The sequence below is a fragment of the Trichoplusia ni genome, chromosome 5 (genome assembly GCF_003590095.1).
Source record: "Trichoplusia ni isolate ovarian cell line Hi5 chromosome 5, tn1, whole genome shotgun sequence".
In the NCBI taxonomy this organism is placed as follows: Eukaryota; Metazoa; Arthropoda; class Insecta; order Lepidoptera; family Noctuidae; genus Trichoplusia; species Trichoplusia ni.
The window spans coordinates 17,240,112-17,494,623 of record NC_039482.1 but is presented as its reverse complement, the minus strand read 5'-3'; the positions used below and the strand labels follow the sequence as shown (position 1 = coordinate 17,494,623).

At 36.4% G+C, this 254,512-nt stretch overlaps 16 protein-coding genes across 22 annotated transcripts; 7 read left to right on the top strand and 9 right to left on the bottom strand.

Annotated features, from left to right (window-relative positions):
- Positions 1-13,001: 13,001 nt before the first annotated feature.
- On the top strand, positions 13,002-30,016 carry LOC113493788 (AP-3 complex subunit beta-2). The gene is made up of 22 exons (XM_026871807.1): positions 13,002-13,252; positions 13,671-13,778; positions 14,564-14,702; positions 15,142-15,302; positions 15,650-15,793; positions 16,191-16,296; positions 16,706-16,904; positions 17,418-17,527; positions 18,010-18,277; positions 18,722-18,830; positions 19,600-19,711; positions 20,196-20,442; positions 22,974-23,134; positions 23,858-23,949; positions 24,309-24,368; positions 24,824-24,959; positions 26,324-26,495; positions 27,284-27,492; positions 27,871-28,009; positions 28,326-28,435; positions 28,795-28,898; positions 29,105-30,016. Exons 1-22 carry the CDS (start codon positions 13,146-13,148, stop codon positions 29,253-29,255), a joined length of 3,144 nt encoding a protein of 1,047 aa, XP_026727608.1. The 5' UTR covers positions 13,002-13,145; the 3' UTR covers positions 29,256-30,016.
- LOC113493790 (putative nuclease HARBI1) lies at positions 30,011-33,046 on the bottom strand. The gene is made up of 5 exons (XM_026871811.1): positions 32,659-33,046; positions 32,283-32,479; positions 31,826-31,955; positions 31,385-31,526; positions 30,011-31,021 (listed from the first exon to the last, which is right to left on the bottom strand). The coding sequence occupies exons 1-5, from the start codon at positions 32,965-32,967 to the stop codon at positions 30,384-30,386; spliced, it is 1,416 nt and encodes a 471-aa protein (XP_026727612.1). The 5' UTR covers positions 32,968-33,046; the 3' UTR covers positions 30,011-30,383.
- A 2,406-nt stretch (positions 33,047-35,452) lies between these two features.
- On the bottom strand, positions 35,453-47,926 carry LOC113493789 (monocarboxylate transporter 14-like). Of its 2 annotated transcripts, XM_026871810.1 has the most exons (7): positions 47,780-47,926; positions 42,914-43,044; positions 38,724-39,851; positions 38,130-38,642; positions 37,457-37,672; positions 35,965-36,250; positions 35,453-35,681 (listed from the first exon to the last, which is right to left on the bottom strand). In XM_026871810.1, exons 3-7 carry the CDS (start codon positions 39,810-39,812, stop codon positions 35,497-35,499), a joined length of 2,289 nt encoding a protein of 762 aa, XP_026727611.1. In that variant the 5' UTR covers positions 39,813-39,851; positions 42,914-43,044; positions 47,780-47,926; the 3' UTR covers positions 35,453-35,496. The 2 variants fall into 2 exon arrangements, with proteins under 2 accessions (XP_026727611.1, XP_026727610.1); XM_026871809.1 differs by lacking the exon at positions 42,914-43,044.
- An 8,722-nt stretch (positions 47,927-56,648) lies between these two features.
- On the bottom strand, positions 56,649-87,902 carry LOC113493787 (ras-specific guanine nucleotide-releasing factor 1-like). Of its 2 annotated transcripts, none has more exons than XM_026871805.1 (32): positions 87,215-87,902; positions 84,931-85,028; positions 84,106-84,174; positions 82,077-82,190; positions 81,605-81,711; positions 68,425-68,572; positions 67,844-67,963; positions 67,234-67,389; positions 66,654-66,825; positions 66,019-66,212; positions 65,312-65,437; positions 64,892-64,994; positions 64,326-64,514; positions 64,108-64,209; positions 63,622-63,873; positions 63,131-63,313; positions 62,744-62,806; positions 62,576-62,643; positions 62,410-62,482; positions 61,785-62,092; positions 61,056-61,237; positions 60,584-60,686; positions 60,393-60,463; positions 58,756-58,905; positions 58,344-58,542; positions 58,125-58,222; positions 57,914-58,047; positions 57,624-57,772; positions 57,440-57,519; positions 57,124-57,241; positions 56,967-57,035; positions 56,649-56,768 (listed from the first exon to the last, which is right to left on the bottom strand). In XM_026871805.1, exons 2-32 carry the CDS (start codon positions 85,018-85,020, stop codon positions 56,649-56,651), a joined length of 4,110 nt encoding a protein of 1,369 aa, XP_026727606.1. In that variant the 5' UTR covers positions 85,021-85,028; positions 87,215-87,902. The 2 variants fall into 2 exon arrangements, with proteins under 2 accessions (XP_026727606.1, XP_026727607.1); XM_026871806.1 differs by having other exon boundaries at positions 61,056-61,225.
- A 1,105-nt stretch (positions 87,903-89,007) lies between these two features.
- LOC113493785 (BTB/POZ domain-containing protein 2-like) lies at positions 89,008-98,562 on the top strand. Its single transcript, XM_026871804.1, has 4 exons — positions 89,008-89,987; positions 93,684-94,137; positions 94,374-94,520; positions 95,725-98,562. The coding sequence occupies exons 1-4, from the start codon at positions 89,224-89,226 to the stop codon at positions 95,881-95,883; spliced, it is 1,524 nt and encodes a 507-aa protein (XP_026727605.1). The 5' UTR covers positions 89,008-89,223; the 3' UTR covers positions 95,884-98,562.
- Positions 98,563-101,120: 2,558 nt separating this feature from the next.
- On the bottom strand, positions 101,121-114,339 carry LOC113493784 (katanin p60 ATPase-containing subunit A-like 2). Its single transcript, XM_026871803.1, has 8 exons — positions 114,132-114,339; positions 111,995-112,159; positions 105,335-105,526; positions 104,027-104,229; positions 103,457-103,640; positions 103,004-103,200; positions 102,401-102,648; positions 101,121-101,853 (listed from the first exon to the last, which is right to left on the bottom strand). The coding sequence occupies exons 1-8, from the start codon at positions 114,177-114,179 to the stop codon at positions 101,723-101,725; spliced, it is 1,368 nt and encodes a 455-aa protein (XP_026727604.1). The 5' UTR covers positions 114,180-114,339; the 3' UTR covers positions 101,121-101,722.
- A 2,948-nt stretch (positions 114,340-117,287) lies between these two features.
- Positions 117,288-146,984, top strand: LOC113493783. Its single transcript, XM_026871802.1, has 3 exons — positions 117,288-117,451; positions 144,759-144,907; positions 145,629-146,984. The coding sequence occupies exons 1-3, from the start codon at positions 117,382-117,384 to the stop codon at positions 145,830-145,832; spliced, it is 423 nt and encodes a 140-aa protein (XP_026727603.1). The 5' UTR covers positions 117,288-117,381; the 3' UTR covers positions 145,833-146,984.
- Positions 146,985-151,253: 4,269 nt separating this feature from the next.
- Positions 151,254-167,359, top strand: LOC113493781 (phosphatidylinositol 3-kinase catalytic subunit type 3). Of its 2 annotated transcripts, none has more exons than XM_026871800.1 (17): positions 151,254-151,398; positions 152,644-152,832; positions 153,429-153,585; positions 155,494-155,631; positions 156,449-156,571; positions 157,075-157,170; positions 159,054-159,226; positions 160,875-160,942; positions 161,346-161,451; positions 162,047-162,153; positions 162,569-162,682; positions 163,126-163,249; positions 163,576-163,769; positions 164,099-164,731; positions 164,965-165,178; positions 165,456-165,563; positions 166,338-167,359. In XM_026871800.1, the coding sequence occupies exons 1-17, from the start codon at positions 151,328-151,330 to the stop codon at positions 166,459-166,461; spliced, it is 2,739 nt and encodes a 912-aa protein (XP_026727601.1). In that variant the 5' UTR covers positions 151,254-151,327; the 3' UTR covers positions 166,462-167,359. The 2 variants fall into 2 exon arrangements, with proteins under 2 accessions (XP_026727601.1, XP_026727600.1); XM_026871799.1 differs by having other exon boundaries at positions 163,573-163,769.
- LOC113493782 (vacuolar protein sorting-associated protein 33B) lies at positions 167,207-169,938 on the bottom strand. Its single transcript, XM_026871801.1, has 2 exons — positions 169,608-169,938; positions 167,207-169,486 (listed from the first exon to the last, which is right to left on the bottom strand). Exons 1-2 carry the CDS (start codon positions 169,763-169,765, stop codon positions 167,695-167,697), a joined length of 1,950 nt encoding a protein of 649 aa, XP_026727602.1. The 5' UTR covers positions 169,766-169,938; the 3' UTR covers positions 167,207-167,694.
- Positions 169,939-170,393: 455 nt separating this feature from the next.
- On the top strand, positions 170,394-186,348 carry LOC113493780 (probable isocitrate dehydrogenase [NAD] subunit alpha, mitochondrial). 3 transcript variants are annotated; one of them, XM_026871798.1, is made up of 7 exons: positions 170,394-170,504; positions 170,837-171,004; positions 171,852-172,030; positions 177,973-178,188; positions 179,461-179,596; positions 180,092-180,205; positions 185,718-186,348. In XM_026871798.1, exons 1-7 carry the CDS (start codon positions 170,478-170,480, stop codon positions 185,943-185,945), a joined length of 1,068 nt encoding a protein of 355 aa, XP_026727599.1. In that variant the 5' UTR covers positions 170,394-170,477; the 3' UTR covers positions 185,946-186,348. The 3 variants fall into 3 exon arrangements, with proteins under 3 accessions (XP_026727599.1, XP_026727598.1, XP_026727596.1); XM_026871797.1 differs by lacking the exons at positions 170,394-170,504; positions 185,718-186,348 and adding exons at positions 170,540-170,760; positions 182,025-182,437; XM_026871795.1 differs by lacking the exon at positions 170,394-170,504 and adding an exon at positions 170,558-170,760.
- A 555-nt stretch (positions 186,349-186,903) lies between these two features.
- LOC113493779 (nucleolar protein 6) lies at positions 186,904-195,193 on the top strand. The gene is made up of 14 exons (XM_026871794.1): positions 186,904-187,037; positions 187,188-188,265; positions 188,563-188,833; positions 189,155-189,370; positions 189,638-189,742; positions 190,040-190,182; positions 190,566-190,742; positions 191,226-191,393; positions 191,830-192,130; positions 192,649-192,902; positions 193,253-193,452; positions 193,818-194,003; positions 194,228-194,329; positions 195,026-195,193. Exons 1-14 carry the CDS (start codon positions 187,026-187,028, stop codon positions 195,155-195,157), a joined length of 3,345 nt encoding a protein of 1,114 aa, XP_026727595.1. The 5' UTR covers positions 186,904-187,025; the 3' UTR covers positions 195,158-195,193.
- A 1,871-nt stretch (positions 195,194-197,064) lies between these two features.
- Positions 197,065-208,834, bottom strand: LOC113494086. The gene is made up of 18 exons (XM_026872233.1): positions 208,783-208,834; positions 206,667-206,786; positions 206,057-206,266; positions 205,142-205,802; positions 204,645-204,837; positions 204,298-204,407; positions 203,865-204,120; positions 203,007-203,163; positions 202,404-202,585; positions 201,470-201,497; positions 200,849-200,977; positions 199,923-200,129; positions 199,188-199,848; positions 198,846-199,029; positions 198,655-198,764; positions 198,163-198,436; positions 197,656-197,812; positions 197,065-197,342 (listed from the first exon to the last, which is right to left on the bottom strand). Exons 1-18 carry the CDS (start codon positions 208,799-208,801, stop codon positions 197,065-197,067), a joined length of 3,936 nt encoding a protein of 1,311 aa, XP_026728034.1. The 5' UTR covers positions 208,802-208,834.
- Positions 208,835-210,248: 1,414 nt separating this feature from the next.
- LOC113493778 (myogenesis-regulating glycosidase-like) lies at positions 210,249-215,369 on the bottom strand. The gene is made up of 9 exons (XM_026871793.1): positions 215,268-215,369; positions 214,790-214,918; positions 213,582-213,788; positions 212,733-213,393; positions 212,415-212,607; positions 212,179-212,288; positions 211,723-211,996; positions 211,028-211,184; positions 210,249-210,665 (listed from the first exon to the last, which is right to left on the bottom strand). The coding sequence occupies exons 1-9, from the start codon at positions 215,287-215,289 to the stop codon at positions 210,388-210,390; spliced, it is 2,031 nt and encodes a 676-aa protein (XP_026727594.1). The 5' UTR covers positions 215,290-215,369; the 3' UTR covers positions 210,249-210,387.
- Positions 215,370-217,737: 2,368 nt separating this feature from the next.
- Positions 217,738-221,983, bottom strand: LOC113493774 (myogenesis-regulating glycosidase-like). Its single transcript, XM_026871789.1, has 9 exons — positions 221,887-221,983; positions 221,377-221,478; positions 220,913-221,065; positions 219,845-220,505; positions 219,565-219,757; positions 219,240-219,352; positions 218,755-219,010; positions 218,329-218,485; positions 217,738-217,979 (listed from the first exon to the last, which is right to left on the bottom strand). The coding sequence occupies exons 1-9, from the start codon at positions 221,909-221,911 to the stop codon at positions 217,792-217,794; spliced, it is 1,848 nt and encodes a 615-aa protein (XP_026727590.1). The 5' UTR covers positions 221,912-221,983; the 3' UTR covers positions 217,738-217,791.
- A 1,547-nt stretch (positions 221,984-223,530) lies between these two features.
- LOC113493776 (tubulin-specific chaperone A) lies at positions 223,531-227,090 on the top strand. Of its 2 annotated transcripts, XM_026871791.1 has the most exons (5): positions 223,618-223,807; positions 224,416-225,184; positions 225,517-225,703; positions 226,177-226,393; positions 226,895-227,090. In XM_026871791.1, exons 2-5 carry the CDS (start codon positions 224,597-224,599, stop codon positions 226,998-227,000), a joined length of 1,098 nt encoding a protein of 365 aa, XP_026727592.1. In that variant the 5' UTR covers positions 223,618-223,807; positions 224,416-224,596; the 3' UTR covers positions 227,001-227,090. The 2 variants fall into 2 exon arrangements, with proteins under 2 accessions (XP_026727593.1, XP_026727592.1); XM_026871792.1 differs by lacking the exons at positions 225,517-225,703; positions 226,177-226,393; positions 226,895-227,090 and having other exon boundaries at positions 223,531-223,807; positions 224,416-224,764.
- A 435-nt stretch (positions 227,091-227,525) lies between these two features.
- Positions 227,526-240,964, bottom strand: LOC113493775 (DDB1- and CUL4-associated factor 12). The gene is made up of 10 exons (XM_026871790.1): positions 240,546-240,964; positions 239,828-239,984; positions 236,963-237,115; positions 236,325-236,446; positions 235,965-236,064; positions 235,423-235,570; positions 234,724-234,881; positions 234,051-234,207; positions 233,572-233,669; positions 227,526-233,071 (listed from the first exon to the last, which is right to left on the bottom strand). Exons 1-10 carry the CDS (start codon positions 240,641-240,643, stop codon positions 232,919-232,921), a joined length of 1,344 nt encoding a protein of 447 aa, XP_026727591.1. The 5' UTR covers positions 240,644-240,964; the 3' UTR covers positions 227,526-232,918.
- Positions 240,965-254,512: the final 13,548 nt, after the last annotated feature.

Sequence of the window (254,512 nt, the reverse complement as noted above, 5' to 3'; positions counted from 1 at the left end):
AATATAGCACCATATAAATAAATACATTCTTACTAGCAATACCAACAAGACATTGACACCGCTGTCAAGTTGTACAAGTATTTTTTGACACCGATTTTGCTAACAATTTTGTTGCCACTCCTAGTTTTATTAATACTTTTATCAATTAAAATAAAAATTAAATCAAGAATGCCACTTTAATTTTTGAACAAACCAAAAGTCTACACCACCCAACTTCTCTCTTAAAAAGTAACACCCAATTAACAATAATAAGTATTTCCAATGAAAATGATATAGGGTAGAAATATGTGTAACTTAAAAAAAACTGTCTTAAAAAGGCTATGCAAAGTGAATAGCCATTCACTGCCTTTTAAGACCACTTTTTCCCAATTTCGTTGATGAGCAAATCAGAATGATTTAAATAAACCCTATAATTAATGATGCCCAACTGCACTGAACTTTTTAGTAATAATAATTATATTTAACTCTCAAATACCTATATCTGTAAAATTACCCAAAATATACAGCCATGGGCCTTAGGCCTGCCTGTGTGGGCGAGATGACGTGACGTGACATTGTTCATACAACACGGCGTGTTAAATACAGGCGCAAGTTATTAATAGCACTTCAGAGTTATTTACAATGACATTTGGGCTTTATTTCCAGAGTAATAAAGGTCCACTTAATGACCAGAAAATATGGGTTCGAGGGTGATAAAGTTTACAATTAAAATATATTTAATTATTTCCGCAAACCATGAAACACAAAAGTTTCTTGTCAATCTTATATGTATACATATATCTTATGTGTATATAAATTATTAAATAAATAAACTTTTAGGGAAACTTTTACTAACTTACGTTTGGAAAATTTAAGCAAGATATGTATTAAAAATTGTCTTGACGATGTCATTGTCAACGTTTTGGTCTCTATCATATGTAGGAATACACAAACACTTTCTCATTAGTACCGTCATGGTTTTGCTGATCTTTTTCTGAAATTTAAACATCCGGGAAAAAAATGAAAATGAATTTATTACTGTCGAAAAATGTTATATGCAATATTATAGATTGAAAACAAACATATTTTTATAGAAACTTAACTAACGTGAGAATTCATTATTAAAGCTGGAGTCCTTAATAAGGAGCTGAGGCGACGGGGTCGTGATTCGAACTCTCCCTGCAGCACGAGCTCATGCTTAAGAAGTCCGGTTAATCTTAAACATGATGGGTACGAAACTAGTCGAACAATGCGAATAGATACGCTTTCATTTAACAAAAATCCTAATTACCTCTAGCGGTATAACTCCACACGTCACACAGACGTCAGCGAGGGCGAGGTGCGTCATCAGCAGATCCACTCTGGACTTCCTTCTCCTGGACCTGGCGAGGCTGATGAGAACCGCCACGTTCCCCACACCCCCCACTGCGAGCAGGATCCCATAGATCACGAGAACAGGTCCTTGATCACGGAGAACTGACTCCGTAATGTTGGTACTCACTGTCGTAGCACCGTCAAAGTAGTCCCAGAATTTTTATCGATTTCCGATGTTGTCATCACTGGGAATTCCTCATCGTAATCGTAATTGTTCAAAAGCATTTTGAATTTTTACATGTTTTCTTTTTTTTAATCACGCACTTTTTGGATTCTTGTTTAATATTAGCACTATTTGGATTTAGCACACTCTACATTCATTCGAAAGGCAAACTTAAGTTATTGACTTAAATTAATATAAAAGATAACAAGCTTCTCGCTAAATTAACAAACCAGAACTTTTAAGCCCCTCATTAAGTACCACCACTGAAACCACAACAACAAAAAAAAACTTATTAGTAACTTCGAAAGTTCGTAATATTACGTTCCGCTACCGCCATCTACGGTTTCGCTTTAACGCGTCTGGTCCTCGCGGCTACGCTGCTACGACTGCCTCTACGCGGCTACGGCGTAGACGCTATTAGCCAAGATAACAAATTGCTTGTTTATATTACTTGCTTTATTAGTTTGCTTGGCTTTGCCTGACGTTCCAAGAACATCCTTGTATTAAGTAGCTGTCTTTTGGTATTAAAATTATCCCCTTGCTACAGTTAAGTGGGAAATTGTTGAGCACATAGTTTTAATGATATTGTAAAACTTTTGAGAGTGCTTCTACGAATTGGTCTTCAATAAATATGAGTGTTCGAATTTTGGGTTTATTTAAAAGGTTATACGTATAAATAAAGTAAGTCCCCGAAGTTTTTGTGGAAATAGTGGTTTCTTAGGTTTACGCGAATGTTAGACATTAAAATGAAACTACTTTACGGATTTTATCGCGGTTTAATTTTTCAGTTCACGGCAGAGTCTGCCCGTGACCATGATACCTGCAAAGGTGTCGAAACGTCGGGAACTAAAATCAAAAATTAAACCGCGATAAAATCCGTAAAAGTAGTTTCATTTTTGTGGAAAGTTATTTAGTTTTTAAAATCAAAATTATATCGACACTCGTTGATAGAATGATATGCCACATGAGTACAGGATTAAAATTACCACTTCGACACGGGTTTTTTGAATAGGAGTGTGTAAGCCTCTGGATTCATCCACGAAGTATTATTTAGTAAGTTCAAAAAAATAATGACACCAACAAAATGTGACCACGTATACACGCGGCCCAGTCTATCCAATTACGTACTGCCAATTAAAGCAAAACAGGGCTTTTCCAGTTATAACTCGGTATAAAATCATCGTCTTGTCAGCACAATTTAGTAATAAATGTTGTAATAATTAACTAACACACACACGAGTGAGCTATTCCGCGAGTTTAATTGGCCTTTAGAAAACTGGGTGGGTGCCTTGTGTTCGGGTATTAAATATAATGAATGGGAATTTTAGTCTTGTTATTTTAATTACTGTTATGTGTTTGTGGGTGCGTGGAAGGAGATCTTGTCTGTTTATCGTGTTTTAAGATTTTTGCATGATTGAACGAATTATTTTTATGTGTATTTTCATTCTATGTTTGTATTTACCGTGTGTTTACTTTTTAATATATTTTTGAATTTATTTAAGTGTTAGCGATTTCGTCGGACTAAGAATAAATGAAAAATAAACAAATTACGTTAAGTCTGAATCACTTTGCTGAAACATGTTTGTTATTTAATTTTGAAGACTCTTTTTGGCTCTGTTTCAGTGCATTCCTCTTTAAGTGCCGAAACATTTTGTTCCACTTTCCCGTAAAGGACAGAAATAAAATACAAAACTTGATTTTTTTTTGTTTTCTTAAAGAAGTTTCCTAAGCCTTTTGCAACAGGTACCTTCCGTATTAATTTTCTCATCTTTGATACCTCTAACTCAATGCTAGCTAGCTACGGTACGGTTAAGCTGCCGTGTATGCTCGTATTGCATATTGTAAACAAACAATTGAATTTAATAATTCCTTTATGATAAACGAGGAAAATTGCGAACTTTACCTATAATTAAGGTTTTCACAAGGGCATTAATTCACTTCAAAAAGTAAACGTGATAACGAATCGAAATTCAAAGCAATCACTGATCGAGATTCTGGTAACGGGCTCTCTGTCGCAATGGACCATAGGCGTGAAAAATATTACTACGAATTGTTCACGGAAAAACAATACCCCTTAAAACAAGACACGGCGGCCATTGTGTGAGCGAGATAGCGCGCTAATATAGAGCCGCGTCTCTTTTTATAATAGCAATCGTATTGTTTCGAGAGACAATAGTAGTCCCCCACTCGATACTCGAAAAAACATAATTGACGCCTATGGAATCTCTATTACTATGTGATTAAAACATTCCTTAACAAAATACCATCACGTCTACAAGCATTCCGCTTTAATTAATTTGTGATATTAACAATTTGAAATATTTGCGAAAGTTAGTTTCTTTAATATTTGTGATCTGTGTTAGGGTTATGTCCTATAAGGGCGAAGGTAAGGTATTACGAGGTATATATGAGTACTAGCTGTTGCCCGCGACTTCGTCCACAGGTTTAGAATTTTCCATATTTTCCATTGTATCTTCGCTCCTATTAGTCGCAACGTGATGTTATATAGCCTAAAGCCTTCTTTGATAAATGGTTTATTTAACACAAAAAATATTTTTTCAATTCGAACCGTTAGTTCCTGAGATTAGCGCGTTCAAACACAAACAAACTCTTCAGCTTTATATATAAGTATAGATATAGATAACAGGCTGTGTAACTTATTTTAATCGGTGCATAGAAAGAAAGGAAAGGAACATGGGTGGGTTCCAGTCAGTCTGACACTCCCTTCCTTCCAACCCAAAGCGAAGGGAGTCATTTGATGATCTCCCATCCGAAAAAGGTGTATAATTTATCCATAATCTTTTTCTATAAACACCTACGCTGATTTTGTATCTGACACAATTTACCATCTATGTACATTGGCGAGATTGTCCACGTGCAGAGTGCACACCATACACTGCTTTGTTTATTTTGGTAAATCTGTCACGTGACGTAACGACCGATACCGCGATTACAGAAATTTGAGAGTACGTGTGTTAACTGAGTGTACATGTTGACGGACACATGACGTGATTCATTCAGCAAATGGAAACACAGTCTTAATGCGGTCTTAATGCAACTTGATTGCACTGATAGCCGAGTGGTTTAGGTCACCAAGTCAAACGTGGCGCGGGTTTGATCCCGGCGCACAGTGGGCTGAAAATAACGTTTCATGGACATTCAATTTTTTTTTCCAATTTGACGTGTTTCTTTATTGGAATCTGTTAAAACATGCTTCTTATTGATATGTTTTAAATATAAAGTCATAGATCATAGCGAAAGGCACACTTTTGATTTTTTTTCAAAAACTTTGTATGGGGAAAACCATAAAATAAGCTATATCTCAGCTGTCGCGTGAGTGCGCGTTATTTTCTTTCACATGATTATTGCTCTATTTTTTTGCAAAATTTTGACGTATTGCACCACGCTCGCGAAAGTGCGATTACTGAGAAAAATAAAAATTGAAAAATATATATATTTTCCTTTGAAAAATTCGTAAATTTATTAAAAAAATACCTATATATCTCTAAAAATTATAACATTAGCGGCCATAAACAACTTCAGTGCTGTTTAGCTCTTCTCAATTTTATAATAATGAACAATATGCGGCTAAATATGTATCAGAGAAATATGTTTTTTACATAATTTGTTTATGACACACGGACTGGGATACCAGACCCTTTTAAAACAATGGATAAATATCAGTAAGTACCTATTGTTGCCATATGATTTCGTTGCCATCGGTCAGATTTAATGGAACTAATGAGGTCATGAACACACTGGAATCATCATTTCCATCTTCCATTTTCTGTTTATACCTGCTTTGGTTCGATGAACCATCAAAACCCCACGAAGCGAGCGAGCGAATATGAAGACTGGCTTCAGTGTGATATTGATTGGCCAAGTTGCATTGCAGAACCGAAGGCATCAGATGTTGTGGCGTCTGAATCTCATATCACTCTCGAATGTCCAGTCCCTTCTACATCTTCGTCAACTGAAGCACAGACAAGTATGAAGCGTTTGCTTCGAAAACCATTTCAAGATTTAGGAATAAAACAAAAGAAAAGAAGGACTGAAAATCAAAGAGACTGTGAGTCCAGTGAGCTTGCATATGCTGCTGTGCGAATGATGAGACAAGAAGGTTTGAACAATATGGCTTCTGTTATTGAGTTTATGATGAAACACCCAGAAGCTGCTGAAAAGTTAAACTCGTTTACCAAAAAAGCATATCCCAAGCATGTTTTTACAACAGAGAAAGCACTTGGTATGTTTTTATCCTTAAAATTGTCCAAGTGGCAATATATAACACTAAGGGAAATTCGAGAAGGTGTGGCAGACTTGTATCCGTCATACTGTAAGCTACAGCAAGCTAAATCTCATTGTTATCCTGACAAAAAAAAAAAACAATTACAGTGACGGATACAGCAGCCAAAATTTCACTTCAAGCTCTTCTAGATTTAACAGTAACAAGAATTTTGAAAAGTTTACCTGTGTGTGTCGAAAAAAATTACCTTATTTTAGTGTCCAAGTGGGGTTTTGATGGTTCATCGAACCAAAGCAGGTATAAACAGAAAATGGAAGATGGAAATGATGATTCCAGTGTGTTCATGACCTCATTAGTTCCATTAAATCTGACCGATGGCAACGAAATCATATGGCAACAATAGGTACTTACTGATATTTATCCATTGTTTTAAAAGGGTCTGGTATCCCAGACCGTGTGTCATAAACAAATTATGTAAAAAACATATTTCTCTGATACATATTTAGCCGCATATTGTTCATTATTATAAAATTGAGAAGAGCTAAACAGCACTGAAGTTGTTTATGGCCGCTAATGTTATAATTTTTAGAGATATATAGGTATTTTTTTAATAAATTTACGAATTTTTCAAAGGAAAATATATATATTTTTCAATTTTTTTTTTCTCAGTAATCGCACTTTCGCGAGCGTGGTGCAATACGTCAAAATTTTGCAAAAAAATAGAGCAATAATCATGTGAAAGAAAATAACGCGCACTCACGCGACAGCTGAGATATAGCTTATTTTATGGTTTTCCCCATACAAAGTTTTTGAAAAAAAATCAAAAGTGTGCCTTTCGCTATGATCTATGACTTTATATTTAAAACATATCAATAAGAAGCATGTTTTAACAGATTCCAATAAAGAAACACGTCAAATTGGAAAAAAAAATTGAATGTCCATGAAACGTTATTTTCAGCCCACTGTGCGGCGTAGGATAAGCTTTTGTATCGAATGCTTGTCCTGAATCTGAGTGTCTTCGTGCATGTGACTTGAATGTTTATAAAAACCCCGCGTTACAAGGAATTACGTCCTTAGTGCGGGAGTCGGGGAAATGGGGTTTCGTACCCATAGGGTAAAAAATAAACCACGAAACAAGATAGCTATATAGTTGAATTTTCACGGATGGTGTATTTCGATGTCGTATTTTAAATGAACAGCGAAGTTAGCAACAATTGGAATGGTCATGAATATGATTCCTGTTTTTTTGTTGCTAATTTGATCATTTAAGCCAATAATTGGGAGTCAGTCTAAACTTGGCCAATTTGTAATATACAATGCTTTTAAATGGCTCAGTCATATCTTTGAGTCACATAAGGTAAGATTATAGTATTTTTTTTTCGGATTAGATGCTGCTTTCGTTTAGCAAGTCCTTTACTGCTTTAGCTCTTGATACACTTAAATGGTACTTAAAATATTTGCAGACTTCGCAGAAACTTGCATAACACGTGCTATAAATTTCTCATGCTTGCGCAGCTAGAGTGCTAGAGTATCTTAATACTTAGTGTGAGGTATGCTTGAATCGTAAAAGGACATGAAATAGGTACTTGAATGATGCAACGGAAAAAATAAAGAAAAACCTTTTAAACAGTTTTGTAGGGCATGTAGTTAATATGTTTTTAAGTAATATAAGAAAAGGTTTTGATAAGGTGATGCGAGGTCCCGAGTCGAATTCGACGGCCCGGTTAAGGACTCAGGGTGGTTCCGAAACTAGTCGGATAATCGCACTAAATACGCCTAAGTAAACTGTTCCATCATTTAGGTATGAATCATCATCACATATTACTAGAAACTATAAGGACATAAAATAATTAATGCAACAATAACCGGTAATCACAAAACTCTAGAACGTATACAAAAACTTGCTAAGTGATATATGCTTAATTATAATTAGTAAAAACCCTTTACACTTAAATTTTAATCTCCAGAAAAACGTTCTTTCGTACATGTCGGCAAATAGGCGGCTGCGTCACCGCGACTATTAATTAAAATTCCTCCCTCAATTCTCACAAAATTCATCTTCTGAATTTCTGATTACTCATAATATTGAACTTTCCTACGCGGAGATTTCGCATCATTCCTACTCACTTACAAAAAGAAACTACGGAATTTCTGACAATTTACTCGAATCTTTAATATAATATTCAAATTTGTAATAAAATCGCATAATATTTTCTATAAAACAACCATGAAATTCCAAGTATTTCAAAGGTAGGCGATAAGTTTTCTCGATATTTTTATATTTCGCAATGTCCTTCATGAAATTACGCGCTAAAATTGTCGCTGAAACGTGGGACGCGTATTCGTTGCCATGGCAACGTCAAAACTCAATTGGGTGCTATATTTTTTGAATATTCGAAATTAGATATTTACCGATTTGTTAGGTACTACATTAGTAGGTTGTTATGACAAGACAAGACATAAAAAGAATGCTGTTTTCTTTTATTAACTTTTTTAAATTGAATGCTATTTATTGAACAATGTATATTTAATGTTTTTTTGCCTTATTTTACGACGACCGCTATTTTTGATAATTTCATATAAAGCCAATTTCAACCAGTTATATTGAACCTGTGGACGAGAGACAACGCACTGTATGACATAGAGTTTTGCCTTTTATCCACACTTCCATAATAAAATCGCATTTTTTGGCGAGGCTTGGTGCTTCCTCATGAGGATACTCTCATGAACACCCACCGAAGAAACGAGAAGCTAGACTCTTAGTGACTAAGCCTGACCCGCCGTGCAAAGGCTCCCGCGTTTTGGCCTGTGCGTGGCAATGCGTAGCAATTCATCAAGCACCCATAGATTATGTGATCCCAAGATATCACCACTGCACACTGATATGTGGTAAACATATATCATTCCCCCTAACTTGTGTATTTACCGATGAGATAATCGTAGAACAGTACCGGCACACTATAAATTATGTGCCTACTCGTTTTAGCTTAGAAGCATTGAATCGTATCAGTGCGTTTTCTAACAATTTCAATTTAATGAAGCTTAATAAAGCGTGAAACTTAGTGTTAGTAGATTTATTAATACCTTAGTGCCTGAACGACATATACTATAGTTAACTAATATCAAAGCAATATCCAAAAAAGATTGAATACGTATTTTGCATTATTTTGATCACATCATTTATAATGAAGATAAAAAGCACATCATCATCGGCCTAACCTCTTCCCAACTAGGTTCGGGTCGGCTTCCAAGATTTTATCTGAAGCACCTGAAATGATGAAATGTATGGTACCCAATACTTATTATCACTTGCTTGTAAAAATGGTACTGGTAAATGACGTCACACGATATCTTATTTTAATGTCCCTTAATTTTTGTTGACGTATATAAAAAGTCCGTATTTTTTGGGAATCTGTCTAACGGACTGACCACATTTTTTGATTGGAATACTTTATTGAAATGATATTTTTCAGTTACATGCCATTCTTGTAGTTATCACGGTAGTTAAAAAAAACTTTGAAAATAAGTAAATCTTTTAAATAGTTTGTGGCAGTTGATTTTCCAACACACCAGTGAATATTGATTGCTTGACTTTGTTTGTTTATAAACTAACATTCATATGGTATTGAAATAGGATAGAATTCCAATAAACCTTGCTTTTGCTATACACAAACAGAATATTGGGACAAACGTCTTGAATTCCCGTTAATATTATAGGAATTTAGTTTCACTGTGTGTCTAATGTAAAACTTATAATTAGTACTGTTTTTTTAATATTTATGCCATTGTTATTTTTCGACCAGATATTTATTCTTTGATGAGAAGCTGCGTATTACAATTATTAATTTCGTAAATATAATGCGCAGCAAAACTTTTCAGTTTTTCTGTTGAATCTCCTTTTAACTGTAGTTCTGTTTTGATTCTTATAAAGTATATGATATTTTAAAGTATTTATATATGCCGTAACTTCGCCATAGCAATACTTAGATGCAAGTAACTTATGGAGTTTCTTGCCGGTCCTTCTCCATAAGAATGGCACTTTGGAACCCGTGCAACGACCGTCACTACTATAACGTTTTAAAAATGCCTAAAAAATGGCATATTCGAAATAAAACTTGATTTTGATGGGAAATTAGGTACCAGGAGAAAAAACATACGTGAATACAGATATTCCCAATATTTATCTACCAGCAAAAATGAGAGAAAAAATAATACTTCGAACAAATGTTGTTTCTAAGGGTGACTTGAGTAAAATATTTTTCAGCCTAATAAAACGTCATTGTAACGAGAAAAATCGCATTGAAATTCGGTCAACTGAGTCTGTACCGAGCTAATACAAACTACTTTGATGATATAGAATACAGGGAACTAAACTACTAGTAGGCCAAACGGGAAAAAGAAATCTAGTCCGACGTTTATCGGCCTTATGATAGTAGGTGTAGTACATAAGCGTACATAGTTTAACGATCTCCGTGGTCGAGTGGCGTATGCACCGGTTTCAAGGTGTCGCTAGCTCTGAGGTCCCGGGTTCGATCCCCGGTCGGATCAATGTAAAAAATCACATTTCTACATTGTCTCGGGTCTGGGTGTTTGTGGTACCTTCGTTGTATCTGAATTCCATAATACAAGTGCTTTAGCAACTTACTTTGGGTTCAGAACAATGTATGTGATGTTGTCCACATTTATTTATTTATATTATAAGCGAAATACATAACCAATTTTATTTCACAAACGTGTATTTTTCTCAATACATGACTGAATTACAATTTAAACGGAGAAAATTAATCATGAAATATTTGCATGAGTTAAACAACTTTCTAGAGTCTACATTATTCTACTCCTATTTAATGGGCTTCTTTTAAGTTACGAATAATTCGGTATTCAATACCTATTAGGTACTTTCTAAAGAAGATTTCTCTTTAAAGTTGCTTTGAAAGTTCTCTGATTGAAACTGGGTTAGCAAGTTGGATGTACAGGTTCCAATATGTACACTACTTATACGTGATATATCTTCATTAATAAGTACTTAGGTTCTTACTCTTTGGGTCGCTGACCGCTGTATGTTTGATAAATGACAAAAGCCTTGCCCAGTCGTCCCTAACGTCATAGAACCTATTAAGTCCAACACAGGACCCTTGTCTTCTCTCTCTCTTATAGTGTCAAAAAATTGATGCTACTAAGTGCGTGAGAAAAACACCGACCTAGGGCGAGTCGGACTTGAGACACTACGGTTTCAAACGAAATGTTGATAGTGTTAACAACTAATTTTATTGTTACAACAACAGGAATACGTCGTCCGTAAAAATCACAAGCTAATAGTTCATGAGACACATCAGTGTGACAGACGGAGGGACGGAGGGACATACAAGAGGTACCTTAGCAATATTGTTCAGTTTAGCCTTTGGGTTCCCTACATTGTAATTATTCCCATTATAAATATTAGTTTAAGACATTAAAGTTAAATATGCACTACAACATAATATCAAGTAAATCGGACCAGAAATACTGGCATAATCCGCTTACAAATTCTGCGCTGTCCAAAAAGTAACAAGTTCCAAATGTTAGGTAATGCTAACAGCTTTGCCAGTGGAAAATAACATCAAATTTAAGTTGTACAACCTTGAAAATATCCGAACAAACTTTTATCCCTATTGTAAAAGTTACCTAAAAGGTTTTACGAGGCGAGAACTGAAGTTCATTGTTACAAAATAAGTTGGTAAACAACTGCGTAATGGGTAGAAGTTCAACAAACTACCATTTATTTTGTACAGGCTGTCATTTTGTTACACGCCCGCTCGCCAAGTCGTAGCTTAATTGTTTAGTTTGTTTTCCTTGTGCTGATGTCAATGGTAGATTAAAGATAGTGCAGTTCAAAGAGATTTTCACATATTAATAATCACCATGACCAATCAATCAGTGAACGCTGGGCAAATGTCACTAAACAATGGGAGCCACAGGATGGACGGTGGCGAGACGATCTAATCGCCGACTTAGGTACCGCGTGGGTTGGTTCCATGTAGCTGGGTGGAGAATCGCGGGGGGATTGAGGGAGGCCTTTGCCCAGCATTGGGACACAGTTGACTTATTAAATGAAAACGCAAAAAGAAAGTTCGAACATTGTTAACATAACCTTGGCTCGTTCTTATGCTGATAGAAACGTCTCAAAGACATATAAAAAAGAACAAATAAAGAAGTAAAGGTTTTTGGCTGAATCGTGTAAATAAATCTATTATTAAGTCGGTGGGGGACATTGTTTTAAAGGACTCCCGCAATCAGGGTTTTAGTCCTAGTGTCGCGGGGGTTCCGCACATATATCACGTGCTCATAGCCACCCCAAAATTTAGTTCAAAATTATCAGTTTCTATTTTAAAGTAATGTGCCATATCCATTAGTCTTTTTTATACAAAATAACGGATACAGGAAATAATATTGAAATTATAATAAGAACAGATTAACAGGAACATATCAAACCGCAGCCGATTATAAATTCTCATAACTGAGTTCAAAGGCAGGAAATAGGATTTCTATTTAAAATGTTAATTATTACTTAAACCTTTATACACGTGTAACGGATAAAAGATTCTAAAGAGATTCTATTAGTAGTATTAGTACCTAAAAGACGATTACAGGACTTTAAGACGATTACCTACATAGTAGGTATATAGGAAAGATTTAAATCTAGTATTTCTGAGGAATACTTTTAACTTTAAGACCGAATCGCAATGTGATCCTACTAATACTATAGGTAAACGTTAAAGTTTGTTTGTAGGGATGGATTTTTTTAACTCTTTCACGCAAAAACCATTGAATCATTGATTTGGACGAAATTTTATACACGATACCTAGTAATTATAACCCTGAATTTAATAATATTCTTATGTTCGCGTTGCGTCATTTTCACGTTGGGACCGAATTTACGGACTGCAAATTTGTAATCTACTCAGCAAAATACCAACAATCATTAAACACATCGATTGTTTTATCTAAACGAGGTTACATGAGTTCAGGGACACGCCGAAATTTATAGGTTGATATCCAATAATTGAACATTTATTAACTCTGATGTTGTTCACAACATTTCGAAATCGTCGCGTCATTTTATGAATGACTACTATTTAATTTTATTCATACACTATATTTTTCAAAAACGTAAAATTATTTTGTTATCAAAAAACCTATGGCCTTAAAAATTATAATTGTACACAGTTTTTATTTGTTGACGTAACGAACAACGAAACGCAAATTTGACATATCATTGCTTGTCCAACGTCAACAAGTGAAAAGTGAAAGAGATGTTGCGATATCTCTGATATAAAAAGTTTAAACACAAATAACTTAATAGGAATAAGTGTGCAGTGAAGTTCTTTGAATATTATTAAATTAAAAATGTCGGGAACGACGTCTTATAATAATGATAAAGTGGTGATGGGTGAGGTGGAATACCCGGCGAACGATCCAGCGTCTGGGGCGTTTTTCCAACCAGATTATAAAAAGTAAATAAGTGGTTATTATTTGATTAGCTGGTTTAACACATGCTATCTTTTATTAGTTTGTATTAAGACCCTTTTGAGTCAAAAATATGATGGTCAAGCTGTGCTAAAAAGCTTTGAATTTTCCAACAATCAATTAACTTAGCCTATCGTGGTGCCCCAAATCACATTTTCTATACCCTAACGTTAACATTATTTTGTGGTAATTGGTGTATAAATTAATAATCCCTGCATTACACCCCCTGAATAAATAATAACTAAATTAGCATAATATCCATGCAACTACTTTAAATGTCATAAACTTAAAAAAAAGCATAGCTATATTGTTTTAATTCTATGAATAACATGACCTTAAATTCCATGTTTACAATATTTTTGCTTAAGATATACAGAAAACTGATTTTTAAGTACTTTTCAACAGAAATGAAGACTTAAAACTAATGCTTGATGGGTCAAAAGACTCACTCAAGCTGGAGGCTATGAAGAGAATTATTGGCATGATCGCAAAAGGCAGGGATGCTTCTGACTTGTAAGTATCACCATATTAATTAAGAAGAAGATTAAAAAAAAAAAGAAACAAAAAAAGATAAATGACCAATGGTGTGCTTGTGCTGTATCTTCTCTATACTCCTATTTGTTTAGCTACTTAAGAAACAGGTAAACAATCTTGGTGCTTATTTTAATCTAAAAAACTCAGTTTATAAATGTAACATCTCATAAAACCAATGTAATACAACAAAAAACAGTTGAGATTACCTTATCTATACTTCTATACTAATATATAAAGCTGAAGAGTTTGTTTGTTTGAACGCGCTAATCTCAGGAACTACTGATTCAAATTGAAAACATCTTTTTGTGTTCAATAGACCATTAATTGAGGAAGGTTTTAGGCTACTTAACATCACGCTGCAACTAATAGACGCGAAGATACAATGGAAAATGTGGCAAAAACGGGGAAAACATTAATCTCCGAGGGCTTTCGTTTCAAGATTCCTAACTTATATCTTCTAACCATGCGGACGAAGTCGAGCAACAGCTAGTCTAATATAACACTGAAACATCTCAATTGTTTATTTTTCAATATATGTTTGTCTGCAACAATAAAGTAAAGATTATTCTATTATAAGCTCAATTTTCTTAACTTGCATTCAATATTTCACCACCAACATTTTCAGGCTACCCAATTATATTTAAAGCAAACAATAAAATAATATGCATTTGTTGAAATAAATTCATAATGCCACAATAATATAGTAACAAAACTATTAAAATATAATCTGTGCCAATAATCCCTATATGACACTATTTCCTCAGGTTTCCAGCGGTGGTGAAGAATGTGGTATCAAAGAACATAGAAGTGAAGAAGCTGGTGTATGTGTACCTGGTGCGCTATGCTGAGGAGCAGCAGGACCTGGCGCTGCTCTCCATCAGCACTTTCCAGAGGGCTCTGAAGGTAATTTTACTTACTGTATGAACACAACTGGTGTGTTAATAAACCAGTTCTCGGGAATCCCTTCATCATTTATCTTATTCTCTATTTGCATAGAGATATTATAAGCATTGATAATTTCACTCTTGGTTTATTTGTAGGTAGGTCAACATCTGTTGACGGTAGGTATCTACCTAAAATGTAGATTAATTATCAATTTTTGGGGTAAAACAACTATTATGAGGTTGTCCATCAATCTGTTGAAATTTTCACAGATCATAAATTTCAGAGATCCATTTTACGCAAAAGCTAAAAAAAGGAAACACACATCACACTTCCCTCTTCCACTTGACCAATTCTTGTACCCTTAATCTTGTATGGCTAAGAACAGTGCTATGACTCATGATAAATGACTTTATGTTAATTTATTCCTTTAAACCAAGCTATCATTTCTTATTCCTAGGACCCGAACCAGTTGATCCGTGCGAGTGCTCTCCGCGTGCTGTCATCTATTCGAGTGCCTATGATAGTACCTATCGTGATGCTGGCCATCCGAGACTCTGCCAGTGACATGAGCCCTTATGTGAGAAAGACTGCCGCCCATGCCATACCCAAGTTGTACAGGTAAGTTTTAAGCATATGAACATGTTAAATTGCTAGTTAGAATCACATTGTTTTTACATACATAATTATATAGACATTGTTTTTGTTAATATTAAAACACCTGAGATGACTGTATCCCTTTGTCTCACACATTACAACTGCAGCTGTAACTTTAACATATTTAGATTAGCATATAAAATAAGAAGAAATGAACAGAAATTATTATTATTCACTGTAAGTCCCAATGCTGGACAAAGGCCTTCTCTACATCAATCACTTTCTGTCTCTCCATCTTCTTCCATTTTTCCCTTAATGGGGCATATGTTATATGTACCTACTAAGTTGCTCATTGATATTTCCTTCAACAGCCTCGATCCAGAGCAGAAAGAGGAGCTGGTATCGATAATAGACAAGTTGTTATCAGACAAGGCGCCATTAGTGGTCGGCTCGGCGGCTATGGCCTTCTCTGAGGTCTGCGGCGAACGGATGAGCCTCATACATAGAAGTTATAGGTAAGTTGAAGTATTTAGGATAGCCGAGTAGTAAAGGTCACCACACCAAAACCGCTTTATAGCTACTACTATATGAAACAAGTGTTGGTGTGATCCACGAACACTTGTCTATAGTCTGGGTCTTTGTGCATGTCATTTGAATGTTTAGGGTAACAAGGCGCTAAACAAGGAAGCTAATGAAATGAATGAAACTAATTCCTCAGTGTGGGAGATAAATACCTAATCTAAGGCTTTTTTAATGTGCTAGATTTTGCTATGTGCTAAAGGAACTTTAAAAGCGACTTTGCATTTAAATTTCTTTTATAAAACGAATAATCTCTTTTTAGATAAAAAGTAAACTTTCAAGGCCTGTAAAAACACCTTGTCATGTTCTCATAATATCCTCATTTACCTACAGGAAGCTATGCTCTCTACTGGCTGATGTGGACGAGTGGGGACAACTGACCCTGCTCAATGTGCTCACCGTGTATGCCAAGACATGTTTTGCAGATCCCAATACTGAGGTAAGCTTGATTAATAAGGTATTTGTACTCAACTACTGACCATTGACGTCACTATCATACGCGGTCTTGAAAAAATGTAGGTAACAATTTGTTCCTAGGGAGGAGTTTATGAGGAGGGGGACGAAAGAAGAAAATTAGGTTTTTTAGATATTTTAAAACGCCCGACAATATTAATTTTGGTTTTGAAATAGCTCGACCGATTTTATCAATCATGTGTAAGAATTCTCTCACATAATTCACCTTCTTCTCCATCTTCTTAATCATTCACCAGACACGTCAAGCTTCTGATACCACTTATTTTGCGTCGGTTTTAAAAAAAAAACATCTTTAAACAGTTCTTTATATTAAGTAAAACTCTAAAACAGTTTTTCTAACCTCACTTTTAAAGTTTAAACATCCCCCTTTGCAGACCTATTCAAGTGACAGTGATACAGACAAGCCGTTCTACGAGTCGGAGAGCGAGGGCACCCCTCGCAAGCAGTCGTCGCACTCGCCCAGCCTGGACGCCGACCACCGCCTGCTGCTGCGCGCCGCCAAGCCGCTGCTGCAGAGCAGGAACTCGGGGGTCGTCATGGCGGTCGCACAGCTGTTCTATCATTGTGGACCAGGTAATTCGAAACTGAAAAAAGATAGACCAATAATTAACCGCGATATCCTGAAACGAGATTAGGTGCTGTACACAATCTACATTCGTGAAATCTGCAATATCCAAAAAGACAATTGAACCTCAATAATACATAGGGTAGAAAAAATATTATATTGAGTTAATGTCTTTCAACCAAATTTCTGGTATAAGAGTTTCTCGATAAACTTGTGGCAAAGACAGTGAGAGGGATAGATTCAGTCTTTATTTCGTCCCAAAATCTAAATTAGGAAACTATCAATGGCATGGCTATCACTGTGCCACTACAACACTTTCTTCCGCCACTTATGTTAAGAAATCAGGCTTGAACACCTGCGCAAGGCACAAGACTGCAATAATAACACGCTAATACCTATGCGCTGAGCCAACTTCGAGCTATACCTGCTTTCGTATTATTTTCTTTAAAAAAATCTTTATTTCAAAGCATCGAAGACGATTTTTGCAAACTTTACTTCTTTGATATTTTGTGTTAATTCAGTCCAAGAGTTGCCGCCGGTAGCGAAGGCGATGGTCCGTCTGCTGCGCGCGCCGCTGGAAGTGCAGAGCGTCGTGCTCAACTCTATCGCATCGCTCACTGTTACTAGGCGGGTGAGTTAACCTTCTGGTATTGTTTATGACGATGTCAAATTATTTATTTACACAAACGATTTAATTTTTCGTTTAATTAAATTCGAAAGAGGTGTAGAAAGGTACTGCTTAATTCTTTAAGAAATACCTTCCAGGATACGCGATGGGAAAAAAAAAATACTTTGTAAACCATTCCCCTGTACCTTGTATAATAATCAGAAGGTCTTTTCTTTAATTCTGACTAATTTTAGTATTTTGTTTCGTCAATTAAGTTGTTAAACAATGGAATCGCTTAAGATTTTTTTTTTTATACTAGGATAGTAAAATTAAAAAAAACAACTCTTGCAATTTAATCCTTATGTTTATTCAAGTCACGTGCACAACGACATCTATACTCAGGAAACGCATTCGTAAATTACACAAATGCTTGTCTTATGTATTGTTCGAACCCACAACACTCGGCTATCCGTACAGCCAAGTCTATCTACATATTCTTCCCGCAGGCCCTCTTCGAACCATTCCTAAAATCCTTCTTCGTTCGCAACTCCGATCCGACTCACATCAAGCTGCTGAAGCTGGAGATCCTGACCAACTTGGCGACCGAGTCCAGTGCGGGAGTAGTCCTCAGGGAGTTTCAGACTTACGTCACGTCTAGTGATAAGGCGTTTGCCGGCGCCACTATACAGGCGATAGGGAGACTCGCTGTTGCCATACCTACTGAGACGGAGACATGTTTGAATGGACTACTGCATCTGTTGTCCAGTAAAGATGGTTAGTAGTTTTTTGAGTTTTGTGTGTGAGGGGTAGAAATGAATACTTTTGGAGGAGTCTAATATCCTCCAACATCCAGTAGATGTGATCTCTAATTGATTGATTGATGTATTGCAACGCTTGAGATGACTCTCTCTCTCTCACACACCAGAACTTCAATCTATTTTTTACTTTTGTTGATGAATACTTTGAATATATGTTTAGTAGAGGCATATAAAGTAAGAAAGAAGACTGCGAAAATGTCCAAAGATAGATATTTTGGAGGACGAGATGATGATGACAGATGCATGTAAAATTGTGCAATCTGTTTTCGGAAATGAAATGTATTTTCGTTTATGGAAAGAAAAAGAGATATAAAATGTTTTTCGGATTTCCTTTATGATTGAAAGAATTTATCCTAAAAATCCATAATTATGTATAGTAACATAACACTATGATCCTCAGAGTGGGTGGTGTGCGAGGCGGTGGTGGTTGTGAAGCGTGTGGTGGGTGGTGGCGCCACCTCCGCCAGGGCCGCCGTGTCCAGGGCCGCTAAGCTGCTGCGATCTGACAGGTACGCGTATACAGGGTGATTTTTTAATCGTCTTACAAAAGTAGCCCAGTTCATGTATACGACATTTTATCATCAACTAAGATAATAGGTACGAAGAAAAATAAAACGAGAAATCTGAAAAATCCTGTTAAAAATGATAAAAACCCGCCGCCCGCGCCCCTCTCCATCGTTACAAGGCTCGGACCGCGCTCGCGACAGAGCTGTGTTTCTAACACTACGAATTGCATCATAATTTTAAATTTATTTAAATCTCATAAATACCATTTTTTTATCATGAACGTGTTCTAGTCATGGGATACATGAACTGGGCTGCTTTTGTAAGACGACTAAAAAATCACGGTGTATAAATATTGTTATAAGGCTTTTTTCTTCACCTGTGCGTAATTTCTCTTTTTTAGCAGGCTTTCCGTGTAATGCAGAAAAAAAATAGTGTTTGTCTTGCGGTTCTATGAAACATTGTATATTTTCTACCTCCCACTATACAGGTGATTACCTAGTTTGGGAGGCAGAGGATACAATTATGTATGTGTATAGATTCCCGGCCATAAGTAGTTCATAGGATTTTTTTTTATTATAAATTTTGTATTAGCTGGTGTTGAAATAAATAAACTATTATTATTTTAGTGGGTATGGTCAATGATACACCTCTTATACATTTCTGTATCTGTGTAATTCTGAATTTCGACCTCAACATCCTCATTATATAGTCTATGTTCCATTTCTTGTCTCTCAGCTTACTACTAATCCCTTTACTTACGTGTCCCTACAGACTGGGCGGTAGCGCCCGCGCGGCCGCCGTGTGGCTGGTGGCAGAACACGGCGCCCGCCACCCGCGGGCCGCCGCCATCCTAGCTCATATGGCTACCAACTTCGCAGACCAGGTTGGATATAGTAATTTTTTTATAAAGTAAAAAATATCTGTAACAAGTTTCCTACTGATTTTCCAAGTTGTTAACTTAAATTAGGTATTGTAGCGATGTTGCAATGAGTGTATATTTTATTCTGGTGTCGTTATGGGTTTCGCTAATATCTAACAGTATGAGATATGGGAGATTAGGGAGGCCTATGTCCAGCAAAACACGAATATGGGCTGATGATGATGATGAGCAAAGAAAATAATATCAGTCTTTGGTCTCGATACTTTATCAATATGTAATCCTGAAATATATTGCTTCCATAATGTATATTTTAATAATTGTTAGGTACGACTTAAAAACGTATCTTTGACCAATCGCAATAAAAACTAATGTCGCTTGTTGCTTTTATTCACAAACACGTTGGCTCGCAGTTTATCGTACAAATTGGTCATAGGCAGACCATAAGACACTGTTCGTAGAGCCAATGTTACTGTATTTTTTTTTATAGGACGAGCTAGTGAAACTCCAACTGCTGTCCCTAGCAGTAAAGCTGTCCGTAACCCAGCCGGCTACGCTGGCCATGTGCCGCTACGTGTGGTCGCTGGCGCGCTACGACCCGAGCTACGACGTGCGCGACCGGGCGCGGCTGCTACGACGCTTCTTGGAACCCAAGGAGGGCGCTCAACTACCGGCTTATACGGCCAGAGTGTTCCTGCCGGGGAAACCTAAACCACAAGTGCATAGTAGCTTTAAAGGTAATTTTTTATATAATTGACAAAAAAAAAATTTACTCGTGTATAAGTTGACGGTAAAGTTTTCACGCAGTAGACAAAATTTGGGTTTTCTGTAATGTTTGCAGCTAAAAATAAAAGTTAATATAAATATCATTACTGATTTAACAGTATAATATAATAAAACAAAATATCTTGCTATTTCCAAGATTAGCCTAAACAAACAGAAAGACAGACTAACAAAAAAGGTTCAAACTCATTTGTAATCATAATTATCTATTATTAAATGATGTAACGGTTTACTCACGCGTATTTATCGGGGTAGCCCGACTAGTTTCGGACCCAACCGGAGTCCTTAATCATGAGCAGACGCGGCGGGATCGCGAGTCGATCGCAGTTCGACTCGGTAAAAACGTTTTCAGTAAAATTTGTATTAGAATTTATAAAAAACTAGCTGTTGCCCGCGACTTCGTCCCCGTGGGTAGAAGATATAAGTTATGATTTATACCTGCCCTGTTTTTTCCACATTTTCCGTTGTATCTTCGCTATTAGTCGCAGCGTGATGATTTATAGCCTACAGCCTTCCTCGATGAATGGACTAGTCAACACAAAAAGGTTTTTTCAATTTGGACCATTATTTCCTGAGATTAGCGCGTTCAAACAAACAAACAAACAATCAAACAAACTCTTCAGCTTTATATATTAGTATAGAAGTATAGATTTACTCAAAACAATAATAAATACGTTCGCGTATGGTTTCATATACTGTGTAAGAATGTAATGTACCAAACGTATCACAATATCAATTTAACATCACGCCAAATCTACTTTGCGCGACGTTTGGCGGGATCCATACCCGCTTAATGCTTGTTCTGAGTGTCTTTGTGCACGTGATTTCAACGTTTGTGAGAACACCTGCGACTCAAGGACACCTTAGTGCGGGAGTCGTTTTTAAAAAACAAGATGATTTCGTCATGCCTCCCTTACCCACCCCTACCCCCAAACAAAACGATTTAATTCCTTAGAGTGGGAGTTCGACCCCACAAAAAAAAGTCCAACGGTGTTAGATCGGCAGATCTGGGAGGCCACGGTATAGGTCCTCCACGTACAATCCAATGAGAGCCATACTCCGCATCAAGATGCCGTCGAACGTTCCACGTGAAATGCGCGGGAGCTCCATCATGTTGGTAAAACACGGGTCGTCGTAACAACGAGAGAGGGACCTCCTCCAATAACTGGGGCAATATCTCTTGCAAGAAGTGTAGGTAGGTATCTCCAGTCAACCTCGGTAAAAACACAGGGCCGAGTATGTGTGTACCTACAACTCCCGCCCACACGTTCATCTACAAAATTGCAGTCGTGGCAAGTAGTCAGTCGGCATTAGCTCCTGACAACGTCGTAGATGGAAGGGGTGTTCGCCATCAGCACGTAACGTTCTCCACACGTACATGTGGCTGCAGTCAAACAACGACGCTGCTTCCCTCGTGCTGCTCTCTGGATGTTCATCGAAATAATCGAGAATGTTTTCCTGCAAACGAGTAGAGCGCACATTCGTCCCTCTATCCAAGGCCGTGTTAGGACGAAACGTACCGAAGTCCCTCAGGCGCTGAGTTGCACCTAGCATTGTCCTGGCGCTCACTCTGGTACCATGTCGTTCATTGAAGACTCGACACGCTAACTCCACATTATCGTCGCAACGAGCCAGTGTCCTCACCATCTCAGTACACTGGATATTGCTGTACCGGAAAGCCATCGCGCGCGTAAACAACAACAACAAAATTGCGTAATTCACTTGTCGGTTGCCGGCGAATGACTAATTTGGCGGCACGTGCGCCGGCGGCATATCAAACAAAAGCGGGAACTCAAAGGGCTAAGTCAGTAAATTATTGCATCTCGCTCTTTCATATTGATTTAGCGTTTGCAAAAAACGTACCTATGATTTTCTAATATTTTGTCGTTTCTCTACAAAATATTGTGAATGCGGAATTACAAATTCAGTAATGCATTTAAAAAAGCTTTATTGCTTTGAGATAAGTTTGAAATTTCCTAAAGTGATGTTTTTATTAAACTAGCTTAAATGTAAAAACCTACGTGTGTGTGTAGGTAAGGATAGAAATGATATTGTTATTTTTACAAATTCGGTTGTGCAGTTAAGTAAGACGTATTGCTTGGAAATAAAGACTAATCTTTCTTAAATTAAATATTTTACCTTTCGCACACTATCATACTTTATTCTAAAATGTATTGATTTTTTTACGTGTGTGTATGGATGGATATTTAGCGATCTACAAATTCAGCCGTGCATTTTTATGGGCTTTTATTACTTTGAGCTAAGGCTTATAATTTCCTAAATAAAATATTTGATTACGTTGGTTTTACGCAGTGCTCCTAATTTAGATTAAATGAAGGATATTTCTGGAGAAAATTAACACATATAAATAATGATGGGAACCGATTCAGAAGCCGATTCTGAGCAAACTACTTTCAGGTCTTGCGTTTATTCTGTTACATGTTGTATATAAGACGTCATGCCCCCTTTCCTCCCTCGCCGGCAGAGCGCGGTTCGTTCACGGTGGGCTCGCTGTCGCAGTACATCGGCGCGGCGGCGGGCGGCTACCGCGCGCTGCCGCCCAGCCCGCGCACCACGCAGGCCGCGCCGCTGCGGGCCGCGCCCGACTGTCTGCCGCCCGACACCACCCACCAGCGGGACCAACAGGTCAGCCATACATGCAGGCCAGATACACACACACTACCGCGCGCTGCCGCCCAGCCCGCGCACCACGCAGGCCGCGCCGCTGCGGGCCGCGCCCGACTGTCTGCCGCCCGACACCACCCACCAGCGGGACCAACAGGTCAGGACTCCAATTATACATTGATTCATTATTACTATATGAATACACAAAACACCATAAAAACAGAACACAAAAGAAAGTACAAAGATAAGCTACTTATTTTATAAAGATTACTAACGGACCAGCGATAGGAAAAGTGGTTGACAACAGCGAACAGTGTGGAACTTTAATAAAGTTAATAAAAGATATTAGACAAAATGTTGCTAAAAATAAGATAACAAATAATACCCTATTTAATTTGAAACAACGTCAAACGGAAGTATTCAAAAATAGTTCGCCTGTTGGATCTCTTTTTATACTTTTTTACACAGCTTTGACCACAGCTTGGGTACTTTGAAATATTGTTGACAAATAGTGCAAAAAATGCGCGTTCATGCCAAAAGTAAAATCAAAAGTCCAATGTGAACAGACTCGCTTTCAACTCAAGCAATAAATAGAAGTAGACAGTACATGTGCCGTGTTGTCTGGTAGGTGTGAAAGAAAAAAGGATTTCGTCTTGACATACAATCTTCTACTGTATAATTCTCACTCAGAGTAGTTGTCTAACTAGTGTTTTGTATTCTAATATTTCATATTTTAATGTATAGAAAATAAGATTCTACTCTTCGGCTGAGAGCAGTGGTTCTGGCTCGGGTTCCTCTTCATCCGAAGCCAGCAGTTCTGAAGAGTCTTCTGAAGAGTAAGTATTTGTACTTATTAAGGTCAATATAACAGTAAAGTTTGAAAAACTACTACGTACTAGTCGTTAAGCCGCCGAGGTCAATAAGCGAAAGTTCAAATCTTTTCATTACTCTTTTTGCACGTCTTACAGCGACGTGTGCGACATCTAGTGACTTTCCTCTAGTAACCAACTTTTTTTGGGTTATTTGATCATTTTTTTCTAATCCCAAAGTCCATTAGTTGACTGTCTAAATGATCCAGTAACACAAGAATTATAAGGTCTTAAACTGTTGACTTTCTAAACGTAATTGGGGATCAAAAAGTAGTAGTAGATAGTAACTAACTAGGATGAATCTTATGAATGTATTTTGTCTACAGAGAAGAGAGCACAGAAGAAAAGAAAGAAGAGAAGCCTGCGAAGGAAACAAATAACTACAGGTGAGCTGTTGTACTGCATGAAATTAAAACAATTAATCCCTCTCGACAGCAAGGACTTTTTGTAGTTATACTACGCATACCCATTTCTGATCTCTTAATAATCGACTCTATCAATGCAAACGCGCAACAGGGGAAGATGACTGTTGATGACCGAGACTGAGTACTTTTATCACTGTTCCCCGCTAGCTAGCTAAATTGAGGTTATGTAGGTGAGGGCAGACCACTAACGACCACATTAAGACTGCGATAGCATCGCTACTCTAAAAAATCGCCTCAAGAGATGGCGTTTTTTACATGTACGCGCGTTGATGCGCTTTGAACTAGTATTGCTTGCATCCCAAGCGCAACAGATCGACATCCAAAGCCTGAATAAGTCCTGTTCTTGACCTTTGGTAGACGACAACATATTTTATATTCATAACATTGATTGCATCCTTACCTCCATTTATTCCTAGATCATCAAACTCAGCGAGTTCCGACAGTGAATCGGACAGCGAGTCCGATAGCGAGGCGGACAGCGACTCAGAGGTGTCTGCAGACAGCAGCGACGACGAGCCCAGCAAGAAGAATGAAGTCACACGCGATAAAAAGGTACGTAAGGAATAGACTGCAGGTAGGACGTGGTGTAGGTAGATGTTGTACTGTAGGAATGTGTGTATATTGAAATATAGAAGTTTGACGTAAAAGACTTCAGTCAATGATAATATTATACATTGGGGAGTCTTTATATTGAAATATTGTAGTCTATAGTAAGAGATTTTATTGAATGACAATATTGTAAGTAAACATTTTGTAGAAAAATGTTGTAGTAGATGGCTTCTCGTAGGACAAGTTTAAATAGATTGTTTTTTGTAGGACAATGATTAAGTAGATGGGGTTTCGTAGTACAATGTTTGAGTAGATACCTATGGGTTTTTGGAGGACAATGTGTAAGTAGATGCCTTTTTGCAGAACTAAGTTGAAGAAAGTTATTATAAGACAACTACGGGCTAAGTAAATAGATATCAACAAAAGGTATTAGAACAGTGATACTAGTTATAGCATATATATAAGTATTTATTTATATTGTATTATTATTTATTTGTTTGTATAAATAAATATGTGAGCGCAATATTTATTTTTCTTTTATTTTTGTGTTTGTTTTAATACTGCCCAAGATATTCTAAGCACATTTTAATATCTTTCATGAAACGTATTACTAACCTGGTGACTGGTAAATAACCCAATGCAAAATGTTAAAAACCAAAAAGGTTTTATGTGTATCATTTTAATATGATAATCCAGCATAACGCTGGCAGCACTGCTCGCTTCCATAGATTATTAAAATAAATATAGTAAGAAACTTAAAAGTATTGCATTTTTAAGACATATTTAAATAGATTCTACTCACATTTATAATATTCCATTTTATGACAGCTCTTGACGGTAAGAACTACCCACTCCCACATTTTTTAAACGTCTCGACCGATTTTTATTAAACATGTCTAAGAACATTTGCAAATCATCCATTTTTAATACAAAACAAACAAAATTAAATTTCTCGATCCATTCGGGAGTTATGATGCCAGACAGACAGACATACACGTCCAAATTATCTTTCTGCGATTGAAAATGAAAAAAGCAAACTGTTTAACGAACGTTTTCTTAGTTTGCTTTTTTGAAAAATGAAATGAAACAGTTGTTAACCGGGTTTTTTTATTAGTTGTTCTAATAGAGCAACAGAAACATCTAACTGTCTAGCTAACACGGTTTATGAGGTACGGCTTGGTAATAGCCGAATGGACGGACAGCCAAGACTCAGTTATGGGTTTCCGTTTTTATCCTTATTAAATTTTGGTTGCGAGACCCATTTCTTTGTGTTTGCTACACTGGCTACACAAGAAAGAAAGAAATTATTGTAAATACGATTAGAGTACGTCTCGTTATAATATTATATCTTCAAACATTTCTTATAGCAATCCAACTCAAACACTCAACCCACGAAGGAAGAACAGAAGAAGAACGAGAAGTCCAACCTCGAGCTCCTTCTGGAGTTGGACGAGGTGGCCAGCTCGTTGCCCACTATGACGCCCACTTGTGGGGGCTTCCTGTCGCCGCCCAGCATGCCGCCGCCGGGCTTGGGGGATGGTAAGTACCTACTAAAGTTATTCGTAACTATTTTTGATAACTATTTATCTCTCCATTGCAGGGTTTCTATAAATGTGATTATAAAAAGCGTCTGAACTATTTCCATATCTCTCTATTATATTTTTTTTTAGTTTTCAATCGGTGATCACAGTAAACATTGCATGAATTTTTATATTTGTACTTATAGGAATATGAGAGTAACAAAAAAGTGAGTAGTTTTGGAAAAATCTTTAATTGGTGTATAAAAATACATTTAGTATAATTAAGCGAAGGCCGGCGCGTGTAGCCGCAATACCTCTCGACTCTCGAGGCAGTGCTGTACAACGTTTAAAACGAAACCGTAATCGCGATTTTGAAGCCAGGCTGTCGATCCTTACCCTTTTTTTGATAAGGCTAGAGAATGCTTTGAATAACGTCATTCAACTTCAACTGAAGTTCTACATGTTCCTCGTCTTATGTTAGGGCATGGTAAAGCATTGCATTCTTGGCCCAAAATTCAAGCGGTTCTACCAGCCATCGGAGCGTTTTGTATATTGAGTAGGCTGACGTGCTGAAGCGCTGAAGCGCGTCGGACTACTCTCGCAGCACCGGATGTGTCTGATCCGAGGTCCTTTAATCGGATGACAAGCCCCTTTGCTCGTCACTCTGGACCCTAGTCAGTGAGGTAGAGCGTGTTCTTGCGCAGCCAATATGCCGAAGTCTAGAATCGTGACGCAAACTGCTCTACTCGACGTTGACGTATGGTTTTTGCTAAGCCGATTCAAATTAATTTGAATGTCCCCGTGTAGCAGACGGCATCACGCCAGTGAGCGCGTCGCTGGCGGGCGGCGGCGGCGCCAGCAGCGAGCTGGTCCCGCGCGTGCGCTGGGCGGGGCTGGGCGCGCGCCTGCGCTGGCCGCGAGCGCCGCATCTGTACTCACACACCATGTGCGCCATAGACCTGCTGCTCACCAACCACTCCAGCAACGACGTCACCAACATCCGGCTGCACAAGAAGGTCAGTGCCTGTCTCCCCCTCCAGCAGCAAGCTGGCCCCGCGCGTGGAAAAATGACGAGTCATCGATATGAAAAAAAAACAAAAATTTTGAAGTGAACCAACTCACTATGAATTGTGGCTTACTGCAACAGACATGACCGCGATATCTCTGACGACTTGAATGTGACTTCAGTTTATTCTGAAATCGATATTTACAGAACGCTAGAGACACAACTGACCTGTTAATCAAACATATAATCGTAAAGAAAGTCAGACTCAGAAATGGAAACTAAGCGTGCACAGACATATGATTGAGCCTTTTCTATGTGTAAAAGTGAGCCCGAGCAGTAAGGCATTCACTAGCTGCTATTACTTACATCTATACCTTATGCCCCGCAGACCCTGACTGGCTCCCGTAACATCCACGAGTTCACTCCAGTGCCCCTGCTGTCTCCATCAGCCGCGGTCACCGTCACTCTTGGCGTTGACTTCGCAGACACCATTCAGCCCATAGAATTCACCATGATAAGCTCTGTCGGTAAGTGTATAACTGTCTGGTCTAGTGGTTGGTTGTCTGGTGACTGCTACACTGGAGTTCGTGAGTTCGACTCCCACCCAGAATTAATGTTTGTGTGATGAGCACGATCTTTTGTTTTGTATCTAGTAGTTATAATCTGTATTATGTATAAATTTAGAAATGTATGAGTTTGTTTATCAGTTGATTATTACTTACCCACCATCATTTAACTCACAATTGATTCGTTTTTTTGCCAGATCTTGAATATCGAGTTAGCTTCATTTACCTCTACAGGCAAAATTATAAGCATTATAATTTATACGTGATGTGTCGTCAGGTGAGGTGTCAGTATCGATAACCCCGCCGGTGGGCGAGCTGGTGCGCGCGGTCACCATGTCCGAGGCGCGCTGGGACGCCGAGCAGAAGAAACTCAGGGGAATGACTGAGGTTTGTACAGGAATAACACAACTATTACTTTTATTGTAAAGTGGGAGAATACTGTACTATGCTATCCGACCTCTCGGGGGAGGAAGTGGGTATAGTGTCAGATTTTTGACTAAACCGTCGTTCTGGCGTTTGGTCGATGCATAGTAGTAAAGAATTGAAACTCATCACAAAACACTAAAAAGATGCCAAAGAAGTTACTCTAAGAACACATTAGAAGGTAGCTTAAGGCCAAAGGGAACCAAAAACTTTAGTCTGAGAGTACATTAATTAATCGGAAAAAGGTATCTTAAAGTTGGAGAAATAAATATTATGTTTTAAGGACTGTGAATTTATTTCTATTTACATAATATTTATTTCAGTGTGAGAAAAAAGCGGTGAAGTTGGATAGCGAACAAACGATATGTCGACACGTGTTCGAGACTGCTAACCTAGCGGCTATCACCTCCACTGGAGAATTCCTAAGGTATGCTAATGATATGGAAGTATTACAATCGCTTTGTAATTATCACTTTTATTCATCTGAGCGAATTTTCTGTTTTGTATCCTTTGAATAATGAAATCAAAGAATAATTGTCTAGAAACAGAGATTTCACAAATCTGAAATAACCAAACGTTATGAATAATCATGATAGACCAACAAAAACTAAACCTTACTGAATATACTTACAGATTCGCGGGCAGAACGATGTCGGCACAAGACCTGGTGCTCTTATCAGTGAAGACTGAGGAAGAAAGCTGCAGGGTCACCGCCAGCTGCTCCAATATGGCGATAGCTTCGCTCCTAGCCAACGAAGTAGCTCAATCATTCACTAAGATATAAGATGACCTTGACTTTGCTCATACCCTCACTGGAAGGTCAATCAACTAAAATGTCCTGCTACGTTTGAGTTCATATGTCACATAATTGGTTGTTTGAAACTTACTCGACCGATTACAATCGGAATTGGTAGATTCGACATTATGATCTGGGCCCCAATTGATCACAATTGAAACTATTCGTTTCTCCTGAAGATTATGCCAACACATTAATTAATTTCCAATTATTGTGACCTTCATCGTATTCCATTTATTATTACTGAAGGCAAATAAGTCAAACCTTTTATTCAGGCTTATGATTGGTCAAAAGGACAAGATGTAACGGAAGCTGATCAGATTGGGCTATTTCGATATAGGTACTCGAATTACTTACATAATATAAACGTACCTCTTTATTTAGTAAGTAATGAATATAACAATTACTCATTGAATTACCCGTTATTATTTGTTATAAAACAGTTTATTTGCCTAAAATGCACGCAACTTTTGACTGTAGTAATTTTTTTTTGAAGTTTCGCATAATAACTGCATCATGACAAGTCAAATTAAATTAAAAATAAGTCATAAAATATTCGAATTTGTTAATTATATAAAGTATAATATAGACTTTCAAAGTTTTAACACAATCAAAATATTGTTAAGAACAAATATAAAAGCAAAATTAGGAGATGCAAAATTAAAATTAATACATTAGCAAAATTAAGAAATTGTCTTCTATGGGCTGTCTTTAACCAGAGTTTAAAATAAATACGACGATTGTATACAGCAATATTCTTTTATTTCTAGTCATATACATACTTATCCTAGATACCTTGAGATTCGGTTCAAAGATTAAGAAAACTTATTTTAAAATTATACATAATGTACGTCTTTTAATAAACCAGTCAAGTTTATTTGATATAATAATTTAGCTTAACACTATAAAAAAGTATATAAAAACAAATACTGTTTAATCCTACTCAACTAAGTATAAGATATATTTTAAATTAACAGTAAAAAAACTACTAATAAGTTCCTTGTCCTTCGAACTTTTAACACTGCACCATAAAGGGTTATTAACCATATTCAAATAACAAAAATTGGCTGCTTTATAATCTCACTGTTACTTGTCCTTAATACGTAAAACCTAGGTTTAATGTTGTGGGTAGTGCCCCCAGCCAGGGGGGACCCCTATACTGTAAGTGGGAGTCGTCATGGATATGATCCGGGGCCTCTTGCTCAAGTCCTCGTGGTGTGTCTGGTGCATCTGCTGCGGGTGGTGTTGCGTTTGCTGCTGCGGCTGTGGTGGCGGAGGATAGTTCTCGAGTATTCGATCCTTCTTCGCCATCCGTTTTTTAGGAGCGCTACAGTCTGGTAGGACGCGGCGCTCGTTCCATAGCCGTTCTACTAGTCTCGCTCTTGCATGTATACCGTTTGCATCTTCTACCTGCTTGCGCGGTATCGGCCCGTTAGCTACCTTCTGTTTCATAGCTTCAAGACGTTCTTCAGTCTGTGTCATGGGGATGACAGGCAAGCCGCGTAAATTACAGATGTTATGTAACACACAGCAAGCCACAATCATCATGGATACTGTTTTTGGATCAAACTGCTTGTTGCAATTCGCTTGAAGACACTTCCATCTGCTTTTTAGCTGTTTAATACACTCAACGACAGCACTGTATGTTTGGTTGTGCATGTTTGAGTAATATTTTTCTGGGGATACTGGAGACTTCTTGGTTATTTTCGGGATAGGGGTCATGATATATGACTTTTGCGTGTAGTGAGGTCCGCCTGGAAATATTGAAGTCAACATTGAAAATTTTTACGGCACTCGTAATTTTAAAAACATATCATCTTTAGTCCGAAATACCGGAGTCATCCGACATCTACATTAGCACAGCCGACTAATTATAACTTAATGTATTTCAAATTATTAAAAAACTGTATTATCAAACACATTCAAATTTCAGTACAGGCACAAAAAATTGTTTAACAATTATAAGCCAGGTTAATTTGAGTTTTGCTATGAAAGTTGTTTTTTTGTATTTTTTATAAGGCGATGTATGGGTTGCTTTTCGGCGTCTGCGCTACGCATTCGCTCATTGAATGCATTCTCAAAACAAACTAGACCTTGTTTATACTCTCATAACTTACCTATAAGCCAGCAGGGTTCCCCAGAAACGTGTAAGCAGTCCAGGTCCACTCTCACCGCATGTCTATATAGCAGATTGTCATGGGTATAAGATCCGCCCGCTGTAGCATCCACACTCAGGATGGTCAGATTACTGTCACATATCTGTTAAAAAAGAGGCATAACTTTGAGAAAGGTTAGTATGGAATATTAAACTGATTAGGTAAGGTATTTATTTTATGACAGTAGCCCATAAAGATATAACAATTGCCTTAAAGTAAAGGTGCCTTAGTATTGCCAAAAATTACTAGAAACATTGAAAATAGCAGTTCAAACATTAAAACAACAACATAAGAAATAACTTGAGTTTCAGGGTAATTATAGCATACAAAACAGAAAGACCACTGAAACTTAAATACATAAACATCTGTATTTAAAAGACAGATTTAATCTTCTATACTTACAACTTGCACCTTCTTTGAATGATAAGACTTATTAAAATGGCTCTTCTGGTCATCTTCTGGCCGCGCCATTGGAACATGTGTGCATTCCACGCAACCAAGCACATTAGGGATGCCATACTTCATGTAAAATCTGAAAAGGAACTATTATTTAAGCAAGCGTTTATAAAGCAGTACCATAGGTTCTTAATAACATATCCTTTTTCATGTACTTTTCACAATATGCTTACAGTTACATGCTCAAATGTGAAGTTTGATAATAAAAAATATTTCATGTATACATCTGCCAGGCATTCCATGATGGCTCAAAATTTTAAAACAAATAGATTAGTAGGTAGTTCTAGTGGTATTGCCAAGTCCCAGCATGCCCGTATTTCATTTGTTAAATTCAGTCATGTCAAAGGTCTGTGGATTGTTTATCTTAGTGGACATCAGAAAAATAAATGATGTTATCACTCACTTTGCCTTAATTATATCTCTTTCCTCCCTTAAATGTGGGAAGTGTATGTATTTCTTCACAATACTGGGGTGGTTCATAGCCTCAGTGACTTGTAACACCGCTGTCCCCACAAAGTACTGAGTGATGCTTGGATCACTCTTGCCTCCTATTGTTTTCTGATACTTCCCAGTTGCATAAAATGATAAAGCTGCCAATACCTAAACAATAGAAGATTGTGTTTATTTAGATTGTTTTGAATATTATCCACAATGCTCAATTCTATTCTATTCGAATTCGTTAAGAAAAATAGTAAAAAGCTTTTGAAAACGAAACTGCACCACCAAATACACCATACATGAAGCCACATTCACGACAAAAAAGTGTATAGCACACTCACTTTGCTTTCAACAGAGAATTCGATAGATTTTGTAGAATCAGGCATAACTGGCCTTAATTCCTCACACAAATCCCGCGCTAAATCTTTAGACAAACGATAGATCTCCATAAAGGAGCTATCGTTCAAATCAAAAGGGTCACATTCCGAAGGTCTGGATACTCTTTTTTCCGGACTCTTTGGTTTCTCAATAGGCCCCGGTGGTTGTACATGTTTTTGCGTGTGAGACGAATCCCATTTGAGCAACTCGAAAATTTCAGGCTCTTCGTCAACTACCGATATGTAGCCTTCCTCCGTCGGCTTTTCAGCCATTTTTACTGTGAATAAAGTTTATTTTGAAATAAAATAAGCGCAGATTGGTTTTTTGTTTGGCAAACGCGACTTTGACAGGCTTGGGAAATGTTGCCATATCTAAAATAAGGGTAAATACAGAATATGCAGATTTTGTAGGTAATATTTTTTTTCTAAATTTATGTAAATTCAATGTACGATAATTATGCTGAATAATAGCTATGAAGATAATACGTATTATCAATAAATAAATTACTTTTATTAAATGGTCTTACGCATATTTGCTAGCTACTGTAATAAAGAGGTTGTTTTGCATTCAATATTATTTTTGGGATTTAAGCTTTATTTTACCATTCCGGTTCTATTTTAGTCTTGTAAAAGGCCTCTACAGTACTGAATTTCAAGTGCGCTATAGGATCTTAATTTAACAGAAATGAATGTTCCGGTTAACCAAGCAATAACAAGGGTGGCCTGGCTTTTTAAAATTTGTATCATTCTACAAATAGAACTAACAAAACTTACGGGCATCACTTTTGTTATGTGATTTAATAATTTAATTTTCTTTATAAAGCTCTATTTTTATGTCCACTAGAAGAGGACAATTCCTTAAGTTAAGCGGAGAATTACTGACAACGTTTACCATTCCTCCATTTTCGTCAGTTTCTAAATATAGATTGAATACTTGCCTAACAAGTATGTTTTGGTTTACGTCTATAAACTCCACTTGGCATTACGGTCATGAATGTGACGACCATTTAGAATTATCCTAAATGGAATAAAGTGCAATCAATGAATCATTAAAACGCTGCATTTGGCAGTTGGGCAGCAGAAAACCAGTTATTTTATTTCTAAGCTGTTCTTATTTTTCGAATATACCTTTTTATTTCGTTATTTTTAGAGATAAGAGATAAAGCTAAATTTATTCGCAAATATGGATACAATACAGGTGAAACAGATACATTTTAATGGTTCAGCCATATTTTGCCATGAAGGCATGCAAATTTTAATAATAAATACTTACAAACTAAAATGTAATAATTGTCTAAATCTAAAAAAACTATAAACTAAGTAATAAAATATTTTTCGCCGAGGAATTCACTTATATTATAGTAAGTTTTATTCAATAAAAAATTTCGTAACTTCTTTTTAAATTTAATAATCTGTTTAAACATCTCAAATTGCCATTTAGCAGTACGCTAATAGAGAAACTAGGAGCCTAAACAATAGTTGATTCTTGCTTGAGTTAGTTTATTGGATCAAAAAAATATTGAGTGTCTCAGAAAAAATCTTGTTTTTACCATAAACCTGGAATGTGATTTACTCAGTCCAATGATGACGTCACGAGCCTGGCGCCGTCTGGTCGGGGGTTCACAATGTAGACCGTAGTATAGGATACCCAGTGGTAGGTAGATGTTGACACGTTCATTGATAAAGTCGTTGACCTATCCTTGTATGTTTGGGAAGGACGAAAATAGCTCGCATCGTAAATCCTATGCTAAAAGTTTTCTACTGCTTTTATAAATTTCATCTTATCGTTGCCATTCGGTATAAACGTTATTTTGTCTTGCAGAGGAAATTGAAAATTTAATATTTGTACAAGACTTGATCCAGCTAACATTCAACTGATAGATCCTAGTAAAAAGCGGACTTTAAAGAGACATTCTACATGAATGGTGAATAAAAGTGGTCTGTATCTACGATTAAACTGAAGAAAAATGTGTACCTGTGTTAAATCCTCAGATAACAAGCGGAGATAGTAGTCTTTCACAGTTAGCTCTCCTGAGCTACAGTGATGATAATAGTCAAGGCCTTTAATAACGCAATTAACATCTATCTAAATGCATCAACGTCAACGTCACACATGGCACAACATTTCACAGGAAGGCAGTTACTTAACGAATCAGAAACAAAATTTCAGACTCATGTGTATATTTTTTAAATATTGTTACGGCTGTAAATTAGTTTTCATTGAGTTCAAGCAGATTGGTGATTAAACTATAAACAGACGCAGTGTGGATCAGTGTTTTTAATAGAGATATGATTGTCCGTAATTAATGCCTAAATTGGTGTGTGGACATCGCCCAATTGCGTTAATTATTGCCTAAACAACACTTGATTAGACCTCATTGTGGGATTAAATGTTACATGACAAGGTTGTAATAATAATAAAAAATATCAGTCTTTATCCCCTGTCTGCGTGGCACACGGCTGTTCTCGATTAGTGACAAAGTCAGAGCCAGTTCACGGACAACCAAATTATTGTTAGGAAGCCCTCAAACGAAAACCACTGTCTTTTTTGGTCATACGCTTTGGTCAGGGATTCATCATGGACACCCACCTCCTCAGGGGAGGAAGTGGCGAGTGTCAGGCTCTTTATGAGTCTGGGAATTTATGCCTGGGAATGCATAGCAATTTATCATACACGTCAGATCCTCTTCCTATCTAGATACAGATAAAACAGTCTGACTGACGCTCAAAAGCGGCAGAAAAAATAAATAAAATAAAATTTAACATTTAAAAATGATCTTTATTCATAATCTCATAAGTTCCTTATACGTCTGCAGCTTCATTTTCATTCCTTGCTTCTTCTGCTTCCTTCATGAGAGGGGACGACCCACACAAACGCATATCCTTCGTGTATGCGATAACGCCCACAAAAAGGCCTGAAACAACCAGCCACAGTCCTCCCATGTAGAATGTCAGGTCCCAAGACCCCGTGAGATCGTACAGCATTCCTGGGAATCACAAAATAAACATCGTGACGTAACAAGAAATTTTGATGGATTTCAAGTGTTATTTATTGACTGATATTATTTCAGGTAACACCATATGCCCAAAACAGCATAAAAATCGCTTTGACAGCTTAGATCAGAATTTGACGATGATCATTCTTCTGATCGATGGGTAACGCAAGAGTATGCAGTGGCATTGAACTTAATCCTGCACTAGTTCACTAAGAGACGAAATTAATAATTCTTCATAATTTCATAATAGATACAAGAAATTATATTTTCTTACCTCCAATCGGCGGTCCAACAAGATGTCCAATACCCTGACTCAACAGGATCAATCCATACGCCACTGTGAAGTGATCGATCGGCATCAGCTCCATCAGAATCGTGGGCGTATAGGAGTAGGAGCTAGCGAAGGACAGTCCGAAGACAGCTGAGATCACGGTCAGCGCCCAGTAGTTGGTGATGAAGGGAGGGTACATAGCGACGGATAGGCCGCAGATGATCAGGCAGACGGCGTAAGTCTTTGTGACGTTCACCCATGGCTGGTCTCCGGCCCAGCCTAAGGCCACCTAGAGATTACAACATCATCAGAACAAGGCCAATAAACTAATTAACTTTCCCAGACTGCTAACGCTATTGAAATTGCTCTTTTTGATTCCGAAAAGAAATGCCCGTACATTTTGACTTTCATTTATGACTACGGTATGCTATTCCACGTAGACTTATCAAACGAAATTGTAATAGAGTTTGGAATAACACCCATATGGCAGCAAGATAATGTTTTTAATACTCATGCGGGTGATGATGATGACTAAATCAAAATGTACCAAATTGTAGAGCGTTTACATCTATATATCTATATACTAATATATAAAGCTGAAGAGTTTGTTTGTTTGTTTGAACGCGCTAATCTCAGGAACTACTCGTCCAAATTTAAAAATTCTTATTTTGTGTTGAATAGACCATTCATCGAGGAAGGCTTTAGGCTATTAACCATCACACAATAGGAGCGAAGATACAATGGAAAATGTGAAGAAAGCAGGGCAGGTATAAATCATAACTAACCACGGGGACGAAGTCGCAAGCAACAGCTAGTTATAGATAACTGTACAAAATGTATTTTCTTTTTTATAGCAGGTGTTAAGTAATTAAAAGGGCAGCTACGCCGCATTAAACAAAAAATCTCTGACAAAAGCCTACTAGCATACATACAAATGGATCCTCCATTTTGCAGTCGATTAAAAGGGGTTACAGTTGTGTAGCGGACTCACATCCTGGTTATAATACATCACGCATGACTCACACATCATCATTGTATTACATGACAAGTCGCGTGATGTTCTAATATACTTTTATTTATCACACTCAACTAAATAAACTTTGTTGCACTAAAATTCCAGTACATTTGTTATTGACTACGACTACTTACTTACTACTTATTATACGTCTCAAAATAAGTAATTAGGCTGTCAAATAAATTTCAAAAAATATATTTGATACGTATTTTTGATTTTATCAATTTCATGAAAATACGAGGATTGATATAACGCATCAAAAATGAGAATTGGGTCTGGTGACGTCACTTGCTAGTAAACCGTGTTCTGGGAATTGAGATCACAGGAGATTTCAATTCTGTTTTCGCAATGATTATCCAATATTGATTAACTAATTAGTTACCTTTTAATCAAATAATAATCTATGTATGACATTACGTCTAACAGAAACGTGATCGATAAATTTACTTGAGCTACAAAAACAGCTAACTATCTACTTACAATCCCAATACTGCTGGCGACTCCAATGATAGCTGTCATCAAAGGCCCACCTTCGATCTTCAACTCGTTCATATAAGATGTGAGAAAGAAGTATGGAACGATGAACCAGACGGACAGAATCAGGGAAGAAAGGTTGAACATCAGGAAATGGAACTCCGTGTACATTTTGAAATCGAACATTGATGCCAGTGCTTGTCCCATGCGGTGATACCATCTCTGTAATAGAAAAGCTATGTTAAAGACGGAGAACGCTTTTGAAATGTTGCTCTAAGACTTGTTACGAGTGTTAGGGTCTTGAGCTGGTAGTCTCATGCATGTTTGACGACAGTTTTGCTGGCGCATTATGGGCTTGTAAATTGGTTGATATGTTTCTATATGTAATATGTCACTTTTGCACAACGCTACACGACAAATACTAAACTATGACATGTGTGGTTTATGAAAGCCATCCTTTCATAAACTATCGAAAGCAAAAACCCTCTCGCTGTGCCGTTTGGCAGGCAAGTCCTGGTTCAGTGTTATCTTGCGAGAAGCGTGCATGAGTAGAGCTGCGGTCAAACATAAACGTGTAGGAGACGCATTCGTTAAATCAGTAGTCACATATTCAAGTTCTGTCAGAGGTTTTAAAATAAACCAATACTTCTACTTCTTAATAATACGATGATGAACTTACCATTTCAATATCAGATTCAGAGTAAAGCGACCAAGTAGAATTCCTGTAAATATCTGGTAGAGACGAGGACTTCAGCTTATATCTCGTGATGGACATCATGGCACCTCTGTGCATCATAGTGTTTCTGTATAATGGCACATCTTTCAAGTAGTGATGATCTGTTGAGATCTGCTTGAACCAACTGGGCTGCTGTTGTGGCTGCGGCTGTGGTGTTTTCGAATCCTTCGCAACAAGCTTCGGTTTGGTCGAGTTTATGTTAGTATTTGACTTTGATTCCTCAGTCTTGATATCCTTAACTTCTTTTTCTGCCTTCTTCACTTCATCGCCACCTTCTTTAGGTTTCTTTGCTTTAACTTCTACTGCTAGCTTTGCGGGTTCGCCCACGTTTTCTGTATTTTCTACATTCAGATTGGTTTCTGAATGACGACGTGTTATCACGTCTGAGTAGTTTTGGAGTATTATGTTGTACAGTCGTTTGTTCGTCATTAACTTTTCTAAAACTTCTGTTGGGACCTATAACAAAAGAGTTTTGATTGATTACTAAATTGATGTAGACAATGTTGACTATAAAAGCATGAAGCTATTTAGACGTACCTTTTCATTCTGTTGAATGAACGTTGGCAAATGTATGGCTGAGTGCATTCGCTTACATGATTGTTCTGCATTCATTTGCGTAGTTGCTTCTAGTTCTTCCGCTTCCGCTATACTTGTGGCTAATGTTGCTAATATATATTCGGGACTCTTTCCACTCTGGAGGAGTGTTTTTAATTCATCAGAGTCTAAATACGCCGATTCTCCTCCAATTGACCTCGAAGAAATTGATCCAGCGCTAGACGATTTCCTTGATCTCGCCTTTGAGAGCTTTCTCTCTCGCTTTTGTTTAATTTCTAACCACTCAGGATTCTTCATTAACGCTCCACATACACACATATTAAGTAAGGTACCAGCTAATAAAATAATTGTATTTCTCCAATCGTATATTTCTAAGAAATAATGAGTCATTGGTGAATAAATAAGAGTACCGAATCCTATTCCACAAGACGCTAATGAAACTGCTAAGTTTCTTCTCCTGTCAAACCAAAACGCGACCGATACTACAGCTGTGACATACAAGATGCCCATAGCTAACCCACTTATGAAACCAAATGTCAAACACAACATTTCCACTGAGTTACTTACAGCAGCTAACAAAAATCCGATCGTGGAGAGGACTCCAGCGATCATCGTCATAATTCGGCATCCATACCTATCTACTAAAGCACTCATTACTGGTCCTGCTAATAGCGGAGTAGCAATGAACAGACTGCCAATGAGAGAGGTTTTCGATTGCGTGGTTTCGAAGTAAGTAGTGAATTCTGCGTGTAGTAGACCGAAGGAGAAGGCTAAGCCATCGGCACACGCTGACACGATGAATGCTGAAGCCACGACGACCCATCCCCACCCTCCGTCTGGGATCGGCGGCAGTTTGTCATTATCACTATCTGAACATATACTATCATTGTCATCAAGTCCTTCGAACTTCACCCTTTCAACGGGTGACTCAGACTCGTCCCTTGTATAGTGCGCAACTATTTCTTTAGATTCTGATTTAATGGAGTTAATTGTGTTAATATCTGTGTTGTTGTTTCCGTTTGTTTTATTGTTCGATTCATCTTGGGGATTCTTATCTTCACTCTCAACCATTGTTTCTAAGTTATTGCATAACGTTGAGACCTACAAGACCTGAAAAGAATGGAATAAGACAACAATTATTACATATTAAAATATACATTTGAAAGCAAACAGAATATTGATCAATGTTTGTTTTGGTAGCATTTTTTCCTAGGCAAATTCCCTTTCATTGTTAAAATCAAAAATACACACAATTTTTTTATTAATTGTTATTTTTTCTTGTTTTAATCAAGCCAGTGTGCCAGTGTTGTTCTAGTGGTTTATGGCCTTGACTGCTAAACCGGAGGTCGTGGGTTGGATTTCCACCCAGGACAAATGTTTGTTTGATGAGCACTATCATTTGATCTATGTCTAGGTGATAGTCTAGTATACGTATGTATGTCTTTAGAAATCTATATTTACTAGTTGTCTAGTACTTATAATACAAGCTATGCTGAATTTGAGACTGATTTGAATTTGTATTATAACATTGATGGGAAAGTGGCAGTCAGCGCCAGCTGCAACGGAATAACTTTAAATGTATTTGCGATTTATTCGCAGTGAATCTATCTGTACCTATGAACCATCCCTAATATGAACGACCATTACAGTAATACATTATGTACAATACGTGCAGATATACAATGAGCTATCCTTGACGTCGTTATCGTCCGTGTAGTTTGTATAATCGTGGTGTGACGTCATCAATGAACAGTCATGTCATGGCTGACCTTATTTTCCTTCGTATAAAAACTTCTTAATTGTCATCATTGTGACGATTGCAGTCTCCTCCAACTTTAGTATTATTAGCAAAAAGATTGCAGTTACGGAAAGAGATGCCGCTATATTCAGTGTATCATGCTGTCAGGCTTTCACAACTAAGTCATGTTGTATGACTTTAAGAACTTCCCTTATGTTCCCTAATTACTATTACCTAATAAATAATTTATGAAAACTACATTCTACATACGCTACACACATGTTTATTCTGCATTGTATACTCATATCTAATCAAACGAATAAGGAAAATTTTATGAGGTGATTGTTTTTTAGCTTTTTCTTCTAATTTATTTAAAATTCGATGAAAAAATATTTATTTGCACGTTCACAGTAATTTGACAATAGGTTCACAGTAGAATAACAGAAAAGTCTAATGTAGTAGTCAACGCTGTCCCGTGGGAGCAACGTAGTGATAAATAAGAATAAATGCTGTCGACGAAATTCAAGAAAAACTATTAGGGGTGAAACTATTTCTGGATCAGCCTATATGATATTAGAGCAACCTCCAAATTAAGCTTAGCTTACCTTGGGAACCTAAATAAAAGGAGGACTTTATATTCTATCATATACTTCGTGGAAATCAAAGAAAGAAACATTAACACAAACGAATTAAACTGATCTTTGGGTTTGTCCTCTACTCTAACTGAACAACAGCTATCCCTTGTAACGTATCCTTCGTTTTTAGTACTCGATAGCACAATAGTATTTAGTTAGTAAATTGAAGTACCCCCATTGGGTTTCCATTGTTCCATCTTTGGTAGTGTTTTATAAGTTTCAAAGACTCTCGCGAGTACTTTTTTGTCTACTGTCTTCGCTAATGACGATTTTCAAAATGGTCTAGAAAATCAACTTTAAAGAAGATTATAGTAATCGCCATTCGACCTTACCCCGCTATATAACGACCGCGCTATGAATGTAGCTCTTATAATTTTAATAATCAACTTTCTCCTGGGCTAAGTATAATGCTGGAATTTGAACTTTTGCCTTCCTGCTATAATACTGGAATATTGTTTCCAGTTTCCAACGTTAATCCTATTCTATTCTACTATACCATACCAAATGTTAAGAGATTGCTTTTGCCGTTTGAGCAGAAAGACCAGTCATGTATGACCGATTCACACTTGACTGGTTTTCACTGGCTTTCGGGTTCTCTAAAAATAGGTTAAATATGTGTCAAATAAATTTGTAGGCTAAGTTTATTTGTCACCTACTCGATCTTCGTTTTTGTTCTTATATGGGCATCAGAAATACATCATCTGTTAAATCTAAAAGCTGTCTAGCTGTCACGGTTCACTACATACAGCTTGGCCCCCGATTTTGCTATTTTGCAATGGCCGACGAATGAACGGCAATTCGTTTAATTCTAAAACTATTCCTATTCTGTATGCATTTTTCTAACATAATAATTGGAAACTCATTGTATTGACCATGAGTCTTCTGCCACGTACTGAATTTCCAATTATTGTGTTCGGAAAATGCTAAAAATGATACGAATAGTGCCAATTTGATCTAATTTTCATTCATTCATCGGTCATTTTAAATAGCGGGCCCTGGTGACGTACGGACGGATAGTGGAGATTCCGTAATATGTATAGTTACTTATGTCCCCTTCGGGCAAAGAACGCGAAGTGTATATTTTTTTAACTATATTTCACAAAGAAAGTTTGTCATTTTATAGGCGGAAATTCCAAAACACAACCGATGTATCACCATCTGGCCGCTAACTATCACAGCTGACGCGGAATGACCGAAATACCCCTTATTTTGAAGCGTGACGTAATGACAAACACACATACATTACAATTACAAACATACGTCATTTACTAGTATTCGTATTTATCGTTGAATGGAGGTGATAATCATGCGTTCACAGTAATTTTATGAGAAGGTAGGTATATATCGGTAATGTAATAAAGCGTACTGCATTAAATTGTATCGAAGGTTCAATTTAACGTGATAACGTATATTTGATTTAATAACATAATGTGTTTTAAAATAATGAATTATATTAATTATTCCATATATTACCTAGTAATTGTACTAGGTAACCATGAATAAACAGGCTTAAATTGAAGCCTGTTTATTCATGGTTTTATGAGTTAAAAACCAGTTAATGAGACTCAAAGATTTTTATAAAAAATTGCTCTAATTGTTAGCCAAGTTTCATACTTAGGTTTTTTCTGAGTGGATGATAAAATGTGTATGTTATGTGATCAAATAGGTGTATTTTTTAAAGGTGTTAATGGGCATTTACTATAATATTAAAAACACATACCAGTGTAGTAGTTAAAATACTTTATAATGGTACTAAGCGATGTTGTTACAAAAACATTGATCGATATGTAATTACTTACGGGAAAGTATGTTTTTTTAGACTGGTTTTTACTTTTTGGGCATTCGTCACCTTTCTCCTTTTCTTGTTAACGTGCTCTGTATGGCAGTCATTAATATTGTACCTGTGACATGGTGACGTAACAAACAATTGCTGCAAATAAATAATAACATTTGTTAGAATTATTACTCTAGATAATAATATTATATTTATCTCGCGTAATAATTGTGTATATATTAGATTAAAAAGTGATAAATTTTACGACTCGACGCCGCCGTCGTGATTGTGATAATGAACTTATTAATTATTATTATCAACAATTATATAAGTGGACCAATATTATTATATTACCTAACAGTTTCCCACCAAAATATAATGTCACAGTAAAAACTGTTATTTAATTTAGATACAGATCTACAAGCTATTGCCACTTTCCGAAGTGCCAAGTTACATCGGCCGGTATCGACTGGTAGGAAAGGGTAATGTCTAACGAAAAAGTCTAGATCTAATAAATACGAAGCTACTTTGTTTACTACATTAATTATCAAGTGTTATAATGTACTAGCTGTTGCCCGCGACTTCGTCTGCGTGGTTAGAAGATATAAGTTATGACTTTTTCTTCGCTCCTATTGGTCGCAGCGTGATGATATATAGCCTAAAACCTCTCTCGATGAATGGTCTATTCAACACAAAAATATTTTTTCAATTTGAACCAGTAGTTCCTGAGATTAGCGCGTTCAAACAAACAAACAAACAAACTCTTCAGCTTTATATATTAGTATATATAAGTATATTAGTATATAGATGCCAACGATATCTTCGCTACGTTTCATCGATTTTTAATTTCTCGCGCGGAGATTTTAATATTACGATAACTCATTACCTATTCACTTTTTTGGTGTAGTGTAAAAGTCAATTTTGTTCTATATTACATGTATAATATATCTAACTTATTTATTAGGATAAGGATTAATACTGTATTGTTAAAAATAGGTTCGTAAATAACCCATAATTTTACTGTATTAAGAAAACACATAAAAATGGTTATTGTGGGTTATCCTTGGAAGATAGACATATACCACCGCGGACTTTTTTGTAGATTTATTAAAGAGGTACAAACCCGCCATACATAGTTTTGTTGTAACTCAAAAGGTTTTGGCAGCGTTCTCGAGGAAAGCTCTCGAATGGCTTAATTTTTTCCGACATGTTTAACTAATATCGTTGTAATATTGTCAGTTTACACAAAACCTAAACTTATTATACACTAAAACCTTCCTCAAGAATTGCTCTATCTATTGTTGAAAACCGCATCAAAATCCGTTGCGTAGTTTTAAAGATTTAAGCGTTCATAGGGACATACGACATGACACATGACAGAAAAAGCGACTTTGTTTTATACTATGTAGTGATAATACGTGTATGACATGACGTCATGATTACACACATGGAAACATTAATTTCCATGCATTCTAACCTCACAATAAATTATGCAAATAGTTTGGCTATAAATAGAAAACATCATGCTTATACTGATGAATCATATACATCTGTAGGTGTGCGAGATTAGTTAAAAGTTTTAGAATTTGACTGATTTATGTATTTTACGAACGGATAAACAGTATTAGACATGTTATTTTAGTTTTAAAAATAGCCCTCGACGATTTGTTACAGAATTATGTAAAAAATTAGGTCAGTGCTTTTCTGAGATTCAGACCTTGGTCGATTTCCGACGTCCAGCTAGTATGTCTTAAAGGTATAACGCGGCCCAGGTTCAAAAAGGACAAAAGAAGAAACATGTCAAATCAAATCGAATTATATTAATCTATTAAAAAAACTAATTGTTGCCCGCGGGGCCACCCGTGACAAATCGAAAATGACCCCACAGGAACATGAAATCGGGTTTAAACCATCCTATGTTTTGATCCACGATATAAAATGTCTGTGTAGGCAGTTTTATCTTAATTCGTTCAGTAGTTTTTGCGTGAAAGAGGAACAATTATCCATACATCCAAACTTTCTCGTTTATAATATTAGTAAAACATTAAGATAGATTACTACTTATAGCAGTTTTCTTTTAGGGTCATCGGCCTATTAGTACAGTTAACTTAACTACATACTTTAATCTCAGTATATTCAAAATCTACCTCTCATCCCGATCAGCGTCTACCCGTATGATTTTATGACGTCACTAATTAACTATTTATTATAACGTGATGTTCAACTTGAACTCCCGACCTGCTATAATTTAATCTAAATCTAAATATTTGGACAATCAATGCTTGATAAAGAGTTTTCTGTCGCTTTTGCACTTCCTAGTAATGAAGTTGTTTTGGAGAGTGTAGCTAACTTATTCTTGTTTTTCCTGGGAGACTATTTTTAACCAGTATAAAGTTTGGCAAAGACGACATTCGTCAGGGCATAAAAAGTCATAAATAATCGAAGGTATCTACGAAAAACGATTCAATCTTATGGCTAATTTATAGTTTTATGCTTTACGCTTAGAGGAGGAAAGGAAAGGAGAAATCAATTGTAAACACACCACTGTATAAAAAAAATATGTTTTTTAGACTGCGGTCTTCGTCCAAATTAATAATTCGTTTGTCGATATAGAACTACACCACTTATTAGAAACGAATGTCATAAGATTACGGGAAAAGATTCAAGTTTGAATGGCGAAAAATAATGTTATTTTCCATGAAGCCGAAACTGAAGGTCACATACCTACTTCTCACATCCTCCTTTCTACATCGCCAAAGGCTCAACTTAATCTTCAATGTTAATACATTTTATGTAAAACGTTTACTATCAGTAACAGCTGCAAATAAGAGTATTACTATTTATAGTATTTACATAATATAAGAGTGACTACCGTATTTTCAAGGTCAGACGCGCGATAAATCGTGATCATTGACATCGTTTTAGCTAATTCTTTAAAAATTTAAACCAAGTTTGCACTATGCTAAGCAGTAAACTAATACTTTTGATTAATTTCAGTATTGTAGAGGAAATAGTGTCAGTGAAGAGAGAATCTTTGCTAGTTCATGCCTAGGAAGGAATTGTTGCCTGTTTGGGTATCATAGTTACATTAATATATTTCACTGAACATGACGATCCATCACTTTGATTGATTTGACTGATTACTGCTATTAATAGACTCGCCAGACGCATCAATTGCTGTGTGTCTATATTGCAAACATTACCATGCGTCACTTTAATTGAAATAGGTCCATGACCGATGCGCGCATAGTTATACATCTCAATAGACACGCTGCGATACCATGGTCGCATCCATAATATTTAAAGCATATGCAAATGGAATGTCAGCTGGAATGTCTGAAATGCAGCAAGTCAAGTCCGAAAATTATGCTGGCTATAAACTATCCGTGTACCTAGTTTCGTCTATAGAAATCCGTTCAGTGACTTTCGCGTGAAAGAGGAACAAACATCCATACATGCATATGTATATGTTTACTTTCGCGTTTAAAATATTAGTAGGAAGTGGGATAGTGGGATTATCTGATTTCATTATGTTGGTAAACATAATGGGCTTGTACCTAGTTACTCGTAATACGCGAAACAAGAATCACTTCAGCATAAAAGCTCCGTATAGTTATAATTTTTTTTACGCTCCATTTGATATTTGACTATAATTTTAGTCTTTGCTAACTTTAGTCCTCAGCTTGGATCCTTACTAATTATAAATGTGAAAGTAACTCTGTCTGTCTGTTACGCTTTATGTCTAAACCACTGAACTTGGAACAGAGATAGAGTTGACCTTGAGAAAGACATAGGATAGTTTTTATCCCGGACTTTTGAAGAGTTCTCTTGGAAACGCGATATAACCGACCTCGAAGCGGGCGAAGCCACGGGCGAAAAGCTAGTTGTTAAATAAAACTGTACTACAAACTTGTGTCATTATAGGTCCGTTGTCTTTGGACATTGGACAGTTTGACAGAACAGTAAACTTAGACTTATGAGAATAATTGCGTAGTATAGTGAAGTGTTTGTAAGGCCGTCGAACCTAAAGGAACCAGTTGTATTGTCTGTGAGGAAAGAGTGCCGAGTTTCTTACTCCCGACTCCCTCTCTCTGCCTTTCTCTTTGTGCCTTTAGGTACCGATTCGTCTAATCTAGAAGCTTGTAGCTATTTCTGTAGACGCAACTTGTGCTTTTGTTTGTGAAAGGACGCTTTATATACAAATATGTATCTAAATTGTATACAACATTGAGTACTATGTATTGGGATGAATAATATCGCACTTTTCAATGTATCTATTAGTCGCACACAAAACTATGATATAAAATATCATAAATACTTATAGACTTGACAAAAAATATGAATTATTATGTACCTAATGCTAATAACGATTTAAAAAATCGCATGAATTCTGTAAAAATGAAGTCATTTATCATATCTCATGAAATGTTTACCGAACACTCTGCTTTTAAACGATTAATACTACATTTAAGTAGGCACAAAGATATAGTAAATGTGTCACGCGATGATGATAAAAACTAAATAATGTTACACGAGATAATAATTATAGTAAGCAAGCTGAGCTGAGGACAGGACTACTTCACATATGTACCTAGTTTTTCGTGAGCCATTCAAACATTCCTAAATAAGGAGTCAGAAATTTAAACAACATAAATATAATAATATTCCAACCGTAATAAGTTTCTACACAACTAAGGTCAATATACCATGTTCTTATTTGATTCCATAACACTCCATATTTATAGGTAAATGCATTATCATAACCCTAAAATAATGTAATCTTTATAAATTAAATGCATAACCCCCAAATTTAATCACAAACTTTGATCAAGATTATAGTTACCTCATAATTTTAAAACAAACAATATGAATAAAAGTTGAATTAACTTACAGTTTTTTATAAAAGACAAATCCAATTATTCCACATATCACTGTTTACACATGTGTTTTAAGTTTCGGAGCTATAAATAATTTGTCAACAAAACATTTGGGCACGCGTCACGCCAACGCAGCGCGTACCGCGAGACTGACAGATCGACACTGACTAATCAGAAATCAGAATGAACCAACCGAATAGTAAGAGTGAGCGAGAGGGAAGAATAGTGTTAATGGTTACGCATGGTAGAGGAATAGTAAACTTAAAATTCGAATGCAAAAGCTATGGCTGTATGATATGGTATTTCTTGTCGTTGGCTATTATGTAGCCAATATTGTCAGGTGAATCGTCTGGCAGCAGCAATTACTTGAAGCTTTTCTGTACGTTGACACCTAAAATATGTAAACTACTGTTAATCAATATACATATTAAAAGTGTAAATATATAGGTATGTATTTTAGTTTATCGTCGGAATCGTCGTTGTCACCCACTTTATCGGAGGAGAATGCATAGCATAGCAATTCATCGTGCACCGACTGCGTATGGCCAAACTACCTGATTCCGATAAAAAAAAAACTAAAAGACCGCATCAGCAAACAGTTGCAAGAACATAATTAAGTTACAATATTTGAAATGATTATCATTTAAAATCATATCATTAAATGCTAGACCAATTTTGATAATACGTAGATAAGTGTGGGATTACATCGGTTTATAAAATGGTCTATATGAACAGGGTGTGTTATCTTTCATTGATTACGAGCTGTCTAATGGGTAATATTCCATGGATGGGTGATTGTCCGATCTTTAATTACTGTGCAATAAAATAGAGTAATAAATTTTACTAAAATAGGTTTTAGCTGTTCTTTACATCACAAAACGAAGATCACATGGTTTTTGCAAGTTTCTCAGATTCATAATTCAGCTGTAAATGTGCATGTTATTAAACTGTTTTTTTTTTTGTGTTTAATTTGGCGCCCTGACTAGAGGTTTAAATTAAATTCGGCCTGGCTGAATAAAGTTGCCAAATAAAATAAAACAATTTTAAGGTTATTAAAAATTCTTGAAACAAGTTTGTTTCCATGATACCCATATTTACATGGGACAAATAAGGAAACGGACTGCTATAATGCATTGTTTTATTTTTAACAATAACCTAGTAGTGGCTACCTAATTGAGTACCGGATGTGATAATTTTAATTTTATCGTTAGGGACATTATAAAGGTTAGAGGAAAATACCCATGGTTTGTTACCCATGCGTTCTTATTCCAAATTCTTTCCTTATGAGGTGGATTACCGAGGTGGTAATCCACCAGTGAACCTCCAGTGAAGGAAACTATATTATTAAGCCAAGTGGCCACATATTTGTTAGGTGACAATAATGACAAGTATGGTTGTTTATTTATTAAGTTTTATCTTTTAAGCTGTAAGTACACTATACATAAATAATTAATTACCCACCCTCATCTAACAGATTTCTTTTTCCTTTGTCAATTTTTTGGCTACTTAGTGTGGCGAGTCGGACTTGCACTTGACCAGTTGATTCTTCAGTTTATGAGCAATCAAATAACCTTCTAAACAGGCCCATAACAGTGGAGGATCGCATAAACGAAATGGTCCTACGTAAATAAAACACACAATGAAACTTTACAATAACAACTTTATTTTGAAGGGTACAACAATAAGGAAGGCAGTTTAACAACGACAGTGGTGAGGATACGGCCAGGTGGGTACATTGAAACCTTTTGAAATTCGCAGAATACACACACTTCTAATCATCCGATAGTAAGACCAAGATGAACTTTACACAGTTTCTGGAAAAGGATTTCAGAGCAGTCGCCTAGTTAAACTTTTTGATTTGTTACGCGTTTATACACCAGACTTACAAGGAGTCCAGCACTTCTTAAACTAAGCCGTTAAGGCTTTAGACAGACGGACCGCATATCAACTGCAATAGAACCGCAAATTGCGGTTCAAGTTCAGTTAGTATGCAGTTGACACTGCAAACCATAATATGTACAGTCTGAAAGCACGCCGATTGCAATTGAACTGCACGTTTGGTTGGCAGTTCTATTGCAGTCGTGTCAACTGCGTTCAAACTGAAATTTGCGTTTGGATTACAGTTCAAATGCGATTCGTCTGACTAAAGCCATACAGTTGTAATTATACTAGCACAGGAGGAACCTCTATACAATATATATAGTAACATTCTCATAGATAAAAATAATAACATTACAAAATAAATAGAATAAAACAACCACTTAATAAATAAAAATAATCTATGATACATAATCTAAATAAAGTTAGCATCTTCCTCTCTCCTACATTGCCGTGCCCTACAGGGTCCATAGTGTACTATACTTATATTATGTAACACCTGTTGAACATATGGAGTGCAATAAAAATATTGAGTATTGAGTATTGAGTATTGAGGAGACATCGTTCTACGTGTACGCGTTGCTTCCGAAACTGTCGTACTTTAAGAGACCGTTAGCATTCTTATTTGTCTGTTGTACTTGCCTTGCTGCCCAAACCTTGTGCTCAGAACATTGTTGCGGGACCCGTTATTAATTCGCAAACACCTAGAGATGTATTTAATTATACGCGTTAATTACGTGAAATAAATAACATAATTAAGTAAATAACTCTTTAGTTATTTATTAATTAAATTATTTCACTGAGCGTAATCTCATAATACCTTCAAAACAAATACCTTTTTTCGTAGTACATAACCGTTATTTAAGACAATGTTTTGCCCAAAAGACACCATTTTGTTATCATAATGTCCAAGTCTATTGAATTTCATCAGCTAATGAATAACAGCCTCATAAATAAAACATCACTGTAATGAAATGAATACATTTTGTAGGTTCCCAAAATTGATAGGGAGAAACTAATACCTATTCAGTAGACAGAATAGCTCCAGGCTTAATTTTTGTTGAGCTAAAATCTTTTGTCAGGATGTTAGCCGTAATATTTAGAAACAATACTTATTAAACGGTCGCTTTTAAGTTTTAAGTGTCTTGCTTTCTTTGTGCACTGCCCTGTATAGTTAGTTGACGAAATATAATACGTCATATTCACAGAGAAGCTACTCACGGCTGGCTGTTAAGTATGAATTGAAGGCGAGAAAAATAAACTCCATTTTCAAAACATTGTTCAATTTTTTCCTTACGAACAAAGGGGATGAGATGATTAATCAATCATAAAAATGCAAGTGTTATCTAAAAATAGCTTTTTCAGTATCTGCAACTTCTCAAATAACATTGTAAACAAACAAATCATTTTTGTTTAGAGTATTAGAAGATATAACAGCTTGTTTACACAGCGTAGAGCTTTTTGCTCTACAACTAGAACGGTTTTACTTCAGGAGATAAGGTAGGCCAACATGGCGACGTTTTTTTCTTTTATTTCGGGGTGAAACGCTAATGACTCCAACCCACGTCGAGGGCACGGCGGCCGGACTCTCACCGCCTAAAAACACCTCGGGCCATATCTACTGCCTGAACTGGAGCTGCGGGATCTCTCGCGCATGCTCTGCGCGACTCTGGCTTTGGGCACCAGAGGGCCTGCCATCGCCTCTCAAGAGGCACTAAGACTTGTTGTTATGAGCCTATCACCCTGCTGCTACCTATCATACTGCTGCGTATGAGACGTGTCCTTTTCACAACTGGAACATTTACTTTCTGAAAATTGTGGTAGCCCCCCAGATTCATATACCGAAATAAAAAGGTTTCAATGCTCTCACCGGCCGTAAACTAGGGTAACACAGACTACAGTAAACACGAAAATAATCTATATATTACATGAATATCTAAACATATATGTTATCATTAATACTTAGTCAGGTATATATATAATGCCGCTCAGTGAAATACAGAAACAATCATTTGATTTGTCAAACCGGCCATTGAACTATACGACCTCCTTAATAGATTTACAAAATTATAATTATTTATATCTATTTTGTAAGGTACGATAATTCTTTATGTTGGCAGTTACAGCTCAATTTTGTGCAATAAATATCTGTTTTCATCACTCAGCGACATTTTTAAAATTCTCCAACAAAATCTATTTTGTTTTACTTTGAGGCCATCGGGAATTAATTGATAATAGACAGTAGTATCTTATTTGTAGACTTTATTATTACATTTAATATGATAAGTAGTTTTCATTCACAGCCAAAGTTTTGTTAGGTAAGTATCAATATTTAAATATTTGATCGATATTATCGCGCCTATAATTAATTTTTAATGTAAATCGTATAATTTACTAATTTAAAATTCAAATGTTGTTTTTGCTCTAGTTTTTTTTGGGCTTGACATTTTATTCTTGGCAATCCTTAAAACTGAATTATTTTTTGTTTAAGTCCCTTCTTTGATCATTGTATCATCAAACTGTTAATCTGTCCAACTTTTCGTCAAAGGAACTAAATGCTTCATCACAAAAAAGGATTCATTCCCCTGGAATTGTGTTTTTTTTCCTGAAATCCGTTGCCATCATTCAATAATAATTGCAATTCCATCACATAACTTGTAACTTTAAGCTTTAACTACGTCAAACGTACTAGCTTGTTTTACTTAAATTAGTTCAAACATAGTACTGTTGCAACAATAATAATTATATTACTATTTCTATTACCCGATGACCTCTCAAGAATTTCCTAAAATATTTATAGGTACATACAGTAAATTAATAATCAGCGGTAACATCGAAAAATCAATCCAAATCTATATCAAATAAGACGCTAAATAAAAAAGAAAAAAAAAAACTTGTTTGATTGAAAGTAAAATTACTATTTTGCAAATCGATTGTTTGTTGTCTACACAGGCTTAAATAAAAATAAAAGGGTGAAGGTTTTAAACTGAGACTAAATTAACTAAGTCAGAATACATTTTAAATTACGAAATCCTGAAAAGAAATGAACTATTTTATCCTTCCTAAGGATTTAAATATTAACGTCAGTAGTTCAGTATCTTTTTAACAATAATTTGATTGTAAGCAGGGCCGGATAAACCATCTCGGGGCCCCTAGGCACAGTTCGTTTCGGGGCCCCCTTTTCCATACCACAACAACGAAATTTAGGAATTTTTACAAGCCCTGTTTTTTTTTCTTTGTTTTATCGGGAGTGCTGTGCTCATAGTGGGCCCCTAGGCACTGGCCAAAAGTGCCTTATGGATAATACGGCAATGATTGTACAAATAGTCTAGCGTCTTGACTAGTAGAACTAAAAAGTTTCACAAAAGTGTCGTGAGTTTGGCGCCACTCCCAAAACATTTGAAGTCGATCATATCAATAGCGTTTACAAATGCTACGCTATTACCAATGGTCGTTTCAACACTAAAATTAGCAGTTGGATTCAATCCAAATTGAGACTTTCTGCATTGTTTTGCATTAAGAACTTTTATTAGTGTGCTTTTATTAAACTTTCTGAATTTATTAGCTAATTAAATCAGTTAATATGTGGTTTAAATGAGCCGTCAAATTGCAGCGCAACTGTTAAATAATTGTTTTGGCAATTATTGGTTATAAGCAAAACGCTTGACAGTTACAAAGAATAAATTATTTTCAAAAAACCTTAAGGCCTTCTATATTATACATAGCATAAAATCAAATAGGTGCCAATCTCACGACACTTAAATTAATAGAAATAATTCGAACTGATATGTGTAAGGAACTTAATTTTAAATTTCAAAAAATATACATTTGATTGAATGATACAAAATATTTTTAAGCACCTATAATACGATTAATCTAACATTGCATAATATTTAATTTTAAATGATTGACTATGTATCTAATGTCAAGAAAATATATTAAGAAAGTAACATTTATCATTTAATTATTGTTATACATGTAAACTAACACAAACCTTATTATACAGAGTGATCATTAATAAGTACGATAATATTTGTTTTACCAAAATAAATATGAAGTATCCGATACAGATATAATTACAACACTTAATATATTTGATACTTTATTATCTGCAATATTTAGAATTTCAAGTGAAGAGGTAGTTTCAACGTTACTATTTTCTTTTATAATTACGTATTCATCAAAAATCCTAATTGGATATTTCATAAGAGATTTTAAAATCGAAGCGTAGTTATCAATTTTTTAAATTTTTCATAAGTATCTCACAATGATTGTAATCAAATTACAATATTAATTTATATTTCTCTGTCTTTTTTCCGTAATTAATTATTGCAATCCAATTAATTCATTGATAAATATATTTCAATCTTAACACTAATCTATTTAAATAAGAAGAAGAATCACAAAACATACGTGAAAGGGAAGACGATACTTAATAAATAAAAGGTCCTATCTACACGAGTAATAATTTAAACCTTAATATAAATAAGATATGCGACAGCCTTTTAGTGATAATACTTTTTAAAAATTGTGCATAAGTATAAAGGTAAGTGGAAATCACCAAAATATTTTTTAATATTTTTAAATATTTAAAACAGCCAATATTTTTAATAATAGTAACAGTAGTCTTCACTTATACTTACTTAAGTCTAACTTTGACACAATCCAGGGAATACTGAACTTGAAGATTTCCGATTATCTCAAGTCGTGAGAGTATTCTTTCAATTGTGAGAAGGCATTACCTAAAATCTTTGAAAGTAACGATGCCTGTAGAAGGCCGTGTTCACACTGTGACGTCACACGATAAACTAGTCTCTATTATAACACTAACATTAAATGACATAGAAAAGGACGTAGAAAAGACTTATAGACAGTACTCTCACTTGAAATCACGTTTAGTTACGTCAGACAGGATGTCATCATTCTTCAAACACAGGGAAAGAACGACGATACTTACAATATGTTATTACTATCTAACACTACCGTCACTGTAATACTGTCTTAAATAATATCCAGTTAATCATTTTCCTTAAATACATTTTCTAACATTTAGTGTGTTGTAAATGTTGTGTAAGCGTAGACAAATTTTCAACATTCCTTAAATAAAACTCACAACATCCCCATTCATATAGATCATAAAAATTTAATTCTGGTTGGTTTTAAACAGAAACCATTGTAAATTATTAAAGGTTTTTAAGTACTTCATATAAATTCAAATAATTAAAGGACCCAACACAGTTCCCTGGGGTACACCTAAGTTCTTACATTATTAACTAACAAGCACGGTAGAACAACAAGGGAAATATTTATAGAATATCGTGTAAAAGCAGTCGAAATGACAATAACAACCATAGTAAATGTAACAACCACTTCCATACTGATTCATAATATATGTCTTACAGTATAAGATGCTTCAGCGAGATCCTTCTCTACAATTACAATGTGTATATTACCTTATACTACATTTACCTACTCATTAAGATATTTTAAGGATATGTTTAGGTAAATAATAAGAGGCAGACATTTCTTAATATTCCACATTCTTCCATCAAAAATGATATTTATGCTTACAAAATACTTTTTTGGAATGAAATTTAAGTAAATATTTTGAAGCGCATTTTAGGCCAATCAGCGTACAAGATATGAAAAGTAGAATCTTTCATTATTTTTAAAATGATTATTTGTATTACTCCTAACAAGGGAAACATTAAACAATCAATTAGAGCAAACAACATATTTCAAAGTAAGCCTACAACAAATGTATGTGCTATCGAAAATTTGAATCCTACTAAACGTATTATACAGTCGGGGACACCAATCTTAAATCCTACAATAAGAAAACTGACATAAGAAGTGTCAGTGTTACAAACGATAGAGATATCTATTTACAAAAGCTCTTGAAATTAAAGTTACGTGATACTTTGAAAGCTCGAAATATTAAGTTCTAATACAACGTCATCGTCACATGTTCATATCATTCAGATCATAGATTTAGCTTTTGAAAGAGTTTCACTTTCACTTCTATGATAGCAACTTAGCTAGGCATACAATTCTTTGTAGCATTGCTCTGTTTCATTTTAAATGTCATCATCATGGTCTAGTTTTCTTTCGTCTAGCACTCGATATATATGCAGGTGATAATAGTGATGCAAATTGTGTAAAGACAGATGTTCTAAGTGATATGTTTTTGATTATTCAATACTTAGGTACCTAATTGACAATCAATGAAAGATTTTGTACAAAAATAGAGTACCGTTCATGGCATCGTTAATTTCATTTACTTTCGTTTTTGTTTTTACTTTTATTAGCGACACATTTTTCTAAAGTATAAGGAGTTTTTTTTCACTTTACAACTAGGTATATACAATCAATGTATTTTAAGTTTTATTCACAAGTATATAATTATGATTAAATGATTTGAATCTTTATGGCAGCGCTTTTTTAGAATTTATTAGAAGTGTCTAAAAATAATAATTTCAATTATAGCAACTTTTAAACATTTGTAGATATAATGCTATTAGTACTGCAATATAGTCTCAACCAGCCTAATCACAAGGGTCCCCTTAAATACAATGTTCAACAAAATATGAATCAGTTAAATTTAGACGTTATTCATTCGATTTGTGTAATGATTTTCAACAATTTTCCCCGCAAGCATCATTCTTCCGCAAGCACTATACTTCTGCACGCAAAGCAGATATTTCAGACCTGTAGCCACTGAATAGTAAATGTAATACCACTTTAACAAACCATAGTAAACAATTCTTATAATTCACTTTCTATCATTGTTCTTTTGACACACTGAAAATTTTGACACAACTGTTAATAAACCAAATGACTTTTCATGTACTGGAGAAATTGGCAGAAACACAAAAGTGGTTTTAAACACATATAAACGATAATGAAGAAGCGTCTGTTCGCCGGGCAGGGTGCGCCGAGCACGCGCGGCCCCTAGCGGTCGCTGCGCAGAGGCGCGAGCGCGGCCAGGGACGCGCGGCGCCGGCGCTACGAGCCCGGCGACGCGCCCGCCGCCGCGCCGCCCGCGCGCGGCTCCAGCTCCAGCGACAGCAGGTACTGCCGCTCCTCCGCGATCACCAGCGACGGCTCCAGCAGGAACGAGCACACCTGCAACACGACCGGTCTTACTTATACACGCCTTATAATGTCCTAATTGTATAGACTTTAGGTTATTGCAGGTTATCTACTTAGATTGCATGAAAGCTGAAATGTGACTAGGATGAGGTATAAAATAAGTCTAGATATTAAGAAAAACTCATGAAAGTGGAAAATAATTCAGAAAATTATTGTCTTGTAATAACTTACTTTTGGTATGTGATCTATCTTGTATGGGGTTTGCTGGAAGTTTCTAATTTCTCGGATAACGTGTGCGATCTGTAAAATAAAGCAAGCATTAAGTAAAATTTTATCTTGTTCCCCTATAAGAAAACGAAAAAGAAACAGTAGTAGGAAAAAAATATACCATTCTCATTTTCGAGAAGTTCAACAGTCCGTCCGGTGTGTAATTTGTTGTTCCTTCTTCAATAAACGACAGATCTGATAAATACATTCCCAAGTATGGAATACATGGCGGATCGCACCTGAAAGATAAAACAAGAATTATAAGCAACAGGCAATGAAGTAAACTCGACATGATATTATAGATTAAGGACTTTAATAACTTAACTGTAGAATCCAATGGCATTTCGCATATCTCTTAGATATTCAATATCAATGCTCTTTTTGGGCAATATTATTTAACTAATTCTAATTCAAAATTCGAGAACCAATTTATTTACCTGTGCAAGGCATCACGCAAAATCCTGAAACGGCATTCTGATGAAATGATTGTCTGCAGCTTTTCTATTGTTTGTTTGCTCTGTAACATTTGTAAATATAAATGTTAGTTCAATGACCACTGCTGATATTATTTTCTTTTACTCCACTTATAATGGTTCACTCAGTAATCAAATGGTAACTTACAGTTTTCGAGACTTTCTCCCAAGTCTTCTTGAGACGGTATACAGAAGTATTGGACAAGGCAGCACAAACTTGCAGAACCCCATTAAAGTTGTGCAGACATCGTGCTATGTCGGCAACGGCTGCCCATTTCTCTATAGCGGCTACTCGACCTGCAATCATTGTCAAAACTACTTGTAGTTTCGTGCGTTCACGACGGAAACTCAAAAATGGGCAGCAAAGATCAAGGTAATTGGATAATGCCTTTTGTCGATAAGGATGATAAGGATTAGTTGTTTGTAACGGTAACTTACCAGCCAAAGTACATTTCTTCAGAATTTCGGAAATAACGAGATTCGAAATGTGATTGAAGTGTGACGTCATCAGAAGAATGTGTGGAGCTCGCTCTGCCTTATCTGCCTTCGTCCAAGCTTGTCCTAGGAACTCCCTGGAAACGAATTACCATTGGTGTTACTTGCAGGTTCTTGTAAGATATTATTGCAATAGTTTTTATCTTCAACTTACTCGCTATTGATGGAACTAAAGATTTGATAGTCCAAATACGTCATTTGTTCCGCTATTTCAAGAGCCGAGAGTGTTTCAATGCTTTCCTTTGTCGGAACCTAGAATAAGCAGAGAAACAAATATGTATTATTTTAATTGTAGCTAATTGGTTCATGTTGGCTAGCAATAACCATTTTGTTAGTTTTATCATAAGGTTCATGCATCTAATTAGCAACTTACGTGAGGTGGTAAGAACAAGGTCTTCAAATCAACTGGTCTGTCAGGAGCTCGTTCTAAGAGCCGCAACAGTTGAGCAGCTGCCTTATGTTCAGCTGGCAGTAAGCCCGGACTGCCCTCTATTTCCTTCAAGAAATCCATCGTCAGCCCACGAAGACGTTCGTCAGACCAGAAGTCATGCGAATGCTTGGAAATCCAGTGCCTAAGAAAAAATATTGGTGTTATTTGCTCCGATTTTTTATATGAATCAAAGAGACTTTTTGCCCAACGAAAGTAAAATCCTTATGCAAGATCGGTATTTAGCTAAATATAATAAACTAAATCTACGAGTAAGAGGTCAAATACCTCTTTACTACACGCTTGATAGATAGCATGTCATTTAAGAATGCCATTTGAAAAACTGAAGATGATTTACCGTAGCACATTGAGTACTCTCATGGTAGCAGCCGTCGATATAACCGAGTCCCTTCGGGTAGCCGGTGGAGAATTCGCTGGTGGAGATCTCGGGTTTGATGATGCCGAAGTAGCCACAGCAAAGGCCACAGCAGCAGTAGACGTACTGCTCCTATATCATAACGATTATTTAGAACATCAGGCATCAGATGATGTTGTACTGGTTGAATTGACTTCCCATCGTGGTCATTTTGATAGATATTCGATTTCAAGTGAAATTGATGTGAGATGGTGAAGTAAGGTGAAGTTAGAATAAATTTGAAGTTAAAACTCAAGTAAGGGTGAGAATAGTCAGTAAATAGAAAGTACAGAAAACATAGATTAGTGGAGGCATGCACACAGAGGATAGCAGGCAAGGGTAGACAGATAGCGGGGATTAAGACTTGTTTCTTCTGGATCAAATTATTTCAATTTATCCGTATCTTATAGTAAAATTTTGAATCCGTAAAAAACATGCAGTAAATTTTGATAATCTATTAAATTTTGGATTCCGACCAAATTAATACTAATTACCAATTGAAAATAAAAAAAATACTGTGCGGTATTGTTTTAATAGTGAAACCGATTTAATCCAAATTATATTTTACGGCTAATTTTGAATAAAATCTAATTTCTAAGTTTCATAAGCCAAATATTAAAAAAAAAATGTTTTAGTGTGTTATTTCATTTTATCCCTGCGTTTGAAGAAATTGCAGTGGTAGGGTTTGATATAGGCTATGGCAAAAAGGACACAGATGAAGATGGGTTACGAGCAAGATGGTGTGTGTAACAGAAATGAATAGATACAGTTCGAACATTGGTCAACTATAGAACAGTAACATGTGATATTTCTGTTGAGGAAAGTATTGCTGAAAATATTTTTTTTTGTAAAGTGTTTGAGACTCCGTCGGAAATTACAAACTGATAACCCATTCTTTATAAATTTAACCGACGTTTAATTCGACCCGATTACAGCTGCTTTCTGGAACCGAATTGCGTTTTCTTACTTTCGCTTTGTCATAATTCAGATCTCATCTTACCAAAGTTTTGTATCATCATCGATACCAAAACTTGCTTATCCACCACTATCTATAGAACGATGCTTGTTTGCGCTTCAGTTTATCAGTGTCATCTGCGGTAGTGTCATGTCTACTCAAAATACAATTACAAAATTGATAAAAAGGTCAAGGTAACATCATAATGCTAGGTGAAGCGGAATAATAAAAATACTCTTCTAATGCATCTCTACTAGGTTCAGTTTCTACATCTGTTACCTTCACCGATCACTTACCACAACAGGTCTTTTCCAAAGCTGTTAAATCAATATTAATTATTACATTATCATTTTTTTTACAATTTACAAGTATGAAGAAAGTTTGACGAAGCTAGAAGGGCTGATTTATGATAGATTCGTGCAAAAGCATCACTGCGCAAAACTTTAGTAATATTTTCAAAGAATTTAAAACTGTTATGGAAAAAGGTGAACAGCATGCCACAACACTGAGAATTGTGAACTCCCAAGTGTGCTAGACGATCAAGAATTGATGGCTCGTAATACGTTTAGAATGGTATGGATAAAATGAATTAGAGATAATGAGGAACAAGGATCTCTCGTCTTACCTCCTGTGGGACTGGCGGAATGACGTAATGACAACACCGGCCTTTGGTTGACTGGTCTCGCGACGGTAGTTCTGAAATTAGAAGTTACGTTGCGACGTTTTGAGATTTAAGTACCCAGGATATAAAGTATACCATGACGATAACATATCTCTTGGTATTTATATTTAAAGGTTAATAATTATTGAGTTTACCTGCGCATGTGACACCTGAGAAGTTACAGAGGAGCGAGGTTCAGATCCACCCCAGTAACGACGACGCTCGCTGTTAATCGAGGAATTGGTGTAACGACGCTCACTGAAAAGATTGTTAACATAATTCATTTATTTTGTATATCCAATGTTTCGAAATCATGCTTCCGAAATTTCAACAAAGATGTGCAAACAAAAATAGAATCCCTAGATATACCTCAGTAAGTCATAGCAGATCGTAACTACCGAAAGAAGTTTACTTCTACGGATACGAGGAACGACTGCAAGGATAGCCAAGTCGTTGCGCTCACCACTAATTCGATCGACAACCATTTTTAAATCGAATCTTAGTGAAAAATCCCTCGACACAAGGATGAAATCTCTAAGAGCAGGACTAGTTTTCTTTTTAAAAGAATCGCAATAGATAGAGGAATTATTGCTAATGTCAACTGCCTATATAGATTGTTTTAAATACCTGACAGATCTCCTTGTAGCAAATCTGGTACCAGAATCAGAAGCCCTCCTGGGTTCGTCCGCGGCGTTGTCGTTCGTCTCCCGTGCGCTCTCCGACCGGCGCCGCGCCTCGGACGCCGCGGCCGACGACGGCTGCAGGCGGCGAGGGGACTCCGACATAGTACGCACACGCTGTTGGATAAACTGTTTAACTGGTCGTGCTTCTGTCACCACTTGCATTGAACTTAAAATAAATATGAAATCTCAATGGGTTCCTTCTTCAAGAATATGATAGAGTCCTGAGTAGGTAATAGAATAATGATTGAGTCTGATGTCCATGCCATTGGGTAACACCAAATTTAATAACCGATGTCTGTTATTTACTGTTTGCGTCTTATGCCTTTACTATAGAAGATCTCATCAAATCAGTCACAGTAAATTTTGGAGCTGACAAAATTGAATTCCTATCACCTCGATGACATGCTATATGTAGTAAGTGTGTAGGTAGTGAAGTAATGTAGGTAAGTAAGTTGCGTGTAAGGAATGATGTTTTGAGAATTTATGAGATGGATGATTCTTACACAATATATAATTTTCTTTTACCAGTAACACCATGAAGTCTTTGCTAAAGCTTTGAAAAGAAGAATGAATAAGTTCATAATTAAATAAATATTTTAACAGTTTTAATGAGGAAATACTTAGAAGAGAAATTTTACTAGTCCACACAGCAATAGATCAAAACTTATTATACCTCGGAGAATCGTTGTGATATTTTGAACTTATCATCTGGTTTCTTTTTATTCTTCTCTTGTTCCTCTTCCTTATATTTAATATCCTCATCGCTCTGGTCTACCATCTCAATACTTTCGTCCTTCATGAGGGCAGCGGCCGCATCATTGTCTTTGGGAATAGAACCTTTCTTCATCATGTTTGCATTGGCATTGGTATTTGCATTTGCAGAGTTGGCCGCGTTCTTGGGATCTTTTACTGGACTTGCTTTCTTTGGACTGCCAACTAAAGTGACCGAGCTGATGGCTCCTGGAGATGATGGGGATGTACCTGGATTGTGAATTCAAATAAAAATTATAACCTATTTATTTTAAAAAGTTGAATGAGCAGTAGATAGACTAGCACTTCTGTATGGTCTGTTGGTGTAGTAGTTAGTGGCCTTAACTACTGTACCGGAAACCCACGACGGGTTTTGATCAATTTTCAATCATTACAAATTATTGTGTGAAACTTTTCTTAGCACTTTTGGTGCTTACTGCACATACATCGGAAATATAATATAATCATAGTTTATTACAGAATATTTGTTCACTTTCATCTATATTTCTAGAATTAATAATTTTTTATACATTTTATAAAGAGGTTACCTTTCAATGTCTCGTTACTTGATGACGTCGCCATTATTTTAGGTATTGTCAAATGACTGTTATCCTCCTCAGTCTTGGGTTAGCATGTTACAATAATTTCACCAATAAGTTATTTGAATCGGAAAATACTTTTATCAATTTATAAGAGTAGTAACAATAATCTCACCTTGCTTACAGACGAGGTTCGTCGTGATGGTGCCGTTAGATACGGAGACAGTTTGTCTTCATCTTCACCTAGAATCCGACAGACTTTATTACATAGAATCACGTTTATATCACCTTTATATAAAGTCAGGTGTTACTACAGTACCAGCTGGCATTATAATGAACTTACTTTTTCTAGAAGCTCGCCAGAACCGTGATTGCCAATCACGGTCGCTGTATTCTGATCCATACCCTGAAATCAATTGTTCTTTTTCTCTATAAGGTAAAGCCACTTATTGACGAATACAAATGAAATGATTACGAGATGATTTCTTCTATTAAATTTCAATTATTTTATAAAAGCTTGGTTGACATTTATGTTTTGACTTAATTTCTATTAAGTTTCTGCTACACTTTCATCGATGGTAATCAATTAAGTATTTGTTTCAGCCTGATCGCATGCATGAATGTTTATCTTTGTTTCTTATTAAAATTGACCGTTTAACTTATATTTTTATATTATTTATAGGTAGTTGGGTACGTGTATCTATGTATATGTCTACCCATATTTTCTTACCAGAAACCGAGCTTGCAGCGCTGGTCTTCCGCGTGGCGTCCGGCGGCGGCGCCAGCTCCATCTCCTGCTGCGACTGCTCGTAGAACACCTGCTTGAGCGCCTCCAGCACCGTCACGCCGTCCGTGAACACGCGGTACGTCAGCAGGAACGTGTTCAGGAAGTCCACCGACAGGAAACGAAGGTCTGACAACAAGTACACGGTGAGGCTGACGCTTTATAACTTAAGTTTTAAAAAAAGGATTGAAAGTTAGGAACCGCATATAGAATAACCACATCCCACTTATTAATTACTATGACAGTGTAATAGATATCTATTTATTGCATCAGTTGCAATATTAGCTGGAGTGCTGTTTTTTATACTCAGGACACCCCGAGTGACTATCGACAAGATTGAGTACAAATCATCCTTATTAATTTCGAAAAGAGGACCAAAACAAAAAGAGAAATCCAAAAATCTACAGCATTCTACAGCGTAATTAATAGCTTCTCACCAGTAAGCCGCTGCAGCAAGCGCTGCGGCGTAGCGGAGCGTATCTGCGGCACCTTGCAGGAGTTGAGCGTGCGGCTGAAGCGGATGTCGACGTCGTCGGTGAAGAGCGCGCGGTCGGAGCGGCACGCGGGCAGCGACGCGGACGCCGCGCCGCACGCGCCGCACGCGCGCAGCAGCTCCGTCAGCGCCGCGCTCTCCATGCACTGCGCCAGCTCGCTCGTCCAGCCGGCCTTCTCCTCCACAGAGCCCGCCACTAGCACACGAGTACAATAATTGAAATAGCCTTATCTTTTAACTAAAGTTTAAAGCTTGAGTTTTGGAAGTTCGATAATGTATTGATGCCGGAGTGATTTGCGACAAAACTTCAGATAGGTTGATGCAGAAAGATGCACGGCAACAAGAAGTCCTTAATGAAACTTCACAATGAAATTTAGCAATCTTTTGTAAAGTTCAGGAAAATTAAAATTTATATACGCTTGACCCTTACCTAAATGCGCACAGATCTGTTCTCCCTTTACTTCAACAAGTATCTTGAAGTCTTTTCCCTGGTATATGTCTCCTCCGGGTGACGAGCATACCGAAGTCGAATCTGAAAGGAACCCACATCATATTAATAGGAAGTACTAATATTTTTCACTAATCAACTAACATTTTCTTTTTCTTCCATCCTCTACTGCTTCTATACTGTAAGTGGTGGAAAGTTACCGTCATCATCATGATTAGCAGGATCCTCGATGAGCAGCGCGTCGTGAAGCGGCAGCCTCGCGGCGGGCGGCAGGTGCAGGCGGCCGCCCGCAGCTCGCGTGGCCAGCAGTAGGTGGTTGCTGAACAGGAATGCTTGCCGAGCTGACAGCTGGGCCCGACGACCTTTACCCACCACTTGAGATAGGGTGCCTATGCAAAAAGGTTAAAGTAAGATTGAGTGAAATGGAATGATTGGATTGAATCTGGACCTGTATCTTATTTAATGTTGGAACATTACGACTTCTGTTTCAATGCTTTTTTATTGTGTCACGTTCCCTAGCAAGGCGTTTAACTTGACAAAAAAAAAACTTGGTCAGCCATTGCTTACCTACAAATACACCTATTATTAGCCGTTAGTGTCATACTGCAAGACAAAGGCCTCCCTTTCTTCCTGCCACTTATCTAAGTCTATAACTAACAGAGACTAGTTGAAGCCTATAGTGTTCACTGGTAACTTCTTAAGTCAAACACCAAGGTCTTTGAAATATGGAACGAGAGACGGTAAAAAGTCAAAGCCGAACAGTTACCTTGACGTATGAAGACTTGGTTGACGTCCAGCAGTATGTCGCATCCCTCGATGATCATGCGCTCTACAGCTAAGTTCTTCCTTAGATTTTCAGTTTCACTGACCTGCAAGTGAAGAATAGTTTTGCAGTGGTGTTTTGGTAGCTTTTGCTGAATGAACATGTTTTCAAAATTAATACAGAGGTATTGGCTAGAAATGTTTTCAATGTCTCATTCTGACATCATTTACGTCATCACACATCACCCGTTAAATCTTCTAATTCTTTTTCATCATCTTCTATCTTTTCATAAATTACTATATTCTTTTCAAGGGTTTAAATCAAAAAGATCGACTTGAATACCTGTAAGATTACAAAAATAAAAGCGTTGTCATGTTTAATGCGTCCCTGACGCACCTTAATGTCACTACTTTAAAAGTTTACCTCGTCGTGCATCTGTCGCGAGAGCTCTTCGAGCTGCGCGCGTGCATGCTGCAGGCTGCGGCGCTCCACGTGGTCGTGCGGCGTGTGCGCCAGCAGCTCGTGCAGCGTGATGATGTAGCGAGGGATCTAGGGAAAGAGGAGTTGGTTAAAGTCTGTGTTAGTTACCGACAATGGTAGATAAATAACTTATGACTATATTTTATGGTAATGTCAAGGAAATTGCCTACAACTTCGACTCAATAATTAGTTACATAATCTTCTAACGAACCCCTATTAAAATAAGGGAATTGGTTATTAATATTCCAGAGAAGATCGTTCATTAATTATCTCCAGACGTCACGTTTAGAATGCTAATGGATTAGTATAGAGAATAAAGTGACGAATAGCGTTCTGGAGACATTTGCCGGGTCTCGTGCATATTAATAAGTTGTAACAATCATTTAGATAAATTGTCAATTTTACATAATTGATGAGAATTTTCTATAACTCGATTAAAACTGTTCCTTTAACATACATCATGACTTCACCTATGTTAGGATTCAAACGACCTATTCCACACTGTAAATTTCAGAAAATTCGATTTTTTCGTCCTTCGAGAATCGAAATCAAGAGAATTTTTTAGATTTGTTCCGGAAACAAGACACTTAAGGATCAAATTTCTTTGAACAGCATTCATTTCAATAGTTTCTCAGTTTACGTAAGCATACCTGATGCATCGGGTACGTCAGGAAGGTTTCCAAGGACCGGCTCTGGCAGGCGGGCTTGCTCTCGAGGCGCGCCAACAGCTGCGCGAAGGGCTGGCTCTGCTTGCACTCGGTGAGGACTTGCAGCGAGTAGTGGTGGTTCCGCACGTACTCCTGGTAGATGGTCAGCATCGGGAGGAGCATGTCGAATAGGTCTCCTGTATGTAAGTGCACTACTAAGTGTAATCCTTTGTTTAAGTTCACATTCACATTCACTTCAAAAAAATTCTATTTGGCGTTAAATCGTATTCTTGGAGGAGATATCAGAGATCAATGGAATAATCTGGTGGTTTCTGGTCTTCTACTTTGGTCATAGTGTTATTATATTCTGGTTAATTATTGGGATTGAATAAAATTTTAACGAACTATTACTCTACCACGCTGTGAGCATTATTTCTGGAGTTGTATTGATCTTCAAGTGATCAGGTGGTAAATAAACGCTGGGCAACTCATTAAGTGGTATAGTTTGGACGGATGACGGGCTCTAGCGGGCTATTGCCTTATCGCCACAATTTTTTTTTACACCAGTTACTTTGGTATTTAAATTTGCATTGGATTCAATGCTCCCAGTGATAGAATAATGCTCGTATAAGACTCACCTAACACAAGCGTCGGCCACGACTCCATCCGCGACGTGAGACCCTTGAAGAATATCTGGTGCAGGAACAGCACCGTCTCGCTGTTCAGGAAGATGGAGTTTACGTCCTCGTGCGTGCACGGCGGCTTCTTAGAACTAGCCGCCATTTTGAAGGGCCGGAGGAAACATGTTACCTAGAGAAACGAAGTTTACTGACTTCGGAGCATCAATGTACACCAGAGGGTCTACCAACAGGTCTTAAACTAGCATTGTTGTCGTTGTCGAAGTATGATACAGCAATACATGACGTAAAGCGGCATCTCTCTTCCACGCAGTAATATTACATTAAGGCGTGGCGGTAGGCCCGTAGAACCATTGGCCATACATTATATATGTACCTACTATACTTTTAAGTTTCAGCGTTTGATTTCAGTTTTTGAAGATCATACTTTCTATATTTTAAAGCATAGCAACTTATGTCATATTTCTGTAACAGTACGTTTGAATGTCCATGAGTAAAACTTAAAATCCCATGCCGTCCCGTCTGCCCTAAGACTGTCTTCGAATGCAACTCATAAAGATTATCCTCGCGAAGTGCATACCATGATCTCCATCTGCTCGAGGTATTCCTCCTCGGCCTCGACCATCTTGAAGACGAGGCTGTTCCTCTTGCGCATGCTCTCGGCGTGCGGACTCTTGATGTACTCGTCCACAATCTGCTTCCAGCGCCGCCGGCACAGCCAGCCGCGGAAGAAACTCTAAAAAGGTTTTTTAATATTTTAGAAAGTGCTTTTTATTGAATTTTGTAAATATTTAATTTCTGTGACTATCCTAGTTTAAAAAATAAAATAAAAACAACTGCAGTCCATTCAGTAGGGTCCATTAAACTGAATACTTAACATTTATACCTAAGTGTTCGCTATAACTATTAAACTAACTAGAAATTACTAAACTCAGAAACTGTGGACACGAGTACTTTCACTGGCGACCCATTTTAAAACAAAACAAAGGAGCATTAGAATCCCAACAACCCCTCCCCCCCCCCTCCGCCCCTCCCTCAACACATACTTCTAAACAAGCATAACGTCCAAGCGCGAATACTTCATCATCAATCAGTTTATATTAGTCCACTGCTGGACATAGGCCTCCCCATCGAGATCTATCTTCAGCTACTCGTATCCAGCTCCTGCCAGCCATCATGTGCATACTTACCTGAACTTTTTTGATCTTCCTGAGTTCAGCGGGGTCGATCTCCGGCGAATGGCTCGGAGACGAGCTGGAGGTGGACGCGGCGCGTGTCGCCGACTCGTGTTCCTTCTTGTACGTGCATAGCTGATAAAAAAATGTGGGGTTAGTTGAAAGATAGGATAGTAAGTAGTGACTTCTGAACTTCTGTTTGCCTTAAATATATCAAAACGATTAGTAGCTGAATATGCACACTGAGGTTCTGAATACATTACACGAAGCTAAAAATATTACTTGTTGGTGTACATTTTAGGCTTGTCTCTCTTCAGTGACAATGTTTGTAACCATCGCATATTACTATAAGACGCAGCGTAGTATTTTACCAATATCAACTGTTAAGCAAAACCGTGTTTCACTGTGTCGTTGCTAGACTTGAAGTGAAACTATACCAGTTACAGAAGTACATACTTACTTACGCAGACGTTTCCAGATTCCAAGCATTCGTGGATCACACAAATGAATGTGCTACGCGGGGATCGAAACCACGACACGTGGTATCGCACCGGTGGCTTTGGCTTGTAGACGAATTATGTTTAGCACTATCCTACCTCGGTCCTCAGCTTCTTGACCTCGCTGGAGAGCTCGTCGCACTGCTGCGCGTACTGCCAGCGCGACGTGCGCTCGCTCTCCACCACCTGCAGTAGGTGCAGCTGCTTCTGATCCAACTCCTCCTTCTGCAGTAGGAGCTTGTTGAAACTGTGGACAACAGTAACCTGAATTGCCATTCGTCGAAGTAAATATGTAGTGATATGAGAGCTTTTATTAAACGCAGGTTCAATAGTGATTGCACGGATAGCGGGGTAAAGGTCATCATGTGAAACCCACTGTCGATGTGTGGCGGGTTGCACGCACAAGTACTTGTGTGTGGTATGTTCTACAAATGCTTGTTCTGAGTCTGGGAGTCTTGTGTGTGTGACTTAAAGTTTTGTGAAGCCCGGGACCCCAGGAATAAATTCCTTAGAGCGCGATTCGCCTTTTTTAATGGGAGGTAAAATAAATGGAAATACTTTAGGTAAGTAAAAAAAAAATGCTCAGAAAAATTATCTAGAATTTTAACTAATGATGGATATGATGGAAAAGTTACTTTAGGGCAAGAAAAAACTTACATAAGTATTATTAACATAATGTGTTTACATCGTATATTATTAAGAGGTGATTTATAATAATTTAACATTAACCCCATCTTTCAATGTGTAAACATCTCTCCCAAAAAAAATATGGCGTTATTAATCCATACCTAAAACATAGGCCTCACCCGACCTGCATCGCGGGTTATAATTGTACACAACAATATATTTCATAAGCTTCCAAACCTCTAAAAGCTTGTCAAACGAATATGGGCTTTAAATCTCACAGCGATCAGGTAAATACCTAACTACAATTTCAACTCACTTTCGTGCCGTCATAAACGCAAATCGAAGAAACAAATGGGACTTTTACAACCTGCCAAAAGCGGGATGATGACTAGGAATCAAAAGTAATCATCTATCGAGTCCCTCAGTTAGATAATTAAAAAAATATTAGACACGTATTTTTACCTGTTTCCGAACAACAAAAATTAACAAAGATAAACTGCTTTAAAGTAGGTTTAACAGAGGGAGCTTGTGACGTAACGATTTCGTAAAATTTATCGTGACATCACGAGTGAATTCCAGTCACTGTATTTTAATCAATTTATGCTTGCGGGACAAAACAAAAAAGTATCCATAAAAATGCATCACACTCCAAGAAATACACTGAAAACAAATTGACATCATCCCAATTGTCCACCAAACTGTAATATTCGCGCGTTCAGCAATATTTCCGGTATTAATAACAAGCTTTAATTTACTTTCCCCTGTAGTTGCCGACTGTTCCTTTGACAACACTCACTGAATTGTGAAATAAAACTACGAAATTCAATATTTTATGGGCTTCATCCAATATGGAGGATTAAAATTCATTTATTCAATTATTGTTCGAAGTTTTCCAATACCTGAATTTCCCCGTAAACGGATCAAACGTGCAAAATCAACGGAGAATAATAATTCAATCATGTCTATGGAGCATTGAAAGTGCTCTTAACGTGTGTGTGTATGTTGGTCTACAATGTATGTATGTGTGTGTATATCCGTATATTTGACATATTAACTACCTGTGAAATGTGTCACAGATGTGTGCGGTACAGAAATATCGATTTTTGGTTTTTTAACACCTCATTTTATGTTTCTTTTCGTTTGTAACAAAAACTCCGTCCTGTCAGCGTTTCTTTTATATTTAGATATTTTTTTGTTTCGTTTCGAACGGATGTAACGGTTAATATTTTAAAGTGGATTTTAAACTAAAATAGATAATTTATTCTATTCGTTTCCACTACTAAAACTATGATACTACTACTACATACATATTTACATGATTGTGAACAGTAAAAGAAACACAAATAATTGAAAAAACAGCAATTCACGTTAAAAACTTACAATGCAGACTATCAGAGAACGTCGGACATGCTTTAATTAATACGCGACAATCACATCCACAATCTCCGTGACAAATAACTCGTCACGAGTTTTTAATTAAAACTTCCATTGTTCAGAATGTTTTGACAGCTCGGAGGAAAGCCAAACTTGGATAGGGAAGAAAGGAGGTTAAGTACAATATTAAGAAAGTTTGAGGTTCAAAGATAAGAATGGTGGTCAAAAACCAACAGCCAAAAATCCTTTTAACTTAGTTTTTGAGTTGATCGATAGTTACTCTGGATATCTTTAGTTATTTTTGTAAAAGATTCTCGTAAGTAACAAAGGCTCGTTATATGCAGAATTACCTATCTGAATAAATACGTAAAAAGTAGCAACTAAAAGACACACCCTCTATCTTAAATAATATTGCTTAACAAAGTCTTTTCAAGCCGAATCGATGAGAAGAAGGGGAAATAGCATCTCATTTTCAGAGATTCATATTCAAAGGGAGGCTAAAGCTCTCTCTTCTTATGGGGAAATGAGTGAGACATTTCATTCCTAGAATTATTTATAAAGTATCCCAAAGTATCCTAAATATATCCCGAAGTATCCTAAATATATCCTATATTTATCCTAAAGTATCTCACAGCGATTAAACGGTCATAAAACGAATGTGATTCCATTTCGTAGAACTGAATTGAACATTACTAGAAACACGATCGCTGATACCATCAAAACACACGTCGCAATACAATTAATTAATTAACCTGTAACAGTTAACAGCGCGAATACGAATGTTATTTAACTTGTTCGTTGCGTGCGTGCATTTAATTAAAACCATTTATGATTTATGCTCTGATTTTTATTTTCAACAGGTATGGAAATGAAGGTTAGGATTCTGTTTTTGTCATTTCGTTCACGGAAGTTCAGGGTTTTTGATTCGAATAATATAGATGACTAGCTGTTGCCCGCGACTTCGCCCGCGTGGTTAGAAGATATAAGTTAGGAATTTTTGAACGGAAGCTCTCGAAGTTGAATATTTTTCCCCGTTTTTGCAACATTTTCCATTGTATCTTCGCTCCTATTAGTCGCAGCGTGATGGTTTATAGCCTAAAGCCTTCCTCGATAAATGGTCTATGCAACACAAAAAGAATTTTTCAATTTGGACCAGTAGTTCCTGAGATTAGCGCGTTCAAACAAACAAACAATCAAACAAACAAACTTTCAGCTTTATATATTAGTAAGTATAGATATAGATATAGATTAGTATAGAAGTATAGATATAGATATAGATTAGTATAGATAATCTCAGATGATGATGCAGCTTGGTAATGAACAGATGGTCAGACGGACAGGCGTAGTTTTAGTAATAGGGATACGTTTACACCCTTTGGAAAGTATGAATTCGACGGAAAAGTCCAAGTGGGAGTGTCCAAAATATTACTTTCATATTTATGGTAAGAACTTAATCAGTATGTTTATGGCGTTTCTTGGCGATAGTTTCTTGCTCTTCTCCATAAGAATAACACGTTGGAACTGTGCAACTAGAGTCATTACTGTAGCATTTTAAAACTGCTTGGAAAACGGCCTATTTAAAATAAATTGTCTATAATAGTCAATTGTTTTTTTAACAAAATAGAAGTTTAACTAGCTACGTAAAACACGAAATCAATAAACGATACCTCATAATATAATCGTTTAATCCATACAAGCCCATTAATAAACCATAACTTTTAAAAATAAAATCCGTGTCCATATCACAAATGTCGGGGTAACCTCGACCCCGTTGCTATGGCAACCGATATTTCTCGACGCCCGCTTATTAGATGATGGGATGTGTCGCATCTAATATATGCTCATGGTTCAGAAACTTCAGGCAATCTACATGTACCTAGTGAAGCATCTCTCAAGTTAGATAGCTTCGATTTCCCAGGGGTAGCCATTTTACACAGTTTGCACCCAATCTATTCGTTATTAGCTTCTTGCTCATTCATTTTGTTTTGCAATGACAGTTACGTGTTTGAAAGCATGAGAAGATCTGAAAGAAGGTCGTAGAGCTTAGGAAAAAAATTATTAACTCAGGCCGCTAAGAAAAAAAAATACGTGAATACCTATAATTTTATTTTATTCAAAAAGCGAATACTTAAATATTTTTTATCACTATAATAATATGGCTTTTTCATTTGGTATTGGGGCAATAATGTGCTGGTAATACAGTTATCTTAAAAAATATGGAGATTGAATGCGTTTTTGTCTTAAATTGTGACCTCACGGTGTTTATATTAATAAAAATACATTTTTATGTTTTGGTTGTAAAATCGAAAGATGTTAGTACAAAATCGTGGCCTTTTGAAACCTGCATACACGTGTAGCCTCTATTTGAGTATGTGTTATTGACAGGAGTTGAGGAAAAGTGTCGCGGAACACGACGGCTTGAGTTTGTGCCAGTAACATAGTGACATCAGGAAGCATGGTCAAAGGTGAGGTGTAGGTGTTATGTGATGTAATCCAATTATTGTATAGATATACTTATATATAAAGGTGATGTTAAAGGGAAAAGACGTTCTGATATGTACGAACATAGGACGTAGCACGAATTGCGTTTTTTAAGGGTATTTAAGCTTTTTAGTTCCGTATTTTTGCTAAGATTCTTGTCTGTCTGTCACCAGCCTGTATCTATGATAGCTAAACAGTTAACATTTTCACAGATGATGCTATTTCTTTTGCTCCTATAACGACATTAACGAAAATAGCTTGATACGGTCATAAATTTGATGGATTTTCACTGGAAAATCCATCAAATTTATGACCTATGAATGACTATTTATGATTTATGAAAAAAAAGAATAATTCAGATTTCGTTAGACTACTGAGTCTAACGAAATCTGAATTATTCTTTTTTTTAAGTTTGCCGAACTAAAAGTATTAGCCTAATACCTGATAACACCATGCAAACTGAGCATTTATAATTTTCTACGACACTTTAGCTTTAATACGAGGTATGTGGTATCGCCTATAAGGTCATAATATAGTTACACGGAAATTGTATAAATAGGCCAAACAGAAGGTACATTTTAGTTCTCCGCCCCTCGTAAGATGGCAGGGCAGCGAGAAACCTCTCAAAGTTGAGGCGGCCTCTGAATAATTCAGTGGCTTTTATTATTAAAGTTACGCAGAATTATTTGGCCGCCAGTGTTGCCAGTCGATGATAAAATTAAAATTTTATGGAAAGGACCTAGGTACACGTAATAAAGATTGTAGGAAGTCTTATTAGGGATGGAATTGTAGTGAGATGGTAGCGGTACTATGATAAGCTCATATTTATAAGAAAATGAATTATAAATGGCTTTCTTATTGGTCTCTTCTCATACCAGAGGGTTTCGGCGTTGCCTAGGTCCTAGGCTAGCTCACATTTGCATAATTTATAAAAAAATCTCAAGTAGAAACTTGAAGAGGAACACAATATATTTGTACTAATTTTAAAATGTTATTTTCAATAGATTTGATAAACGACTATTCCTTCGTTTCGCTACTTTAAGAAGTGTTTTTTCTTTCTCTAAATAAAGTTAACCAAATCAAATACTATCTACTAATATACCAATGAATTGTATCAGGCGTTTATGTATTAAAAAAAAAAATGTTTAGTAACTTTTCTTAAGTATACAAAGTAGGAACTGTAACGTTACCCGTTCACAGTTTGTTTTTATTCAAATCGACGTTAAAGTGACAGAATACACGAAAACGAAAACTGTCGAGCAGTGGATACAGCGCCACATGCTCCCCACCTACACTCCAATACACAGCTTTGAAGTTCAAAGCCTACACACACACATACACAAACACACACCTATACATACATAGATACATAGGCACATCTTTTGTCCTGTTTATACACACATGAGCGCTCAAAATCATTCCTCAATTAATATCAAATTCAACAGCACAAATGTTCAGAGGCAGACGGATGCCGAGACCCGGACCGAGCTTCCGAACTAGGCCACAAGGCCCACAAGGTACTACGAGAGACGTGGCCTCGCTTCTACTCTTAAGACTACATACAACATCACTCGAATCAAACGTATTGCCATCAAATAACATTGGATTAATTCAAGAAAGCAGTCTAATTTGAACTTTCAATTGAATGCCGAAGGTATCTTTTTGTTTGTTATTCAAATAAAAGAATCGTTGAAAAGATGGCATCGTATAAAAGTTTATTGTTTTCGTGGAAGGCACGGGAGTACACTGAACTTGGGTAGTACATAGGGGGCCTCGGAAATTGGTTTTCGTTAAGAAATTTGTTTTTTTTTTGTCTTTACACTGCTTAAGTAGAATTGGCTTAATATTGGAAGGGACGTTAAATAAAATTCTGATGCGATTCGATCCAACGTTCGTGCTTCTTAATTTTGTTTTGATGGCTGGGCATGTAACTCAAAATTGTAAAGACATGTTTCACTAAAAGAGATTACAGAAGTGAAAATACTAGGTAAATAAAGCCAAAATAATAAATTGACAAGTCCTTATCAGTGGGTCCAACACTAGCTGGAGGGAAACCAAGTGTAATTCCTATTTTATCATCGAACGTCAAAGAAATGTCATTACCAATATTATTTCTTGTCCAAGGTACGTTTTTTCTCATACCATCACCTTCTCGGATTCTAATCATCACCAAATTACTTTGTCATTTAAGATTAATTTTTAAACCGAGAAGGCAAAAAAAAGTGTCATTTGCAAGTCTGGCTTGCAACTCGAATTGACCGAATTTGCACAAACAGTCCAAAATAAACAAAAGTGATCCATCAAGTTCATAACCGTACCAAACGTTGCTTAAAACGCTTGTCGTTTAATCTATGAAACTGTTCACAATCTCAATTGGATCACTAATAACGTTAACCCACTGTAAAATATTGTTAAAATCACTTTTAAATAAATTGCTTGCACAGGAAATGCAAACAACGTGAAAGAACCCAATTTGCATTCAATTTCATAGTTGTTACAGAGTAATGAAATAAAACAGAGCCGACGTATTCGTTTGTGGAACGTGTTTACACAGAGTAGTATGGAATTCCTTTGTTTTTTATTTGAAAATTGAAAATACGACGGAATTGGGGGAATGTTTTTCTCTCTGCTCTGTATACACAATTGAATCAAGGGAAATTGTTTTACCAAATAACTGGAATCAGATTAAACGGTTAGCCAGTATAATTATAGTGTAAAGCGAGCATTTATCCAAATAGCGTTGACCGAAAGCAGGTAAAAAAACATCAAATCTATTAGAGAAACCGTAATTTTAAAATGTTCACTGATATGAAAAAAAAATGCATCCAGTGCCAAAAATCATTAAAGCGGAGCGTGTAAAATTTACAATATTATATTACATATAGCGCCTTTATTTAGGCGCAGTCGTTGTTAAAATATATTATTCATCATAAGAATTATTAATAATTAGGAACATTAGGAAGTGGGCCTTGATAGAATCAGAAGGTATTCCGCCAAGCTACTGATAAGAACTACAACAAGCTGATATCGAACATTCACAAGTTGGAGAACCCCCTTCGAAACAGACTTACAATTATTTACGTATACTTCTTAATAATAATCATTAAAAAACCTTCTTTAAAGATAGCCCCGTCCTATTCTCATTTGCACCGCGTTACATAATGTAAAGGCTTGCATACATAGCTAGTGCACGCACTAGTCAGGTCGGCGGGTCACGGCCGCTGGTAATCCTTGTTTATGCTAAGGCATAACAATACACGCTATCTCCGGCCACCGCGGCCTGGAAATTGATAGGTTACCGCGCGGTTATAAAGTTATTATTTGTATGAAGTAATAAGTCTTATGTTTTTGGATTCGTTTTCATGATTACTGATTATTCACTTTCAAAGTCGTTTTAATTTTGTTCACTTTATTGCTTTAGGACAAAAAAGTTAATTTAATTAATCCTCGGCTAAATACTTATAGACCTGATCAAACGATGGATGTGTTTTCCGATCAGGAGCCTAGTAATCTCTCTTAAACGCTTGCCGTTGTAGAAAAGAGACGCAACTATATGCAGAGTGGTCCTCTATCTCATTTTCAGAACTTAATTTTCTCTTTCTAGTCTTACTCTAAGAGGCGACAGTCGGATCCAGTTCTATTTAAATAATTTTCGTTCCATAGAGGTTTTATCATAAAAACTATCTGGTAGTTCTCTTCCTATATCTAAACCAAAGAGATCTAATCCCCTTCTATACTAACCCTACAAGTCCGCTTTACTAAGGTATTCTACGCTTGTATTCTCAGAATCCAACACGACCTAAGTATGCGGCTCCCTCGAACAAAACACCGCATTATTAAACTCTGCGTGGAGCTGTTCAAGTCTGTTATGTAGTTCAAACTTATCAACGATAGCCTTTGTAACGTAGAAGGATGTAGAACAGGTATTGTGGAGAAAGGTTTTGTAAAATATGTGCTTACAAGTGTATGCTACCTGGAGACAGAAATATAGCATCAGAATTCTGTCACGAGATACAACCTGGTTACAGACGGAGGGATAGACAGCGGAGAATTGGTAATAAGGTTTATTTTACCCTTTTGTCTGATGCCTAACGAAAGGAAGGTACAATTTTAAAGCCTCCCGACTGAAAATGATATCCACATGGAGTTACACCAACATCTAATGACATTCAAAAGACAACCAGAGTTATAAACCAGCTTCAGATAAATGCATATCGCGGGGATCAAACCCGCGACACGATGCACTCATTGGGTGGCGTGGTGACCTCAACCACTCGGCTATCAATCAATCGACTTGAGAACCTCCTTTTGAAAAGACAGCTAAAAACTGTCTAAAAATATCTCTATTTCATGAAACTGATGTAAATACACACTTAATAGTGTATAACTGGAACTTAGTAACGACAAACGCTGGTCACTGTCGCGGTCGATATCTTCGATCTGAATACTGGATAGCCGATAAGCGATCACTTAGTTGTCACTACTAGTAGACAACGCGTCCGTAGCGATGTGAAATGTTTATATAACATCTATATTACTGGCTGGTGTCCGCGAGCACGCCCGCTACGAAGGTTATAATCTATGTCTGTACACTCTGTACCTAGTTTCGTCTAAATCAGTTCATTGTTTTTTGCAAAAAGAGGAAGAAAAATCAATACCTCCGTCCATACATACAAATTTCCGCGCTTATACTTTTATGTTTTTGCTCCAAATGATCATCATGGAAATGGGATTGAATGAAATGGGATCGGCTTCCAGTCTAACCAGATGCAGCTAAATACTAGTGCTTTACAAGGAGCGACTGCCTATTTGACTTCCTCTACCCAGTTACCTGGACAACACGATACCCGTTAGTAAGATTGGCTGTCAGACTTTCCAGCCACTAACTGCCATACCACCATCCACCAAACATAACCAGTGATCGATCAACTTGTTCAGTTGTAGCCCAATCTTTGGCTCAAATACATTTTTATATCTTTCACTAAAAATCATGTGTAATCCCTGTCAGTCTGTATCAGAGCTTCGGGATTATTGATAACCAAAGCTTTATGTTTATTAAAAGCTGGAAAAACCTTACTTGCAAAAAAACAAAAAAATGTTTCGCAATAAATGTAGATAGTAAATTCAAGTTATTTAAATCGATAACAATTTATAAAGGAGGATAAATAGACAGTTCTCACAGGACGGAGAAAACTTATCTTCACAAAGAAGATGTTACGCTTGAGCCAAAAACGCCATTGAATCTTACACATAATCAGAAATTCAATTTTCCAAATTCATATTCAAATTCTCGAGTCTCTGCAAACCGACTGAACTAGAAACCCCTCCAAAGAAATAATCCATTCTTCCCAAATTGTTTACATTTCGATGAATATTTGAAAGCTGGAACTGTATTTCCCTGTTGGGATTTTACTACATGGCTACCTATGATCATATGCTTACATAGAACAGCGGACTAGCACATGTATAATAAAACGCGCGCCATGCAGTCTGTGAGTCTGAGACTGTAGTCTCGGCTACAGCCAGCTTCTAACAGCTGCTGTTCGTGTTACTGGGGTCCCATTCTGCTATATACAATTAATGAATGGCAATTGGTTGAAATTATTCCTATTCTCTTAAGCATTTTGCTAACACAGTAATTGAAAATGTATTGTTTTGACCGTGAGTGTTTTGCCCCGCACTGAATTTCCATTTATTGTATTGGAAAAATGATGAGAATATTACGAATAGTGCAAATTTTAATAGAATTTCCATTAATTCAATAGCAGAATTGGGGCCCTGGTCCGATTATCGGGTACGCTTTTATAGCGAACTTAGAGACTTTATTCGTGAATTACAGAGGGAGTCATAAAAATAGCCTTAATCTTCGCTAGAACAGTGTTCTTTACAAAATTTTTAGTCATTTCGTAATTTAGATGATATTTTGATGTCAAAATGTAGCACACGTCCTTACTTGGGCTTCATCATAAACCGTTGAACCGTGAAAGCATAGCAGACAAGCTGTGTTAACCTTTCACATTTTATAATTTAAGTATAGATTGTTTTACATACTATAAGATAGAGAAATAATTGAACCAAGGTTAAATTTTAGATACATTTATCACGATGCCACATACTACACTTACAAGTACGTTGTTATTTAGCTCTTAAGGTTCCTTAACATGGTGAAAAGCCTTCAACCTCTGTTCGTCTGTTTATCACCGGGCTGTATCTCGTGAATGGTGTCAGATATCATAGCAGTTAGTATGGAACCTTCAGTGTCGCGAGTCTGACTCGTACTTCCACAAGCGGCTTAATAATACTATAATGAAATAAAGAGTCTTGATATCTATTCGGGATAAAGTTATTAAGCTTACATAAGACCAGTTTCTTCGCCTTTACATATGCTTTCATATGCCATTTCTGGACTAAACTTATCATAGAGCCATAATATCCTACAGAATTTCGAAGTTATATCAGCTTCTGTTTACAAATGCAGACGTATATCGGACATTACGTAAATTATGTGTCGAAGCTCCAGCTAATTATGGCGTGTGTCAGCTGTTCTATTTATCTTTTAGACTGACATATTCTGGTTCCAATTTAATATGTGAAACACAAAACAGGCAGGCAAGCTTTCGAGCGGAAATTCCTATTAAATGGCATCGGCATGTAGGTAATATCTGATCTGTATTAAGGAGGTTATATTCTCTGAAAATTGTACAACAAGGCAAGTCCATCAGCCTTCAAAAACAAAATTAAATGTTACACAATCTAACACGAACAATTTAAAATCTTATTTAACCCGCCACCTCCATAGCCTTAATATCCCAACAATGAGCTTACCGGGTAAAAAGTGCCCTAATAAACGTGTAACAGGCAATTTAAAAATAAATTTTAACCCTCCGGGCGCCGCAGCCGGGAGGAGTGGGTCAGGGTCACTTTGACCCTAATCCCATGGTTGCTATGGCAACGCCAGTCAGTGTTTGAAGACTCGTGTTTTGAACTTTCGATTGGATTTTGATTAAAACGGGGGTGGAGTGGTCCCGAATATTTTAAAGTATTGATTGTATATTTAGATGCAGTCTATAAATATAGAAATTGTAATGTGAAATACGTTATAGATAAGGGAAACAAATTGTGATTAATCATTCAAGGTTGTATAAATGTCTTGTGTTGGATTTTATCTCACGTAAGCACAAGAAGAAAAAAAAACAAATAACTCCGTCGCAAATTTCCAAAAATGTATCATGCATACATAGATGTACTCGTAGATACACTAAGCAGAAATCTCGAGCTACGTCACTTGTCGGTACACTTTATAGTATCAACAGGAGACGTTAACAGCCCCTACTTTCATAGGTATCACCATAAATGATACGTTTTATCTTTTTTTTTTCTTTTTTTTAAAGCAAAAAAAATATTCAATTTAATATTCCTTACAATTGGTTTTAAGTCAAGGACGAAAATTACGAAGTATAAAAATAATAAATAGAACAACCTATAAAATATTTGCTTTGCTTTGCTTACTAAAACGATTCAATGTTTCTTGTCTTTTTGTCTTTCTAAAGGACAGTAGCATAATATTTTACGGCCAAAATTATATTCAAGCTGGTTTCATATTCATAAACTCGGGCATAAGCTTTATGTCTCAGTTTATACGAAAGCGAGCTACTTTTAACGGACTAACAAAGAAAACGCCCTCCTTATGTATATCTATGTGTAACAGGGCATAATCTTTGCATTATTCTACTTGTTTTCTAAATCATCTTTAGCAGAATATCATACTCTGAGATATAGTAGTATATATCCCATTTTCCCACCACCACTAATCTTTTCCAAGAATGCAACAGGAACTATGCCAAAAAAAATGTTAGTCTTCCTTTACAAATTTTGATTAAGTGGCAAGTTTTCTTGAAAAATGTGATTCATTCTTATACATTGTACTGTTTTTTCTTTATATGATTTATTCTAAACACCTTTTTATTTAAATACTACCTAAGAAACAAAACTCACATTGTAGAATCCAATAAAGGTATTGAGTAAAGCAAAAAATATATTTGCACCGCACTTGTATATGATGCGACGTATTTATAAATTTAAAGACCAGTTCTTTTAAAATTACAATGCCGTCAAATGTTCACGCCTTATTTAAAATCTCGGAAATTTTAGAACAATGGTAATCTTTATATTAAACAGAAAAATCAATTATGTCCCCAAGGTCGCAGCCGACGGGTTGATTGTCTTGTGGATGACACAAATGATGGCATTGCGTGCGCGGATTAGTCCACATGTGCTGGAATATGTTACTAGCGAAGGACACTGAATAAATTACCTATAAGTAGGCTTTTTTCATCCGAAAAAGCTTTTAGTACATGTTAATAAATTGTTACGATTTCATGTAACCTTCGACAATAGTAAATCGTTGATCATTCCGTAAATAGAAGTTTTAATATGTCGTGATGATGCCAATAGTTATCATCGTTCCACTTCGGGGTGTCCCATGGCAACGATTGCCTATCAAGAGTTACTTTTGCAATTTTAGTAAAAGAGGAGAAATAAATTTTCCAAGTTTTTACAAGCCAATCCCGGAAAATTAAATAAAAGACTAAGAAAATTTGCTAAAGAGAATGAGAATATCCATTATACTGTCAACAAAATTTTCGGAACAGACCAGGTGCTGAACTTAATGCAAGATAATGAGTAATGAAACCCAAAGAAAAAAAATAGGGCTGATCTAATTCCTAAACCTTGGCTCTCACCAGCTTCTCTGAACTTTTTATAAGATCTACTACTTTATAACTATAGTTCACAGTACCTGGCTTCTCGTATCGCGTCGACCCAGTGCGTGCAGTCCACCTCGGAGGCGGCGCGCAACTCGTACTGGCGCTGACTCTCGCGCCGGTATGAGATCACGAAGCAAAACTGGGAAAGAAAATTTGTGTTTAGAGCTTTTTCCTGGATCTGTAGACTGAATCTTCTTTTGCAGAATATTCAAATATGGCTGGTCAAAAATAAACCATGTTTTTTTTTTGCTCTCTTCTTCTATATTCTCTTTTTATTTACGGTATAACTTCATGGGATACCCGGTCCTTTTTAAAAGCGTGCACGAGACACAGGTCCAACAGGTGCAAAATCCTTGCAGAGAACTTTAATATAAAAATGATGGTACATCTACGTCATCTACCAAGGATCGGGAGGGTTTCGGACCCAACCTTAGTCCTTAATAACAAGCTAACTACAACTAACAACTACTTATAGAAACTGTAAAGGGGAAACCGAACCGTTACCGAAGCGTTACGTTCCATGGGCGCCTTGCTGAGCCTCTCGCAGTAGGAGCCCTCCAGCAGCAGCACCCCGGTCGGCCGCGTGTTGTTCTCCGACTCGTAGTAGAACAGCAGGTTCTAAACAAATAAAAGATTCTGGGTATTTGAACTTTAAACTTTTAGAACTAAGGAATTTAATTCTTTTGCCGTGGGGAGTGCCAAAAGTGGTCCAGTGTCATGCAAAAAAATATATTCAAATATTTTAGTATCTACTTTATGGCTGGTTTAATATGGTCTTGTTTTAAAGGGATTTTGTAAACTTATAGAATACTATGCTAATAAATAAAAATTCGCAAACTCTCGTAGTTGTCAGAAGCTAGAAAAACCAGGCTAACTATGGGGTACCGTGTTGCCCATTTAACTGTTGTGTTAGGAAAAGGCTAGGATGATGATGATTCGCAAACTCGCCTAATATAAGTACCCCACGTCACCTCATTATAGTCTTGAGGAAATTACCAAAGCCTAATAAATACCACTCACACACGACTCAGCGCACGGAATGACGTCACATCCCGCTTTACACATCTACTTTCCATTTCCTCGGGAATGTATTGGAAGCTCGAGTTCCTTTGTGTTTCAAGTTCAAGTAAAATATACAAGACTAAGTATTTTTACTATTTTTTTATAAACCAAGAATTTCTTCCGATTCAATATCCCTGAAGAATTGCGTCGTGTTTAAGTGATAACGTCTTTAAAACTAATCACAGACACTTTCGTTGGAACTCTTGCAAACTACGTATTTTCGCTGGATACGAGATACATGGTTTGGCTCACCTACGAAGATCTTCAGATTGAATTAAAATACACCATTTTTGGTTATTCAAACCAGTATCAAAAATTGAAAAACTTTAACAGGATTTTCAAACTATGCCATCCCTAGATAACCATCCATATTTTTCTACTGAAATTCAACACCCATATTCCGATCATTCTTGCATCAATAAACTCTCAACTCTCAATAGATAGCCGCACACCACCAGATTATTCCGTCGATCCATCTTACGGTCTCTCTATATACCTGTCTAGGTATTCACTATCTTTACAATAGCCAATAGCTCGTACGCTTGTACGCACTCTAATCGCACTAATCTGTAATCCCTCGGGGGTATACTGGCTGGTATTAAGGAACTCGTAGAAGAAATCCGGTAGCGATAATTTAGCAATGATGATGGCAAAAGGAGTTTACAAATGTTGTTCAAATGCAGAATGGCAATTTCAGTGTTGAATGTTTTTTGCCAAACGTAAAACAAGTTTTGCAACATCGCTGTAAAAATGAAATTTGTCCACAAACACAACGTGACATATTGACAACTATTTCTCGTCTTACTGCAGTCGTGGAAACGTGACAGTGCATTAATCGGTGTATAGCGCCATCTCTCTTACACACTTGCAGTAATGTTTCTGTAGGAGCTGGTGGAATGTCCTCTATCGTCTACTTAGTTCACAAAAACGGAGACGAGATAGCTGCAAAGAGGACTTGATGCACAAAGATCGAGAATTTATCGCTTTAATGTTGCTTGAAGTGACGTAATACCAGTGCCAGTGTTTGTCCGTCAATGATCCACTTACCGCCTTTCACTGGATCTAAACAAGTCTTATATATCTTGATCTTAAGTTCGGCTGTTAAGAATTCAGGAATGTCCAATGGAAAGCTTTTCGGAAAACTATTAAGGTTTTCCTCGATCATGGGATGTTTAATTTTCATGTCTTGATTACGGATGAAAAGTTAGCTAGCTAGATTGTTTTTTTTTTTAATTTTCAAAGCTGTTTAGGAATAAAAACTGTTGTTTTTTGTTTTGATAAGATACTGAAAACAATTGTTGTCAACAACAATTACGTTTATGATTGAACTGTTACTTCTTTCTTTCTAAATATTTTATCACAAAATTCTGGCACAAAAGTTGACATCCCGAATTGGCATTTAGGCTACCATTTGCAAATGCAACCATCATTCCGGTACTACCCGTATCGTACCGTCCCGTATAAATCGTACCTGATATAAAATAAACCACCGCAGCTGCCATTTGGTGTTGTCTGAGCTCCGTTTGTGAAGGTATCCAGCCTGAAACAAGTTCCCATTAGTCGTGTATTCACCCAAAGGTTTATTAAGAAACCGTGTTTCTTTAAACGACTCCCTCACTAAGGATATCAATCCTAGTGTCGCGAGGGGTTTCACACACATTGAGTTTCAGATATGAAGTTTCGGATATGACTAAGACTTCAATTAAGCTAACGAATACTAAATGATCTTGGAGTTATTTTCAACTAAGAACTACTGGACCAAAGTTTATGATTTTTATCGAACGAAATTAATGAATGAAACGTGCATAAAAAATATATCGTCGAATTGAGAGCCTTCTGCTTTTTGAAGTCGGTATAAAATCAAGAGATACAAACAGATGAAAGGTACTTTCATAACTTGTACCGTTTAAACTACCACTATCTGCAATTATTCAAAATATCTACATATATTTTATTCCTAGGGACAATTTCTAACTGGGACTCCCAACATTTTTGGTTTGGGTTTTTAGAGCTCTACAGCCTTTTTTTGGAGGGGGAATCCTCATGGACACCCACTCCCTCGGGGGAGGAAATGGGTAGTGTCAGACTTTTACTGACTAAACCTGAACCGTCGTGCCATACAAAGACACAAAAACGCGGCGTCATCCGCGTCAATGCGTTGCAATCCTTCATACACAGAGCTCTACAGCCTGACTGATAATGGTCGATCCTTTCATTTTCAACATTTTCGGTTTGGTTTTCAGAGCTCCACAGCCTCACTGATGATGGTAGATCTTATCACAACGTGTGTACAAACCTGTGAGTGGTCATACTGCGCCCGGTCGGAGAGAGCGATCAGCTGACCGTCGTTCACGCGGATCGAACGCTGGTACTTCGGACTCAGCATCTTGGCAGCTGTAACAATTATATTTTATTACACTCTTATGTAGTATCTCAATGTATGTAGCTATATTTATAATGTACTACAGGATTTTATGATAAGTAAGGGTTGTTAAATGTGCACCAGAATTACATTTTATGAATTTGCAGTGGCTCTAGTGTGTTTTTAAGTTTTGTAAAAACAAAGTCGCTGTATAGATTAATTCTGTTTTATTTTTTAATTTGATAGGGAATAATAAAAATATAAACCGTTTTAAATTTGACTGTTTTGCCAGCCGTTTTTTTTACTGCTATCGAAGTTAACAGTACCAAATAAAATCTATATATCTTGAAACAGTTCTCTTGTGTCATAATATTAATTTCAATTCCTGTTATTTATTTGTTTAATAAAAGATCAATGTTTATTACATTTTCTTTACAATATTAATTACTTTTCACTATCAACACAACCACTTAACAAAAGTTTCCGCCGAAACGTTTTCTATTCAGTGTAGAGACTTGCTCTCGTGCCCCTCAACGTCCTCAAGAGTCGGGAGCCGCCTCGTTATTGGCTAAATTGAGTGGAATACCAACAATGCCCGCTCAACTGTTGCTTGCTTTCGTTTACTTTGAGCTCATAATCAATAGATATAAGGTTTACTGTAGCTAGGCCAATGATGTAGTTAAGGCTCGTGGCTATACTACAACTGCACAATCTAAAGTTAAGCTACACTTGATACGACCGGTCTATGGATGGGTGACCTTTTATGTCATTATGAGTTCCTGCGCGTTTCGGAATTGTGGGCCCCGGCTGTTATTTATATATAGGGGTATATATAAGGGGTAACATGCTGCCCAGATAACTGGGTTGAGAAGGTCAGATAGGCAGTCGCTCCTTGCAAAACACTGGTTCTTAGATGCACCTAGTTAGATTGGAAGGTAAGGATGAATATGATGTAGCTAACAAAATTTGTTGAAGCTTGGAGAACCAGTTGTGTACCAGTGTAACCGAGTGTACGTTTCTCTAAGATACAGGCTATGTGAAACATCATCATCGCTAAAATCAAGCAAAGAGCAGCATTTATTTTAAATACCTATCCTTATTTTTATTTTGATCAGCTGTTGACAATATTTTATGGCAAGTAATTTTATCGGGTTCCGTATCCAAAGGGAACCCTATTACTGAGGCTCCTCTGTCCGCCACCAGGCTTTAAATAACACACAGACAGTTGAAATTTTCTTAGATGATGTATTTCTACTGCTAGATCGAGGTTTTAAAGCTTTGGTTGTTACGGTCATACATTTTTGTTAGGTTTAGGGGACCCACTCACCACCACCCATACAATTTATTTGTCACCCAACAGATTTGTTTATTTTTAGATTATTTCTACCGAGCAGTTTTTTTTTCATCATATTATTGACAGTCACAGAATTTTGATTCAAAATATACCAAATTGAGGCAAAACCTCCTTGACTTAGCTAATATTTACCTACGTTATTTTATCGCGTTGTTTTTTTTATTGTTATTCAATACGTTTAACAGATAATTAGTATTAGCACTGGTTTGGTAGATAATAATAATAAACAGAAAATCATTATTCCTTATCTCATTTGAATACTGAAATTTTAAATATCCTCTTGCAATGATCCTGATCTTAGCCCACTTCCAATCAATTAGAAGCGGGTCTGGGTAATGTCCAGTAGCATTGTTGACGAATGTCAATTACTAAACAATCTAAACATGAATAATAGGACTAAGATCAGGAGGAAAGGTTAACTTCAAATTAAAGATCATGAGTGGCAATGTAATTGTGGACTGTAAGTACCTATGTCACTGATAAGTAGACTCCAATCACACGATAAACGTAATTGATGTAGACCACCTTTGTTTTTGGCTCCCGTAAGCGAAACACCGCCCAAATGTACTCAACAATTGTACCTTCTCTAATAAGCAAGACCCGTTTCCAAAGAGGTCTTTACTGAAAATTCACGATTAAACACAAATTATAATTACAACGCATATTTTAGCTTCTTTTGTATTCAATTTAAAAGTATTACTATTGATCTATTCTATATTTTCTTCGTCCGTACAATTTTGTAATGAGAATCCACTTATTTATTAATACCTCGGCCAGCGTACGTACCTACTTATCTACGACTCGCATAGACCTTGATATATTTATGTTCTTATCTTAGATAAAATAATGTAAATGTTTGCTTACCTTTCACTTAATCTTATTCATAACACAGCTATGTTAAAATCACTACACCCCCAAGATTAACGTCCATCTCAAAAGTAACAACAATGGAAACAACATTATTTTCAGAACAAGAACACTTAGGTTACATGAGTTAGCGAAAAGCGAACAGACAACCTTTTAAAACAACAATAGGAAACAGGGCAACGATTAGTTAATATTCAACTTTAAAGATTATTTACACTAGTCATAAGCACGGAATATTATGAACGCCTGTTGAATTTGTGAACGCAATGAGTTTTGCTGGCACAACTTTTTGTTTTCATTAAATGACAGGCGTTTTTAGTCTTTAAAGCGTTTTTTTTTTAGTTTAGAATTATGGTTTATGTTTTAGTGTGTCGGCATCGCCTTGTTTGCCTCCGAGTGGGTAAGAGCTGGAGGTTGTTGCGTGGCAGACGGCGACGGTTCGACTGCCGGGCCAGCACCTGTAGCTGAATCGACCGTTGCGCGCGTGCGTGCCCTTGATGACGTACGAGAAACGCCATAGAATGTCGAACGGATAGTCATGGCTAGTTGAATAATTCTACGTGATTTTGAATTACAAATGAAAAACTTATGAAACAATTAAGATTTTTTATTCACATTATGCCATTTTTATCAAGAAGGTGTATACAATCTAATTTTCAATGTGGTCCTTAGAATAAAAAACTAACTTAACTAATACATATTTTATTTTGTAAATACAAAGACAACCTGTTTGCAAGCTATTACTTATTAAGGTAATCCAATTTAATATTATGTAGATGCAGAGAGCAGATTTGTATGTTTATGTGCAGACCGCACATAAACATACAAATCTGTGTACCTAAATCCTTGACATAATTAGACTATCTCTCAATATCAGTTACCTTAATCAGGCAATCTAAAAATGAGTAATTATAAATCATATCTTCCGAATTTATGCTCATAAGGGTCACGTACAATCGTTCCTAAGCCTATGCGTCCTCAGTGATTCGCAGTTTCCGAGGTAATAAAACTCCCGTCAACTCCCGTGCTCTCCGTATCTTTGTGTAACACGCCGCCTGAACTTGTTCTTTCCACCGCGCAATTCAACCTACTTTGAAAGTTCCTTTTAGAGGTACAAACAAACCTACCATGATTCGCATGATTGTAAAAAATGGTGATTTAAATATGAGGGTACATAAATTAATTGTTTGAAATTAATTCTACCATTTTGCAATGAAATTCTTAGGTTAAGAAAAAACATATTGAGCTTGGCCTGTACAAACTCGAAACTATATTGTCTTTTTTAAATGGTGCTGCATAAACATAGTATTTAAGTAACTACAACTTGTAAATTAACTAGCAAACCGGTAACGTTTAATGAAAACTGACTACGTATCAATTACGTACGATTTCTGTACATATCTAAGTTGGGAAAGCAGCAGAATGTATTATTATACATTCTGCAATACTGCAATACATGCTGATACAAGGCTTATTAGCCTTGTATCTATGTAGTGTATGTCAGTACATACTACTTGATTATTATTATACAGAGGTATCCCGAGACGTGCGTGCACCGTGACATTTTCACTGGAGTTCAACATTGACCGGCTGAGAACGTGTCCATGTACGTTGCTACTCTAAATAAACCTACTTACTACTTTTATTTAATTGCTTAACTTTTCTTTTTGTATGTCTTCGACACGGTCCTTTGCCGCCAAAAACAATTTTGCCAGTAATGTTGATTGAAAAACTACTTTCTCGGAAATATTTGTACGCTTTAGGAGTAATTTTTAAAGTCGACGAGTATGGCAACATCAAAATTTTTCTGTCACGCGTCAAAAAATCTTCGAAACATCTCCGTACAGTGATAAACAATAATTGAGGCTAATTACTACAACAAATCACTTTAAATTGTATCCAACACCCACGTTCTTGGTACAGACAGCCGTTTTCAGACATAAACAACGCGATACCAGCACGACCGGCGTTCCGTGTGATGTGTGATAGTTGAAAATCCATGCGTTATGGCATCTGGGTCTAAAAATGATATAGTTAATAGATTGTTGAATGTGAGACTGGATGACGGCGGTGGCGGAGATGAGCTGCCGCCGCAGAACATGCTGCCATCGAACCAGCTGTCGCGGCAGCTCGGCCAGATCCAGGAGGAGGACAACGGCCAGCCGAGCGGGCCGCTGGCCACGGCTTCCCCCATAGAAAACCTTCAGCCCTTCAACAACACCGGCGGCCGCTTGCACAACTGGCAGGCCACTAAAACGACTGTTAAAGAGAGGTTATCGTTCCTTTTTAATAACGAAATTCTATGTGATGTACATTTTATAGTGGGCAAGGATGCCAACCAGCAGGTGATCCCTGCGCATAAGTTTGTGCTATCTGTGGGGAGTGCGGTGTTCGACGCTATGTTCAATGGAGTGCTAGCAACAAAGTCTGATGAGGTGGAGTTACCGGATGTGGAGCCGGCAGCATTCCTACACTTACTAAAGTTCCTATACTCTGATGAGGTGCGAATTGGGCCAGAGAGTGTGATGACAACACTGTATACAGCTAAGAAGTATGCTGTGGCTGCCTTAGAAGAACATTGTGTAGATTTCTTGAAAAGTAATTTGGGCACAGACAATGCATTCCTCCTGTTGACGCAGGCACGGTTGTTTGATGAGCCACAGCTGGCAGCATTGTGTTTAGAGATGATAGACAAGAATACTGCGGATGCTTTAAATGCTGAAGGGTTCACAGATATCGATCAGGACACATTGAATGCAGTTTTGGAAAGGTATGTATTTATCATATTGTTGAGTTTGTTGAGTTGACTCATAGTTTAAATACTGAATTACTACCTGGCTTCACATACTGTTTATGTATTTAAATATAATTTTAATTTGCTGATATTAAAAATAAATGTCAGTATTTCTTTTTTCTGAAAAACATCTTATCATCTTATCATATTTGTCCTTTTTCAGAAGTTTTGAAGCAGATGTTTTGAACACCCTTTACTTCTTTTAGAATAACATTAGACAAAGTATAACATTATTGTTCTTAAAATAACAGAAGTTTTTAATTAGGTAATTATAATTTTGATAGAGAATTCATATTTTAATGTTTTTCTATTTGTTCTGAAATATATTACTGATTTAATTTTGTCTAATGTTATTTTTGAGTAAATTTGCTACTTCAGTTTTAAGCCAAATCACTTTTAAAAACATGCCAAAAACCAAAAAAATATACCTACTCATTATTCTGTTATTAAAATCTATGATACTTTTAACTGAGATTATCTGGACGTTCTTTCTCTGCTAAAACAGTCAGTTTGAGTATATTATCATGTTTTTTCATAATTAATAAATGCCATCACTCATACAAACATACAATAATTCTAATGATGCAGATAATTAATAACTGGGTCTGAATTTGTACACTACTTGGAAGGATGGTTTCTAATTAACTCATCATGTTTAAAAATCTGAGTTAGTTATTTAGGCCAATCTAAAGCTAATAGAACTAAATGATAAAAAAAATGTAAAACATACTTTAATTTTTCTGTGTTACTTTTTTGAAAGACTTTTTTAGTACACAACATCAATCATTTTTTTTATCATTTAGTTCTATTAGCTTTAGATGGCCTAAATACCTATCTCAGACATGAAAAAAAAAACCTAAATATTGCCCATTCAACTAGGTACCATTTTCTAAACATGCAATACAATCTCTATTTCATTTGCTTTCTCCACTACATATTTGCTATACCTCTGAAGACTGAATTCTTCTCAATCCTTTTGCCATATCATCACATCAGCAGCTGCCTCGACCATTGAAAGGTGCTCAGTAGGTAGTTTCCACGAGCAATACACATTTGCACAATACAGATATTATGATAAGAAGGTCATTGTCAACATGCCAACAGCTGGTGTGTGTTGATGCCAGATAGGATGTTTGTTAAACAATTATGTTTGTTTCACTCTCTCTGTAGCTTAGCAACTCAATTACTATTTGTTTAAAGCGGTCTGATTTTAGCCATATTACCCATAGCCATATTTCTAAAATCGCTAGAAATAAAAAAACATTCAAATGTATTTTGAAATGACATTTCGTTTCGATTAGTCACGTGATTTCTACGTTTTTTCTATTATATAAAGGTAAGGATTGTCGAAATGTCACTTCGCTAGCCTGATATTATAAATTCATGAGCCAAGCCAACGAAAGTAAAGCCGAATAATAATTGTTGTTCCCTTGTCTGTTACACTTTCACTAATAAGTGAGTGAGTGGTCTTTGATAAAACTTGGTGTAGAGTGGATGGTTTCTAAGAAAAGACTGAAGCTGTTAATTACCGATATTTAACATGAATTAAGCATTGACAACTTATGACCATTGGGCTAAGTTGAAAATCAGAGATTGGAATTGCGGTACAACGTCTCTTCGAATTTACGTGCGTATCAAAAAGTCATATCATGAATTCTAATTATTAATTTCAGTAAAAAGTAAAAAGCTAAATAGGAAAACTGGGTGACTTGACGGATAGAAGTTACGGTTAGTTAGACACCGACATCTTCTATTCTTTCTTTAAAAAACGACTCCCGCATTAAGAATTTAATATTTGTGTCGCCGGGACTCATGGTCACTCAGGACAAGCATCCGTGGATCACGCTAATGCTTGACGTGCGCGGGTATCGAAACCGCAACCGAATTTAGAGCCCGAAATTTTAATCTAGGTTTCCACACAGTGTGTTCCTTCACCGTTTTTCAGTAGTTTCTTGAAATAATTAAGAGAGTATGTATAATTTTATAAAATACACATTGATACTTTGCTTGCGTTGGGATCAAACCTGCACCTCGTGAATACAAATCCATGCATGACAACGACACATCACGAAACATGCGTCACCAACAAAATATTAATCTTCTTCTAATATATAAAATTCCCGTGTCACGATGTTAGTTACCGTACTCCTCCGAAACGGTTCGACCGATTCTTATGAAATTTTGTATACATATTGGGTAGGTCTGAGAGTAGAACAACATCTATTTTTCATACCCCTAAGGGTTGCTCACACTAAAAAAATTTGTTTTTATTTTTTTATAATGTGGCATTAAAAAATACATACAACTAGAAAAAAAAATATTCGGCAAAACAACGTTTGCAGGGTCAGCTAGTAAATATATATAAATATTCCTTTTTAACAATGCACGTGATATCTAATAGAACCAAGTCGATACCTTCATAATTGCACTTTCTGTTAGCATCATTTATCGTCACCGCCAATATAATAACTTTAAAGATGTTCTAAAATATAAGTTAAAGTCACATTTAAATGACTTGCCATGTTATGTGGATTCTACCAATTAGGAATTATTTTGTCTGATAACTTTTGAGAGGTCGAGTTACTGATAAGAGGGTTAACTTTTAGGTAATCGACAGAACTGTAAATTATTTTTCAATTTTTTTTTAACATCCGACAATGCTGAGTTAATTAATTACTTATTTATTTTATCTATTTAAGGCATTTAGGCACGAGTTCATACATTTTAATTTGTTGCAAGTTACAAATTAAAATGAATGGGTTAAGTGCAAGTTCTAATTTGACTTGAGCGTCTGACAACCGGTAAAGGAAAACATCCCGAGGTTACCTTGATGCCAATTGGAATACGAAATCTTATACCCGCAGTGAACTAGCGTGGTGATCAATGCGCCTGTAGTGGGACGTATATAGGCTGGTTATAAGAACGACGCTAACACACCGGAATACAAGGTTCGCGGTTCATTTTGCCATAATTTAATGAACAAAATTAACTTTCGTTAGTACGATCCTCTACGGTTCTATTTACTTCAATGAATATTATTCGCTTTGAGTTTCTATTTTTATAAATTCACTTGCCACAAGGTATTGCGTAGGCAAATGGAAAACCGACGTTTGTTTGTACATAAAAGGTAGATTTGTAAATTTACGATCTACGGCGCCTAAACGCGTACAAAAAATCGTTAAAATCGGTCAAATAAATTTTATACTAAAAATATAATAATAGCTCATGTTTTTAAGTATTTAATTTACCATTTGTTTATTGAATCAACCATTTCTCCTATCCTAAATAAAAAATATCCTAAAAGATGTTTTTATATGCAAATAGACATGAATCACGAAGTTTTGCACTTTAAACGTACGACCCATTCGGTAATTTATAAAATAAGTATAAGTTCGTTGTCAATAATAATGCAAATTCAATGCGAAGCAAAATTATATTGAGTCAACAAACAATTGCTTTATATTTCTGCTCTTTGATTGAAAACAATTCAGCCTCAAATTATTGTGTATTGTTCCATCGAATTCGATATCTATTCGAATTCATAATAATAATAAAAAAACTGAGCTTTTTAATGCGTCAAAAAATAATACCTACTTGCTATAATATTTTTTGCCATATGCTGATGCAAGGATTTAGATTGCCGCGTTAGTAAACCATGCTTTTAATTTACAGAGACACGCTCCGCATCAGAGAAGCGAAGATCTTTTCAGCGGTACTCCGGTGGTCCGAAGCGGAATGTATACGGAGGCAGCTGCCTGTCACGCCTTCCAACCAGAGGATGGTCCTCGGCCGAGCCTTCAACGCCATTCGCTTCCCCCTCATGTCCGTCGAAGAGTTCGCGATGGGACCAGCGCAAAGTGGCCTCCTAGACGACAGAGAAATAGTCCAGTTGTTCCTATACTTCACAGTGAATCCTAAGCCAAATGTGGGGTTTCTCGACACGCCCCGCTGCTGTATGACGGGTAAAGAGCTCACGGTGAACAGGTTTCCCCAGACGGAGTCCAGGTGGGGCTACAGCGGGACCACCGACAGAATCCGGTTTACGGTCGATCAGAGAATTTTTGTCGTCGGCTTTGGATTGTATGGATCGTATTTTGGGCCGACGGAGTACGAGGTACACTTACAGGTTAGTGGCATTTGTTTATTTTTTTCTCTTCCTCTCTATGAGGGTTTGATGTTGTAGATATGGGATATGCTTTTTCTGATAGCGAGGCCTTCAGCATCGAAAGTACTAAGTGTCGTTCTTTAAAGTGTTCGAACACCATCATATTTAATGAAATACAACATATTATAATTTGGACTGGCAAAAAAATATTTTATCCCAATATTATACTTTTTGAGATACGATATATAATATTCCAGATAATTCACCTAGCGACGAAAAAGGTGTGCGGTTCGAACACGACTACGTTTTGTTGCGACGGTACCGACGACACGTTCCGCGCCATGTTCAAGGAACCAGTCGAGATCCTGCCACACACCTCATACATAGCTAGCGCAAAACTAAAGGTAAGATTGAAACACTGGCTGATTCGTCTGCAGAAACGACCGAGCTCTCCCATTGGTTAATGTCATCACGTTGACCGCGACCGCACAACGTCATTGGCTGCCTAAATAAACACGCCCATTTTTTGTGACGTCAGTTGTTCTAGTGAACATATTCCCGATTTAGTGAAGAAGTTTGTAACCACCTGTTTGGGAATTAAGAAAAACTCTTTTTATACTAACGTCGAGTAAAAAATTACGACGAAATGAAGACCAGAGTGAAACAAATTGATGAATTACATACTTAGAAGTTATGTAGAAACACGTTAGTATAAAATAAATATTGTTTTTATTTAATTCCCAGATGGATGTGAACGAAAATGCCGAGTCTAACGCTTTAAATAACGATATACAAAGTACATCGCAAAGTGTCGCATCGAGCGGACGCCAATACTATTTTATTACTATAATTAAAAAAGTACAAGATTTAATTCGGATATCCAGTGAAGTTTTTAGTTAAATAGAGGTGAGGGGTAGATAGTAGACTAATTTTAGCGTTTTTGTACACCGTATACCAGGTTTCTCGTTTCTCACGTGTTATAGGACATATTAGATAGATAGAATATTCTTTATTGCACACCACATAAGTACAGGAGTTTATACAAATGAATAAGTACATGGCGCCACTATCGTCGGTGTTGTCGCTAATCACTTTTCAGACATCGAATCGTCAGATAAATCTTCAACAATAGACAAATACCTCAAACAAAATAATTTGTCTGCAAAACGATGATAGTAGTACAATTTTACTGAAATGACTGACGCTATAATATATAATATAACATAATATATATATCCTGGGACAACTCACACACGGTTATCTGATCCCAAGCTAAGCATAGCTTGTGTTATGGTAACCAGACAACTGAAAAACTTACTTAAATATTTCTAAATACATACATATTATAGATAAATTACACCCAGACGCCAGAACAAATGATCATGCTCATCACACAACATTTGTCCTGGGCGGGAATCGAACCCACGACCTCCGGTATAGCAGTCAGGGTCACTAACCACTAGACCAACAGGCCAGACAGTAGGCTATGACTTATATTGATAAGGACTTTCGCACAAACTCTTGATTCGATCGTTGTTGATGTTTTTCCAACAAAAGCGAACCCTTGTTTATATCTTGTAGTCCTCAACATATCTCGTTATGTTCCAGGGTACCGACTCTTACTACGGCACAAAAGGGCTGCGCAGAGTAACAGTTGATTGCAATAATGGCGAGAAAGTCGTCTTCCAGTTTTCATATGCGGCCGGCAACAACAACGGCACCTCCGTGGAGGACGGCCAGATACCAGCCATCATCTTCTACATATAATTACTACGCTGGCAACATTGCGAAGCAGGTGATACAAAATTTTTCGAACTAGCAACATTCATTCTCTCAAAGCTGGCAACACAGTGTTTTTAGAACACGTTTCTCTGCGCATTGGTAAGTGGCTGTGTTTTGTAATTGTAAAAAGGTTTTTAATTAAAATGTAACCTCTAGGGATGTGCGTTTCCGTGATAGCTACTTTATCGGTGTGTGACAGAATTGTGTCTTTCCAAACACGATAGTAACATCACTATTTAACATCGAGATTCGTAGTCTGAAGCTGAATTCATGCGTGCTTATTTGTTCAAAGCTGGCATCAATAAAAATACTATTTAAATGTAAATTAACAATAACATGGCCTTCGAAGTAATAAATCACTAAATTAAATCTAAGTATTTATTTTGAACAATCAAATAACAAATTGAAATAGCATGTATGTTAATAATAGATTGAATTATTCTAACTAGTTTCATACTCGACCTCGTGTCCGCAGTGATTTTATTAAAAAACATATCATTATGACAAGAAATCTTATAAATAGAGGGGATTTTTGATGTCGCTTCAAACCATTTAGCCTTAAAAATAACAAACGAAAAAATATGTTAACTAACATTTTGTACCACATTTTAACAAAATTCTTAATATTAGAAAATAAATGTATATTAGTAATCATTTGGCAAATTCTGTAGTTTTTCAGTATTGCCGTTCTGTAAAAAGCTTCCATTTAGGAAATCAATTTCTCCTATCAGAACGCTGTGTAAAGTATAGCATAGTCATAATTTATGTAAAACAGGAAATAAGTAAATACATCACAATAAAATAGGAAATAATAATTTATTCACACCAATAAAGAGTAGGATAAATTAGTTAAACATTTTTATTAGCTTTTTCGGTATTTTCTTATAAAATTACTTGGTGCGCTTGTTTACGCTAAAAAAAGTTGCCGGGTCTATGCAAGTGTAGTTTCTTCAAATAAAATGTATAAACATGGTTGAACTTAAGTGTCTGTACGCGCGGGCCCATGTGTGCGTGCTAGTCAAGGAAGCTTCAATGGGATATTTAACAAAAAAAACTATCCCTCAGACAGATTTCCAAAAAATATTGGATACGTATAATTTATTTTATCTCGCGAACAAAAAATGAAAGGGACAGGTACAGTGATTCGAAATGGCGTATGACGTCACTTACTAGTACGCTTTTTACTAGCAAGTGGTGTTACCAGCCCCAACTTCCATAACTTTCAGTATCTTAAGTAGTTTAAATCTTTTTTTATTAAGATGTGGTGAAAGGAAAAACACGTATTTAAGATTTTTTGGAAAATCTGGCTGACGTACTAAACAGATTAAAATGATTCAATTTAGTAAAATACCATATTCTCCTGCCTATTGTTATTCAATGTCACTGTTTATTAACATCGGTTACACCCACCCCTGTGCGCCGCGCGCAACGATGAGTTGATGACTGTGTACTACTTCTTATTACTACTAAATTCCTATATGTAGTTTGTCTGTAGACCAATATTGCATAGACGCCTATTTTTTACGGCCGACGCACGGTTGGCCCTATGCAGCGATTGCTTTTTAAATAACACTCGAAAGTCAACCTTAAAACTCTGTTTTCATGGTGCATAATTGTGTAAAAGAAAAAATGCGTGGAGAGTGCCAGAATATTAGTACCTTGTCATTTTATTTTGAACTTTACACGAATTGTTTTAAAGTCTGTTTTCGAGTGTGGCTAAGAATGTGGCGTTGGGTTTTATTGCGTCGGCTGTTAGCATGTACCGGCCTTAAGTTACTACTTATAATAGTTTGTTATCGGGGCGTAAAGTTCCTCTGAATTAGGCGGTGGTAAGAATAAATTGATAGTTAAAGGCGAGGCATTGAAATTCTAAAATAGTCATGAAACGAAAAAGGATTTAAATTATATTGATTAGCGCAGGCCTTAGAGGCGTAGCGGAGAGAAATTTTATTGAAAATCGAAAATTATCCCAAACAAAATAAAGTCTATAATTGCTTGAACATTATAAAAACGCTTGCGAGGCCTCTTGTCGATTTTCTATTCTATCGATATAGTGTCAAAGTATATTTTTGATTATCAATAAATCCTATCCGCTGCGATTCTCTAGATCTGCTCTAGCACATAATATCCTATTAGTATAAAATGATTGCCGTCGCTTAAACAAAATTTAATAGATGTTTCTGAAGTTTATAATTATTTTTACGAACTTATTCTTCTCTACATATTTGAAGGTCTAACATTTCATTGTTGGAGTACAGTCAAAAGCAAAATTATTTCAGAATTTCATGTGGTATTTCAATTTCTAATACATATTTTTTTATTTTATATTCAAATCAATAATGCGCGAAATATGTATAATACATAACACTTATTTATATTTCGCTGTCTTTTTAGTTGTTATTACTGGTCTATTTAGTTTCATGATCATAACAAATTCATTTCTGTTCTTTTCCCTTGATATTAGTCCACCGATATAATAATTGAACTGAGTTACTCATTCATGTATGTACGTATAATTCTCACAAATAGCCTATTGTCTTAAATTTAATTCCTTCCATATTTTACTTTACTTTTGCTTACGACTGTACTATGTATATTTGACGTCGATCAAATTTTATCAATCATACAAATAAAAAAACACTAATAATGGTTTAATAGTAATTTTAAAGGTATAGTTGCAGAATAATGTCTTTTACCGTAAACATTTAAAGTCGATTTTCGTTTGAAATATAAAATTATTAAAATGATGAATGAAATTGTATGTTTTTTTGTTGAAAGTATAAGTTATAATAAATTTATTAATCTTTTCTCTGTTAATATAGTATTAAACGTAGTATTTCTTTCTTTTTATGTTCAAATCAAATGAATTAATTATCAAATTTCGTTTATGAATTAATTGCTGTTTAATATATTTTTATGTTGTTCAAAAGGTCTATTCTAAACGAATGTAATTAAATTTTGAATGTATGTTCATGCTATATAATAGACTTTGTTTAAAAATAAATATATATCTATGTGCTGTCTTGAAGATTTTATGCCAAATTAAATAAGAGATACAAAAAGAAAGACTTGTAAAATAAAGTATGAATTTCGATAGTTTTGTTTAAAGTTCTTTTTTTGGTTTAAAATAAATGCGTTTTGAGTAGACCTTTCATTTTCTCTTATAATCTGTGATAGGTTTGTAGAATAATAGCAATGTGTGTAAAATGTATTCGATTCGTTTATATAGTTATTATAATTTATATATTATAATTATTAGTAAAAATACATCCAGGGACCACGTTTTCGGTCGCCTAACGTTAAAATTAAAAGTGATAAGTTTTCCTTTATAATGAATCTTATAGATTTAGTTTTAAGATGCCTTATTTATTGTTATTTTTCATTTAAATTAATTTTTACTTCGTTCGAACGGAGTGCCAAAACATCTAAAGTTTATATTGTGAAAGATATTTTATTTGTTTTTATTGGTGATCTAAATAGCATGTGTGTTAGTGTTAAATCGTCTAGTAATTATTAAGTTTATTAATATAAATAGAAATTAAATAAAACCAATGTAACATCTCGAAATTAATTGAAGTTTTTTGTTTAAAAAAATGCTGAAATATAGAATAATATTTGCCGACCTCGCTAAAATAAGACATGTACGTTGGTTTTATTTGAAAAATAAATTTTATAATCCAAAGAAAGCTATCTAAAATTACAGGATAAGATATTGTCACAAAATAAATCGGTAAAGTATTTTTGTACGACACATCACAGTTTTCAATGATCTTAGACTTTTTATTGGTTGTTTTCTAGTCAAATTGTTAGAAAAATGTTAGAGAGCATGTGAACAAGGTCTAATACAAACTGGAACTTATTCTCTTATCAATAAGGTTGAATTCAGCAAAGCAAATATTATCAACGTTCATTGAATTTCAACCTTATTGCTGATGCGCTAAGTTTCAGTTTAGATTGGATTTTATCTAGCTTTGGTCATGCACAGTAAGGAAGAAAAACTGTGACCAAATATTCAATGGTTGTGGTTTGCTATCCGATTAATGGTGCCTTTACCCTGCCATGGTTAAAGTAAATTCGGTTTTATGGCCATTGGAATATGGTTCATTTTGCAAAACCCTCATTTAAATACTCTTCTACTCCTTGTATCTGAAAAGCGGTTGTATATAATCTGCTGTCAATAAATATGATTGGTTATTAGCCAATCACTGTACATGACCAATTTTACAGAAGATTACCGTATACTTCCTATTCAGTCTTTCAGAAACAGGGTAGATACATCTCTCATCTCTTTTCAACATCCATAGCGAGAAAGAGAAAGGTAATGTTGGTTTTAATGAGACTGCAATATCACACTACTTATGGCAGCTGACAATATTTCAATTGTATATTAGTTTAAAAAAGCCTGTGTAGAAGATGCGCAGGAGTGGAAATCATTATGTAATTTAAAACCAACATAATCCTTATTAAAATTTGTATAAGTATTGTTTAATTAGTATTGTTGTTTTGTCTTGTATTGTTAAATGGCAGTGTTTTAATTTTAGACCTTATTTCGTTCAGATAGAACTGATATTGGTTTGTATCGAAGCGAATGCAGGAATTGAGCTGTGTACGTATTAATAAGACGAGTAGGTATCTAAATGAAGCGATATTTTGTATAGAGGAACTTATGTTGGTCTAGATGTCGTCAATAAATGATAACAGTGAATATTGGAGTTTTATTTTAAGACTAGTGCCAGCATTTAGCTACACGTAAGGTAATTTTATTCACGGTTTTACTAATAGTCTAATAAACAAAAACCTGCATTTAAACTCCCTGGTCTAACCACTGGCAAAGACTCACTGATAAAGTCGGTTTTAAAAGCGTCAACACATAACACATAGGCTGTTTGTCTATACTATTCATAGGCAAAGCTCGTTCTACGGACTATGTTCTATCTAAAACTACGTCCCACGTTACGTGGGTATGCCCGGAGTGGAAGGGAGGGGCGCACTGTCAATCGATCAATCAATGTCTCCTTCACATTTGTGGAAATAGAGAGAAAAAGTTGACGATCCCTGGGATTGACCAATTTATCGCATTCAGATTGGCAATAGGCAAAGCTTTTTGTACCCCGGTGGAAATCCTCATGGAATCCAGTGCGAAAGGACTCTCCTCTTGGGAGAGGCGAAGGGGTAAGCTGGCCTCTTATCTATAGCTTTAACCAGTGGAATGCTTCGCAAAATGGGAACAGAATAAAACAAAAAATCAATCAAAAAACTTTATTAACAACACACGACTTTTAAACAAATTACCTATCAAAATTTCCCACGAATATAACATGCCTATCAAATATTAAAATTCTTTGAAAGTAGAGTTTCTACTTATTGTTATGTTATGGCAGCATAATATGTTATGAAATATGAACACTTTGGTAAGACTAATACTAGGCCAATAGACATTTTATCTTTACCATGCACATTTTTGACAATCCAAGTTCTCGTCAACGAAAGAGGTTTTATTTTGTTACAAATCTCGTTTGTGAAATACAAACGCTTTAACCTTGTTCTAGTCGTCATATTTTGCTGTAAATTGGTAAAATATTGACTACAACGAACTGGCAATAGCTTCTTAATCCCTGCAAGTGTACCATTGGTACATAAATGTAGGTATGTATAATAGGACCAAGCATTAAATTCGTCTGGTGCAAACATCCATATAATTATCTGGCGAAAAGTGAGTATGCAATAGCACGATTCGATCACTTTGACATGCAGGCATGTAAGAGAGAGAAAGAGAGATCCATTAATACTACCTAACTACATTCAATAATTCCCTCGGTTTCTCTTACGAACACCCCATCTCATTCTGCCAGTCCTGGTGCCTCCTAGCCAAGTTTTTGGACACTGGCTTCGTCTTCTCGATAGCTGTCAGTATGTTCGCCAGTTCCAACCTGTCCTTCCGATTCACGGTACTACCTGGAATGATTAAAAATAGTATTAATCCCGTGACCCAGCAGTGAAGGGACTACCACTAACTTAACCACCAAGTAATGTTGGTCGTGTGGAAGGTAAACGCCGTGTAGTAAGTAGGACGTCGGTATTTTGCAACTGTGGTCAGTCATTCTTTAGGAAAAACCTGAGTGTCACCACTGTAACGATCTAGCATTCGGAAATAATTATTGGCCATATGTTCTAGCTTAACTATGTAAGAGTCTAAGTTAGTTAAATAGTCAATCAAAGTACTGATTCTAACTAGGCGTTCACTAGGCCACAGTCAACATAATCTTGATCATAAGCAAAATGCTTACAATTCAGGAGCGTTCCAACTTATGATGTGATAAATTGATTGATTTGATGAAAAGTAGACATATCAATGATTTGGACCGAATACAGATTTACTTTTCATATTGAATTCAATTTATCATTACAAAACATTTCCGCAATCAATTGCAATACAACCCCAGTCACGGTACCCTAGTTTTCCTTTTAATAAAACCGAGACTTGACTATCCTTAGTACCAACCTCTCCCACTCATAGTAGGCAGCATCTTCCTCACAGTAGACATGATGGCCTCCTTGCAGACCAGCTTGATGTCACTGCCGGAGTAGCCGTCGGTGCGTGAAGCCAACTCCTTGAAGTCCACCTTCGGGTATAGCTCCACGTTCTTAGCGCTCAAGTACTTTTGAAACAGCTCTTCTCGAGTCTTGAAGTCTGGGAGAGGAATGTGGATTCGTTTCTCAAGACGTCGTAGCATGGCTGGGTCTATTTCCCTGTGGAATTAAAATAACCATGTGTCTTACCAAAAATGTATTTGGTTAAAATATTATACTTCCTACTGTAACAGGACTATGATAATTTTGTCACACTGACAAGTTCAAATAGCGATAATTTCCTGATACTGAATCTTTCTTCGAAATTCTAGGGTTCAGATACCATTCAACAGTCTTTTAAATTACTGAAGTTATTCCTGAACATTATCCTTGGAAAGTTGAACTCCAAAACTTGGACAGTACTTACTCGATTAAAATAGTTTGAATGCCGTTAATCATCACACACAATTTTAAACTTCACAATTTATTCAAGGATACACCCTTTAACTATTGAGTCGATTATTTTTAAACTAACCAAGGCAAATTAGAGTTGGCCAGTAAAAATATGATTCCCTCTCTTTCCCCAATGCCGTCCAGTTCAGTGAGTAGTTGTGCCTTCATCCGGCGCGACGCCTCGTGCTCGCCGGGCGCTGAGCGATCTGACGCGAGGGTCTCTACCTCATCCATGAATATTATTGAAGGGGCGTAGTAGGATGCCATCTCGAATAAGACCTGGATAAAATGAATGGAATCATGATAAGGTCATTTGTACTGGTGGTATTTTAGCAGTGGCAGCCTTAGAGTAAGCAAGTCGGGGTGGGGCGAAGGATACAAGGAGGAGTTTCGTCATTTTGCAGCAAAAAGATTTTACCTTAAAAATCATACTTTCGTAGCAAAGTCGGAATTCGTACGATTAGGATATTCTTGGTACATCTGAGACACGTAATACTACTAGCAATGATTTTCTTTCAATCCCATGTGACATTACCTTAATAATCTTCTCGGTCTCCCCCCTCCACTTATTGATAATGGTGCTACAGGAAACGTTGAAGAAAGTGCAGCAGCTCTCGCCGGCGACGGCTTTCGCCAGCATCGTCTTGCCCGTGCCCGGCGGCCCGTGGAGGAGGACGCCTCGCCACGGCTCCAGCAGGCCCGTGAATACTTCGGGATACCTAGATTTGAAGAGAATCATTGTTTTATACAGTTTTAAACTGGCCTTACGACTTTTTGGCTACGACCGTTTTAGACAAGCTTGGTAGTTCTTTGCGTTCGTAAATAAATACGTCAATGGTGTAATGTTTATATCTGAAATGTTTAAAATGCATGACAAATTATAAAAAATAATTTCCTTAAACCTTTTTTTTACCGGTCAGTCGCGAATATCTTCATTGTGTCACAGGGTCTTCACAAATATTCAAGTCAAAGACACCCAGATTGAGGTCAAGCATTCGCAGATCATTCACAAGCTTACCCTACAAGACCTACCTCGGACAGTGGGTTTGTCGTGGGGGTGGCAACCTCTCGGCTACGTCATAACACAGCATATAATTTCAATTACCTTACTGGATACACGACAGACTCCATCAGCAGGCTCTTAGCTGACGTCAGACCCTTCACGTCGTCCCAGCACACACCGGTCGGTTTAATGATGTCCTGGTACAATAGCTCCACCAACTGCTTCTTGTCTGGGGTCGCATGGCTGAGGAAACCAGCGAGGGACTTCCTCTCTATGGCTGGGATTGACTGTACTGATTGTTCATCCTGGAACAAGACTAGAAACTGTGAAATTGTAGACAGCAGGCCGAAAATGAACATCAGTGAAAGCAGATTTGACCTTTGTGGAGAATTGGGAGTTGATGACAGTCTGAATAAAATGTACAAGTAAAGAAATATTTTAGAAGAGCAGTAGCGCCAATGAACGAATCCGGGATGTAGACGTTTTAGTTTAAACATAAGTTTAATCGAACGTTATTAAATAATTCTCAGTAAATGGAATATTTACCTTCTTTTGTCATACTTTTGGGCAAGTCAACTTAAACAGATCCTAAATATTCAAACATGTAAAGAGATTCACTCATTTCCCAACACGCAAAAAAAAATATAACAATATAATGACCATGAAATATTAATGTAAATATAAATACTACAAACTCCATGTTAAGCTTGCGATGACCCTCGGAATGTCGCTCTCTGACAAATTACTGGCCAGGTGCCAGACTGTAAGTAATATAGGCCAGCAAAGCCTGGTATTTCCCTCACCTGAACTTAATTTGAAATGTACATCAAAATAATTACTACTGCAATTAATTTTAATAATATTTATGTGTTGTGCAGCCGGTAAACTGCAGGCATGCCTTTGTTTCCCCTTCATAAATGAAATTCAGCGCGTTATATGACTGTCAACTACATGAAAAACATGAAACGAGACTAAATTCACAAGTTTTAAAGAAATATTGATGGTCAAGGACAAGATAGCAACTTCATTTAGTTTCAAGGAAAATAAAATCTTGTTTCCACACTTTCCCAATATTTTATCCCCTCTGTATAGGTCTATGTATGTAAGTCCTATCTTAGAAAGAGTTTGGTAAATAATCATTACATTCATAACCATAATACTGGATTGCACCCACACTTAAACTTTTTGTGGTAGATTTCTTCAGAACTATTCATACTTATAACAGCGGCTTACTCCAGTATTTATATGGATCGCCGGACTAGTCGTGGCGGTAGAGTCAGGAGTCAAACTTCAAATTTAGATTCGATTTAAACGTTTGAATAAACCGTTGCCGCGTTGTATCGTTTAAAAAAAACTGTTAGGAAGTTTTAATTCTCTTATTTGTTTATTATTTACTCTTGAAGAACAAACCTTCAGCAGCTTCTTAACAGTGAAAGACGAAGGTAAGTCAACATCTTCCTTTTCACACACATCAGCTTTCTCCCTCTCCTCAACGGTCTTCGCCTTCCTAGTGGGGGGTCGCCTGAGAGGGGGCTGCTCCTCGATCTTGCGGCAGAACTGAGGCTGTTTGTTGAACCGGATTAAGTAGTAGCTGCAGTAGTCCTGATGGAGAAGAGAAAATGCAAAATTAAGTCATTTTTTTTAAACTGTGTACAAATAAAATTTACAACTAAGGACCTGCTATTTAGGTGGTGCTTAACAGTCCAAACTTGACGGACTGTTAAGCACCACCCAAATAGAAGGTCCTTGTTGTTGTTGTTCTAGCTATGGAGAAGAACTGCAAAACAAAAAACATTGCAAAGAGTACAAGTTACTCCCAAAGATGTATGTAACTGACCGTCCAGGGACCGACAAGCCGACAGGAAAGCATATTATCTTATATTTTCTAAACTGATCTCCGACGAGTTCGGAAATTTAAATTAATTGCAAGAATATTTTATTGTTTTGCTTTTAAAAATGACCACGCATCTTCCCATGAAGTAAACCGCGAATAAAAAGTGATATAATGAAATTAGCCTTTATTGACCCTCATATAGCAGTGATATGAAAAAAAAAACCAATCTATTATTTTATTTATTTTATTAACTTGGCGACAATAACACCAATTTGGACAAACAAATAGGCTTGCAATAAAATGTATAAATACGTTAAGAACTTATCCAGAGAGAAGCTCCCACTACCCCACATCCACACCCATCATAGTCCAACATGTCTCAAAACAACCTTGTCTTCTTTTCCCACAAAACTTGGTCACCTCAATACACAATATTTATGTGTAGGGAAGTGCATCGGGATGGGTTTGCGTAACCTCCAGGCAAGGGTGCGGTGACGTCAGCGGCGTCTGCGCGTCTCGCGGTACTTGGCACGCGTCCAAGTACCGTCTAACATTGACTCGTAAACACCTTGCACAGTATAAGTGATATTATTGCATCGTTTCAAAACAATGTCGTTATATTAATATCGACATTATTACAGTTACTATGAGATTAAATATTTTACGATGTATAAAAATCTGACTTTTCGGGTCTCTCAATTATTCCATAAAAAAAAACGAAAAGATGTTTTGTTTTCTTTTCTGTGAGTGTATGTGGTATCTATAGCTGCCAATGTAGCCAAAATAATATTCAAAATATTAAACAAGTTACCTAAATGTGCCATATGACATATAAATTAAAATAAAACGGCCTCAGGGGCCTTAAACCACAACAAGTTTTTTCAACTTTCAGTAATAAAAAATTGTGAAAAATAAAATAAAGTTACAAAAGTTAACAACTATAACTAAAAAGAACAAAACTTATAATGATCTTAATAAGCATGTATTAAATGTTAACTCTTTTATAAAAGCTTGCGGTGATAGACGAAATGATATTTTAATGTATCTTTCAGCAATATATTAAACATTAAACCACACATTTGGCAAACAGATTTGAATTTATATAATTTACGACTTGCTATACCGGAGACTGCTTATTAATAAACGCATTAGCCGATATTGAAGCAGTTTTACGGATTTATTACAAGTAGGTTAAAAAATTATGATTGTCAGGAGGCCTGAAAGTAGGTATTGGTAATTCGGTATGAGAGTGTGTTCGTTTTAAACTTAAGTTTTGTAAAGTAACCTGGGCCAAAATTCGACTATTTACCATAGCCAAAGAATGAATGAAATTTGACTTAAAATGACAATTACAACTTCAGTACGGGACGGTACGCTCAAGATCAATGTCACTCAATATAATTAACTTCCAATTATTGTATTGGCAAAATATTTATTGAAATTTAATCCCACTGCCAATCCCATTGTAAATAGCAGAATCGTGGCCCAAAAATATCGCCAACGGAAGGCCTTTTTTTTCTTCAAAAACGCGTTTTCCATTCAAATTCCAAATTGAAATAAAACAGTAACTAACGCTAACAAGGACTTTATTTCCTATACTCCAGTAGGTACACTAAACTTGTAAAATTACAAGGGAATTACACAGGAACGACCTTGTTTCCAGTGCTCAGTTTCATTAACATTTTTTCAGCGTTGTAATTCAGGTAGGCGCTCGCTGGAGACTCCTAACGAGGCCTTTGGCATTCTGACACACGCACATACAGAATTACTAAGGTGGCTTACAAACGAGGTATCGCACGACATGAGTAGATGGATGAAAAAATAGGAAAACTAAGGTGATCGTTCGAAACAGAAATGGTATCGAAAATAATTGTCACCCAACCAAAGTTAAATGTCGATTATAATTTTTATTCTTATTTGTTGTTATATGAGCAATACAAATAGAGGAGCGACTGCCTATCTGACCTCATCAACCCAGTTACCTGGACAACACGATACCTCTTAGTAAGACTGCTTGTCAAATTTCGGGCTTCTGACAACCAGTTATTACTGTCATAGATGTGTAGGTAAATAACCCACATTGAACATGCCTTCTGAAACACGAAGGAACTCCTCATGACTTAGACGGTCAAAAGAACTTAACCTGTGATCAAATCAATTTGTGCAGGTGTAGTTTATCCCACTCGAAAACTTAGACGTTCCAAAGCTTTTGTCAGTTATCACTTTCCTTATCAAACCGTCATATACAAAGTCCTTTCTGTCATGTCTCGTGTCGTGTTTCATCTCCTTTAATAACAGCTGATCCCTACAGCTGAACAATGCAAACTGTCACACAAGTATGGCTGAACAGTTTTAATTTCGCTGAACGTTTGAACGCGCTACATAGTTGTGTGAGTTTTAAAACGATGACGCAACTTGGCTGAGCTTTTTTGGTGTACCGTAATCTAATAGTTATGACAGAACCTTTTTTCTCTCAATTTGGATATAATGTTCAAATTATTTTATGAACCGACGACGACGACGTAATGATTGACTTTAATACGTACCGTCTTCATTATTTGGTCTTATTCAGGGTTTCTTCAAATAGCTGATTTTTTTTTTGTTATGGCAGATTCCGGAATTTTGTCGTGACAAATATTATTTAAAGTAATCAAGCAATTTTCTAGTCTAATCGTATTCTGATAGAAAACCTGAGGAATAAAAAGCTAAGGATATAAATATTCGATTTTGATGAAACTTTGGTATGAAAATGGAAAGAAAACGATCGAGACTGTAAAGCACAGCTAGTACTAGCATAACTACAAAGTATTTCAACAACAAAAGCTAAAACACCAGTGTAAAGCTAGCTCACAAGCTCCCTACACAACACTACTGGTTAACTAAGTTTACCTAACTATTTCGGAAACGCACACGAATGCCTCTTGACAATTGCGCACCGCTAACAAGCGCCCGATTGATTAATGACAGTGTACGTGACTGTACCGAGCAGGTACAGTCAAAGAGAATCGTTTTATTGTTAAAGCTGGTAATTACTGACATATACATTACATATATCTAATTAATGAAAGCAAAATATGGTGTTGAATTTGTAAGCAATAATCCGTGTTAAGTCTAAATCTGTTAATTGAAATTTTAATCATCTGACGTCAATTTTGTACAGTATGTCGAGGTGAATCAGATATCTAGAAATTCTGAAATCTATTTAAGAAAATATACTGGTTTTCTAGAATAATTTACTGGAATAATTTAAATTCAGTAATATTTTACATTATATTCATACACGAAGGGAAGGTAGGTTACCTAGGATGTCGCAAAAGGGTCGTTGACATTACACAACTAACAGCACACAAAAAGGAACTTTACTGCAAAGGCAATAAGAGCGTTCATATAAAAACTTTTTTATGTAACTTTCGCCTTGGGTGACCTTGACCTTGGAGGTCACGCCGATACGGCGTCCATCACTCAATGTCATGTCAATCACTGCGTGACGCTTAATTCTTACAAAAATATTATATTTTTTACTGTGAAAAAAAATTTCTTAGGAAATTGTGTAATTTGATGTTAATGACAACCGTTTTGAATTTTACATGTTAACTTTATTGAAATGAAACTACTTTTACGGATTTTATCTCGGTTTAATTTTAGATTTTAGTTACCGACGTTTCGACACCTTTGCAGGTATCATGGTTACGGGCAGACTGAGATGGCGTTCGTCTTGAAAGATGTTGCTCGTTCTACTTGAAGGTAGAACGAAGAGTCTGCCCGTAACCATGATACCTGCAATTTCAATGTCTAACATTCGCGTAAACCTAAGAATTCACTGAGTTAACTTCATGATAACTTACAAAATTAGTGTCTAAATGTAACCCCCGATTATTATGTCACAAAGGTATTAAACAATGACCTTATTTTCTCTAGATTGGCGAGTGCAAACAAAGCTTTGTTTGTTGTCAAAGTTTCTCCATAAAGTAAAAGTTATTTAACCTTGTGCTCATGTAGATTGACAGTTAAAGGGGAAAGATAGATCCATTAAGATGATAGAGTAACTCGTTATACCTAAGTACCATATTGATAAATATTAGTAGAGATACGCTATTTCACAAGCGTTTTTAAATCATATTTGTAGAATCATAATCTATACTCTATACTTACTAATATATAAAGCTGAAGAGTTTGTTTGTTTGAACGCGCTAATCTCAGGAACTACTGGTCCAAATTGAATAAGTCTTTTTGTGTTGAATAGACCATTCATCGAGGAAGGCTTTAGGCTATAAACCATCACGCTGCGACTAATAGAAACGAAGATACAATGGAAAATGTGAAAAAATCAGGGCAGGTATAAATCATAACTTATATCTTCTACCCACGGGTACAAAGTCGCGGGCAAGAGCTAGTTAATTAATAAGCTTGTAAGTTAACTCGACGCATAGCCATTGCAACACAACAATCAATTCAAATTCGTGTGCTTCAGTTGGTAGTGAAACGAACTTTTTTTTAACGCTAAAGAGGGGTGTAGTAGTTTACGCGTATGTCCGTCTGCGGAATCGTAGCTCCGGAACGGATTAAAAAATTCTAATTCAGTTTGTTTTATCTAAAGATGAATTGTGTCAGTGTTCTTAAACATGTTTCACAAAAAAATGGTTGAACCATTTAAAAGTTGTGAGGGGCTTTTAATTTTAAGTACAACTAAAATTATCCAACATCGCAGACACCCAATTACCAGATCTACAAATTCCCTAAACTTAAGACTCTCGATAAACTATCCCTGAAGGAGTATCCATGCACCTCATTTAAAGAACATCCCAAAAAAGTCACTATATCAATTATACTACCAAACATGACCTTCTCACCCGGGGGAACCATAAACCGTGAACAACCTAACTCTTTCCTCTCGTTAGCGAGCTGGCAAGAGTCCAGATAACTTCAAGATCAGGGACCTGTATTACAAAGTTAAAAAGCAGGAAGATACCCGAAAGTGGAAAAGTGATGTCGCTCTACGAGAAGTAGCGTGCTATCCCGCTTGCATAATAGTGGTACTCGTTTGAGAGCTCGTTACAGCGTAGGAATGTGTCCCCAGAGATCTGTGGCCACTTCACAAGCTTTTGGACGTATTTTATTAAGACACCTAATTTTCAAGTAAAAATTTACTGGATATGAAAAGTTTTGATGTCTTTATTTACGTGGTTGAGGAAATGCGCTTGAAGTTGAAGTTTATAACTGTAAGATTATGAAGGAGGGATAGTTTAATATTCAGTTTAACAAGTTAGTCCGCATTAGGGATTAAAACACACTTTATGAAGTCCATAATAAAGTCCATTATATCATTGACCAATCTCTCATATAATAGTGCATCTGTGTATTGATGGTCCGTGATGAAACCCACATGGTGTGTAGCTAACTTTCAAGAAACGACATGCCTCTCTTCGTTTTGGATGTTCTGATAACAGAGATCGAAATGCGCCAAATTTTTTATATAGACGTATAAACATTTAAGTATGTTGAACACGACGTCAATGCTTATTAAACTTAACAACTTAAGCTTTGAACATAATATACTTTGCGCTTTAGCTCTTAGTAACCTTTAGAGACTATTATTCAACTTCTTTCGCTTCAATGTTTATGCGAAATCTTTAGAGACGTTTGTTTATATCGTGTTTTACGTAAACACACAGAACTATCTTTCATGTATTACGCAAATGTTTTATAGCAAGCTTCTAATGCTTCAAACGTCTGTGTTCAAACGTTATATAAATAAAACATTCTTTATTTATTACCAAAGAGGTAAGCTTTCTACCCACACTACTAGAAATATACTGAGCTTTAAAATGAAACAAATTTTGCAGAGGATTTTTCTGAATTAAATACCACCACAATATACGCATTCTGAATTATCCCGAATTAGTTAAAAAACATATACATATATATAGCGTTGACTTGGTGATGATTTTTTCTGAATATTGTATTCACGAGGTGCAGGTTCGAGCCCAAAACAGGCAAAGCATAAACGTGACTTTTTCAAGTTATGTCATCTAAAGAAAGACGACAAACAGTAAAAACATCATGAGAAAACCTGGTTTCCAAAAATTGAATCTGAAATCTACAACCCACAGTTAGCTAGCGCGGTGATCAATGTTCAACCAAGCCTATAGGGGAAGAGACCTGTGCCCAACCGTGGACGTATATAGACTGGTGTTATTCTGTATATTAAACTATATGTCAAATATTTGAATACTTACTTGTAATATGATGTCCAGATCGATGTTATCGCAGACCTCATACTCGCCGGTGAGGGCCGCCTCCGCACAGAACGTCTCGGCGGTGTGGAAGAAGCCCTCCTGCTTCAGGTAGCCCAGCACAAGGTACTTGAGGATACGCTTCCGAGCCCGGAAGAGAGCTTCTTTCTGCACATGGTATCAACAAAAAAGTAACATTATATGCAGTGGGTACTTAGAAACTTGGTACGTCCTCTACGCGATGTGTTTTGAAATCATTAGCGTTTCATGCCAGAAAAAATAAGATAGAGTTGTTAGCGTAAGAAAAAGAACAAAAATATGTCACGTTTGGCCATCCTGTAAATAGCATTGTAAAGATAAAAAAAAACACTATAATGAGCCTACACACAAACACGTTGAAGTTGTGCGATTTCAAGTTAACGTAGACCTGTAATTGTCGTAGCATATCAGCTATAAATAGCCCAACTATTAATGCGCACAGCACAATTATTATTGGTTTTTGGTGTGATAGTAACACACAATGAGTATTAGTATTAATCTACAACGTCACTGTATATTTACAAAAGTAACCAATACCAGGCGCTACGCGTAAAGTTTGGTTAAATATCCCCCAAAACACAAGTTACCGTTTGGTTCGCATTACGCTCGATAGATGTCGTTGTTATGCCAAGCAATTTGGCGCTATGCTTTTATACAGAGATTTCAAGGCTATTACATATGACATACTGCATAATATTTAGTACAATCGTACATTGAGTACAATCGTAAATGGAGTTATAATGAGGTCAGTAGATAGAAATGGTATTGAATATGCTTTAGAGAACATTACGCCACCTGTGGGTCATATTGGAGAAACCAAGTGGTAGTGTTTTTTAGTATGCAAAGCTTTGTAAGAAAAGTGGTCAACTACGAATTGGATAGCTACGCTGAAGTTCGGTACAATCCTGGCAAAAAAACAAAACACATTTGCCAAACAGCCGACTTTTTATTTTTGTTTTGGACGCACTCGAAATACGTCATCGATAAAATTTAAACTGTCTTCTCGTCATATTCGGTTTGTTAACAGCCAATGACAGACAGCGAAACCTTAATAATAGGGTTCAGTTTTAATCCTCTGGTTACGGAACCCTACAAAAACCATCTTATTAAATCTCCGAAAGCTTTCTTTCTACGCGTATATGATACAACTTACTACATGAGTATGTAACAGGGTATGGGATGAATGACCCATATTCATCCGGGGCTAGGGGGAAAAATACCCCATATAGAATGAATAGCACGACCCACTTGGCTCGTTGGCTGATCATTTGTCTTTCCATCCCGAGGTCGCGCTTTCGATTTCCATATCAGGACAAACATTTGTTTGACCTATATGTTACGATCCTTATTTCTCTGCGCTTAGGTGATTAATAGATCAATACGATTTTATTTTAGGTCTTACAGAAATTACAAGACCATCACTTACACCGCAACATTGTTGTTCAACTACAAATTTCTTTGCGAATTATAAAAAAATAGTTTTGTATAAAAATATTTTTATTGTATCGTTTCGTAATATTATATTTGTTTATATGGGTTAAGTACTGGTACCGTACGTAGGTACTGATATTATTATTGCCTATATCATAAATTGTTTACGGAAAGTCAATCGGCTGGGGAGTTGGTTGCGTTTGTTCTCTTCAAGCAGGAAGAAAAGGAGGATGCGGTAAAAAGTTAGCCAGTCAGAGTGCTATTGTATTTTGTAGAGCTAGAGGAGAGCTAGCCTATAAACATAGGCACATACAAGGTGTATGTCATGTATTGTTGAAACCTATGAAACGTGCTGCAGGCTCTCTACACCCGGGTAAACAATTGTATCTTAATATACAATGTCGTAATACAAAAGAAATCCCATAAAGGAACATTATAATTATGAACTGTGACAATAATAATTATGGTCCTCGCCTAATATTATAAACGCGAAAGTTTTATGTCCACTTAACGAATTTAGATGAAACTTGGTACACGGATAGTTTATAACCAGGATTAACACATAGGATTGTTTTTATCCAGAATGTATGTTCCCGTGGGACCATTTTCTTATTGAAGCAGGCGGGCCCGTGGGCTAAAGATTGTTAATAATAAAATACTTAAAACTCACAGTTTCAATTTTTCTCATTTGACTCATGGGTCTCGTGACTCCAGCCATTTCGTTTTTTTCACCACAAATATATTTATTACGGAAACCTTGTTTATACGGCACTTGTCAAGTTGTCATCAGCTCAAACTAAACGGTTGTTAAGGGCTGTGTGGTTGCTAGGCAACCGGTTGGCGATAAACAACCCTAGCGTGGCATAGTTACGATTAGTCGATTTAAATCTGCATTTTGTTATGGTCCGTAAAATTATAGATCTTTTTTATTTTTCATTTTAATGTTAGACTATAAATTTCTACATTATTAAATTCCATACTAGAGTAAGTATAAAGGCCCAATTAAATTATTAAATTGTTCTTTTTTATATATTTTTATTTTATTTACATTATTCAATTAGTCTCAGGTCGAGTCTGGATGAGCCTAGCACAGGACCGTAGAAATTGGCACGAGAAAGGGGAGGGCCCAGCAGTAGGAGGATAAAGGCTGTGGATGATGATGATGATTCAATTAGTATAAACAATTGTATTCGCTGCTAGCTGCTACGTTTGTTCATGATGAACCCGATTAAGATATATGCCTCAATAGAAAAATGTGTTTAATAAATATACTAAATTAGCAGTCGCCAGCATGGATATGACTTTTCCCTGTGAAATAAGATTCTGCTATTAAGTCATTTAATAAGTACCTATCCAACACTTAACCACATTAAAATCCGTCTAGTAGTTTACGAGTCAATGAGTAACACACGTTCATACACCCTAACCAACTTTCAAGATTATTTAAGCAAATTTTTTTTATTACTTCTTTAAACTGCCATTGATTTATATTGGCACACAGATTCTCTACCATAACACCAATTATCTATACTAATATCTATACTAATATATAAAGCTGAAGAGTTAGTTTGTTTGTTTGTTTGAACGCCCTAATCTCAGGAACTACTGGTCCAAATTGAAAAATTATTTTTGTGCTGAATAGACCATTCATCGAGGAAGGCTTTAGGCTATAAACCATCATGCTGCGACTAATAGGAGCTAAGATACAATGGAAAATGTAAAAAAAACCGGGCAGGTATACCTAAATCATAACTTATATCTTCTACCCACGGGGACGAAGTCGCGGGCAATAGCTCGTAATATGTATAAAGCCTTAGTGTGATCACAACCTTCTTAAAACTTAGGAGGCAAAAGCAGCAAGGCGTTGAGCCATCCCTTTCAGGTTTCTCTCATTAAGGTAGAGTCAGTTCTACTTGACACGATGCGAGTAATGACACATTTAATTAAAAAGCGTCACATACATTTAAACGACATTTTATGTATATACATGTATGTGTGGATGTAGGTAAAAAATATAAAACTAATGAATGTTGCATGTGGTGTTAGCCTTTAAATGATTGTAAAACATATAAACCTATTTATTTCTCTTGTGTGAAGTCAATGTAATTTCTTTGTAAACAATAAATTGTTAGTTAACCTGAATTTAGTAATAAATACCTGTTTATAAAGTTGTGTACATAAGTAAAAAGGTTCTAATATATATTTTTAACTGTGAAGTGATTTTTTTTATATAAGCCTCTAAGTTTGAGTTTCTGTGACTATGAGATCGAATAATAATGATGTATAATAAATTTTATTTTATTATTTTCGTCACTGATGTCCTCGGGTAAGATATATAGAATGTATGGAATACGTTTCTATAACGACCTGCTTCCTTACACGTTTAGTTAGTTTAGGAAAAACGAATTTGGCCAAGGTCATCGTCCCTGTACTATAACTTTTTTGGTGAAAGTCGTCAATTCTTGCTTAACATTTCTATGGTTACATTACTATGCTGTTTATATTATTTTCTCCAATGAGTAAAAGGTCAGATAGGCAGGCGCTCCTTTTAAACACTGGTAATTAGCTGAATTCGGTTAGACTGGAAGCCGACCACAACATAGTTGGGAAAAGGCTAGGCCGATGATATGATGAGTAGAGCAAAACCGGAATGGGTGACCAATTTAGCTTTTCTTCGTCCTATTTGTAAGAAACCCTTAGTGAAGCGAGTCTGACTCGCACTTGACTGATTTTTTCTGTTCACTATGTTGAAGTCTTTATATTGTATTTTAGATCTAACCTATTACTTTTTATTATATCATATTCATCTGAATCTCTTTCACCATTTTCTCACGGTCATATGTAATAAACCTACATTTAGAAGTAACAAAATCTTTACAAATGTAAATACCTACATTTGATTTAGCCGTTTAAGCCATTTTTAGAAGTGGATCGTTTGCCCACTGATAGGATTATTTTGATCAACAAATGGCCAGAATACTAATTTAATTGATTTGATTGTTTGTAAAACCTTGCAAGACAGGGATTAATTTTCTTATTCCGATAATCGCTTTTCCAACACGGATAAACAATTTTTTTGTCACATTTCCTATTTATCAATGAGTTGGAAATATAATTCTTTAGTTTTTTTATTCGTCTTCAGTTTGGTGAGTAGTTGACAAGGAGGCTGCACGCGTGTGAGCGCAGTGCCGCAGTCAGGGGGGCGGGGGGCGTGCTGCGACCGCGTGCGGCCGGCGTGCGGAGCGGGTTGCCAGCTTACAGCTACCCCGGTGGTGCCGGAGTTAGGGGTAAATTTGATAATGAGGAAGTTGATTATGACTGGATCGTTATAGTATGATTAGATAGGTATTTTTGGTATTATTTTTAATACAGAAACAGACAAAAAGTCTTCCTTTATAAAATCTAATATAATTATTAATCTCTATAAATTTAGATTCTCAATTGTAACAAAAGTAACATTAAAATAGGAACATTACTTTTGTACTCAAACACTGCAGGTAATAAATAGCATGTATAAAAGTATGCTTAGATGCCTACGTCAGACAAGTAACAGAAGGCAGCGTAGCCGCAGGGTGCGTAGCCGTAGCCCGTAGCATCAGGCAACGTAGCTTACGTAGGCCTAGGGAAAATATAACATTTCAGTTTTATTTCAAGTCCCGCTTTTCAAGTATTGCTAATTTTAATTGCATTTATGAATATTTATGTAGTTTATGTACGTTCGTGTGTTGTGACCCGACAACAAATGCGTAATTGGCTGATAGGATAGTTAAAGTTGTGTGATTGTAGACAAGAAGAACGAGAAAAAAAATCCTAAGAAGTTCAGTCGCGTAAAAGGGAAATACTGCCAATACCGGGATATCTAGTTGTGTAGTTGGCAACCGGCGTGGCGGCGTGTCTCCGGCAGTGAGAGTCGGGCAGTCATGCCTCGCGCCGCGTCCGCCACGGCCGCGCTGCTCACCGCCACGCTCGCGCTCCTTGCCGCGCTCGTCGGTGAGTTACACACACGACAATATCAACATTTGAATATATAAAACCATTTAAAAAGATAAATTCGGTAAATCCAATTTTAATAAAATTTCTACCATGCGTGATTAAGTTTATAACTGTCGGCAACTTCGATTTTTTGTTCTTTTAAAGTGTTTTTAAATTTGGAAGTTGTTTCTTTTGTGCCATTGTCATGTTTTGACAATTTATATTTGAGGTTGAATACGAAATCCAGGGAGTATATTTTTAATGAATGAACCCTATTTTATACCCTATTTTCCTTAAGTTTTTGCAATAATTATCATTTTTGGTTACAATAGTTTATTCTAAATCTAGAAACACTAAGTATCTAGGTGACGATTTAAATATAAAAGCTTTAGTTTTACAGTTTGAAAGCTAACGATTCGTAGCCTGGACGTAGGAATTCCAACAATACTCGTGTAGACAATAAACGTTAACCTTTCGCTTTACTTATGGCAACGACCTCAAAAGGCTCTATCGGAATTCCGAAATTGAAACTGTAAGTAAAATTTAAATTTTAGATTTTATTGAAATTTAACTATTCCTACTGATTCCGAATAGTATTGTGCGTTATTATTTAGAAAAAGATTTCGTATACATAAATATGTACCTTTTTAAAATGTTACCTACGTGTAGAACTTAAGTTTAGTGTACAAAGATTTAATTGTCAATAAAAAACTTGATTTAATTGTTCTTGTATAATTAATAACTTAAATAAAGCAGTGTTTGCATCATAACCTAGTATATGTTACAAATAAACAATACTTTACCTTAAATAAAAGCTGAATCTACAAAAAAAAAACATATAAGTTAGATACCGCATTAAAACAAGCTCCCTAGATATATATCTGTGCGCAACTGATCCTATCTGCATAACAAATGCTGCATACAACTTCGTCAATTGAAAACGAAAACAAACTCTATACTCAATTACATTAGGAACAGCTCGTTTTGAATATTTAAAACAGGAATTACTTAGTCAATTGTTCCGTATCGCTATTATGAAATCATTTTGTTATAAATGAAATTAATTTCGATTTATTTGACATTAATTTAAGTATTTGAAAAAAAAAAACAATATAATTCTACAGATTAAAAAAGTAAATACGAGATAGATATGGAACCTCTTTGGATCAACGTTTACCGTATTTTACTTTTCGTTAGTGTAAATAGGTCAGGTTTTATTGTATGTAGGTAGTTAGCACTGCAGTGGCAATACGTTAAACATTTTTATTTTTGTGTACACTTGAAAATTCGGTACTAAAATTGGAGTGTGTTCGTGTATAGCGGTAGTGATTTGATATAAAAACGTTTTGTTTGTGCCTGTACGTGCATGTAGCTCCCAAATGAATGGGCCGATATTGATGATGTTAATGTGATACTGCTAATGATAAAAAAATCGTTATAACAGGTTGATGTTTAAGAATCTTTTCGAAATCAAAATTTAGATACCTTCTGCTCGTTAAATACAAATCATAATAAGTAACATTTTTCATCAGACTTCAAACGAGGTTCTTAATTGTTTTGTTTATGTTTTGTTTGTTAGTCCAGAACATGAGACTGGATGAAACATATAAATTGTTGATTCTCTTTTTTCATTTAACGAGAATGTGAAAAAAAAATTGTGATTATTTTTGAATGTTTGGTTCCGTAGTTTTTATTTGTTCATTCTACGGTTTTGTACTTAAAATTGTTATTAAAACGTCAAATCACAATGACCAGCACCCGGATTCGCTCATCATTCACCGCTTCTTAAAAGCTCATATTGCGGGATAAGAACTCTACAGAAGCACGCTATCTGCATGACTCGTAACTTAAATGTGTATTTAGACATCATTTAAAATAGCATGGTTTCTTTTTATAAAAGTCTTTGACGAAAAGAATTAAATTCTTGTATCGCGGAGGATTTTCACAAACATTCAAGGCACATGGACAAATACACCTAGGCTCAGGACAAGCATTCGTGGATCACATAAACGCTTGTCCTACGCGGGAATCGTATCAACACCCCGTCGCGCTCAGTGAGTTTGGCTTGGTGACCTCAACCACTCTGCTATCCGTGCAGTGGAGTGCAGTATTCTTAATATTGTTATGTTATAATACGAGGAAGTTAATACAATAATATAAATGATACCTTTACCGCATTATTCGTTAAGTTCATTAGAACGGGTGGATATAAAGTGGTTGGGAGTGCTCACGGCTGAGGTTTTGATCTCCATACGATTATTTGAAAACGAATAAGGCTTGTGTTGTTTCAGTGTTATTTGTATGTGAGTACTTGTATGTGTATTGCCAGAATACGCGTTGGATATTCTCGGCTTTCTTGTTTTATGATTAACATAAATATGTAAATAAATATTAGAAACTTGAATAGCGTTTAAGTATTCGTTACAGAATGATATTTAAACCTTAACTAGATGTAAAGAGGTTTGTACCCAAAAAGTCTACTTTTTTTTTTAGTAAACACAGTTTAATTATTGTTAGGTTAGGTAGAGGTGATGAAAAATGCGAATATTAAATTTCAGTTTTTCTTTTATAACAAAAAAGTTTGAATTGTTTATTTGTCTAGGAAGGTACAAATAAAGTATAATTACGTCAATATATTAAAATGATTTAATTTGGATTGGTGCGGCTATCCAGTGTACCCAGCAAAATCATGACTAGTTGTCGCTCAAGAATTTCAACAGCGTTTATGGATGTAAAAAACCATTATCTCCTGTTAAAGTAAAAAATCCAACATGCCAGCTATCTTAATACAAATTTCATCATATTTAACAAATTTAAACAAATTTAAGCTTAAAGACTTTCAACAAATTTAAGCTTAAAGAGGTAACAAACGTACCTACAGACTAACCCAGTTCAATTTCTCAAGTACTAGACTACTACAACACAATACGATATCGAATCCCACACCTTCCCCAGCTCGGAATCAATAACCTTGACGTATTAATTTCGTTTCCTTACAGAAGAAGATATAAATAAGTGATCGCGTTGGATATCAAACGTTGCGCTGTTAACGTTTCTATGTGAGAAACGAGCGAGGATTAAATGGTACAAGTAGCTTCTAGTAACAAGTACAAATGCTCTTTATTGTGGTACATAGGTTATTAAAAGTTGTTAAAAGTTTTCTAAATCGCAATTACAATAGTATTTTGTCGTACGTCTATACTAATATATAAAGCTGAAGAGTTTATTTGTTTGTATGAACGCGCTAATCTTAAGAACTACTGGTCCAAGTTGAAAAATTATTTTTGTGTTGAATAGACCATTCATCGAGGAAGGCTTTAGGCTATAAACCATCACGCTGCGACTAATAGGAGCGAAGATACAATGGAAAGTGTGAAAAAATCAGGGCAGGCATTAATCATAACTTATATCTTCTACCCACGGGGACGACGGCGCGGGCAACAGCTAGTATATAATATAGGGCATACAATAATTTCAAAGTTACAATTTATAATGTTATAGTACATAAAGCGGAATGAGGAATACGTAAGGAATATTCACTAGAAAATAGGGAATATTTAGATACATGTCAAGGCAACAATTAATATAATTCGACACAAATTAAAAATTTCACATACTGCAACGGCACGTTAAATTGTGGGTGCCGGCTGTTATTCTTACATCTTTGACAGTCGTTACAGGTAGTGAGACGCTTGAAAAGTCGGACAACCAGTATCGTGTTGTCCAGGTAACTGGGTTGAGGAGATCAGATAGGATCGCTCCTTGTAAAACACTGGTACTTAGCTGAATCCGGTTTGACTGGAAGCCGACGCCAACTACACACAACCACTACTACAACAATAGCTGAGAAAAGGCTAGGACGATGACGATCTAATACTTATTCAATAAGGAACATTTTAAACCTATTCGCAGATTCCTAAATAATTGTTACAATAAGAGTGCTCTACCATCTGGTGTAGAAATGCGCAAAAATGATAATGTTATTTCACTAAATCTGTGTTTCACTCCAACACTGGAAGATAAATTAAGTGTATCCGCAGTTTTTTCCGCGCTTATAGAGCGTGGGTCATACTGAGCGCGGGTCACGATGATCAAGTTTTAAATGATTATTGTTGGTAAATATTAAATAGTCATTAGGAGAAGTGAAGGCAACTTATCTCCACCTGTGGGACTATATCGACACTGTGTCATTATTATCAAATGATGTAGCGGTTTACTAGTATTTATTGGGATTGCCCAACTAGATTCGGACACAACCGAGTTTTATTCCGAGTTCGGAAGTCGTATTGACGTCACCGGCCGCGCATCTCGCATCACTCATTATCATTATAAAAATAATTGATTGATTTGTTTATAAACTATCTATTGACAAAATCTAAAATATTGAAAAACTGAATGATACAGAAATGTGACGCCATATTGCTGTAACAGACTTTTGTTGCATTGTCGTCGAATTAATTAGTTGAGCTATCATAATAAATGCGCGTGAGTAAACCGTTATTAAATAAATAATATTGGCATTATCACCGGCCTTTATAAGTAACTTGTGACCAATTAACTCTGATGGGGTAGCATCGATCTATTCTCAAGGGAATGGTGCGAAAAGGCTAAGGACAGAATAACCTAGATAGGCCAATAGTAGGCACAAAAGAGGTTACACACAAATTGCAACAAGTCTTGATATCAAATATCAAGTTTTCCTTAATGTTTTAAGAAGTATGTATTTATTAAAGCTGGAGTCATTCAATATCATTTCTAGTTCCTTTTTCTATTTAAATATTATAAAATACTTTCATAAGAATCAAACTCAAAAAACGATTATCCGCACTACATTTTTAACACGCATATGTTTAAAAACCAATAAAATACTTATATAACAACAAATGTCTCTTACATGCCAAACAAAGGCACCCAGCCCGCTTCAACAACTACATACGTCATAAGTAGCCGTGCACTCAGGGTCGTACGTCACGTGACGTCACGCAACTGTCATGGCGGCAACGGCGTCGCCGCGTCTAGCCCGCTCCGCGTGCAGTGTGACGCCGACCCCCACGTAACTAGGTCACTAGGTTTTGGAAATAAACTGGAGACCTGTCACTATTTATTCATTGTCGGCATCTTCTTGCTACGTTGTGCTTTTTTGGCCTGTTTTTCTGGTTAAGATTGATTGTTTAATATTTTGTTTTTGTAGTTGGTTTAGAGTTTGAGTGGAAATAATGATATAGGATTGTTGGATTATTTATTACGTACTTAAATAATATTAAATACTTCTGTGAACTTCGCAATGTAAAGTTCTTAAAAAATAAATCCGTTAGTTACTTCAAAATTAACAACGCAAACCAATTTATGTACTGAACTGAGCAAAGATCTACTTAGTAATTAAATTGTAATATTAAGGTTAACTATTTATGCAATGATGATGGCTTGACAATATATATGTTATTGCTCAAAGCAATACAAAAAAAAATGGAAGAATATTCTTGAATCCTGCATACATGTAACATGAGTATATAAGTCTATGATCAAAACCAGAACTTACTTACATGAATAAACTTACAGTTCTACGTCACAAACGACTTATCCTTCCAAAAACAACTATCTAAAAAAATATGACATGTAAAAGTGGTCCCATTTATCCTACTCACCGAAATAAACTATTTCATTTAACATTCTCATTCAGTACCATTTCTGTTAACAGATAGGTATGGTCGGCAGCCGAAAAGTACCCACCATCCAAAGTAACCACTATCAGATTTACAAACGTTTCTGAGAAAAAATAATTACAAGGTTTTTTGAGTAGACTATGCCATATTTAGTCTTTATGGACAACCATTTTTTCGAGGGAGGAAGAAGGTAGTCAGAAATTGAAACCTTGTGCTGTCCTGGAAACGTGAAAAGAGAACCAATCATTTTCTATAATAATTTTCTACAGTTTGTTAATCTACGTCTCGTCAGCCTAGGCTGCCCGGTCTAACCGGTTCCAGCTAAGTACCAGTGTTTTACAAGGAGCGACTGCCTATCTGACCTCCTCAACCCAGTTACCTGGACAACAAGATATCCCTTGGTAAGACTGGTTGTCAGACTTTTCAAGCTTCTGACTACCTGTAACGACTGTCAAAGATGTAGAAATAACAGCCACACACCACCCACAATTTAACGTGCCTCCCGAAACACGGAAGAACTCGTTATGACAAAGATGGTCACCCATCTACGGACCAACCGCATCAAGCGTAGCTTAACCTGTGATTGATTCACTTATGCGGTTATAGCTTAGCCACGAGCTTGTTAATCTAGGTATATTCATTAAGTTTCGTTGCTTACCGTACCAGGAGAGCATATCTGAAGACAGATGTAAGATTCAAGGCACTTAAAACTTGGTCGTTCTCCATCACTTAATTGTTCCGCGATCGGAGAAACCTCTATTCTATATAAAAGACGAACAACTTCAGGAACAAGACAATTAAAGCTATTCTAATGTATGATAGGAAAATTTAATTAATTATTTAATTAAGCACTTGTGTTCTTTGATTGTTAGTCATTCATAACTATTTGTTGTGAATTCATGTTTCATTGGCTTAAATGTTTTACTATATGCATAATTTTTTGCTTTTATATTTGCCGCGTAAACATATAACAGTCAAACTCATATAGTACATGAAAAACAATTTGGTGACAGACGAACAGACTACAGAGACATAGGAAAAGAGTTCTGTTTGTACCCTTTACATACTTCCTATAAATATATTAATGCTTATTAGTTTGAAACAACAATTTAATATTACTCTAGTCTAGATAACTTCTACCCTTTTATCTGTCAATTGACCTATATGCTCACATTTCCTATGACATTAGAATACACATGTAACCCTTATAATCACATTTATTTACAAACAAACAGTACTGCGTTCGTTAATTTAATTTGCGTAAGATTCTTTGTTCAATTGGATTATAGGTCAGATCAATGTTGGTATGGCATCTTAGAGGGTGGAGAGAAGGATTTTATTTGCACATTCCTGGATAACTTGAACCTCAACGACTGGTAACAGAGTCTAAATTCGTTTGGCATTTTAGTGATGATTCCTACAGTCTTGTTTTTCTCTTGTTTGATTGTGTTTACATTCATTTCATTAACTGGAATTGCTTAATATATAATTATATTTTCGATTTAGTCACTGTAAATTAACAATCTCTAACACTTTAGCGACATGATGTTATTCTTGATTTCTTTATCAGACGAATTGTACAGGCGGTATTGTGTTTAGAAACAAAGATGTAAGTGCCAATCAATACAATAAGGATGACGACTGGCTGGTATAGCAAGTAAAAGTCTATATAAGTCCACGTGCTCTCTCACTAACAATTTAAACGGTAAGTGCTCTCAAAAAACATCGTCATTACATTTGAGAAAAGCGCTTATGACGTAAGCAAATTATACATAGAAGTGACGTCACACAAGAATTTAATTCGCCGCAATGATTATTCCATAGATAAATTACCTAAAAAAAAAAATACATACGTAAACTACAAGACGGACATTCAAAAATAGAAATTGTCGTCTTCCCTATTCTATTAATCTATTTACGAATCTCACTTTATCAAACATATCTCATTAGATACCTAAAAATGTATTCAACAGCGCAATATCCTTAAGTGGATAAAAGTTTTAGCACGTAGGAGTATCTCGAAGTATTAATACATAAATATGTTATCAAAGTTCAAGAGCAATAGATGCCAGAATTGATGTAGACAGAAATGTTCCGAAATCTCGTCGGGAGAGAAGTCATCAATCATCTTCAAGTGGAAGCTGTGGACTCATTACTAAAACTTCTACCTACTAAACACGCTTTATTTTAAGGGATCCTTATTAAAAGATTAACACAAGGTTTTTTTTCCAAAATAGAATGATTTATAAAAAAAATGTTAGTTAAAGAAATCTTCGTTCGTCGTTCAATTCTTGCTAAGACTTATTTCGTATTTTAAGAGGATTTTGGTTGTCGAAAGGACCTTCTCTGTGAAGAAGTAATCAAAATATATCGTCACATTATTGAGCGTCGTCTGGTTTTCTTAAAGAAACTTGTTCTTCGCCCAGAAACGATATTTAAAGTATGATAGGGGTCGCTTAAACATACATAGGTCATAGTATAAAATGAAGTTAAGTATAATAGGTATTTGCTGTTTAAATGCGTCTGAAGCAATTTGAAGTTTATAATAACACAATTATTTATATGATTGCGCTAGTAATCACGTTTATATGTTTAATATTTTCTCGGCCCAATGCCAAGGTCGCGGACTAGCAGATTATAATCATAACTACTAGTCAAAGCGTATTCTGGAATTCAAATAAATAATGAACATTTCTTGAAAGCTTTGTTAATGAGGCTTTTAGGTACTACAATATTTTCTGTTTGTTATCGTTATATATTTCTTAGTTTCCTTAACAGGAAAAGCTGCATTTCATACAATTAATTTGCCAGAATGCTTCATTTTCCCACGTTTTTAAATACTCAGTTCTTTTGTTTAATGGTCGTTCTTGTCGAATTTTTGCAACTCAATTTTGATTCACTTCCCGATAAGCTAGCAGCCTTAAATTTTCAGGGTAGCTTCAAACCCGATGACAATGCAATTTACAACTAAAAAAACTACTGGACCGATTTTGATAAAATTTGTATGGCGTGACATTGAAAAACGTGGGTTTTTAGATTTTTTAAATCTATTATTATTTTATTATCAGTCCTTACTGTCCTGCCGCTGGGCACAGGCCTTCTTTGAAGCAACACAATATGTTTATGTGTGCTAGAATAAAAAGTATTTTTGACTCTAGTGACTATAAAAGATAGTACAAATGACAATTTTCTAAAGGGTTCCAATCTTTTCCTTATTCATATGGTATTCAATACAATATGTAAATCACAAACACGTTTCTATTACAGCATTTTGTTTTCGTCCAAGGGTTCCGTCTATTGTTCCCGAGCATGTTGTAACACAAACAAGACTCGTTGAGACGTTACAAACGAGTTCGCCGGCAGAATGCCAGCGACGGCTCGTGCATGTCACTAACACCACGCGGATCAGCGAGCAAAGGACGCATCAAAACATTCACTTGCTTTTGTTGTAGAAACTTCATTAGAGTTTAGACAAGAAATATATTTTATTTATATTGGACAACATTCACACAACGCCATCTAGTCTCAAATTAAGCAGAGCTTGTGTCATGAGTACTAGACAACTGATAAATATACTTATATATTTCTAAATTACACCCAGACACAGAACAAATGAACATGCTCATCACACAAACATTTGTTCTGGATGGGAATCGAACCCACGACCTCCGGCATAGCAGTCAGGGCCACTAACCACTAGACCAACAGGCCAGTCAAATACTTTTTCATTAAAGATGCGTAACCCAATCTCGTTGTAATCTTGACCTTTAAAATTGGTATTTTAAAAATCTTTTACTTTCATAAGTATTACAGTTTTGCGTTAGGGTTGTCGTTTTTCTTTATTTTACCTTGTTATTGATATTTTTGTAGGATATCCGGTTTCAATCATTTGCTTGTCTTGTAAAAGTTTTTCTATGTTGCCTTAATCAATTGTATCATTAACGCTTACGCGACTCGAAAACATCCATGTTTCACTCATATAGACAGTTTAATACAATTAAAAGTCTGAAAACAATTTGATGACACCGTAAGGCTTCCGATGTCTTAATTTGTGTGTCCTTCCATCGTCTTAGCTAAAGCGGTTTAAAAGACAAATTTGTATGAGGGCGAATGTTTTTATCTGCGGGCTAAACGCCGTCCTACCCCTGCGGCCCTGTGGGTGACAGACTAGGGTTGTTCAAGATAAAGATCTTGTTAAACATCCTTTGAAATACGCGTAATTGGATGTACAGGTTTTGATTTAATTGTAGCCTTAAATCTTAGCTAGAAAAACAGTCCAAACTTTGCCACAATTACTGTTAGTCTGGAGTCTAGGTACAAGCGCTTGTGTGATACATCAATGCTTGTCCTGTGTCTGGATGTCTATGTGCATGTGACTTGAATGTTTCTGAAATCACTTGAAACACAAGGATTAAATTCCTATTGCAAAGTGTAAAGAATAAAAAAAGGAGAAAAATATCTATCATGGAATATGTGAGTGGTCTTACTTTCCTTCATTTGTTAGGATTTGTCTTATATTCATTCCTCAGTACATATGCTGAAAAAGAATCAAATCCAAATATCTTCTTCTTTAACAGAATGCAAGCTACACAAAACACCAGACCAATTGATCAAGAGATTTCCTTTGACTTAGATAAAGGTATCAGACGATATATCACATCGGGTATCTTTACCGAGAGGTTGGAGAGTTCGGGGCGACAGTTATTTATGTAGCGGATGACTGTGTAGAGTCAGTTCTATTGTATGGAGAAAATACTGCATTTTATCACTGAGACACACAGATAAAAGTTAGCTAAAGCGGAATATAGGTGACTAGCTGTTGCCAGTAACTCTGTTCGAAAGAGAACCCACGGAAAAGAAAATCGTGATCAAAACTATCTTTTGTTTTAATCCTAGTTATAAACTTGTACAATGTTGCGTGAAGAGTAACAAACAATTAGTGGAATAGGATTTGAAGCAATGATGTTGTGATTTAAGAGTTTAAGCTTCCTTTAAATGTGTGTGTATTAACTTTGAATACCTAAACCGATTCTGATGTAAAGTCTTATAAATCATTGCCAAAAAATTGACCCAAGAATAAATAATAAATAAAACAAACGGGGTGAGCTAAATAAAGCCGTTTAAAAACACAAAACCGTAGCTGATATAAGAAGCCATTTCATAATTTTATCTCTAGTTGATATATGATTTTATCTCTAGTTTCAAACACTTGCAAAAAAATCACATCAGCATTTGAAATAATACGATACATCGTACATCTGATTACAATACTAAGTCACAACTTTCACAAATTCGCTTAACAGTCCGCGAAATCTAACGTATACAACCTCATGTTTACGAGGGCCACAGTTTACATACGAACTTGATTTTCTGAAGGCTATTACCATTTTATGTCGGCCATACTGCGGGCATTTCGTAGGCGATGCCTTTCCTTGTGCTGTGCGTGTTTTTGTGAAACGGTAGATTGTTACTGATAAGGTTTTATACTTGACATGGTTTTTTTCCTTGGCTTTTTTGTTTCTATTAAATATAGATACACTTATTTGCACATAGGTTATGTTTGTTTTCGTCTTGCTGTAGGTGTTGACCCCCCCCCCCCTACTCTTCGTACATAGGTCATTCAGTCTCTCAAGTGGACTTTTTTTGCTTTATTGCGCCACCTATTCCTATCTCCTGAATAAACTGACTAGTAGAAGATTTGACTGCAAATTTTCTACTATTAGGCAAATATTTTGCACGTAGAGAAGGACAGAGCATTCGTCACCTGTGTAGAACCTTTGCAAAAGTTAACTGCCATTGAACTTTAGACAATCTCTAAAAGTTGATCAGAAAATTCAGAATCACTTTGATCAACTTCGTTATTATGATCTATATTTTTTTACTCAAGTTTTAACAAGATGATGACATTACACACTTTGACAAGAATCGTGATGATAATAAGATTGTGTTTGCATCGTAAAGACGCAACTCCTCATTTTTATAAATTGGTTGGTGTTGTACCCTCAACTCTGGTAACTCTTTGCATACAAATTTGATACAAAAACTCTAACAACACTCACACTTATTACGTATACCACTCAGTTTTATTAGCAGTGAGCCTGCCTAGAAGAGTGATGCCGCTCTACGCATTTGTATTGACGTCTCGCTTACACAACGATAAGAATATAAGTTTAGGAAATATTGGTAGAGTCTCAGATCGGGTGAGCTGTGCAACTTTTTCGCATTTTATTAGTTCCGAAAACATTTTTTTTCAGATCATCGCTGGCGATTATTTTTAATATTATACTTATTCTGATTAGGTAATATTAAAAAAGTAATTGCTAAAAAAAAATCTGATAGGTATCTCAAATAAAAAAAAGAGATCAGTGTATTTTTTTATATTACTAACTGACATCTCTATATGGAAACTGGTAAGGAAAAACCACGATATTACTAGCTACGTTATAATACGAATACTATATCAGTATTGATTCCATTTATGTTTAAAACTTCAGACACAAAGCTAACACCATCGCATATAAAATCCTTGCTACCTAAAGAAATATTTTGCACCAAACTTCTGTTAAAATTCAACACTCGGTTCTGCGGTCTCTAACATACAGATTTAATATTTATAAGAAAGTCTAACAAAATTCATCTCCTGTTGCCAGTTTTCTTCATAAAATCTCCCCGAAACATATTTCTAAAGAAGGTGTAAGTTAAAGATAAGAACTATATTATATACAGTGCAATGTAACTTGGTACGTCGGGACAGAGCTAGAAAATATCGCCGTCTCTGTTTGACACAGCGTGCACGTATACTTTGATCTTACTCTAACAATATTTTATGTCTTTTCCGAAGTGTCAAGTTAAATCGGTCGCTTTGCACACATAATTTGATATACATACAGACAAGAAGCAAGCTTATTGTGTAACTTTTAGAAGTAGTTTTATAAACTAACGTAACTTATTTAATCTGTCGAGTCTTTCGCGTAAGTTTGTAATAGTTTGAAACAAAAAGAGATTTATTTTCCATCACTATTAAAAAGGTAGAGCAAAAATACTATGAATGCAAGGAAAAACCGGTTAAGTACGAGTCCGGCTCTTAGCACTGAGGGTTCTGTACAAATAGGCTTATGAAACACCACCTATCTCATGACCATAACAATCGTTACTTACCCTCGATTTAAATTTTATTATTTGTTGCTTGTTCACCTCTTAAAGCGGCAACAGAAATAAAACATCTGTAAATTTTAACAGTCTAGATATCGCAGTTCTTGAGATTCAGTCTCGTTACAGATTGACGGACAAACACACAGAAAACCCCTTTTGACAAGTCGCCATTTTTACAGCTATTTTTCTGAAAGTCTATAAGAAAAGAAAATACTATTTTATTGGTGACGACTGATAAATTGTGTAAAATGAACATTTCTTTACGAAGCAACTGTATAGCACGTTCTAAATTTTGACTCAACCGTAGCCCTTTATCATGAGATGACGCACTTACAACTTTGTAATGTTACAACTAAGAACTTATCCTAAACGTGATACTAACAACCCTTACGTTAAAAATGTGTCATGGCCGCCCCAGTAAGTACAATTCGGTGTAATATCCGACCATCCTAGCACACCTAACATTGTGTAATTACACGACAATCAATGAATAATCTAATAATGTTTGTCGTGACAGTGTACAAGGTTAGCCCATGTGGAAGGTATAGTCCTATTTTAATTATAACATCGATTTCTCTTTAATTCTTTAGTAAAGTATACGTTTTACTTCTACGGAAGAGGATTTGGGTTTAAGAAGATAGGGTAACTTATTTATTATGGGCATTATAAATCACTCAACAGTCAGGGAAATACTCAAAGTTTTGCTGAGAGACTCACCTTAAATCCTTTTCTTCCTCTTTAATTTCTTATCATCTTCCCCTTTCATTGGATATGGATTTTTTTAAATATTTCTTGATTTTAACAAAATAAAATTTAAAAACCTCTCAACTATATCATATTACCAATTTTCTAATCAAACGAAGCTAAGGAGTCTCTTGATTAAGTCATAAATATTCTATTTCAGTGCTATTTCATCTAGTTCTAGACTCGAGAATTTTTGCAAACATTCCGTTATTCTCCCCCACAATTAGTAAATTGCTCGACCGATTTGTATCAAACATGACTAAGAACACCAGCACATCAGCACAACATCATCACATCTACCTTTAATACAAAAAAAAACTAAATTGAAATCGAGAAATCGCTCTTTTTGCGGCGGCGATTATAAATGGCACATATCTTAACATTACTTTAGTTCAAGTCTAGGGAACACCTCTTACGACCCTCCGCAATATGAAACAAAATGTGAATACGGCAAGAATAACTTCAGCAGTTTCCATTTTTCCACTTTGATCGTCATTAGGAAATTTCGCAAAACAACGGCGAACTTGTATAACACGCATTCTTCGTCAATATTTCGGCTACAACGACATTCAGAATTTGTTACGTAGTCCAACAAACTCATGATTAATGGTGGATACGGAAGTATTAAACATGGATCAGACGACGGCGCATGCGTCGACGTCTTTTGTTTTATTATGATAACGCGAATAAGTGATTGGATAATTGTGAGGTTGTGAATAAATTTGCAGTTATGGTTTGTAGCTTTTAGGTGGTATACAGTATGTATGATAAATCATCATCGATGGTAGTTTCTGGGAGAATCGTAGTTACAAATATTTTGTAGTCATAAAGAATATAATTAAGCTAAAAGAAATTGATTTCCTTGTCAAAAAAGGTTTTCTACGACAATTCAATCTCTATTTAATTCACGGAAGATATCTCAACACGAAAGTATTTACATCCTTGTGCTATTCCATGAATGTCATCCATCTTAAGACGTTGAGCCTTCCTCCTTAAACAGGTTAGGGATGACAAGCAATTAATTGCGATGGTGATTGATGGGTGGCGAAACCCTTAAGTGGGATCAATGATTCTTAAATTTAAATGTTCTTACAGTGTGGACTGTATATTCTGTTTTGATTTTTTAGGAACGGGACTCAAATGATGCAATATTTCTATCAGAAGAATGATTGTGATTGAGAATATTTTAGTGATCAATCAATTGACTACACGGATAGCCGAGTAGTTGAGGTCACCAGGACAAAACCAATACGCGCGTCTATTCTGAGTCTGGGTGTCATTACATGTGATTTGTATGTTTGCGGAACCCCCCGCGACTCAAGGATTAAATTACTTACTGCAGGAGTCATTTCTTAAAAAAAATACCCATTAAAATACATTGGTGGACATAAGCCTTATCTAATTGCTCCTAATATTGTATTTCTTTTATATAAGGTTACTTTGATATCACATTGCATACAGATTCCATTATTATTAGTTGGTACTGTTGACGCGAATCTTTATAGTCACAGCTTTACATAACACAGACAATCACTTCCCCTCTCTCGTTCGATGGTTTGTAAATCTGTTCATACATTATTCATCTGCAACATTATTCAAAGCAAACTCAACAAGCTACACTGAATCTATTAATTTCCTTCACTTAATCTTAAATTATGTAACGGAGTTGAAATAAGCTTCTATTGTTTTAAAGAGTATTTATTCAGTGACTTTCATATACTACTTATTTATTTAATAACTTAGTAGTTCCTATATCTGTAATGGCCTTTCGGTTCTGTATACGCATAGGTGTGCATGAGTATTCATGTTCGATCCCAGATGCTAGCAAGTACCAATGTCACTTATTCTAAGTTATAATATGTACTTTCTTAATTCTTCTAAGACACCACCGACTAAAGGTGAAGAAAAATTTGGTGAGTATTATTTTAACACTCGTTTCTTTCAGAAAGCTTATTTCTATAGGTGTAAAGTATTATTTAATATCGAATAATATTACGGGTTCCATTATCATAAACAGATTGAATGTAAATAGTTTATAAGCTAAAGAAAATGACGAACTCTACACAAAAGAGTGCTCTACCCAACTGTCTGAAGTCTGAATTATTCTCATAGGAACACAAATGTGATATATGTGGCTCACTTTCAGTGTTGTGAGCGACAAATAATGAAAGAGATGTCCCGATAAATCATGGAGAGACAACTAATAAATAAGAATAGATTTAATAAATTGGCTCCATATAGGTATTTCGTATAGGTAAATTGAAATAGGTATGTCCTAATACTTCCAATAAAATGAAATCAAGCAATAATCGTGGTTAAGCTACGGTTGGTAAAGTCATAAAGAGGAAATTGTTTTTGCCAACTATATGTGTACCAAATTTCGTCCAAATCTGTTCAATAGTTTTTGAGTGAAAGCGTAACAAAAATCCATCCATCCCTCAAACCTTCGCTTTTATAATATTAGTATCATTCAACAGTAACTGCTCATAGCTTGAGCTTCCTCATTAATTTACTCTGTAAGTAGTGTATCTTAAAAACATGAGAGCGATATAAGGCCGGCCCTCGCTCACCACCCGTTAATCATCCCTCGGTAACGATACAGCTTTAACTATCTGTCAGGGAGCAAACCACTCGTATCAGGATATGTAAGAGAAAGAGTATTTTATGACTAGTTTCATGGCTCGTTAACTTTGACATTAGTTTTATGTTGACAGGGTATAAAAGGCAATAAGGACTACCTGCTACGTAGACATTATACAGGTGGAAGGGACGTCATACCAATCTCTTGGTCCAGGGGTTCTGGACATGATTCCAGACCCCCTGCGTTAATTCTGGAATCAGAAAATTCCAGAACCCCTGGACCCCGGGATCGGTATGACGTCCCTTCCACCCTGTATAGAAGAAGAGATCTTTCTTACCTGTGATAAGGTGTCTACCCATTAAACGTGAAGGCATAACGCATGCTACCTTATAGCAGCTGTGATAGAGACGTGACTATTCATAGTGTAGTACGCTGTTTATCTTTTACTTTATTTTAAAGAAACGACTCCCGCATTTAGTAGAAGAATCCTTGTGACGCGGGACTAGACTAGACTAGACTAGACTCAGGTCAAGCATTTGTGGATCACAGAAATGCTTGTCCTACGCGAAGATCGAACTCGCGACACGTCACGCTCAGTCGGTTTGGCGTGGTGCTGTCACTTTGATGGTAGTAACCGCATAGGATCGACTTCTGAACGCTACACTTTGCATTAGTGATTTTTGATCCTAGAAACCCAAGAAATAGCTACATTTCATAACTTAGACAGACAACGTACAAAAAAAATTATAAGCGTACTGGTTTTGCACTGACTAGGTAATGTCTACTAAGGACGATAATTCACTTAGCCATATGACACCACAGCCACTCCGCGCGATGCCTTCATGGCACAACTTCCGCATGAAATCCGCTTACATTACCATACTTAATGTTCTATGCTAAAACAAGCTGGCTAACATTATTCAACGAAAGTGATTCATATGTTTTAGGTCCTTTGTACAGTAGGTAGCTTCGTATGGTAGGTAAGAAGTTAAGTTTCTTCAACGATAATGTGTATTTTTTACGCTTTTTATGAATATATGTACACATGCGGTAATTCAGTCTAACCGAATGCGACTGAGTACCGGTGATTTACAAGGAGCAACTGCCTATCTTACCTCCTAAACCCAGTTACTTGGTTACACGATTGGGGTACTGTAGGGGGGGTTGGGAATGAATGTATAAGTTGTGTAAATAATAGCTGGGAACCACAATTTAAGGTGCCTTCTAAAACAAGGAGGAACTCATTAAGACGAAAATGGTCACCCATCCACGGACTAGCCGTATCAAGTGTAGCTGAACCGGTGATTAATCAACGTATGCCTATATATAGCTTAGCCACGAGGATGTAAAAGGTCTTTTTTTTTTAATTGTTAGAATCAATGAACCTATGTAATAACTATCTACGTCACAAATGTAGAATATTCAAATTATAGAGTTAGTCTGTATAATTCAGTTTAGGTATAACGAGGTAATAAATGCTATAGGCATAAGGATTTGTCGTGAAAATTGGCCGCACTTGTCGGTTCCCATGAGTTACAGGATATTTCCAGAAACTGACTGAAATATTCAGTAGCTAAGTAGAGCTGACAAAGCATAAGAATAAATAAACTAGTCAAGTGCGAGCCGGACTCGCGACACGGAGGGTTCCGTACAAATAGGCTAAAGATAAATATATTATTTGAACGTAGCAACACTTACATTGAATATAACCGAAACAATGATTTTTACCACGTTCTTGTTTGTTTGTGCTTCCCGATAAGCTAGCAGGCTGAAATTTTCAGCGTAGCTTTAAACCCAATGACAATGCTATTTATAATTATAAAACGTCTGGACCGATTTTGATAAAATGTTATCGACATTTAAAAACGCAAAATTTTAAATCTGTTAATTTTAGTATAGTTTATTATAGCGGTGCCAAGCCATGATGGATTCCTTCTACCACCTGTCGTTGGACAGACAGACGGGCATACAGCAGAGCCTCAGTAATAGGGTTCCGTATTTACCCTTTACCCAAAGTTCTAAAAATGGAACCCTATTCTTGAGGAACCCTAAAATGTATACGAAAGGTATCTCTAAACGGTATCATTAAAATGTCAACGTCAAGTAACTAATAACCTGCGTTTATTTCCACTTTTGTATGTTTATACAGTGCATAACTTGAACATATTACTGTTAAGAGCGAGACGTGAAATCAGGACAATTCTCTTACTTTGGTACAAAAAAAGAGGGGTCCATGTATGATAAATTGTTTTGGCTTCTGCGACAAAAGAAAAAAAAACTTTGACTTTTTATTTGGAGTACCTAGCTTGTTATGTTCTTGGTATGATTATAAATATTAAAATATAAATGTTATTGAATAATGAAGACCACTTTTAGCTACATCATACAACTTCGCTTCCGAAAAATCATAAAAACATCGCTTTATGTTCAATCTAAATATAAACACTCAACAGTGCTGAACCAAAGATGTGTTAAAGACGTCTTGGTGTGAGAACAGTTAAATGTGTCATAAAAATCTGTTTATTCAACGATCTTTAGTTTAATGGATCCGAAGTTAATTGACTAACTTAAAGAGATTATTTTCCAACTCTAGGTTCATTCGCAACTCTCCTCATCCGAAGACGTAGGTACCACACAAAACACTAACTTTCAATACGATAACTAGGTACCTAGGTACAAAAATACCCGTACAATAGTCCACGTTCTTTCGAATTGTTAAATATGCAAACCGGGTAGAAAAACGTTCGGATACGAAGGCAGGCCTCTCGTAAGGTCGAGGACGAAATACTTACATTAATACACAATGCAAGTGCTCATTATTTATTATTTTATTAGAGGCAACTTTTGACGTAAGAAATTCGGCTTTGGTACCTTGGTATGTTTAATAATTTGTTTTAACGTAGTAAGTACCGAAATATTTTCGCATTTTTCGCTGGATTATATGAGATCACAGAGTCGAACTATACTCGATATGTTTGGGTGTTTAAAAGGTTAACAATCTTTGTGTATTTTTTTAACAGCACGCATTTTGATGAATTAATGACTTATTAATTAAATGTGAACTCAGTAATATTTAATAATGTATCTATATATTTGTTATAACATTGGTTCTTAGTTCTTAGTACTTAGGACTTTTCTAAAACTGAGTTTATACGATAGGTACACCAAAATTGTTTAGATACGTTTTTCAAGTAACGTACCTATCGGAGTATAATGGACATCCTTTTCTTCCAAACCTGCCTATTACAATTTCTGTTGAAAATTGCACCGCAAAGTTGCGATGTTCTTGTCAGACATAAAGAGCACAGAAATGTTACGAAATAAAACAGTTCGACGCCAAACAGCGCAACTATTGAATGAAGTTTTTTTTTAACGATTGAACATGGATTTAACAAAAAAGCTTCTAATATTACCGCTAGCAATATCGCTTTCGTCACCGTTTCTCATTTGTAACCTTTTTTAATTTTTATGGAGTAGAACTTATATCAAGAGATACATCCACATTTCCAGCCCCTCTGCATGATTCTTCAACAATCAAAGCGCTACATTTGCCGGCTGACTGGTTTCACATTTGCGAACTACTCGACTGTAAGGGATGACTAACATACCTACATAACTATAGCAATATTTTAATAGCTATTCATTATAGAATTCATGTTCTTTTTACTTTGATCTTTTAGCTAAGTCTCCATATAATCTATTGTGCTTTATGGCTTTATAATTAAGTAGGTAATAAGTGTATAACTTTAAAATAAGAATGTCGGTTGTATTCATAAAAGCTAATTACCTTGGTCTATGGTCATTTGAAGGACTTTCAGACCAGTGTCGTGAGAACTTGCGTCCTTAAAAACAGTAGGCTATACCTTAACGATTGTGCTCTAATAGTTAGCCTTCACCACAAGCTACGCGTATGATTCAGCCCTCGTTGATAGGAAACTCAAATGTATAGAAATGACGTTTCTTTTCGGCCAGTCACGTGACGTTGACCTGTCATTTTCATTCATTCAAACGTTTTGTTTTCAACGCTTACGACTCTCATAATATCACTTGGCCCTAGTACTTAAATATAAATTACTAGCTGTTGCCCGCGACTTCGTCCCCATTGTTAGAAGATATAAGTTATAATTTATACCTGCCTTCTATCTATCTTGTAGGATTCAGTCAGCGTTTGCAATGTAAGCGCAAAAAATGTGTTATTTTACGACCTCACATTAGAAACCTCAAAAATTGTAGCCTATGTGTTATTCTGATGTATAAGCTATATTGTGGTAAAGTTTTATTCAAATCCATTCAGTAGTTTTTACGTGAAAGAGGAAGAAACATGCATACATCCATACTTACAAACTTTCGCCTTTATAATAGTAGTAGGATATGGTGACAAAATCCTATCAGACACAGCTTCTTTTCATACTCTATTATTTGATCTTCGAAAGAAGCAAGCATTATTCATGCAAAAAATAAAACTGTACGGGTTTATCGATTTTTATAGTTAATAAAAAAGGTTTAGCTCTAATTCCCAACGTCCAATTTATTTTGAGATTTCGAAATATGCTCTAAAAAATCACATAACTCACGATAACATCTGTAGTTAATATTTAAGCCGAAAATTGGGTCCATGTTCAACCCAAATCATTGTTAAAATTTAAACAAGGTGCTAGGTAACAAAACGTTATATAAGTACCTCCGCGGCGGGTCCATTAATATATCATATTTAATGGCCCTTGGCACGTATCGAGACGATATTAAAAATAAAAAGCACTTATTTAATATCCCTGTGACGCATTACGGATACGAGTTGTCGCAGTAATGGCCGGCTATTCGTTGCTAGATATTTTTGGGAACTACATGATAATTGCGTTGTTTCTTAGGTACGCATGTGTTCTTCATTGGAGGAAATTGACACTCGTGTATTGTATGAGTATATTAAAGATCTTGATTATTAAAATTGTAAAGAGTGGAAATTAAATTGTCCAACTGATTTTATATCTTAAACAAATCTGGAACATTTTTTTTGCTGTACTGCTAACCGATTTTAAAAATAAGAACATGTTTTCTTTATAATATCGGATCACTATTCTACTCTTCACTTTCTTTACTCATTTTTTTAAACAGACGGCTTTTTGTACAAGAAAAAAACTATCGTCAAAAAGGTTTTATGTAATTACGGCAAAAAACAGCTGCTTTTTAGTGACGAAAAACGGCTAGTGTTAAATTACACAAAAGTAAAATTCTTTTCGTGGAAATGACAGCCCTTTTAGTTCCTTCCTCGAATTACAAAAAAGGAACATCTTTTAGCTATCACCTATCTTTTTTATTTTTTGCGAAATACTTAAGATTAGCGGCCATTCTGTCTTCAAAGAGGAGAAAGTTGTCAATTCGACCGATACGGATGGACGATGCGTTTTATGCTTAACTGCTCCACCGATTGCGATAAAATTTGAGATAGAGATAGCATGAAACTCCAGAAAAGAGAGTCGTTACTTTTTTCTGGTATAAAATCTACCTACGGTTTAGCCTTAAACGCAAAACATGCAGACAGAGTTATTTTACATTTACTATGTTAATAGGAGATAGATACTGTTATGATAACAAAAAACAACAAATTGAGACCCTAACCCCATATTGAAGTTGGTTGAAAGCAAGCAATAGATTAAGGAAATGATCTCTTTAGGACGTCGCATGTTCATTTGATTGTCCTTTCATTCACACGGGGTACGATGTCATGAGCGTTTGATCGTCAATAAAATAAGGTTTTATATTGGGTAAAGATGGTAATAAATTTCATCCAGGTAAGAAAATTCAGGTTTAACGGTTTTATAGACTTACAAGTGAAGCATCTCTGCATGTGTTTTTCTTCTCTATTGTCTTTTAATTTGTGTCCTATCTATACCATTGATTTGGTAAAGGATGGAATTAGAACAATAAAGAAACGTAAACAGGCACATTTGTGTTCTTTACCAAATATGTATTTTCAAAAGCCCCAACAAGATATTATTTCTATCTCTCTTTTTCTGTATATCTTATTATATCGTATCCATATCTTTTCTTTCCTTATCCATTCTTGTTTTTCATCAAAGTTCCATTAACCCTAAAACCAGCAAAATGCTACTATAGGCACAGCAGAACAAAAACTGTATTTTCGTCTACCGCAGTCCATCTTGACCCCAATTGTCATGAAAAATGCGACCTGAAAAGTGCTCGCTATCCGAAAATGTTACAAAAATAACGATACCTAGCTCAGTAACCAAGTAAACCTAGACTTGGGGCATTAATTCCTTTGCTAAAACTGTAATCCATTGCAAAACTACGTTGGCATTAGACCGAATTAGAATTAAATGGTTTGACGCATGGGAGCTTAATTGACTTATTTCTATACTACACTTGTAATGGTACCTATAGCTTTCGTTTACACTACATTTATATAAACGCACACTAAGCTTTTAGTAAGCGTTTATTGTTTCAATGGTGTTGTTATCCCTTCTTTATCAGATCGACGCATTCTTTAATACGGCTTATACAATTACTAATCTATACTAATATATAAAGCTGAAGAGTTTGCTTTGAAAAAATCTTTTTGTGTTCAATAGACCATTAATCGAGGAAGGTTTTAGGCTATATAAGATCACGCTGCAACATGGGCTTTCGTTAAAAAATTCCTAACTTATATCTTCTAACCACGCGGACGAAGTCGCGGGCAACAGCTAGTTAAATATATTGGACTAAATCAAAAAGAACTTACTTAACACCAATCCAACTTCAAACCTAGAGTTTAACCGATTGAAATGCAAATCCTCTTTTAATAATTCAATGAATAGCAAATGTAAACGCAGAAGAAATAAAACTCAGGTCAATTGTAATGAAGTAATACCTCCTTACATTTGTAGCTGAGCGTCGAAATCTCGCAGCAAAGTCTCGGGGTATATTTCTTAAGCCTCCCTACTGCAGTGCGGATGTACTACTGCGACATATCTTGTGCTCTGTCCGCTCTTAGAAGAAACTTTTGACAGATCGTAAAATTAACCAAAAATTGACGAAGGACAAGTTGCTGATTTGATTGACAGTTGTATACGATTTTAAGCATTTATTTTGCTTCGAAGTATCGCTTTTCAGTTCGTTACGTTCGCATAATTTTACGACTTGTCAAAAGTGTCTTCTTAGTACGTAGTAACGTTTATTCAAATTGGTCTGGACTATCCTCATTTGTTAATTTTAATGCCCGTTTGGCGTTTATCAAGGCCACGCACTGCCCCTTATAATGGGGAATATTTGTGGAATGGGCTTATAACAGAAGCCGAAAAGATATTGTGCTGTGTTCCTTCTGTTTCAGACGAGGGACGGAATTAGAACATTTGATTGTCCCGATAAATTTCACGGGCTGTTGAATTTGTGTGGATAGTTTAACGAAAAAAGGAATCTTTTACTGCTTATTTACATTTAGGAAGCTTACAAGATTTTAAGAAACATGTAATAAATCAGCTATTTACGCTACGAATGAGCTTTAAGAAATGTTACACTAAACCTGAACTTCGAATATTTTTACAGAGCAATTGTTACAGTCATATCCAACTTCAACTGCTGACAAATGGTAGAGCTACATTCGACAGTCAGAGTCTCATACTAAAACCACTTAAAATAATGACACACAATTATTGAACATCGAGCATAAATTATTAACTGCAAAAAAACCGTTTCATCTGACGCACTACATTTTTAGAAAAACACGAAATTATTCCGAATACAATTATCGTCTACCGTGGCTGTCGTAATAAGTAATATGAATAGAATTTTACGCGTGCGACTGATAATAAAATACTCCCACGGCACGCTTGTAAATTTTTATTTAATACTTTTTATTTTTGTTTGTTTTTCCTTCCTACATAAGCCGCCATATTGAAATGATCACGTATAATTTACGCGCGAAAAACACGCCATCATAATTTGAATGCAGAACTACTTTATATAGATTAAAAAGTAAAACTTTCCAGCCACTACCTTGAATGTTTACGGCTTTGTTAAACTTAGTAAGGAATAAGTAGATATATCAATCCAATAACTTAGTGAAAATAGGTAATTTTTTTCTCTCAACTAGCTTTTCAAAAGCCGTCCATACAACATCCCTAGAGACGTTTAAATTACAGCTGTACTCAACGAATTCATATATAATTCAAATTTCGACATGAATAGAAACTGGTTATTAGATTTTCTTGAAAATAGCTTCAGCTGGATGGGGCTTAACTACTAGAAATTTCGAAATCTTCTCGGTGGGAAACTTACATAAAATCGTATCTTTTAAATTGCAAGTTGGGATGAATAGACAAACTCCTCTGCCTTGGCGCATATTAACATCAACGTCGACCACTATAAAAAATATTTTGACAGCATTAACCGTTTGCCAATTTAAAAAAAAAACAATAAAACGAACGGTAACGAAGAACAAAGATTGACTAAAATCTGTAAAAAATGTAAAAATCTATTTACATCTTATTGAAGTTTTGATGTGATGATTAAATTAGGCGCCGACATCGATTGACGTAGGTAGGTAAGATAATAAAATCCTACAAAGCTAAAATAAATAGACGTTATTCGTCACTGGATTGTCTATTAGAAATAGAAAGCAAACGTCTGGCGATGCCAACTTCCAGACGTTCCAGTTATAGTTTTAGCCGCAAACGTTTTATCACCAGAAATAGATTATCTGTTATAGGTCTCAGAGTATACGTATCTACTGGCAACATTGTTTGAGATAAAATCTTCTTAGACTTCTCAACTAGCTGTTGCATGTGGATATCGGGTTAAAGTTTAAAAACATGTCTTTAGTCCATTTTATTTTTTCTAGTTAGTGTCTTGACATTTCAAGTTCTAGCTCCAGTCAAAGTACTTAATCTAATTAATAAAGGAGTTGCCGTTTGAGTGTGCATAGACAACACATATACCTACTCATAAACATGACCATACATTTCGCTTTAATAATGTAAAATTGAATAAATACTACTAAGTAGATACTAGTGGTCCCTACGTAGTCTACGTAGAACACTACGGCTGCAACATTCTTTTCGTGATTTTATTGCTTTCGCATGCAAGTGCCACATAATTAATACAGAAATACACACCTTGCATGTCTCGTGCAGTCTTCTCATATTTGTTGCCAGTTTTGTGTAAACAAAATGTCTTCACACACTTTTAGTAGGTACATAATAAGTATGTGTAATGAAAAACCAAAAAAAAGAAAAGGAGATATCAAGGCTTTACAAGTCTTCCAATCCAAAATCCAATTTGCATCAATTCATCGGCCGTTATAAATAGTAATACCCAGACTGTAAAATAATGTTGAAACCAAAAATTGCGGATCTCAATCATATTTGTTCTGAAATCCTAAAGAGCAAGCGACCTAGGTATAATAAAATTAAGTCCGGTCTGATGTTTTTGTGTCTTGTCGTATATTTTGGTTAGCTCAGTCCTTTCCCGCGCATTACATTGGTTTGAGCCTTCGTTATTAAGGTTTTTTCGGCTACCCTTGTTCCGAGAAAACATAAATATACATCCTCTTTATTACACTGTATTTAAGTAACTGCTAATATGGGAGGCTTGTCTCTTGCTTCTATAAGCCATTTGTACATTCGAACGTAATATGGTGAATGTTTTCCCAAATTGAACTACTTATTCAAAAAATTTGATATTGAAACTCAAAGTTTGATAGAAGAAGAATCATAGACAATAAAAACCAAATCAGTGATCTACATAATGCAATAAAAGATAAGGACCTTTTAAAGAACGAATAGTGAGGCTATTTAGAGACAACTTGTTCATCGACTACCGGACTACCTTTTTGGCAAATCCGATGTTTGGACTTACCATAGACTAAAGCAAGAAAAAGTTGCTATTAAAAAATTCCTAGTTCCTAAGCTATGACGTCAATAGCTTAAACTTTGACGAAGACTATTGTTTTGAAATCAGAATCACATTAGCGTTAACCTTGCTACATGACAAGGTGGTTAGATTCAACCCCGTGATTTGCACGAAGGAATCAATGCCAATGGTTTTACGACTCGTACGACGTTTGAACGATGCTTGATCAAATGTTCCTGCGGTTTGATGCCCCTATAAATAGAAATTATGTTTGCGGTTTGATCATTAACTTTTTTATTGAACTTTTATTGACGATCTATCGTGAAAAAATGCAATGTTAATAGAAAATTAATGATAGTTGTAGGTTTGTGTATTTAGAACAAGGTTTACAGTTGTCAAGGTCCCTCATCTCACAATAAGTTGGAAGCTCTAATTTTTTTAGTTCTTTAGGAAAATAAATCATTAGACTTAGAATTACAAATTAACTTAAAATGTCCCTGATTGAGTACCTAAAAATCCAGCTGCAATAAAACTTGCATTCCACTAATTATCTAACAATTTTTTTTCTTTCAATTTTTGGCTTCGAAATTTGGTTCCGCAATAACTTATTAATATTGGCCAGTAACAATCTTCTACACAGTACCAATTAGTAGACAAGCTTTTCTATATCCAGAACCGCAAATAAAATTATCTTGACTGCGGTATAAAAACAAGCGAAGATCTAAAAAGAACCATTCGCAGTGGTGAGTGAACGTTTACCACCTCCGCTCGATTGAACCTATTTGCTCTAATGGCCTGATCAATCTGATTCCACCGGATTCATTTTAAGAGCATTACGTCGTTAAAGGATTTGTATCCTAGCTTGATACCCGAATTTATTTTACTGTTTCATAGAATTATTGTGAAAGAAAAGAGATAGAATAGGGTATAGGTACCTACTTAGTTTTACTGGTTCCTGCTTCCCTAAATTGATATTTTTATTGTCCAATTGAATGCTTACGTAAAGTAACGTGTGTAACATTTATGACGAATCTTGGAAATTATGGGAAGCGAACAAATTCTGAGTATGTAGCCCACTTTCAGAAATTTGTGAATACTTACAGACATGATCAAATACACGAGCAGTTTACCCTAGTACCTACAATTTAACTGAAACGTCGCGCTGAAAGACATTTTCTCAGCTCTGGGGCCGTCTGGGGAAGGTAGTAAATTTTGTACTGGATTTTACCACTATTACCAATATTCATAGGACTGCCAGTGAGCTCATCCTTATTTCTTCTGAAAACAACTGCCACAGCTCTCGATCTTCTTTCACCTAAGAATAATCTTTTATTTCCAGCGTGCGTGGAAGAAGAATGCGTGGACTGGGAAGGAAAGTCAGTGCCCCACGGTCTGCTGTACGTGCCGGGGCCCGGCGTCTGCTCGCTCTGCGTCTGCTATCACTCTGAACCCAAGTGGTGCAAGGCTATTTACTGTGATCCGCCTTATGTGAGTACTATACCCAATAGTACCTAATTGTCGAATTTTCTGATTTATAGCACCACCTCTGAAAGTATGATTGCTGTAGTGTAGAGCGGTGACTCTTTCCACTATCGAACAGTCTTACTTTAAGGGACGGCTGCACGGATAGCCTAGTGGTACAGGTCACCACACCAAACCCACTGGGCAAGACTTGTCGCGGGTTAGATACCCGCGGAAGACAAGAATTTGTATATGTGTGATCCACGAATGCTGGTTCTGAGTGTAAGAAAAATAAGAAGCATAAATCAGTTGTAGACATAAAATGAAAGAAAGGTAAAAACTGTAGGTTAAAACTGGTCTAAATGTAGCTACTAGGTCAGGTCATCAAATTCTTGACCAATTAAGTAAAGTTTTTCTGTTATTAACTACGACACGCTTACATATAATAATGTGTTACATTAAACATTTATGTGGGGTATCGTGGCGACCAAGTTTTAATTGACGACGATCACGAAACACTTTTTGTTGCTAACAGCCTGGTCTGATATTGGATATAACTCCTGCAAAGAGCAGAATTTGGAATCAACTTAGATATTTTAAATATTTATTCACAGTTTATTTAGCTTCGATGCTCAAGTATCTAAAATCTATGATCTTCATAACATCTACAACGCTGTTACAAACCAAACATACCTGTAAGTGTATTTTAGTACAACTGAACTAACGCAAACGTGCTCCCAATCCACAGTTCTGCAAAAAGTTCCGCGTTGGTGAGCGATGCTGTGAGTTCGAGTGCCTGGACCCGCCGGGCGAGGACACGCGCTACCGCGAGCGGCAGCGGCTACGCGCCCTCATCCTGGCCGGCAACTCGTCCGCCACGCACCCCGGACCCTCCGCCGAGCTGAAGGCCGGCATCTCCCTCCTAGCAGTCGCCGTCGCACGATTCGTATGAAACACGGATCGCCTAGACCTAACCAATCAGGAATCTTTTGAGGAAATTCTTTGCCAGGACATGTATTGACGATCTTGAGGGTTTTAGTTGACACGTTGAATGCCAAACTCACATTTGATGATACTTTGATCTGCTTCGTTACAGGTACTCTTGTACCCACGGACCGTTTATGTCTTTCAAAGTCTTGTCGTACCTACGCGTCTCATATTTAGATTTTATTTTTCAACAAATGAATAAATTCGGACCAATTTTATGTAACCAAGTAGCGTCGTGTTCGTTTTCGTTTTCTTAATTTGAATGTTAAATGTGAAACGTATTGTAGAACTCCTTATACTTAGTTACTAAAGTCGTAGATAATTTAAAATTTCTAATAGAAAATGAGATATTAGAAAAAAGACGTAAAAACCTCATTCAACATTACTTACCTCCGTCAGAAAACAGAAAAATCTTATAATAATGGTGCCACTGTAGTCGAGATTTAATTATACGATTTTAAAAATAGCTCATGTCACATTAATAATAGAGTTTATTTCCCAGGTCGATTTGTAAGTAAAGTAATAGCCAATAAATCAACATTTAATAGATACGTACGTTCTAGTCGACACGCATTCTAAACGCATGCGTATTTCTTCACTTCTTAAACTATTTCACTTAGCTAGACACATTTCGAAATTGTAGCTTTAAATTTCATATCATCGGGCGTCCGATTCTGTAAATCATTATATTGCAAAACGTAATCTCAGGAAACTATCCGGCTGAATGAATTAGCCTGTGCTTAAAAACTACTTTAATATTTTGATAAGAAATGCTTTTAAAAGCAGTATTTAAGTTAAAAGCAAAGTGCCTTGAGAGACTCGAGGAAAATGTTATTATACGCTTAGAGTTTTAATATCAAACGAAAGTCTTATTCAGAGTTCATTTAATTTCTAGCGAAACTGCGCTTATAACGTAATTTTCTTATTAAGCGAACGAGAAATTACTCGTCGTGTTTAATATATAGTAAGTGGGATTTACAGAATCGCACCCCAGCTTAGTAATCATAAATAGTGCAATAATATTATATAGAAGTAGTAAAATTGTGAAGTTACTTTACATGTAGGTACCCATATTCGTAATTAGTTGGGATCCCCAGTCTAAATTTTATTTGTGTTGTGTTTTAAGGAACTGGAAAGTCGGGTCTATTATTTTACTCAGGTAATTTATATCAATCATTCTTTAAAAACATGCCCCTCTCTTTCTCCCTTTGCTCGCCTACAAGAAAAAAAGTAGCAAATCGTCCATAGACTAGAAACAACGTTCGATTCTTTCAATTTATTTCTGTCGCCATCTCCTCTGGCAAATACATTGAAGACAAACAACGGGACAGTATCAACAATGTCTTCAAAGTTTATACTCTGCGAGGGTTCAGAAAAAAAATCATACTTTCCTACATTGTTAAAATATAGGTCAAGCTATCTATTTCACCTACTCCACTAAAATCACCATAATTTAACAATTCAGGCTAATAAGCGCATACGACACATGACACAATTCATTACGCGACGCCATTAACACAGAAAAAGAATAAACTGGACATTATGCCATGAACCGAAGTGTGAAAATGGCGTGAAAAATAAAATTGCATGGCTGAGTGCTTTTTGTCCTTTGCGTGTTTTAGTGTTATACGAGTAATACCCAATTGCTTATCGGCAAGCGAAGTAACCTTGACAATAAAATGGCTCCCAACTAATTACGAATACAAATTACAGAAAGTGGGTTTCGTTTATGAGTAAGGGATACGAGTATCAATTACCAGAGAACCCAGTAAAACTTTTCGTAAACAAAATAAAAATTAATAGATTTAAAACATCTAAAAACTTAACGCTACTCCATCAAAATTTTATCATAATTGGTCCAGCCGTTTTTGTAGTCGTTAATTGCATAGTCGTCGGGTTTGAAGCTACTCTGAAATTGCAGCCTGCTAGCTTCTCGGAAAGTGCCTCTAAATTGAGTTGCAAAAATCCAACCACAAAGAGACAAGAAAATTGAGTGTATAAAAACGTGGGAAAATAAGAATAAAAATTCCGTACGAGGTAATAAGAAAATAGTGGCATATTAGGTAGGGGGCGGGCATTAATAAAATTTCAAAAAATAGTTCCTTATAATATGAAGTTCAATGGCAACGCAAATGAGTAAGAAATACACTTAAAGATGTTCATAAACAGCAACATGTTATATTTTCAGGCTGAACAACTCGTAGCTAACCAACTGTACTTAAGTGGGTAGTTACGCTCAATTTGTTCTTATATCAGCCACATTTTATAGTTTTCTTGAAGGTCGGTTCAATCGATATGGCTACCGTGCTATCTACTTATATAGCCTCTCGTAACAATCAAAATAACTGCCTTATTCGAGAATGATGGATTCAGATTCAAAGTATTCAAACAAGTACTTTGACGAAATACATTATGTGCCACATTGAGCGATAGACATTTTTGTATTTTTTTTTTCAAAAAAAAAGTATTATGATTGTGACAAGTGTCGCTGTCTTGCATCATTGGTCCCCATTGATGTCCCAATATAAGCTCGCGATACCTCTAGAAGCATCGCAACCGAAGGCTTTTAGTTAAACAAAAAGTTATTAGTAGATAAGATCTGAACACAGCTGGGTATGATGTACTCTTATACTGCACCAAATTGATTTTCTTTATCATGACTAGGTGTTAAAAATGTATAGGTATTAATTAAATGTCATCTTACCATAAACGAAATCCACGATAACATTGGTCAAGGAATTGAAATAATTTCACTTACACTTTCAGTAGTTAGGTAAATATAGGTTAGTAATTATAATTATTATAATCAAGTATGGGGTAGCTAGCTCACGAAAGCGCGGGATCAGAATTAGGGAGATATTGTAGAATATAATATTATTTATAGCTCATTAAAATGGAAAACTGTCATATTCAATTATTATTCAAATTTAATTTAGTTTTTTTTTATTATGATAGCAAGTTTGCCGCCGATTTTTTAAAGGCACATTAGTCATCTGTCAACTCTAATGTCAAACTCTGATTGGTTGCTTATATCATCGCCAACCAATCACAGTCATGATCAGAAGTAGGTTGACAAGTGATTATAAAGCCTTTCGGAAACTGGAGGAAAAGCTTCATCAAAAAAATGAATACTTATCAGTGTTGCACTGTTATGGTTTTGGTTTTAATTGATGTTGATGTTTGTACCTATATTTTATAAGATAATAAAATGATGCAATAAGGTTGGTGAAATATTTAATACTGTATCTCATTGTCCAGATATTAAAACTCTAAAAAGCTTTGGCCAAAACACAAGACTATCAGTTTAAATCTTCTTTCTTAAAAAAAACTGGTTCTCTTTTAAGATAAGCCGCATCTAATAATAATATTTGTCCCACCTTGCTTATAAATTATAAATATAGAAGTGTGCCATAAAGTTAAATATAGCAAAATATTGCATATTTCTGCACCATTAAAAATTTTACACAATTCAATCTAAGTGCTGTGATTTTGGCTGTCTTTTACTATGAAATATAAAATAAAATAAACTAATTTCCCAATAAATATGATTTAATGAAGGGGCAACTTATCTTTTATGCATCATTTACAATAAAATAAATTATAAATTATGAAAATAATAATGGTATGTGATATTTTGCTGGTTGTATATTTTGCATACATAATTATTAAGAATGACAGCTTTAAAATATAGATAATAAGACCATTTGTTTACTGAATTACATTATTTCCTAATTATTACATCAGCAATTTAATATTATTTAATTCACACAATTTATTTAATATAATATTATATTAAATATATAAAAATGTATGAATTATGAGTCTGCAATGTGAACTTCATATTATGTATTTTCAGCAGTTTTTCAATCAAGTATTTTAGGGTTATATTAATTGTAAATATTGTATGCAAATAAATTAAAATTGATTAGCTTAATAAAGATAACTAATAATTATACATAAAATTGTTTTATATTATTTTATCCCTGCCTTGTTGTCAGTTTACCTATGATTTTGGCAAGTTGTCTATAGTCTAAAAGTCAAGTTGTAGCAATAGATAGTGATAAGGTATTTGTTTGGTGTTATAGGCACATTTATTTAATTAAACAGCCAAATGCACCAATGTCCTAAACAAGACTTCAGGGAAGCCTGTGTCCAGTGAACGAAAATAAGCCAAGTTCATTGATTGAAGAAGAAACCTCAAGTTTTACTAAATGTCGGGATTAGTGGGGAATTTAGATATGGTAATGCCTCATAAATTAGACCAACAATAATAAAGTTAATGGGATTTAATCAATTTCATTACAGAGATTAATCTAAAATTGCATACTTCTTTATAAACTTCATCTTCTCACTATATCACTAGTTCTATTGTGGCTCATACAGGTATACTAGAAGGGGATAAAAAGAAAGTAAAAAAAAATACCTAAAAGTAACAAAAACTATAATCAGTTCAAAATATACACTTAAATAACTAGGTATGACTAGTGGAATTTGTTCACCAGCGCAGTCCCTTCTCCTGTAAGTCTCGCCGGGCTATCTTGATTTCCTCCTGTAGCTCTCTGGCCGCCAATTCGCAGTTATTGAACGTCAAAACTCGATATAAGACCACGGTAACCGCATATACTCCAAATAGAACTAGGAATATGAATGGAGACCATAGAATCAATGTCATGTTTTTCTCTATTTCTGGGTGCTTGACATATCCTCCGATTAGGGAATACCAGACAGCAAAAAATGCTGAAATTACTGATATCCACTCCAGTAGCTTAGTCATCGCTCTGAAATAATTATAAAACAAACATGAACAAAGATTCTACAAAAACAAGAGTATTGGTCTGTTTACATCTATTAAATGATTTATTTTGTTTAAATACCTGTCACTCAATCGCAGTGGTTCCAAATAGCGTGATAAGTTCAGTGTTTAGCTTGCTTGTGTAAGTATAATTAAGTTATTTATCTGATATTAAGGTAATAGTCGGCAAATCAGTAATTCAGTAAAATGACACGACGTGTTGACATTTGCGCGTTTTGTGTGACGGAGCAGCAGTTTGGTGTTGTCAACAACAAGAAACTTTATAAGGGAGTTTCGATCAATATTTCATAGGTAAATATTCTGTACCGAACTTGACACATCGTCCAATTTAAAGAATTTAGCAGACAAGCTCAAACTAAATGTTGCTGTATAAAGTTAACACCTTGTGTATAACAACAATTTAATTTGTTTACAACATAATTAAGACTTCATGCTAATTTTTTACAGATAGAAGATGGGAGTTTATAATATAGACAGTTGTACTGTTAATAAGGTTTGCGATTACAACTAGCTCAAATACCTAGGTGGCGAATAAGATCGGAAAAAAATCTTTTGACTTTGACAATTAATAAATGTCATTACAAGAAAAATCAACAATTCGATTCAGTTGTTGAGTTTGTTGTGATTTCTTAATAAATCATTTCAATATGAACGAGATAGATGACAAATTTTATTATGTTTATAGTTCATCCTTAGATCATAAAGTGGAGATAAAAATGTAAGTATTATAACATTCGTTGTGTACTTTGTGTTGCTCTCATGTTTACCAAATACGTATTTCGCGTTTACTTTAAAATTCTATTGTACGTCTTGCGAAATCGTTGTAAACCTGTTTTTTATGCTCTGTTGAACAGAGCTGCTGCTTATAAAATTAATAGCTACATTCCAAGCTCGACATTAATAGGTGGCTAACGTTAATGTTAAATTTTTAAGATAATGAAGTCTTATTTATAACAATCATTGTTCAAATAAAACACGCATACATATTATGGTAGAGATAATAAAGATTAAAAGCCGTAATTACCACTGACGTTTTAATAGTAGTTTCTTTTTCTCAGTGTGGCTTATGAGATTTAAGATTCAAATTTATATAAAATATTGTTTCTTCTACCGTTTGTAACAGCAACAGTGAGGGCTGCTATATATGCATTATATGTTTTTCCTAGAAATCTCTTAAAATCACAGTACTATAAATTGTTATTAAAATCCAACTAGAATTCATGTCTCAAATTAATAATCAACACATAATATTTCTCTTAATATATCACCAGTACATTACATCTATTCAAAACATGCCATCCAAAATTAAATAATAAACAATTAAATACTAAAAAATATCCTTTAAACATACACAATCAGTTTTGATCCATACCATACCATTCTATGTTATACATGTACTTGTGTAGTAAACATAATATTATGTACTACAATGGACACAATACTTGTATGTTTATAAATAAGTTTGACCATGATCATCACCTTATGTTAGTACAAGTGTAATTAGACACCTAGGTTACAAACAGTTATAATAATAATTGTTTGTAACTGTTAATGAGCCTGCCTGTTTTTAGATTAGACTTAATAAGTAATTTATAAGTTATGTTGTTGCTATTCAATTTTCATTAATGAATAGCTGAAACAATTAGTTTGAGGCAAAACTGGTTACTATACCAAAACAAGACTGTGAAGTATTACAGGTTCGAACCCTGCATATTATTATGTCAAGTATTGGTGTGATCTAAAATTGTCTTGAATGTTTATTAAACCCCTTGAGTCACAAAATAAGGATTAAATTCTTTAGGGTGAAAGTTGTTTTTCGATAGCTTAAAAAAAAGTAGACAAATTTAAATTGCCGGATAGAAATATAAAAAGAAAATAAATTAATATAAACTTTGTAAAAATTGTTTGTAAAAAGTACACAAAAATATTTAAATGTATATTTAAATGACGCATTTTATTTCAGTGGTACTCTAGAAGGGAAGCGTGCCAAGCCGGAGTATGACAAGTTACTCTCAGACCCGATGCTCAAGTTCTCGGGCCTGTACCAAGATGGCTGCTCTGACTTGTACGTGACGTGCCAGATATTGAGCGACGGACAGCCTCTGGCACTGCCAGTCACTACGTCATATAAGGCCTTTACTAATAGATGGAAGTAAGGACCAAATTTAAACATTACTTTTTTAAATGAAAAAAGAACCCAAAAGGTATTGTTTTATCGAAATGAATATCAAATTCAAATTAAACTGACGGCATGTATAGCAAAGTGGTATCGGTCATTAAATCAAATAAACTGCTCGCGATGTTCGGGTTTTATCTCTGCAAGCACTGTGTGATCCACGAATTATTGCTCTGAGCAGCCCAGCAGTACAACGATTATTTATACCTTGGTTTGGGTATTTTTTAATATATAATTTAAAACAGTATTGTATGTATGTATATTTATTCGAGTACGGACTTATATTGTGTACAGACCTTTCTATCATAATGATACGATGCAACGGCTGAAAATGTTGTAAATCGAATTATCGAAGCTGTATGCTTCTGGTCGGATAGTCGAGTGGTAGAGTTCCCCACGCCAATCCCACTGTACCCGACTTGACGCGATTTCGGTACCCGCATAGGACAACAGTATATGTGTGGCGTTTGAGTCTGGAGGTCTTTGCGAACCTGATTTGAAACCCCAGTTACACAAGCGTTAAATTCCCTACAGTTTTTCGAAAAGTTGCTAATTTTATGTTAATTTCTCAGTTGGAACGAATGGGTGACTTTACCGGTGTACTTCAGCGACTTGCCCCGCAACGCTACCCTCGCGATGACGATATACGACTGCGCGGGTCCTGGGAAAGTGATGGTGGTCGGCGGCACCACTATCTCGCTCTTCGGAAAACATGGCATGTTGAGACAGGTCAGTATTATACTATTGTAACTTGAGAACGGAATAGCAGGTCATTGATTTTTTAAACGGAATCGAATCCGGCAGTCAATATCAAAAATCTAGCAAAAAGTTGGCACTTTTTGTAGGTCAAAATAAAAGAGATACCCTCTTCTTAGCGTATTGTCCTTCCGTTTACAGTGTAATCGTTAATAATAACGTGTATGTTAATAATATTATGTATAAGTACTAATGTATGTACTTCATGCATGTATTAACAAATATACAATCCTACCATCTATAAGTAATTGAATTAAATGATTTAACTGTCAATCCAATAGGTTATCGATGTTTTCAATTAGCTGCAATTTTGTTTACGCGCAGGAGTGCCACTTTTCTGTTGCTATGTCGGGTTTATTCCATTATAGCACTTCTGTGTAATCATATACGAAAGTAAGTGTGTGTGTGTGTTAGTATGTGTGTTATGTTTGTTACCTCTTCACGCCTAAACGGCTGGAATGATTTCGATGAAAGGTATGGAGGCAGAAGACACTTTGGATTAACAAATAAACTACTTTTATCCGACTTCGTTAAAAGAGGATAATATTTTGCAGCTATAAATGACATCCAGGCCAGCGAATTCGCGTGCAACAGCTAGTTATAAATAAATCTAATCTCTTAATTTTACAGTATGGATTAGGAGATAAGATTCAAATTGCTTACAGTCTAAATCGTATTTGACTTACTTCGTAATAAACCAATAGTAAATAAAAAATAATCATAAAAGTAATACTTACGACTTACTAGAACCAGATGTCCAAACTATAATAATATATTTTTTAATTTAGCTAACATGATTCCTCGTAACTCTCCCACGTACATGAACCTAATGGTTTGATTGCGAATCAATTTAACTGCCGTCTTTCATAGTGTCTATTATTGCTTGAGATCTGAATAGGTGTTGATTGCTAGTTCCATTGTAGTTTGACCAGTTGAATAACCCTAAGTGCCTAGAGACAACCTCACATGTCCAAAGGCCAATCCAGGAAAGGCACAGAATGTATTTACTCGTTACGGAAAACGGAAAAGGCAAAAACTCATGACTTTAACAATTGTCATGTATAAGATAGGACGTATATCATATTTGTAGAATAAATCCATGAATTCCATACCATCCACAAAAGGTACGGGAGAGGGTTGATTCAAAAGATACCTATAAAAAAAACACATAAAATTAAGAGTAAAACAAAATCAGCACTTAGAAAAATTGCATTTCAATGTACAATCGATTGAACATCGGGATGTAATCGTTTATTAATTAAAAAGTTTATTTACAGGTAATTTGCAAAAAAAAATACTGTAAATATGGAGAACGTACGGAGTCGCTTATTTCATAAGAAATCTCCATTAGCAGACAGATAGAAGTAGATGAAATTCACACACAATAGTATGCAACAAAATCTTTCTTAAAAACAAGAAGAAAGAACTTGTTTTTATGCATTTATCTCGCAGACTATGCAATAGAATATTTATGTTTATGACCTGATACTTAAAGAATCGTTGGCATAAACAAGATATCTGGAAACTGCCGCTATTGGTTCAGTATGTTTATCTCCATAGTCGGGAGCGACGCGGTTATTTAAACATTTTTATATTAATAACCAGTGTTTAGATACTCATTTTCAACAGGATTAACAAATATAAATATTATATTTTTGTGCGATTTAAGTATAACTTGAAAATAGAGTGCAATTTTACACAAAATGTTGAATCTAACTCAACTTTAAAATGTGGTACATTATAAGTATTCTGACTCTTGTGAAAAATAAACTTTAAACAAAGTAAAAGATGGGGAAACCGCAAAGTACCCTCAAATTGTGTCGAAATTGCTATCTAACATTAGTGTGCAGGTTTAAAAAGTTGTGTTTTGTGTTCAAAAAGGGTATGTTCGACCTTCGAGTGTGGCCCGGGGTGGAGGGCAGCGAGAAGACGCCGGGGAAAGCTCCCGACAGGGGCAAGGAACAGATGCAGAGGCTGGCCAAGCTAGCAAAGAAACATCGGAATGGACACATACCTAAGGTAATAAACAAAACTATGTTTTTTCTTTGTGCAAGTTTTTTAATCGTTGCTATTGGTCTCACTGTTGAGAATCTGGGGACCTGATCATATATTTTCTCGTATAGCAGACACTAGACTCAAAATAAAAGTATTATTTACTATTATTTTATTTATTTATTATTAGTGGGAATACCAACAATTTGAATTCAGTAAATCTTTGTGTGTTTTTTCCATAACAAAGATCAAACAAACTTAATATATCGATAAAATATGCAGTAATTTTCTTCGACTAGAAAAAGAGCGCATTGTGTTCTTTAACTTACTAAAAACCGACTTATTAAAAAAATGCAGTTTTTTGATTAATGTGATACCTTTAAAACAAAAGCCTGCAAAAGGGGCGGGGCAACTAAGTAAGTGTTGAGATATTTCCTTATCGCTTACTGTGACCCCCCGCGGCTTATTCCGCGCGTCATTCATAAGATATACTGCAACGCATCATTTACATACATTGTATATTGTGTTGATAGATGAATCATTGTTTTCTATAACCAACGTTATCTTTTCTAGTCTCTTCTTCAGCATAAAAACTTGCCACTAGTATCAAAAATATTCTGTATATTTTTACTCCCTGCCTAAATACTTAATTTCTTGTTATAATCTGAGTCAATGGCTCATTCTTTAGTCTTCAAACAACTTTCAGCCAAACAGCAAAGCCGAAAAGAAAAAGTAGACAATCAAATCTGTATTTAAAATAGAAACAAAATATTTGTTTGCAAATTTCCCTTTCACGTTTACGTTTTCCATTATAAACATATTTACTTTTTAATTGTTTTACCAGGTTGACTGGCTCGATCGTCTAACGTTCAGAGAAATAGAGATGATCAATGAAAAAGAGAAAAGAAGTTCGGACTATATGTATCTAATGGTGGAGTTCCCAACGGTGCAAATTGATGGGATCAACGTAAGTAAACTTCGTAATTTTGTTACTCTAGGTAATATGTAATTTACTTCTCAGTCTCAATTTACTTGTCAGTCTTGGGTAGGCACAGAAACTCTCTATGGTATGAAATCATAAAGCAGAGTTTTTCTGTTGGGGAAGCGAGATGGCATTTTAAACAGCTGATAGCACTATCTCTCTTTAACGCCCAAGGCACACGACATGGGCTAAACGAAATAAAAGCACCTTGGTCTGGTCTTGATTTTCTGGGATCCTGTCGTATACTCAGCAAGATACCAACAGTCCTTTAAAAGCCTTGCTTGTTTTTTTGCTTTAAAGCAAATTATTGCCAAGTGTATTTTCAACCGACTCCCAAAAGGAGTGGCTTCTCAATTCGTCGGTTTTTTTTGTTTGTACCCTTATTGTTCCCTCCAGCTACAGACTGGATTATTCATCAAGTTTGGCTCAGTGATTTTTATAAGTAGGCCATTGGTCGTTTAAGTTCTTAAAAAAAACATTATTTACAGCATGCAGTTGTTTACTACGAACAAGATGGCGACGAGATGTACCAATTCAGAGCGCAAGCGGAGATAGTCACTGTACCAGATTATGAGATCTTACAGGTAAACAGTTTTTACACTTACATTTTTAGACTTGAACTATTTTCATCCTTCTTCAAGAAGGAAGAGAGTCTCAATTCCTTTGTATTTTTTGCGTGTTGACACCCTAGAACTTCGGGATGGATAAACTGACTTTGTTGATCCTATTTTCATTTGCGTGATTAACGTGTTTTCATTCGGCAAAATAGCTGTCATTTGGTCCTATGAAATTTTCATCAAGTTTGGTTCAGTAGTTTTTTATTTGAAGTCGTATATCGTTTTTTTGTTAATGGAGATTTTTGTATTAAATTAACCTATGGTCTACTCACGCGTATATATCGGGATTGCCCGGCAAGTTTCGGACCCAACCGGAGTCCCAACTCAGGGGCTGACGCATCATTCAATACTGCATCAGTCTCACGATCGTTACTATTAAAATGTAAATCTTCGGCAAACGTAAACGTCTTCTAAAAAAACTACTTCCTTAAATTATTTAGATAAAAATACAAAAAAAAATTGGTGATCACAGCACATTTAATATAACATGGTTACCATGTTAAAACGAAGCATGTCTTAATGAATATTAATAGGTAGATATAGTTATAATCTTAACGTATATTTTCAATAGCAAGTTTGGGTATCGAAGTAGTTCAAGGGCGACTTCGTCCAAAGTGAGTACATGCGTTCGCGGGCGGTACTATTAACATATTTTATTTTATTTTATATTTGACGTTTGGAATGTTGTGTGTTATGACCTCAGTTATCTCTGAACCGGTAAGCAATTAACCATAAAATAATAAATACTTTTTGAGACTAAAAATGTTAGAATTTTAGTGTTTTTTTTTCTTAGTTTTTCGTTTTATGTTTCGTAAAAATATACAGATTTTATAGTATTAAATAAGTCTTAAAGATAAATATTTTTTTTAAGTATAAAATTTAAGCTTAAGCTGACTTGGCTAACTTCATAACGCCTTACAAATTGTGTAATAAATACAAAGAATGTACATCAAGCTAACCTCATTCAAGTTAGATTCATCAGCATACCGCGTGTAAATTTGCTTTAAATCAGTTTAGTAGTTTAGGCGTCCACCGCGGACAAAAAACATAACACATTATTCATATAATTATTTTAAGAAAAACGATTTGAATTCTCTGTTCTGCAGTTTTTTTTTCTTTATAACTGATTGAGGTACTATAGGTTTTAGTATCATCAAGGTTGACCACTTAACTCATTTGGTTGTTTCGTACATTATAAACCTGTTTTATGACAATAGCATTTTTGAACTTGTGCAGAAAGTATTACTGTTGAAAGTAAGCTCAAAAAGTAGTGCATTCAAAAAGGGTACTTATAATTAATATATTACACAATTTTCACACAATGCCATCTATTCTCAAATCAAGCAAGCTTGTATTATGTGTACTAGACAACTGATAAACACACTTATTTATTTAAATACAAACATATTATAGATAAACCTAAAAACATTTGTTCTGGGTGGGAATCGAACCCACGGCGTCCGGTAAAGGTCACTTACCACTAGACCAACAGGCTTGCCGAAACAGTTTGATTTACTACAGACTACAGTATTTTCAAAATGTTAGCTAACAGCTTTGTGCAGGTTTAAAAGTTGTAGCACTTGTTGCAAAGCAATGTAGCATCACGTGTCGGCATTAAACACGGCTGACGTCACCCAACTCGTGGTTAGGTTTAGTCAAGTCTGACACTACCCGTTCCCTTCTCCCGAGGGAGTGGGTGTCCTGTGCCCCAATTCCGCTATTTAATCTAATTTCCATTCATTCATCGCCCATTGTAAATAGCAGAATTGGGAACCTTGAGGATTTCCCTGCCCTTTCAAAAAAGAGGTTTGAAAAGTAGTGTGTTGTACTGATATTCAGAGTTTCCCTAGGAGAACCTAGTGGAGAGCAAGCAGCACCGCCTGGCGCGGTCGCTGCGCTCGGGCGTGTCGGGGCGCGACGCCAAGCCCACGGCGGCCGAGCGGGACCAGCTGGCCGCGCTCGTGGCCGCGCCGCCCGCCAGGCCGCTCGCCGCCACCGACCAGGACCTGCTCTGGAAGTTCAGGTAGACCCCGCCATGAAGTGACTAGTACTATAGTTACCGGAACGGCCAAGCCCACGGCGGCCGAGCGGGACCAGCTGGCCGCGCTCGTGGCCGCGCCGCCCGCCAGGCCGCTCGCCGCCACCGACCAGGACCTGCTCTGGAAGTTCAGGTAGACCCCGCCATGAAGTGACTAGTACTATAGTTACCGGAACGGCCAAGCCCACGGCGGCCGAGCGGGACCAGCTGGCCGCGCTCGTGGCCGCGCCGCCCGCCAGGCCGCTCGCCGCCACCGACCAGGACCTGCTCTGGAAGTTCAGGTAGACCCCGCCATGAAGTGACTAGTACTATAGTTACCGGAACGGCCAAGCCCACGGCGGCCGAGCGGGACCAGCTGGCCGCGCTCGTGGCCGCGCCGCCCGCCAGGCCGCTCGCCGCCACCGACCAGGACCTGCTCTGGAAGTTCAGGTAGACCCCGCCATGAAGTGACTAGTACTATAGTTACCGGAACGGCCAAGCCCACGGCGGCCGAGCGGGACCAGCTGGCCGCGCTCGTGGCCGCGCCGCCCGCCAGGCCGCTCGCCGCCACCGACCAGGACCTGCTCTGGAAGTTCAGGTAGACCCCGCCATGAAGTGACTAGTACTATAGTTACCGGAACGGCCAAGCCCACGGCGGCCGAGCGGGACCAGCTGGCCGCGCTCGTGGCCGCGCCGCCCGCCAGGCCGCTCGCCGCCACCGACCAGGACCTGCTCTGGAAGTTCAGGTAGACCCCGCCATGAAGTGACTAGTACTATAGTTACCGGAACGGCCAAGCCCACGGCGGCCGAGCGGGACCAGCTGGCCGCGCTCGTGGCCGCGCCGCCCGCCAGGCCGCTCGCCGCCACCGACCAGGACCTGCTCTGGAAGTTCAGGTAGACCCCGCCATGAAGTGACTAGTACTATAGTTACCGGAACGGCCAAGCCCACGGCGGCCGAGCGGGACCAGCTGGCCGCGCTCGTGGCCGCGCCGCCCGCCAGGCCGCTCGCCGCCACCGACCAGGACCTGCTCTGGAAGTTCAGGTAGACCCCGCCATGAAGTGACTAGTACTATAGTTACCGGAACGGCCAAGCCCACGGCGGCCGAGCGGGACCAGCTGGCCGCGCTCGTGGCCGCGCCGCCCGCCAGGCCGCTCGCCGCCACCGACCAGGACCTGCTCTGGAAGTTCAGGTAGACCCCACCATGAAGTGACTAGTACTATAGTTACCTGAACGGATCGCGACTGACTTCATACCGCAAAAGGGACTCAAAAAATCACTTCTGCGCAGGTGAAGATCACTTGACAAAACGACACGATATCGTTAATTGATTTTTGTTTTCCTCCATCCATCCTTCCTCCCTTACGTACTTGTCTATCAGGTGTGTATACATGCCAGGAGAGGACGACGCTCTCCACACGTCGGCCTCCGAAACGAAGGAAACCTTTAGCATTTATTGGACGACGGTGCCTCGCAGTCGGTGCGTGTTGAATTGCTATGTATGGCCGCGCATAGACTAAATGCTGGGACCCTATACGGTGGTTCAGGTTTAGTCAGCAAGAGTCTGACACTACCTGATCCCTCCCTCGAGGAAGCTGTGGAAGGGTGTCCAAAACGATTCCACCGCCTAACCATCGAACTTTTGTTCTTTTACAGATTCTATTTGTCTTCACATCGAAGAGCACTCACAAAGTTTTTAGAATGCGTCAACTGGAATCGTCCTGGTACGTTTTAATAAAATAATAGCTTAAACTTTTTCAAAAACTTTTTCGAAAGTATTAAAAACCAAGTGTTAGCCTTGCATATCTATTTTTATGCGTATTAGTGACCTCAAACATTTGACTATCTATTAGTATCTATCTGTGCGGTCTTAACTATAATACATACTCATGTTAGACCTTAAAGGCAAGTCGTCACTAATAAAAACCCAAGACTACGTCAAAAGTATAGAAAATAATGTTATTATACTCTAAAGTAATTCACTTTGACTTCATATTCTACCTCCTAGCCAACTGTTCAAATATAACTCGAATAGACAACCTCGCAATATAACCTTCTATAAAACGTTATGTACTTAAAATTATAGTTAAATACAGATAATTTATAATAGTTTGGTGTCCATTGCAGGCGAGGTGCGTCAAGCTCTCTCCATGATGAAGCAATGGGCGCCGATGGACGTCGAAGATGCGCTTGAGTTGTTAACGCCGAAGTTTACACATCCCGCTGTCAGAAAGTACGTGGTTTATATAGTTTTATTTTGTGTAATAATAGATTTTGTAAAGATTTGTTTTATCTTTGTTAGAGTTTGTCTCCTGTAAATATAATTTAGTTTATAAATTAACGTTCTTGACTGAAGAAGCTTGTTAAAAGAACAGTTTTATTTGCATTTATTGACACATTCTTAAGATTAAGGCGCGTGTTTCGCGAAGCAACGTGAAATTTCTGAAGTCACCAACCGCAGAATCTTACATTTAGTACGATTCTTTTGAACTAGGTGGCGCTGTTAATTTATCTCCGATTTTACTGTGAACATTATTATTCAATTATTTTTTATATAATCTTATATAAAACAACCACCAAGTATACCGAAGCCACAAATCTTTTGATTTTTATCTGGGCGTTTCTACGTTTCAGTAAAGGTTTATAGAATTTAATATCTCTTTTTCTTAAAACAAAAAATTTGCAACTAAGAGGATCACTCATCTATTTGTTTCAACGATACACAAAAAACAACTGCCTTAAGTCACTGTCACATTCACAATTCCCTGTCACACTGTCACATTAACGAAATCGCTGGCATTAATTATAATCTTTATATTAATTCTCAGGTACGCGATATCCCGTCTAAAGCAGGCGCCAGATGACGATCTATTGCTGTATCTACTACAGCTGGTCCAAGCTCTGAAGTACGAGGACTTTATGGAGATACATGATGGTAATATCATTATGACTAGAGGTTTACTCTTTCAATGCAGTATTATCTTGAACATATAAGACGAAGTATTAGGATTGCAAGTGTTTTAGTGTAAAAACGTTTAATTTAAACGGGTTCTGTCAAGTATTTACGACATCATCATCTGTCCCTTAAGAGTTCTGTATCCAAAGGGTAAACTGGAACCTTATTACCGAGGGTTCGCTGTCCCACCATCCGTATCTAAGCTGTATCTCATAAACAGTGATAGCTAGACGGTTGACATTTTCACAGGTATGACCTAATTCTGCTGCTGCTTTCAATAAATATGGATACAGCTTAAAATAAAGATCGAGGTTAAGGAACACTAGTTAAGATGCACTTGACCGCTTTTTGAATTTAAACCGTAGCCTATGAACCTTCTATTTAACATTCCCAGAATATGCCCGCGTGTGTGGTAAGGACCCGCTGAGTGCGGAGCTGGAGAACAGAGACAGTCGCCTCATGCAGAGCGGGCACAGGGGCAGCCAGGCCAGTCTGCTGGCCGCGTCAGGTAATCACTACAGGGGTGTGATAACTGTAGTGGATGAGAAGTTTAGTATTTATGGAGCTACTGTGGTCACTAGATAGGAATTTATGTATATTATTTCTAGGTATATTGTAATATTATCCGATCGGTATAAGTTTTATTCATTTTGGGTGACTTTTTAGCATGAAATGTTAATAGTGTATAAGTAAGAAGTTCCTGCTACATAATATTCCCTATAAGATTGAAAAAAATATAATTACATTTTTAATTTAAACTTATAAGTATTTTGCGTACTTTTGAAGCACATCTGTGAATGTACAATATTGTATCACATTTATTATTTAAACCTGTGGAATTTTTGCCGGTTCTCCTTGAGAAAAACATTCACTAGCCCTGTACTCTAACGTAAATAACCTCAAACCAAGATCTCTTCATAATACCTAAACCCTCTACACAATATATTACAGTTCTGACTACAAGTGAGATGTCGTCGTCGACCACAAGCCGCCGCTCGGACGCGGAGGACGCGCCGCCTGAGGACAACACCAACAGCCTCAACAACAACTATACTGACAATAATAATACTTACAGGTGAGTTATATACGCGATACTTTGTTCGCTCGCTTCGTTCCTCTTTCACACAAAAACTACTGAACGGATTTAGACGAAATTTGGTACGCGGGTAGGTTAACCAGGATTAATATATAGGACAGTTTTGATCCCAATTTTGTGTTCCCCTTAGGTTATTTTCGCTTTGTTCATCTATACTCTATAATTTATGTATGGTATATAAACTTTCTAATTTGTTAAATATGTATGTTATGCTGTTGGTATACCTAATAAATAAATAAAATAAAATAAAATAAAACTTTTTGGATCGATTCCTGTGACTGAGCAGCTCTTGCCCCCTGTAGCAGCCCGTCAGGCGAGGGCGAGCGCCTGTCGCTGGCGTCGTTCCTGATCTCGCGCGCGTGCAGCAACAGCGTGGTGGCCAACTACCTGTACTGGTACCTGCTCATCGAGTGCGAGGACCACGACACCAGCCGCGGCGGGGCCGCCAGGCACATGTACCTGGCCGTCATGAGGACCTTCAGCCAGAGGCTCGCCAAAGGTACGCAGGGGGGGGGACCTTCGTAACACGTCATAACTAGCAAAAACTGGGGGTAGTTATATAATTATCAGAGAATTCAGAGGTATTTTAGTTTTCAAAGAATCCACCCTACATTGACTCATTGCGCGACTTTTGGTATTAAAAGTATCTCTCGGAAAAGTTGGACTCATTACGGGGTGATATGGCAAACTACACTGGAAGAAGGGTTCATATAGTTGCAAAGTGTGAGGGAACTAATATCCGAAAAATATAAGTATCTTGAATTTTTTTTTAAATATCATTTGTCTAAGATCATGTCTATAAAAACACCCCTGTATTATAATTTCCAGGTAACGCCGACCACCAGCGCACGCGCTCCTTCCTGGCCCGCCAACAAGTCTTCATCGACAAACTCGTCAAATTAGTCAAAACGGTCACCAGGGAGAGCGGCAACCGGAACAAGAAGGCAGAGCGACTACAGCAACTACTGGCAGACCCTGACGCCTTCAAATTCAACTTCACAAACTTCGAACCCATGCCTTTCCCACTAGACCCTAATGTCACCATCAAAGGAATAGTCGCGAAGAAAGCTAGTCTCTTCAAATCAGCGCTAATGCCGTCAAAACTAACCTTCTTAACCTCAGAAGGCATGGAGTACGAAGCCATATTCAAGCATGGTGATGACTTACGACAAGACCAACTCATACTACAGATGATTACTTTAATGGATAAGTTGTTGAGAAGGGAGAATCTTGACTTGAAGTTGACGCCTTACAAGGTCTTAGCCACAAGTTCTAAGCACGGTTTCCTTCAGTTTATCGAGTCTGTGACTGTGGCTGAAGCGTTGGCGACGGAGGGCAGTATACAGAACTTCTTTAGGAAGCACAACCCCTGTGAGGGCGCCCCCTATGGGATTAAACCCGAAACTATGGATACTTATATCAGAAGCTGTGCCGGGTATTGTGTTATTACTTATTTGTTAGGTAAGTTATCATTTAAATTTCTTGTTTTTTTTTTTTTTTTGTTGAAATATTAGACACCCGTTATTAAAAGAGAGCAAAATTATTTCTTACAAAATGATACTTATTACTTTATCTATATGTCTGGATTTAACTTTCTTATCTCCTATAGTTGTAAGTGTGATAATCCGTAGTATAATCATATCCTTAACTACTATGCACTAAATCAAGATGGTTCTTATACTTAATGGTTCCAGGTGTAGGAGACCGTCACTTAGACAACCTGCTCCTAACCAAAGCCGGCGCCCTGTTCCACATCGACTTCGGCTACATCCTGGGCCGCGACCCGAAGCCGCTGCCGCCTCCCATGAAGCTCAGCAAGGAGATGGTGGAGGCCATGGGCGGGATACACTCCGAGCTCTATCACGAGTTCAGGAAGCAGTGCTACACCGCCTTCCTGCATCTGAGGAGGTGGGTCACGGCAGTCACGCCTTACTAGACTGCGTCAGAACGGAGGTAGAACAGGACTATTTAGCTGAAGTAATTTAGTGTAGTAGTAGTAATTGCACATTGGGAGGCCTGTGTCCGGCAGTGGACGAATATCGGCTGACAATAATGATGAATTTAGTAGAACTTGATTTTACCGGCCAGTCGTTATGTATGTAACAAGTAACATGGAACTAAGGTTTTTTCGTAGCAAAAATCTGACGGTTCATTTTCTATTCTCAATGAATGTGTATGGTTCCAGACACGCGAACCTGATGCTGAACCTGTTCTCGCTGATGGTGGACGCGTCCGTGCCCGACATCGCGCTCGAGCCCGACAAGGCCGTCAAGAAAGTGCAGGACAAACTCAGGTACTACTCACACACTAGACTTTTTTATTTAACATTTATAGTAAGTAATTTCAATTGATTGACTAAAAAATTTCATGACCTTATTAAGTCAATCGTATTTAGTTCTTTGGCGACTCTTTGAGTACTATTAATTAAGATAATACTTGTATTTAATTATACCTCATTGTTGTTGAAGTATGTCAATATGAGTTCTTCTTGTAAGTTACTTTTATTACTTACTTACGTATTGTCAGGTCCGGATTAACCATCTCGGGGCCCCTAGGCACAGTTCGTTTCAGGCCCCCCTTTTTCATACCGTACGTCGTAGTTTTTAAATTTTTTAATCGTGAGTGCTGGGCCCCTGGTCACCGGGCCGGATCCAGGGGCCCAGGCAACAAAATAGTAGGGGCCCTCTTTGTTCAAGTTATTTCTTCAGTGAAAAATTTATCGAGCTTTTTTTTTAGATGCCTACTTTGGTGGTGGGCCCCTGGGCACTGGCCTAAAGTGCCTTATGGATAATACGGCACTGCGTATTGTTAGTTACTGTTAAACGGGGTGTTTTTAGTTTCAAGCGTTGAAAGAAAAAAGTGTGTTTTATTTTGAGCGCTCGCGTTTTTTTCGCATAAAACCAGCTTTCGTAAAATTATTTTCTTAAACCCTTAGAATCATGACATCATTATTTCACTTACGAAAACTGTCCACCAGTAACTATCCACCTCAAAAATGCTTCTGCTCACTCCATTATACTGTTCATATAACATTATAATTCTACAGTCCTACATTTTACTTTCACAGATTGGATCTCGGCGACGAGGAAGCTGTGCACTACTTACAGAATCTCCTGGATATGTCGGTGACAGCTGTCATGGCCGTCCTAGTAGAACAGTTCCATAAATTTGCGCAGTACTGGAGGAAATAGGACCATTTGTTGTAATTAGTATATAACACCTGGGGCCGCTCTTTACTTTTAAGCACGGCCAATGTAACTTGGCCTTTGAAAAACAGGTAAAAGTTCGTTAGACCGAGATCAATTCATACAAGTTAGTTGTGTGAAACAGAGACAACGATGTTCTGTAGCTGGTTTCCGACGTGCCAAGTTACTTCGGCAACACTGTAAAGTTGTGTAAGAGGAAAGCGCTTCGACACTTTGAATAATGAGAGCCGATTATGACATAGGCTTACTCATGTTTAAGTATATTAAGTGGGTCAAATCTACCTGAATTAATCTGTATATATTATGAATGCAAATTACTTTACTATATTTGATATAATTGTTAAAAAAGAATGTTTAGACTTATTTGGGTGATTTTTAATATTACTGCCTTCAAATGTCAGGACAACTGGGAATGGCTAGGCGACGGTAGCGCCATCGACTACGTTAATTTAAAAAGCTTGTTTTGGTCTGCTGCTAGTCAACTCGAGATTACTGACGCAGTAACTGCATAATTAAATGGATGAACTCATTCGACAAAAGAAAATGGTATTATATTTTGAAACCGAGTTATAAGAAACTATTGATGAATGTCCAGTGACCAAGGGGGTGCTCAAACACACGGAAATGTATATTAATTTTCTTTCATATTTTAATTATTTACTCATTCACTCTTCAATCGTAAAACCTTATCAATAGAATATATCCTATCCAGAAAATAAAATTATCACAATGTATTTATCAATTTTATTGTTTTCGAGGTATCACATAAATAGTAATCATATTTTACATAAAATTCTTTGCAGAGTAAATGATTGAACAATATTCTGTGATATAATAGTTGTTGTAAGTTTCTATGTATAATAAAGTTATATTTTTAATAAAATTCAGATTTTAATTTCCCTTAACCCTTATTTTTATTATGACACATTAAAGCTTAAAAGTAGATTTTTCATACATTTTCTTAACATAACCATATTTAGAATGTAGTGTAGTCTCTGCCATTAAAAGCAATTCCTTTAGAATTAACTTTTAATTGCAATATCATTTACCATCATCCAATATTACATAAAGAGAATAGAGAGCAATATTCAGATAGAAATATTTGTCTCTCTGACATGATTCATAAGTAAAATGGACAAAAAGGACACAAACAAAGCCAATTTTGCCATGAATAACATACATAGCAGCAAGAATACATCTCTATTAAGTAACTATTATTCAAGTATTAGCCGCCATCAAGTCCGCGCCACTGGATATGCAGTCACTCGCGACATATATCTTACTCCCCGTATTCGTCTGTATGACGTCACACGCCGCTATCTCCGCATAGTTCACCCCGCCTATCACATACACTAACACCGTCTTTTGTTTCAAGGGGAAACACCCGCCTATATTCGGATCGCTCTTTAAAACCTTGGCTAAGCTCTTTACATCCTTACAACCAAATTCTAAGTCAGACTGCAGTTTTAAATTCGATAATTTTTCATTCAATGTTTCCATTCCATCTTTTAACCGGTCTAGGATAGTTCCACCTACCCTCAAATCTGATAAAACGGATAATTTTGTTAGAACTTCTGATAATGTGTCTGATGTTAAGAGAGCATTGCAGAGAATGGCCACGATAGGTACGTAACCTCCATGGAATACGTAACTAGGAGTCTTGCCTACCCTGTCAGGCTGGGAAGGAAGCTGCTTCAACTTGTTAGCAGAAACCTGAAACTCATTCTGCCATTTAGGTAGCCTATCACTTAAATTGCCAAGATTAGAGATATTTAAAGAGAGTTTTGGACTAGAGGGCTGGACTAACAAGCCAGCATTAATGAGATTATTGAAAACATACAAGTACTTGTGCCCAAAAGCTAACAAATATTTACTAACTAAAGTATTAAATTCATCATAGGTTAATGACTGTGTTAAGCTTAGTAAGCACATGAGACGCAAACTGTTGTAAATGTGGATGTCTGTTCCAAATATCTCATCAACAAATTGGAAGTTTGATTTCTTGTTTCTGTTGTTCAACATCTCAGTTTCGGCCAGTTTCAAATTCTCAAACTTATTGCTCATTTCTGATATAATTGTTTCACAAGCAAGGACATGGTTAACGAGATTCTGCTTGAAGAGTGACACTTGCTGGAGTTTTGTTGCAACAAAATGCTTTATTTCTTGTATGCCTAAAGCTTTTATATCCTCATTCTTGAGTAGTTTAGCTTTAGAACTCAAAACACTTAGCACTTCAGAGAAGTGTCTGTGTTTTATTTCACCATATAAAGTGTCAATTGAGCTGTCTAATGTCATCATTGTATTTTTCGAAGGTTCACTTTTTTCTGTTATACCAAAGTTTAATTTTCCTTTCTTTATTTTAGTTTCTTTGACATTTAAATCCAAATATCCACAGTTAATATTGAATAGTTCACTGAGCAGGCCACTGTAAGTAGCTGGTGTGAGTAAACTAGAAGCATAGTCCTGGTTTCTATCAATAACAATTAGAGCTCCGATCTCCTTAGAATGGTTTTTGTCAAGAAAATCTCTGGTATAAGTTTCGTTATATACCTCTAGCATATCTAAAACTCGGCTAGATAATTTTCCAACAGAAAAAATTGCATCTGGTTTGCCAGTCACATGGAATAAAGTCCACAGAGACATGGAAATACTTGACAATAATGAGTGATTTTGTTCAACAAAGAGCTGTTTGAAAAGAAATGGTAGTTCGAGACTCAAAAGTTGTTCATCTAAAGCCATTAACTCCCATGAGAAGGTGTGAAGCTTCACTATCCCATACAATCCCTTACTTTCTAGTACAGAGTAGTATGTTGTGAGGACTTTAGGTACAATTATTATGTGGAAACACTTCTTTTCAGCCAGGTCTGAGTTTTGGCTGAGTAAGGAAGAGATCTGGTCCAGGACACATTTGTATTTTTGAATACAAGCCGGAATTAAGTACACTCTGTTTGTGTTTGCCGTAGGCCCCAGTTGTGGCTCCATTTTATATATTTTGTCAATTCCATGCTGCCTGAAAGGTATTAATAAAATGTATGTAATTGTAATGTAATGTATAGTTCTCACTCTTTTAATATTCATAGTTAATATCAGGATAATTTCATGTTTTTGTTTTGAAAAATGAGAACACTGACCTGAGCCAATTTACGCCACAAATCCGTTCCAAAGGCTTTATAAGTGTAGGATCTATAATCAAATCTTTCTTATCACCACACGAAGACAAAATATCTTTTAATTTGCATTGAGAAATTAAGCCTAAGGATGATAATTTTGACGACAGAGGTTGGTCCATTATTTATACTACTTGTCAAAAAAAAATTTCTAATACAAAAACATTTCGAATGTCTTTTCAGAGTATCACTAGCTTTTTAAGTCAATAAACTACTATCGAATAGAATTGATTTCCTGATTTATCGTGTTTTGCTGTTTACATATAGAAATCAAACTTGTCAAGTGAAGTCAACTGCGAAAATGTGAAATTCACAGAATATAAAGGTCTCTCTCTTAGCTTCTTCTATGTTGGGTAGTATGTCTTTTAGGTACAGTTAATTTTCAGTGTTGCAAGCTGAAACTCTATCCGGTGCAGTTCTCATACTAATATTCTGACATAAAAGGTACCAGGTTAGGTTTAGAGTCTAATATTAATACAAAAAAATGTGTTAATCGTATAAATTGATACTGTTAATTTCAATAACCATGGTATATTTGCTTATAAGATTTAAAAAAATGACGTTTCCAAGGTGTATTGCCAGGGAATAAAAAATATGTCTTTCTTTCTAAAAAAATATGTATATTTCTTTAAAATTTAAATGCATTCATTTTCTACCAAAAATGTTTATAATTACGTTACAACTAATCATTTTTTTAATTAATTATATGAGATACTGGTTCAAAATGTCCTTGATAGCTATTTCCGGTCATGCGTAGTTACCGCGCTGCAATTTCCTCCCCCTCCGCCCTTTGCCGCGGAGTTATCACTCGTCGAATTAGCAAAAATTAGAGAAATGGCTGCAAGAATTATCAGGAAAATTGTAAGTTTGTAACAGTGTTACATAATAACTATCGTTGCGTCCTGTTGCATGCAACCTTTAAGATTTTTTGCTTTCGTGGGCTCCTGCGAAATAATTCTCCCCATCCAAAAATAGACGTAGTATAGTTATGTCTAAGAATTACATAAAAGTGCTTTTGGATCCTTTTCGTGAGAGTAAAGTGTTAGGATCGCTGCTGAAGTGGCTGCAGCCGGCCGCGAGTGATGGTTCTGGGGTGCATAGGGGAGGGAAAGATGAGGTTAAATATTATTTTTTTGTGATTTACTGGTGATGTATTGGAGGTTATGTGACTGGTGTCTGCTGGTGGTGCGTAGGTCCCGGCGGGCCGGAGCGGCGCGGCGCAGTACAGTTCGGGGGTGCGCAAGGTGACGCTGATCCCGGGCCACGGCATTGGGCCCGAGATCACGGTCGCCGTGCAGAAAATCTTCGAGGCTGCGAAAGTCCCCATCGAGTGGGATGAGGTCGACGTCACAGCTGTCAGGGTAAGTACCGTACTCTGAGTAACCATGCAATATTATCTGAACGAATTAGTGTCTCACTGTAACAGCAATTAAGTCCGAAACCATGATTTAGCTATGAAGTATAGTGTTTTTTTAACTCTTCGAAACTTTTTATTTTTTTATGTCTGCACGTCATGTTATTTCGTTTAAATCATTTTAATTTCAATAGTGTGTACTTACATACCTACTTTCCATTGTTTACAAGTAATTAAATAATGTTTTATTTCAGTCTTTGTTTATGTCACAAATAATTTATGATTTCATGTCTAAGATAGTAGAAGTAGACGAAACTAACTATATTTGAACATTTTGTATTTGTTGCACAGTATTTATGCTCCTGCTATTGTTTGAATTTTTCCTTACTGATACATTTTATTTTATGTATGCTGAAATATATACTATTTACCAATTTGTTTCACCCGAGTATAAAGTGAATGAGACTAAATTGAAAATACTTTCAATACTATGTTACTTTCTAGGCAATCTGATGTTTGAATCTTGGTTACATAAGCTTATAAAAATGTTTCATGAGTAACTTTATTAAGCACACTTTCTTTATACATAGCTAATCTTTTTACAAAACAACTAAAATAATTAAATCTGCACACTGTTAAACTGAACTTGGTATAAACCGACTCGCATAATTTATGTAGCATAAAATATCAGAAGATTAGTAGCTGCGGAAGCAGGAGGTTCAGGTTAATAAAGTTTATTACCTTTTTACATCAACGTCACGAAAAACTGCCTTAATGTAATACCCGAGTTTCAAACCACATAAAAATTATCTGTATAACTACTACAAAAAAATATAACAAATCTTTTGTTCTAGGGTCCCGATGGCAAGTTCGGTATCCCACAGAAAGCCATTGACTCTGTAAATGCCAACAAAATTGGTCTGAAGGGGCCTCTGATGACCCCTGTCGGCAAGGGTTACCGGTCACTTAACTTGGCACTCCGTAAAGAGTTTGACTTATATGCTAATGTCAGACCTTGCAAGAGTTTAGATGGGTATGTATTAGCTTTTTTAAACTTATAATTATTATACTATTTTAATTAATCTGATTTTTAATAGTATACAGGACTAGCTTCGTAAGACAAACATTTGTATGAGCTTGCTTTATCCTTTATTTACTTGACTTGATTTATAATTTGTTTACTTTTAAAAATCTAATGGCATCCTTTTAAACAGTTTTATTTTAACTTGACCATTCTGAAAACAGACCTTGTGTGTGCTTAAATTAGTAGAATAATTGTTAATTTAGCTAGCTTGGTACCATTGATTTTTAAAACTAGTATTGTATGCAGCCTTGCATTTGTATAATTCAAGTATGTACAATTGTTAATGACACTAGAATTCAATCAGCAACTATGTAACTTTGCCAGTGCATGTTTAACATAACAATCCATTAAATATTCAGACTGAGTGAAGGGCTTCCCCAATTCTGTAAGAGTTTCAGGCCAATGATTATTCATTATTGAGTGAAATAATAATTTGACAAAGTTATATGAGCCAGCATTGTTACAAATATTTGTCATAAGGTCAATGCAACTCAGCTTAATTTGATAAAAGTCCCATGACTCACGGACTGACTCACTGGTATCTGCATATTATATAAATTAAATGCATAATATGCATGTCATTTGTAAAAGCAATTCATGTTACAAAAATACATTTATAATATTAGAATGCACATGATTTTATAGTGTCAATACTGTTATCTACCTAAGACCTTGTATTGCTCATAAACGTAGTTTTGCAGTTAAGATACAAGTTTGTAAAGTATATACTTTGCAAACCTTAGGTTGTACGTCTTAAATGCTTATTGTAGTAAAGATATATCAATTCGGGAATAGTATCTTCTCTTTAAACAACGACCCGCGCCCACTTTGCAGTCAGTACTTTTCAAATTAATATATAAAATGTATAGCCTGGTCCGGTACACCGCGAATAACGTGTCTTACGATTGGTAATACAGTTTCTAAAGTGGTGAGAGATTGCGATTATCCCTTACAAGGTTACAAAGTCGCAAAGTTTGCCTTTTTGGTAAGATGAGCATAGATAGATGAAGATAGTCTTAGAATTCCATTCTATTCATTGTTTTCACAAAACTGTAGAAAGATAGTGCATCCGTAAAAGCTATTGATTAGTGTACAGTTATAAATGCGCCGATAATTCTTGAACTTGAGTTAAACTTGGCTCGATGTGGGTCAATGATAAGTCATCGATATCTCGTCTAGACGTCAAGGTCCCAATCACCGGGTTAAACGTGCTGAGTTTTCTATCATCATCCTTTACATGCAATTTTTCCCTAATGTTTTCCTGTAATCATCTGATGATAAATTATGATTGAAACGTTTTTACCTTGACGTTGTATTTTTGTAAGTTAGGTCTTATTTTATGGAGAAAATATCCTGTTTTGTTTTCCTTACCTTCTGTAGACGTATTACAGGTTGTCAATGACATCCTCATTATTTGTAACTTCTCATATTGCTTTTGCTGAGACAACAGAAATTAGTGCATTAAAATATCAGCACCGTTTTGTTTTTATGTCACACTGCATTCGAAAGTTGTGGCTTTACAACTTGGATATTTGCCAGAATGTCGGATAGTTAAACATGCTATGTAACAACTATAGGCAAGCTAAAATGTCCTGTCCTGTCTCTTGGCATTTTAATGAGTCCTCCTTGTTTACAATTAAATCAACGCTAAATTTGTACTTCGACCAAAAATACTCAAAATTCCCAGTAAAATTACTTAACAATCGGATTTAAACCATATATCATATATTTATCAAGCCAATGTTTAATTCAATCAATTATAACGTAGCAGGTAAAACTAACTACGATCACTTAAACTATTGATCACCTGCTATCGGCTTATACTGCCTGCCATACTAACAAAAATCGACTCTAATTCGAATGCCCTAAAGGCTATATTCGTCCTTTACATTTCCCTAATATGACAATCTTATCTGTCTATGACAAATTGATTGAATCACATGAGTGCTTCGATAAGTGCACGATTGATTACTGCGGATTTTACATGAAACTGGTTGATTCCGCATATTAATGTAAAAGGATTTATTTTATAACGGATTTGTATGGATTTAAAGGTTTTGCTTGAGTGGCCGGTTTATTGATAAACCTTGACTATTGATAACGAATAGAACAATAATAAATAGGTTTATAGTATTATATGTAGAAATAACGACGGCGTTGGCTTTTGACTTAAAATTGAATCTGCAGTTTTAATCTTTAATCGCTCTTCACGCATGTAGCAGTATTAAATCTTTTCATTTTACAATCAAATATTTTAATTGATTAAATGTTCCGGTAGTTAATTGGCAAAAGAGATGTTAGTGACTTCAAGGCACTACTAGCAGACTTCGAAATGCATACGATCCAATCCGTCGAAAAAAACCTCTTGTATCTGAGTGCATTCAACTTACTTGTTCCTGACTAACTTATTGTACTCAAAGTATTATGAAGATAATAGATAACTAGGACTTATTTCATTTATTTTCAACTTGTAGTTTCAATCATTCCCTTTAAGAAAGTAGGTCAGCATTATTGTTATTTTTACTCTACATCAAATAAAATAATACTCCGTAATAATCAATTATAATTATTCAAATTCTAATCCGGAGCATTTTTTCTTTCGACGCTACTAATTCCTGTGCAAACTCTACCGCTATAAAGGCGCCGCACGTCACACAATAAACTGTTACATCACATAATTCACGGCGTGACGTTAACCATAGTATTGTGATTGTACAATCAAATCATATCTCATTGACGCCAAACAGATAATTTAATAAGTGACTTACACATGTGGCAAAATGTGTAATTTGAGCATTGGAATTTGGCATTACTAATTGGGTTTTTCAATGTTATTTATTAGGTAATCTTTGTGTTTTTGTTGCAAATGAACAGTTACATGATTGTACAGATTAGGAGTATATCGTTTAGTGGGAAAAAGAGCCTGAATAAGTAGGGTTTGATATGCAGGAATTAGTAGATATTAAACTTATTCTTGTTATTTTTTAAGAAGAAATCGAAAGCCAAAAACACCATGCTGTGCTTATTTAAAAATGCAAACTTCTTTAAAGTTAGTCAAAACTGTAGTTATTGCATATTATTTATTTCATGAAACCCAGTTTTCAACAATAGGGTCATAATAAAATTCAATATAATAAATAATAATAATAAAATAGAGGATTATAAAGCGAGTAGCTATATAAGCGCCCGTTCTGCACGTTATACGAAAAAAAAAATAAAAAAATTGAACAATACTTTTATTATTAATCGTACACCGTTTAAGGGTCGTTAACCTGTTGACCTGTCGAGTTGAACTCGATATTCAGCCTAGTTTTCGTTTAAACTTTTAAAGCAACCATATTCTTGTTTTGTCAACCTACGAAGACTACTAAGCCGTAACAATTGTTTAAAACAAATGTATACGTATTATTTTATTATGCATGATACATAACTGTCATGCTCTTTTACTTAACAGCTTAACTTTATCTTATCCAGTGATCACTCAACTTAGTCCTTTACATAACCTTTGCGTAGGATTACGATATTAAGTACACATATCTTAATCCCACATAAAAAATTGGTTAAAGATAGAAAATTTCTCGAAAGCAAATATCGATCTCGAAAATAAAAAATAAATAGAACAATATGATCTTTTAAAATCCAATTACTATAATTTTTCCCCGTATCGTTCAAAGATAAAGAATGCGCACTTGAGCACGTACTGATAACACTATCTTGACTATCAAGCAATGTCAATGGCTCTGATTCAGAAGGTGTCTTTCCAAGGTTAGTTGTAAATATAATCAAAATGAATTTACTATTGAGGGGAAAGAGCTAAGTGCCAACTCACTGTCGGCGATCCGGTCAATGACTTTATTGAGGTCAATGTATTAAGTTTTTGTAGAAGCTGTCAAAGACAGCTTTAGAGTGACGAGAACTTTGGGGTTAAATAAGACTGTTTGTTGTGAAAGCGAGATACATCACTACATGGCATAGAATGATGTCTATCTTTTACTCCAACAGCATTCTTAAGTAGGTTGTTTGAGGCTACTGAATAACAATAGTCTTGATTTATTTGGTACCTTCTTGAAACCATTGTAACAATTTTCTCAAGTGTTATCACACTTATACTTAGTAAATAGGTTAAGAAGGCTGTTAACAAAGTGGCCACTATTGAAGGAGTTACAACAATCAATTGTTATTGACAATTTTCTAGCTAAACTCGGCTTGTTATTTATTTTATTTATTATACTTATACATGAAATTATCTAAAAAGGAGCAAACATTCTCTACCAGTCAAGTATCTAAGTATAATATCACTTTTGTACTAATTGTTCCTTATTCGGTGTGGAATCGTTTTGACAACGTTTTTACGACTCGGTAACGTTAACAACCTTGGTATCAAGGTTGTTTGACAAAAACGCGGTGTTGTGTCGTCTATTGACGAACATCTATTGTTAAAGTATATTCCATATGTGAAATACTAAGAACTTCTCGCAGCATATAGATTTTAACAAAAAGGTTAAATTACTTATGATTATTTCGATAAAGATGCATAATAATGATCTTATGCATAATCTGCATCAAATCATTCCTGTTTTCCTTGTTTAAAAATAGGTATATTTTTATATAATCTACGTGTTTTTATAAAAAAATAGTTGACTTTCATTTATCCAATCATACTTCAATTTTATATTGTTGAAGTTGGGTGCTAACGTCTACTTTCATTTAACATATTTTAACAAAATAAGTATTCTAAAAACTAATTAGTTAACTAATTAGATAAGTAAAATGTACAAAATTATCATCGCTACGTTATACAGAAAAGAAATAAAAACAGTTCCTTAAGAAATGTTTCATAAAACGTTGTCAATGTTTAATGTTTGTCTTTACTTACAACAAAGACTGAAATAATGTAAAGAATTCCGAAAAGACGATTTAACAACATCACAAAACGACGATGTTAGTGATAATCAAATTATCATATATTTTAACATGTTACTATGCTATGCCAACTTAACTTAGTGCTAATAAAAAATGCATGCACACGGAAATCTTTAAGCATGGTCGGTTTTGGGCGGTTTTCATTTTGCCAGTCTCAAATGAAACAAGATTTTACCAGATTAATGGCATGTCGCACTCCGCTCAATTCTAGATTATTTTACGTAATATCTAGTTATTCACAGATTTATGCTCGTAAAAAACTCAATCATTTAGTAGGAAAACAACAGTCAACGATTTGATACCTTATATAACATACAAAATTATAAGAATTAATTAATTAATATATCTAAATAAAATAATGAGGTATGTTTGTTGTTCTCTCCTTTCAAATAGAAATAATTTAATCAATCTATCATCTTCATCCCAATGTTTTTAAGCCTGGCTTTTTGCCAGAGTTTAAAAACAACAAACAGTTGACCTGCACTGTGAGTACTGTGACGCGTTCGCTAACTGATTCGTTGTCCTAATAGCTTACATACATTATTTGCCAGCGTGCACTTGTGGAAATTGTTGCGGCCTTATCATCCATAGATAAAAATTCTTAATAAAAATGTAAATAATATTTATACCCCATTTTAAACTGAAAGACATTAGGCACAAAGCATGCTTCGTGGAAGCCATAGAAAAGTAGCGTAGCGTTTAAAGACGGTCATTGAGAAACAAAGAAAAGATAACTTTCAACGCCATGTCGTCTCAAACTAAGCAAAGCATGTACTATGAGAACTAGACACTGAAAAATATGTTCCTTCTAATTATATACTCATAGATTAGACACATCCCGACAGAATGAAATGGTCGTGCTCATCACAAAAAACATTTCTCCTGGTTGAGAATCGAACAACAACAACACTAAACTAATGAGCCGTAATGTATAATTTCTTTACTAATCTACAATCACATTGTTCCAGTATCAAAACGTTATACGACAACGTGGACGTGGTGACGATCCGTGAGAACACTGAGGGCGAGTACTCGGGTATCGAGCACGAGATTGTGGACGGCGTCGTGCAGTCCATCAAGCTGATCACCGAGGAGGCCAGCAAGCGGGTCGCCGAGTTCGCGTTCCAGTTCGCGCGCGACAACAACAGGAAGAAGGTCACCGCCGTGCACAAGGCTAACATTATGTAAGTTTTAATTAGGGATCGAAATTTGGTCATTCCTTTGTTTAAAAGGATTCACAGTGTCGCGGGGGTTTCACAAACATATATATCTCGTGCACAAAGACACCGAAACTCATAATAAGCATGAGTGGATCACACAAATACTTGCCCCACGCGGGAATCACCCCAACCGGCGACGGGTTCGGTGTGGTGGTGACTTCAACCACTCGGTTATTAGGGCAGTCAATTATTGAGTGAATGATAGAAGTGAATAATGCCCTTTAAAAGGCTGAAAAAATCATTATGGCTATGGATGTGACAAATCGCCCATAAAATGATAGTTAGAAGTAGGTTATTAACTTGAGGAGGAAGATTTGCTGGTTTTATTACATACAAAATAAGTTATCGCCAAATCTTAGGTGTAAGTTTTTGGATGAGAAAATCTTAAAATAAAGGAGTTTGTATTTAATGTGGCGATACATAAACACAATTCATTTGCATTGCGTTACCTATACAATAAGATCTTAATTTAACCATCTATACGTGACTCCAAATCTTTCGTACAGCTCAGTATGTAGTTCTACATTTTAAATACAAAGATAAATTACAAGTAACGTTACACCGTCATTCACTCCTAACATGGATGTTCTAATTGCTGCTCATGTGAGTGGAATGTCACTCGAACCTTCAGCTAACGAAACAGTGTCGTTTTACAGCACAAACATTATAATTTATTGTTTTCAATATCAATACGTTATGAATGTGTTTTGCATCACTTCTCTCTTTGTAATTTGCTTATTGCGACAATGTTTTCTTTGGTACGACCCTCGCACTAAGGATTTTTATCCTTGTCTTGCACAAACATTAGATTCACATGCACAAAGATGCCTGTTACTTAGGGCTAGCATTGGTGGATCATAAAAATGCTTGTCCTATGCGGCAATCAAACCCGCGATCCACGCGCACAGTGGGTTTGGCTAGGTGACCACAACCCCATACGAGTTATCAATATTACCCTGTTTTTCGACTTTATTGCAGACTACACAACAGTAATTTTACACATCACAAACAAGACGTCAATACCATAATTACAAAATAAAAAATTTCGCCACGCTTCACTGTGACTTTTTTGAAGAGTCTTTGTTGTAGAATTCCTCTTGAAGCTACTCTAACTTCGAATGCTCTTTTTTGAAAGGATTTATAAAAAATCCCAACTCCAAAACCAAATTAAACTATTATTCGTTATCGATACGTAGTCAATTCATCATCAACTAACGCACATAATAATATTTGCAGGCGTATGTCAGACGGTCTTTTCCTGCGGTGTTGCCGCGAGCTGGCAACCAAGTACCCCGACATCAAGTTCGAGGAGCGCTACCTCGACACTGTCTGCCTCAACATGGTGCAGGACCCCTCCAAGTTCGACGTACTGGTAAGTAATTAAAGCTACTATTCGCTGGCGGCTAGAACAAAAAAAAAATGCATCAATGCCTCCTTAACATCGTACTGACCTTTTCGCTACTATGTTGGGATCGGCTTCAAGTCTACCCGGATTCAGCAAAGTACCAGTGCTTTTTTTGCAATACTTTAACGTGCCTTCCGAAACACGGAGGAACTCGTTGGAAGGAGATGGTGACCCGTCTACGGATCGACCGTGTCAAGCGTAGCGTAATCTGTGATCGATCAACTTGTGCAGTAATAGCTTAGCTTCGCACACACTCACTTACGAATGCCACCTGTGTGTGTCTAATCTTTAAGCAGATTTTTTACTAAAGTGGAAGTGAGCTGTGTCTCAATTTCACAACATTTAATTCCTGTTAAAGTTCCTACTTGCAGCAATTTTCATTCTTACTTATATGTTATTTTTAAATCAAAGGAAAAACTGGACTACATTTATCCCTACATGTTGACTTGCCATATATTCCAGGTGATGCCGAACTTGTACGGTGACATCATGTCGGACATGTGCTCGGGGCTGGTGGGCGGGCTCGGCCTCACGCCCTCCGGCAACATCGGCAAGAACGGCGCGCTCTTCGAGTCTGTAAGTATTGCTCACATTACTCAATTATGTATTGTTGTCTTAAGAAGACTACTTGAGAAAAGTAAAGGCTGCATTTTGAAATATGTTGACAGATTGACTACGTCACTAGTACTACTTAGACTAGTAGATATTAGAATACATTAGTAGTTATTTTAACCCATTCAACGTTATGATTTTCTTCTCAAAAACGCTCGCCAAAAGCAACTGTTTTGTTTTGTTTTTGAAAAAAAAAATGATATTGTTAATTATGTATGGTCCAGATAACAAATTATTTGTGTTTTAAACCTCTGTGGCGGCGCTGCCACAGAATTACTTTTTGATATATATGTCTAACATCGGAAGCATTGAATGGGTTAATTAGTTTTATAGCTCTTTCCCACAAACTGCGAAATCACGACTGGTATTTAGATGTAATAAACCGAATGATCTCATATTACAACTATACATCATAAAGTTGTTGTTGACCTTAGCATAAAAAACATCTGTTTTCCGGAAAATCTTACAATATTAATGATACATTTCAGCTGTACAATTATATTAAATTCAATTCATCTTGTTTAAGATATATAGGTACTTATAAACGGATTGTTTCTCAGGTTAATGAAATATTTTAGCCTAATTTTGTGCTAAACTAAAATCGAAAATCTTATAATTTTGTACTTTTACACGATGCTGCAAATAATGTTAAGAAATAAATTAATGACTGTTTTGAACTCAAATCTTTAAAAATTTCACACATAAAAGTTTCGTTAAATAAATGATCTTCATAGTTTGTCCCAGTACTGTAATGTTTAAACCTAAATTCTTGGGAGACCAAAATCAAAAAAAATTACAGTTTTAAATACAAACAAATGAAAAGTAGTGACAAAATAAATCATCTTTAGAACCGGAGCCAATTTTGTGAGTCCGACGTGAGACAGAAATTAAAACTCTTTTGGCAAGATAAGTTATTTCAAATTATTGAGTTTGAACTACTAACCGGTGTGGGCTTCCATGTTAAAAAAAAAAATATTATTACCTGGCAATAACCGCATGAAAATGTACTTGTTAAATAAATGTTGTGGCTAATACCTTTTATGTGAATGTCTGTTTGATTAATATGATAAAACAAAAACACATCTAATGCATTTTTTTCATATTGTTTTATTAAAAAGTCTTTAATATAATGTCATGTACCTGTCTGCATGTTTATGTCTAAAATAATGGGTGGGAGTTGGGGATGAATAAATCATTTTGTTCTTGTTTTCTTTCTCTATAATTTTGATACTCTTAAATTCCAACTTTGATTCAAAATATTGATGAAGCTAAATAAATATTTTATATTTTTTCATTGCATATTTCTAGAGGATGAATCATTGTCATTTTTATGTTTTTACAGTCATTACTAAGGCATCTTTTTATTATGAATGATATGATATAAATAGATTGTGGTATCTAATACTTTAATTATGTGTATAATATACTACAGTTACGTGCATATCAGTGGTACAATTTTGTTCACTTTATTATAACTAGTCAATTATATAATATCGTTGTTATTCTTTTTAATAGTTATAAAGAAATGGCAGGTGTGATATTACAGTGCGATTTTCTTTGATGTGTCTTTAGAGACTAATTCTGTGTTGATGAGAGTTTGAAAATGAATTTGAGAACACACAAACATGGTTTTGTATTCGCATATAAATAAAACAAGTAGTATTATTCCTGTCTGTCTTTATTTCTCGGTCTTCATATACAACATGAACTTCGCTAGTCACTACTGATATGCAGCTAACTGTCCAAGCTCCTGGTCCCGGCCGCTAACCCGCCCCCCCCGCAGGTGCACGGCACGGCGCCCGGCATCGCGGGCGCGGACCGCGCCAACCCCACGGCGCTGCTGCTGTCGGGCGTCATGATGCTGCAGCACCTGCGGCTGCCGCAGCACGCCCACCGCATCCAGGCCGCCTGCTTCTCCGTGCTCAAGGAGGGCCGGGTGCTCACCGAGGACCTCGGCGGGACCAGCTCCTGCACAGAGTACACCAACGAGATCATCAAGCACCTGCAGTAGGCTGCACTCGGGGACTATGTACACTTATCTTCATCCAATATCCCTTCAGGATTCAATTATACACAGAGCTGAAGTTTTCAATCATAACAGATCAGGCGTAGAACGTGCTCCTAGCTACATGACAAGCCAACAGTATTTAAATTGATTTCATTAACACAAGGGAGTGAAAAACATTTATCAATATACACCGTGATTTTTTAGTCGTCTTACAAAAGCAGCCCAGTTCGTGTATCCAATGACTAGAACACGTTCATGATAAAAAAAAAAATAGGTATTTATGAAATTTGAATAAATTTAAAATACAATTTTATTCAACATTATGATGCAACTCGTAGTTTTTTAGAAATAAAGCTCTGTTGCGAGAGCGGTCCGAGCCTTGTAACAATGGTGAGGGGCGCGGGCGGCGGCGTTTTGATAATTTTTAAGAGTATTTTCAGATTTGTCTTGTTTAATTTTTCTTCGTACTTATGATCTTAGTTGATGATAAAAAAATAGTAATCACAGCTAGGGGTATTTTACGTCGGATACTTGAACTGGGCTTCTTTTGTAAGACGACTAAAAAATCACCGTGTATTGAAATTAACAATTTATTTTATTTCCAATTCATGTGCAGCCAACTCAGCTCTTTCACATACTTTAAGTATGTTTTTTTTTTATATATTATTATTCTATATTTTTTATTTCTTTTTTTGACGTATGTGCCTTTTACACAATAATAAAATCATGCAACCAAACTCCAAGTGATATACATTGTTTAAATATTAATTATTGTGTACGAGAATATAATTGTATTTAGTCCCAGTAACAGATGGTGGTAGTATCAGTAACGGTACAGATAATAGTTCAATTCAATTATAAATAGATCAAATTGTTGACCTACTTATTAGTAAGCGTTTTGCATTACTCTAGAGATGTGTGAATATCGCTTATTTGTATGAGATTAATTGGAGATCTTGAGGTGCTGGATGAGACACTGACTAAGCAGTTCAAACAAAAACATATTGTAGTAAGGTGCTGTCTTACGTAATTTATTTATACAAAATCACTGGCTAATAATGCTTACCCCCAAATCTAGTTTGGTTCTGGTTTGGATTCGAATATGATTCGGTCCTAAAATGCTACTGTTGAACCAAAACTAACATCGAGTGTTATCGATCAGCGTCGTTAGCTGACGATCGAGCCAGCAGTGGAGCCTACTGGTTGTCATCACGCAATGACATCACCTACAACCACCGGCCGCATGTCAAAGAGCGAACCAAAATTTAATCCAACAATAATAATTATAATTACATTAGTGTAACTAATTAATTATACCTGCGTGTCTCAGTGTCTCGGCCAACATCTCACTAAAGGTGTAACTGCCAAAGAAGTATTTGAACGTGTAATTTATTTCCCTATTTATATACATTCCGTTAGAACATAGATCTGCTTGTCAACTGCGTTTTCTTTGTGTTTATTGATAAATTATTTGGATAAGGTATGGTTTTGAAGTGTGTTAAACGATAGATTACAGGATATTTGTCAATCTAACCATGCAAGCAAGGCGAGGAATTAATTGACTTACCTGTACAATGAACCTAAGCCAAAAAATATAAAGGAGGAAAAGAACAAGAAAGGTGTCTACTTTAAATGGTTTTAGGAGAACAACAAAATAAGTTTTTGATTATGCTAATATTCATCAGTTTGTAGATTATTATGTACATAGTGTGATCGTTTGAATTAATATGTAAGGTTAATATTATAGAAATGAGTACAGAATGGAGAGAAAAGTGTTGTCTCACTCTAACTTGTGTAACGGATCATTTAAAATGATAGACACATGCTGACATGAGTGTGACAACATAACTTAGTTGGATCCGTTTAATTTATCAAATAAACTTAATTTTAGCCATAGCTTATGCATAGATTTATAGCTATAATTTTGTGTGTTACCATTTTGTTTTGCAAACAGCATTTAAATAGTATTTTTGAAACAAGTATTAAAACTGTGTTATGTTCAAATTTCTTCGCGAGTATAAGTATTTATTTAAAAGAATCCAGGGTTTACACAAACATCTTGCAAATTAATAATACATAAGCCTTATTGCCTAAGGATGTGAGTTGAAAATCGTATTGTACTTTGTGATAAACGGCTGTTATATTATCCGTAGTTTTAATTTGAATTAAAAATCGCATTTACTACGACCATGATACGATGCGATGGAATTATTTTAATTGGTTTATTCTACCTCATTGCTTTATTAGTACAATAATTACATTAATTCTTCAACGTATTTCTTTAGTATTATTATTTTAGTTGTCATTTCCAAGTCTAATTTTAAAGCAGTGTGATACAGATACAGGCTTTTCACACTATGCTATGGAACGCCGTGTTTATCACAGGTATTATCTGCACGTTAGAATATTAGCCAAGCAGTTCAGTTCCATGTGAGTTTCCTTCGTATAGTATCTCAAGAATTATAACAAAAATGATAAGTTCTAAATCATCTTGTCTATTGCAATCAATACAACAACTGATGTAAATGACAATCTGACAATAAATGGTACAATATATTAAAAATGTCAAGATATTGTAAATTAAATGTATATCTATGATAAACAATGAACACAAATGTATTTATCTATTTTAAAACGACAAATAAAACTAATTCACTGCCTAATCTTATTTATAATTTACATCATGCATTCTTCTTTATTTATAATGTTTATTTATGATTGTCATCGTGCTAAATATACTGTAATAAGTACACTGAATGCTGTGAAACCCGATTTTAATAGTGCTTTATGTTTAAGTAAACTGTTTAGTTTAATTTATGTAAATAAGTAGCCGAATAAATGCATTACAAAAACTGCTGCGTCATTTGTTTTACTAACAACTTGTAACTGAAGGTAAGTTTATTTTACGGATACTAACTGACTAATAAAACTAAGGCTGCGTTTTCACAATAAAGGAAGCTATCGATAAGTGTACAAGAGCCAATAGTCATAAAATTTATACGGACGGACTGTTTTTTTTTTTTTCAAATACCTATTATAATCTTATCATCACAGCGACAGAATATAGAATAGCCCATTGCATAGACCCACATAATGTTTTACTATACTACACATCCCTTGTGGTATCGCAGCCTTATGCACTCTGTTCAGTTCGGTTTTGTCTATAGAAATCAAAGAATTTGTAAGAAGTTTGTTCAACGGCAGATAGGAGAACTGATTGTTGTATTCCGCACGGGTAGCCTAGTAGTATAGGTCTTAACGCCAAATTTACTGTGCGCAACGTTTCGCGGCTACTATCTCTGCGGACAAGCTAATCATTGATCTGAGAGTCTGAGATATGACAGGAATTTTTGGAAAGGTAGTGTGATAGTTGTTTTTTATGGACAAGTGCTAATAATAAGGCTGAATAATTTTAGTAAGACCCAATAGTTCTACTTAGAAATGAGACTTATCATGTATTGTTTATAGGTGCACGGAACTGCCCCCGACATCGCGGGTAAGGACATGGCCAACCCCACTGCCCTCCTGCTGTCCGCCATCATGATGCTCCGTCACCTGCAGCTGAACGACCACGCGGACCGCGTGCAGAACGCCTGCTACGAGGTCCTCCGCGAGGGCAAGTCCCTCACCGGAGACCTCGGCGGCAACGGCACGTGCAGCGGCTACACCAACGCCATCATCTCTAAACTTAATTAGGCTGTATGAACGTCCCCCTTGCCTGTATAGAATAATGGAGGAACGATGCCTCGAGCATCTTGATTCGGCCAAAAATACAATAAAATTGTATTCGGTAAACAGTAACTACCAAAGCTTACTGTTACGTTAGATAAGTAGTCGATTTCAATAGTAGTTTTACTCGCAGTATTGCTATGCAATCTTAGTATTTATATCAATAATTGAGATAGAATCTATGTTACCAAAATATTGTAAATATTTTTTTATTGTTATAAAGAATCCAATGGAGTCTAAGGGTAGCTTGTAGAAGATGGTACAACAGACATTTATATTGACGATATTTATTTTTCCTCGAACGTCCACAATCTCATCAAAATGTGTAAGAACACGAATTCGCATTATAAAATTAAAGTTATAAACTGTGTTATGATGTTTTATTTATTCATTAGTATTATAGTAATATTATGTTTTTACACAAGTTCTAGCGCAAAAATATATTGCGCCGTAGTTTATCATGCTCATCGTAGCCCATAGGAGCTTTTAAGCAAAGATCTCATGCTAGTTGCATGAGACCTTAGTCTAATAGTATTAATGCTTATAAAGCAAACGTGTCTAGTTTGGTATATACAAACAAAATGTAAAGGTAGGTACCTGAAATGGTTAAATAACTAAATGCTTCAGATCCGGGATGGTAGGGAGTACCGCAACCGAAACTATCGGATATCCGGTATAAAAAATAACATCTAGAACCGGCTCCGGAACTAAAGTTTCATATCTTATATCCGTATCAAAAATTTAATATAAATTCACATCCCTGCTTCAGATCATCTTTCCCTATGGAGCTCTCGAGACTATTAATCAAAACACTAGATACTCTAAAATGAAAGAGTTAAACAGAATCATGGTTTTTAAAGCCCTTTGGTAAGTAAAGTTGTGACGTGTGACGGTGCGTAACGAAACGTGTTTGTCAAAATCAAAATGACATCTGTTCTGTTATGTCAAAAGTCAAAGCAATGTTGCGCACGTTGTTTATACTTTTATAACCTAATCTTCATGAAATAATTACAAAGTTTCAGTGAGTTCCGTATTAGTTTTGCTAACATGGTTAAACGGGTAAGTTGTTTTCATATGCTCTAAAATATGTTTTCCAAAAATGTTGGTAGTTTCTGTTATATTTAAGAAAAAAAAGTAATGTTACGGTAACCTACACATTTCCTTATATTGTACGGAAAGTAGTGGTAATTTTATTTTATTACTTTATAGAATATTAAGACCCCTATTTCTGAGGACGTTGGAGTGTCTAAGATCCTCAATGAGAATGGAAAACGAGCTGCAGATGACGAACCTAAAGATGCGCCAAAACGGGTTAGAACGAAGAGTTTATATCGACAACCCACAGTTAATGAATTAAATAGATTACAGGAGACAGAAAGTCTATTCAACTCTAATCTATTTAGGCTACAAGTCGACGAAATTATCCAGGAAGTAAAAGTGAAAGAAAAAACAGAAAAGAAGTTTCAACAGTTTTTCACAGAGTTAAAAACTCATTTACTAGCAATACCTGATGACGATACCGAGTATGACTTATCAACGAATACTCTTGCAAAAAAGCTTAAATTAAAAATCCCTGTGAATGAGCAGTTGATGACAACAAAATGTGTATTTCAGTTTCATAAATTTTCTGATGTTGAAATTAAAGGTTCATATGGGCTAGGATGTTCAATAAACTCCAAACTCAGAGTAGATTTACAGATAACTGTGCCAAGTGAAACATACACAAAGAATGACTCAATAAACTATAAATATCATAAAAAAAGAGCTGCGTATTTAGCATGTATTGCTTCACACTTATCTAAGTTAGATACAATTGAAGATCTGCAGTATTCCTATGTTAACAGTTGTGAAACAAAACCAGTCCTAGATTTCAAACCTGTGGGTAAACTTGGCAACCACCTTTCAGTACGTATTCACCTTGTTTGTGAGAGTGACGCATACAAGCTAAATCGGTTTAGCCCTGACCGCAACAACTTGCGAGAAGCATGGTTGTTTAAAGATGACTCTGAAAACAGTACTGAAATTGGTCCTCCAACACCGTATTACAACAGTAGTGTACTAGCAGACTTAACGGCTTCTACAAACCAAGAATTTTTAAATGAATTCCTACCAAAAAGTGACAATTTAAAACAGGCCGCAGTGTTGTTGAAAATATGGTTACGTCAAAGGAATCTACCAGTATCGGGATATGTTGTATGTTTGTTAGTGGCATATTATGTACAAATCAAGAGAATAAACAATATTATGAGCAGCTATCAAATTGTGCGGAACATTTGGATTGCTTTAAGTAAGTACAAAATAAAAGTCAAAAGTTATTTATTTTATTTAGGTTACTATATAATACTTTTTTACAATTCAATATACTATACTTTGTGACAGCTTTTACATAGCAGAGTTACCGCTGCATGCTTAGTACGAAGATTTTTCAAATCATAAATACATTTTTCAAGTATTCTTTCAGTAAATATTCCATCCATGTAAAACAATATCCCAATCCCCTTATAACACTTGAAGAGACCTGGAATGAAGTGAATTTTTGGTTAGAAAAAGTCAACCAACTGACAGATATCCTTTTTAATTACAGAAGCATCAGAACTCGACACAAAAGGCATATCACTCCACAAAGGTGACTCAGCGCCATCTATCGACGACTTCCATAAACACTTCCCTGTAGTTTTCGTAGACAAGACTGGATACTATAACATACTGTGGCAGATGAACCGAGGAACTTATTCTGCGTTGAAAAGGGAGTGTGCATTGGCTGTGGAGATGTTGGATAATGGGAAGATCAATAGCTTCCTACCGTTATTCATGACACCTGTCAGGCCTTTGATGAAGTTTGATCACCTGTTGAGGTAAATATTTCGAACTTACTTTTTTCTTTCCAATCTATGTGGGATTAACTCCCAGTCTAATCAGTTCCATTCAAATAGCATATTTTACATGCAACTACTGCCAGTCTGATCCCTCACGGTACTATTAATTTCATGATTTTACTAAGACACTGGCAATCATCATCAATACACAATGAGGAGACCAGAAGAACGCCAGCTTGCAGCAAAAGCAAAATATCTTTATCCTTTACTTGACATGTATACAAGTCAATGACAACATTTAAATATTTAAGAACTTCTTTATTGTGTATATGTGTGATTACCTCAAAATATATATTCCAGATTCAAAAACCTATCACAGATAAAAGAATCAGTGTTATCTAAGACCTCCAGGGAGTCTAAAGTGAACTATGGTGTTGAACAGCTGAGCCTGGTAGCTGATGTGCTGTATACTCTGTTGGCTAAAGGACTGGGCAACAGAGTGGACTTAATACAACCTATCATAGAGGATGACTTTTCTTGGCCCATAAAGAAGACCTTGGATAAGGCAAGGGCTGGGTATGTTCTGTTTGTTTATCTTACCATCCTTACCAATATTATAAACGCGAAAATTTTATTGTATGTATAAAGTGTATGGATGTTTCCCTTAATTTAACCTTTCCAAATTCTACGAAATAAGGTCCTGATTATTTCTATATATATACCTTCAAATTGTCCTGAAACAAAAAGAATACGAATGTGGTTGACAATTTTTTTGTTGGTTTGTGTATCTCATATTATTACTTTCACATTAACAGAATGTAATATAATATTTTGCCATTGCAGGGTAGACCCAAAATTATCATTTGGCTTCATACTCAACCCAGAAAATGCTATGAATGTGGTGGAGAAAGGACCTCCCGCCAACCTGCCTGAAGCCGAACAGTTCAGGTAAGATCAATCAACTTCACAAATTATTATTGAATAAATTAGTTAAAGCTTTTTCTTGTTCATGATAGAAAATATTTTGTGGTACGTCTATTCAAACAGTTAAGTCAATACAATTTGTCATTGTATTGACGTATCTGTTTGCCAAACAGATCATATCTGTAGTGTAGCTGAAGTAAAAAAAAATCCCATACTTTTTTTTAAGAAAATTGCTACATTTGTATCTCGAATCAATCTTGGCATTGCAAAACAAACCTTATACTCCCGAAATTAACTTCACTATCCCATACACTTCCACAGGGCGTTCTGGGGCGACAAGTCTGAGCTCCGTCGCTTCCAGGATGGCTCCATAACGGAGACCTGCGTGTGGGAGGGGGAGGCCCAGGCTGAGAGGCGGACTGTTACCAAGCAGATAGTCGACTACCTCATGAAGCTTAAGTATGGTGAGTGTTGGGGTGTGGTAATGTGATTGGAGCCGGTTGATTGTGGCGTCATATTAGATGTTTTATCGTTATATTGTTATACTTATTGTTGAAAATCGTGATCGTAGCTTTTAGTAACATCATGAAGCGTAGTAAATGTAGAGCTGATTTGATCGGACTATGATAAACATTCACAGAGACATCTAGCTCAGGACAAGCATTCGTGGATCACACAAATGCTTGCTGAAAGCAGGGATCGAATTCGCGACATGGTTCGCTGTGGGTTTGGGGTTTTATACGACAATGACGTCAAGCGACATTCCCAATCATTTAATAATGATTTTCAAACTCTTTATTTTTATTCTTGTTACCTATCATATAAGAACTTCTCCCACCTTCCCCAGGCATCGCCCCCTCGCAGCTGTTCCAGGTGTCGTGGCAGCTGGAGGGGCTGCTGGCCCGGCGGGGGGCGGGCGCGGGCCCGGAGGAGGGCTCGCTGCGCGCGCTGCAGGCCTTCGACCTGCTGCGCCGCGACCTGCGCCAGCTCACGCAGCTGCCGCTCGATATCAGCGCTGTGTATGGTGAGTGGAGGGAGGGTTATGTGGTGGATTGTATTCCAATGTGAATACATTTTGTAAAATACTGTATGACTGATGAATTTACGTTACACGATTCTAAAGAATTTAATCCTTGTGTCGTGCGGGGTTTCACAAACATTGAATTCGTATGGACACCGAATTTTACCGACCCACTTAAATAATAAGACAGCAAAATTCATGCAAAATTATCTATTTTGCGTCGAACTGGAATTCTTAAAAGTTTTTTCTTTAATTTCAAATAGCATGCGATATCGAAGCATATAGTTGAGGCTTGGTTCTAACAGTCTGCACCATTAAGTACGAGCTTGCGACCGCACATCGCACTGCCATAATGAAACGCGATTAATAGCAATAGATTGCGTCTAAAGTCCTTCCGACAATGCTTTCCCATACATTCTCATCGGACACGTCGACTATTCCCCTTTCCTTATGGCAAAGCACATTAATCTTGTCCCTGCTCCACAGGAGTGTCCCCAATCTTCAGCTACAGCTGTCCAGTCCCGGCCCTGCCCCGCGCGGCGCCTCACAACCCCTGGAAGAGAGGCAACAGCTGCCTTGTCAAGGACATCACCAGGGACGGGCTGCCTGTACTGCCGGAGTACACGCCCGTCTGCAAGGCGGTCGTGGAACTAGGTAAGATGAATATTTAGGTTTTGTTGGTCATGTAATTTAATGATTTAATGTTATAAGAGAGACATAAAGACTTTTGAACTATAGAATTTTGGCTAAAGATTGGGGAAAGTGGCGCTCTCTCGTATCAGGCCAACACACATTTTGGGTCGCTGAGCCAACGACGCAAGGAGTTTGTGTAATGAAAATGATTTGGATAATATTATCCAGTTGTTCCGATTTGTAAACTCATTCTGTAAGAATTATACTCTATCTATTAATGTGAAATTTCTATAGATAATTTAGCGTAGCAAAAAAAAAACTTTCATTCAAATTGAAAAAACTTTGAATAGATCGATATTACACAGTTCCTCACCTCAACATTCAGCATTAGGGTAGTGAAAAAGGCTGAAAAAAGCTGGTAAAGGCATAAATCTTTCAACTTCTAAAACAATTTCAGGTCACAGCGGCAAATGGCCCGGCGAAATCCACGCATTCAGATGTCTAAAGGCCGCCTTCCACCTTCAGATAGCAGAATCCCTGACCAAGCAATACTCATTACCAACACAAGCCTCACCTACACACATAGACGTTTTAAAGAACGGGCTCGTATTCCGGCTTGAGATCGCGCACCCGAAAGAGATAACGCTATTGAGGAGGGAGAAGGAGAATGGGGTTGTTAAGTATAGAGAGAGTGAAGAGAGTGAGAGGCTTCAGAACGAGACTGTGCTGCTGCCGAAGTTGAGGGGGGCGCTGCACGGGTGAGAGGATATCATGAATTTATTATTACAGTATCTGACAAGAAATCTGTTTAGTCCAAAAAAAAAAATTATTCTTACATCTCGCATTTTTTTTTCCTTGTACACCAAAAAATTACGTATTGTCTTATACAAATGTTTTGAATTTTAGTCATAATTAGGGTCAATAAAAGATAAAACAATTTTACACGTCTGTGTTGTTGTAACAATTAATGATTTATGCTTCTCTTAAATATTCAATGTTTACTTTTTAAATCTTGTAAATTACTTATCCATTGTATGAAATCCTCAAAAGCAAAAAATAACATGTTGTTATATTGACCATCGTATATGGCAGCACAAATCTTCGAGCATATTGAATAAGTGGACAGTTTTTTAGTGTTTCATATTTGTTATTTTTATTAGGAAAGGACCGGGTGTGGTTCTCTCATTAAGGAATTTAATCCTAATATCGCGGCAATTTCACAAACATACAAATCACTAGACACCAAGACTCAGAACCCTTGCTTCACAAACCACAGGTTACATCAAAAGCACCCGTCGTTCGGCGCGACGTGTTGCCTGTTCAAGCGCTGGTTGTCCTCGCACCTGCTCTCCGACCCTCACTTCCCGTGCCTGGTGGCCGACCTGATGGTGGCCGCCGTGTTCCTGCAGCCGCAGCCCTCCCAGCCACCAGCCTCGCCCACTGTTGGGCTATACAGGGTGCTACGGTTGTTGACGGACTTTGATTGGGCAAGAGATGTCATTGTACTGGACTTTAATGATGATTTGACTCGTGAGTATATTATTTTTATTGTAGAGAAATATTTTTTACAAGAAATAAGTCGGAAGTGGGTTTTCGCTTGATCAACTTATTAACTAATTGATTCAAATTAGGCTATTAAGTAGCACTTTTTGAATTTTTTGAGGTCAATTTGCATTAGACAGCTTCATCGCTTCCCAAGTGCTTTTGCTGCGCGAGAAGGGCGCCACGAACTTCCAAGCAGCACATTGCCTTTAAAGAACATTTTGTATTTATGTTACATGTTTGTGTTCTATTGATTACTGTGTGTTCTATTTTATATAATTCACACCATATTCCTCACATACACTCAATCACACAACCTGCCACTATTTCTCCTCCAGGTGAAGACATAACAAAGCTAGAGCAGCAGTTCTCCCCGGAGTCCCCGGGCAGTCCCCGCATAGTGTCGGCCTACGACCCCCCGGGGCTGGCGCGGCCGCGGCCCGACGCGCGGGTCCTGGCGCGCGCGCGGGCGCTGGCCGCCGCCACGCTGCGCTATGTGGAGGGCAGTCTGCTCACGGAGTACAGGGACAACATACTGGTGAGATGATAAAATTGTAAATTATGTGTTCTAGAACATGTTCATGTGGGAAAGAGGAAATGATTGAAACCTTATCATTAGTGGTGGTTAATATAACGTAAAGCGCCAAAACATAGCATGTTTTTTTTTTCTTAGCATTAACACTTGCCTCAATCGTCCTCAACAAGATGCTAACAGCGCAGCCAAAATGCGTAGGTAATAAAATTATAACCTACGCGTTCAGTTGGCTGCCGCTTTTTCTTATAGCTTGTTATAACTATAGCATTTAAAATAGCATGCTATTAAAAAATATTCTGGAGGGCGCATTCCATGTTCCCTATAACAAATTTAAAAGAATTTAATTATATTAACATATTTTCTACCAGCCTATGTTCGTCCCCTCCCTGGCGGGCTACGACGTGCTCATCCACCTTCACCGGCCGCTGGTCCCGCACTGCCTCGAGCGCGTGGACTCCCCTCCGCGGCTGCAGAAGCTTCCAGAAACACCCGGCCATGAAGTCATACCCGTCGTCGAGTTCCATCCCGTCTTGAAGTACCTGGAAGAGCTGAGGGTAAGGATTTTGAACCTTATGGTTTGGGGGTTAGGGTTAGATTTTGTTCGTATGTGTTTTTTAGGTTAACTACAATATATATTCATTTTCTCCTCTCGTCTCGATTAGGTATGATTGAAGGAATTGAACTTTATGACCATATTGTTAAGGTTTATTTTCATTTTCATGTTATCTATTGATTTGTTATCCTTTAAATAAAAAAAAAACGTTATTTATGATTACAGAGCGCGTACAGTGAGTTCGCTTTGTTCTTCCACGACTTGTACGGAGGCGAGGTGATAGCTGTGCTGTGGACACCTGACATTAAGGAGGATAGAGAGTTTCAGGTATTTCATTGATTATTTTCACAGATTTCTTTGCATGGAACTGTCTACAGGTGGCCAGAAAAAGAGCTTTTGCCTTGCACTGGGACTCTTACAGCGCCCAATATAAATGTAAGGTACAAATGATATTAAACAAGAATCTTAAAAATAATATAACCTAATTTTTGTGCCCAATTTGGACAGTGTGCGTTTTTTAAAGAAATCATCTTGACCTTCCCAATGTAATGTGCAATTGACAAACTGCTATTGATTAATTATAGTGTATTTATAGTAATCGATAAAAACATCTTTAATAATTGATTTTGTTACCGAACAATTTACTCGATAAAGCAATCTCTAATAGAACAATATCGAAGTAAATAGCTATAGTGTTTACGGATCTACATGATAAGCTAAATAACACTCACATAACTTTATTGTAGATAGCGGTAAAACATAACATACAAGTAGTGTCGTGATTTGATTCATTTAGAAAGATTAATATAAATTATTTCTAGGGAATTTATGGTACAGAAAAAAACGATGAAATCACGAAAATATTAGGGATAACCCTTTTCATTTCAGATTACGTAAAATATGTAGATAGTAGCCGATGTCAGACCTATTCAATATGCATATATTTTTTTTCTCTTTTCAAGGAGTATAACTAACATTGTGATAAATTTTAAAATATTTTAATATAATCTCTTTTGTTCACAGTTGACAAATGCAACAGGTCTGAAGCCAATACCAAGTAAGGGCGAGACTAAATACCGCGTGAACGTGCAAGCTCTGATAGAAGACTTCAGGATACTAGGCCAAGGACTCGTCAAGGATATTACTGTTAACTAACATATTAAATGTAAAAATAAATATAGTTTAAGAATACTGTTGGTTTTTTATTTGGTAGTTCAGGTAAACCTTATATTAGTTGTACTTTGTTTTTGGCCCATCTGAAGTTACTAATTTATTGTACATCGTTTTTAAATTTTGTTTCTGTCGCCGTTTAATTTAGACTTCTAATAATTCATGACGGTGACTGTTAAAGAGAATGTGTCGATGAGAAATAAGTTTTAGGATCTATAGAATAAAGGACAGTAAAACCAATACTCTCGAGAATTTTGATTCCAATCCCAGGTGTAATTATTTTGGAGTACCACAAGGAAGCATTCTAGGTCCCTTATTATTCCTCATCTACGTCAATGATTTTCCACAAGTAGTGAATAATCATGATTGTATTCTATTTGCGGATGATACTTCAGTAATTATACGGTGTAAGGAAGAAGAAAATTTTAAAACCGAAATACATCAAATACTAACAGACATAACTAAATGGCTTGATATAAATGCACTAAAAATAAACTTAGATAAAACAAAAATTATTAACTTTAGATCACATAAAAGCAAATCAAAAAACATTGACATTACTTGTAATAATACTCCCATCGAACAGGTCAAAAACATTAAATTTCTTGGTATCGTAGTAGATCAACACCTTGCATGGAAAGATCATATTGATAGCGTCTGTAAAAAAGTTAATAAAACGGTCTTTGCCATAAAAAGAATCAAAGATTCTTCTTCGAAACACACATCTTTAATGGTGTACCACGCCTATGTGTGCTCCGTTATCCGATATAGCATAGTAGTTTGGGGACATACAGCAGATTTAATGCGGGTTTTTATTGCACAGAAAAAATGTGTTCGCGCGATCTTTAATCTTCAATGGTCAGACTCTTGTAGGCCCATCTTCAAATCAGAAAAAATATTAACTGTCCCTAGCATGTATATTTATGAAGTGGCCAAATTCGTCAAATGCAATCTCGAACTATTTCAAAGGAAAAACAATACAAACAAACGAAAGGTCACTCATTCGTATTTAGAGATGCCGATTCCTCGTCTCGAAATGTGCAGGCGTAGTTGTGTCTACATGGCACCTCTGATTTATAACTCCCTGCCTCAGAACATAGTCGACTTGCCCTATCTGAAGTTCTGTAGGTCCTTACGAATCTGGTTAATTGAAGAGAATTTCTATTCTGTAGAGGAGTTTTTAAAAAAATATTCGTCTCAGTCTTATCATTTTAGAAATGCATTGTAATTTTAATTTTTTTTTTTTTCATGTATTGTGTTTCTTTGGTTTAGCGAATTGTTTTCCATAATTTTGTTATTATAATATGTCATGTGCTTGTATGTCAACTAATGTAGGTATTTTAAATTTTCTCAAACATTTGCATGCTGTTCTATAACCGCGGAATGTGTCTTGCTCTGTAAAAAAAATTGTATACCAACTCTTGTACCACATTTTATGCAAATAAATGATATTATTATTATTATTATTATTAAGGATGGGACTAAAAGGCACTAAGAATTTAAATTCCTGTGTCGCAAGCTATTTCAGGAACATTCAAATCATATGCTCAAAGACTTCCGGGCTTAGATCAAGTATTTGTGGATCATGCATACTTGTCTTACTCGGCTATCGAACCCGTCGCTCGTACACATTGGGCATTGTCGCTTTGACCACTGTGTTATGCTGGCAGTCTGATTAAATTCCATTATTAAGTAGATAAGTGGAATTTAGACTTGTGCAATTATGGCTGAAATAAATAAATATTTTTATCATCACTTTTGGAGGCTAAACAACATTAAGAATTTTACAACATTTATTCATTGCTAACACTTAAAAATAACAAACAAAATATAAATTTTAAAGGAAAGGTCCCAAATTGAAAATGGATTATTTTCAAAATAATTCTTTTGATTTAAATCAAATGAACAATGTTCGCTACCAAGCCTAAAAGTACTAGGGCAGCAGACGTGTAGAGAGTAGTACCGGCGTCGGGAACATTCTGTTTGTCTCTGACGAAGTATGGGAGCACGTCTAGCGGTGCGGGGTGGTTCTTGATCCAGATGGGGCCTTCGACAGCCCTCGCGCGGTCGCCCTCCTCGTACCAGGTGCCGGCGGGCAGGTAGATGTCTCGGGAGGTAGCGCCCTCGGTCAACACCGGGGCTACTAGGATAGTTTCGGCTAGGAGGTACTCTGTAACACAAGTAAAGATACAATCGCTTTTGATACTGATCCATCTTGTTGCGGGTTCCAGGACAGTAAATTTCTCTGGTACTTACTGAGATCAACTTAGCTAACTAACTAAGTAACTAGTCTTGATCGTGGTTTATAGAAGTTGCAATTCGTGGTTGGTGCCAAATAACAAATAAATCTAGGTTAGGTAGGTAGGGCACAATACTGTGGAAATCCATGCATTGTTACATGATCAATTAATGTAGTCATATCTACTTGAGTCTTGAAACTGATAAATTCAGAACAAGTCAGGCAGGCAAGGCATAGTACACACCGTCCCATATAAGCAGCGCCTCTTGGTCGTTAGGGTCGCTCCACCAGAGCGGCGTGTTGACGGGCGTGCCGTCGCTGACGGCCGCCTCCATGGCCGAGAATATCAGCTCCGCGTACTGCGCGTGCAGCTCGGTGTACTTCTTGCTGATTTGTACAGTCTGGGGAATTAATGAATCGTATGTAAGCATACGCAAGACGAAGTCGCGGTAGGTGGACTAAGGCGGTGACAGAATATTAGCCAAGGAAATGCATAAGAATCGTTCGGGAGCAAGATGGGTCGACGATATAACTAAGGTTTCGGGTCAGGTCTGGATGAGGCTGACACGAGAGTCGGGACCGTAGCATCACGAGAAAAGGAAGGCCTACGTACACAGTGGAAGGACAAAAGCTATGGATGATGATGATGTAAGCATATGTTCTATCTAGATAATCTTGGTCTCAGTACAGTGGTTATATAATATAATATTTAATTTTATAACTTTTAACAATACTACGTGTATTTACTCACCTCATTGTCAAAATTCCATGGAGCATACGAATACTGCATCACTGGTAAGAAGGTGTTGGCTTGGACCCATCTGATGAACAGCTCCTTAGTCGGCAGGTCAGCTTGCTCGTGTTCCAAATTAAAACCGTTCCCTCCGATCATGTCAGGTAAGACGAAGGGGTACCCGTTCAGGTTCATCTGGAAGGTCGTCGTGATGGTAGTGGCCAGGCCGTTGTTGAGGCCCCAGATGGAGTCGCGATCGCACATCCGAACGTAGATAGGGAGGTCTTGAGTCCTGGTATACAGACAGTTTTTCGTTTAAAATAAACTTGCTTGAATCAAACAAACATGATTAACCGTTTTATTGGAGGTTTAAAGCTCGCTTGATATTTTTTCCGATTTTAGCATGTGGTAACATTTTGCACGGATTTGATAACAAAGAAATATGTTTTTATCTAAACAAATATGTATAATTCCCTTTATGATATGATCAAATGGTCCGCAAATTGTTACCTAAATCCAGCTCTGAATTCAACCATGCCACCAAATCGTGCGCATAGTTTGGCGTACGCTTGAACAAGATGATGCGGCTGCAGTTCGATGTCACCCCTCTGGACAGCGATCTACAACAAATAAAGTTGCTGTACTTTGTTGTTTAATCAAACATATTAATTTTTTCTCAAGCTTTATAAAGTATTTCTTACCTCCGGAGCCGCTCCAGCGTCAAACTTCACGCTGTCTATATCGTAGGTGTCGAGCACAGCCTTCATCCTCTGGTAGTACCACTCAGCCGCCTCCGGATTCGTGAAGTCGATGTATCCCGGGATGGACCCGTTGTTGTTCCACCAGGAAGTGTTCGGGTTGCCCGTCTCATCTACGACGAAGTAGCTACAAGTACGAGTTAATTATGCGAAGATGGACATCATAATGATGACGTACAAAATATTTTTTTGAATGAGTAACGACCACAACGCTGGATGGAATGATACATTTTGAAACTAATTTTTACTAAAACTTAGAGCATTAAAATAAGTCTTCAAACTAACTTATTTCTCAAGGCCTCAGAGTACCAAGGCTCGCAGTTATTGTTGATGAACGGATGCGCCCAGATTGTGACCCTGTAGCCCAGAGCCCTAATGTCCTGAATCGTCTTTTTGAAATCCGGGAACTTCGCCTCATCTACCGTCAGAGACCCGTAGCACAATTCCCATTGGTCGTCGATTTCAAGCTGAGAATCTTCAAAACCATGATCCCTGATTTGCTGAGCGAAGTCCAAAAGTTTCGTGTCGTTAATTTCTCTTGAATACTGTGCCCATGTAGACCAGACAGGATGCTGGACCATGCGGAAGTCAGGCGTGCCTGATGGCTTGCCTAAATAGTTAGCTACGGCATGTTTGTGAGCTTCCTTAACATTTTCCAAAAACCACATATCATAAGTCAGTATTGTGCGTGGTCTCTGAGATGAGTAAGGTCCAGCAATTTGAGCTCCGAAACAGATGTGGTTGCTCATAATATTTTTGTAGTCAAAGAATAGAGGGACTTTGTCGTGGACAAATATGTATTCTCCTGCAGAGTTAAGCCAGTATCTTTCTATGATGGCGGCATTATCTATCTCCTGGATATAGCTGGCTTTGTATACCTGGGTAGCGTTTTCTATTGGATACAGTTGATCAACTTGCATCGGACCCGCGTACCAATGTTTGGAGCCTAGAAAAACAACGCGTATACATAACATATTCCATCATCACTAGCAGCATCTTAATTTGCAATAGACCTCTTACCAAAATCAATGCAGTCTTCCAGTCTGTGGGCTGCGCTGGCCTGCCAGTCAAATTTGATCCCTCTTGCCTTAGCACTAGCATCGTAAACTGTTTTAAGTGTCAGGTTTACGTTTCCGATCTGTACAAATACTCCACCTTCAATCTCTTCGACTGTGTAAGGACCTTCTAATGTCCTGCCTATTTGGCCTAGAGTTGAACGTTCATTTTCTGAAACATAGAAGATGATTGTACTGTTATGTTAAGATAAGATTACAGGTTTAACGTCAAGGTATCTTGATTTACTTGAGCCAAAATCTAAATATCTATTGTGTCCGAAACTAGTCGGGCCACCCTGATGTAACTATAATAAATAAGAAGTAGTTTGTAGTGAAAATCAGCGATAAGACCGCAATTTGTTAAAACTAATTAATTCTATCCAGCATCACATCTCGCAGACCATTTTGTAAACATTGGAATAAACTCGCCATTATCCTTATAAGATTAGGTTAATTTATCCACATACACGTGTAAACGTCTTGAAGTACTGAAGTGTTTAGTGGTATCTGTCTTGCTGATACCAGTTGAAAGATCGCATTATTTACTCTTACTGACAGTTCAATCAATGATATCTTCGATTGTCAGTGATTTGCGTCAGTAAGTTTTCCCTTGATAGCTTTGTTTTGATCCGACTTTATACAAACAGGAGGTTCAAAATTTCGCAATATTTCTTCGAAAAAAAATTTAAGGTCCCTATTTTAATTAGGCTCTTTAAAACGTTAATATTCCTGATTCTAATTGGACACTTCCAAAGTGCGTTTCAGGAGGAAAAGAATCCGCAAGAAACTCAATTTAAAAACTGGCCACTAAACCTGTGCTATTTTTAGAACGCATAAGAAGAAAGAGTTGTTCATCTTTCTTTTTACATACTTTTCTTCCTTGCTACTTACCTTCGATCAGAATTACGTTGAATCCTCCTGTCAGGACAGGTTCCAACGTAAGAGTGACATCATCGCCGCGGATGGAAGGCCCAACCACTTCTGCCGCGGAAAAGGCCCCGGTGATCAGCGCTGTTACCACTAGAAAGTCAATCATTTGTAAACATAGTGAGTCCCTTAACGGCAGACATGAAGTAAAATAGTCTGTAGAGGTCTAATATCAAAGTGTAGAATAGTGAATCCATCGATTCAAAACGTCAAGTAGAAAATTGCTGATAATGCAATTTTTTTAGTTTTTAATTTTTTACACTCTTATGGTGTTTAATTTAAACTAGTATAGTAATAAAACTAGAGTTGCTGCGAATAGTGATTTAGCCGAATACCGAATATTCAGCAGCACTGTCGGCCGAATACCCGGTATAATCATCGGCCAAATATATAGTTATTTGGCCATGAATAAATAGATAAAATCTTAAGCAATAAAGTCATGTCCTTCCTGTAATGTGATGTACTATTCGGCTGAATATCGAATACCAAATAGTACTATAATCAGATTATGAAACAAGTGGCCGAATACCGAATATCCCTATTGAAAAACAAAAGAATTAGGTATAAAATAGTCACATATCTTACCAAGCGCCTTTAGACCCACCATCGTGTTCTACCAATAGACACTGAATGTCGTGATAACTGGTCCAGTATCTTGAAGCGTATCATCTCATAATAATATCGATTGATCTTTGAACGAGATTGCTGAGTCTGGGTGACTCAGCTAATATCGAAGAGATTACTTTTACCCGACTACGGCGAAGAAGTGAGGGTTATGATTTAACCTGAATGTATGTATGTAGGTATGGATTTTGCCTCATAAATTTAAAAGAAGTTATCATAATTAGACAAATGAGGTCTTGTTTAAAGCCTCTTGATTGTTTGCTGCTTATAGTCTACCTACTTGACCTCAGACTTAATTCGCTACAGCGCCATCTAGTGGATAGAAATTGAAGACCTAAAAAAACAGTGACGTGTGGGGTATCAAATGAAAGAGCTCTCGTTAGCACTTGTATTTAGTTCATTAACATTAGCTGTTGCTGACGTATTTGCTTACAATGATCTATAATTACCTATTAATTTTAAAGCAGGAATGGTTTCTTTTTAATAAAAAAAGGTTAAATAATTGAAAAGGAAACTGAAGCTAAACAAACAATAATATATGAATGTGTTTATTATATTTGTCTTCAAAATAACTTAGATATCTATTTACAACAATAATTATATGCGATTATATTGTCTTCTCGTTACTGTTATATTGTAATACACAACAAAAGTCAATTAATAATAACCACTAGCAACACTTTTCGTTTCGTACGTTTAATTGTTACTGTAAAATACAACTTATAATATTTTAATATGGGTATAATACCAACAATATAATCGAATTAGTTTCTGACCGTGAAACTACTGCTATTGTAATTCTTTTGCGATTATAAAATATTATGTATGTAATACAGCTGACAGTAAAATGAATACTACTCCTAATTCTACATCGATGCTATATTAGTATTCAAACTTTGACAAAGTAGGGTAGTGTGTCGAGCGGTGCGGGGTAGTTGCGGACCCAGTCTCCGCCGGGCAGGGGGCGCGCGCGGTCGCCTTGCGCCAGCCACGAGCCGTGGGGCAGGTACACGTCACGCGAGCGGGCCCCGCGCTCGATAACTGGGGCTACTAGGATGTTCTCGCCGAGGAGGTATTCTGGAAATACCAAAGATGTACCATTTAAAACGGTGGATGTCAGAGACGGCGAGATGTCTATGAGTATTGAGGCACCATTAACATCAGCGCGTGTCAGTCCATTGCTGGACATGGGCTACACCCATTGGAGATCGTTCTTTAGCTTTCCTAAACTCAAATATCATAGGGCTTATCACCTTGTAAAGTAAAGCTTCAGTTAGCTAAGTTCTACCTTAAAATAAATTAATATTTTTTTATCATTTCGTTATCAAATAATCTCTTTGTAGTTTTGTATTCATTGTACACTTTGTTTATTATATAGTATTTCTCTAAACTTGTCCTCCAACAAAACCCCAACAAAGGGAACCTGAGATATCAATACCAACTAGCAGATAACCTAAACTATTCATATATACGAATTATAACAGCGAATAGAACATACGATCAGCAATATCATGAGCTTCGGTGTCATTGGGCGCGATCCACCAGACCGGCGGGTTGACGGGGGAGCCGTCAGCCACCGCTCGCTGGCACGCCTTGATGATCTCCGGCGCGTACTGCGCGTGCAGTTGCACGTACTTCTTGCTTATTTCTACCGTCTGCAAACAAATAGATTGTCAGTTATATTATATCAACATTTTATACTTATACTTTTACTAGCTGTTGCCCGCGACTTCGTCCGCGTGGTTAGAAGATATAAGTTATAATTTATACCTGCCTTCTATCTATCTTGTAGGATTCAGTCAGCGTTTGCAATGTAAGCGCAAAAAATGTGTTTTTTTACGACCTCACATTAGAAACCTCAAAAATTGTAGCCTATGTGTTATTCTGATGTATAAGCTATATTGTGGTAATGTTTCATTCAAATCCATTCAGTAGTTTTTACGTGAAAGAGTAACAAACATCCATACATCCATACTTACAAACTTTCGCCTTTATAATAGTAGTAGGATAGTTTCGTGAGGATGATTCACATTTAAATGGCGCTATGGTGGTTCTTGGGTCGACTCCAAGCCCCGGTTGGTTTGGAGTCCAAACTGGCCGGCAAAAGTATAAAATATCACAAGAAAAGTTTCGAAACGGTTCTCCAGCAGTAAAAACGTTTATGAATATTCATAGCCCTGAAATTACTGCTCTTAATCTCCACCATAATTCTATATACCCTCAATCAATCAGCTTTGTCAATTCCATCTTTATCCTCTTATCGTTTCCTATTGTTCCCCAAATTGCTTACTACATTCAGTTCGGCCTAGCAACGGTCTAGGTCTTCAGACCCTATAACTTAACGAAACTCACTCACTTCATTATCAAACTCCCATGGCACATAAGAGAACTGCATGCTCGGCATGAAGGTGTTGGCCTGCAGCCACCGGATGAAGAGCTCCTTGGTCGGCGGCTCGTTGTACCCGTTCCCACCGATCATGTCGGGCAGGACAAGTGAGTAGCCGTTCATGTTCATCTGGAGGAGGGTTGTGATGAGGGTCGGAAGACCGTTCTCGTATGTCCAGTAGGTGTCCTTGTCGATCATACGGATGAAGACCGGCAGGTCCTGGGTTCTGAAGAAAATTTGGTAGATTGGAGTATTTGTTCCATATGTGCAAGATTCGTAGCAAAATTATATGGATAATTTCGGAAGTAACTGCATCTGATTTCTATTAAAAATGGCTAAACAGAAAAAAACCTAGTTGCATTACCTATTCCAAATGCGCAAATTTTGCTCTTACTATACCTACCTATATCCAACCCTGACTTCCACAAGAGGTCCAAACTGAGCCACAGTCCTGACGTAATCAGCTGATATCACGCCCGGCTGGTCTCTGATGTCACCTCTAAGAACTGGGATCTAGAAGTAACAGGTGGTATAGAGCTACAATTTTATAAAACAATAATTTTGGCATAAGTTACACTTAGGTAAATGTGTCCTTGTCTAAAACCATGAAGTTCTTGAGGAACCTAAACAATTTGCCCAATTAAAAGCAACTTTCTAGCTTAACAAAGTCAAAAGTCAAGTTACATGATTTCTTAAGAACACTAGATACTCCCTTTTAAATGCTAAATATGAATACTATTCCTGTAATACCTGTGGTGCCCAACTAGACTCTCCACCATCGAATTTAAAGCTGTCTACTCCCGAGGAGTTCTTCAAGGCGTGCATTCGGTCCAGGTACCACTGGCGCGCGTCCGGCTTCGTGAAGTCTATAACGGCTGTCGTCGTCTCGTTGTCATTCCACCAGCTCGTCTCCACGGATCCGTACTCAGAGGATACCAGGTAACTGGACAAATATGGTGAAATTGAAAAGAGAGATATCGAAGGAGGTTGGAATTTATTGCTTTGCTGTGGGAGGTGGAAAATAAACTTGAATTCCGAATCGGAGCCTAACGCATTTCAATTGTAGGCCACTTAATAGATTTTTGTGTTATCAGGTATGTTACGTACAATTTGATTTTTCTTATTAAGTTAATTACGTAATTAAGGATCTCAAGTAAATACTAAAACAAATTATAAACAAGTCCCCTTAAGCTTCAGAATCAAACAATTTGATTACATGCTACGATAAAAACAATCTTTGAACTTACCCTTTAGCCTTAGCTTCTGAATACCAAGGCTCACATCCCTTATTAATAAACGGATGAGTCCACATCGTCACTCTGTAACCCTTCGCCCTCAACACATCCACCGTGTTCTTCATGCTAGGGAACCTCCTCTCATCGACAATCTGGGACCCGTAGCAAGTCTCCCAAAGATCATCAATTTCCAGCTGACTGTTAGGGAATCCGTGATGTGTGATTTCGTCTGCGAATTTTAAGACAGTGGCGTGGTTCACATCCCTCTTGTACCTTGCCCAGGTCGACCAAATAGGGTACGTTATCATTCGTTCATCAGGTATTCCTGTCGGCTTCTCAAGGTATTTCTCTACAGCGAACTCATGAGCTTGTCTCACATCTTCAAATATACCGATGGCATAAATGAGGTCGTTTTTGTCTCTCTTGCTTGAATACGGTGGTTTCGTTTGTGCGATAAAGCAGGCAGCGTTTTTCTCGAGGTCATTCTGATCGACGAAGAGTGGAACCTTTTTATCGAAGTAGTAGAAAATGCCTTCGGAGTTCAGCCAGTAAGGTTCAGCGACGGCGCAGTTGTCGGCTTCCTTTGTGACGTAAGAGTAGTTTGGTAGAACTAGACGCTCAATTGGCCAGTACTGACGTTTTTGTTGAGGACCACCATACCAGTGATGTGTACCTAAAATTACGTACGTGGGGTAAAATTTTACTAAAAAATATCTATACTTTGATTAACTGCATACTTAAGAATTCTTAAGTATGTCTACTTGTGTCAGAAAACTTAACCAGATAAATGTCATGAGATATCTCATTCTAATGGCTATCTATTATTTTCTTTACAAAGTCGTTTCAATACACTGTTACTTTCAACTTAAAGACCGACTCATTTGGCAATACATCATCAAAGGTTATCCACTTTTCAATTCATCTTACCCAAATTAACGCAGTCTTCCAACTTAACCGTCTTAGGAGCCTCCCAGGTGAAGGTCAGCAGGTACCCCCTCCTCTCTCCCGCGATCTCCTCGTTGCTGATCCTCACGGTGGTGTCGTTCGCGAACTGGATGACCACGTCCCCATCCTGCACCACGTCCTTTATAGCACCTGCTTGACGACCGACTACTGCTATCACCTCTGATAGACCCCCTGTGGAAATATGGTTTGAATTAATATTTTGATTTAAGTGTAATGTTAATCTAATTGATAGTTAAAATGGGAACAACTAACAATATTTACAATTCTTCCCATATTCCTTTAATTATTTATTTTGTTTTTCATAAGAAAAAGCTCTTAAGAGTCCAGGAGTTATACGTTCAGCTACAAGAGGAGTTATAAATTTTTCGACAAGCATCACAGATATTGTATGTTTGTCGATTCAACGCTCAACCCTGTGATTACATTCTCGCCAAAGACATTGCATAGATTGTATGTAAAAAAGATATTGATTAGTTTTTAAAACTTCCCAACTCTTGGTCGAACTCGAAATTGAAAAATAAAACACCCTAATAAGCCTAGTTTTAATATTATATCTCCTTGTTTTACTCACTTCTCTCCAACACAATGTTCATCCCCCCTAAGGGGTTGGGCTGCAGCTCCGCATTCACGTCGGGCGCATCCAGAATGCAGATGTTGACGGCATGCGCGCACGCAGCCAGCACCACCAATACTACAAATAAAAAGGAAGTTAAAACACGATCCTTACGAAGTAGTTTTATTGTGTGATATTAGGTTATAGGCGACATTGGTTTAAAAATTGAAAAAACTTGAATTTTACTGGATTTAAACCTGAATCGGTTGCTTTCACCAACCGGTGTATTGAACTTCTTACATTCAAAAGTGGCTCTCATTTGGTTAGAACTCTGCTACTACAAACAGTAGTTAATATCGTTGCAACCGCAATTTACGTAACTAATTGGTCCATCAGATAAATTTCCAAAAACGGCTATGTATTTTAATTTCTTTTTGAAGATGATACGGTTTAAATTTCATGTGACGTCACTTAAGTGACGTAATTGGTCTCCACTTCCATATCTCTTACCATCCTTGCAAAAATGAAAATACGTACTAATCATCGTACGCAAAAATAAAGTAATCATCATTATAAAAACCAGTATTTTTAATAACGACCATAGTTTATGACGCTGAACTGATCTACCGTGAGACGATCTTACGACAGTTTTTGTTCCATTGTCACCATAATCATTGAACTTATAATTGATACGACAATATAATTATGTGCTCCGATTGTAATAGCCGTGCTTTGTCATTATCTATATCTCGTAAATGATCATGAGGCAAGAATCTTTAAGAATCAGAATCAGATTGTAAAATATCTTTGTCACCAAACTTTTTTAATTAAAGTAAAATAAATGGGTATTTGCTCACGTCAGGCTCAGTCAGGCTCACGACTAAAGAAATCAAATTTGCACCATTTCAATTTATGAATGAACCAATCATTGTTTACCCTCTATTTTGATTTTATTATTCGATTTTATAGTGCAAATAAAACCAGAGAAAGTTTCAACTGACACGGTTCATGAGATGCAGCGTGGTAACAGAGAAACTGACAGCGGATTCTTCCGTTCTTACACTAGGGGCACTGAATCCTAAAAATTAAAAGTTATTTCATTAAAATTGTCTTGCACTCAGTATCTCTTTGGATCTTGGTGAAATCCGAACGAATTCTGTATTTTTGTTCCTACTTTTACACCTGTGTACCAAATTCATTAAAATGTAAGTTTTTATTTTGTCGATTACTATCGAACTAGTTATCTATAGTAGTATAGTAGTTAATTGCCAAAAAATTGAGAACGGCTGGACTGATTTGGCTGGTCTTAATCTTGTAATATTTGTACCAATACACAACAGGCGTAAACTAAGAAAATATGGAAAAATCGCGGAGCTGACGAAAAAAACGTATCAAATTCAATTTCCCATGTACGTGCTCTACCTACTGTCCTGGTAAACTTTTGACATATTTTGATGGCTGTCACATGTCAGTTTGAAATGCATAATGTGTAAACATTGTGTAAATTAAAAGAAGTCTTTATATCTACCTTGCAAGTAAAAAGAAGTGACGTGACATGAGATTTTATTTCACTGCGGCCCTTAGCGTCTGTTTACGAGATAAAAGAAAAAATATGTATCCATTCTTTGGACATCTGTTTGACTGACTAAGTAAACAGTAATTTTTTGTCAAATGCAAATTAAAAATTAGCCAGAATTTATAGTCAAATCTCTTTAATTTAACTACTTAGCTATAGCAACATCTATCGGCAAGCGGGCCATTTGCGCAGGGGACATCTGTTTGTCTGGAATTATATTCCAGTGTATGAGTGTGTGACCTAACACTATAATATCTCGCCAATTTGAAACCAATTGCTAGGAGCATTTCGTGTCTAATTTAAAAATGATGTTCCTTCTCTGAACGTCAGTTGTGACATAACTTATGTAGGTAAACTGTAAGATGGGATAAATATTTTTTTTTCGATAATTACAGACACTACAACCATAATACTACATCAAAAATAAATTCAATAGCTGACTAAAAACTTGGGGAATTTGTTTATATATGCAAATTTCCATTTAAATTCCGATATACCGAAAATATTAAAGAAAAATAACTCAACTACCAAACATAAATCAAATTAAAAAGTACTCACGATACACGCAGGCGCTCATCACAGCAACAGGCACAGGACGACTGGTCCTCTGCCACAGCCCATACGTCTATTAAACATCACATTATCACACTTCAGTACATTGCAAAGCATTGTCTTCGCCATTAACATTAGACAATAAGAATCCGCGTAATTTGCGCACATTTACATTATATTTGCATGTTAGTTTTCTGATGGCTGATAGGGAATTGTTGATCCATTCTCGGATCCGTTATAAAATTGTTTAAGTACCTACTTACTACATTTTCTTGAGGTGTTATTTTTTTTTTGCTATTAAGACAGCTAGCGACACTTTCATTTTTAATGTACGTACTTATAAGCACTCAAGTCAATTTATCTATATAATTTAACAGTGATATTTTAATTTCATTTGATTTTGGTGGGGGAAATCTTCATGGGCTTCCACTTCCTCGGGAGGAAAGCAGTAACTGTCTGACATTTACTGACAACCTGAACCGCCGTGCAACGGATCATACGCTTTTGGCATTCTCATACATTGTTAAGCTCTCTAAAATAACGAAATCCAATTAACAATTTAGATATTCTTTAATCATCTCTGTATCGTTGTTATCATCTTTACCCCCCTAAATATATCTAAGTCACAAATACAACTAGGTAAGTGCTACAGATGCTGAACTGTATATAGCATGCAAAACTTAACAGCTTAACGCTGTAAAATTATCATAAGATGCGAATAGATTGATCTCGACATTCTCGACGGAAGCCGTTTTTGCTTGACACATTGTAAACGTTTAACGAGCAAAAACGTAACGTCAGACTGATATAAGACCGTACAAGTATCTAATTGTAATTGGTTTGTTCTTCCAATTGTTTCTGGAATCGTTATACTTTAAGAGAGTGCACTTGTGTCTTGCGGTTCTATGTGCAGGTTCCATCCCAACGCAGGAAAAATGTCAATGCGGCTTAAAGATAAAGAGTTCATATTTATTCTAAGATACCGTTGACCAACGGTGAAGGTAAACCATCATGAGGAAACGTGGATTTCGAAAATTGGTATCTAGAATCGCCAACATGCAGTGAGCTAGGTGGTGATCAGTGCTTCACCCTTTGCTATACGAGAAGAGGTTTGTCACCAACAGTGGATCGTATATTGTCTAGAATTTGAGGAGAGTGTATATTTTTTTAACAAGACTTCACCACATTCGTAGGTCGCAAGATATTTTTCAAACATTCCATCATACGCACAAAGATATCTGGACTTGAGTTAGCATTTGTATTTAACACTGTTGCAATGCTTTTCCTATGCGGGATACCGGGGCACGAACACGCGACTCCTCGGAAAAAAATGGTAATTGGCTTAGACCACTCGGCTATGTTAACAGTCGACTCGTAATATTAAAGGAAACTTGATAGTTGCTGTGTGTGCTCTAACTTCGAATAGGTCAATCGGTGTAAGAAGGTAAACAATAGAGAAGCAAAGTAAAGAATTCAACAACATTTATTTATTGCTAATACTTAAAATTAACCAAGAAAACATAACTTGAAAGGAAAACGACCAGATTAAACAATAAAATATACATAGTAAAATCTTATACTTTTCTAACAAATTATCATTTACAGCGTTATTTACATTAAATTAATAATGTTCGCGACCAAGCCTAAAAGTACTAGGGCAGCAGACGTGTAGAGAGTAGTACCGGCGTCGGGAACATTCTGTTTGTCTCTGACGAAGTATGGGAGCACGTCTAGCGGTGCGGGGTGGTTCTTGATCCAGATGGGGCCTTCGACAGCCCTCGCGCGGTCGCCCTCCTCGTACCAGGTACCGGCGGGCAGGTAGATGTCTCGGGAGGTAGCGCCCTCGGTCAACACTGGGGCTACTAGGATAGTTTCGGCTAGGAGGTACTCTGTAACATGAAACCAAAAGCTTTTTGGGTGATTCTTTTTTCCTACTTGTCCTATGAGATCAATTTTGTTACAGGTCCCTTAAATCATATTCCTAGGACTAACGAAGCATGTGTTGGGTGGGTTCCCTGCTGTAAAAGAGTTACTGATGGGCTATAATCTGTGTTGCACTTGTCCAACATTACTTCGAAATTTGGATCGTAATATTCTAGCTAAGGTCCTAACACACTGCCTTTGGGAAAACCTTGTAAAGACATCAGTGAAAGTGTTTACATTTTTGTAACCACATATCCTTAAAACTGTCAAACGTTTTTGAGACTGAAAACGATACCGAGAATTTTGCGATTTTCTGCAGACTACTGACCGTCCCAAATAAGGAGTGCCTCTTGGTCGTTAGGGTCGCTCCACCAGAGCGGCGTGTTGACGGGCGTGCCGTCGCTGACGGCCGCCTCCATGGCCGAGAAGATCAGCTCCGCGTACTGCGCGTGCAGCTCGGTGTACTTCTTGCTGATTTGTACAGTCTGGAAAAGTACAGATTAATGTGTAAACTATTTGACTTAAATTATGTGTTAGCCACACCCTAGAGAATTTTCCTGTCAGTGCAGTAGCTGTAACTGAGTAATGGTTTTTATGGACAACATATTGATCCTTTGCCACCTACAACACATTTTTCGTTTCAATTTTGTACAATAATAAGAGGATCAAAAACATCCACGTCACACAAGTTCATATCGTGTAGATAATTTCTTGATTGACAGTGACTAGAGCAATTATATTACAACACAACAAACCAAAGCAAAAACTGTCCCATTGTGATCCATTTATGTAAATTAATTAATTGACAAAATACTTCCATTCTGTCCCTTTGCATTCTAGAATTTTGTCCTTTAATTGTTGTGTCACGTAACAACATAATTAGTTACACGTTTCTTACAGATTTTATGTAAAAGAGTACTTGCCTTGGTATTATGACAGTGTTATTCGGAGCCATCAAAATGAAATTGGTTACGCTCTATCAATATCTTAGGTTGCTAAAATACATACTGTTAGTTTACTCACCTCATTATCAAAATTCCATGGAGCAAACGAATACTGCATCACTGGTAAGAAAGTGTTAGCTTGGACCCATCTGATGAACAGCTCCTTAGTTGGCAGGTCAGCTTGTGCGTGGTCCAGGTTATACCCGTTCCCTCCGATCATGTCAGGCAGGACGAAGGGGTACCCGTTCAGGTTCATCTGGAAGGTCGTCGTGATGATGGTGGCCAGGCCGTTGTTTAGACCCCAGATGGAATCGCGGTCCACCATGCGAACGTAAATGGGGAGGTCTTGAGTCCTAGTTTGAAGACAGTTGTTGGTTAATCTATTCCTCATTCTTAACACCAAGGCAAACATGTATTTATGGTTTGACGGAAACGAACTCTTAACAGTTACAATGAACGTAAACAAAGAAAGTAGGTAAGAAGTTGGATCTTCGGTGACCCGTCATGGTTTTAAAATATCGTTTAAAATAATTACCTGAATCCAGCTCGGACTTCAACCATGTCACCAAATCGTGCGCACACCTTGGCGTATTCTTGAACAAGGAGATGAGGTTGCAGTTCAATGTTGCCGCTCTGCACACCGATCTAGATCATAACAAACATCGTTATATCTACCAGAAACTATTTCAACTTAAAGAATTTTGATTTTGGGTTTTGAAAATTCGTGCTCCGATTGGACTTCAGTCAAATAACGTCATCAGTCTTTCTCACCTCAGGTGCAAAGCTTGCTTCTCCAGCGTCAAACTTTACGCTATCGATATCGTAGGTGTCGAGCACAGCCTTCAGCCTCTGGTAGTACCACTCAGCCGCCTCCGGGTTGGTGAAGTCGATGTATCCCGGGATAGACCCGTTGTTGTTCCACCAGGAAGTGTCCGGGTTGCCAGCTTCGTCTACAACGAAGAAACTGAAACGAAGAGAAGTTGATTACAATTAAAATTTATGATGTTTGAATATTTATAAAGGATCGTTATCTAATTGCAATTGTTTTTCACAAAATTATTACTTAAGTAGAATAAGCTTGTTACTCACTTGTTACCCAAAGCCTCAGAGTACCAAGGCTCGCAGTTCTTGTTGATGAATGGATGCGCCCAGATAGTGACCCTGTAGCCCAGAGCTTTGATGTCTTGGATTGTCTTGTTGAAGTCCGGGAATTTCTCCTCGTTCACCGTCAGAGACCCGTAGCACACCTCCCATTGGTCGTCGATTTCAAATTGAGAATCTTCAAAACCGTGATCCCTGATTTGTTGGGCAAAGTCCAAAAGTTTCGTGTCGTTAATTTCTCTTGAATACTGTGCCCAAGTAGACCAAATAGGGTGCTGGACCATGCGGAAGTCAGGCGTGCCTGATGGCTTACCCAAATAGTTAGCTACGGCGTGCTTGTGAGCTACCTTAGCATTTGCCAAGAACCAGACATCATAAGTGAGTACTGTACGTGGTCTCTGAGATGAGTAAGGTTCAGCTAGTTGAGCTCCGAAGCAGATGTGGTTGTTCAGGATGTTCTTGTAGTCGACAAACAGGGGTACTTCGTCATGCACGAAGATGTATTCTCCTGCGGAGTTGAGCCAGTATCTCTCCATGATGGCTCCATTGTCAGTCTCCTGGATGTAGCTGGGTTTGTACACTTGGGTGGCGGTTTCTATCGGGTAAACCTGGTCTACTTGCATCGGGCCTGCGTACCAGTGTTTGGAGCCTAGAAAAAAAAACCATATACTTTACATGTTCCTTTATCTTCCTTTTGTTGGATTGAACTTATACCTTGCAGCTAGTATGCGCTTAGCAGAACAACTGTTAGCTTTACTTCACTTTACTACACAAAAACACAGACAGCATGACAACCAAGGATGATGTTGTAATGTCAATTTGCAATAAAGCCCTTACCAAAATCAATGCAGTCTTCCAGTCTGTTGGCTGCGCTGGCCTGCCAGTCAAATTTGATCCCTCTTGCCTTGGCAGTAGAATCGTAAACTGTTTTCAGTGTCAGGTTGACGTTTCCGATCTGAACAAAGACTCCGCCTTCAATCTCTTCAACTGTGTAGGGGCCTACTAAAGTCCTGCCTATTTGACCTAGAGTTGAGCGTTCATTCTCTGAAACACGTTAAGAGAAGATATTGAATGATGCACTTGATAAATGACCAGTTTTGACGTAGAGCTGTCGTCCTGTAGACCCAAAATCCAAATAAAAAAATGTTATCTATTCGTCGGGAAGGTATTAATGTAAAACCAGTTATAAACACGGTGACTGCTGAACTAATCCTAAAGTGTCACGGTTGTTGTTTATTTGTAAAATATATATTTACATACACGGCTATGTTCATTGATTAATCTTATCAATAGATGCACCTAGAGTTCTTACTGTAACGAACCTTAAGCGTCTGGAAACCGGTACACTTTATCAATTTTCATTTTTGAGTAGTGTGAAGGAAATTTATAATCCTCAAGTGGGATTCAAACTTGTGACTACAAGCCAAATTTATCAATCATCTTATTCTACTCGCATAGGTTCATCACCTAGGATATTAACAAGCTGTCAGCGATAATACTGCAATTTGTTAAAACTGATAAGGGCACTAATTAATTCCATTCAGTATCACATCTTGCAGACCAATTTGCGTAAATTTGAATAAACTCGCCATTATCCTTGGTAGATTAGATTTATTTATGTGCTTTACCTACGAGTCTGGAAGTACTGAAATCTTAAGTGGAATCTGTCTTGGAGATACTGTTTGAAAGATCTGATCTACTGATTAAATACGGAGTTTAAACAATAACGTATACTTACTGTCTGTGATTTACGTTAGGATAGTATGTAAGAACAGGATGTGTCGACGAAAAATAGTAAAGGTATCGGGTCGAGTTTGAATGAGGCTGACACAGGACCGCAGACATAACGAGAAAGGGGAGGCCTTTGCCCAGCCGTGGGAGGACAAATGTTGTGGATGATGATGATGATATAATTTTCTAATTGATGGCTTTTGTTATAATCCGATTTCAAACAAGAAGGTTGTCCGTTCTTTTTTCAACTAAACTAATATAGTTTTTGACATCAATGTATTTTCTGTCTTTCTTTTTCTTGCTCCCTAGTTTACCTTCAATCAATACGACGTTGAATCCCCCAGTGAGTTGAGGTTCCAACGTAAGAGTGACGTCATCAGCGCGGATGGAAGCCTCGTCCAATACTGCCGCGGAAAAGGCTCCGGCGATCAGCGCTGTTACCACTGGAAAGTCAATTACACTATTTGTAAACATACCAAAAGACCATACGTAGAGATCTAATAATGCCAGTATTATAGACTTAGATCATGGACTGGACTTCATGATCTATCATGATCCCAAAAGATCGAGCTGTTAGAGAGATCTAAAACTGAAAAACATTTGCACGATAATTCTACGGATAGCTAGTCGGACGCCAGGGTCGATCTCCGCGTAAACCAAGCATTTTTGCAATGCTTAAGGGAGTTTATGAAAGTTTTTTTTAAATTAACCGGCGCAAGGGTTAAATTCATTTGTGACTAACATTTTTATAAAAAAGGAAAGTAATATTCTTAAATAGCTTATATAACTTACCAAACGCCTGAAGAGCCGCCATCGTGTTACACAAATAGGCACCGACTGTCGTGATAACTGGTCCAGTATCTTGATGCGTCTATCATCTCACAACAGTATCTATTGATCTCTATTCTAAATGACTCAGATAATACCGAAGAGATTATTTTTTGTGAGTAATGTTTGTTAGTTCGTACTGCTGTTTGATAAATCAGGAGGGGTTAAGTAGATTAGCAGGGTTTTTACAAAGAAATACTGTCAAGTGGGAGAGGGACTTGTGATGTTGAGGGTTCGGTACAAATAGGCTGAAGAAAATTTTAAATTTTTCGAAGATTAATTGTCTTTTCACTCATCAACTAGTAACTGTACTAATACCGGCGTTGTCCATCCATTTGTCAGTAGTCTTTTTATCATAAACGGTGATAGGTCGTCAGTTAAAATTTCTGCAGCTGTTTTCTCAAGCAAAACATGAAAAATAAAGAGAGACCATTGTAACACTCATTGGTCGGTGACCAATTTTTGTTGCATGATTGTTTTTATAGAAGTCGGCAAAAAGGCTGGCAGGCTAAAATGGGATTGGGCGGGTCATGTTAGCCTCATGGACAGCGATCGTTGGGCCAAAGTCACTACACTATGGGAGCCAACGGATGGACGGCGTCGTCGTGGGCGATCTAGGAAGCGGTGGCGAGGCGACCTTAACGCTTAACGCTTACCGCGCGGGCTGGTTCCATGTAGCCCAGAATAGAGTGTCGTGGAAGGATTTGGGGGAGGCCTTTGCCCAGCAGTGGGACACAGTAGGCTAGAGAACAAAAAGATTGTTTTTTATTGTCTGTTTGTACGGAACCCTCGGATTCGCAAGTCTGACTTGCACTTTTATTAAAGAAACGTTTACGTTCGGTATTTCCGGAGTATTTTTGTTTCGATTTCACAATGTTAATAACATTTTTAACTTAGCATTAGAATCTTGGTAACATTTTAATCCCTTACGTACTAAACTCTCGTAAATAGTTTTTGTATTCTCATGCGCAGTGGCAAAACGTTGTTCATAGCTATCTTAAGAACATGCCTAAGTTTGTGTAAAATCTATACATATATACAAATAGATAAAATTAGCGTGTCTGTTTGTAATATACAAATAAACGTTTTTTACTTACTGCCAAAGAAAAATATTTTTATCATTTTTTGTCATTCTGTTTGTTTGTTCCAGCTAATCTCTAAAATGGCGGGACCGATTTTGAGGGATCTTTTATTGGCAGGTAGCTAATATAATGAGCAGTAACTCAGGGTGCTTCTGCTTTTTTAATAAAGTCTTTTTGTTAGTCACGTGATTAAGATCTGTCAAATACATACATTTTAAAAAGGAGGGGGTCTTCAGTTCGTATGTATTTTATTTTTTTATGTTTGTTTCCTCGGAACTTCGGACTGGATAAACCGTTTTGTTGGCTTTTTGTCGAGAAATAGCTGTCATTTGGTCGCATAAATTTATCAAGTTAGGGCCAGTAGGTTTAATTTGAAGTCAGTACGCTTTGTTGCTGGAAAAATACAATGCTATACAGTTTCTATTCATGTTAATGATTATTAAATCTAAATCTCCGCCAAGTACGATGGCTTTCATAATCATTATATGTATTTATATCTTTTCACATCCATGTGAATGAATGTGTCTTACCGTTAAGCCTAATTTAAATCCACACTAAGCCAATGAAGGAATTGAAACAATTTTAATTAATTATTATCTTAACGTAATTTAAATCAAGTTTAATTTTCTTATTCAACTTTATCCAACAGACTTGAAGATAGACTTTTCGGTGCAATAGAATCGATATAATCAATGATAAGGGATCCGTTATGTTATCATATCTTTAAAATTTCATATTTATTCTTGTGAAAGACGACCGCTGCCTATGATAGCAACTGGACAAGTAATCCAGTACTTGGTACACACTTTGATTGTTTATGTTGTTACTTGCAAATAGTTTGTTTTTCTTAATTATGTTTATTTATTATTTTTCATGGCTTTATAAAAGTGTATGGTTGCATTAGAGCGAGGATCGAAATAGGGTCCACTAACAGGGAAAGGTGGCGGGTGATAATACAGAGAGTTGTTTTTACCCCTACCATATGGACAATACCAATACTATAATATAGGATAATACCAATGTGGACGGTTCATTTTGACCAGGACCACGCGCCACGCGGCCGAGAGTGATGCGATAAAGTAGAGCAGGTGACCTCTGCAGGCATTCTTTTCTAGCCCAGTATTCAGTGAAAGGTCACATAAGAGATTGATGAATTAATTTTAAGTTTATATGAAAGTAAGTTCAGATTGTTTGTTGTAGGACCATAATCCAAATGTTTATTTAATAAATATTAAACTATTATCAAATACCTTACACATGTATGTTTTTTTTATCTTTCTTTTATTTTTTTTGAACTAAAAAAAATACCTATGAGGAAATGTTTAAAAGCATCAATAAATAAAAAACAAAAGTAAACTCAAACAAACTTACATAGATTTAATAAATTACAATTACATAAATAGAATTCAATCTTCCAGCGTGAAGTACGGGAGCACGTCGAGGGGCGCCGGGTAGTCCCTGAGCCAGACGGGGCCCTGCACCAGCTCCCCGCTGTTGCCGTCCCGCCAGTTCCCGCGGGGCAGGTACACGTCACGTGACACCGCGCCCTCCACCATCACTGGCGCGGCTAGGATCTTCTCGCCAAGCAGGAATTCTGAGAAATAGGTTAGAATTGGTGAAGATTATTTTAGATTTGATTGTCATTAATTGATGAGTTAATTGTGCATTGTTTTAAGTGGTCATTCGTTCTGTTTCAAGTCCCTTTCTTACTAATTAAGTATATTCATTTAATAATTGCTGTATCGTAGATACTTTAGGGTAACTTTGTTAGTAGCTAATTAATTACTACTATATATCATCACCTACATCATCGTCCACTTTTTTTGTAATTAAATATAATAATGCGTATTTGATAAAAAATCTCGAACATGATTCGTCATCTCTCTTATCTTGAACTTTTTCAACCATAGCTATTCATCCATCCCTGGTATAGTTTATCTTACCATCATTAACTGCGAGTGCGTCCTGGTCGTTGGGGTCCAGCCACCAGATGGGCGGGTTGACGGGAGTACCGTCCTTGACGGAGGCCTCCATAGCGGCCACGATGGTGTCCGCGTAGTCAGCGTGCAAGTGGGTGTAGCGACGGGAGATCTCTACGGTCTGGGAGTTTAAGAAGAATGTATTAAGAAGACAGGTATTATTATTATACTGAAGACAATTGAGCAATTAGTCATATAATAAACAATGCCCTTAATACTTCGATTGAAAATGACGTAAACATAGATTTTAATCCGGTTTTCATATTTATTTTATTTTACGGTATTCTTCAAACAACAATTCGAAGCCTTTTAAAAACTCAGAAGAGTTTTTCTACCAAGCTGGAAAATGGATATTAGATAATGTATACTTTTTTAAGATCATAAAGTTACCTCATCATCATGATCCCAAGGCACGAAGGAGTACTGCAGTGTAGGCATGAACACGTTAGCCTGCAGCCACCTGATGAACAGCTCCTTGCTGGGGGACTCGTTGTAGCCGTTGCCTCCGATCATGTCGGGGAGCACGAGGGTGTAGCCGTTGAGGTTCATGGACAGGAGGGTAGTCACAAGGGTGGCCAAGCCGTTGTTGAAGTCCCAGTAGGTGTCCTTGTCAACCATACGGATGAATACCGGCAGGTCTTGGGTCCTGACATAGAAGAAGATAGTAAGATTGGGAATTCGATTTCGATATAGACTTAATATATGTCACAGCCTTGAAATGGATGGAATATAGAGAATTTTGTACTGTTACCCAGTTTTATACGGTAATCACCGAAAGACGAAAGATACAATCAAGCAAAGTAAGTTTGCTTTCTTGGGATGCTTATAACTGCATCGGACTATGATTATAAATATGCTCATGTGCTCATGCGTACCTCATTCCGGATCTGATTTCGATGGCAGGTCCGAACTTGGCGACGGTGCGCACGTAGGACTGCACGATGTGTCCGGGGTGCAGGTCGATGTCGAGACCGTTCTGTACTGGGATCTGCAGAGATATGAGGAAATGCAGTTTAACCTCTACTTATACTATTCTCGGACTTAATTACTATTCTAAATATATTAAGCATTCGATTAAAGTTTTTTGATATCTTTGAGGGCTCAGAGAGGTAAGTTCAAATAAGTTTCATCGAATCGTATGTGTTATTCTCATGAAGCAGAATAGCGTTTTTTGGTTGTTTTAAGTATCTTTTTATTGACCTGAGGAGACCAGCTGGACTCTCCGGCATCAAACTTGATGGTGTCGATGTCGTAAGTGTCGATAAGGTTCTGGACTCTGCTGGAGTACCACTCAGCTGCCTCGGGGTTGGTGAAGTCGATGTAGCCAGGGACTGAGCCGTTGTTGTTCCACCAGGTGGAGTCGGGGCTACCCTCTTCGTTCAGGACCAGGTAGCTGAAAGGGAGAAAGATATTGGTAATTAAACAAACTAATGTCTTAAAAAGTTATTTGGGATGTTCATAGAATATATTTTAGACTTACCCTTTTCCTAAAGCTTCAGAGTACCACGGTTCACAATCCTTGTTGATGAAGGGATGCGTCCAAATAGCAACCCTGAAGCCGAGGCTCTTAATGTCCTGAATAAGCTTCTTGAGATCGGGAAGCTTCCTGACGTCCACGAACAGGGAACCGTAGCAGACTTCCCAAAGGTCATCGATTTCGAACTGAGCGTTGGGGAAACCACTGTCCTTGATCTCGTTAGCGAAAGCCCAGAGGCTGTCCTGGTCGATTTCTCGGGAGTATCTTGCCCAGGTGGACCAGATAGGGTACTGGATCATCCTGTAGTCCGGAATGCCGGAGGGCTTGCCGAGGTAAGTGTCGACGGCGTGCTGGTGAGCGACCTTGGCGTTCTCGAAGAACCATAAGTCGTACTTCAAGTTGTTGTGGGTACGTCTTGTGGAGTAGGGGTCGGCAACCTCAGCTATCAGACAGAGGTGGTTGTCTAGTACATTGTGGTAGTCCACGAAGAGAGGTACTTCGGGAGCTACGATCAGGTAGGTACCGGCAGAGTTGAGCCAGTAACGCTCACTCACCGCAGCATTGTCGGCCTCCTTAGAGATGATGGAGTATTTCTCCAATTTGGAGTTCTGAATGGGCCAGTGCTGTTGTTTCTGTTCCGGGCCAGCGAACCACTGGTTTTCACCTGATAGACATATTTTGTTATTAGTACGTCTAATAATAACATCTAGATTTATTTGATTAGTCTCTAGTTAATAGAAATACAGAGTGCTTGCAGTCCCTATAAAGCCAATATTATCAATTTGATAAGAAGCTTCCTTCTGAACCTACTTTAACTAGAGATAAGTTTGAAAACTTCAACAATATAAGATAAATTGTTGTCTTTAAAAACAAGTGTTTACTAAGACGAGTTATAAATATTAGGCATAAAGCCTGTCAATCAATGATAAAAAAATTGTATTAGATAACAGGTTTTCGATGAAGTAGGTATGTAACTTTATGTAACGATTTCGTAAAAGAGGAAAATGTTAGCAAACCTAATACTGGTTTACTTGTAATCTGAGTTGAGTTGCTCATCAAAATTGAACTCACCAAAGTCAATACAGTCCTCAAAGATTTTGTCACTGGGTCCGTCCCAAGAGACGGTGATCCTGAATCCGTCGCTGTCATCGTCGGCGACGGCTTCTACGTTGAAGGTCACATCGCTGTCCTGGCCCGCCTTGCGGCCGATGGTAGCCACGTACACTGTGTCAAAAGCTTTGGTCAGTACAAAAGGAAATGCCACAAGGCACTTTACTGTAAGTTGCTGCATGTTTCATAAGAGTATAATATGGGCTGTAGGTAATTTACCTGTAAATATTATACCTTCTATAGACGTGTATTGGATTAAACTTAATTTACGCTATTGGTTACCTTGAAAAAGAATAAGCAGGAGTCGATCGAGAGAGTATTTTTTCCATATTCCAGCATAAGGATGATATTTTGTGAGTCTCAAAAAGACAGAAAAAATCGAATTTGAATGTTTCCTAAGCGCCACAAGTTTTTGCGGGACTTACTTCCGTTGCTCGTGAGGCTGAAGCTTCCGTCGTCATTCTCGTTGATAAGAACCTCACGAGTGCTGGGGGCGCGGGGTACGGCGCAAAGCGCCACTGTCGCTCCTGAAATATAACACTCACATTAATATTCTGAGGAAATTTAAAGGCCTTGTATTGCATCTATAGTTAGTTGGGTAACGTTGATTTTCACGGTCCATGTAAGCATAATAGAAAGAACTGAATACTTTTACGAAAGTATGTAAAAACCCGAAGATAACATTAAGACGAAAAGAAGCTTTTTCACTAACTTTTTATGTTCCACTCCTCATAGTAACTTTTTGTAATTAATAACCTTATTGGCTCTCATGCTAGTCAATCGTTTCCCTTTAACTCATCTAGCAATCTTTGCCCATGATCCCAACTCTTAGCTGGACTTGGAATGTTGAATGAATGTTCCATTTAAAAATACCAGCATCTCCAATTGTATCCTGTCTCCTATTTTGTCACTTAGCAACAAAAAGTACAACCTACCTGCGATCAGCAGAAGCAGCTTCATGATGTAACGTGGTACTGTCGTCTCCGGGCCACTTCCCAATATATTTATTTGTCGGAGTTCAAATGGATAACCGCATATCTTTGTAATCTTTTGTTACTATCTGGGCGGTTCTCGAGAGCTCGATGTCAGATAAACATTGGATCCCTACGGCTATTTTCGCTGCGTGCAATTTTTGCTAAAGGGTGTTGTTTTATACACCATTTTAAGATTCCTCCTCCACCAAATACCTCAACTTTATTTCATTTCGGGTTCCAAGGAAATAAATCGTTTCTCCAAAACATGTCTTGGGCTACTACTACCAGCTGGTATTAGATGATTCGTTGATTATTGCTGACCCTGGTTTACAGGAGTAGCAATGATGGGCACGTTCGGCGGGCTGGTCTTCCACCAGAGAACGCAGGAAAAGGTAAACTGGTAATTGAATAGTTCAAGATCATTATTTTATGACTACGCTTCGCCAAAGTCGGTAATTGTACCTACGAAATTTAATATGATATCATAGAAAAAAAAAAATGAACCACCTTTTATTTAACAGAAGTCGTTGAACAAGTTCTTGAGAAAAAAGGTCTAGGCCCTAAACAAAGTCTGTCATCGTTTATAACCTTCAAGGTTATCCATCTGGCGGTGACCGCAGACTGGTAAAAAGGAGCGACCTGTATAAACCGTATTTATACTTGTACAGTAAAAATCTTGTTTCCGAGCGATTTTGGAGACCAAAGGTGCGGTAGTCGTACACGGGATTCTACTTATCAATGTTGGGATAAGATACATCACTCAAATAGTTTGCTTGTAAAGTTTGTGTTTGTGTAATACCTAATATCTCAGAATCATGACGCGGCAGTTGGCAGGTATTAAAACGGTTTAACCATATATCTTAAGTGTGTCGGGGAGAATCCAAACTAATAATGAAAAAGAAGGTCTTTCTGTTTATCACGGTCTCAGGGGTAAACTTTACTACAGTTTGATTCAATTTTTTTAATCTAGAAATTGCTTATGCAAAAAACTGACAAGAGAACATTAAAATAAATCTTATGTTGTAGTTTAAAAGTAGATTAAAACTAAATATTCAAACATAAATCGGAAAAGCATAGAGTCTTCTCTATAGCTTATATAGCTAACACTGCTTCCCGATGACTGAAAGTCTGAAATATTTAACGTTGTAAAAAGGAAAGACATATCATGTTTATTGTGATGAGTAGTTACTGATACAATGCAAAGAGTAAAGATTGAAGGCTGATATTACATAAGTTGAAAGCTGGAAGAATACCTATTATAATCTAATAATGGAAAAAAGTAACTATAGAATATAATTCTGATCTATCGGAATTATATGCAATAACAATTTTGTCGAGATCAGCCATCCATTACTTACTTTACACTTATACGATCTTCCCCCCAAATCCGTATTAATTAGATTAACCCATTAGAGGTCTACCAGATCAAAGACTATATTATATATAAAGAAAATAAACACCAAACAGTCAAACTTCTTCATTTTCGTACAAGCGGATTGTTTAGATTTCGGTTGTGTATATTTCCGAACGAGACCGACACAAATTACCATTTATAAACGAACAGTTGCTAACCCCTCCCTTCGTTTCATTTTCCCTTTATTCAGTTGTCAGTCAGATGTCATTCGGAGTTTGACAAACAGTTTAAAAAACAATAGCATTTCACATTTACAATAATGGCAGATCCCAGGATTCGTCAAATTAAAATTAAGACCGGCGTTGTTAAGCGCATAGCTAAAGAGAAGGTCGTGTACGAGAAGGAGGCAGAACAGCAGAAGACGAGGATACAGAAGTTAAAAGACGAAGGCCAGGACGAACACAATATCAGAAAGCAGGAGGAAGTGTTGCAGGAGTCTCTTATGATGGTCCCTGACTGTCAAAGGCGGTAAGTACAACACTAAAATATCTATTAAAACTTAGATCAACCTCTAAAGTAAGAGTCCATAGAGATTTTTTCGTAGTAACATAGATTTTTTTATGCAAAATAACAGGTGCGCGACGGTTAGGTTAGGAGCGACTTCACGCGGCGTCTTATTCTTTGTTGAGATATAAAGATGAGTCATATCAAAGTTCTATTGTTAAGATCTATATAAAAATATCTATATATCTGTTAAATTACTTAGTTGTTCTTACATTTTTTTTATATTGGTAATCAATAAATATTTATAGACCACATATGTGAAAGCCATTAGCATAAGGACAGATGGGCAAATCGTTGTTTGTGTGTACAAAAACTAATGAGGCATAAAGCTGAAACTTTATAGTGATGCATATAATTTAAATAATTTAATTTGATAGTCAAAGGGTGAGGCCTAAATGTGTTTTTATAGAAGTACTGTTATACAACTGTTATGGTAAAGGGATTTCTTTCATGCATTTAGGCTTCTGTTTTCTCCTAGTGCATATAACATCAAATAGGTGATGTGACAGATTGAAATCTGATATTTTGGAATTTATTACTGTAGTATAAAAATGAGCATAACTTATTTCCAGATTGGTAAAAGCATTTGCTGATCTCAAGACTACATTAGAAACAGAACAAGACCTCAAAGAAAACGAGGACTATATAGCCGCACAGCAAGTACTCAAGGACGCAGAACCGCAGCTCCCTGAGAACGCAGCTTTATAATAGCACAGTATTTTTCTATTCCTTTAAAATTATAACAAACCAATCATGTCTTATAATCCTAATTTTTATAATAATATTTGTGGTAATAATGCTACATTCCAAAGCTTGCCATCTGTTTACGTGCCACCACCGCCTCCACCTCCTGCATTCTTCATTCCACCAAGTACTGCGATTGTCAATCAAGAACAAAATGATCAGGAGGCAATTAGAAAATTTGAGAACAAGACACCAATGCAGAAAGTCACACAAGTCAAAACCAAGTCCTTATCAATATCAGAAGTACGCAAGGAGATTAGTCAACTGGTTCTTGCCTTAAACAATTTGAAGAGAAAGCAGAATGTCTTATTGGAAAAACTAACACTGCTTCCCGATGACGAATGGAATGCTCACGTCGCTCATATAGAGGAGAATAAGCAACAAATTAACAAAACACTGTCTCAACTGAATGGGCCTTATTTGGAGATGTTACGGAAGCTTTTAGCTAAGAGGTCAGCAAAGAGGTTGCGGTTAAGAAGACGCAATTTAGAGAGGAAGAAGGACAAAGAACAAAGGATAAAGGAGTTGAAAGAGAGATCCAGGAAAATTGATGAGAATTTACAGAAAATACAAGATAATATCAATAGAGTAAAACAGGTAAAGTACATTACACAGTACACAGTAAAATACATATTTACATATAGTATAATATGGAAATATTAGGTAATTTCAAGCTGGTCAAGGCAATTATAATGGCTTAGTTAGTTACATAGTGACACAAACTGCGGATTCGAAACTGTAACTCCCGGCACTTCACTTCACTTTCTACTGTCTATTAAATTGTCAGGAATCAAATATATTTTAGAGAAATTTTATAGGCTTAAAGTTGGGCGGAGTCTTGCTGAGCGCGAACGTTTTAACCTCGAAAAAGGGGATTAAAGTCCTTACGGCTTTCTAAACTTGATAAAAATATATTTGTTCTCGAATAGGAAGAAGAAGCAAAACTCGAAGCGGACATGGTGCTCAAAGAAGTACTCCGTAAGAAAGGCGATGCCAAGAAGTGTATTACTAAGCTTGACGCGCTAGTTAAGCTGCGGAAAGCGAGACAGAATACGGCTAGAGGAAGAGGAGAGAATGTGTCGGAGAATGATGGGAATGTCTTTATTGCAAATATAGGTAAGTTGGAATAACGTTGAAATGACTGCCTGTCTTACACTAAATTATGAAGTACAAAAATTTTAAATTTTTACTAACTTAAAAAAAGAAACGAATCCACTATTAAGAAAATAATCATTGTGTCGCGGGTGGTTCACAAACATGTCACGTGCACAATGACAGCCAGACTCGGAACAAGCATTAGTGGAACACACAAATGTTTGTCCTAACTACGTGGGGATCGAACCCGCGAAACGACGCGCACAGGGATTTTGCCGTAGTGACTTCAACCACTCGGCTATCCGTGCAGTCCAAAACTTTGTAAACTATTTAACTTTGTGGGAGAAATGTTTAATCAACATAGTATTGATTTATGAAGAAGTTTTCGAAGTAATAATTAATTGACAACAAAATAATTCAAATAAGAAAACACGAAAAAGGAATCCATGAAACCCCTTAAAATACATTTATTTAAGTAAATTTATTATTTACAGATAAACTAAAATCTCTTTGGACCCAAAAACTTGTTCTTTACGAGAAGGAAGAAGCTGATCTCCGAGCGACTCTAAAGAAGGAAGAACAGAACATATGTAAGAGCGAGACAGAGAAACAAGTGGCCTCTAATCTAGACCAGTGGTGGGGAACCCTGTTTGGTGGGATGAAACCGCAGGCAGACTTTAAAGGCAACCAGGAACAATTCGTTAACATTAGGTAAAATTATTGCATTAACTTTGTCTTTACCAATTCCGTTTCTTCTATTAAGGGCATTCGAAGCCACTATGTTTTAAATGATCTTTTGTCCTAGTTTAAATGCATGATGAGCTTTCACTTATTTTCTTATGGATTGTTTTACAAATATATATTCTTTTGTTGGATGAAATTGATGGACACTGTATTTAAGCTCTTTTGATTTCTTATAATGTTTAAATTGAAAATTAATACCAGCCTCTGTATGTCCTCCCGGGCTCAGGCGTCTCCCATTAAGGGAATTTTTTGAACATAGACTGCTTGACAGTTGTGTGTTATAATAATTCGTCAATAAAGTCAATAACACTGAAAAAGTGACATTAATAATTTGCCTGCGTCGAGTTCGGACCAGCACCTCGTGCACACAAATCCATGTACTTATCTACCTTTTTTATTAAAGAACAAAACAATATTATTACACCGACTATTACTACAACGATTAAAAAATATATTATCAAATTCCAGAACTCAGTGGGACAAGTACATAAGCAGTGACGGATCTCCTCTCCCCGTGGGCTGGGTGCCGCCGGCGCCGAGACCAGAACACTGCCTGATGGATGATACTCAATAATATAGTGTGGGACGTGATTATAATTTGCACAATGTGTGTGGCATCATTGCAATGCTTTTGTATGAATAAAGAATGCATTTATTTACTAAATGTCTTGTTTTGTTCTTGCTCTAGTTCTAGGTAGAATGAAATTATTCCTCAATAATCAATATTATACATAGATACTGGTTTCAAGTAGGACGCGACATCTTCCGCGTGTTTATGAATATGTAAGTTAGGATATAAAAAAATCGGTTTAATAGTTTTATAGTGCACGCATCTTCTGAACGATTTTGTCAAACTCAAAGTATTTTTATTTAGTTGATGGAGTAGGTTTTCCGTGGGTATATTGTGGTTCTAAGGGGTTTTAGGTGTTCCATACCCAAAGGGTAAAATGTAACCCCAATACTGAGGCTCCTTTGTCTGTCTATCACCAGGCTGTATCTTATGAACCCTGATAGTTTGACAGATGATGTTTAGTGTGTTGCTGAGATAACAACATAAAAAAGTAAAGATCAGGGGTAAGCAACAAAATAAAACGCAAACTTCAGCATATCAAGTCTTTTACTCGTCACAATTTCCACCTTTAATGGATTATTTAGTAAGAAATTATATGTAAAAACACACGGACACATCCGTTAATTACAGGCTAATATTATGGATATCATGTTAACTCTATTAAATTAGTATTAACTAATTAGTCCGTAGTTCTTATATCTTATGAACCGAAATCAGAATAAGTACCTAGTCGTCCATTAATTAGGCTATTTATACCCCTAAAAATTATGTAGAACTGTCAGAAAAGAGACTTGTCTATTGAGAGAATATCTATCTTACATTATATATACAAGATAGTTTTGGGAATATAAGATATACTGACTACGGAAAGTTTGTAACTATGTAGCCGTGCAAACGGGACAGTTTACAAACGAAAATAAACTTTACAAGCAAACTTTAAAGTAGGGTAAGGTGGGGCCCAGTGTTACGGGGGAACAATGTGACAACGCACATATCTCCGTCCCTATCTTTTAGTTTTATGGCGTTGGTATACACGTTTGTCAAGCTCACAAGCAGCCACCTTTAAACAGTTGTCATCGCCACAGTTTGTACCGTACTTGAAAAATAACAAACAAAAAAGGTTTTGTTTGTTATTTTTCGTGATTAAATGACGAAAAAATAGTTTTAAAGTTTTTAATTTCTTTCCGGACGTAATATATTAAGGTATGGTATGGTAGTTATCCTTTATTTAATGTTTATTTAGCTACATATTACCGTTAACTATTTTGTTGTAAACATAACCAAAAATATTTATTCCATTTTTTTTTATTTGGTTTGCCTCTCCGGGGCACTGTGTGACAGTGTAACAGTCAGTGCCAATTAACACAATTTATTACAAAAACCCAAAAAAACCATTGCAGCTAAGGGAGCTAGCTAGCTAGCATTGCAGCTAAACAAAGTAATAAGTGCTGAGAGAGGCACACTAGTTACAACGTGTTGTACAGTATCTGCAACAGGATCAGCACTGCCTCCAGCAATGGTGTTCCCCAGAAAGCAATTCAAGTCTTTCATGCTTAACCCACCGGATGGATGAATAGAGTTGTTTCCTGAAGTCATGAAACAATTTGTAAAGGTAACAGCCTCCACAAAAGAAAACCCGTCCTTACTGATAGTTGACAATCATGATAGCACCTAGCACCTGCAGTGTTGAACATAGCAAAAGATAACGGAGTTAGTCTACTAACTATACCACCACACTCAAGCCACACATTGCAGCCACTTGATGTGTCAGTATTTGGCCCTCTGTTAACATATTACAACGTAGCAATAGATTCCTGGTTGATGCGTCACCTTGGAAAGACAATCTCCATCGATAATATTGCGGCATTGTTAGGCTAAGCTTTCGATCGAGCCATGACACCCTCAAATATCAAATCAGGATTCCGAAAAACGGAAATATTTCCATTTGATAGACACATTTTTACTGACAATGATTTCATGCCAGGTGAAGTAACAAATCGGCCACTCGAAGACCTTTCTAATGCTCCCGGTCCCAGTCGACCTTATGAAACTCAACTCTTCAAGAAAACTCTTCGGTCATCACTTTTCCATCTACTCCAGATGAAACACTTGTTTCTCCCCTAGGATGTCGAGCTTTTCCAAAAACACCACCGAGACTACAAACAAACCGTAGTAGAAAGAGAGGAAAAAGCTGTATTCCTACTGATACACCCATCAAGAATGAAATTGAAAAAGTATCCTTGGAAAGAGAACGCAAATAGTTAGGAAAAGGAAAGAAAAATATGTCAGAAAAAAAAAGAAATTCCTCACAAGAGACTGAAAACAAACGAAAATATTAAAAGAGTTTTATTTAGTGATGATGAGACTGATGTAGAAAACATCTCGATATCTTCCTCTGATAGTTTAACATCTGTGGACGAACTGCCACTAAGCCACTTCGTGAAACCGAAGAACGATTTTGTAGTCGTCTATTGTAATTTGATGGAAAACAACTAGTAAAGCGTTATGTTGGACAATTACTGACAGATATTGAGGATAATGAATATGACGTTAGCTACTTACGTAGAAGTGGCAAAGTTGACAATCATTTCCATTTTCCTATTGAACCGGATATCGTTAGACGATATTAAAATTTTGCTTCCTCTTGTTAATGTTGCAGAAAGAAAGGCCAAACGTCAGACTGATGTCTATACTTTCCCAATAAATATTTTAAAGAAGTTTAATATTTATAAATAGTTTCTCATTTTGTTAATTTTACATTATTTTATGTTGTAACATTGTGCCCCTTACCCTGTAAAAGACTACCCCTGATACGGGGCTCAGTGTTACGATCGGCTGATTTTTTTAAAGTGCAATTTAAATTAAGTAGTTGCTTATATTGTTCATGTTTGATTAATTTTAATTAAAGAGAGATTGTTAAAGTTTATGGCCATGCCAAAAAGTAGCTGATTAATACAATATTTTTCTCATTAGATTCCAGTATATTTTTTTTTGTAACATTGTACCCCACCTTACCATATTACAATAAAAATTTTGTGACAGCCAATTATGTACAATCCTATATTACAGTTAAATATAAAGAATTTTATATTTAAATCTAAGAATATTATATAAATATATACAAGTTTCGACAATAACCGGTCCCGTTTCGTCTATATAATTACTGAGGTAATACGGCATTAAAACGCAAAGTGAAATACATATTAAATGTGTTTATCATGAAGATTTATTTAAAAGGCATGAGGCAAAACCGAGCCTCTCTCTCTGAGTCGAACCAATGTATTTATCAGTTAGCCAAACTCGCCTTTCGAATTGACGCAAAAGTTGTAGAAAATTCGCCGATAAATTAAACTCCAGACCTCGGCTATGCAGAAGAACAGCTTCAAGTTGGTGTCGAATATAGGTGAGCATTCAGAAGTGCAGGCTATGGTAATATGTTAAGCAATATGGCGACAAAAAATACTTATATAAATCAGATTGGTTGACAAAAAGTATTGAACTGTAAGTCACATTTGAGCTTCGACAAATGATGGACAACTTTTTGTGATATTTGCTTTTTAGAAACGAGGTTTAATATCAATACTCTATCAGTTACTTAAAAATTTAAACAATCTTAGCGTCTTTTTGTACAAACACAAATTAAATAAATAAACGACTTATATAATATTTGAATTTTATATTTGATTTCATAATCGTTGTTATTTAGTAAGGTGTTTTTGTAATTTTTGAGATGAAAGACACTAAGGTTATATAAACATTTTAAGTACCCGATAGAGTATAACTTCTGTCAATTTTATAACTTCCTCGGTACATAGGGTAATTTCTTATGCCGGAGAAAATCCGGTAAGATTGGAAGACGACCCCAATGTATTCGGGAGCAAGGCTAGGTTGATGTTATCACTTATTTTGGCTAACTGATAAAATATACATTATTACATAATCTGCGCTGCATCAGCATTACCGAGAACATTGCCTATTTACCGCAGAAATTTATTCGATAAAGAAATTTGCGTAATTACTTTTATTCAAGGTTTTTTTGCTTGCTTAAAAGCATCCGAACATTGAATTTTAAATGTAATCTTTCTGCGATAAAAGCAGGTACATAAATGACGCGAATTTATTTAAAATATTTACATTTAAAATTTCTGAATAATTTTTAAAATAAGTTGCTTTTTTATACACTCGAACACGACAATAGTATTTTTTTTCTTCAATTTTGCACTCATTTATAAATCTCTTTATTGCTATGGCAACACACCTGCACATATCCAAACCCTTATATTTTAAACCTTTTTAATATAATTACATGTCTAAATATCCTTTTCTAATCAAACCAAGCATTTTAATTTCAATCTTTATTATAATAACTTCATCACGTTCTTACTGGACAATCGTCGCAGGTAAAATGTATAGTACATTTGTAAGTAATTTCTGCACGTTTACTATACGTTGTTAGGAGGACTGATGCTGTTGTGAAAGCAAGATAGCACTACATTTAGAGTAGTTGCTGTCTCGCTTCCACAATGGCAAGAGTCCTGGGTCACAAAATTTATAGAGATCTTAGTAGTAATTTTACAATTAACGATTCTCAAAATCAAATGTGGCGCTGGCCCTAAAAAAATATAATAATTTTTATAACTACAGATAAAATACCGCGCATCGTTTCACTTCTGAACAATTTCCCGCGATTATCTCTATAGCTGGCAGTAGTTTCGGTTCATTTTTAATACGAATTAATCTAACTTCTATAGTAGACTATGAATAAACTTTTTTTTTATTTACACCATATTTATAATGCACTGTTTTGATATCACACAATATAGACGTTTTGTATTTCGAATTCTTAGATCCATTGCGCTTTATAACTATAGAGTATACAATAATGATGATTGACAGATTTATTTTTAAATTTTAAAACGAGGTTAAATAAAAAAGAATGTGTTCCAAGCTGTTTTACAATGAATTTGATAATTTTTGATATAAACGTTAATTATTTTTATAGCACACTTAAACCAGTACAAGGCAAAATGTGTGAGTGTACTACCATTAAATACGGGGGCAATAAATGGCAAAAATATTATTAAAATCTTCATATAAAGGAAAAAGTATCTAGTTTTTGCAGTTGGTTTGCTTAATTGAAATATCTATCTAAATGTCCTTTAATATATTCCCGTAGACGATGTCATTGCAGCTTTAAAAAAAGAATTATCTATTACCTATATAGTAGTAGTTTAGCTCAAAGATTGCCATATAAAAAAACTACTGTTCAATAAAACAGTAATTTTCTACTATGCCGAAAATTGTCTCACTATAGTTATTTATTATGCTAAGACCACACGCATGGACCGAAGGATATATTTGAATAGAGCCAAACCAAAATTGGACTGATTATATTATTAAATAGTAATCAATCCATACAAATTGAAGTATGTACGTACATACGATGATAATTTCGTAGTTGCAATAAGTTTTGCTTCGTGACGGTACAGTCGTTATTGGTGTTGACAACAAACTACCCTTCGGCCTCCGTATGGCAAGTATTCCGCACTGTTCCCGAGCCTTAGGACAGAAGAAGTGTCAATTAGAATCTCTCGAATGTATGGAAATGACATTTTTTAATTGAGTCGTGCGATTATTTTAACGACAGTTTTACCGAAGATGGATTTTGGACAAAATGTTCCTGTAAGGTGTCACTGATGTCATGCGCAAGATAGATAGCAATGGCATTTTCATAAATTTGAGAGATTCAATAAGTTTTCGCTTTTGATTCTGGACTGGCTTCTCTCGTTACAGCTACATAAGGTAAGGGCTAGCATGGTTATCTTTAGCCTTCGCTTAAGTATACCTACAGTGAGGTAAAGGTAGGTGTCACTGACACAGGCCGCCTTAGTTTCCCGCTGATCAAGCTGCTGGGGTGAGTGCTACTGCCAGAGGCCGGCGTAGTTCCCTATGAGCGGCGCGGGCAGCGGGCCGCCCGCCGTGAAGATGCGCGTGCCGCTGTCGTCGTAGCAGTGCGTGTAGATGGCGGGGACGTGCTTCACCTGGTTGAAGCCGTCTGCTTCCTCGTCAGGGAACTACACGACAAATTATTATTGTGAAACACAGTGACAGAAAGTAAGGTAATATTTTTTAATGCAGTTGAATTAGGGCTCAAATTAACTGTTAAAAGGTGTTTATTTGCAGCAAACAACAAAATCTATTAAAACTGGCACAACATCAGAGATCATCATCATCATCATCATCTCAGCCTATAGCAGTCCACTGTTGGACATAGGCCTCTCCATAATTTCTCCAGCGCGACCGAATTTTTTTAACATCAGAGATATGTTAAAAAATCCAACCCCTTCAATTTAGACCAAAAATGATTTTAATAATCCTTTGAACGTGATGTAGTTAACCAGTGACTCACAAGCAATATCATTTATTTTCTAATATATGCTAAAACATTTAAATATTAGTATTTTTTTTGTATCATGGGGAAAAAACTACAAATAATTTCTGGACGACAATCAGCATAAGTCTAAGTCCCTTTGCATTTATTGTAGTAACCGTAAAACTAATACATGTAACTCACCACATAGCCTCTCGAAGCCTTGAGCGTGACGGTCTTCGTTGAGTGTATGTTGCTTTCTAGATACTTGCCCGCGCGCAGGTCGTAGAACATTAGGAGACCTGACGTAGATAAATATTGTATTAGATAACAATGTCAGTAAGCTTGGAAAGCCCTATTACAATAATAAAAAAAACATTAATTTATTTTATTAATTTGAGAAAAACAGCTCCCCCGAGTTAATCTTTGTGTCGCAGGGGGTTATCAATAACAATTGAAAATAAAATACAAATCGTGTAGGTTAGGTTAGATTGTCTATCGTTCACGTTTTTACCATACTTTTTTTAAGGTGCAACTCTATGTTTGTTTGTTTGAAACCGAACCTCTGGACTGGATTTTTATTACTCGTGATAACTTTGCTAACTCATGCAACTTTCCTCAAACAATTTTCTAGCTTTTCGTAAGTAGTAATCTTTTAAGTTTCCGTCTTCAACCTGACTCACCGAGCCCAGTCCCGATGGTGAGCATGTTCCCCCTGAAGCTGGCGGAGCGGATCCCGCAGCCGTTGTACCGCGACGTGATCTTCTTGACGGACTGCAGCGTGCGGCAGTCCAGCAGCAGCGTGTACGACTTGCAGCCGATCGCGTACACACCGCTCTCCTGGGATTGGGGTATTGTGAGTTATGGGAGTTACTAATCTACTTAATATCGTTTTAGGAATATTGAAGGCTCTTAATGTAGAAAAAAACCTAACTTTATTCTACTATAATAGGGTATTGGACAAAAGAAATCTGGTTAGTCTGTCTGACAGATAGCCAATAAATACTTATTTTATTCGGTAAACAAAAAAAATAAGTGAAATAAAATCTCGAGTGACGTCACTTACCAGTACGCTTTTCAGTAGATTAAAAAGAATGACATTGTTTTCCGCAAATAGAATAAATCTAATGAAATGATTCCTTATATTCCCAATTATAATATACAATGTTGGAGGTTTTATAGAATAGAATAGCATAGAATAAATTTATTTGTTTAAACATAGGTAACACATATAAAAGCTCTTAATAAATAAAAAAAGTCTCACTATGTTTCGCCTCAGTTGGCATACAAATGCAAATGCATTTATGTGGACCTTAATCACTTTTTGTCAAGAATTAGGGTCAAAAAATTCATTACCTGCGTGGCTAAGCAGACGAGGTCCTGGCAGGAGGGCAGCTTGCGGGAGAGCGTCTGGCGGAAGGTCTCTGCGTTGAACACGTGGATGTAGCCGTTCAGCGTCAGCGCCGCGATCTCCCGCCAGCGCTGGTTGAACGTCAGCGCGCGGACCTTCTGGCCTGCAGCGAGGGTGTGGGTAGTGTTGTTGGGGTTATAGGAAGATCACATGATTAAAACTTGGTTAAAATATTGGTTTTTTATTGGCGTCTTCAGATAAATCGTACAAGACGTATTTTATAGAACGAAATGAGTTTAATTTTGAGAATATATTGCCAAATGAAAGATGAAAATTTATTTGAGCCGCAACTAATAAACTTTTCGGCTCTAGAGGAAGTCAAGATGATTTTCTTGTTGAGTTAATAGTTTTGAAGGAAATTTTAATATTTTGATACCTTTTCAAAGTTTTGCAGTTGTAGAAATTTAATGGTATGTTTTTTTTTATTAATAAACGACTCAAACAGTTAGGAATTCAATCCTTGTGTCGCGGGGTGTTTCACAAACATACAAATCACATGCATTATGACATCCAGTTTCAGAACAAGCATTCGTGGATCACAAAAATGTTTGCCGTACGCGGGGATCGAACTCGCGACACGACGCGTACAGTAGACCTCAACCACTCGGCTTTCCGTTGCTGTGTAGCTGTTGTAGTTGTGTTACCTGAGCGGCACTCCTTGAGACAGACGGGCGCCACGTAGTGATGGCTGGCCTGCGAGGGCGGCGCGGCGGGCGCGCGCCACAGCGCCAGCTTGGAGTCGCGGGACCCCGTCACCACGAACTCGTCGTCCAGCCAACACATGTCCAGGATCTGGACGGGGGACAACGAAATTGAAAAATTGAAGTAGTTTTTGGTATAATTTATATAATAACTAGCTTTTGCCCGCGGTTTCATCAGCGTAGTACCCGATTCACAGTAATTTTACGGGGAGGGGGAAAGTTTTTGCCGGCTGTCGTCGCTGCAGCGAGGGCTGTTGAAATATTACAGAAAAAAAAACAAATGTTATAACAATCTTTATAATTCTACTATCGTGTTAAGTCATTGAAAATTTCTTAGGCGGCTGAACCGATTTAATTAATCAGGGTGCAAAAATTCGTAGTATGCGTTTGGCGTGGCGCCCTGAATAGTTTAGGTTCACAAATCAGCCCAGCAGAACGACTTCCACCGCATCAGCTAATGTAACTATAAAATGTTCAACACTCACCCAGTCTTTATGCGCCTCTCCCACACAAACAGGGTCTAATGTAGGTAAGCTGTATATCGCTAGTTCACACGAATTTCGAGCGCCTGTGGCTAGTAACGTTCTGAAAGATAAATCAAGATTTACTTTTTTTGTTATTTGTTATTCAGTTTTTTGATATACTTTTTGAAATTACTATTTTGGTCCGAAACTAGTCGGGCACTCCCGATAAATACGCGTGAGTAAACCGTTAGATCATTTAATAACTATTTATTTGTATCCAATCCTGTACTTATGCGGTGTTTAATAAAGAATATTGTATTGTATTGTTGCGGCACGCAAGTTATATTCCTTCGTGGGTGAGTAGTGCGTAGTAGTGTGTACCTGGAGGGGTTGATCTGTAGCGCGTGTATGCCGGTCTGGTGGTCGGGGCCGGGCCAGGGCGCGCGCGGCCGCAGCGTCGGGATCGCGTCCAGCGCCCGCCGCCGCACGTCGTACACCATCAGCTGTACAGTGCACAGTGGAATATGCTTTTTAAGACCTTCTAGTTAGTTCAGTGGTTATATAACTGTCAGAGAACCGGACCAGTTAAGATATCGCTTCAAAGAGAAACGGATTAATTCGAATGGAATCTACTTTAGGTTGAACCTGTACAGTATCACCCACTCTCTATTTTATCGTTTAGAGCTCTATAAGTAGTATCGATTTTTGGCGCAGCTGAATCTTATCGAATAAATTTCGTTGTGGATTATAAGACAGTCAAAAAGACAGTTTCCTGAAACCATCCAAGCTTAAGTGTCTTGATAGTATTCCTTAGTTATCAATATAGATCTTGGCTTACAAGATTTTTACTTGCAAGGATAAGGCGTAACAGTTTATAGAAAAAAAACACATGGAAGAGTTTCCCAAAACACATCTGTTAAAAAACTAGTCACATCAGGCTTAAAAAAAAGCATTACACCTTGGAAAGCTTCTCAAAAATATACTAGTGAGATTATTTAAATATTGCCACTTCACAGTACCTTATTACACTTAGTTCCGAATACAACTTGTCTGTCAGACAGCCACTGGGAACAGAACACTTTGTTCATGTTCCCGAGGTTGACGGGCGTTTCCCGGAACATGTCGTGTGTGAGCATGTGGCGGGTCGCGTACGACGGGTCCACCGAGCGAGGCTGAAACAAAAATACATATGTTATTTGGTTATAAACTCGATCATTATAAAAACTTAACTCGATCTAAATAAAGTTGATCTTACAAAGCTTATACCCACGATAAGGATTTGTAAGATCTACGAATGCTTGTTGTGAGTTATAGTAATTTTGTTCATGTGGTTTGCACAAAAATAATTTAATCATGACCTGACGCGGCAGGTTCGTGAGCCGCATCAGCTCATGATTAAGGATTCCGGTTGGGTCCGAAACTAGTCGGGCACTCCCGATAAATACGCGTGAGTAAACCGTTGCATCATTTAATAATGAATCATTCTCACGATAGTTACTATAAAATGTGGTTTGAATGTTTGTGAAAATCCTGCAAAACAAAGATTAAATTCCTACAGAGGTTTAAATGTTTATTTTAAAGAAAAAAAGAATTGATAGACACCATGTGTCAAATAAAATTTCACATAAACTTTTTGAGATTTACAAACAAACAAGCAAACCATTATCTACATGTAAATAATATCAGTTTATGTATGTATATTATTGCGTGTCATGGTAAATGGAGGTTGCTAGGGGTCAAGCATTATGTGCTCTGTAGCATATGATAAGAGGATTAATAATAATTAGTCCAATTAAGAACATTTATTGTAACAGTTTAGCCTTTTGGTATTTTAATGACAGATTTAATATTTCGATTTATTTGGTACCTTTACAGAGTATGTATAGAAAAGATTTTATTCTTTGTCTCATTCTTGATTGATGGTGATTGCATTTTATTTTCGTTTTATTAGAAGTGTGACAGGTTTTATCTAATACAGACAACAGTCTCTATATTTATAAAACTTCAAGTCTGCATCTATATCTTTCTGATTATAGGAAAAATAAGGAATTCTTTATTTTGTCAATTCAAGAAAGTTTTCTATTACCCAGAATTCTAACGCTTAAGTATGGGTTAAAGTTAGATGGACAAGATTATCTTGATAGGAAATGATTAATTAGATTTAATTGTTATCAAAATATATTAGGATTTTTTTTTGCATTTTAAACACTCAATTAACATTAAATCATTTCATCAATTTAATCGTAACTAATATAATAATGTTTCTATAATATGCAACAAACGACACCTGTTTTTACCTCAAATGTTAATTTGTTGGAATAAAAACAAATATTCTATTAAGCACATAGCTTGTAGGTCATCTAAAATTTATCTTCAAGTATATAAAAGTGTTGCATGTTGCAGGTATGACAATAATATTGCCAAGGGCATCTCCAAACTGTTTGCAGTGATAAGATTATGTGTACAATACTTGTTAACATTTTTGGATTGTCATGCATATTTATATAAAAAGTGGGCCTGTATGTCTTAATATTGATACTTTAATTGAACAAAGATATGAAATGATAATCATGAGAATCAGTAGTTATGTCTTGTCAAATTATAGACAAGCATTATTGTCTATAACATTATCTGATGATATAAAAACGATTAATATACTATTTATCTGTTTAATTAAAAATTTAAAATGGCTACTATTTATCCCACACTAAGAAATTTAAACCTTGTTGCGGCAGGTTTTACACAAATACAGGTCACATGCACTAAAACACTGTGGATTTGTGGTTTACATAAACTTGTCTTACTCGGGGATCGAACCCGCGACACGTAGCGCTCAGTAGGTTTGGCGTGGTGACCTCAATTGGCTATCCATGCAGTATCTATTACATCAAAACATGGGGCTTGTGTATTCTTAGATAAGAAAAGTGTCTTACAGACAAAACTAAAAAAAACAGCTAGTATTATTTTTTTGTCAAGTGTCATATTTTTATGTACAAATGTCAATAGAGACCAATAGAGGCCACATAATATATGTACAATGAAAGTATAGACATGGGCTAAAATTAACAAGTAACAAGCAGTTTTTAAAATAAGATAAATCTACTTTTATACCCTACCCTGTTATGCACCAAGTCAATGTTAAGAAATCTGCATTTTATTTTTGTTTTATTAGAAGAGCTTGTTTATGTTTATAGGTATTGCCGAATCTTTTCTCAAGCTGAGTTCAGCTCCCAAAATCCATATTACTGTGTAAAACAGTATACCATAGTCAAAGTAATTGAAATCATTGTAATAGCTTAACTGTGTCACATTGACACACAAGAGACTAATAGTTCAATACCCTATTTGAGGCATAAAGAGGCAAAGCATGCGAGTGAGGGTACAATTTAATCCTCAAAGGCTTGCTCAAGGTCATTGTGACATAAGAATTGGGTGTAATGTTTTAAATGTTATGAAGGAAAGTACCATGATGAAACTTTTAACAAGTGTTATGTCATCCATAAGGCAAATTTTTGCAAGAGATGTAGAGTGTAAAGACTTTTAAAAATGCTTTATCTGTTTTAGGTTATTAGAAGGAATAACTAGTAATTCTAAAGTGGGTATTTAGAAATGTTTTAGATGTCAGATTTCTCTCTCAGAATGTTCAATGTAGTTTTAACATACGGTTTTTTGCTAACATACTTATACTTTTTAAACCAATTTCAAAAAATAAAACTGACATCATGAGAACAAACAGGCAAAATACCTCCTCTTCATACCCACATGACTCCCTAGTTAATTTGTTCAGTTTTACTGATTCAAAATTACATAAATTAATATGTTATTCCTCCACCTTATTTCTATAAATACATAGCATACTATAACCATAAAAGAAACATATATACCTCGGAGGTCTGCATTTCTCTTGACCGTACATAATCAACAAAGTTATAGGATGTGGATAATATTCTATGCTGTTGTGTCGGAGTTTCCTCTTCACTGTCGCTGTCCGAATAGCAGACAAAGTCTTCTGGTTTGTCAGGCTTCCGCTGTTGTTCTAACCTGGAAATGTACAATAAGAAATCCATTAATATTAAAAATTGACTTGAATTGCTTCATTGGTATTTAAATGAAGTTTAAGAAATTATTTCAGTTTAATTATGTGTTAATTATTCATAAAGTTTTATTTGTAAAAGTAGATTGAGTTCTAAGGCTGTCAATTTGATGTTTAATAATCAATTAATCTTAATTTAACATTGGTTTTGATAGTTTAACAATATGTTGAAACTACTAATTGACATGACATAAAGAGTTCATTACCCCAATTTTGTTTACTCAGCTCACAACATTGTAATAACAAGGTATTATTCAAAGGTAGAACTTAATTCACACAGTAAAACATCCTTCCATTATAGCCAGAACAATTAAGAAATAATTATATGCATAAACAAAATCGATTCTTAGTTGTGTGTAGCTAATCAATAACTTTAACCTTAGGGAGGTTTGTAGTCACAAAGAGTGTTTTCTTAGCTGTTTTTACGAAAACAATTGAAAAATAACACGAAGAAAAAAGGCAGTGGCATTTTTGCGAAGTACCAGCGCCTTTAATAAAGTAATATTTACCTCAGTGCCTTTGCCTTAGCTCTTCTTTCTTTTATCCTATTGGGTATGTAGCAGGATGGATATCTGCCCTCAATCGCTCTCCTCACCGTCTGCGCCATTTTAATACCAGTCGAGTGTTTCAATAACCACCGTATAACACACGGTCAACTAGTCACTTTCGTTTTGTACGGCTGTACACACACCAATAATACGACATCTTTCATTGTATAATGGAGTCCGAACATTTACATCCACTTTTATACACTATTGTATGTTTATACACTATCTGAGCATGTTCAATATATTTTTAATATAAAAATACGCTATGTATATAATATAGAAAGAGATACAGACAGGAATAAAGCACTTTATTTTCGATATTTTTCACAAGATACTACGCTGACGGAACGCTGGCTGTCATTGGTGTTGCTAGATGTAAATAATAAAATGGCTTGGTTACCCTGTTTTCTGTGGTTTTCGTTACGGTTTATAAAAATAATCGTTAATAGTATAAAAAAATAAATTTAAATAAATTAAAAGTATGATGATTATTCTTGAAAAATAAAATTCAAATGTTTAAAACATTTGAATTTTATTAATTGTTTACAAAGTTTCTAACAGAAAGTTGAAGGCATTTTAGATCGGTTATAAAAACTTTTTTATCATATTTTTTAAAAGCCTTTTGATTATTCTTAGATATCCTTTCTAATAAAATTGCATAACAAAAACCGGATTAAAAACTTGGAAATTTGGAGCCCAAACTAAGGAGCCCTAGAGGGTAGGTAAGGAGAGTAGTGCGTTTTAGTGAACGCTCATAGCGAAACTCGTAGGGTAAGGTAAGGAAAGGTATTTTTTTTGTGTTGTTGAATGTTATATTGAAACCAAGCAAGCTGTTTCACGAGTAAGTTGAGTTGAAACGTGTGACTTATTTTTTGGGTAGTCTGTTATTATTAAGGACTAGGTACCTAATTAAATTATACCTAAATTTGTTTGTTCCAGGAGACTTTTTTCCGAAACTCAGGTATATCTGAAAGATGAATCGAGCTCCGGAATCGATCAAAGCTGAAACATTTCCATAGCTTAAACTTTATTGACAAATGCCGCAGCTAAAATATTCTTAGGTACTGCAATCATATTTCAGATTTATATAAAACCGGAGACGACACGGCACCATGATTTAAAAGGAAATATATCTACCGTTTTATATCATTTCTGCTTTGATAGCTGCTGCAGTTTAATAGCAGCCATTACCGAAGTAGATAAATATTCAGCAATATTGCAGTGCTTACAAAATCTGAATACCTATAATGTTATCGTGAGAATGCATTTTACTTTGACCATTTACATAATCTGACGTTCGAGGAGTGAGCGCGGAATCTTGACGTTCCGAGGAGCATTCTTAACATAAATGTAGGTTTATCGTGGTTTCTGATATACATAATTCAGGATATGCGCGGTCGTGTGAAACTTTTCTTTATATAGATCATTTATTTTGTAAGTACAATAACTTTCGTGAGGTTGGTTCATAATTATTTATTTAATAGCCGTTTACTCACGCCGAATGAGTTGACATTGTATAATTTAATAACGCAATTAAATGATGCAACGTGGTTTGATCGAACTAGAGTCCTGCAAACTCCTTATCCAATCGAACTCGACTCGTGGCCCCGTTGCTACGTCATGTCATGTTTAAAAGTCTTTCAAAATTTTAGATTGGTCTGAAACTAGTCGGGAAATCCCGATAAATAATTAGTGTGTGTGTATTTAATCTTGTCTGTATGTATTCTTCTATTTATTCTAGTTTAATGGTACCTAAACATAATCAAATTTTGATGCCAAATTAGTATCTAATCATTGGAAAAAGTGTGAAAATACATCGGAACCGTAATCTCCAGAAATCTCGTGAAGGAGAAATTGGCTAAAATAAACGTTGTGGAATTACGAAGCTCTTTCGATAATAGCTTCGGAACTTGTACTCTCGTAATATAAATCAATACCTATATAAATCCCGAAGGAACAAATAAATAGAATAAAGCCTAACATTTTGTTCTGAAGCGAATGTAGCAGATATTTCTTGATAGTCTCAGGTGTGCGATTGGCCTGAGGCCTCGTCATTCCGCTTATTGGCAAGTTTGAACGATGTATCTAGAACGCTAAAACTTTTAATTAAAGTAATTGAAGAAGATATTAACGAATTTGTTTTAGATAAAATAAAAACCATCGGTCAGTCAAAGTTCGGTTGTAGTACTAAGTGGCTATCGATTTACAGACTATTTGACTTAACTGCTAACGTATGACTCCAGCGAGGAAAAATGAATACCACCACATCACCTCTTTTAAATCCGAGTATGGGTAGTGAGATGCCTTGGTAGTTTTTTAAGTAATACAACACACGACACAACCAGACGGTGACAATAAACATCATGAGGAGTATACACAAGGAATCGTAACCCGCATTGAACTAGTGATCAATGCTCAAACCTTCTCTCTATACGGGGAGAGGATTGTGCCCAACATTGGGACATTTATAGTCTAATATTATATTATTATTATAGGTTCTTATGTAAGTAGGTACATGTAGCTGTGTAGTTCTGGTTGTGCCACTAATAGGAGTTTCTCTATTAAACGGTAATTAAAGCAGTCTTTAAGAAGCCTCATAAGTGTTTTCAGTAGACGTTAATGAGTTGAGAATGACCGGTCAGCCTTAATTTAGCGAATGCTTAAAGCAGCGTCGACCGAGGCCATTGAAACAACACTTTTATAATAGAACTATGTTGATATTGGCCTGTTAATATGGCCAATAGGGATGATCACATTTCCTTTTCATGGCCCTCCCTCATGAAGATTAATAAATATTACGGACACATTTTTGAAATCATTTCCCATAAACTCAGGTTTTCATAACATGAGGCTTGTGATGTAACGATTTCACAAATTACATTTGTGCAATCGTTACGTCACAAGCCTCCTGTCCTAAACCTCAAAACAAAAATCTATCCTCAAAATAAATCTTTGGCATTTTTTCAGTTCAGATAAAGGCAAAAACACCTGTCAAATATTTATAGTTTTCCCTGTTTGTGAAAGTTTATATTAGAATTAGCATTATTGTCCCTGAAAATGCTCATTCGTTGGTTTTATTTCAATTATTTTGACGTATTATTCCAGTAACTACATCAAAGCATAACAGTTCAATAATCTCATAACTGCTCATCGGTTCTTTGTCCCAAAAACAACATTCTATTGAAACTATTGTCAATAACTTAAAACAAATTCCGTATAATATTGCCATTTCATTTAATGCTGGAATAAAAAAGTAGGTAGTCTATTCGATATCAAATATAGTAGGAATGATTTTTAAAACCCATTGGTTGTAGTGTTCAATCATGACTTTGTTAATATTTTTGCGCAAGACGTTCTTATAAAATTTTAATAGGACTTTTATTTGCCATGTTCGTAGGTTTAAAATACACAATTCTCGTGTCAATTTGGAAGTAAATTTAAAAGTAAAACAATATGGCCGACTAGACTAGTCGTTCTATTAAAAAAATTGGTGATAATTACAGTAGGCGTTTAGGGTATTTTGTTTTTTTTTAAGCTGATCTAAAATACCTGTTTTCAATGTTAGATAAAAACAGTTTTGCTTTGTATTTGAACTATTTCTATAAGGGATTAGGTCCTGATTCAGCAGTGTGACGGTTACAGAATAGTGTGTGGGCCATTGGCCAAACATATTTTTATTTGATAAAGTTAAATTTTTGGATTGTTAATATGCTTAGTAAACTCTCTAAACTACAATTGTGTCTACATATTGTACCTATTCGTAGTATTCATATATTTTTGTGGAGTAGGACGTCGAGAAGATGTAATATCTTTTCCTACACAGTTTCCGATGTCGCAGCGATGTTTACAAACATGAATCTCTGTGCAAACGTTAAGGCTTTCAACAAACACAAGCGGATAGTATTATGTTTCCACATTCGGGTAAACCTAGGACTTTTGCAGAGAAACTCCAGACGCCTATAATGTTGGCAATCATTTGTTAAAACTAGAAATCTATGGGTTAATAAGTCATAGTGCTGATATTGAGTAAGTTTCCTGTCATCAATTAGTAGACAATTAGATACATATTGTAAGTCCTACCTAGTTGCGGACATTACCCCTATATTTGAATGTGACTTATTTTTTTTGCTGAAGCATTCCTAGAGTGAAAGCTTATCAAATGTCAGCTGCCAGTTATCTACTTACTTATGAAGTGACAATTTGGGTGATATAATGTTGCAAAGTGAACACAAAAGTACAATCAAGTCAATTAAGCCAGTTGTCTCATAAACATTAGACACCAAATTTAAAATAACGCTCGCGGATAGGATTCATTATTTATAGTGATTGCAGTATTTGTATTATTTGTCGGTAATGCGGCTGAACAATAAATTTTATTACAACTGCATGCGCCTGCCACACAATAGGTATTTTCATGAGGTCATTGACATACTGCTATGCGGTTGTGGGAACCGCTGTACCCTACAATTTCAACGAGTTCCGCGAATAAAAAGTATTTTAACGCGAAATATGCATTTCATGTCAGCGCTTACATTTGGCGCGGAGAAAGAATCATTTTGAATTTAGAGCTCTGAGTGATTGAACAAAATACGTAACTACCATAGACCAACTAAAGAGTTTTAGGTATAATAAAAAAAAATATCGAACGACTATCAATTATTGAATTAAATTCAATAATAAATTGGCTGTCGTACTCACTGAAACCATGGGAAATGTAAAATCAATTAAACATGATTGTTAAGTTTTAAATTTTTCCAATTCCAACAAACATGATTATTGTTAATAGATAAAGAACGAATTACAGTTTGTGCCAAATCTTTTTTTCAAAGATTCCTTGGCATGAATTTGGTGCGTTCACTGCACTATGTCAAGTTCCGTTGCCAGTTTTCTAAATGCATTTCTTTTACGACACCGTTCTAGGTAATCAGTTGAAATTCCATCTATCCGTATTTTTGTTACGTTAAAACCTTTTTCGTATGAAAAGGAGGTTTATTTACGTACCTAACTAAGCTGGCCTAATGGATAAAGGTAATTGCAGATATGATTAAATATGTTATTTTTATTATTTAATCATGAAATAACATACAAAACATAACAGTTTACACTAAATGGTTGGGCAGTCAAATAATGTGCGCATAGAATGTGCGCATTTGATTAATTAAATAATAGAAATTGTCGAACGTCTACAGTCTAAAATAAAACAACAGAATAATTTATCAAAAACTCATTTTTAATTTAAAAGGAATTGAAAATCTATGTCAGACAAAGTAATTTAACGAAAATTGAGGACACGATACCAACATGTAAATTACAGGTAGCACAAAAGGCCTAATTTCCAACTTAATTAGTCTAAAAATAGTCCTCAATAATTAAACACAACAGAAACAGCTGTTTGAAAGTAATTTTGACTTCACATTCACGTTATACTGTTCGGTTAGTATTTAAAATGTTTATTTCTATAGAATTTACTAATACGAAGAAATTATATCACATTCATTCTACGTAGCTTCGGTAGGCCGAAGTTATTAAAATGTTTTACGAATTAAGTAATAAGGTTAATGTACTTTAGTGTGGTGACCTGAAGTCAAATGTTTTTTTCTTCTTACAATAGAGAAGAGATATTTGCTCACTGGTGGGCTTCGATAATTATGCCAAATTTATTGTTACTGATATCTATTATTTTCAGTGATCTTGAAAAAAAGACTTTTGGATTCATTTTGCTTCCAAGCAGTGGAAGTAGCAATGCAGATTATATATTATACTACCTAATAACAATGCTGAAAAGTAACCATATAACAATTCTTTAAATGAACCTTAATTAATTAATCAACGCATACTACCAACTTTATAACGTAACTAATAAATTGCCACATTTTCCACCATGTTTGAATTTTAGTTCCACATCGATCCATAGATGGCGTTACTGATACGCAATGGTGGCAACAATTCGTGGAAAACAACTGATTTGATTTTAATTACAGCGAAAGTCGGAATCTTTGCTAAATAGAGAATTATTTGGTGCTAATGGGCTGCTGTTTTAATTCTGCTACTAATGACACATCTTTCACGTGTCTCGCGATTCAAGAAAACAATTAACACGAATAGATGAATTGCAATTATTCAGCTGAATGACGACCGAAATATTACTTACTAGTAACAACAATTAGCAAATTTAGTAGTATATTCATTGCATTATCTGCCATTAAAATCTTCCTACTTTATTGGGTTGGTTCTATATGATGGCATTAATATAAATAAAAAATATTTAACTCATGGTCTACGAAATTCCAGGGAAAATGCCAATTTAAATTTTCAGTTTCGCAAACATAAAATTGATCTAATTACAGTAAACGTAACTTGTGCTACTATTGCGTTTATTGCCTTTTAGCCGTTTAGCCTCATTGTTTTACTTCCTTTTAGAGCGACATACAACTTTAAATGAGTAAACTAGGAATGGCTAAGTCGTTTTAGCTCATAACAAATGTTTGAACGTAAAAAACTGCGGAAATAAATCGTTTATCAGCTATTATTTTGACCTTATTGCGAGCACGCGATTTGATAAAAATTGTTGTACAGTATTTTATAATAGTGTATTAGCCCTTTAATGTTACCTAGTTTGTTCCTAGGGCAAGTGGCAAAACATAACCTTGTAGTTAAACTGTTGGACCAAGGGGTGTGATTAATAGTACTGGGAGTTTGTGTCGTAATTAATTGTGTCCATAATAGACCACCAAGAGGTCAACCTCTTTGGTATTTAGTAATGTGTTTTTCTTAATCGATAAATGTGAAATAGCTTTCTTTTAGCCTGGATAGGAATGGGAAAATAGCTTGATAATAAGATCTAGGTATTATTTAGCGTACTGCCTCAAATTATACCCAAGCACTGCCAAAACACAACAACAGAATAAAAACGTAAATATATGTAATTTGTAAAACAATAATGTTGGACCAAACATTAATAAAAAGTTAAATCTCAACTGGGCGGCGTATGTCTCATAAATGCACCAGATATGACTCTAGCACAGAATATGTTTAGTAGAATGCTGCTATTATTCTAGTGACACACGAATGTCCAGAAATGCACATGGAGTCATCATCAGCCCATATTCGCCCACTACTGGACATAGGCCTCCCCAATTGCTCGCCATCGAGATTTATCTTTATTTGCTCGCATCCAGCTCCGGTCACTACGATGAACAGCGCAAGGTGGCTGGCCGGAGCTGACCGTGCCTGAAAAAAAAAAGAAAATTCAACTGGGACGTGTAACATTGATTATTCCATACCATTGCTTTCCAACTTAACAAGGAATAAAAACTAAAAAGTAAAGTATCATTATCATTGCTAGTCATATAATAATGTAACCAAAAACTGTTGCTCCAACACCACTGGAGGTTATGCAACTCAGCCTAAAGCCTTAATCACATTGGCTATTTGTGTCCGACTTCTACCTTTATAAGTGGATTAATCGTGCTAATCTTATCCAGGCTATTTTGCTGACTATCTTCGAAAGTCTAGACATAATCTGAAAAACATAATTCATTGTTATAGCCAGTCACCGAAGCAATTATGTTAGTTATTATGTCAACAGCTATAAGCCTCGATAATCGACTAATCAATTTGATCTATGGACCTAGAAAATAAGTTAATTATGGTTGTATCTAGATTCTGGTAAAAAATAAATCTGCTATAAGAATCATTATTGCCAGTTTGTATTCAAACTCACCTGTCCCTTTTTCAGATGCTGTTGCAATTTTGCATACTTTTCAACGCTCGATGGAAAAAGAGTGGTGTTCTAATTTTGATGTGTCTGTCTGTCTGCGGTATCATAGCTTTGAAACGGATTAAGGGATTTCAACTGAGATTGTTTTGTATTGAAGGTGAATGATGTGCAAGCGATCTCAGATATGTTTGATAATTAAAAATAGATTCAGCCGTTAAAAGTTCTGGGGGAAGAAAATTTTACTATCTAATCTAGTCTAATCTAAACTTTTGCATGCGTTACAATGCAATAATCATATTGCATTATTGCATGATGACACGAAACTGATCTGAAGCGAGAACTAGAAGGTGGCTGATAGTCATAGAACTCCGTTATAAAACGCCACTACCTTCTCAAGTTTGGGCTCATTTGACGAGTACTTCGATCCTAAAGCAAGTAAGCTTACAAACTTGTTTCGTGGAGCAGTGTATATAATATTATTTTCTTTTTATTGAGTCGATGGACACAAAATTTTGTTGGGTCGGTAATTTGCTACGACTAAGTTACTGTCTGTCGCAGTCATGACATCATCCAAAGCACAGGCATAAACAGGGACAGCAAGTATGAAAAAATCAAAAAGATATTGCCCTAATAAATATAGGTATTTCCAATATTCAAGTCAAAACTGTGACATTTTAAACTTGCAAAAGACTTTTCTACTTTAATTTTCAAGCGTATCTTGTAGGCGCTCAAAATATTGGCTACATTCCTCAAGCCGCCGGCTCTCGTCATTGGAAGCTAGCCAGACCTTAGCGAAAAGTATATAATTTGCTGACTCTACTTAAGGTTTTCAACTCGCCTACATTTTGTCGGACAAGTATCACAAGTATCACTTTATCGGTAAATACCGGTTTTTTATCTGTTGCTTTTATTAAAATTTGATGTTGCTGGCAACATTTTTTTGGTTATATGACAGTAATCTGCCCGCCAATATTTGATCATGATTTTTATCTATTTACATGTGAATGTATAATACTATATTTATCTGCATCACGATCTTGTACTTATAAATTACGTGATTTTTTTATAAATGAAGCGTTCTTCTATAAATATTTTGATCATGTAATAAAAGAACAACAAAAAATCTCATGATGTAATGTTGAAATGGGGCAAGTATTAAACACTAGTTTAGTTTAACTAATGACACAAAGGTTTATTCGCCCGTTTATCGTGATCGCATTTTATTGTGATCGTCCGACTAGTTTAACGATTTTACATTTCTTCTTGCATACCTCAGGTATTGTCAGGTTATTAGTAGGCACTCTGGTAGGGTTCGAAACTAGTCAGGTGATCCTAGTCGGTAAATACACGTGAATTTTATTGTAAGTAAAATGTAAATGTAAAATGTAGTGGTTAACTATAGACAGACAGAAGTACTTAGTACAGAATACAAATTTCCTAGTATTCGGTTACTTCAATAGGTCTGCTGGGGCAGCGGGATTGTTCAAAAGGTTTACCGTGGCCTTGGCAGACAAGGGCAAAGGAAGAAACAATAGTGGGTTTCAGTCAGTAGAAGTCTGAAGTTAGATATTCCTCTCCGCCCAACCCCAAAGCGGAAGGAATAATTTAACGAGTTCCCATTCGAAAAAGATACTATTATAGGTACATAATTTACTTTTCATCATATTTTCCACACTGAAATTCATAAGCTACCGCAATATGATTATACAGTTATTAGTTTAACAGATTATAACTATATTCCAACCAGCTACTGTGTGTTTTGTATTATAATCGTGTTCGGGACACAGCGGCGTCACTACTTTGGCTGCGATCCAAAAAGGACATTCCTTTTGGATGCTAAATGAAAACGTATGAAAGTTATAATAGAGAATACACTCGTATCTGAGTACTTAACTTGAGTATTGCTTGTAATTGAACAAAGGGAATTTGTATTTCATTATTATTTAAGTTAGATATTAATATGTTTCATATTGTCCTGTTATAATGATGAGTAGGTACCTAAACGTTATGTTGTTGGTGAAAAGGACTATGTTTTAAGGTTCTTTAATCTTTAATTTTAAAGAAAATATTGATTAATTAAGCGATCGGAAGACGTACGTCAAGTGGATCGTTGATTACACATCGGTGGAGCACATCAGCCCATATTCGTCTACTGGACAAAGGCCTTCCGAATTGCACGCCATCGAGATCTATCAATACTGCATCTTTGTCTACGAGGAACATTTCTAATCATATTATTAGCAGCATAGACATATACAGTGTCCGCTGGGAAAAGACACAATGGGATCAACCAGCGAAGGAAGAGCAGTGGTGGGATGATTAAATGCATGCTGCGTTTGTTGGTTCTAATGGACCTAGGATAGAGAAACGTGGAAGAATTCAGCAGTGGAACACTGTAGTTTTAATCAATTAGGTAATTAGAATGTGTTTTATTTACTTTCAGAAAAATGAGGTGAGAGCCTAAGCTCTTATTACTTTATTAATTAACACGGCTTTTGGCGAAAACTATCAAAAGTTTCGCGAAGATTCTTTAATTATGTAAATTGTCTTTGTTCTTGTGACAAGTCAAGGTCGCTTAGAAACTAGCCTTGTCAATATATTTACTCTCCTACATTAGAAATAGGTTTTATTATTAACTTGAACGAGTGCCGTGCAGATTTTGTTTTTGTTTAAGCTTTTGTAGCCAAATGGTAAAACGGAACCCTATCTAAATATCTTCTCTAACCTAGCTTTCTGTCTGTCACCCACCTATATCTCATGAACTATGCTACCTAGACAGTTGAAAATTTTACAGATGTGTAGCTATTTCTGTTGCCAGAATAATAAAAAAAAATCGCGGGAAGGAGAGAAATTAAGGTTAAGTAACAGCTGGTACGGTCATTGACCATTTCTAAAATATCTCTTTCTTTACGGCCCTCAGACTCATTAGCCCAAACTTGAACTATTACTTCTATTGTTTTTTCTTTCACTCTATAAAAAACATCCTTCAATCACAACTGACTGGCCGGTACCAACCTGTCGTGCATGTCAACTATTACATTTCACGGTACAGTTTGAAACATGCGAGTATTACTGAAATACTGACCCAATGTTCGTTTAACACCGCGCGTGATTGCCATCGATAACTATCCTCGAAAGCGCTAATGCGACAATCTCTATCGACCTGTACTATTTTCAAGGACACTGTGAACTGTCCAGTAAATCTAATAAAGTAAGTAATTTCCCAAAAATATTAAATCATCATCATCATCAGTCCATATTCGTCGACTGCTAGACAAAGGAATTACACACCATCGAGATCTATCTTCTCCTGCTCGCTTCCTTATTTATTAAATAATGAATTAAATATAAAATTAGTTTTTGTTTATTCTATCACATCCCTAAATAGTTAGGAAGATTAAAAGCAATCAAGACGATTAGCATTAGCATTGCCATTCAACGTGGCAATGCTGCCAGCCTTTTGGGCACACTCCCAGCCGGCAGCGATGCCGATGAATTTTGTGATGCATTGATTTAATATGCATTAATTATTGTTTGTTTTTTTTTTTTGTATATAGCAAGTGATTGTACTGTAAATATTTAACTCTGTAAAATTGTACCTAAATAAATATTTTTATTATAAGTAAAATTAATAACAATCTTAAAAAAAAAATCAAGATGATGAAATGTATGGTCTTGCGGTAGTAATATCACTTGCTAGTATAAAGCGTACTGGTAAATGACGTCACACGAGATTATGTTTTACTGTACTTAATTTTTTGTTTGCGAGATTAAAGAAAAAATACGTAATAAATATCTTTTTTTTTTGTTTAAATAACGACTCCCTCACTAAGGAAATTAATCCTTGTGTCGCGGGGGGTTTTGCAAACATACAAATCATGTACAATGACACCCAGACTCAGATCAAGCATTTGTGGATCACACAAATACTTGTCCTACGCGGAGATTGGACCCGCGACACGACACGCACAGTGGTTTTGGCATGGTGACCTCAAGCACTCGGCTTAACAGATTTTTCTTGTCAAATACTCTATTTAGTGAACATTTCCATTGTTTCCAATTCGACCTACCTCACACGTTTTTAGCAACCCTCCCCCTCCTAAAATAATACTTACAATTGCTGAACAGAGACAGCGCAATATGCGGCGCATAACGGCATCTCTCTTCAACATCTATCTTTAAAAGGTGTTCGTAGATTCCAGGTATAATGTTGGCAAGCTTTCGAGTGTTCCTGAGTATCATCTGTCTTAGCTTAGGTGTGCCACTTCTAGCGGGAGAGCAATAAGATACAGGCTTCCAAGAAAGCGTGATAAAGGTTAGAGCTACGGTTTTGCTCTTTTCGTTACTTTAAAGAAGGTTTTTATTGTGGGTTCGTTGAGTTGTGCTTGTTAGGTGTTTTATAAGATTATTTAAGTATATCAAAGATCTCAGAATTCCTTAATAATTAGAATTATTTTATAAAACTTTTACTGCTTTTAGCAGATTAATAAAGCAATAAAGGTAAGGTATTGAAAAAGATAAAAAATAAATAAATAAGGGACTGACTCAAATATCCAGAAGTCAGATCTATCACTAAAAATACAATACGGTTTTCGGGTTCCTCATCTAAAAAGTAAGAATAAAAGACGAGACCCTATTAGGTATTGTGGTACCGCTCTCTGTTTGCTTGTCTATAACCAGTCTGTATCTGATGAACAGTCGGAATTTTCTCATATTTTGTATTTCTGACTGACTGAGGCTAATCAACAATTTTTTCGAACAAAAATATTTAGGTGAAACAAATTGTCATAAAACCGTAAATTTTTCTTTAGCCGACTCGTACTTGACCATTTTAAAAAATGAAATTAAAATTGCAAGTAATTATTAACTAAGATTAGTTTGACCAAGTATTTATAGTTAACAGGAGTCCTGATTGCTCTGAGCCTGCAGGAGTTGGGATGCTTCATGCGGCTCCTGTTTTATTCATGAAACTGGCAACTCGCTCACTTGACCTACAATTTGCAATCTCAAGAAACTTATAAACTTACTGACTTAGATTGCTAGGCTATAAGTTATTCAACAATTATAATTTTAGTTGGCTGTTTTGTAGTAGGTAGGTAATATTGTCTAAGAAAAAAAGACGTGATTTTTCTTGCCCTTACATTTTATCTTTCTAGTCTTCTGTATTATGACTACCACTGTAAAATATTTTTTATCTCCCTTATCAGCCGGCTGGTTCTTAAAGCTTTAGAAATTGCCAGATTTGTTCCTATTCTATCAATTTACTATCTGCTAGGTCGGTATGTTTCCCATTTCCCAATGATAGGTACTAAAAAAAAGATTTCTGTCTATTGGTCAAAGAATTTCTATAATTTTTTGATACTAAGATTAGTCTTGACAACATCAAAAAGTCTTTATTTCTAAAGATAATTCTTATTTATTTATGTTAAAAGATTGTGAGAAGACTCCGGTGCCTTCAAACAACAATATTCTTATAGGTAACGATATATTTCATGTACCAGGAGAACAGAACAGTACAAATAGTGTGCTCGTCCCAAGCTTCTACGTATTGTAACAATGATAAATATATACAGCCTTTGTCTTGAGATCGCCCGAAGGCTTACAAAATAGGTTATCGAAACTGTACACAGGTTTATATCAATGTTGTTCTTTGGTTAGATTTTCTTGAACGTAAAGTCCTTTCAAGTTAGGACTCAAAGGAAAGATTTTCTGGAGTTTAGAGGTCCGTTTCACTTGTTGTCAAGTTATAAAAGTGAGTGAAGGTAAACTAAGAGATTTATCATGGTGGACTCATATTTGTAACTCATGCAGAGTTAGTTGTATGAGTTTCTAAATTCAATGCCTTATGCAACACATCATGGCGCGAAATATGCTAAAAAAAGTTTGGTTAGGTTCTTAAAAAAAATTACCAATCTTTGTGCGTATGTTTTTTCCTATTTTCTCAGTTAAAAAATAAAAACAAGAATAAAACAACGGCTAAGATCAAAAACTTATCTGAAATATCACGCGTTAATTTATTTAATAAGTGATTTATAAAGTCACTTCCAAAATTTTTTTAAGCACCTTAGCAAATAGCGATTCGCTATGAATCGAAATTTATTTTTATAAACAAGACATGTCCGCACTAGCAAAATACACTCCTAATGACCTTTTTACGAGTATACGTTCACAATATAGTGTCATAACTTTTTATGTATATACCTTTACC

Excerpts from the sequence above, each read along its gene's own strand:
- LOC113493788 (XM_026871807.1), top strand. The coding sequence starts at position 13,146 with ATGTCGGGAACGACGTCTTATAATAATGATAAAGTGGTGATGGGTGAG. Across the intron at positions 13,779-14,563 it reads GGCAGGGATGCTTCTGACTT|GTTTCCAGCGGTGGTGAAGA; the intron begins GTAAGTATCACC and ends CTATTTCCTCAG. Across the intron at positions 28,436-28,794 it reads AACTCAGGGGAATGACTGAG|TGTGAGAAAAAAGCGGTGAA; the intron begins GTTTGTACAGGA and ends TATTTATTTCAG.
- LOC113493790 (XM_026871811.1), bottom strand. The coding sequence starts at position 32,967 with ATGGCTGAAAAGCCGACGGAGGAAGGCTACATATCGGTAGTTGACGAA. Across the intron at positions 32,480-32,658 it reads AATTCTCTGTTGAAAGCAAA|GTATTGGCAGCTTTATCATT; the intron begins GTGAGTGTGCTA and ends TCTATTGTTTAG. Across the intron at positions 31,022-31,384 it reads GGAACCCTGCTGGCTTATAG|GCGGACCTCACTACACGCAA; the intron begins GTAAGTTATGAG and ends CAATATTTCCAG.
- LOC113493789 (XM_026871810.1), bottom strand. The coding sequence starts at position 39,812 with ATGGTTGAGAGTGAAGATAAGAATCCCCAAGATGAATCGAACAATAAA. Across the intron at positions 36,251-37,456 it reads TCGCCAGCAGTATTGGGATT|GTGGCCTTAGGCTGGGCCGG; the intron begins GTAAGTAGATAG and ends TGTAATCTCTAG. Across the intron at positions 35,682-35,964 it reads TGTTGGACCGCCGATTGGAG|GAATGCTGTACGATCTCACG; the intron begins GTAAGAAAATAT and ends TGTGATTCCCAG.
- LOC113493787 (XM_026871805.1), bottom strand. The coding sequence starts at position 85,020 with ATGCTGAGTCCGAAGTACCAGCGTTCGATCCGCGTGAACGACGGTCAG. Across the intron at positions 67,964-68,424 it reads TCAAGAAGCTGAGGACCGAG|CTATGCACGTACAAGAAGGA; the intron begins GTAGGATAGTGC and ends TTTTTTTATCAG. Across the intron at positions 57,036-57,123 it reads ACTTCTCGAAAATGAGAATG|ATCGCACACGTTATCCGAGA; the intron begins GTATATTTTTTT and ends TTTATTTTACAG.
- LOC113493785 (XM_026871804.1), top strand. The coding sequence starts at position 89,224 with ATGGCATCTGGGTCTAAAAATGATATAGTTAATAGATTGTTGAATGTG. Across the intron at positions 89,988-93,683 it reads TTGAATGCAGTTTTGGAAAG|AGACACGCTCCGCATCAGAG; the intron begins GTATGTATTTAT and ends TTTAATTTACAG. Across the intron at positions 94,138-94,373 it reads AGTACGAGGTACACTTACAG|ATAATTCACCTAGCGACGAA; the intron begins GTTAGTGGCATT and ends ATAATATTCCAG.
- LOC113493784 (XM_026871803.1), bottom strand. The coding sequence starts at position 114,179 with ATGGCTGGAGTCACGAGACCCATGAGTCAAATGAGAAAAATTGAAACT. Across the intron at positions 112,160-114,131 it reads AAATGAGAAAAATTGAAACT|AAAGAAGCTCTCTTCCGGGC; the intron begins GTGAGTTTTAAG and ends TACCATGTGCAG. Across the intron at positions 103,641-104,026 it reads TCTGTCGTGTATCCAGTAAG|GTATCCCGAAGTATTCACGG; the intron begins GTAATTGAAATT and ends CTTCAAATCTAG.
- LOC113493783 (XM_026871802.1), top strand. The coding sequence starts at position 117,382 with ATGCCTCGCGCCGCGTCCGCCACGGCCGCGCTGCTCACCGCCACGCTC. Across the intron at positions 117,452-144,758 it reads GCTCCTTGCCGCGCTCGTCG|CGTGCGTGGAAGAAGAATGC; the intron begins GTGAGTTACACA and ends TTTTATTTCCAG. Across the intron at positions 144,908-145,628 it reads TTTACTGTGATCCGCCTTAT|TTCTGCAAAAAGTTCCGCGT; the intron begins GTGAGTACTATA and ends CCCAATCCACAG.
- LOC113493781 (XM_026871799.1), top strand. The coding sequence starts at position 151,328 with ATGAACGAGATAGATGACAAATTTTATTATGTTTATAGTTCATCCTTA. Across the intron at positions 159,227-160,874 it reads GACCTGCTCTGGAAGTTCAG|ATTCTATTTGTCTTCACATC; the intron begins GTAGACCCCGCC and ends GTTCTTTTACAG. Across the intron at positions 161,452-162,046 it reads ACACATCCCGCTGTCAGAAA|GTACGCGATATCCCGTCTAA; the intron begins GTACGTGGTTTA and ends ATTAATTCTCAG.
- LOC113493782 (XM_026871801.1), bottom strand. The coding sequence starts at position 169,765 with ATGGACCAACCTCTGTCGTCAAAATTATCATCCTTAGGCTTAATTTCT. Across the intron at positions 169,487-169,607 it reads TGTGGCGTAAATTGGCTCAG|GCAGCATGGAATTGACAAAA; the intron begins GTCAGTGTTCTC and ends AATACCTTTCAG.
- LOC113493780 (XM_026871795.1), top strand. The coding sequence starts at position 170,632 with ATGTCTAAGAATTACATAAAAGTGCTTTTGGATCCTTTTCGTGAGAGT. Across the intron at positions 171,005-171,851 it reads TCGACGTCACAGCTGTCAGG|GGTCCCGATGGCAAGTTCGG; the intron begins GTAAGTACCGTA and ends CTTTTGTTCTAG. Across the intron at positions 180,206-185,717 it reads ACGGCGCGCTCTTCGAGTCT|GTGCACGGAACTGCCCCCGA; the intron begins GTAAGTATTGCT and ends TATTGTTTATAG.
- LOC113493779 (XM_026871794.1), top strand. Across the intron at positions 189,743-190,039 it reads CCTGAAGCCGAACAGTTCAG|GGCGTTCTGGGGCGACAAGT; the intron begins GTAAGATCAATC and ends ACACTTCCACAG. Across the intron at positions 192,131-192,648 it reads TTGAGGGGGGCGCTGCACGG|GTTACATCAAAAGCACCCGT; the intron begins GTGAGAGGATAT and ends CACAAACCACAG.
- LOC113494086 (XM_026872233.1), bottom strand. Across the intron at positions 205,803-206,056 it reads GGAAGACTGCGTTAATTTGG|GTACACATCACTGGTATGGT; the intron begins GTAAGATGAATT and ends ACGTAATTTTAG. Across the intron at positions 200,978-201,469 it reads GGTGGGTCTAAAGGCGCTTG|TGGTAACAGCGCTGATCACC; the intron begins GTAAGATATGTG and ends TTGACTTTCTAG.
- LOC113493778 (XM_026871793.1), bottom strand. The coding sequence starts at position 215,289 with ATGGCGGCTCTTCAGGCGTTTG. Across the intron at positions 213,789-214,789 it reads CAACGTCGTATTGATTGAAG|AGAATGAACGCTCAACTCTA; the intron begins GTAAACTAGGGA and ends AACGTGTTTCAG. Across the intron at positions 211,185-211,722 it reads CATGGAATTTTGATAATGAG|ACTGTACAAATCAGCAAGAA; the intron begins GTGAGTAAACTA and ends GTACTTTTCCAG.
- LOC113493774 (XM_026871789.1), bottom strand. The coding sequence starts at position 221,911 with ATGAAGCTGCTTCTGCTGATCGCAG. Across the intron at positions 219,011-219,239 it reads GAAATCAGATCCGGAATGAG|GACCCAAGACCTGCCGGTAT; the intron begins GTACGCATGAGC and ends CTTCTATGTCAG. Across the intron at positions 217,980-218,328 it reads CGCACTCGCAGTTAATGATG|AATTCCTGCTTGGCGAGAAG; the intron begins GTAAGATAAACT and ends CCTATTTCTCAG.
- LOC113493776 (XM_026871791.1), top strand. The coding sequence starts at position 224,597 with ATGTCTTATAATCCTAATTTTTATAATAATATTTGTGGTAATAATGCT. Across the intron at positions 225,704-226,176 it reads TGTCTTTATTGCAAATATAG|ATAAACTAAAATCTCTTTGG; the intron begins GTAAGTTGGAAT and ends TATTATTTACAG. Across the intron at positions 226,394-226,894 it reads GAACAATTCGTTAACATTAG|AACTCAGTGGGACAAGTACA; the intron begins GTAAAATTATTG and ends ATCAAATTCCAG.
- LOC113493775 (XM_026871790.1), bottom strand. The coding sequence starts at position 240,643 with ATGGCGCAGACGGTGAGGAGAGCGATTGAGGGCAGATATCCATCCTGC. Across the intron at positions 236,065-236,324 it reads CTACAGATCAACCCCTCCAG|AACGTTACTAGCCACAGGCG; the intron begins GTACACACTACT and ends TTTATCTTTCAG. Across the intron at positions 234,208-234,723 it reads TCGTCTGCTTAGCCACGCAG|GAGAGCGGTGTGTACGCGAT; the intron begins GTAATGAATTTT and ends CCCCAATCCCAG.